This window comes from Rutilus rutilus (assembly GCF_951802725.1).
Source record: "Rutilus rutilus genome assembly, chromosome: 9".
Classification (NCBI taxonomy): Eukaryota; Metazoa; Chordata; class Actinopteri; order Cypriniformes; family Leuciscidae; genus Rutilus; species Rutilus rutilus.
This window is the reverse complement of record NC_140223.1, coordinates 26,253,214-26,541,571: the sequence shown is the minus strand read 5'-3', so window position 1 is coordinate 26,541,571 and position 288,358 is coordinate 26,253,214. Positions and strand designations below refer to the sequence as shown.

The window sequence follows — 288,358 nt, the reverse complement described above, 5'->3', positions numbered from 1 at the left end:
GGTGGAGATGTTAACAGAGCTGAGGAGAGTGGAGGAGAGACTTCAGCCCTTCATTCAGAGAGCTCACCTCATTCTAGAGGCGGCCACAACTGCAGACTACAACAACAACGTAAGAAGCCCACTCCTCATAAATGCTGTCCTCTCTGATAACCTTAGCCAGACACCATGTTTACTGAACATGTTAACTGAATTGAAGATCAGTTATTCAGCCAACAGAACATAAAAAATCTTCCTTTTTTTTTTTTTTTTTACAATTTCAGTGGACAAAAACATCAAAAATGAGCTGTAAAAATGTACTTGAAGTCATATATCAATATTTAGTGATTATTTCACTCCTGTGATATTAGCTTAGATCTTGTATCAGTATTTGTATTTTATTTGTGCATTAATATAGGTTTCTACAGTTCAATTAATGGAGAGGTCTAAATAAGTGCACACTTTGAAAGCGATATTTTTGGCACATTTTATTATATTAGGTGTCATAATCCTGGATAAAAAAATATCAGTACAAATCATACATTTCAAATCAGCATATCAGAATGATTTCTGAAGGATCTTGTGATACTGAGGACTGGAGTAATTCCATATTGATATAATAATTCCTTTGATATCAGGAATCAATTTCATAATTTTCAAATGTATTATTTTAATATATTTATTATATACGATTGTTATTATATTTCACAATATTAGTGATGTTTTTCCCTGTATTTTCAATCACATAAAAGCAGCCTTGGTGAGCATAAGAGACTTTGGTTAGGTTACACATTATTTTAAGGTGTCCTTGTTACAGTGTAATAGTGAGTTATATTACCGTAATTGACTACATATACTTACTGTTAGGGTTAGTTGCGTGTAATTACGCATAACTTATAGTTTTTACCATAGTAACTACTTGTAACGTATAACAAGGACACTGTAAAATAAAGTGTTACTGAAAAAAACACTTTTTGTATGGTATAGTGTATAGTGGAAATCATCTAAATAAGCAAAATTTTAACTAAATCAACATGTGATACATTATTGTGTTGGTCTTTTTATAGATCTTAAAGGAATGTAATTAAATAGTTTGTTTTGTTAATTTGATATTATGTTGATTAATTGGGCGTTAAGCATGATCTCTTTGAATGGGTAAAAGAGCTAAATATTTATATTTTTTGCAAAACAGATCCAAGAGAGGGACGAGGACCAACGCATTCTCAACCTAGTGGGGGAGGCCCTCCGTCTCCTGGGAAACGCCCTGGTCGCCCTGAGTGACTTGCGGTGTAACCTCCTAAGCAACCCTCCTCGACACCTGCATGTTATCCGCCCCATGTCCCACTACACCTCCTCTGTTCTGACTCCAGCAGGCGTGCATCACCTCCCCATGCAGGTAAAGATGTGTTCGGTGAGACTCGTGCAGTGGGAAACGTGCATAACACTGAAAGTGAAAGTTTTGTAGAGCACTTCATAAATGAGTACTGAGGTGTTTTTGGAAGACGTACATTTTCCAAAGTTTCAGGAAGTACTGAGACCACAGGGTCTATAATCGTAATTTGTTGAAGTAGACCTAGTTAAAACAAGTTAGTTAACTTTTAAATTAACATTGCCTGCAGCTGAATCTTGGAACAACTGTGACCATGTCAGCCAATGGCAGACCAGCAGCTGATGGTCAACCTCAGTCAACTGGCCAATCAGATCAGCAAGGCCAGGGACCAACCAGTCAGCCTGGTCCAGCCAATCAGCAGGGTGGACAGCCAGGACCCAGAGTCATCCGGATCAGTCACCAAACCATGGAGCCTGTAGCGATGATGCAGATGAACATTGATGGTGGGTTTCATATGTGTGTGTGTTGGATGGAGGAGTGTAATTGAATGAATTAAATGAGTTTAATTTGAGTTGTTTAATATTTTTCAGACTCTGGAAACAACCCACAGGCTAATGGACAACCAAACGCTGCTGGCACTGGACAGCCTGGTTAGTCCTTAGATAATCTGAATTCATCCTCTGAGAGACACTTTATCTATGAATAGTTTTTTGATTCTTCATTGAATATAACAAAAGGTTTTTTTTTTCTGTTACTTGGATCAATTTATTTTAGTGCATCCTTGCTGAATAAAAGGATTCATTTCTTTAAAAAAAAAAAAAGAAGAGAAAAAAGCAAAGTAAAGCAAACAACAAAAAACCTTACTGACCCCAAACTTTTGAATGGTTTATATATGAGGGCAGTCGATATGGACAATAAAACACCTATAATGATTTGATTTGATCAATATTATGATTTTGAAATATTTAACACACACAGTTATCTGTACACATTTTTTTGGTAGCTGTCTTTGTTTTATCATTGCGGGCACCATATCTTTGCATAAATGATACTTGACATCATTTCTTTATGCCTTTTGTAACTCTTTTTTTTTTATATATATATATATATATATATATATATTCACAGCTGGTGAAAAATCTTGCTTTCTGCGGTTCAGAAAGCTTGCACGATTTTATTACGATTTCCATTAATCGCAGAGCCCTAATATGTATGTTTCAGTTTGTGTGTCTATGTATTTATGTGTGTCTGTGTTTGTATGCAGGGCTTGACATTAACTTTTCTTCTCACTGGCCACTGTGGCTAGTGGTTTTCCAAAGTTAAAAAGAAAAAACTGCTATATAGATATTTTTTATATTATCTTATAATTTGGCAGCAGGTATATTAGGCTGCTGTCACTTTAAGACCCGATGCACAAATCCATTATACTGTTACACGTGCATTTCTGGTAACACTTTACAATAAGGTAAGGTATTAACTAACATCAACTAACAATGAGCAATACATTTTTTACCGCATTTATTTATCTTTTGTAATGTTAGTTAATAAAAATTCAGCTGGTCATGTTAGTTCACAGTGCATTAACTAATGTTAACAAATACAACCTTTGATTTTAATCATTTATTAGTAAATGTTGAAATTAATATTACCTAAGATTAATAAATGCTGTAGATGTATTGTTCATTTTTAGTTCATGTTAACTAATGAACCTATATTGTAAAGTGTTTCCGCATTTCCTTTCTCAACTGTTTACGTTCACTTAAAACATCCCTGCCAGGACCTCCATTTTGACATTATTTTGTGCGTATTTGACTGTTTAAGCACAATAAGCAGCAAAAAAGACCTCAGTTTAGTTCTGAGAACTACTTTATGTGCTTACACTTTGGATGAAATTCAAGCCCTGTAACAGCAACAATATTCATCCGGAGCAAATGAAACAAGTGAGTGAGGGGAGGCTGGTTTGTGTGTCAACTCCTAGAGAGATCATGAGAGACCGAGAAAGCGCAGCTGGTATTGTGTATCTATTCTGGAAAATTAGTATTGAAAGCGTTTCAGATATTTTAGTATCGATATGTATCGAAAAATCTATATTTTTGACAACACCACATTGCACTTAGTTTATTATTTCACATGCCTTTTTAAAAGACTACAACTGAAAAATCGATATATTACATATAATCCAACCTGCCAAATTGGCTAGAAGGAGGGACTGCGTTACACGCCACTGCTGCAATCTGGGTGTTAATGTTAAAACAAAATGTATGTATGCATGTATTAAAACAAAATAATTATACAATTATTAACAAAATAATTTTTTGAGTGATCTGCACCAACATGAGCATGTTTTATATGATACACATATGTTTGCATGTTGCAGGTGCTCCCCCTACTGTTCAGATTCCTGGTCTACCTCCAGAATTCATGCAAGCCATTATGCATCAAGTCACTCAGCAAGCCATGGCCATGGCAAACGCTTCCTCTACTGGCCAGCAAGGGCAACAGACCACCCCACCTACAGCAAACGTTGGCTCTGGCTCCACTCCGCCCCCCATGCCCCCTTACCCACCCCAGGCCAGAGTGGTTTTCACCAGACCCTCTTTTCCTCACAGGATGGCCAGCCCCACTTTCACCACAAGGGGGGCCACTATCAACCTCAGAGCAGCTGTTCCACCGATGATGGGCCAACAGCCTGGACAGGTGATTGAAATTCCCATGATATTTCTAGAATATAGCAGTGTAAATCCCGCATAGGGCAGTTCATGGAATTTGAATTATAAGGTAATTTTCCATTGAGTCTTAAGTATATAATAACTAATAATAACCAATTAAAAATGAAGTGGTTAAAAAAATCTATAGATTAAAATTAATATCAAATCTACAAGTATTTTATTTATTTATTTTTAATATTTTTATTAAATGGATAAAATATATTCTCAATAGAGAGGCAACTACAACAAGCGATGTTAAGCCATTCACATGTTGTGTGAAAATGAGTTTGAGGCTAAGCTACACATTGCTGCAAAAAAAATCAATTTCAACTAACCGTTCTTTTGAACTTAACATTTATAGAAGAATCCTGATCAAATGTATCATGGTTTCACCTTCAGCATAGATAATAATAAGAAATGTATCTTGAGCATCAAATCATCATATTAGAATGATTTCTGAAGGATCATGTGAGTAATGATGCTGAAAATCCAGCTTTTACATCACAGGAATAAATTACATTTTAAAATCTATTAAAATATAAAACAATTTAAAATGTTATAGTTTTTCACAATGTTACTGTTTTTATGAATGCAACCTTGGTGAGCATAAGAGACTTCTTTCAAAACATTTGAAACGAGTGTTTCAGACAGGCCTTTAGAAGACACCTTTCATTTCACAATGTTCTACATGTATCCCACTGCATGCTTGTATGTTGTTTTAAATTGAGTTTCGAATCATTTTAAATTTTGTAATGGACTCGTCCCTTTTGTAATGGACTCGTTGTAAATACACATCCCGACTGCTTACATATTTCCACTAAAATCTCCTCTAAAATCTTCTGTGGTAGTAATTTCTGTCATATTTCAAATTAATTGTTCAAATTAATGAGTAGTACAGTCAATTACAACTAATTATATTACAATATAGTACATTTATATGTATCGTTAAATACAGTAAACATAACATTTATATATTATTTTAAACATGGTGGTTATGAGTTCCATAACTTTTAAATACGTTTTGCGTAAGACTCACCATTTCCATACAGTGCCCTGCACCTGGAGTTGCGGTTGGCTAAATGCGGATGCGATTGTGCATTATGATCAATTCTTATAGTAGTTTCTGGCTTGGACTTGTTCATTGTGTGTTAGTTGTATAAGGATGTGTGTGTTCCCCCTCAGGCTGGACAGTTCCCTCCCGCCGCTCTAAATCAGATGATCGGTGGACTGGTCGGGCAGCTTCTGACAGGCGCCACTGGGGAGATGGGTACATTTGCATAATACTTGCTCTTGCAATAATATTTGCCCTGCTTTTTGTGAAGTCAATAACATAATGAGCTTAGAGTTCTTTAATAACGGACAAGTGAATAAGCTCAACTGAGGTCACGGTCCTCTTGATGTGGCTGACATGACATTTTATGAAATGCAAAAGAAAAAGGCTTTTGTTTAGGGCATTGCATAATATATCTTGCTGTTCTTTGTATCCATAGCCAGCCAAACTGCCTCATCCTCCTCACATACATTCACCTTCTCCACGTCCGCTTCCACAAGCACTCCATCCACCACCACGACGACCTCCACCAGTGGCTCTGGGCCCACACAGTCCAGTAGTACCAGTACCAGCACTCCCCAACCTGGATCTGCACAGTCAACCCCTCAGGAAAATCCTTTAGGGGGAAACCTGGAGCAGTTGTTGGGGTCTCTACTGGGAGGAGCTGTTGCCGCAGGCGGCCAGGGCCCTTCTATAACAGTCACCATGCCTGGGGTCCCTACCTTCATCCAGGGTGTCACAGACTTCATGCAGGTGAATAGCCCCCTTTGGCTTTATAGACTTTTTTTCCCCATCTTTATAGTTCCCATCTTTATAGTTCCCTAACCCATTACAAGCAACAGTTCACCCAAAAAATAACATTTCTGTCATAATTTAATTTTAATTAACATAATTTTTTCTTCAATGAAAACAAAGTAGGTTTATAAAATAACTGCACATTACTGGAGGAAACACGCATTGCGATATTTAGTTTTTCTGTGATGCATATTGTGATGGGTAAAACTTTGGTAATATATTTGGTAATGTTTAATATTTATTTATTACTATTTGGTAATAATTAATCATTCTAGAATGATTGGGGTGATTTTATTTATTTATTTTTATTAAAAAGCGGATTTTTTGTTTCTTTCTCTGAAGACTTATTTTTCATTGTGACCCATCCTTTTGTGGCTAAACGATTTGTGGAAAAATTGAAAAGTGTGGGTATTATGTCCTACCAAAACTGCCAAAGACTGAGGACACAAACCAGTTATCTTGGTCAATAAATCTTGAGGCTCTTATTTGCTGTTTCTGGTTCTCCACTCCTGTTCACTTTAATTGTGTGAAAAAGAGTGTCCAGAATGCTGTTTCTGCCGTTTTCTCTCTGGTTTTTGTAATGCATGCTGGTGTGTATAAGACAGTTTTATGCATCTCTGTCATCAGGCTTCCCAAACACTTTTCTCTCAGCCTCCCGTGGGACAGCCTCCCACCACGACACCCACCGCTCCCACAGCCCCACCAAACTCAGCTGCCGCTTCTGGGGCCGCCGCAGCCGGTGAAGGTCTGAACCCTGAGCTCTTCACTGGGATAGTGCAGGGCGTCCTGTCCACAATGATGGGCTCTCTGGGTACCCCTCAAAATGAAACCGAGAGCATCGCTCAGTTCATCCAGAGACTCTCCCAGACTAGTAACATCTTCTCCCCTGGTACTGGAGATGCTATGGGTAAGCTTCTTGGGGTTGATGCCTTTTTCTTTTAGTTTATTTTCATTTTGTGCAGGCTGGTTATGTGTTAGTGTTTACGTTGTATAGAAATCTATGACGAAAGATGTTCGTTGATGACCCTTTTTTCCATGACTAAGATGAGACGATGACGCGACGACATTAAACGATAGCGATGTGACATGCCCCCACGGAAGAACATTTTGAAAAATAACCCCTGAAATGATGACTTCTGGTGAATATTGTGGAAACTAATTGATACATTTAGATAAATATATTTCATATATTAAAGCATATTATAATACAACTTATTAGGCCTATATTTATAGAATAGCAAAGTAGGCCTAATCAATATACAAGACTGAACCACATAGATGTGAAATATAAAGGCTATCATGATCATTTTGCCAACAATGAACCATGGATTTGTTTAGTTTATAATACGTTTTATTTTTAACTTAAACAAATACAACATGTAACATTCAAAACTCATCAGCTTAGACTGCATTTGAAGAAAAATAAACACAACAGTTTTCTGTAGCCTTGTGCGAACTTATTCAATAGAATTAGACTTCTAGAATGTTCTTTCCAGTGCAAATTTTTATTTTTAAAATTTAAATAGACAACATTTTAAGGACGTGTAGTGCTTATATAATTATACTTACATTATAGTTAACTTTCTTTCCAGTGCAAAACAATAATACATAAAAAAACAGCTAATAAAGAAAATATAAAATATTGCACTCAAATACTGCATTCAAGCAATTCAAGTCATTTTTGCATTTCCCGCTGTTGTCACTTGTCGTCATCGTTGCCACGATACGTGACTCACAATGACTGAAACGACCAATTAAAAGGGCATTCTCTGATGATGTTCCAAGATGTTAAAAACGCTACGCTGATCATAGACAAACGGGGAAAATTAGTATCTACCGCACCGTCGGGTCGTAGCCTACATCATAGCCTACAAATGTCTTTGTTCATAGTCTGACATATATTAGAAGCTATGTGTCTGTCATGGATTTGCACTGATTCTCCAAAAAACGGAACAAAGTGCGTTCCGTATCAGTTCAATACGGAACAAGACTTTTATGTGTCAAATAAGGGACGATTCCGTATTATACGGAACGGTTGGCAACCCTAGTCACGAGCCCCGCTTGCTCTGTTTTCTGTGACTAAATCTGCGATCAAATAAATCAGTAAACTAGATGAGGTAAAATATACTATACGTATGGGTTGACATTCTCTTGATTTGTGCTTATAGGTGAAAGTACAATAATTCTAATGAAATATAAAAATACATTTCTATTTATTATAATTGATTAATTTTTAGCAAAATAATCAGGATTATCAATTTAAAATGTGACATAGTGAAAAGTTTTCATGGACTAAAATTAGACTAAAATGCTCAGACATTTAGTCGACTAAATCTTGATTAAACAAAAACAGGACAAGGTTGACTATGATAAAAACTTAAAAGTAAATTTGACAGGAAAAGTACATCTGACACAAACTAAGACTAAATAAAAAAAATATCTGTAAAAATTAACACTAGTATGTGTTTAGGTTTCTTCGGTGATCTTCTGGCTTTGGTGTGTCAAAACTTCTCTATGGTGGACATGGTGTTGTTGCTCCACGGGCAGCACCAGCCTCTGGGCCGTATCCAGCCCCAACTCGCCCAGTTCTTCATTGAGCATTTTCTGCAAGGCCGTGAGCCCACAGAGGCCAACATCACCGTAAGTTGTATTTTTGGCAGTGTCAAGCTGCCCTGGTTCAGTGATTCCCAACTGGTCTTAGAATTCCCCCCAAACCTGCCCATTTTGTATGCCTGCTTAATCAAACACACTGGATTTGACTCATAAGATAAGATCATCAGTAGAGACTCCAAAACCTGGGAGGAAATGGAAATGGGTTTGTTAAGGGAAACAACCAAAATGTTGAGTGGCGACAGTCCAAAATATTTACTTGGCTACCACACAAAAAATAACCATGCAAAAAACATAACGACTCCTTTGGAGTTTCCTAATCAAACATCCTGAATATCTCATGGTTTTACTTTGATTAAAGTTAAATGCAAACCAGGAAGCCACTGTAGTTTGCTTTGTAAACAGTTTGCCATTTTAACTTGTCTGTTTTTACAAGATACTATGATGGATAATACGACTTCAACACAAACACACAGTCATGGAACACGACTACTGTTTTTAACATATGCTGTGCAGACAAGATGCTATCACAGACAGCCTTCAGAGATTGTACACAGAACCTTGTTTATCTTTAGGCATGCAATTTACCTCCATAGAGTTGTGCCATCCATACACTTCCCAGTCAAACTTGCATTTTGAAATTGTTTAAATATTTTAATGGAGGTGAATGTAAATGTTTTGCTATTATTTTTATATTAATAATAACCATAATTCTTGAGAAAAGTGCAATTACATTAAAGAGAATGCAGAAGTGAAAAATGTATTTGCAGGCTAAAATTTCACACAAATATCCGTATGAAACTATCTCTAGTTGTTTGTGACCCAAACATGTCAAAATTACTTGTAAACTGTCTCTGGAAATCCAGTGTCACACCCTGTCTCTTACGTTATACTCTTATCTGTAGTTGATCAGTTTATGTATATTTATATCCTCTCCAGGGGTCTCATTTATAAAACTGTGCGTAGGATCCTTACTAACAGTGTACGTGCGCCCGAAAGCCAAAAATGGCGTACGGCAAAAAATATTCAGACTTATAAAACCGTTCGTACGCCAGAACCTGCGCAGAATTCACTTTATAAATCCCAGTCAGCGGAAGATTGTGCGCACATGCGTCTCCACCCCGAAATAACCATATATGGAGCTTACAACGCCTCGTTTTACTATGCAGATCCTCATCTGCATATCATTTGCATATGATTATTCATCCACGTGATACAAGACACATTACATTAATAAAAATCGTGTAGTTGCCTATCCTTGCCTTGTTTTTGAATACATAAATCAAATAGTGTAAAATACAGTTTTTCTCAATCTTTTCCACTGGCCGAATTGTATTTTTAATTGATTTATATTTTTAATGGAAATAGATAGGCCTTGGGCATTATTTGCACGAAACTATTTTCTCAGACAATCTGGTGTTATCATGATAAGCAATTATCTCTGTGGTTAAAACATTAAAACACAGCACGCCACAGGGAAAGTGTTCAAAAGCATCGCATCCACAACAAATATTTCTATTGATTGAATATAAAAAATGTTGTAACTTCTCAGTAATGATTTCATGTTTAAGTGTTTAACTCCATTAATTTGAATGGCATATTTAATCTAAATGTTTATATCAGAAGTAAAACATAGTTTAAATCATTACTTTATTTATTTAAACTGTTATTTGCGTCAGTTTCACTAAACGCCCCAACGCGCTCGCTGGCGCAGACGTTTAAGAAGGGATGGATATTTGCTTCAAGTGACAGGCTTGGTGAGTGAAAGTATATTTGTATTATCTTTCTGTATATGTTTAATTTTCTTTAGATTTTAAAAGTGACCAAAAAGACATTTAACTCCAGCTCACCATCGGTGTCGCCAAACTGCTCCATCTCCAAAACGTTCGTACGCATGCGTCAGAGTTTGCGTGCAGGTGCGCAAATTTTCCCGTCAAGTTTGTTTTTATAAATCACAACTTATGCGTCAGAAGTGGCGTACGCCTCTCTCAGGGCGTGTTTTGTGCGTACGCAATGGTTATAAATGAGGTCACTGGTTTAGCTTTCTCTTGTCTGATTCTTCAACCCCCCCCTTTCTTTTTTTCTTTCCATCTCTTACTTCATCTTTTTTATTTTTTATTTCTGTTTTTATAGGCTGCTGCTGACGACTTAATCGCTGAACTTGAGGAATACATCACAGAAAGTTTTGTAAGAAACTCTGGATCCATTCTTGACACTTTAAAAGCCAGCTATGACGGTCCATTACATTGAAAATAAATTTCATCGATCCCTCAAGCACAAATGTTGTTAAAGTGGAAGTCTGTTTACCTGTAAAAAATCTACCTATACACTACTGGTCAAAAGTTTGAGATCAGTAACTGACTCATGTATTGACTGTTTTTTTTTTTTTTATATTTGGAAGAAATTAATACTTTAATTCAGCAAGGAATTGAACATTATATTCATCAAAGAATTCTGAAAATAAGATGTCATGGTTTCCACAAAAAAAGTGAGCTGCACATTGATGATAATACATGTTTTCTTAGAACCAAATCAGCATGTTAAAATGAATTCTGAAGAACATGTTTTCTTAGAACCAAATCAGCATGTTAAAATGAATTCTGAAGAATCATGTGACTGAAGACTAGTAGTGTCGGTATTACGTCGGTACCACATAACTCGGATAACACATTTGTATGGAGGATTTAATACAAGTTGAATTTTAAACTGTGCCTAGACTTCCATTGTGAGTGAATTACTGCAAAACACAGTGTGTGCTTTTTGCAAACTTAGATGAAGTTTGTCTGTGCAAATTGAAAGCATAGAAAAATGTTGCTTATCTTAAAGGAAATTAAAACAAGTTTTGCATATTTGAGGTGTTTACTTCTTGTCCATCCCATCTAGTCAACCGTCGCAGTCCGTGATGGGGTGGATATTACCCAGACGAACCGGGCTTTTCTCAGACAGCAACTTTCAGGAATCGCCACCCACATTCTGCATTGCACCGGTATGTCTAAACGAGAGGCATCGTGAGATGAGATCAGTCTCTATTTAGATTCATAAATGAATGCATACATTTTGAATACTGTGAATGTTTTTTTTCTCAGATCAAACATTTGGACCCAGGCTCCTGCAGCTGTGTAACCGTGCTCTCTTTGAGTGTCTGGCCCTCAACCTCTATTGTCTGAATGGAGAACAAAGTGCTCTTACCTCTGTCATCAACCACCGCATTGTTAGTACCCAAAACAAATAATATCTTGATTCCTACACCCCCTTCGTCTTGTTTAATCTTTTATTGTTCATCCTACGACCTTTTCGCTGTATAATGAAAATTGCGGAGGAGACATTTCCATGTTGGCGGGGGCTTACGTTTATGCAGGAAACTTGAATTATTGGCATTTGCGTTTATGCAGGAAACTGTTTTGATAAAGGCGTTAGGGGATAAAGGCGTTAGGGGATAAAGGCGTTAGGGGATAAAGGCGTTAGGGGATAAAGGCGTTAGGGTATAAAGGCGTTAGGGGTTAGACACATGAGATGGGGTTTTGCAGTCATGGAAGACCTGAAAATATTAGTTATTCAAATAGCTATTCAAATAAATTGCTTTAAATAGTTATTAAAATGTAATGAACTTTAATAAATAAAAATACAATTATTTTTCAGGCCTGGAAAGGGAATTTACTAAACTATTGTTCTATTCTATTTATCTATTTGCTTTTCTTTCAAATATTTAATTGGTTAGAAATTGCTCTTTGTGACTGCAATTGCAGTCAGCAGATTCAGCGGTCAAACTGTGTTTTGGTTGTATCTATACCTGAATCTATGTAAAATGTTAGTTATGGAAGTGCAGGTACTTTGAATGAATCCGTAACGCGAGTTTGCATGTCTCCTCTCTCAGAGGACGATGTCAGCTGAAGTAAACCCTAGCCTGGTGAACTGGTTAACCAGTATGATGACAATGAGGCTGCAAGTGATACTGGAGCACATTCCCATCACAGAGGAACAGATCACCCATTACGTCATCCACACACAGGTTTGATTCCACACGTTCCCTTGGCATATTTCCAGATCAAATGCTGCCAGTTGTGATGGTTGGTTAATGTACTTGATGTTTGCACAAAGTTTTTCAAAGTTGAGGTGATAAAAAAAAAAAATTTAATGAACTATATGATTGAAAATTACTCAAAGTCATTATAAAACATATTTCATGCAGGTTTGTATGTGTCCTGCATATTCTATAAAGCATTGTATGCTTCTGGAGGAGGTAATGCAACCTTTGATGGTGTGATTGGTGATGGTTGAGGAGACTTCCCCCTTCCATATGTAAAGACCTATATAAATGTAACATTGTTGTTATTATTATAAAAATACTTCAGTAGTTAATGTTGACATAGTAAAGGCTATGATAGTAATAGCAGTCTACAGTAATAGAATTATGCATTTCTATGACAACACTATGAACTGCTAAATTAATTTAGAGCAGTCAGGTGGTACAGAGGTCACGGCGTGCAAGTTGTAGAGTTTACAAGTTGTAATTGTGAGTTCTAAGAGCCCGTGACTGCATTTCAGAATCTTGCAGTTGTGGTAATTCAGACATGGTGTGACCATACCTGTTACACTATGGAAGTTACGTTGGTTTCAAATAGCGTTTCACATTGACTTTGAGAATTCATATGTACATCTCTCTTACAGAATGAAGAATCGGCAGAGAGGCCCACACAGGATCCTGAGCCTCAGAACGTAGAGGTATATAAATATAGAAAGATGGTTTGAAGCTGATGAACAGATTTAGGTTGAAATGCAACTCATTGGATGTTGAAGACTTAACATGTACATACTTACTTGGTCCTGGGTGTGGTCTTACCTGTGTCCTCTCCCATACATGCTTCAGATGGGGGACAGTCTCTCTCCAACACCTGCTACTACAGCGGAAGAAGCTCTGGCCTCCTCCCAGGAAGCTGGAGCAGTGGGAGTTCCAGCTAGGGAAAGTGAGGGAGCTGTTGGAGGAGAGGACGCAGGAAGAGATGCTGAAGCCTGGGCGGCTGCGTTGCCTCCTGTGAGATATTTCCACACATCTAGTATCTTAAATTGAAATCAATCACATTTCAACAACAGAATACCTCTCCTTTGTTGTCGTTTACCCTATCATTTGATTAAAAATAAGTTTTCCATTTCGTTGTGGGTATTAAATGAGAACCTTTGATCGTGAGCTAATTCCTTCTAAGGCATCTGACAGCATCTTTGTTGCTAACCACTTGTTAGCATCTTGCCATTCAGATCATGGAACTTGTGAGATTGAATCTTGTTGTGAGTGTGGGCTTGATGAGCTGTATTGTTTGCAGGAGTGGGTTCCCATTATCAGACAAGATCAGATCAGTCAGAGGAAGATCAAGGCCCAGCCTCCTCTCTCTGACGCATATCTATATGGAATGCCAGCAAAGCGCAGGAAGGTAAACATTCAGGTTCATGCAGTTACATGTTAACAATGAGATCATACGTTTTAGTTTTCTATTAATTTAGACTGGTTTGCCATGATACCGTAATATTTCACCCTTGCCCTTACTGAAGCATCACAATAAACAAAGGTTTTCTTATTGTGTCTCTCCTAGATGGTAAAGAGTGACGGGCCCAAACTATCACTCTCTGAGGCAGTGAGTCAAGCCGCCAAATCAGCCGGCGTAACGCCCATCACAGCTCCCGACGCTCTCCAGGTGGATTTAGATAAACCAGAGCTTCAGGAAGCTTACAGTGAACAGGTACCTTGTGTAGAAAGAGATTTTCCTATTGTAGCAAATTAGCTCAAAAGGGAAATATGAGTAATTCATTATAACTTGTTACAATTAATGATAAATATTTGGATCAGTTCATCATATTAACTTGATGTAGCTAAAGTAATATTACTATGAATGAATCTGTTCGTCCAGCGAACATTCAGTATTGTTTATTCTAAGAAAGGTTATTTTTCATGGCCACAGAAAAATAATTGTTTCTTAGCATGTACAGCACTTAGAGCGTGTAACAAGATCAGGAATTGTTCATGTGACATTAATCTTCAGGCAGAATCATAATCAGGGAACTCATATGTATTGTGCACAAAAATCTAGTTCAGTTTAGGGATGCACGATTTGGGGAAAATGTCATATTGCGATAATAGAGGTCAATATTGCGATTGCGATATAATAAACAAATGGTTTCATGAGTCAACTTGCTTGGTTCTCAAGGAAAATAAATGCACACACTGATTAGTGATAATCTGCCTAAAGAAAAAAGTTCTTTAGTCAAGAGCAGTGAGTGTTTTTCTCTGTTCCCTTTGTTCTTTGATTAACTTTAGCAACAGATATAATTAGTGGCTACTATGTACTGTCCCTTTAAGACCAGCTGCTGCTGTCAGAGACGCGGATCTCACGCGCCTCATTCTCTCACGAGTCACAACTCTTCACGTTCATCATAAGACTACTCTTATGTTATGAAGATACTCGACAAAAATACATTTTGGCATAATTGTGTGTTTTATTGTTCGTTAAGAGAACTGTATTCTGGCATACTGTTTTGTGCTAGGGTTGCAAAATTCTGGGAATTTTCAAAGATGGAAACTTTCCATGGGAATTAATGGGAATTTAAGGGAATTAACAGGAATTTATGGGAATAAACGGGAATAAACTGGGAATTTTCAAAGTTGAGGGTTGGCTCTTCATAGGGAACTTAAATACAGTTGAGGAAAGTATATTTTAGCATAATCTTGACTAAAACAAACAGATGCCATTCAAATACACTTGAATATCCATGCCATTCCTCAATCACATGCACATAGCACACTGCTTACTGCATGGCTATTGAGACCACACCCCCTACTGGCACTGTGCATGCCTCCATCACATGTACAGAAGCCCAAAGCACAAGACTATTGAAGGCACACATTTGAGCCTGTGGACTAAACAAAGTGAAGTAAGTTTTGATGATATTATGGGGAAATATATTTATTAAATGTTTAAATTGCAAATATCACATACAAATGTATTCATCTAGTAGATTGCAAGCTGAAAAGTTAGATGCTAAATAAGCTAGCATAACTTTATTTACCACATAAGTAGGGCTGGGCGGTATGATGGTATATATCGTTACCATGGAAGAAAATGTCAACCGTAACAGATTTTTTTATTCCGTGTATACCGCGACATGTAAATAAGTAGGCGTGGTTAACTCACGTGCAGCGTGCGTGAGACTGAGACACTGATATTTGTCAAAGAAACATGAAGAATGACCAAGAGGATCCGCAAAAATTATTACGTTTTCAAAATTAACGTGATATTTTCGGGGGGGAAGGTGCAGAAGTCAACTAGAGCAGTGCAGCACACTGAAAGTTTAGAGAGACGCACATGCTCGCAACGGGGCTTACTTGACAACAAGTTCATATATCAATATTCTAACGAATAGAAATAACCTTAAATAATGTATCTATCCGTCTCTTATGTGTACAGTTACTTTCAGAGTGGACGCGCAAGCGGTTGCCGTGGTAATGAATATTTCCAAAATTCCCCAGCTTAACTTCCCATGGAAATTTACTGGAAACTTTCTGGAAATTTACCGGAAATTTCCTGCCCCTTTGCAACCCTATTTTGTGCGCACGCACGATATTAGCGCGAGTCTTTCTGTGTGTCACAGTCAGGACATTCACAGGCAGCGCGTTCATTTTGGCATACATGTGTGTTGTTCGTTCTACCGCGAAAGAGAACTTGATACTGGCGCGCTGTCTGTACGATACTGGCGCGCGTCTATCTGTGGGTTGTGTGTGTGTGTGTGTGTCAGGAGGACATTCACTGACAGCGCGTTCTTTTTTGTCTTATCGCGCATGAATGGTTTAAAAGCATTTGCATGAATAAGAGCGGGATCATGTAACACCATAGCCAAAGGATGGCAAAAATTAACAGATGCTGCGTTAATTGCGTTAACAGCGCTAATTTGTTTATTTAATATAAAATCGCAGCATTTTGCGTCATATAATCGCGTAGGCTTGACATCGCGATTGCGATACGATTAATCGTGCAGCACTAGTTCAGTTCAAAGCTTTCATACTATATATTTTTAATGCTTGTATGCATTCAATTAGGAATGCACAGTTGGACAACATCTATAACTGAAATACTGGTTCCCTTTGAAAAAAACCTTTTTTTATTAAATACCTTTTTTTTTATTAAATGCCATTGATTATCGAAGCTTACGTTTGCCATTACTCCAGTCTTCAGCGTCACCCTAAAATACTGAATTAGTGGTCAAGAAACATTTCCTATAATTATCAATGTTGAGCTGCTCAATTTATTTGTGGAAACCTTGAACTTTTTCTGGATTCTTTGATGAATAGAAAGTTCAAAAGAACAGCATTTATTTGAAATGGAAATCTTTTGAAACATAATAAATGTCTTTACTTTCACGATTGATCGATTTAATGTTTCTTTGATGAATAAAAGGTTGTTGTTATTTTAAATGTACTGACCCTGAAATACGACTATATATGTAAAAAACCCACTGATATAATCTCTTCTTTTTATCAGTTGAAAGACGACATCAAGAAACGAGTAAAGGAGGACCCAGATTACAATTCCAGACGGTTTCCTAACACGCATCAAGTCTTTTCTCCGGACTCATAACTTTTGTACCCAGCTTACATGTGTTCACCTCAGCCCAGTTCCTTACGTGGGGCGTATGTTTTATTTGCACAGTTATGTGTTGACAGATGACTTCACTCCCGTTTCTATCTATACCTTTTTACTGTATGTGTTGATCATGCTTGGCTGGTGGTGTTGCGTGCAGTCCACGCACACTTAACATCTGCTAAGTGTCTCTTCTTTGTCAACACGGACACACGTGTGTGTAAAGAGCCTGCCTGTCTTGTTTTTATGATTCGGTCCGATGAATAACAGTATTGGAACTGAATCCAGAGGAAATACGTGATAACGGAAGGACAGAACCGAACATGTAGAAAGCTACATTCTTGCAATGATGCTGTTGTTTAAAGCCTTGTTGATTATATAGCATTATGCCTTGCCTTTCAGTTCTCACATGACTCTGCTATGGCTTTATCAGATCTCCCATGCCTCTGCTATGGCTTTATCTATGGTACACTGCAGAAAATAAGTACTATGTAATTGGGAACCATGAATGTAAAATGCTTGATATTAAACAATTTTGCACCAGTTTAGTGCATATTATGCGTTATATGGTCTTTTGTGAGTAAAATCACATGCATTTTTTTACTAGGTGAATTAAAAAAAAAGAAAAGAAATTTAAAGTCATTCAAAGTTTAACTGTATCATCATGGAATTAAAATATACTGAAACAAAAATATTCGTTAGAATGTTTGGATAATCTTCAAAACACAAATTTAGATATATTTAATGAAACCTCAGTTCCTTTCCCTCTATTAAAAGTCCAAGTAGTCAAAAACTTGAGATCCAAAAAGGTTATAAATATGTGAAGCAAATCCATATAAACCAAGCAATTTAGTCCTAGTCTTCTAAACAAGAATAGTGATAGACACATACATAGGACACAGCATATTTGGTTAACACAAAAACTCAAACACTGATGCATGAGCTTCTGTGTTTACCATATGTGATGTATGTAGATCATTGTTTAAATGGGAATGCACTGTCAATTCATGTTAAATGGAATATGAATGGTTTCTAATATAAAATCATATACCCTCAGAATGGTAATGAACTGTATAGCTAGCTAGGTATATTTACACAAACAATACCTTGTAAATATTTTGAATGAGTAGACACAACAACATACCAATCATGCATATGATCTGGGGTCTCATTTATAAAACTGTGCGTAGGAACCTTACTAAAAGTGTACGTGCGCCCGAAAGCCAAAAATGGCGTACGCAAAGAAATATTCAGATTTATAAAACCGTTCGTACGCCAGTACCTGCGCAGAATTCACTTTATAAATCCCAGTCAGCGGAAGATTGTGCGCACATGCGTCTCCACCCCGAAATAACCATATATGGAGCTTACAACGCCTCGTTTTACTATGCAGATCCTCATCTGCATATCATTTGCATATGATTATTCATCCACGTGATAACGTTTAACGGTACAAGACACATTACATTAATAAAAATCATGTAGTTGCCTATCCTTGCCTTGTTTTTGAATACATAAATCAAATAGTGTAAAATACATTTCAGAGAAAGTTTTTCTCAATCTTTTCCACTGGCCGAATTGTATTTTTAATTGATTTATATTTTTAATGGAAACAGATAGGCCTTGGGCATTATTTGCACGAAACTATTTTCTCAGACAATCTGGTATTATCATGATAAGCAATTATCTCTGTGGTTAAAACATTAAAGCACGCCACAGGAAAAGTGTTCAGAAACAATCGCATCCACAACAAATATTTCTATTGACTGAATTTGAATATAAAAATGTTGTAACTTCTCAGTATTTCATGTTTAAGTGTTTAACTCCATTAATTTGAATGGCATATTTAATCTAAATGTTTATATCAGAAGTAAAACATAGTTTAAATCATTATTTTATTTATTTAAACTGTTATTTGCGTCAGTTTCACTAAACGGCCCAACGCGCTCGCTGGCGCGGACGTTTAAGAAGGGATGGATATTTGCTTCAAGTGGCAGGCTTGGTGAGTGAAATTATATTTGTATTATCTTTCTGTATATGTTTAATTTTCTTTAGATTTTCTGTCTAAAAGTGACCAAAAAGACACTTAACTCCAGCTCACCATCGGTGTCGCCAATTCCCTTTGTCTCCAGAATGTGCGTACGCACGGCTCAAAGTTTGCTTAAAGGTGCGAACATTCTCCCGTCAAGTTTGTTTTTTATAGATCACAACCTTTGCGTGGGAACTGGCGTACGTACGTTTCCAACCCCGTTTTGTGCGTACGCACGCTTTATAAATGAGACCCCTGGTCACTCCCACTGCTTGATGCTTCCTGTAGGAAGTCAGTGAACTTGCCTGCCTTGCCTGGCACTGGTAGTCGGGCTACTGGTAATGGGGGAATTACATTTGAACTAGTTTGTCTGTGGTCTTAAAGGGAGGCCTTCACTAATGAGCGTCTGTCCTTCAGGCTTCGAGGACCTGAAGTCCAGGAGAAAATGCAGGTAGGTGCATTTTTGTGTTGCTTTGTTGAGAAGCCTTCCATGACATATTGTGAAGGAACAAGCTGACAGGCCATTTGCATTAAACTCTTGGTATACTTTGACAGACTTACAAATACTCAAATGTAGATGTAAGAGAATTGGAGTAGATTCTAACAAAATTCATTCATTTTTCTCATAACAATTTTTTTTTTTTGGTTATTCTCATAACCAAACGATGGTTTGACGATGATCAAATTGTACTTATTTGATCTGAGAAACCTATAGTTGCAAGAAAAAGTATGTGAACCCCTTGCAGAAAATGTGAATAATTTTAACAAAATAATTTTGTTGTAATTTATTTTAAATGACCCCGTTCAAAAGTTTATGTACCCTTGATTCTTAATACTGTGTCTCATTACCTGGGTGATTTTGTTTTGTGATGGTTCTTGAGTCCCTTGCTTGTCCTGAGCAGTTAAACTGGTTGTAAGACTGGATAAACTGGAAGAAAGGGCTACTCTCTGAGAAAACAATGGAAATTGAAATTTGAACTCTCTTGCTATACCATCCCCATTCGAGACACGATCACACTTGAGTTGATCACCTCCCAATTTACACATCATTGCCTTCACCCATCCCTACCTGAATAATCAAAAGTTTTTACTTTTTAATTCAGCTAAGATTCCCTCTTGAGTATTTAGTAAATATATATATATATATATATATTGCAAGGTGTACTGTATATGTATGTTTATGTTATCAAAGAATCCAGTTCTTCAGGTTTTGTACCACTTCTGCAGTTTACAAAATACTTTGTGTTGCATTGTTTTAGGTACACCAACCCATTCATTTATGAAACTGATCCAAAGAGACCACTTCAGGATGACAGACATTGATGACGAGCAGCAAATTTTAAGGATTCTTTCATGGAACGTAAATGGTTTCAACCGCAAACGAAATGAGGTTCTTCGTCATTTAAGTCTTCTAAAGGCTGATGTAGTCTTTCTCCAAGAAACTCATGTGGGTCCAGATAGAATCTACTCAACTGGGAGTATCAACACAGGATTTCAACACAGTCATGGACGCCGAACTTGATAAAACATAAAATTTACGAAACCGAAGTCACCGAAAGTCTTCCGATGCTCTCCAAAAATTTTTGGAAACCTTAAGCTTAGTGGATGTCTGGCGGTGTCTTTACCCGGAGGTAAAAAGCTTTACGTATTTTGATGGGAAAGGTCAGTCGAGACTAGACTACTACTTTTTGCAAAGTCACAATTTATCAAGCGTAACTGCTTGTAACATTCACGAGAGGCCAATGTACTCAGATAAAGAAGAGTACATTTCTGATCACGCCCCATTGTCCATTCAAATTCAGACACGTGGACCAAAATGGCAGTTTGATTCTTGTCTTCTTGAAGATAAAGCATGTATGGAACAACTCTCAAGCACAATAAAGAAAATTTCACAAATAAATACCAGAAAGAAAGAATACCTGTGGCCAGGAGTGAAGGTCAGGCTTATATGTGAGGCAATGGTTTTGCAAAGAAGCCTAAAACCACCAAGATGTTCAGATATGACTGAATTTCCTCAAGAGGTTGAACACATGTACCAAGGAGGTAGATATTTCCCCTCTCATTTTAAGATGTAAAATTAATTAATAATAGTTTTAACATAATTTCTTTTTTAGGGTGTCCAAGTTCAGAATCATCCACAGAGGTTCTTCAAACACCAAATACTTCATCTGAGAGTCTTCTGAACTTCTTGAATCATTTACACCAAACTGAGAGATTTGATGATGTAAAATCCATCCTGATCACCGTTCTAAACGAACCAGTTTCGAGAAAAGAGATTCTGGTTGCTATACTGTCCCTGCCTCAGTCTGAAAGTCTATCAGCAGATGGGCTTACAGTGCATTTCTATAAGCATTATGCTTGTAAAATTACTGACCTCTTACAAGCATTTTTCAATCAAATATTCGACCTAAAGCCAATTAAAGCTGCAGTTTTTGAATCGCTCAACTATGACAAATACGATCACACCTACAGCTATGATATTCACTATCACTGCAGTCCGATGAATATAATTAATGTGGATTATACAATTCTGGCTTTGATTCTGGCTGCGAGGTTGAATGGCGTTATTAAACACATTTTAAATCCAGGTCAAAGCAAACAACACAGTTCTCTTCAGCACTGCATCAGTGCTCAAATCCCAGTGCTAATTATTTCATTAAAACTAGATCCAGGTGCACTGAAGTGGCCGTATCTGTTTAACAGCTTAAAGTCCGTGAATCTACCTGACAGATTTAGATCCGTGTTGAAGCTGTTGTTGAGGACAGATCACAGATCACAAGGTCTGAGGGTGGGATGTCCACTGACTCCTTCACTAGTGAGCATCTGCCTTCTTCCTCTGATCAACTCCATTAACTGCGAGAACAGGTTTTTGGGACCTAAAGTCCAAGGAGAAACCCTAAAGTCAGTCATTGACAAAGACACAGCTCTTGTGATTCTTTCTGATTCTAAAGAGGGTTTGGATAGTTTTGAAAAGATGCTCAGCGGTTTTATTGAGACGTCAGGCTTTGTCATAGATGAACAATACTCTGAGGTTTTCATAGCAGGTCCTTCAGGCCTCAGTTTAAGCAAAGACAAACTTACGTTTTTTAAGAGTACGGATGATGATGATGCACAAGAGGAAATGGTTGTTGAACCGTCATAAAAATGGTGTAAAAGGAGGTTCAAAATGATTAAATACGGGTTATGCACAACAAACGTCCGTATTCTGTATATGATCTTTTATACTCATTCACTCTATTTATCATGGCGGCGGACACTCACTTTACTCCCACTGGTTGGCAACCTATTGTGCAGAGCCATTAGCAAGGTACCTCACAAAACTGATTTCGGACAGACTTCTAAGGAAGCATTACGGTTTAATGATCTACAAAATGGAGAGAACTTTGGTGATAATATTTAATTACAGTACTAATTCCTCGCTATAAACAACATCATAAGTGGAAAGCATCGATTTACAATATTTATATAATATACCAACATGTATATGTAGTATGTTGTTATAGTAATGTTGTTTTAAAAAGAAACTAGGCCTGATTTCACAGACAGGGTTTAGATTAAGCCAGGATTAGGCCTTAGTTCAATTAGGACATTTAAGTAGCTTTTATAAACGTGCCTTTGAAACATTATTGGTGTCCATCTTGAGACAAAACAATGGCAGTGACATATTTTAAGATATATCAGTGCAAGTTGCTTTCAGTAAAAACACCTCAAACATGCATTTTAGTCTGGGACTAGGCTTAAGCCTTGTCTGTGAAACCGGGGGCTAATATGCTAATATTTGAGGATTAGTATGGTCAACTAGCATTACCTGCCTTGTTAGGTGAATGTTACCTTGGTTACAGACTGTTCCTGTTTTTTAAATTGTTTTTAAAATGTTTTTAAACTTGTTAGTCAAGAGAAATCACATCATGTTCATTGTGGTTTCACTATTCAAATGGTAACTGAGAGCCTAAATAATCTTAATGACTAATGTCATCTTTATGGCATTCAGATAGGACAGGAGATTGTCAACTCACAGCACAATGCAGCAGCAGCATCTTAAGTGTGGCCTCTTAGAAAATCCATGGCAAACAAGTTAAATGTAAAATTTAATTAAGTGGAATTTAATTAATATTTATGTTTGAAATTCATATGCACCCTTGATTTAAAATAAAACATCTGTTTATACACAATCATAACCTTTTTTTTTTTTTTTTTTTACTTTTGCTATATACATTTCTAATAAACTGAATAGCATGTCAAGCATTTTGTCTGTCCTTTCCTCCATGTTGTCCCAGCCAACATCACTGCTCCTCCACCTACTAGCACCCAGTTAACATCACTGCTCCTCCACCTACTAGCACCCAGTTAACATCACTGCTCCTCCACCTACTAGCACCCAGTTAACATCACTGCTCCTCCACCTACTAGCACACAGTTAACATCACTGCTCCTCCACCTACTAGCACACAGTTAACATCACTGCTCCTCCACCCTATTTTTAGTTCACATACTGGTTAAACGGTGTCTAAGGTATTTAATGGTGCTAGTCTAGAATAAATCAGTGTTGTGTGAATGATAATAGAATTGATGTAATACACCTGCAAAAAGAGCCACTAAATGTAAATGAATACAAATGAATCAAGGCTGTTCTACGACAGTAGTTTGACAATCAAAGTAATTAACTCAGTCAAGCCCAGATTTGTTGTGCAGAGACTTTTGGTCTCGAGATTCCCAACGCCTCACCTTTTGGGATCGGTTCCTTGCTCTAATGAAAAATATTTGGCATTCTTTGTTCTTTATAAATATTTATATATACATGTATATATAATTTTTTATTAGTAGCCTATATACGTATACAAATATAAGTATTTTAAAGCTCTGCATTCATACATTACAAATGGATTTACTTCACTCGTTGTAGATAAAAATACAAATTACAAATATTAAATATAGCTGCGAGCAGCGATGACGGGCCCAAGCTGGTGGCACCGCCACCCCTAGTTACCCTAAAGGCACCGGGAAGGCGGTGCCACCATCTTGCTCGCAGCTATATTTATATATATATATATATATATATATATATATATATATAAATTCAAGGGACAATACACAGAGAATTTTACTTGCCTGACCTGATTAGAACAATGAAAAAAATAAAAATAATAACTAGGGAATCACTAAAACGAGAGAATTATTCTGATTTTATGATACACTCAAAATATTCCACAACAAATCCTTTAAATTGAATGATATTCAGAACAGAACAAGAATTATAAACAAGGCAAATCGAAATAAAATAAAAATGAAAACGAAAGTAAGCAGTGTTGGGCTCACGTAACCCTCTCATTAGAATCAAAATGTTTTAACATTTGCGATGTATTTGGATGCTAAACTATTCTTTATCATAGGCTTTGTAATTGTACTTCACTCACGTTCCAATATCGACGGAAAAAAAACATCCTCTTCACACGCGCAAAAATGTGCTTGGAAACATCACAGTGGAGCGGTGCTTACCGTGAATGGTACAAATTGTACTACTGACTATTTAAACAGAGCAGTGTAATTTTTATATGTTAGGTTGACTATTTTATTATTATATTTTATTAAGGCTATAATGAACAGGCTGCGATGTCAAGATTGCAATGCTGGAATGTGTGTGTGTGGCGCGGGCACGATTGAACAGTGGACACATAAAAACATACTCCGTCATTTTGTTCATACAGGACATCATTCAAACTGCAAAGTGTTAACTTATATTTGTGTATAGTAGTCGCAATAAAACACAACATTGTGCTTTTGTAAAATAAATTCAAGCAGTCCGCCCCCCGAAAGGCACGAATTTTAAAATTAAACTAAATTGCTCACGGCTACACGGGCATTCATAACGGTGCGCGTCCACCGCGAGGAACGAACAGGACAGAGTGAACGTTTTTAGTTCATTCCTACTTCCATAGGAATTCATTGAAAATGCTCGCTCTGCTCTGCACCATTATCAATGTCCGTGCGGACGAACATATTTTACTTTCGTTTTTAAGTTAGCGATTCAAAAGCCCCCAGCGGTGTCACACATCGATTAACCGGTGGTAAAATATTCTCACTGTCACATACCTAGTATATTTTTATATAGATACAATAGGCCTACCTGATTTTGAACACAAGAGGGCAGTATAGCCCTATGTATGACTTGATTTAAAAAAAAAAGTTTACTATTACTGTTTTTAAACTTATAAATAATTCTTAAATTTAAAAAAAAAAGAATAAAATGGGTTTAGTTGTGATATTTGTATACTTTTATATAAAAATAAATGTTGTATAATTACAGTTTTAGAAGATATGAGGCTTTTAGTGTTTCCTTTTTGGACATTACTTTAATCCCTCACTATATCCCTCACTGGTCTACATCTGCCGTGTGTCTACATTGTACAGATAAAGTTTGAAGCAAATCGGGTAAAAATAAGAGGGTGATTTTTGAAAGTGACACACTTCCTGCTGCCAGTTGGTGGCGCTATAACTTTGACTCACAATAGTCACGTCCATGTGATTGGGCCCTAATTACCTTGTAAATTTTTTGAACGAGTTGACACAACAACATACCAATTATGCATGTCATCTGGTCACTCCCACTGCTGATGCTTCCTGTAGGTCCAGGTTATAGAAGTCAGTGAACTTGCCTGGCAGTCAGTCAGTCGAGTCAGTAGTCGGGCCACTGGTCATGGGGGAATTACATTTTAACTAGTTTGTCTGTGGTCTTAAAGGGAGGCCTTCACTAATGAGCGTCTGTCCTTCAGGCTTCGAGGACCTGAAGTCCAGGAGAAAATGCAGGTAGGTGCATTTTTGTGTTGCTTTGTTGAGAAGCCTTCCATGACATTGTGAAGGAACAAGCTGACAGGCCATTTGCATTAAACTCTTGGTATACTTTGACTTACAAATACTCACATGTAGATGTAAGAGAATTGGCGTAGATTCTAACAAAATTCATTCAGATTTTATCTTTTCTCATAACCAAAATACAGACTAGAGTTGTATAGAGTTGAGTGCATTCCTTACATCTGTGAAACTGATATAAAGAATTTGGGGAGGAAATGTTAATTGAGTAAGAACAAATGTGATGATGTAATGGCATAAATGTTAATTTGCATGTTCTAAGAGGAAGAGGTAGATCGTTGATACGTGTCCCTGCCATGTTCCTGCCATCTCAAACAAGTGTAGGATATAGCGTTTCATACATTTTATTTTAAATAAAAGTAATAATTCAAGTAATTAATGTTTCGATTTTGTGAGCAAAGAATTGACAAGGTAAGGTTATTCATATATATGAATACGATGATCAAATTGTACTTATTTGATCTGAGAAACCTATATACAGTTGCAAGAAAAAGTATTTCAAAATATTTCTTGCAGAAAATGTGAATAATTTTAACAAAATAAGAGCGCATACAAAATGCATGTTTTTTATGTTGTAATTTATTTTAAATGACCCCGTTCAAAAGTTTATGTACCCTTGATTCTTAATACTGTGTCTCATTACCTGGGTGATTTTGTGTTTTGTTTTGTGATGGTTCTTGAGTCCCTTGCTTGTCCTGAGCAGTTAAACTGGTTGTAAGACTGGATAAACTGGAAGAAAGGGCTACTCTCTGAGAAAACAATGGAAATTGAAATTTGAACTCTCTTGCTATACCATCCCCATTCGAGACACGATCACACTTGAGTTGATCACCTCCCAATTTACACATCATTGCCTTCACCCATCCCTACCTGAATAATCAAAAGTTTTTACTTTTTAATTCAGCTAAGATTCCCTCTTGAGTATTTAGTAAAAATATATATATATATAATTTGCAAGGTGTACTGTATATGTATGTTTATATTATTAAAGAATCCAGTTCTTCAGGTTTTGTACCACTTCTGCAGTTTACAAAATATTTTGTGTTGCATTGTTTTAGGTACACCAACCCATTCATTTATGAAACTGATCCAAAGAGACCACTTCAGGATGACAGACATTGATGACGAGCAGCGAATTTTAAGGATTCTTTCATGGAACGTAAATGGTTTCAACCGCAAACGAAATGAGGTTCTTCGTCATTTAAGTCTTCTAAAGGCTGATGTAGTCTTTCTCCAAGAAACTCATGTGGGTCCAGATAGAATCTACTCAACTGGGAGTATCAAAATTCAAGATTTAGAATGTGATTACAACATGGCGGCATTCACCGTATTTAAAGGAAGTTCCCGAGGGGTGGCCGTCCTGTTCAAAAAGAACCTCGGATGTGGTGGTTTCAATGTCAATGGTGATGGAAAGGGAAGATTCATAATTATCTCATGTCAAATTTGGGGGCATGATTTTGTATTTATCAATGTGTATAACTCAAATGATGAAAAAATCAAGTTTACGGAGTTCACACAAATTGCGACCCACATCCCGTCGTCGGCGTACCTGGTGGTCGGTGGGGATTTCAACACAGTCATGGACGCCGAACTTGATAAAACATCAAATTTACGAAACCGAAGTCACCGAAAGTCTTTCGATGCTCTCCAAAATTTTTTGGAAACCTTAAGCTTAGTGGATGTCTGGCGGTGTCTTTACCCGGAGGTAAAAAGCTTTACGTATTTTGATGGGAAAGGTCAGTCGAGACTAGACTACTACTTTTTGCAAAGTCACAATTTATCAAGCGTAACTGCTTGTAACATTCACGAGAGGCCAATGTACTCGGATAAAGAAGAGTACATTTCTGATCACGCCCCATTGTCCATTCAAATTCAGACACGTGGACCAAAATGGCAGTTTGATTCTTGTCTTCTTGAAGATAAAGCATGTATGGAACAACTCTCAAGCACAATAAAGAAAATTTCACAAATAAATACCAGAAAGAAAGAATACCTGTGGCCAGGAGTGAAGGTCAGGCTTATATGTGAGGCAATGGTTTTGCAAAGAAGCCTAAAACCATCAAGATGTTCAGATACGACTGAATTTCCTCAAGAGGTTGAACACATGTACCAAGGAGGTAGATATTTCCCCTCTCATTTTAAGATGTAAAATTAATTAATAATAGTTTTAACATAATTTCTTTTTTAGGGTGTCCAAGTTCAGAATCATCCACAGAGGTTCTTCAAACACCAAATACTTCATCTGAGAGTCTTCTGAACTTCTTGAATCATTTACACCAAACTGAGAGATTTGATGATGTAAAATCCACCCTGATCACCGTTCTAAACGAAACAGTTTCGAGAAAAGAGATTCTGGTTGCTATACTGTCCCTGCCTCAGTCTGAAAGTCTATCAGCAGATGGGCTTACAGTGCATTTCTATAAGCATTATGCTTGTAAAATTATTGACCTCTTACAAGCATTTTTCAATCAAATATTCGACCTAAAGCCAATTAAACCTGCAGTTTTTGAATCGCTCAACTATGACAAATACGATCACACCTACAGCTATGATATTCACTATCACTGCAGTCCGATGAATATAATTAATGTGGATTATACAATTCTGGCTTTGATTCTGGCTGCGAGGTTGAATGGCGTTATTAAACACATTTTAAATCCAGGTCAAAGAAAACAACACAGTTCTGTTCAGCACTGCATCAGTGCTCAAATCCCAGTGCTAATTATTTCATTAAAACTAGATCCAGGTGCACTGAAGTGGCCGTATCTGTTTAACAGCTTAAAGTCCGTGAATCTACCTGACAGATTTAGATCCGTGTTGAAGCTGTTGTTGAGGACAGATCACAGATCACAAGGTCTGAGGGTGGGATGTCCACTGACTCCTTCACTAGTAAGCATCTGCCTTCTTCCTCTGATCAACTCCATTAACAGCGAGAACAGGTTTTTGGGACCTAAAGTCCAAGGAGAAACCCTAAAGTCAGTCATTGACAAAGACACAGCTCTTGTGATTCTTTCTGATTCTAAAGAGGGTTTGGATAGTTTTGAAAAGATGCTCAACGGTTTTATTGAGACGTCAGGCTTTGTCATAGATGAACAATACTCTGAGGTTTTCATAGCAGGTCCTTCAGGCCTCAGTTTAAGCAAAGACAAACTTAAGTTTTTTAAGAGTACGGATGATGATGATGCACAAGAGGAAATGGTTGTTGAACCGTCATAAAAATGGTGTAAAAGGAGGTTCATAATGATTAAATACGGGTTATGCACAACAAACGTCCGTATTCTGTAAAACAGGTCGCATCGCTTCAGCTCAGGTCTTTTGTATGTGCTTCGTTAAATATAGAGCTGTATTTCTTATGAACATTTTTATATTTAAATTGAATAAAACAGCAACAATAAAAATAGGCTTAACTATCTAGGTTAACTCATTACCTTCAAAAAGTTCATAGATTTTACCTATAATACTGTTAACACTTTCTCTGTGGAAGTAATGAGACCTGTGGCCAGTTGCATAAAGTAAACCGCTTAGACTAGTCTTAAAATCTAGTCATCACATTTTTTTTCTAAAGTTCTAACTTTTTATAGCCAGTTACATTAAAAGGTAGATCAGTCTCATTTGAACTGGGAGAGTGAGACCGAATTCACAGTATTCTGAAGTGTGCATATGATGAACACTTTACTATCTCATGAGGCCACGGGAGAGGATTTATGAATGGCTGTGAAGCAAAGCAACTGACGCTAGTAGGTCACATGATCATGACAATGTGGCAAATGTAGTACATCCGGTATAGTACCACTATACTATATAGAACACACTTTTTTAATGGTCACAAAGTAAGTTCTTATTCAAATTAAGTACCTACTCAAAGAGAATAAGCGATTTTGGACGCAGCCTCTGTCCCGATGATTTCAAGTAGGCTTTTATACTCATTCACTCTATTTATCATGGCGGCGGACACTCACTTTACTCCCACTGGTTGGCAACCTATTGTGCAGAGCCATTGGCAAGGTACCTCACAAAACTGATTTCGGACAGACTTCTAAGGAAGCATTACGGTTTAATGATCTACAAAATGGAGAGAACTTTGGTGATAATATTTAATTACAGTACTAATTCCTCGCTATAAACAACATCATAAGTGGAAAACGTTGGTCAAAAACATAAATTTTTTGCATAACTGCCAAAAAATGGAACGCACAGGATTGTGGGATATCAAAGGCAGAGATACATCTATGCTACCTTCAAAAATCGATCAGATTTTATTTAATATTCCAGATGCAGCCACTGAGGGAGTTGCATCAACGGAAGTCCAAAATGCTTGATCGTCACATGATTCATGCAGACTTCAGACTTTGGCATTTCAAATTGACAGTTAGAGACATATAAGTTGAGATTTTTGGTAATTAGTAGCCTACTCAATAAATGCATCGATTTACAATATTTATATAATATACCAACATGTATATGTAGTATGTTGTTACAGGAATGTTGTTTTAAAAAGAAACTAGGCCTGGTTTCACAGACAGGCTTTAGATTAAGCCAGGATTAGGCCTTAGTTCAATTAGGACATTTAAGTAGCTTTTATAAACGTGCCTTAGAAATATTATTGGTGTCCATCTTGAGACAAAACAATGGCAGTGACATATTTTAAGATATATCAGTGCAAGTTGCTTTCAGTAAAAACACCTCAAACATGCATTTTAGTCTGGGACTAGGCTTAAGCCTTGTCTGTGAAACCGGGGGCTAATATGCTAATATTTGAGGATTAGTATGGTCAACTAGCATTACCTGCCTTGTTAGGTGAATGTTACCTTGGTTACAGACTGTTCCTGTTTTTTAAATTATTTTTAAAAATGTTTTTAAACTTGTTAGTCAAGAGAAATCACATCATGTTCATTGTGGTTTCACTATTCAAATAGTAACTGAGAGCCTAAATAATCTTAATGACTAATGTCATCTTTATGGCATTCAGATAGGACAGGAGAATGACAGGAGATTGTCAACTCACAGCACAATGCAGCAGCAGATCTTAAGTGTGTCGTCTTAGAAAATCCATTGCAAACAAGTTAAATGTAAAATTTAATTAAGTGGAATTAAATTCATATTTATGTTTGAAATTCATATGCACCCTTGATTTAAAATAAAACATCTGTTTATACACAATCATAACCTATATTTTTGGTATTTTGACTTTTGCTATATACATTTCTAATAAACTGAATAGCATGTCAAGCATTTTGTCTGTCCTTTCCTCCATGTTGTCCCAGCCAACATCACTGCTCCTCCACCTACTAGCACCCAGTTAACATCACTGCTCCTCCACCTACTAGCACCCAGTTAACATCACTGCTCCTCCACCTACTAGCACCCAGTTAACATCACTGCTCCTCCACCCTATTTTTAGTTCACATACTGGTTAAACGGTGTCTAAGGTATTTAATGGTGCTAGTCAATCAGTGTTGTGTGAATGATAATAGAATTGATGTAATACACCTGCAAAAAGAGCCACTAAATGTAAATGAATACAAATTAATCAAGGCTGTTCTATGACAGTAGTTTGACAATCAAAGTAATTAACTCAGTCAAGCCCAGATTTGTTGTGCAGAGACTTTTGGTCTCGAGATTCCCAACGCCTCACCTTTTGGGATCGGTTCCTTGCTCTAATGAAAAATATTTGGCATTCTTTGGTCTTTATCAATATTTATATATACATGTATATATAATTTTTTTATTAGTAGTGTGGGATTCCAAATGTATTAAAAGGTTTAATTTAGGTTTACATTGAATTTAGATTATTAGCAGAGTTTTCAAAAGACTCCGGTCAGTCCTGTTTTACTGAAACTCTTAATGACTCTCGGATTTTGTGTTTTAACAAGAGAGTCCTGCCAGTCCTGTACTTGGGTCTCAGCATTTGAATAGATATGCTGAGTGAATTAGGGTGGGCAGCACTCTCAGTCTAGAACCGGTTCCTAAACCTGTCTATTTTGGTTCCTGCCTCTAAAATGTATATAAACTGTAAGAGAACATCTCACTGATTCAGGCTTGGTGACTGCAGCTACCGACAGCTCGTGTTCTCAATAAAGAAACTTGCTGAAGAAACAACCAAGTCTCCTGGTCTTTCGATTCTAAGTTCACAACAACTTGGTGCCGTGAACCCGGATGGAGAAAAAGGAAACTCAAAGAACTTCAAGCTCAAAGACCTGAATCCAGATTGAAACAGCAAGCTTAACAAAAGATCTGCTTTCCAGACTGCATCTTTTGAAATCCAGAGCGAAACTTCCAGCTAAACAAAGATTACCAGACTGAATTTTTCCAGCTTCCTCCAGATTGAAACTTCAAGCTCAAAGATCTCAAAGCCTGACTGAGTTCCAGAATCTTCCTTTACAACCAAGGGTTGGTGAGTTGCACTCCATTCAAAGAACCGCTACAGACCAGTATATGTGTTTTTCCTCTGCGCCGTTCAGAGAAGAGTTAACAGACAGCTGCAGGGTTTTGTTAACTAATTTATCCTCTAAAAAAAGGTTTTTTTTAGAGATGAAAGATACCCTCTGCCCGTCAGGGAAGATTAACATTACAGGTTAATATTGTGTAGAAGAATTAGCTTTACGTGCTAGTTATTTTGGTTGATCCTCTGTTTTTGTAGGCAGGGAAGATTTTAGCATAAATTGCTAATATTTTGGTTTATCCTCTGTTTTTTTTTGTAGGCAGAGAGGTTAAGTGTGAAGTGTTGGTCATTTGGAAAGTTAACAATAGCTGATGTGTTAACAAGTGTACCCTAGAGAAGTTTTAGTTTTTTTTTTATTGTGTGGTAACAAAGAAAACTCACAGAAATGTTTAGAAAAAATGCCAGACTGATCCCCACAACGGAAAAAGGTGGCTTTGCGACTCCATCGTGGTCAGAAAGTGAATTCGAAAATATGTTAAGAGAACAAATGGACCAAATAGTCACTGAAAAAGTTAGACAGGAACTAACTCAGAAATATGAAATTCACCCAGACAAAACTTGTTCAGTAGATGAGTGTAAAAAGGTGCTTGGAGCAAGCATCCGCAAAAACCATATGAAGGGTTTGTTGTCACAGAGAATTTGTTTTAGCAAAAGCTACAGAACAGTCTAAGCGCAACTCAGAGCTAGAGAAACAGGTAAATGAGCTACGTGCTAGAATATCTTCGTTGACTAAGAAATTGAGCCGCAGCAAAGCTATAGAAAAAACTGATGTAGAAGTTAGTCAGCCGGATAACATTTATCCTGACTTAAAAGCTTTTTTTTTTGAAACAGATGTAGCCATCCAATCAGTAACTGATAAGCCAGTAGATTCAGTGAAGGTGTGTGGGGCAAGGAGAAGGTCTCAGGGAATTGAGGGAACTGAAAGTGTTCCTCTCAACTCTTCTGTTGTCCAAATACAAACTGTTGTCAAAGCGCTAGGACCTAAAGATGTAGAGAGACTATCCCAGAGCCTACCCTCAGCACGCACAAATTTTTCTGAATTTAGAAGAGCATTGATAAGTAAAATGCGTCTTTACGACATGTCGTTGCCAGAAGTCACACAGCTGATGTCACAAATTCTAACTGAATCTGAATTCAACAATTTTGAGTCTGCTGTTACGTCTGAACTACAACATGCCAGTAAAGGCGATTTGAGAGAAGGTGTTTTGAAAATCCTAAAGAATCTCTTAGGACCCAAAATAGATTGGTCGAAAGTTACTAGATGTGTACAAAAGAAAGGAGAGACTATAAGTGAATACACTGAAAGATTTTCTCAGGCAGCTGCAACTTACAGTGGAATAGTGGAGGATTCTGAAAGTGTACTAGATGATAGAGGAGCTCTAATCCGTATTTGGGCAGATGGTCTTATAGCTGAGTACAGATCAGCCTTGCCATTCCTACATGTTACATGGGCTAACGGAACTCTCAGAAGTAACCTATACAGGTTAACTACATGGGAAAGAGATGCTGATGTTAAAAGCCAAGTGAGAATAGCAGCAGCTACGTTTAACCCAACGAAACAAGAAAACAGGTGGTCTAAAAAAGAAGGCAAATGCCACTACTGTGGAAACTTAGGACATTGGGAGCGAGAGTGTAGGAAGAAGTTGCAAGATACAAAAAGAAATGCTATGCATAATTCTGCTCCTTCTCAGCCTGCCTACAATCCTGACGTAGTTCCGCCAATGTCCACTGAAACTTTAGGACAGCTCGCTCAGGCTCTTCTAAGAGCACAAAAAGAACAGGAAAAAAACTAATTGTTGGGGCTGTGAGTAGCTACCTTTCCCCGGTAATCCATCATAATGACAAAAGATTTTTTGTGAAAGCTAGCATAAAAGAAAGAGAGATAGACTTTTTGCTTGATACAGGTGCAGAGATTACGATAATTCCTACAAAGTTGGCTAAAGGTTTAGACATCCCGTACAAGAAAACCAAACTTTCTTTAACTGGCGTAATAGGTGAAGATTCAGTTTTGTATGAAACCCCACCCATAGAGGTACAATTTGGCCTGAAAACTCTGACGACAAAATTGCTATGTGCTCCATTGAATACAGGTGCAATTTTAGGCATGGATCTTCTGAGACATCTAACTTTAGACATGTCCTCAGAATCTGCTAGCATTAAAATTTCCTCAGCAAAAATTTCTACCAATAATGCAATCACTCCAGAGTATGCTTTCTTACTGAATCATCCAATTTGGGCTAATGACAAGGATGATTGTGGTTTATTGACAGGTGTAGAACCAGTCAAATTGACAGGAACTCCACCCCCGGTTACCAAACAGTATCCGATCAGTAAGGAAGCCATACAGGGAATCAAACCTATTGTAGAAAAGTTGCTGATGCAAGGAGTGCTAGTTAAAACCAACAGTCCCTGTAACTCACCCATATGGCCCATCAAGAAATCCAATGGGACATGGAGACTCACCATAGACTACAGAGTAGCCAATAAAAACATTGATAAAATCACCCCGCTAGTGGCAGATCCATCTACAATTTGTAATGGCTTACCATTAGATTGTAAGATTTTTTCAGTAATTGATATGTCTAATGGATTCTTTTCTGTACCATTGCACTCTGACAGCCAGCCGTGGTTAGCTTTCACAGTTGACCATGAACAATATCAGTGGACCCGATTGGCTCAGGGATTTCAAAACTCCCCGACCGTATACCATCAGGCTGTCAGACATGATTTGTGTGACCCAGAATGTCCAGTAAAACAGTCCACTATGATCCAATATGTCGATGATATTTTGATTGCCTCAACAGATCACGAGGCACATCAAACTGAATTGGCAGCATTGTTGGACTATTTGCATAAAAAAGGACACAAATGCAGCTTTCACAAAGCTCAAATTGCTAAAAAGCAAGTCACATTTCTGGGTCAAACAATTGGTGCAGGAAATAGATCTATTACACAGGATCGAACGGCTTCAGTCAAAGCTATACCTCCGCCTACTACCATTAAAACACTACGCTCATTTTTAGGAACAGCAGGTTACTGTAGACCGTGGATTGAAGAATATGCCTCGATTGCTCAGCCTCTCTATGACTTGTTGAAAGGCCATGGTAAAGATTCAGATATTGTTTGTATGGAAGAACTTCACCTCAAAGCATTCAATGATTTGAAGAGAGCACTATGTCAAGCACCAGCATTAGGAATTGCCTAGTCTGATAGACCCTTTGTGCTCTATGTCCATGAACACGTAGGCTTTATGACTGCATGTCTAATGCAAGATCATGGGGGCAGTTTACGTCCAATTCATTACTATTCTGGTAAACTTGGCATAGTAGCTCAAGGTATGGGACCATGCCTAAGAGCAGTACAGGCAGTTCATCTAGCGCTTCAGGCTTCATCAGTAATGGTGTTAGGTCAAACTGTAAACGTAAGATGCCCTCACACAGTGTCCGCACTAATGAATCAAGCAAAAGTCACTTCTGTCACTTCCTCTCGTTGGGGAAATTGGTTAACTACTCTCACAGCCCCGAACATTGTTTTACAGCGTGCACCAGTCACGAACCCCTCATCATGTATGATGTCTGCAAGGACTGAAGTTGTGTTAGAGGATGAAGGCGAAATGACTCATGATTGTGTTACGCTTACATACGCAGCGACAAGTGAAATAGCAGAAACTCCCATAGAAAATTCAGAATTTGAGTTGTTTGTTGATGGTTCAGCTCAAGTAATTGAAGGAAACAGACGAGCAGGTTATGCAGTAACATCCACCACTGAGGTGGTAGCTTCAGGTCATCTTCCAGATCATTTTTCAGCTCAGGCTGCAGAACTGGTAGCTTTAACTAGAGCATGCACACTAGCTTCAGGATCAGTTGCAAAAATCTACACAGATTCCAGGTATGCTTTTGGGGTTATTCATGATTTTGGTGTCATTTGGCAAAGTAGACAGTTTCTAACTTCTGCTGGATCCCCCATTAAGCATGCTGAATTAGTGAAAGATCTTATGTTTGCCATGAAACTTCCAAAGAAATTAGCGGTGATCAAAGTGAAAGCACATCTCACAACTAACACTACAGAAGCTAAATGTAATGCTCTTGCAGATGTAGCAGCTAAACAGGCTTGTTTCTATGTAACTGTACAAGTGTGTTCAGGTAGTACAGCACAGAAGACAATTCTGCCTCCTGAATCTATCATTGATTTGTACAAAGATGTTCCTCTATATGAAGTATGGACATGGTTAGACAAAGGAGCCACCGTTGATTCATCTGGCTGCTGGACCAAAGGGGGGAAGTATGTTGCTTCCGAATCACTGCTGCCATATTTGGCTCAACAAATACACAATTTGGGTCACAGTGGTCCAGCAACGATGAATCACAGGTTCTCAAATCAATGGTGGAATCCAAAATTCAGAAATGTAGCCACAGAAACAGCCAAGAGGTGTGTTACATGTCAGAAAAATAATGATGTACCAGCAGCCATTACACCAGCAGCACATACCCCAGCTCCACCAGGACCATTTCGTCACTTACAAGTTGATTACATATCGTTGCCTCGTTGTAAGGGAAAAACTGATGTTTTGGTAGTAATAGACAAGTTCTCAAGATGGATAGAAACTTATCCAACAGGGCGTGCTACAGCTGCACATACTGCTAAATGTCTTGTCACTGATTTCATTCCCAGATGGGGATTACCAGATTGCATTGACTCAGATCAAGGTACACACTTCACAGGACAGGTTGTCAAGGAGGTGTCTAGAATGTTGAAGGTTAAGTGGAATCTGCACTGCCCCTACAGGCCACAAGCATCAGGACAGGTTGAAAGGGCAAACAGAACAATCAAAACCAGGCTAAGCAAAATGCATCAGGAAGGAGTGTCATGGGCTGAAGCGCTGCCAGCTGTACTGTGTAGTATGAGAGCTTCACCTAACAGATCAGTAGGACTGAGCCCTCATGAGATTATTACAGGACATCCAACGCAGATGCCAGGTGTGATTGATCTTAGAAATGCTGATGTTCACATTGCCTCAGATGCCCTGATCTCTAACTGTGAACACCTTACAAAGGCAGTACAGAGTGCCAGAGAGAGAGTTGAGTCATGTTGGCAGACTCCACCAGAGGGTGGACACACAATCGTCACAGGTCAATGGGTCATGATAAAATCATTCGGACACAAGCCGTTAGAACCTAAGTGGCATGGACCACATCAAGTAATGTTGATTACAGCAGCTGCAGTGTTTTGCCAGGGAAAGAAAACATGGACTCATGTGTCACATTGCAAAGTGGTTCCTCCCCCTACAGGGATAGGATAGGACACATGGACCAGTGAGGTGCCCAGGGAAGAACTGGAAGCAACAGGCTTTCGGGGGCCAACCCTGCGGTGAAGATTCCCTTATAGGCCCTTCCCAACCATAGTCCATCCTCACCTCACTGTTCCTTTTTAGGTGTCTCATAAATTAAGAAATAGGGAAAGAAGGAACCACAATTAGCAGACTCAGATTGAATAGAGGATACAACCCTAATGTTTGTAGTCTTTACAATGAATACTGGTCTGTTGCAGTTGTTCTTTGTTTGTTTGTTTTAACCATATGCACTGACCTACACACCTGCATATGAAGACCCAACCTCCAGAAAACAACTAGACCAACTGCAGAGACTACGACCAACACAGAGGAAAAAAATACACAACGCAGACTCACCTACGGGAACTTCAGTCATCCCTCATCATGATCAAGATTGTCGTACAACTACTAACCATCATGGACATCGCACAAAGTGTGGACCCCAGAAACAACATCTTCTTAGAGCTGATGAATATGTCAAGAAATGCCTTGTTTGCTGGAAAGAACGTTTGCATGCCACATGCACCTTCAGTAGGAGCCGGAATCCCATGGGTTGCACACCCTATCTCTGTCTACAGCATCCTACCCAGCCAATTCAATGGCAGGTGCACCCTGGTTTATGTTCTACCAGCTATCAAAAAAAAAAAATACACACTCCACCCCAAGCTCTCCACAGCTACAAAATTCAGCTCCTTCTATCAACAAAGATGGCTGCATTCCAGGACTCACTTGTGTTCAAACGTGGTGGTCAAGAACTCTTGGAGCATTAATCCCATCGTATGGTGTACCTGAGTGCTGCAACGGGTTAATGGATCCAACAGAGAACTTGTCCAACAAGACATTCTTGATCTTTCAACAAAATTACACCAGATGACTGAAGACAATTCTTCATGGTTCGGAAACTTGATTGGTAAACCCTGGCTGTGGATTAAAGAAATAGCAATGCTGCTGTTATTTCTCCTACTGGCGTTCTACGTATGCTTCCACAGTATCAAGTGTTTCATTCAACAAATGACTCATGCCTCGCACGAGAAAATTACTGGTCCAACCATAAAAGAATATTACCCGTAAGAACTTCACGGACCCTAATTGCATGTTTCTTTCAACAAAATTACACCAGATGACTGAAGACAATTCTTCATGGTTCGGAAACTTGATTGGTAAACCCTGGCTGTGGATTAAAGAAATAGCAATGCTGCTGTTATTTCTCCTACTGGCGTTCTACGTATGCTTCCACAGTATCAAGTGTTTCATTCAACAAATGACTCATGCCTCGCACGAGAAAATTACTGGTCCAACCATAAAAGAATATTACCCGTAAGAACTTCACGGACCCTAATTGCATGTTTGTTTCTGTGTCAATATGCAATTACAGATGAACAACACAGATCATGCTTTGTGCCTGTAACTATCACACGTTACAAGAATGAACTTGCTTTGTACCTGTAACTTACACAAGTTATAAGATTGAACTTGCTATGTGCCTGTAACTTACACAAGTTACAAGAATGAACTTTTAAGTGTCTAAATTTGTATTTTGTGAGAGTTTTTAAGACTCTCAAAGGGGCAAATGTGGGATTCCAAATTTATTAAAAGGTTTAATTTAGGTTTACATTGAATTTAGATTATTAGCAGAGTTTTCTAGCAAAAGACTCCGGTCAGTCCTGTTTTACTGAAACTCTTAATGACTCTCGGATTTTGTGTTTTAACAAGAGAGTCCTGGCAGTCCTGTACTCGGGTCTCAGCATTTGAAAAGATATGCTGAGTGAATTAGGGTGGGCAGCACTCTCAGGGCCCTATCTTGCACCCAGCGCAATTGACTTTGTACACCGACGCATGTTTCATTCCTATTTTGCACCCGCGCAAAGCGCGCTTTTCCCTCCACAGAAGCACGTCGCTAAACTAGGGAATGAACTTGCGCTCTCTGGGCGGTTCAGCGCAAAAAAGGAGGCGTGTTTTGGCGCAAACGTTCCCTGGTGCTATTTTACTGTTCCATAAAACAATTGCGCCACTGGCCAGAAAAAACCTAGTCTAAAGTCAGTGGCGCGTTGCGCGTTGTTCATTATGCTATTTTAAGGGCGCATGCTTGACCATAATGTATAGAGTGCACAAACGCTCATACACTGTGATTCTCTAATCTACACAGAAGCAGCAGTTTTCATTTTTGCAAATCATATTATTACAAACGATAGATAGATAGATAGATAGATAGATAGATAGATAGATAGATAGATAGATAGATAGATAGATAGATAGATAGATAGATAGATAGATAATTTATTATAAATATAATAATTTATTATAAAAGCATACATCTAGCTTACACATTTACCCACATTATTATATGCCTGTTTAGCCGAAGCTAATTTGGGTGTGTTTCTCCCATCCCCAATGTCACTTCTCTCTCTTTTACGGCCGTGACGAGAGCGTTGCTCTCCTCGGCTGTGAACCGCTCTTGGCGCGCGCCTGGCAAATCCGCCGTTATAATAGCAATACGCCAAGGAAAAAGTGCGTCTGCTCTTAAAGGGAATGTGAGATGATGCTCTGATTGGTTTATTTCACGTTACGCCCAAACCACACCTATGAATAATAAAGCTACTTCAGACCAACCCCTTTTAGATTTGCGCCCGGCGCAAGAGTCATTTATCCCGCCGGGAAAATAGCAACAGCGCCGAGACCCGCCCACAAAGTTACTTGCGCTTTGCGCTTTGACACTTGCGTTTCAGATCGTTAAAATAGGGCCCTCAGTCTAGAACCGGTTCCTAAACCTGTCTATTTTGGTTCCTGCCTCTAAAATGTATATAAACTGTAAGAGAACATCTCACTGATTCAGGCTTGGTGACTGCAGCTACTGACAGCTCGTGTTCTCAATAAAGAAACTTGCTGAAGAAACAACCAAGTCTCCTGGTCTTTCGATTCTAAGTTTACAACAGTAGCCTATATACGTATACAAATATAAGTATTTTAAAGCTCTGCATTCATACATTACAAATGGATTTACTTCACTCGTTGTAGATAAAAATACAAATTACAAATATTAAATATAGCTGCGAGCAGCGATGACGGGCCCCTAGTTACCCTAAAGGCACCGGGATGGCGGTGCCACCGTCTTGCTCGCAGCTATATATATATATATATATATATATATATATATAATTCAAGGGACAAGACACAGAGAATTTTAATTGCCTGACCTGATTAGAACAATGAAAAAAATAAAAATAATAACTAGGGAATCACTAAAACGAGAGAATTATTCTGATTTTATGATACACTCAAAATATTCCACAACAAATCCTTTAAATTGAATGATATTCAGAACAGAACAAGAATTTAAAAAATAACTATAAACAAGGCAAAACGAAATAAAATAAAAATGAAAACGAAAGTAAGCAGTGTTGGGCTCACGTAACTCTCTCATTAGAATCAAAATGTTTTAACATTTGCGATGTATTTGGATGCTAAACTATTCTTTATCATAGGCTTTGTACTTCACTCACGTTCCAATATCGACGGAAAAAAAACATCCTCTTCACACGCGCAAAAATGTGCTTGGAAACATCACAGTGGAGCGGTGCTTACCGTGAATGGTACAAATTGTACTACTGACTATTTAAACAGAGCAGTGTAATTTTTATATGTTAGGTTGACTATTTTATTATTATATTTTATTAAGGCTATAATGAACAGGCTGCGATGTCAAGATTGCAATGCTGGAATGTGTGTGTGTGGCGCGGGCACGATTGAACAGTGGATACATAAAAACATACTCCGTCATTTTGTTATGCCATTATCAATGTCCGTGCGGACGAACATATTTTACTTTCGTTTTTAAGTTAGCGATTCAAAAGCCCCCAGCGGTGTCACACATCGATTAACCGGTGGTAAAATATTCTCACTGTCACATACCTAGTATATTTTTATATAGATACAATAGGCCTACCTGATTTTGAACACAAGAGGGCAGTATAGCCCTATGTATGACTTGATTTAAAAAAAAATTTTTTTACTATTACTGTTTTTAAACTTATAAATAATTCTTAAATTGAAAAAAAAAAGAATAAAATGGGTTTAGTTGTGATATTTGTATACTTTTATATAAAAATAAATGTTGTATAATTACATTTTTAGAAGATATGAGGCTTTTAGTGTTTCCTTTTTGGACATTACTTTAATCCCTCACTATAGCAAAACAGTTTGAGATGTTTAATATCCGTTCACAATTTAGCATCTTTAATGTATTTTCATCATGTTGAAAAAGTTTGGTGTGAATAAAATAAACCACTTAGGAGGAGTAGCTAAAAACTCAGAGTCTAAAATATCCAAAAAATCCACATTCAAACCAAAATATCTGACTTCCTGTTGCTCGGAGCTAATGACTGTAAATTAGAAAGTTGTCCGGCTCGATGAGAACAATATACGTATTGAGTTTTGTAACTGTAGGTAAAACTAACCCCCCCACTTTTGTCAAAAGCATTTTGAAAGTGACACACTTCCTGCTGCCAGTTGGTGGCGCTATAACTTTGACTCACAATAGTTACATCTATCTGATCGGCCTCTTACCACGAACATACTGCTGAATTTTCATCAAGATCAGTTAATGTTTGCAGAAGTTATAACACTTTGTGTTTCTCTTTTCTCGCCATAAATTCGTGTCCTCGCCACGGCCAAACCGTTCGAGATATCAAAAATCCGTCTGCAATTTAGCATCCTCAATGCCTTGACTTCATGCACACCGAGTTTGGTGGCGATTGAATTGCCTAGGAGGAGTATTTCAAATTCCACAGCAAGCGTTTTCCAAACAACCCATAATAGCCGACAAGCCTGTTGGGCTGGCGTAAAACTTGACGAGGGAAAGTTGTTCGGCCTGATGAGATCTATATGTGTACTGAGTTTCATGTTAATTAATGCAAGCGTGTTTGATATATGGACCAAGTTTTTGGACCCCCGTTCAAGGGGGCGCTGTTGAGCCCCCCTGCCATGCCCGGGTACCAGCTTCAGCCCGGCCCTGATGGCCCTGGGTTCTGACCTGTGTGCAAAGTTTCAAGAGATTTTGAGCATGTTAAGGGCCCCAAAAGCCCCTGAAACCTTGAAAAACATTAAAAGCAAGAGACAAATCCCCCACACCCCACACACACACAAAAACAGAGAGAGAGAGAGAGAGAGAAAAAATTCTCCAGAAAAACCACATTCAAACCAAGATATCTGACTTCCTGTTGGTCGGAGCTAATGACTGTAAATTAGAAAGTTGTCCGGCTTGATGAGAACAATATACATATATATATATATATTATATTTATATATATTATATTTATATTTAGGTAACTAAAGGCACCAGGGTTGCGGTGCCACCGGCTTGGGCCCGTAATCGCTGCTCGCAGCTATATTTCATTTTAGTTTCAATCTGATCCATTCTGGAACAGAGAATTCCCACTTCCAGATCCAATGCATGTTGCATCTCCTTGACTTCTTTAGCCACCTCGCGCTTGAATGCTTCTTTACTCTCACTAATAAGTTTTTCCATGGACTCACGTAGACTTTCCTTTTTGTCATTCATTTGTTTTTCAATTGTAGTCTGCATAGTGTCCATTTTTGCGCTAAGCGCACGTAGTTCATTCATTAAAGCCGCGTGGTCGCTGTATATATATATTATATTATATATATATATATATATATATATATATATATATATATAATATTTATATATATATATATATATATATATATATATATAATATTTTTATATATATATATATATATATATATATATATATATATATTATATTTATAATATTTATATATATATATATATATATATATATATATATATATATATATATATATATATATATATATATATATATATTATATTTATAACATTTATATATATATATATATTATATTTATATATATATATATATATTGTGACGAGCGTCCCGGCCGATCATCAGCGTCGCCCTGGAAAAAAACGAGCCACAGCTGCACGTCCTCACCACCCCCGATCGGCCTCAGCTGCGGCTCATCAACTGGCGTGCTTATAAGCACACATGGCACAAGAGTTGGGGGAGAACCTCTGACTGAGAAAGTGGAATTAATGCTTCTCTCTATTCTCTCACAGACAGCAGCTGAAGCCGATCTCTCCCCACGAGCACTCAGACACGGACTTCACTGGCACGAGGATAAGAAGCACACCACTCACCGGAGCACCTACCCGTACTGTCTGCTTTCACCATTCACTCTGTTCAATAAACCCACCCTCCGGGGCTTTAATTTGAGCTCTCCTTGTTGTGTGATTCTTCACCCAACAGTCAGTCTGGTGGAGAATGCGGGCAGAAGAGTGAAGAATCGCCAACAAGTGATAAAAAAAAAAAAAAAAAACTCATCGGTTCTTTTTCCTTTGTGTTCTGGTTATGGCAGACGAGCGCTCCTCCCCCGAGATGGACCAACTTCTCCAACGGATCACCGAGGTCAGCATCCGCCAGCAGCAGATTGTTGAGCACCTCGCCACCCGGCAGGGCGAAGCCGAACAGGAAGTCGCGGCCCTTCGTGCCACCGCCGTCCAACACGCTCCGCCGCCGGACCCTCGCGTGCAAGCCGGCAGGTTATTACCTAAATTAACCCCTCACGATGATGTAGAGGCATTCTTGCGAATGTTTGAAACAACAGCGACAACAGAAGAATGGCCACCCGCCGACTGGGCGCGGGCACTGGCCCCACTCCTCACTGGGGAAGCCCAGCGGGCTTATTTTTCTCTTCCAGCCGCTGTCGCCGACCGATATCCGGATGTCAAGAGAGAAATCCTCAGCCGTTTAGGGCTGTCGCCAGTCTGCGCGGCCCAATATTTCTTCGACTGGATTTACAAGTCCCGCCTGCCCGCCCGCGCCCAGGTTGCTGAGCTCTCACGGCTTGCACAACACTGGCTCTTGGAGGGAGACCCCACGCCGGAACAAGTGGTGGAACGTGTCGTCGTCGACCGGCTACTTCGTGCCCTGCCCCGCTCCCATCGACAGGCCGTCGCCATGAGGGGTCCAAATACCACCCTGGAACTCGTCGAGGCCATCGAGCTGGCGGATGCGGCCCAACATCGGGATGCAGGGGAGAGAGCGCCACCGTTTCCCCGGAGGGTGGTCCAGGAGCGGCACGCGCCGGAGGGCACGTTCCAACCAAACAGCAGGCCTGCAGCTCCCTCTATCCGTGATGAGCCTATGCCCACGGAGGACCCCACACCACCCACTAAAAACTGGCTGGCGGGCTGCATCGTCCACAGCGACCCACCGCCAGGGGCCCCCGAGGTCGACGTGAAAATAAATGGGAAGCCTTTCCGCGCCCTCTTGGACTCCGGCAGCGCGGTCAGCCTGATCCAGTCTCGTCTGCTGTTCTCCCGCACTTTGTGGTCCAAAATGGCCTGCTGTATTGTGTCGCGCAGCGAAGGGGGGAGGAAAGAACGTTGCTGGTGGTGCCCCGGTCGAAGACAGAGACGGTGCTGGAGCTCGCGCACACACACCCCATGGCGGGGCACCTCGGGGCTGACAACACTACACAGAGAATCCGGGACCGTTTCCACTGGCCGGGGATTGACGCCGAGGTAAAACGCTTCTGTCAGGCCTGCCCGACCTGCCAACGTACCTCTCCCAGGAAGCCTCCCCCAGCCCCATGATTTCGCTGCCCATCATCGACGTGCCCTTCGAGCGCATCAGGGTGGATCTGGTAGCGCCGCTGCCGAAGTCAGCCCGGGGACACGAACACATCCTGGTGATTGTCGACTACGCCACCCGGTATCCGGAAGCAGTGCCCCTCCGGAAAGCTACGGCCAAGTCCATCGCCCACGAGCTCTTCATGCTGTTCAGCCGAGTCGGCATCCCAGCGGAGATACTGACCGACCAAGGTACCCCTTTTATGTCCCGGCTAATGGCTGATCTCTGCAGGCTGCTGAGGGTGAAGCAGTTGAGGACTACAGTCTACCACCCGCAAACCGACGGCCTCGTGGAGAGGTTTAACCAAACCCTCAAACAAATGCTCCGCAGAGTGACCGCAGAAGACCGGTGCGATTGGGACCTGATGTTGCCGTATGTCCTCTTCGGCATCCGCGAGGTTCCCCAGGCCTCAACTGGCTTCACCCCCTTTGAGCTCCTGTTCGGACGACAACCTTGTGGCCTCCTGGACGTAGCAAGGGAGGCCTGGGAGCAGCAGCCTGCAGCCCATCGCTCCGTCGTGGAACACGTAAGACAGATGAGGAACAAGATCGACCAGGTCATGCCGTTAGTCCGGGAACACCTGGTGAAGGCGCAGCAGTCCCAACAACGGCACTACAACCGAGCAGCCCAGCCACGGGAATTCCAACCCGGAGACCGTGTTATGGTCCTAGTCCCCAACGCCGCCTGTAAGTTCCTCGCCACCTGGCAGGGCCTGTACACCGCCCTGGAGAAAATTGGCCCCGTCACCTATCGCCTACGCCAGCCAGGAAGGCGCCGTCCAAATCAGTTGTACCACATCAACCTCCTCAAGAAGTGGGTGGGAACTAGAGACCAACTTACAGCTCTAACCGTCTCCGAACCCGTGGTTGTGGACTTCAACCCCCAGCTCTCGGCTGCTCAGAAGGCGGACCTGCAGCACCTGGTCGGTCAGTTTTCGGATGTGTTCTCTCCACTCCCCGGGCGGACCAACGTACTACATCACGACATCCCTACACCACCTGGAGTCGTCGTCCGGCAGCGCCCCTACCGCGTCCCTGAGGCTCGTCGGCAGGCTATCGAGGAAGAGGTACAACAAATGTTGAAGTTAGGGGTGATAGAACCATTCTCTACCCCCAGTGGGCACTGGCAATACCGGACCCTTCCCTTCGACCTTCATGGAGAGTCCGCTACCTTTCAAAGACTGATGGATATCGTCCTGCGGCCCCATCAGGCCTACGCCGCCGCCTATATCGACGATGTCGTCATCCACTCAGAGGCGTGGGAGGACCACCTGGACCGTCTACGGAGGGTGCTGTCCGATCTCCGGAGGGCTGGACTCACCGCCAACCCTCGGAAATGTCATTTAGCGCTGTACGAGGCAAAGTACCTAGGTTTCCAAGTGGGACGAGGGATGATCCGTCCCCAGGAAAAAAAGGTAGAGGCCGTCAGGACAGCCCCACAGCCAAGGACCAAAACCCAGGTACGAGCGTTCTTAGGGTTGGCGGGGTACTATCGCTGCTTCATCCCTGACTTCTCCTCTTTAGCCGCCCCCCTGACAGATCTGACCAGGAAGGAACAGCCGGAGAAAGTACAGTGGACCCCGGCAGCAGAAGACGCTTTCAAGAAGGTTAAATCCGCCCTCACCTCGGAGCCAGTCCTGCGAGCTCCCGACTTCACCTGTCCCTTCCTGCTGCAGACGGATGCCTCAGACACAGGTTTGGGAGCCGTCCTCTCCCAAATCCAAGAGGGAGAAGAGCATCCGGTCCTGTACATCAACAGGAAGCTGTCCCCAGCCGAGAGAAACTATGCCACCATGGAGAAGGAGGCTCTGGCCATCAAGTGGGCAGTCCTGGAGCTGCGATACTACCTCCTTGGCCAGAGGTTAACCCTGGTCACCGACCATGCCCCTCTCCAGTGGATGGCACGAGCCAAGAATACCAACGGCAGGGTGACCCGATGGTTCCTCGCGCTCCAGGATTTCCACTTTGAGGTACAACATCGGGCCGGAGCCATGAACTCAAACGCCGACGGACTCTCTCGGATCTGGGCAGCTTTTGCAGGTCTGTCAGGGGTCACTCCCCACCCACCCCCTCTCTCTCCCCTGCTGTCTCATATCTTCAACAGGACCAGGACGACGCTTGGGGGGGGGAGTGTGACGAGCGTCCCGGCCGATCATCAGCGTCGCCCTGGAAACAAACGAGCCACAGCTGCACGTCCTCATCACGCCCCGATCGGCCTCAGCTGCGGCTCATCAACTGGCGTGCTTATAAGCACACATGGCACAAGAGTTGGGGGAGAACCTCTGACTGGGAAAGTGGAACTAATGATTCTCTCTATTCTCTCACAGACAGCAGCTGAAGCCGCCGGCACAAGCAGAAAAAAAAAGAAAAAAAAGTGCCGCGAAGCGGTTTTCTATTATCTATCATTTCACTGTGTGGGGAATTGGCAAATTGGCGCCCCTGCACAGATGCCGTGCACAGAAGCTGTTTGTTTGAGAAGGGGAAAGGGGAGGGGGCACGGAGGCGCGGAGGCGCGGATGACAGTTCACCTCTGGGTCTCTCCCAAATGGAACGGACAAGAGGGGGGAACGGGGGATCCATATAGTTATCTAAGTAAGTCACACCTCGACTTTCTTTCAAATAACGCACATTTCATTTATAATATTATAAATACAGGCCTCTATATTTCCTGCACATTTTTGTTGTTCTGAATTGTCTGAATGGCTAATAAAAATAGGTAATACAAAACGATTACTTGGTCACCAGCACCACCAAGGTGAATTGGTTTAGTATTGACTTCTGGTCGTGACTCGTCGTGAGTGACAGTTGGTATGGGGGGGATCAGGGGAAATCTGTTGATTGTCGATGTCCAGTGCCAAATAAGAGATGGACAAGAAAGGTTAAAGCCATCAGGTGCCCAATTTAGAAACGAGCGAAAGATAAAGGTATGCATGCAACAATGTTTTCTCTGTATGATTACGGTATCCATGTCATGAATGAAGGGGCAGTATTAATTGGTGGGTATAACTCTTATTTGTTAGCCTTTTTGCTATGATTCTTGCTTGAAGGGGGTCTCGCCCAGGGTGTAATTCAATGTAGAACCGCCACTGGAATCATCACAGTGGAGCGATGCTTACCGTGAATGGTACAAATTGTACTACTGACTATTTAAACAGAGCAGTGTAATTTTAATATGTTAGGTTGACTATTTTATTAATATAGTTTATTAAGACTATAATGAACAGGCTGTGATGTCAAGATTGCAATGCTGGAGTGTGTGTGTGTGTGTGTGTGTGTGTGTGTGTGTGTGTGTGTGTGTGTGTGTGTGTGTGTGTGTGCTCTGCTCCGCACCATTATCAATGTCCGTGCGGACAAACATATTTTACTTTCATTTTTAAGTTAGCGATTCAAAAGCCCCCAGCGGTGTCACACGTCGATTAACCGGTGGGGAAATATTCCCAGAGTCACATCTCTAACATATTTATATATAAATACAATAGGCCTACCTGATTTTGAACACAAGAGGGCAGCATAACACTATGAATGTGATGATTTTTTAGACTAAACAACTATTCTGGCTGTTTTTAAACTTAACTTTAACTTAACTTAAACATAATTCTTACATACAAAAAAAAGAATAAAATGGGTTTAGTTGTGATATTTGTATAATTTTATATAGAAATAAATGGCGTACAATTACATTTTTAGAAGATGAGGCTTTTAGTGTTTCCTTTTTTGACATTCCTTTTATCCCTCGCCATAGCAAAACCGTTTGAGATATTTAATATCCGTTCACAATGTATTTTCATCGTGTTGAAAAAGTTTGGTGTGAATAAAATAAACCACGTAGCTAAAAACTCTGAGTTTGAAATATCCAAAAAATCTACATTCAAACCAAAATATCTGACTTCCTGTTGGTCGGAGCTAATGACTAAATTCAAAAGTTGTCCGGCTCGATGAAACCAATATACGTACTGATTTTTTTAACTGTGGGTAAAACTTACCCCCCCCCCCCCCCCACACACACACTTTTGTCAAAGCATTTTGAAAGTGACACACTTCCTGCTTCCAGTTGGTGGCGCTATAACTTTGACTCACAATAGTTATATCCATCTGATTGGCCTCTTACCACGAACACACTGGTGAAGTTTCATCAAGATCAGTTAATGTGTGCAGAAGTTATAACACTTCGTGTTTCTCTTTTCACGCCATAAATTCGTAATGACTTTTCTCGTCATAAATGACGTATAACTTAAGAGTGCGAAAGTTGTTCGGCCCAATGAGATCTATATGTGTACTGAGTTTCATATTAATTCATGTTATAAAGTCTACATTATACACAAAGTTTGAAGCAAATCGGGTAAAAATAAGCGAGTGATTTCAAAGCATTTCGAAAGTGACACACTTCCTGCTGCCAGTTGGTGGCGCTATAACTTTGACTCACAATAGTCACATCCTTGTGTTCGGCCTCTTACAACGAACACACTGCTGAAGTTTCATCAAGATCAGTTAATGTATGCTGAAGTTATAATACACTTCCTGTGTCCCATATTCGCCATAAATTCGTTTCCTCGTCACGGCCAAACCGTTTGAGATATCAAAAATCCATCCGCAATTTAGCATCCTCAATGTCTTGACTTCATGCTGACCGAGTTTGGAGGCGAATGGATGAATTTCCTAGGAGGAGTACATCAAATTCCACAGTATGCGTTTCCAAACAACCCATAATAGCCGACTTCCTGTTGGGCTGGCGTAAAACTTAGAGCACGAAAGTTGTTCGTCCCGATGAGATCTATATGTGTACTGAGTTTCATATTATTACATGCAAGCGTGTCTGATTTATGGACAAGTGTTCGGATCCCGTTCCAGGGGGCGCTGTCGAGCCCCCCTGCCACGCCAAGGTACCAGCTTCAGCCCGGCCCTGATGGCCGCGGGTTCTGACCACAGTCTATGGTTCTGACCCGTGTGCAAAGTTTCAAGAGTTTTCGAGCATGTTAAGGGCCCCAAAAGTGCCCGTTCATTGGAACGTTAATGGATGGATGCTTGCAAATAGTAAGCTAAGAGCGCAACTGCTTCTTTCGTTTTAGCCAGGAATTATTTCATTAAATGAGACTCATTTGTCCGCTCTTATACCTGAGCTTCATGGATACATTTGGATTGGACATAATCGTGTTGCTCATAAAAGAGCTGTCAAAGCCTCTGGGGGTGTGGGTGTATTTATCAAAAAAACAATTTTGGACAACTTTTCTGTAACGATTGTGGACAAGACTTATGACGGAATTCTGTGTTTGCGGTTCGAGCACACTAGCTCACAATATTCATTTATTTTGATTTCATGTTATTTGTCTCCTGAAACTTCGACATGGGGCCGTAATGCTGACCTTTTTTATGCACACTTATTGTCTTTGATTTTTACGGTTTAGGCTGATTCTGATTTAAAAAGGATAACACTTAAGATGTTTGGGGTCAGAATGACCCCAAACATTTAAAGAGTTATTGCATAAGGAAATATACATTTTTTATATGAAAAACTATATATCATTTTTTTTATTATTATTTCTCAACTATACATTTATGCTGTGTTTTTGTGGAAATTTTGAAGTTTTTTACCTATTTACTGCACAAATGTATAACTAGGCCATAAATTGGCTCATGAAAAAAGATTTTTTAAAGAAAAAATCACTTAAATGATGATCTTAATTAAATCTAAATAGTTTTTGGACATTGCTCTATGTGTTAGGGATAGAATACTGCCATCTAAAGGTTAGTCGAAAAAACGTATTTCTTATAGGTAAGGAATTAAAGTGCAATGGTCAAATGTATCCAATAGAGGGCCATAGAGAATCATTCATTCACTCATTCAACTTCTCCTCACAACTTTGATATATATATTTTGTGAATATTTATTTAAACATTTTGAAATACATAAAAAATCTGTATTTTTGTCAGAGTTAGAATTTGTTGTTGTTTTCTGATATATTTTGAATTGTCTGCTTTTGCAAATTATTATACATACATTTGCAGAACCATTACAAGTCACCACTATGACGTGACTGTAATGTGTGCGTGTGTGTGTGTGTGTGTGTGTGTGTGTGTGTGTGTGTGTGTGGGAACAAGCTTGTTCCATGTTGCATATGTGACATTTTTCAGATTTAAGCCAGTTTAGTTGATTTTAAAAAAAATGCTCTCTGTTGCAGTGACATACATGTGTGTGTTTGTGTGTGTGTGTGCATGAGATAGAAAGTTCGTTCCAATTTGGGTTTATGCTCTAGGACCAGACCTTGATTTAAATGTAATTTTTTTTAGATTTATGCCAGTTTAGTTGATTTTATTTGCCAATTTCTATAAAAATGCTCTCTGTTGCAGTGACATACATGTGTGTGTTTGTGTGTGTGTGTGCATGAGATAGAAAGTTCGTTCCACTTTGGGTTTATGCTCTGTATTGCTGTATTGCTTACGGAAACTGAGGTCATTTAATGTGGATAAAACATTGATGTGCATGTTTTATAGATCCTATATTGAGTCGGTTGTATCCTTTTCATTGTTGTGCTGGTTCAACTCTCTGAATGTGAAAAATAAAAACCGTATTGAGAGGATGGTAAATCAGGGAAACAAAATAACAGGGAGGAAGCAGATGACTATGGCTCAGTTATACCATAGACAGGCTTTGGGTAAAGCCAAGAACATTTTGTTAGATGATTCTCACCCCTTGTATTCTGAGTTCTATCTTCTTCCGTCTGGTAGCTGGTATAGAACTCCGCTTAGTAAAACTAATCGGTTTAAAAATTCATTTGTCCCCTCAGCTGTGAAGTTTTTAAATTCTAGGTAAATGTATTTATTGGGTACTTTCTCTCTTCTCCTATTTTTGTGTATGTGTGTGTGATCCTGTTTTATGTGTATGCTTGTTTTGCTGCAACCAAATTGCCTTCGGGAAATGAATAAAGATGAACTGAACTGAACTGAACTGCTCTAGGACCAGACCTTGATTTAAATGTAATTTTTTTTAGATTTATGCCAGTTTTGTTTATTGGTAACACTTTATAATAACTGCACGCTATTAATCATTAGTTAAGCATTAGTAAACAGTTAATTCATAATTCGTAAAGCATTAATAGACATTAATAAGCAGTTCATAAATACAGCTATAAATGCATTATTCTTGATTTATAAGCATATCTATAATGTGTTTAATAATTGTATTTACATACTTTATGAATGATCAATTTATCATTTCTAAATGAAGTATAGCATTATTTACAAACCAGCTGTTTAGGTGTTGTCATTGAGTCATAAGATCACTTAGAAAGTGTAAGTAAATGTTGTAGATTCAGGGAGTTATAAAGCATTTAGTAGTGGTCAGTTCACTATTTTTGTGAGCTCATCTAAAGTGAGGACTAGTTATGCTTTGTAAAGCATTTACAAAGGAGATTTAAAGATTCAGTTTTCTTCTAAACAGAAAAAGGAAACAAACACAACACAGTGATACAGAACATAAAAATATTTAACAGCCTTTAAATCTCCTTTATAAACGCTTTACAAGGCATAACTAGTCCTCACTTTAGATGAGCTCACAAAAATAGTTAAATGACCACTACTAAACGCTTTATAACTACCTGAATTAACCCTGAATTACAGTAGAAATACATGTTAATAAAGCATTTATTAACACACTAAGTACCTATTACTATACGTCTGAATAATAATGTATTTAAACAGTTTATTAATCATTTGCTTACACTCTCTAAGTGATCTTATGAACCAATGACAACTCCTAAATAACCATTTCTTCATTTAGAAATGATAAATTGATCATTAATGAAGTATGAAAATACAATTATTAAACACATTATAGATATGCTTATAAATCAAGAACAAAGTATTTATAACTGTATTTATAAACTGCTTATTAATGTCTATTAATGCTTTATAAATGATGAATTAACTGTTTACTAATGCTTAACTAATGATTAATAGCGTGCAGTTATTATAAAGTGTTACCTGTTTATTTTATTTGCCCATTTCTATAAAAATGCTCTCTGTTGCAGTGACATACGTGTGTGTGTGTGTGTGTGTATATGAGATAGAAAGTTCATTCCACTTTGGGTTTATGCTCTAGGACCAGACCTTGATTTAAATGTAATTTTTTTTAGATTATGCCAGTTTTGTTTATTTTATTTGCCAATTTCTATAAAAATGCTCTCTGTTGCAGTGACATACATGTGTGTGTGTGTTGTGTTGTGTGTGTGTGTGTGTGTGTGTGTGTGTGTGTGTGTGTGTGTGTGTGTGTGTGTGTGTGTGTGTGTGTGTGTGTGTGTGTGTGTGTGTGTGTGTGTGTGTGTGTGTATGAGATAGAAAGTTCATTCCACTTTGGGTTTATGCTAGGACCAGACCTTGATTTAAATGTAAATTTTTTTAGATTTATGCCAGTTTTGTTTATTTTATTTGCCAATTTCTGTAAAAATGCTCTCTGTTGCAAACACATACATTTGTGTGTTTGTTTATGTGTGTGTGTGTGTGTGTGTGTGTGTGTGTGTGTGTGTATGAGATAGAAAGTTCGTTCTACTTTTTATTTATGCTCTAGGACCAGACCTTGGTTTATATGTAGAAATTTTAATTTTAATTTTTTTGACAAACAAAATGTAAAAAAGTCATTTTTTTCATTTTCCCATTCATTTTCAATGTGGGGTCATTTAGTACGGAAGCCCTGAACCGCAAGGTGAGAAAAAAAAAAAAGAAAACTTATCTCGTTATTTCGACTTAATAAGTCGTTATTTCGACATAATATCTCGTTATTTCGACTTAATAAGTCGTTATTTCGACATAATATCTCGTTATTTCGACTTAATAAGTCGTTATTTCGACATAATAAGTCGTTATTTCGACATAATATCTCGTTATTTCGACTTAATAAGTCGTTATTTCGACATAATATCTCGTTATTTCGACTTAATAAGTCGTTATTTCGACATAATAAGTCGTTATTTCGACATAATATCTCGTTATTTCGACATAATATCTCGTTATTTCGACATAATATCTCGTTATTTCGACATAAATATCTCGTTATTTCGACATAATATGTCGTTATTTCGACATAAATATCTCGTTATTTTGACATAATAAGGGGACATTCTAATATGCATTAAGATTGAGTTGTGTAAAGTTAACAAATAAACCAAATCTAGATAAACTATAAAGCTGGCTGAAAGAGCAATTCTGACAACAAAACTAGCACAAAACTATGTGTAATTGCCAAATGTTAAACAGTTTGAGAATTCATGAGTAGGCCTACGGTTTATAAACTGAGCGGACGGGATGGGTACTTTTCAATCAACATCTCTACTACATTCATAATCTGGACACCTGTTGGGTACACACTGCGCAGTGTAACGAAATATTGTCTCTGCTAGTGTCTCAAGGACACTTCTCTTCACTTCAAAATCTTTTGTTTATTTGTGATAATCTTAGCACTTTATTATTATTGTCTAACCTGTGTTATGACTGATATTTGACGAATTGCCTTGTTCCTTTTTTTGTAAGTTTTGGACAAAAGCGTCATCTAAATATGTAGCCTAAAATGTTATTATTAATATTTGAGTTTATAACTATAAATGAGTTAACTTAAGACAGTAATATGTTTATCATAAAATAGTTTATGAATGCTATATTTGTAAGCAAAAATTATGCAAAAAATGTAGGCCTATTTTATCCAAAAATGTAAAAGCGTTTATAAAAATAAAGCATTGATAAATCATATTATTAAATTATATTAAGACAAACATATTACTCTATTACTAAGTGAACTCATTTATAGTTATAAACTCTAATAATAATAATTATTATTATTATTATTATTATTACATTTTAGTCTACATAGAAGACGCTTTTGTCCAAAACGTACAAAAAAGGAACAAAGCAATTCGTCAAATATCATAATACAGGTTAGACAATAATAATAAAGTCCTAAGATTATAACAAATAACCACAAGATTTTGACGCCCATCATTCATATTAAATCGTCTATTCCAACATATTCCACCATTATTGTGGAGCGCACACTGCATGATAAGTCCAGAATTCCCAGGGGGGCAGCGTTTCATATTATGTTGAAGCTTCCCCGGGCGCCGCCATTGGCTATCAGACCATCACCTGCTGTTAGCATCCCATTGACTCCCATTCATTTTGCCGTCACTTTGACAGCGAATAACTTTACATCTGAGGCGTTTAAAGACTCCATTTGTCCATTATTTATTTCTAAAGAAACACAAAAATGTATAAAAGGCTCCATTACCTTGTATCTTACGTTATGGCCCCGTAGAAGCAGTTTTTGTAAAAATAGGCTAACGATTGCGTCATAACCACGCGACTCTCTGTCGCACAGTAGAGAATTACCGTATGGACAGGAGGAGAAGCTCGGGGGCAATCGGGGGGACATGGAGGCAAAATGACAAAATAATGAATCAGAATACTTAGCAAAAGTTACTCCTGCTCCTAGCTCATGGACACCTCCTACTCACACTCTCCGTCTCTGCAAGTTTCGGAAGGGAATGATTCAGATTTCGCTTGGCACAGCTACTAGAAGACAGACGGGTTGCTCACGTCACATCTACGTCGTCAAGCTCAGTTTGAGTCTGCGCAGTACGCTCGACCATCAGGAAGTTAGTGCCTCTAATTGACTTCACTTGTCTCCATTGAATCCAATGGGGTCGCTGTGTCCAGTTTATATACTGTCTATGAGAATTCCACTGTTGATAGGAAGATGCAAGTGATCTCGCGGCATGGAGGCGCCGGCGAGATCACTTGCATCTTCCTATCAACAGTGGAATTCTGGACTTATCTGATTTTTATAGTAGGCCTAGGCCTATTCTATATTACGATTTTAGTATCATATTGATTAATAAATGCACGCACAATTATCCGTGAACTTGATAAGTCCAGAATATGAACGCAAAGCGTTTAATTTGACGTTAAGCATTTTCCTCCCATAGAAACTCATTATAAGAACGCTAAATGTAGCTTAATGCATATTAGAATGTCCCCTTATTATGTCGAAATAACGAGATATTTATGTCGAAATAACGACATATTATGTCGAAATAACGAGATATTTATGTCGAAATAACGAGATATTATGTCGAAATAACGAGATATTATGTCGAAATAACGACTTATTATGTCGTAATAACGAGATATTATGTCGAAATAACGAGATATTATGTCGAAATAACGACTTATTATGTCGAAATAACGACTTATTAAGTCGAAATAACGAGATATTATGTCGAAATAACGACTTATTATGTCGAAATAACGACTTATTATGTCGAAATAACGACTTATTAAGTCGAAATAACGAGATATTATGTCGAAATAATGACTTATTAAGTCGAAATAACGAGATATTATGTCGAAATAACGACTTATTAAGTCGAAATAACGAGATATTATGTCGAAATAACGACTTATTAAGTCGAAATAACGAGATAAGTTTTCTTTTCTTTTTTTCTCACCTTGCGGTTCAGGGCTTCCGTAATTTTGACCCCAAACACCTTCAAAGGTAAAAAAAAATGTACACACCTTTAGAACAACCAAATCAAGCCCAGTTTTTGTGCATGTTTAGATAGGTTATTTAGGAAAGGTCCCAGAGTTTCATGCCCCTGAGATGAAGGTAACATTTAAAAAAAATGAAGGAATAGTCCAGTGGGGTCAGAATATAGTAAAACAGTAATTAAGGGTTATATTTGTGGGGATCTGAATAGTCGTGTTGCGCACCACAGAGACTATGTCGACGAGAATGATATTAGTCCTAGAGTGGTGTTGGACCCGGGCCTGAACAAGCATGGGGAAAGTTTGATTGATTTCCTTAAAGAGTCGAAATGCTGTGTGGTTAATGGAAGAATAAACCCGGAGTATGATAATTTCACATCTATTTCTGTTAGGGGTAAGGCGGTAGTTGATTATATTGTGACGAGACATGAAGATTTAAGAACATGTAGTGAATTTAAAGTATTCACTCCATTTGAATTATTGGAAAGAACTGGGTCCCGAGGGCTAATAGATGAGAGGAGTAGACCCCCTGATCACTCCATGCTTTATTTACGTGTTCAAATGTTTATAAATAGTGCTGACATTACACTACTTTGTAAACAACCAATAAGAAAGCTCAAGGACAATTTTCTCATTTCTGAAACTTCTGATGGAGCCCTAAAAAATGTTATAGTACAACTGGACAAAGGCGGGGAAGCACAGGATAATGTTGATTGTTGCTATGAACTTTTCTGTGGGGTTTTACATGGGGAAATGAGTCAATATGGGTCAAAACTGTATGGAAAACGGGCCCACAAGAAATGGTATCGAATTAAAAAACCTTTTTGGAATAATGAATTACATAATATTTGGTCAAATCTTCGTGTGGCAGAGAAAAGATATTTAAAATGCAAGGAGCCTGTTTTAAGGAAGAACTTGCACGATATATTTAAAACCTGTCAATATGATTTTGATAAACTTAGACTGTATAAAAGGCGTTAGGAGAGGTAAAGCTCTTGAAATTAAGATTTTTCAACATACTAATCCACAGCATTTATGGAAAGAAATAAACAAGCTTGGTCCAAAGAGAAATAAATTAATTCCACTTGAAATAGTCACAGAAAGTGGGGGGTCTGTATTCGAGACAGATAAAATATTGGACAGATGGGAGAAAGATTACAGAGACTTGTACACTTGTTCTAGCTCTCATCAGTTTAATGATGCATTTCTAGCTGAGATATGTCAATTAAAACATCTACTTGAAGTTGGATCTGTTATGTTGGAAACACCCTATTTTAGTAGTGTGCTAAACAATGATATTTCCTTAGAAGAAGTTCAGAAGGCAATTGATAGAACCAAACCTTATAAAGCTGTAGGTGTGGATGAACTTTCTAATGAGGTTCTTAAATGCCCCAAGCTGTTAAATACTCTGCACATGTTATTCCAATATTGCTTTAAGAGTGGGACTGTTCCCTCGGTGTGGTATAGTTCGATCATTAAGCCTATCCCAAAGACCACACAGGCTGACCCAAGAGTACCTTTGAATTATAGAGGAATAAGTTTGCTAAGTACAGCATGTAAAGTGTTTTCTGGTATTCTTAACAACCGACTCAGTGAATATATTGAAACTAATGGAATTTTGGTGGATGAACAGAATGGGTTTAGAAAACACAGAGCATGTATTGATCATATTTATGTTTTATCATCTGTCATTAGAGCAAGGTTGCAGGAAAACAAAAGTACTTTTGTTTGTTTTGTTGATTTTAAAAAAGCTTTTGATTGGGTTAACAGAGATCTTTTGAAACATAAGTTACTTTCTATTGGTATTACAGGTCACCTGTATAATTCCATCAGAGCTCTGTACAAGGCTCCAGTGGCCTGTGTGCAGATTAATGACATGAGGACAGGATGGTTTCCCACTCCATTCGGGGTCAAGCAGGGAGATGTTCTTTCACCCACTCTCTTTGCGCTTTTTGTGAATGATCTGGCTCAAGAGATAAAGTTAGCAAATTTGGGTATAGACATTGATGGCTTTAACCTCAGCATTTTATTATATGCAGATGATATTGTGGTTTGCACAGATGAAGAAACTAAACTACAAAGAATGTTGGGCATTATGAAGGATTGGTGCAATAAATGGAGACTTTCTATAAATGTGGATAAAACACAAGTAGTCCGTTTTAGAAAACCATCTGTGTCACGCAGTGAATTTGATTTCTTTTTTGGACAAACACAGCTTATGTACTCCAGAACTTATAAATATCTTGGTTTTCTTTTTCACGAAAATATGACATTTTCAGAAGGGAGAAGGGTTTTGTCTGAGTCTGCAGGGAGGGCCGTGGGAGCCGTTATTAATAGGATGAAGCTTTGCCCTGAAATAAGTTTTTTAACATTTACCCCAGCTGTTTGACAGTATGGTGGGATCTGTTTTGTTCTATGCAGCTGGGGTCTGGGGCTTCGAAGATGCTCCTGAATGAGATTGCAGAGCAGGGTCATGAGGTGTTTCCTTGGAGTGCACAGGTTCACTACTAAAGCTGCGCTAGAGGGAGATATGGGTGAAACAAAAGGCGGAAGTAATAAGATTATGGAATCGTCTTATTAGATTACCTGAAGATAGACTTACTCGGAAAGTTTTCGATTGGGACAAAGCTCACAACTACCCTTGGTCAATGGAGGTCCTTGGAATACTCTCATCAGTAAAAGCACAGTATATATTTACAAATAATTTACAGTGTAATATATCTCAGGTAAGACAGTTCTCTTACGAGAGGTTCTCTCGTATTGCGTAAGCTAGCTTACGCTGCGGGAAAGTCTCCTTTCACGAGATACTGAAGCCAAAAATTATCCTAATTTTTTAAACTTTGTCAACGCAGTGCGGCAGCCTGCAGACCTAGGGCAAGCGAGTCGCGTGCCCATTGGCTGCTCTGCGGCAACTGCAGCAGCCTATGGCTGAGCCTTGCGCGTGACGTCACGTCCAATGAGCGCGCTTGGCGCGCTTAGTGCGTCACAGCCCGTCATTAGGGGTGTGGCTTAGAGTATATAAGCAAGGAACAGAGGCTGCTTCGCTGATTTCTGTCTCTTCAGCGAAGCTCTTCGCATCGCTGATCTCCGAGGAAGCCGCCGTTGAATCCAGCGACCAGCACGCCGAGGATCTCAGCCTGAGGACGCCGGCCGCTCGCCGCCTTCAGCCTTCCCTGCCTGCTGCGCCATCCGGCCTTATATCCTTTTCTGCTCTGTTTTGTGTGTGTGTGTGTGTCCGCCGCGACACACTTGCATCTAAAAGAGCGCGAGGCGTTGTTTCAAATGCCTCGCACATCCTGTGGCTCGTGCAGAGCCTCGCTCAGCGACGGAGACCGCCACGTGCTGTGCGCTCTCTGCCTGGGTTTTGACCACGCTGTTCGCGCTCTCTCCGAGGGCGGCTGCGAACAGTGTGAAGATTTACCGATGTCGACCCTACGGGCTCGACTCGCTAAATTCGAAGACACTCCATCTTCTCCGGCCGCTTCTTCCGGGCCACGAAAGAAAAAATGTCGCTCTCAAAGGCCGCCGGAACTGGACGCTACAGCTGAGCGCTCGCCGGAACCTCTCCCGCGAGCCTCGCTCTCTCCTTCCCCCCCACCCTTCTCCGACGCGCAGCGGCCGGCCACTGCCCGCACTGCCGTCGCCCTGGGGGATGATGCAGATGATGCCGCTGACAGCTGCTCTCTGCTCGCGTCTGACAGCGAGGAGTGGTCGGGCTCTCACCGCTCCGCCCCCTCTACTATGGAGTCTTCTCGAACCCGCGCTAGTGTTGACGCAGAGCTTCTCCGCCTCCTCACTTTAGCGGTCGAGAGAATGGGACTGGATTGGTCTCCACCTAAGGAGCCGGAGCCCAATCGCCTTGACGGGTTTTTTCTGCCTAGCCGCCGCCCTGCGCCTGCCTCTAGGTCAGCACCCTTCCTGCCTGAGCTCCACGCCGAGCTCTCTAAGTCCTGGAACGCTCCGTTCTCCACCAGACTCCGCTCGCCAGTCTCCTCGGCTCTCTCCCAGGTGGACGGAGCCGCCGAGAACGGCTATAACGGCATCCCCGCCGTTGAGGATGCTGTGGCAACGCACCTTTGCCCGCCGTCTGCTAGATGGCGCTCAAAGTCTGCCCTGCCGTCTAAAGCCTGCAGGACCACCTCAGCTCTCGCCGGCCGCGCTTTCGCCGCCTCCGGCCAGGCTGCTTCCGCCCTGCACTCAATGGCTATTCTTCAGATCCTTCAAGCCGACCTCCTCCGTGAACTGGACGAGAAGGGCTCGGATCAGTCTGCCTTTACCGATCTCCGCAGCGCTACGGATCTCGCGCTGCGCGCTACCAAGACCGCTGCTCAAGCCATCGGCAGATCCATGGCCGCGCTCACCGTCATCGACAGACATCTATGGTTGACGCTCGCGGACATGAGTGAGTCAGAGCGCGCTGTGTTTCTGAACGCACCACTCTCGCCCACCGGCCTCTTTGGCCCTGCGGTCAGCGGAATTGTGGATCGGTTCTCTGAGGTACAGAAGGCGTCGCAGGCGATGGACCTCTTCCTGCCCCGCCGTTCGAGCTCAGCCACAGGCCGCCCTCAAACTCAGCCTCCTGTGCGCAGCTCTAACCAGCGCTCTTCCAGGCCCCCCAACGCTTCGCAGCGGCGCCAGGGCAATCGCCCCAGGTCGCGCTCGACCAGCCGTCACAGACCGCCGCCCCCACGGGGCCCGCGGTCCAAGATCGCGTTGAAGCCCGAGCCCGCGAAGTCCTCCTAGCATCCGCAAGGAGGAAAAGATGGTTGAGTCCCGCTACGGCCGGACCGCCATCAAAACGCACAGCTCTGTCAGTCCCCTATGTTCAGGCTACTGCAGCAGCACACACCGCAGCCAACGAGCCAGTAATTACACTCGCTCGCCTGCACACAAACGCCGTTTTCACGGCGACCCAGATAAATCTCAAAAAGAGTATAAGTGCTTTAAGTGTAGAAAATGTGCCCACACCCATGTGCTCACTGCTTCACACAAGTGCAATCCCCATGGTAACGCGCCCAGAGCGCTCTCTCATAAAGCGGCCTCACACCGCTCGAGCACTAAATGTAGTAAAAGTGCCCACACTTCCGTGCTCACAACTACTCGCTGCTCGCTCTGTCACTCAGTTACCTCAAATTGCTACGGCTCAAGCCGCAGGGGTTTTAAGTGTAGAAAAAGTGCCCACTCCCGTGTGCTCACTGCCTCACACAGACCAGGTTCCCATGGCAACGCGTCCAGAGCGCTATCTCTTAAAGCGGAAACTTTCCGCTCGAGCATCAAGTGTAGGAAATGTGCCCACAGCCCTGTGCTCACACCTGCCCACTGCCCGCTCTGCCAGACAGGTTGCAAACCTCATAAAGCCCCCAAACACTGGCCGTGTCATAAGTGCATATCCCGCGCCAGCTCACGAGCACGCGCGCCCACTTTCAGACACCATAATCCCCACGCCGCCCTCGCGCCTGGGTTGTTTGACAGCAGTTCACGCTCCATCGTCCAAGATCGAGCTACTAAATTCTGCACAGTCGGCCAGCCCTGTTCTTCTGCCCTCGTGTCCGAGCATCGGCGGCGCGCGCGCCGCCCCGTCTTCTCTGATACAGGTTCCCCATCCCGCGCAACGCGGCGATCTGAACCCAGAGACCATTCGACCCCTAGCTATGCATGCAAAAGCATGGGAGGCTATTCAGGGCGCGTCAGAATGGGTGCTCAACACCATAAGACACGGTTATTCGCTCCAATTTGCTCGTCGCCCTCCGCGCTTTCTAGCGCAGACGGAAACGAAAGTGAGTTTGGAAACAGCACATCTGCTTCAAGCAGAGATAACAAAGCTGCTGCGAAAAGGGGCCATAGAACAGGTGCATCCTTCTCTGAGCGAGTCAGGCTTTTACAGCCGTTACTTCCTCGTTCCCAAGAAGGACGGAGCATTAAGACCTATTTTAGATCTGAGACATCTGAACAAAGCCCTCATGAGACGGCCGTTCAGGATGATTACAACCAGACAGATCCTCGCGCAAATTCGCCCAGGAGACTGGTTTATCTCTCTCGATCTGAAGGACGCTTATTTCCAGATCCAGATAACTCCCCGTCACAGGCCATTTTTGAGATTCGCCTTCGACGGTCGAGCTTATCAATACACAGTCCTGCCGTTCGGCCTGTCTTTAGCACCCCGTACATTTACGAAATGCATGGACACGGCTCTCGCTCCCCTGAGGAGTCAGGGAATGCGAATTCTGAACTACTTGGACGATTGGCTCGTTCTAGCGCAGTCAGAGACAGAACTTGTGTCTCACAGAACAGCGCTACTCGACCACCTGGAGGTTTTGGGTCTAGCGGTCAACTGGACAAAGAGCTCGCTCTCGCCCCGGCAGTCGATTTCCTTTCTCGGAATAGAACTGGACTCGGTGGCGATGACGGCCAGATTGACGGAGCAGCGCGCGCGCCGCATCCAGCGCCTCGCTGCATCCTTCAAAGAAGGCAACCGGGTTCCCCTGAAGGCATTTCAGCGCATTCTGGGGCATATGGCCTCAGCTGCAGCAGTGCTTCAGTTGGGTTTACTGCGCATGCGCCCGCTTCAACGCTGGCTGAGAACGCGCGTATCCCATCGAGCCTGGGCGACCGGCGGCTCGCTAATCAGAGTGACTCAGGTCTGTGTCTCAGCCCTGCAGCCCTGGCTAGCAGCCGAATGGTATCACACGGGAGTGAATATGGGAGTGGTCTCACACCGGAAAGTTGTCTCTACAGATGCGTCCAACCTAGGTTGGGGAGCGCTCTTCGAAGGCAGACCGGTCTTTGGCCACTGGTCAGACCAGGAGAATCTCCTACACATAAACTGTCTAGAGATGCTCGCGGTCGAGAAAGCGCTCATGCACTTCCTCCCTTTCCTCCGTGGTCACCATGTTCTAGTCCGCACGGACAACACTTCAGTAGTGGCCTATGTGAACCGCCAGGGCGGTGTCAGATCAAAGCAACTCTGCGCCCTGACGGAACGCCTCCTCGTATGGGCTCAGCACTCTCTGCGCTCTCTGAGAGCATCGCATGTGCCTGGCCATCTGAACGAGGGCCCCGACAGACTGTCCAGGGACAACGTTCCCCCTGGGGAGTGGTCTCTACACCCTCAAACAGTCCAGTCGCTGTGGCGCCGCTTTGGCAGAGCGAAAGTCGACCTCTTTGCGTCAATAGACAACGCACACTGCCCAGCGTTCTTTTCAAAGAGCGAGGACGCGCTGGCCCAGTCTTGGCCCAGCGGCCCGCTATATGCGTTTCCGCCAGTCTCTCTGCTGCCTCAGGTCATCGAGAGAGTCAGGAAAGCGCGCCACACAGTGCTCCTCATAGCCCCGTTCTGGGAGAACCAAGCTTGGTTCCCGGAACTCATACAATTGGCAGACTCAGCCCCCTGGCCGATTCCGGTGCGGAGAGACCTTCTCTCTCAAGCCCGCGGCTCGATTTGGCATCCCCACCCAGAGCACTGGTCTCTGCATGCGTGGAGCCTCAACAACTACATGCTGATCTACCAGAAGGGGTGATGAACACGATCATACAATCTAGAGCCCCCTCCACGAGGCGGCTCTACACGTCTAAATGGTCTGTGTTTAACAAATGGTGCACTACCAAAGGGCTCAATCCACAGACATGTGGGGTCTCACAAGTATTGTGTTTCCTTCAAGAGCTACTGGACGCGGGCAGGTCCCCCTCCACGCTCAAAGTCTATGTCGCGGCCATTTCAGCGCTCTCTGTGTCAGAGCCGGGCCGCGCATTAGGAAGGAACGAGTTGGTCATCCGCTTCCTTAGAGGAGCGAGGAGGATGAACCCCCCGCGACCCCCTTCGGTTCCTATGTGGGATCTTTCACTGGTCTTAGACGCACTGAAAGCACATCCCTTTGAACCCTTAGAAACTGTGGATATGAAATACCTCACGCTCAAAACCGTTTTTCTGATAGCACTGTCTTCAGTAAAACGTGTGGGAGACCTTCACGCGTTATCCACTAACGCTGCGTGCCTCGAGTTCGGACCTAATGACTCTAAAGTTATTCTCAGACCGAGGCATGGGTACGTCCCAAAAATTTTGGGCACTCCCTTCAGAGCGCAGGTCATTTCCCTTTCAGCCCTGCCGATTACTGGCTGCGAGGCAGATAGTCACCTCCTCTGCCCAGTTAGGGCGCTGAGAAGCTATATTTCGCGCTCCGCCGCCTTCAGGCGTTCAGAGCAGCTTTTTGTTTCGTTTGGTGGGCGCACCAAGGGTCTCGCCGCCTCGAAGCACACTCTGTCCAGATGGATAGTCGATGCTATCGCAGCTGCTTACGCATCTAAAAACCTGCAGTGCCCCTTGGGCATTCGGGCACACTCCACCAGAGGCATGGCCTCATCGTGGGCGTGGTCCAGTGGGATTCCCATTCATGACATTTGTGCAGCGGCGGGCTGGGCCTCCCCCTCCACATTTGTTAGGTTTTACAACCTGGATGTTCCCGCTTTGCAGGCCAAAGTGCTATCAGTCTAAGTCTCGCGTAAGCCAGCCCACTGTCTGTGCGCGGGCTACGCTGCTGATTTAGCTCTACTGGTTGAGCTACACTGTATGGAAGTGTTAGTTGGACCGGCTGTGCCGCTCCCTGCCCCATATTATGTGCTTGTGTACTGTGGTATCTGGCCGCCCAGCTCCGTTTCGCGTTCCCTGGGCTTCCCACGGGATTCATTCAGGATGCTGGGCGCGCGCACGGCGTTGACAAAGGTGTTCCCGCAGCGTAAGCTAGCTTACGCAATACGAGAGAACCTCTCGTAAGAGAACGTACTCGGTTACTAACGTAACCTCTGTTCTCTCTAGAGAGGGAACGAGTATTGCGTAACCCGCCGTGTTCTCGCCACGAGCTCATTTTCGCTTCATGCGACAGAAACCAGCGAAGCAGCCTCTGTTCCTTGCTTATATACTCTAAGCCACACCCCTAATGACGGGCTGTGACGCACTAAGCGCGCCAAGCGCGCTCATTGGACGTGACGTCACGCGCAAGGCTCAGCCATAGGCTGCTGCAGTTGCCGCAGAGCAGCCAATGGGCACGCGACTCGCTTGCCCTAGGTCTGCAGGCTGCCGCACTGCGTTGACAAAGTTTAAAAAATTAGGATAATTTTTGGCTTCAGTATCTCGTGAAAGGAGACTTTCCCGCAGCGTAAGCTAGCTTACGCAATACTCGTTCCCTCTCTAGAGAGAACAGAGGTTACGTTAGTAACCGAGTACGTTTTTGTTTAATTCTTATAAAGAGCAATGGCAATGGCAATGGCAACGGCAGGTGTTAAATAAGCCCAAATTGAGAAGCTATGTTCACTTTAAAAATGATTACTCCACAGAGCCTTATGTCAAATGTTGGTTAACCAGATTACAGAGGTCTTTGTGTGCCCAGCTCAGAGCAGGGGTGTTGCCTTTGCAGATCGAGGTGGGGCGCTATAAAGGTGTCCCAGAAGAGGACAGATTATGTGTTTTGTGTGATTTAAGGGTCGTTGAGGATGAATGGCATTTTTTGTTTTTTTTTGTCCTGTATATCATGATTTAAGAATGGGTATGTTTGAGAGAATTCAACATAAAAAGCCTGATTTGTTTTGGATGACGGATGGGGATATGTTGAGCTGGCTCTTTGAAAATGAAATTTATAGTTTGGCTAGATATGTGGAAAAGGCGTGGAAACTTAGGCAAAGGAATTTATATCCTGACCTAAATTGAAAGTGTTTTGTTTGTTTATATTGTGAAAATGATGGTAATGTACTTTGTATGATGGTCATCTTTCTATATTATGTTTGTTTTATGCCAATAGTGTCTTTTAAGCCTATTTGGGCTGGGCATGTAAGTGCAAGACACTTTAATAAAAAATTCAATTCAATAGTCAAAAACTTAAGATCCAAAAAGGTTATAAATACATGACACAAATCCATATAAACCAAGCAATTTAGTCCTAGTCTTCTAAACAAGAATAGTGAGAGACACATACATAGGACACAGCATATTTGGTTAACACAGAAACTCAAACACTGATGCATGAGCTTCTGTGTTTACCATATGTGATGTATGTAGATCATTGTTTAAATGGGAATGGACTGTCAATTCATATGTTAAATGGAATATGAATGGTTTCTAATTTAAAATCATATACCCTCAGAATGGTAATGAACTGTATAGCTAGGTATATTTACACAAACAATACCTTGTAAATATTTTGAATGAGTAGACACAACGACCTACCTTGTTCACTTACTTCCAACAGGAAGCATCAGCAGTGGGAGTGACCAGATAACATGCATGATTGGCATATGCATGTTATTTGGTCACTCCCACTGCTGATGCTTCCTGTTGGAAGTAAGTGAACTTGCCTGCCTTGCCTGGCACTGGTAGTCGGGCTACTGGTCATGGGGGAATTACATTTTAACTAGTTTGTCTGTGGTCTTAAAGGGAGGCCTTCACTAATGAGCGTCTGTCCTTCAGGCTTCTAGGACCTGAAGTCCAGGAGAAAATGCAGGTAGGTGCATTTTTGTATTGCTTTGTTGAGAAGCCTTCCATGACATATTGTGAAGGAACAAGCTGACAGGCCATTTGCATTAAACTCTTGGTATACTTTGACTTACAAATACTCAAATGTAGATGTAAGAGAATTGGCGTAGATTCTAACAAAATTCATTCAGATTTGATCTTTTCTCATAACCAAAATACAGACTAGAGTTGAATAGAGTTGAGTGCATTCCTTACATCTGTGAAACTGATATAAAGAATTTGGGGAGGAAATGTTAATTGAGTAAGAACAGGAAACAGTATGTGAACAGTATACTAGGACTTGCAATCATTTTTCATACATTTTATTTTAAATAAAAGTAATAATTCAAGTAATTAATGTTTTGATTTGTTTAATTTTTTTGTGAGCAAAGAATTGACAAGGTAAGGTTATTCATATATATGAATACGATGATCAAATTGTACTTATTTGATCTGAGAAACCTATATACAGTTGCAAGAAAAAGTATTTCAAAATATTTCTTGCAGAAAATGTGAATAATTTTAACAAAATAATTGTATGTTATAATTTATTTTAAATGACCCCGTTCAAAAGTTTATGTACCCTTGATTGTATGTACTGTGTCTCATTACCTGGGTGATTTTATTTTTTGTTTTGTGATGGTTCTTGAGTCCCTTGCTTGTCCTGAGCAGTTAAACTGGTTGTAAGACTGGATAAACTGGAAGAAAGGGCTACTCTCTGAGAAAACAATGGAAATTGACATTTGAACTCTCTTGCTATATTACCATCCCCATTCGAGACACGATCACACTTGAGTTGATCATCTCCCAATTTACACATCATTCCCTTCACCCATCCCTACCTGAATAATCAAAAGTTTTTACTTTTTAATTCAGCTAAGATTCCCTCTTGAGTACTTACTAAAAAAAAAATATATATATATATATATATATATATATATATATATATATATTGCAAGCTGTACTGTATATGTATGTTTATGTTATCAAAGAATCCAGTTCTTCAGGTTTTGTACCACTTCTGCAGTTTACAAAATACTTTGTGTTGCATTGTTTTAGGTACACCAACCCATTCATTTATGAAACTGATCCAAAGAGACCACTTCAGGATGACAGACATTGATGACGAGCAGCAAATTTTAAGGATTCTTTCATGGAACGTAAATGGTTTCAACCGCAAACGAAATGAGGTTCTTCGTCATTTAAGTCTTCTAAAGGCTGATGTAGTCTTTCTCCAAGAAACTCATGTGGGTCCAGATAGAATCCACTCAACTGGGAGTATCAAAATTCAAGATTTAGAATGTGATTACAACATGGCGGCATTCACCGTATTTAAAGGAAGTTCCCGAGGGGTGGCCGTCCTGTTCAAAAAGAACCTCGGATGTGGTGGTTTCAATGTCAATGGTGACGGAAAGGGAAGATTCATAATTATCTCATGTCAAATTTGGGGGCATGATTTTGTATTTATCAATGTGTACAACTCAAATGATGAAAAAATTAGGTTTACGGAGTTCACACAAATTGCGACCCACATCCCGTCGTCGGCGTACCTGGTGGTCGGTGGGGATTTCAACACAGTCATGGACGCCGAACTTGATAAAACATCAAATTTACGAAACCGAAGTCACCGAAAGTCTTCCGATGCTCTCCAAAATTTTTTGGAAACCTTAAGCTTAGTGGATGTCTGGCGGTGTCTTTACCCGGAGGTAAAAAGCTTTACGTATTTTGATGGGAAAGGTCAGTCGAGACTAGACTACTACTTTTTGCAAAGTCACAATTTATCAAGCGTAACTGCTTGTAACATTCACGAGAGGCCAATGTACTCGGATAAAGAAGAGTACATTTCTGATCACGCCCCATTGTCCATTCAAATTCAGACACGTGGACCAAAATGGCAGTTTGATTCTTGTCTTCTTGAAGATAAAGCATGTATGGAACAACTCTCAAGCACAATAAAGAAAATTTCACAAATAAATACCAGAAAGAAAGAATACCTGTGGCCAGGAGTGAAGGTCAGGCTTATATATGAGGCAATAGTTTTGCAAAGAAGCCTAAAACCATCAAGATGTTCAGATACGACTGAATTTCCTCAAGAGGTTGAACACATGTACCAAGGAGGTAGATTCCCTCTCATTTTAAGATGTAAAATTAATTAATAATAGTTTTAACATAATTTCTTTTTTAGGGTGTCCAAGTTCAGAATCATCCACAGAGGTTCTTCAAACACCAAATACTTCATCCGAGAGTCTTCTGAATTTCTTGAATCATTTACACCAAACTGAGAGATTTGATGACGTAAAATCCATCCTGATCACCGTTCTAAACGAACCAGTTTCGAGAAAAGAGATTCTGGTTGCTATACTGTCCCTGCCTCAGTCTGAAAGTCTATCAGCAGATGGGCTTACAGTGCATTTCTATAAGCATTATGCTTGTAAAATTACTGACCTCTTACAAGCATTTTTCAATCAAATATTCGACCTAAAGCCAATTAAAGCTGCAGTTTTTGAATCGCTCAACTATGACAAATACGATCACACCTACAGCTATGATATTCACTATCACTGCAGTCCGATGAATATAATTAATGTGGATTATACAATTCTGGCTTTGATTCTGGCTGCGAGGTTGAATGGCGTTATTAAACACATTTTAAATCCAGGTCAAAGCAAACAACACAGTTCTGTTCAGCACTGCATCAGTGCTCAAATCCCAGTGCTAATTATTTCATTAAAACTAGATCCAGGTGCACTGAAGTGGCCGTATCTGTTTAACAGCTTAAAGTCCGTGAATCTACCTGACAGATTTAGATCCGTGTTGAAGCTGTTGTTGAGGACAGATCACAGATCACAAGGTCTGAGAGTGGGATGTCCACTGACTCCTTTACTAGTGAGCATCTGCCTTCTTCCTCTGATCAACTCCATTAACTGCGAGAACAGGTTTTTGGGACCTAAAGTCCAAGGAGAAACCCTAAAGTCAGTCATTGACAAAAACACAGCTCTTGTGATTCTTTCTGATTCTAAAGAGGGTTTGGATAGTTTTGAAAAGATGCTCAGTGGTTTTATTGAGACGTCAGGCTTTGTCATAGATGAACAATACTCTGAGGTTTTCATAGCAGGTCCTTCGGGCCTCAGTTTAAGCAAAGACAAACTTAAGTTTTTTAAGAGTACGGATGATGATGATGCACAAGAGGAAATGGTTGTTGAACCGTCATAAAAATGGTGTAAAAGGAGGTTCAAAATGATTAAATACGGGTTAGGCACAACAAACGTCCGTATTCTGTATATGATCTTTTATACTCATTCACTCTATTTATCATGGCGGCGGACACTCACTTTACTCCCACTGGTTGGCAACCTATTGTGCAGAGCCATTGGCAAGGTACCTCACAAAACTGATTTCGGACAGACTTCTAAGGAAGCATTACGGTTTAATGATCTACAAAATGGAGAGAACTTTGGTGATAATATTTAATTACAGTACTAATTCCTCGCTATAAACAACATCATAAGTGGAAAACGTTGGTCAAAAACATACATTTTTAGCATAACTGCCAAAGAATGGAACGCACAGGATTGTGGGATATCAAAGGCAGAGATACATCTATGCTACCTTCAAAAATCCATCAGATTTTATTTAATATTCCAGATGCAGCCACTGAGGGAGTTGCATCAACGGAAGTCCAAAATGCTTGATCGTCACATGATTCATGCAAACTTCAGACTTTGGCATTTCAAATTGACAGTTAGAGACATACAAGTTGAGATTTTTGGTAATTAGTAGCCTACTCAATAAATGCATCGATTTACAATATTTATATAATATACCAACATGTATATGTAGTATGTTGTTATAGTAATGTTGTTTTAAAAAGAAACTAGGCCTGATTTCACAGACAGGGTTTAGATTAAGCCAGGATTAGGCCTTAGTTCAATTAGGACATTTAAGTAGCTTTTATAAACGTGCCTTTGAAATATTATTGGTGTCCATCTTGAGACAAAACAATGGCAGTGACATATTTTAAGATATATCAGTGCAAGTTGCTTTCAGTAAAAACACCTCAAACATGCATTTTAGTCTGGGACTAGGCTTAAGCCTTGTCTGTGAAACCGGGGGCTAATATGCTAATATTTGAGGATTAGTATGGTCAACTAGCATTACCTGCCTTGTTAGGTGAATGTTACCTTGGTTACAGACTGTTCCTGTTTTTAAAATTATTTTTAAAAATGTTTTTAAACTTGTTAGTCAAGAGAAATCACATCATGTTCATTGTGGTTTCACTATTCAAATAGTAACTGAGAGCCTAAATAATCTTAATGACTAATGTCATCTTTATGGCATTCAGATAGGACAGGAGATTGTCAACTCACAGCACAATGCAGCAGCAGCATCTTAAGTGTGTCGTCTTAGAAAATCCATTGCAAACAAGTTAAATGTAAAATTTAATTAAGTGGAATTTAATTAATATTTATGTTTGAAATTCATATGCACCCTTGATTTAAAATAAAACATCTGTTTATACACAATCATAACCTATATTTTTTGTATTTTGACTTTTGCTATATACATTTCTAATAAACTGAATAGCATGTCAAGCATTTTGTCTGTCCTTTCCTCCATGTTGTCCCAGCCAACATCACTGCTCCTCCACCTACTAGCACCCAGTTAACATCACTGCTCCTCCACCTACTAGCACCCAGTTAACATCACTGCTCCTCCACCTACTAGCACCCAGTTAACATCACTGCTCCTCCACCTACTAGCACCCAGTTAACATCACTGCTCCTCCACCTACTAGCACACAGTTAACATCACTGCTCCTCCACCTACTAGCACCCAGTTAACATCACTGCTCCTCCACCCTATTTTTAGTTCACATACTGGTTAAACGGTGTCTAAGGTATTTAATGGTGCTAGTCTAGAATAAATCAGTGTTGTGTGAATGATAATAGAATTGATGTAATACACCTGCAAAAAGAGCCACTAAATGTAAATGAATACAAATGAATCAAGGCTGTTCTACGACAGTAGTTTGACAATCAAAGTAATTAACTCAGTCAAGCCCAGATTTTGGGATCAGTTCCTTGCTCTAATGAAAAATATTGGGCATTCTTTGTTCTTTATAAATATTTATATACATGTATATATAATTTTTTATTAGTAGCCTATATACGTATACAAATATAAGTATTTTAAAGCTCTGCATTCATACATTACAAATGGATTTACTTCATCATTCAAAAAATACAAATTACAAATATTAATAAACAACCTAATTAAAAAAAATCTTGTTAGGTGTCAAGATGTCTTTATTTATTCATCAAATGTGTAAATTATAGCTGAAGACAACATTTACACCATACATTTAAAACAAGAAGTTTGTGCAAACATGTTGCTTGTTTGTTTTCCATTGAATAAATTCTATGTATTTTACATGCTTAAAAAATGACCACAAGAACATGCTAAAATGGAATTAAGAAGGTATATTGTAGTGCGTCGTATTAGACAAAGTCTCTCTAGATACACAAATAAAATACTAAAATCATAGTGTTTCAGTTAAATAAAAATACAAAGAATTTAATCACATGTCAATCCTCAGGCAGGTGGTTTAATGTGATCCGAATTGCTGTAAATGTGAATATGTGTGGTATTTCTCCCCTGCAGCCAGCAGAGGACAGCACTAGCACACATCGCAATCAATACATCTGTGCAAAACCGGCTGGACAACCTCTGGAAGTGCCACACCATTGGCTAATATGTGGAAGACAAACAGATGATGTACAAGTTCCTGGTCATATCCTTATCAGAATGATGTGGAAATTGGTTGGGTGTAGTTTGAGTTTTAATGTGCAAGCTTATTACTGAGCGTCTAGAGAGCTAATGAGCTTAATGAAATAATTGTTTGATGTATAAAGCAGGAAATGTTTGTCCTTTGATCTCTAACATGAAATGAAAGATGTACTTTCATGCCTTTAATTTTTCATTCCAGTCCAACTCTTTATCTTTGTAAGAGTTGTTGAAATTGAGATCAAAGTTCAAGCCCAGTTAACCTACTTGCATAATCAGTGATAATAAATATTTTAAACATGCAAAATCATAATGGCTGTTTCACAAATAAATATTTTAAAAGTTAACTGAACATTTAATTTGTTATTATATCCCCAAAATAAAGTAATTGGGTTTGTTATGAAGAGGAACAACACATCATAAATGAAAAAGATTCATAAAAGACAAAAAGTCCATTCTAGAACTGACATTCGAAGTCTTGAATATTTGTGTCCAACCATAGTGCTCTATATGAAAGCACCAGGATTTTGCCGGTGATCTTTCAGGTTCCTGTATCTATATGCTAGCCAGACGCCCAGAATCTGAAACCGTAAAGAAAATAACATAAACTTAACAAAAATAATGTATTCAATTTCTCAACCAGACCGACAAATAAGAAACGAGCAACACAATGTAAATACACGGACTAAGCAGTTAATAGCTTCATTCAATATTTCCATGTATCATCTTCCGTGTTTTCAGAACCAAAGGATGTCCAATGTTTGCTCACCTCTGTAAAACTGAAAAACAGGCTGATTCCTCCAACAAAATGCAGAGCGTCGTCAGCATAGGCCTGGATTATATCTGAACACGGTGCACATGTTTGATCCTTGAAACAGGTCTGAAGTCACAGAGAAGACAGAAATAAAGCATAAAATAATCTTTACAACTACAATAAAAACTGTATATTAGTTAAGCGCACATAAACATGATCTCATACTTCACTTCACATCAGACTATATGTTCAAGCGGTTAAAGAGTCTGTCAGCTATCATTGTAGAAGTAAGTTTAATTTTGCCTACATTTAGCAATTTAATTATGAGCTTACAACAAAAATGGAAGCTTTATAATACATTAACCTTACATCTTGATGTACAACAATACAACAGTACTTAAAACTACATATTTACCAAAGCTTTCTGTGTAAACCACATGACTTCACATTCACAGACTATTTGTTCAAGAAGTTTCTAGAAGCATGCTGTTATTTCCCCCCACATTAAATTCAACTTGAACTTGAAATGTATCAGAAGACACTTCATAATACATTAAGTCTTGGATAGAAAAGCAGAATAATAGTTCTTACAGCATCACATGATTCATTGTAGTTAACTTGAAGGAAGTCACAGCAATCCAATGATCTTTCCAAATCCTTCTGCATTGATTCCGACTTATTCCATCCTATCTCCAGGAGAAGGTTCTGCAGGAGGACAAAAGGTTTATTTGAAACCAACTTGCTTGAGGAATGAGGAAACTGGTATCACCATGTCAAAGTATTAATACAGACTATAATTACCTGCTGTTCTTTACTAATAGCTAAGCAGGCACATGATACTGAAAACTGCAAGACGAATACCAGAAAGAGAACAAGCATGTACTAAAGAACAGTTAAGGTTGTTTCTCCATCATTTACGGCACATTTAAAAAGCTGTTGACTAATAAAGGAAATTATTAAGCCAGCAAAATTGGTAAATGTGAGTTTAGGGCCCAAAGTACAACACAAACTGAGACTGATGTGTTGAACAGAGGCAAACCTCATTTAGACACACACATGGGAGAATTTCTTGAATCAGTATATTGGAAGGATACAAAGAACAAGAGGACTTGATGATGCTTCACAGCCCCACACAATCCCACAATGGCCACGACGAAGAGAAACAATCCAACTGCGATGACAGCAGCCATCACGCTGAAACTAGAAACTAGTCCAAACCATTTGCCCCATGCTGCAACACCGATCAATAGAAGACTGACCATCTGAAAACAGAAAACAAATCAGAAATTGCTTAGAAAAGGCAGAGCAATACTACTAAATCATGAATATCAGCATAAAGATTCACATAAACATTCATTTTACAATTTACAGACATATTTAATGTACATGTATCATGTATGTACAATGTATCATAGTAAAGGATGAAAGGAATATTACCTATGTAAAACGGACTTTTAAATAAAGACCAAAGTTATTGTTAATATGAATAAGAAAAAGTATTTTAGGACTAACTACTGCTTGACTTACCACATAAATTAGGTTCAAGATACAAAGAGAAGTTTTTGAGCAAACAAAACCACCACAAGCCATGATGAAATATCTAGTGTACACCTGTCCCGCAAATGTGACTCTCTGCTCCTTGAGGCAAGATGACTGTAGCTTAGCTAGAGCTTGTCCAGCATTTGCTCAGGTAGACACGCTTAACGCCATTGGTCCGTTCTTTATCTTTATGCAAATTAAGCAAAGTCCCACTTGCACTGTTAAGCAGTTAAGTGTTGCGAAGCAATTATAAGTGTAAATCCGACTCGTTTTAAAGTATAATCACACTGTTAGTGTTTAATATTAAGAGCCAGTTGTTCACTCGAGAACCGGTCGAACCGACCGAACCGAGTCCAAACAGTGAACGAATTGTTCGGTCCGATTCACCGCTAAAAGCATTTGCCTGGTGGTGTTGTGTCTAATACCTTTCTTTTATATAGTTAAATATACAATATTGTAGGCTTGCATTTTTCCATATGGTATTATATTTTTATGTTGCTTATCTCATATGAACAATTCATCCTTTTCAATCACTTTAAAGGGTCTCACAGGTGGTGGGATTTTTTTAAATATATCGACTTCAAATTAATATAATTGTAATGTATTGCAACCCTAGTTCTAGTAAAATGAATATTTATGCGACACATTTACGCTAATATCTCTCTTATTTTGAAAAATAAATTATATCAATGTACAGAATTAAAGTTCTAGGATCGAAACACCATGAGGTGGGGGGAGTACACACATTGCTAAACATATACAAATGGCATTACTACTCCCATACCTAGTAAAATCACTAAAATGTTGTATTCTAAAGCGTGTTATACTACAATATATATATATATATATACATATATATATATATATTTAAACTATCCTAAAAACACACCGAAGTCGACACTTATTACGCCCCCTGCGTATTTGTTGCAGTTGGTTCAGTCCGTTTGCAGACAGTAACCCATTAACCCGTCAGTGCCAGTCAGTCTCTCAGTCTGTGGATCAATCACAGTAGTAGAACAAAGCTGTCATATCATTCACAGTTAACTTATATATTGCTTATTAAGACCAAAAGCGTCACTTTGATTATAATAATGTCTGCACCAAAGAAAGGAGACCTGACCGACACAGAGAAAGAGCTACTTCTGGTTATTGCTGCAGGTAATGATAGCATGACGCTAACAGGCTAACTGCAGATTAGCACAATTACCAGTTCGGAAAATTATAACATCGTTTACAAAAATCTGCAAGCAATGGCTGCATACGGAATGCTTTCTCTCTGTACTTATAAATTACTCTTATAAGTTACATTTTAAACACTTGGATATGTATTCAGTTATACTGTATATATTATAATATTCAAAGTACAGTTTACGACAAATACCTATCTGTACCAGTAAAATCACCTTTATTATTATTTTATTCGAATTATTCTAGCATCATTATTGTATCATTTAGACTTTTGTTTTTCTCAATGGAAATATATCATGATGATGATCATTTAGCATTACATTTACAGTGTGGCTCTTATGTATAATTGTTGATCTATTAATAGTGATTTATGTATAAAAGTGATGCATATAAATAATTCTCTAGGTCGGTCACTGTCTGATCACTGTGTTTGACCATTTGTAGGTAATGTGCAAGAAGCCTCCAGACTGCTTGGATCCAAAGATGTCAGGGTAAACTGTCTGGATGAGGTAATGAAGTGTTGTTATACATTATGATAATTTAATAACATTTAAAACATTGTTTTAGTCTCCTCTCTGTTAGTGGCAGTTATTTGTCAGTACTTTAAACAGTACTTATGACCGTGCAGAGTGACTTTGATTTGGACATCTGTCGAAATCAGATGTTACTGACACTTGTGGGCTTTCAAAGCAGCTGCCTGGAAATGGTTGTTTGTCCCGTCTTTTATTAGCCTATGTGTCCTTCTGTTGGAGCTGAAAACAAACAATCGGAAAACAATGAACCAATTACTTGTTGGATAGCGATTGCACTTAAAGGTTTATGTTTTTAGGTTAATGTTTTGAGTGCTTTTGGGAGTTATCAGGGTTTCTCTCTATACACCATAATCAAATATATGTGAACATGCTATATGTGGTTAATGCTGTTTCGATTGTTTGCATTTCTTCTTTAGTATGGCATGACCCCTCTCATGCACGCTGCATATAAGGGCAAGGCAGACATGTGCAAACTGCTGCTACAGCACGGAGCTGATGTCAACTGCAACGAACATGAACATGGATACACCGCGCTCATGTTTGCAGGACTCTCAGGTCTGAAACACAATTACTAAATTCTTTTTGTGCTAGTATTGTCAATTTGACCATAAAGGTCCTGATATACGTCAAGCGAAATCGAAGTATGAGCTGGTGTGACGTCATTTTGAACAAAATCATGTCAAAACGAAGTTCGATTGGAGTTCGCTATGGGAGTTCGAAACAGCTTGCCAAAGCGAACTTTCCAGAAAAGTTCAAGTGGTGCTCACTCCAGAGTCAAATTCCTCTTTGGACTGGACGTCTAATGGGGTGGAGGGGCTAACAATATGTTTGCTGCAAAGGTATTTCAAACAACTTTTTACCCCTAAACGAAGAACGAAAAAGAACTTCGCTGTGAGTATATCAGGGCCTTAATGTGTCCTGAAATATATTTTATGCCAGTAATACAGTATGACAATACAGTATGTCATATGCATTGTATTGAACAGGAAAGACAGATATCACCTGGATGATGTTGGATGCTGGAGCCGAGACGGATGCAGTGAACTCAGTCGGCAGAACAGCAGCACAAATGGCTGCTTTTGTAGGTATGTCAAAAATATGGCATTATGGGGAAACCAGTGTGCTTTACTGGTCAAATCTGTATGATTCTACCAAAGTTGGTAAGGTTTTTTTGAAATGTTTTTGAAAGAAGTCTCTCATGCTCAGCAAGGCTGCATTTATTTGATCAAAAATACAGTAATATAGCAATATTGTGAATTTCTGGCCCCAAATGTTTGAATTGTAATTTGCCATATTCTGAGAGAGTGTTCTTTTTTTGTTGTTGTGAAGATTAAATGAGATTACATCTTTTTCAGGGCAGCACGACTGTGTGACTGTTATCAATAACTTCTTCTCCCGTGCGAGGTTGGATTACTACACAAAACCACAGGGGCTGGAAAAGGAACCAAAACTCCCTTCTAAACTCGCTGGACCGCTACACAAAATTATCATGAGTACCAACCTCAACCCAGTGAAGGTAGTTTTTTTTTGTCTGATCCATATTCTTGTGACATATAGTTCTGCTGCGCCTCAGGCGACCCAAGTTTGAGTCCCAGCTTATGGGCCTTTCCTGGTCTTTTCCCCCCTCTCTCCTCTCCTGTTGTTTTTTGTCTATCTCTATACTGTCCTATCAAGATAAAGGCAGAAAAGCCCAAAAATCTAACTTGAAAAGCTAAATTTTTAAGCTAACATGCTGCAATACGGTCATTCTAAACCTGACAATTATGATACTGATAAAAAAAAACTGCTCATTTTTTAAAATGATCAAACCAGTGACTATAGCCAAAACATAATTCATCCTGTTAAGACTATGTTGTTGTGTTTCGTTATGCTACAGATAGTGATGGTGGTGAAAGAAAACCCTCTGTTGATGGACGTGGAAGCACTTGAGAAGTGTCGCAAGGTCAGTTGCATGTTAATGCATTATGCTCAGAGCTGAGTTGAGATTCATTACAATAAACTTGATTGAACTGAAACCTGACCCAACTTCAGCACCATCTTAATAGCTTTTCACACTGCGCTTAACCCCGGGTTATCATCGTTCTCCTAAACCCGAAGTGAACCCAGAGTAAAGGAACGTTTCTCACTTGTAATTTAGAAGCAGGGTTAGCACTGCTTTCCCCCGTGTTATGAAACCTTATTCCGGAGCAGGGTTGGTGCCACTTTTGCAGTGTCAAACGTGTGCACCATGAAATGAATGCGTCCCTCATATTAACGTTCTTTGGACAGTCACGGAAACACTGCGTGTCGTGTTATAAACAGTCGTTTTAACTTTTGAGGGGGAAATTGCAGAAAAGATATTGTTTAATTTTTACCTTAATAGTCTGAAAAGAAAAAAACTTTACAGTCGACAATGTGTAATATGATTATGTGCGATGCTAGAGCAGGTCGTGTGCTGCTTTCATCCAATCAATGACACTGACACAGCAAATATGCAAATAAGAACGTTAACCCAGGGTTTAGGAATGTACAGTGTGAAACGTCAGTGTAATACCCAGGATTAATTGTTAACAACGGGTAAAGGATGAGCAGTGTGAAACATGAAGCAAGATTACCCAGGATTCTGTTAAACCCGGGGTTTTAATTGACCCAGGGTTAACTATTTCAAGTGTGTAAAGCCCTCGTGTGTCTTCCAGGTTCTGGAGCTGATTTGTGAGAAGTGCATCAAACAGCAGGATATGAATGAAGTGTTGGCCATGAAGATGCACTACCTCAGCTGTGTGCTGCAGAAATGCGGCTCTTTCCTGAAAGATCGCCAGGACAAGCTTGATGGCCTCATCAAGAGGTAGAATATTAGATATACATCACTGTTCAAAGGTTTCTGTTAAGTAAGTAAGAAATTATTACTTTTAGTCAACAAGAATGCATGAAATTAAAAATGTGACAGTAAAATTATTTCAAATGTTCTTTTAAAATTTCTGTGACACTGAAGACTGGAGTAATGATGCTGAAATGTCAGCTTTGCATCACAATTTTACTTCTTAAAAAAATCTTAATGACCACAAACTTGTAATTTAAAGGCCCTCTTTTGATCTGTAAAGTAACTCGGATATCTCTTCTCAGTCTTGTGAAAGGGCGAGACAGTGACGGCTTCCCGGTATTCCAGGAGAAGTTCCTCCGGGAGTGCATTAGGAAATTTCCATACTGTGATGCCACATTACTGCAGCAGCTGGTCCGGAGTATCGCTCCAGTGGAAATTGTGAGTTACAGTGACCTCTATTTGCTCATGTCGAAGATAATGGGATTGAAATAAAATGATGGAAACGTAGCCTCAGCTAGAAAGACTGAATCATATTCCACGTATGGGAGCCTCACCAGTCCTTTTTCCGACAGGGAAGTGACCCCACCGCTCTGTCAGTGCTCACCCAGGCCATCACGGGGCAGGTGGGCTTCATGGACGCAGACTTCTGCACATCCTGTGGTGAGAAAGGGGCGGAGAAAAGATGCTCCATCTGCAAAATGGTAAATATCAGGTTTGATCTTATTATTTTTGCACTTTTTTGGGGGTTTCCTGTCTGAGGTGCTTGCTTAAATCTGTGTATATGTTCAGGTGATCTACTGTGGCCAGGCCTGTCAGAAGCTGCACTGGTTCAGCCATAAGAAGGTCTGTAAGGTGTTACAGGAGCAGAGAGAGAAACATGAAGCTGATTCAGCATCACGACTACAGAAACAGGCCAAAGGTATCCAAATCAAATTTATATTGCTTTACTGTGACACTTACGACAAGTACAATGGTATTATTATGTTTTTTGGGCGTCGTACCATGGTAATACCATATACTTTAGGCATGCACCAATAATGTCCTGCTCTGCTGTTATTTAATCTACAGCATTTCAGCAAGAAGAAATTATATTTCGAACAAATTGTGAGCTTGCGGTCTGATTTTAATGTAATGAGATAAAAAGACATACGAGTCATTCTTTTTAGTAATCAAGCTGGAAGGTTTTGATTCACTATAAAGAACCAAATCATAAGAGTCATTCGTTTCAGGAATCAAGCTACACTTTTAACACTCCTAGTCAAGGTTTTGATTCATTAAAAAGAACCAAATCATACAAGTCATTCGTTTCACAAATTAAGCTACACTGTTCACACTGTATGTGTTTGATTCACTAAAAAGAATCAAATTAAAAGAGTTGTTTGTTTCGGAAAGCAAGCTACACTGTTCACGCTGTATGTTTTTTATTCATTAAAAAGAACTGAATCATAAAAGTCTTTGGCGATCATAAAAATCGCCCCCTATACCCTTAAATAGGACACTATTTGAGGGGACAGTCATTTGTAGTGGTGTCAGAAACCATAGTGGATGTTATCGAGTGAACTCATTTAATCCCACAATGCACCACAATAACGAGTGCACAATCGATATACACTCAGCGGCTAGAGAATGGCCATAACGCACTGTCAGAGTTGCACCCTGAATGAATTCCCGCGTCTGACCAGAAGATGGCGCCCACAACTAAAGCAATTATGATCCATCCATCCATTTTCCAAACAGCCACAGCTTAATATCATGCAGGTATAAATTGATAATTAAATTGTTTAATTAAGGTTTAAGAATTAAGAGTTTTTACATTGTTACATTTTCACTATTATAAACCATATCAGATCAAACAGCGCTAACGTGGAAACCAGGAGAAACGAACAAGTTATAGAAGGCTTTCCAGTTTCTTTTTTGTTGTTGTTGAAATAATATTGAGATAATGTCATTAAAATAGCTTAGAGTGATGTGAAGTCATCTGTGTGAATCAAGCTCGTTTCTTTTCTCACGCATAGCTGAGGATGATCAGGCATTGGAGGAGACGACCGGCACCTTGGAGGAGCTCTCCATCAGTCAGAGTGAGACCAACAGCTCTTCAGATAACCAAACCGAGGACATTCACTCTAAGACGGTGTCTGTTACTGCAGACTGAATCACAACGACTCTCCGTTTCAACCCAGCAACCATCATTATCATCATTGAAGACCCATCTAAGACAGAAGAGACCACGTCCACAACATCAGCCAGAGGTTTCTTCATGGCTCTTGTACAGGATGCTCTTCTGAAGCACACAATGTAGGGCAAAAACCACCAAAAGCTTTGCCACACAAATGCACAGGATGAAAGGTCTACTAGTGACTTCTTTTTTTTTTAATAGCCTTTTTACATTTATGTTGGAAAAATATATGTATTTATGTATGTGAAAATCATGCGTGTGTAATGTAGGATTTGCTTTAGGAAAGATTGTAATATATTGTTGCCTATGCCTTAAATTTCTTAGTCTGTTGTTATGGAAGAGGATAAAATGAATAGTTGGCAACAGCTTGTGTGAGCTTTCACAAAACTGTAGAAGTTATTTTTGGAGACATCTGATATTGAAATACCATGTTTCACAAAGCAAATAAATCTATTTTCCATCTTTAAGTGATAAACTATCAGCTCACATGTTTTCTGATGAACATATGTCAAATATCAGATGTCACCTACTACATCTGTTTAAGAAACATAACTTAAACGCGCACATTAGTCTTGACAATGTTTATTGAGATTGAAATGACACCGTAAGAGCTGTTTTTCATTGATTTAAAACACTTGGGCTTGTCAAATGTTTTATCATGCGAACAAGAGTGGCGGCAGGGGTCTGGAGATCATCTGAGTTTGACAGTTAGTTTGCTCGAGTCATAGATGGTTCCGCTGAGACGTGTTTGTACCGGTTCATAATGGAGAGCTGCATGATGGACTTGGCCACTGAGGGATTTTCTAGACCAGAACGGCTGCTAAAGAAAACATATAAAGTCAACTCCTGTGATACATTTGCTGTAGTTGAAACATTAAAAATATGAAATACTCCATCACTGCAACACTAACGCTGTACACCTCTTCCTTGAGCCGTGCTGACTTGTAAAACAAACAATCCTTTAGATGCATTTTATTCATCTTAAAATACTAGAAGAAATTTTCAGAAATGAAAAAAAAACAATTGTCTTGTCTCAACCAGTGTCCAAATGCATAATGGTGTAATTTGCTTAAAACAGCCATCCATCCATTTTACATCATTTTCAAATATGTTTTGGTGATGTTATAATTTTAGAAGTTTATGTTTATGGATGCCAACCTTTTCAATCTAAAATCTGCACAGATGGCAAATGACGTATCGGTGATATTCAGGATCTTGTGAGAAGGGGTTCAGATATAAAGCCGAAACATTAACAAAAGATGCATTATTGTCTGATATATTCAGCTGATATATTTGTGTTTGGTTGCCATGAAAATAAGGCTTCTGAAAGGGGGGGTTTACAATGATGCCAAGAAACATTTGGGGTTTGGCAAAGAAGCTTTCATAAACTACCATGGTTTTAATAATAGTAATAATTTAATAATAATTAACATTTTAATAATCAAAAAATATATATCTATTTTCCTCTATAGAACAATTTGTGCAGAAAGTTCATGGATGATGCCAATAAAGAACCGTTATTTTCAAGAGTCTATGAATGGGATAAGAACTGATCTCAGAGCAGCGTTTGCATTTTTAAAACCTTGATTAGCTGTTACTTTAACCTTTAAATATCAAGCAATGTTTATAAGGAAATACAATGGTAGATGCACTTAAGAGAGAGATTGTGGTCTCAGGTTCTCACTGAGAGTGTGGAGGTCCTGCTTGTTCTTCAGCTCTGTCACCGTCTCCTCTAGACACTTCACACGCAGACAGGCCAGGTGTCTCAGTGCCTTTTAGTGCATGTGTGTGTGTGTGTGTGTGTGCATGGCAGACAGAAACAAGGGGAGTTACAATAACACATGCAAACTAACATCTCTGACCTGAAATGGGGAAAATGTTGTTGTTTTGCAGGTAAAGTTCTGTCAAACTGCAGTTAAATGGCGCTTTGGAAACCCCTTGGATCTGCCCCCTTGCTCTTGAACATAATTGAAAGCTTTAAAAACTAGTAATCACACTAAAGAGTCAGGCAATCTCCTAGCCTTGTTATTGTTGAGCTACACACATCTCAGCATGGAGAAACTTAACCAGGAACATAACTCAACCCTCTTATAGTGGATGGGAAATGAAAGAGAAATATGAAAAGGGAAATATAATATATAAACATGTTCGATGATTTTCTGTCTACATCTCATGCTATTTATAGGCTATTTGATAGGTGGGTCAAATCGGTGTCACGCTTAATCACACATTATGGTAAATGATCTTGATTGTCCTGTGATTTTCCCAGAAATCAATCGATGACCAATCATAGCTCAGCAATTCTGAGCGCGCGCGCGCACCCCTAACAGCACAGGAAACGCGCACGCTGACAGCGTCATGGGAACTTTAAAGCACAATTTAGTTGTCTAGGGTGACATTTTCAAACCTTTGGCTGCTTTTCTTGTCTTTGCTTGTCCATGAGGTGGCAGGCCTTTCCTTTCAAATGTTGTTAAGCCTCCACCACGCGAAGCACAAGTTTATGGTCTATTTGCGTTTGCATGTTTTCATCATAATAAATGGTTGTTATGGCTATTAGAATAATAGGCTATGCAAATTCAGGTAGAGGTATGTCTTTTCTTAACTCTTAATTATTTAATTAGACGGCCAAAAAGTGGAGATCATTTTATTTGTATTATTATTATAAAATATATCTATCTATCGTTATTTCATTAAAGACCAGTGATCATACTACAGTTTTAAATGTTTTTCATCTGTTTATCATCTGTCAATTTTAAATAAATCAATTAAATAATAAAAATGAAAACTAAAACCAGATTAACCATTTCATTATAGAGAACTGTACGCAAAATGTGTAACAAAATTGAAAATGAAATATATATATTTTTTATTATTATTATTATTTTTACTGTGACTAACGCATCATCCTTGTCAAATTGAAAAATAAAATGCATTTGCTGATTGGAATTTTCATTTTCACTACAATCTCGAGGCAAGACTGCATATATTAAAATGAAAAGGCAAACAGTTTTTACAAATATTTTTATTAATGCTCACGCAATAATAGTGACACAATTCAAATGTAAAGTGTAAAATGTAACTTTTTGTAAAATGTAAAATGCAAAAAAAAAAAAAAAAAGTTTCATTTTATTTCCTATTTTATTTCACAGTTTTCATTTTCAAAGTCAACCTGTATGCTAAATATTAATGAGTGGCTTTCCATAGAAATAGTGTCTACCTAGCATTAGCCTTCAGCAGTATTCAATAAGCAATAGCTAGTTTATCAATCAATCAGTCAAACAATTAATCAGTCAATCAAACGTATAATCTTTACCACAGGGAAAGTAGTTTTCACCTCATTTTCAATAAACAGATCGAATCAACTTGCCAAACAGATTATTGTTGATTAATTGCTGTTTAAATGAGGAAATAGTGTTTTCTCAGTCACTTTTCCTAGGCTAATTTCACAGTGTGGGCAGATTGCTTGCAACACTCTTTAAAAAAAATCCATGCACAGAGTTTGCTTACATAAAGTGTTGAGTGTTTAACAGCACAAACATCTCTAAGTGAATTAGGGGCTCTCGGGGAGTCCAGTAACCATTCATTTGACTCCAGATGTTGGAGCACCTCACAGGGTCGAGTGTTTGACTGGGTGTGGTTTAAGAGGAGAGACGCTTGTTTTATCATTCCGCTCACCTGAGCCTTTGCCAAATCTGGAGGCGGGAGCGTGTATATATAGCCTACACTGACTGTATATATAACCCAAGACATGATAGTGAGTGAGAATCACTCAGATTCCAGGAGCATCTCTCCACTGGCTGCGGGTTATTTCACATCACCATGTATATAAACGCACCCGAATCGTGCAATTTCATGTTTTTATTTTGCTTCTTCATAAGGAGTGGTCTGACTTTGAAGAATGATGCTACGGAGATTTTCTACTCTCATGTGGTCAGTCCCGTTGAGGATACTCAGAGCAACGCGTCTCTGAATCGCGCGCGCACCGGTGGAAGAGGCTTCACAACGCACGAGAGAGGTGAGCGCACGCGCCTCGCTGCACATCACACTTGGTTTTAGTGGTTATTCATTTAACCGCAGCTTTTCTTTTTAAGAAATGGTGTTTAAAGAGATTGTTCTGATGTTCCATTCAGAATTAACTTTTTACAACAAACCAGTTTTAGTGACATTTCTCTATGGAATGTGACAGTTAAGGTTGACCTAGAGAAATGCATTTTAAATCTTCATTTGGTAGCAGGCTAGCAGCAATAGGTACACTGAAAGAAATTGTAACCTTAAAACCTATTGTAACCTATTGTTTTATGTCATCAACCTAGCCTACATTAATTTTAGACCACCACCAAAACTATTTTTCATGGGTTAAATTAGGTAGAAATAGCTCTTCAAGATATACATTTCAGGTTACTATTGAAATATTGTCCCATTATGAATTTAAAGTCAGCTAAACTCAATTTAAATGAATTTTAAATAAATGTTTCAAACCTAAAAAAATGGCTATATCATATATTTAGGCTAATATATATCCAGTGTTTTGCACATAGACTGATTTACTTTTACATTACTTTGTCTTTGATCATGTGAACTAAATATTCTCATATTTGTTTGCTCATGCGTAGTCCTAAAAAATAGAAAGTAAACAGACTTCTTCAGAAGTTTATGACTGAAAGTACATTTTTGTATAGACATATACTTTATACCTTGCCCATCTTCCACCGTTGTCGCCCAAAAGATATTTTAGTTAACGCATGCTGACCCAGTGGGGCGCATGTTGTCACACAATATAGGGTAAGTTGTCACAGTGAAACCCAACATTAAACAGCCTATTATAGACAACATGTAAACAGTAATGCTATTTATTAATATATACAATCAATAGTTTCTCTACATTTTAAGGGGGAAAGTTATCCATGCCTTTTAGGGTTATATATCTTATTACATAGTCTCTTGGCTCACATCCACACCGGGCAGAAGAGATACAACAATGTGTGCTGAGCGAATCCTGTCAGAGTGGAGGTGCAGCTCAGTTTTTCAGTTAGTCTCCAGGGGGAACCCTGTTTATTTTCAACGACCGTAACTTGAAGTGGAGAGGATGGAAATGTCCCTCCGATCCCCATTCATCACCCCCTGTCAGCTGTCACGGAGAGAGGGGGGGGTACATTGTAACTGTGGTGTGTTGCTGCTGTGTGAATGGATTCTGGCTTGGGTTACACTGACAAGAGGCACTGCTCTGAGGCAGAACAATGCTGACAGTATAGCCAGCAGCACCGGCGAAATCTGACAATAAGAGGCTCAGGGCCGTCATTCATCTGTACATTAAGCCATTTCCGCTCAGTTCAGAAATGGGTTGAAATAAGGCAAACAAAGCATATCATCCACACAACTGTTGTTTATGTCTGCTCACAAACCATGAAGGAACACTTTAGAACAACACCAATCCTACATCCTGAAGTCTATCTTCATTGATCTTTAAAGATTTAGAGAGTATCTTTAATCAAAATAACTTCCCCTGCCTATTGCAATGACATCTCTTCTTTTCTCGGATGACGTGTTTACTGACGTGAGGGCGGGACAACCTGTCACTCACATGAGATCGACCAATAGCAAACCACAACCATCCAATCAGTTCCCGGTGGACAAAATGAAGTCCCGCCCTACATTGTTTCTTGTTTGAGAAGCTGTTTCACTTGGATATGTCACAATAGGGAAGAAAAGACTTGCGTTTCATGCCGACTTTATGTTCTTTTTTCACTTTGTGTTACAGAACGAGTCCCAGTCGGCTGCAGAGAGCTGCGATCCACCAAGTACATCTCAGACGGCCAGTGCACCAGCATTAACCCCGTTAAAGAACTGGTGTGCACGGGACAGTGTCTTCCTGCTCAGATGCTGCCCAACTGGATCGGTGGATACAATAGGAAGTTCTGGAACCGCCGAAACAGTCAGGACTGGCGCTGCGTTAACGACAAGACCCGGACCCAACGGATTCAGCTGCAGTGCCAGGATGGCAGCAGCAGGACCTACAAGATCACAGTGGTGACCTCCTGCAAATGCAAAAGATACACACGGCAGCACAACGAATCGGGAGTCAAGTCTGAGGGATACGCTCATACCCAGTTAAAAAAGCAAAAAAAAAAAGGGGGCACTGGGACGGAAAGCTAAACGAGTCTCTGCTCAGACTGAGCTACTAGATTTTGCCATTTAAATGAACTCAGTATGAACGAGAGAGCTTGTGACGTCAGCTCACAAGAGCACTGAACTTTCTTCGTGCTGCCTTTGTGAGCAAGTGCAGGGCTCTGAGTTCACTGTGAAACTGTGCAGTCTTTGGAAGCAGGAGAAAAAAAGACTAAACCTCATCACCAACTTAATCACAATCAACTTGCAGCCCACGTGACCCTGTGTCGAAAGAGATGGACAATGACAAATGCATATTGCATTACAAAAATTAGAAACATGCCTGTGATTCTAACAGTTTTTGTCATCACTGACTGACATGTGTGGTAATCACTTGCTGTAGTATATACTTTAGGGCCTGGTTTCACAGACAGGGTTTAGATTAAGCCAGGATTAGGCCTTAGTTCAATTAGGACATTTAAGTACCTTTTATAAACGTGCCTTAGAAAAAAACAAAAACATTACTGGTGTGCATATTGAGACAAAACAATTGCACCGGCATATTATAAGATATGTCAGTGCAAGTTGCTTTTAGTTAAAACAGTTCAAACATGCATTTTAGACTGGGACTGGATTTAAGCCTTGTCTGTGAAACTGGGGGTATGTCTTTGTGTTCAGCAACAATAAGAGCAATTCTCAAACTCGAGAAATGCATAGCTACATGTAAATTAAATGTCTGTACATATACATATGCATTTGTTTGTGTAATTAATTGTTTTGCAGGACCTTTTTGTGTTAGAAAAATACAGTATTGTGGCGTACAGTATAAGCTGATGTAATATATTTTGCCTCGACTTTGAAACATGTTTAGTTTGTGCAAGCATTATTCAGACAAGATATTGCACTAGTGACAATGCTCATATTGGCTATTATGGTGTAAAAGCATTAAATTGAAACCATCTGAAAATGTCTCAGTATAATAATTTTGATCTCTGGATGAGGTGACACATTATCAACTTCTATTATGCCTATTAACTGAACTATAATAGTCCATTAATTCAATACATGTTTGAATTAATGGACCAATGTACCACCAACATGCTTACTGAGGAAACTGAGGAACAGGTGACAAAATCCATTCTAAAAATAGTGAAAATTATAAATAATAGTAATTAAGAATAACATTTCATGTGCCTCTTTCATGTGCAAATAAAGACAAGGCAGGGTGAACAGAGAAGATTTAACAATTTACATAAATACTAGCTGCCAATCATTAGCAGCCAATCATCAGACTCTATGACAATTTTAAATTAACTTTCAAAACAAGTTAGTAGGCCTATCTATTTTTTTTTATCTTTGTTATGAGTGAATTATTAACAGTATTTTGTTACTAGTTATTATTTTTAGTTTAGTTCTTTTTCAATAGTGACCAGAGTAGGCAATAAATTCATTACGTACTACCAGTGTTGGGGGTAACGCATTACAAGTAACTTGAGTTACGTAATCAGATTACTTTTTAAAGTAACGAGTAAAGTATTTAAAATAACATATTATTTTTAAATTTACAACTAAATATCTGACTTACTTTTTCTAATAAGTAACACAAGTTACTTTGTTTTACCATTTATTGACCTTCCCATATATTGAAATTTGCATTTCCTTCAGCCAGAGTCTTTTTCATTTCACATTTGGTGTGAAAGGGCCTTTACATTTGCCAAAAATATAACTTTTTAAAATGAAAATACTAAACAAGCAAGCCCAGCCCAGGTGTGAAAAAGTAACGCAAAAGTAACGTAACAAAGTACTTTCCATAAAAGTAACTAAGTAACGTAATTAGTTGTAACAATATTGTAACGCACTACTTAAAAAAAAAAAACTTCCCCCAACACTGCTTACTACTTTTTATTCTTTATTTAACTGTAAGTAACTATTCAAATTTAGTTTTCCAAGTATTAATCGAATAGACACTAGTACAAAAATTAAAAATATATAGTAACACGTTATTACGTGTTTTAATGTGAACTAGGCTATAGCCTATTTAAAGTCATTCTGACTAGTCATAACATAAAATAGCCTAAAAAGTGACAAAAGGAATGTTATTGTCATGTAAAAAATGTTGACCAATTGTGCATGTATTTTGATTCGGAATAAAATGTTAATACAGATTGAATATGCTACAATGAAATCAGTTCACAGCAGTCTCATGATGAGTGGATGAAAGGCTCAGTCTGATGTTGAGGACCCGCGGGAGAGCGGCAACATTACTGCCGCGAAACACAGCCCAAACCCCGCTAACCACCCGCCCATAGAATGCAGAATACCGGTTAACAGGTTCTTTCGTGAATAAGTGAGGAACTTATTAAAACGTTGGAGAAATGCAGCAAGAGCGCTGTTCTTCCTCCGACAGGCCTCTGGATCCCCGCTGTATGCTCACACGCGACGCCGAGGGGAGCGAGGACCGGCTCGGCCGTGCGGCGGTGGATTTCCCGGTAGCTGTAGTTCTGCCCGCCGGAGGCTCCGGAGAGAGGATGGGACTGCCCACACCGAAACAATTCTGCACCATTCTTAACAGACCTCTGATAAGCTACACGATTCAAGCCTTTGAGAGGTGAGACTGGTCATTCCGTGTCTCCGTGAGCACACGAAACTGATTTTATTAACTTAAATACTTGACATGTTGTTTGTTTTTAGCAGTTGAAAACAGCATAACAATAAATCATTATGCCTGTCACAATTACGTCCATTAGTTTGACAATAGGACTTTTTTTCCTCCCAAGTAAACAGGCAGCAGAGCAGTCCAAGGACACCTAACGTTACTGCATGTAGACGTTATATTCTGTCTATGCATGTAGATCGTGGCCAGAACAGCCTTTGCAATCCTTATTAAGAACATCTGCAGATGCTGCAGAACTTGGGAAAGGCTAAAAGCACTTGACATTGACTTGGCATATTTAATAAATTGCACTGTGTTGTAAAAGTTAGCTGTGAGTTTCATATTTAAAAAGCTGTCACTTCAATTTTCAAGGACAAAAGCAACAACTTAGAGCTGCTGTAATTCATTTTTTGGGGGGGAATATTACATTTAAACGTCCAGACTATATGACATATATCACCTTAAAAAGCAGCTTAAGATATTAAATTACAGTTGTCTCTGTCCCGTTTTTCCATACCCTGTAGTATGCAAAAAACAGCACGGCAAAAGATTAGCATGTTAGAATGTAGTACTCATAGGCTATTTATAAAAGAAATACTAAAATAGCACTGCTTACAGCAGCATAACATACAGTTTGTTCCCTGTCTTACTCCATTGTCACAGCGATTATGTTGTTTTGTCTTTTTTTAAAAACTAGACAAATGAAACCTGTTCTATCTGTATTTTCTTGACAGATTATCATGGATTGGAACTGTTGTCGTTGTGGTTGCTAAGGAGAATCATGACTTGATGCTGAATGTTGTCCAGAAATTTAATCACACAAAGGTAAAAGTAGTCCACGGGGGAACCACCAGACACAGGTCCATCTTCAACGGACTTCAGGCCTTCAGTAACACTACTGACTCATTGACGCCTAAACCGAAAGTGGTCATCATCCATGATGCCGTACGTCCCTTTGTGGAAGAAGATCTTCTGCTGAAAATCACCCTAGCCGCTAAAGAGCAAGGGGTTTGTTTTCTCTTCTTTATCCATATTGTGTTACAAAACAGGGCATTTTTATTTTGTTAACATGATGAACAGTGTGGTTGGAGCTTTTTTTAAATATATATTATCAATGCTTTCCAATCTAGTTTAGTAGTTTTGGATTAACAGTGGTTTGAAAACCAAAAAATAAATAAAAGATGTTAATCTTTGCCCAAAATATAACTATTCTACAGTATAAACAACCCCAACATGAAGTAAATTATACAAAAGTTAATTCACTCCCTGAAATGTTTGCGGTGATGAATGTCTTCACTATCTGAACACTCCCCTCATAATCTGCTGTGCCACGGTCCAAATGCCTGTCAAATTTATGGACTGAGTGAAAGTCAGTTCACCTTAAGCTGTTGAAGGAGAATTCCTGATGCAGGCTTCAGAGATACATGCGTCTGACTGAGAAGCTGTTATATAATAAATATGAAAAAACTCCTTATGTCACAGAAGAAGAATCCCCTACCTACAGAATATTCCACCCTTCCAAGGTAAACATATTAAAACTGGGAACAGAATAACTCGACAGAAGACGGAAGTTCTGCTTCCTTTGTGGTTTGACCGCATTGCATAAAGCCCAATGAAATCTGTGTTATTTTTTCCAAAATTCCCCTTTTTTTTCATAATTTTTTTTTTTTTGCGCTCAGATTTTATGGTTAAATTAAATATTAGTAATAAAAAAGCATGTATAATTGATGAAATGTATACAATTGAATAATTAATCAATTTGTTCGTTTAACAAAAAATACCTTTATCATTTAATTAAAAAAAATTCATCATAAATTGTGGCAAGCAAATGGAGGCATAAAACATTACCAATTTATTCAATCTTTTTAGGTGTAATCAAATGAACAAATAAACAATTCCTTTTATTTCTGCTGCACAACAGAGGTTTACTGTTAAAATGTAAACAAATAAGAAAAATAGTTTGATTATTCCATTTTATTATTATTATCATTATTAATATATTACTTTGAGAGGTGCATTCTTTTCAATAGAAATATATTTTTGTCACAATTCCTTCAAATTAAACCAGACTTTTATTTGGATTTCAAAAGTTGTGAAGATTTTTGAGTTTATGTGTACAATATATGATGTGATGTGTTAAGTAGCTTTTATAAACGTGCGTTAGAAAGAATCATTGCTGGTGTGTATCTTGAGACAAAACAATGGCAGTGACATATTTTAAGATATGTCAGTGCAAGTTGCTTTCAGTTAAAACAGTTCAAACATGCATTTTAGTCTGGGACTAGGCTTAGCCCTGTCAGTGAAACCAGGGAATTGTGATTTTATTAAGTGTACAGCCCATACAAAAATGTGTACGTCGTTTTCGGCATTGCGGAAATCAATAATATTTCACAATACTACCCCTATATGATAAATATGTTAAAACTCCAAAAAGAGAATCTCTTTTAATATCTGTAACTCTTTAGATATGCGACAGAACATGAATCCCCTACCTACAGAATATTCCGTCCCTCCAAGGTAAACACATTGAAATCTGTATCAGGAACAGAATAATTCAGCAGAAGACGAGAAATCCTGCTTCATTTGTGGTCTGACTGCATTGCGGGCTGTTCCAATGTCCATAAATCACTAAGATAAACATATTGTTGACACCTCTCAGCACTACTCCTTACAGCATGAAACCGGATAAGATGTTTTAGCAATGTTTTTGCTGGCTTTGATACGTGAGGTTCAGGATTTCTGTGATTTTTCTTTTAAATCTCCCCTCCAAGGCTATGACTGGGGCTGAAAAGCAAAACCCAGATGTTTATGAAACGCTCATAAGAATACGAGAAGGATAGTGATTCATTGCCCGACCCAAATGCACCATTGTTTAGTAACCAATAAACAGATTTTCACAAGGCATGTTTTTAATTGTCCTGTTGTCCACCTTTCTTGTTGTTTTCAGGCCTCGGGCACGATACGTCCTCTGGTGTCCACGGTCATTGCAACAACGTCAGAAGGCTACCTGGACCACTCGCTGGAGAGAGCCAAGTACCGAGCCAGTGAAATGCCTCAAGGATTTCTTTATGACATTATTTTCCAGGCCTACCAGCGGGTATGAGCAACCCAGACACTTTTATTGTTTAGCATAAACCTTATTTTCAATGTGCAAAGTACTTTAAGGTTGACTGTCCTCTGATAATGCAAACCTCGGACACCTTGACATCCCCACAGTGACTTTTATTGTAATTTTGGGCATCTCAGTATTTTTTATGTTTTTATATGCATTTGTAATAAAACATATTTTTAGATATTTATTCTTTTTTATGTATGCACTGCTGATGTTTTTCAAACCCAATTTTCTATGAGACTCTTAAATCTTAATTTTTTTTTTTTTTTACATAATTTTTTTTTTAAATGGATTTTTTATAATATCAAATATTTATATAAATAATTATATTATAATTTATTTTAGATTTATCTACCGCTTGTTGCTTTTTGAATCTCAATATGATATTCTTCCACCTTAATATTTGTTGATATATATATTTATTTATTTATTTATTTAATAAATATTTTATAATATAAAATATGTATAAGTGATATAACTAACTATTTTACATATTTATTATTTATGTTAGATTTATGGACTGCTCATAAATCTCTCTTTTTCTTTTTTTTTTACATTTTTATTAAATAAATATTTTATAATATACATATAGAAATAGTTATTAATTTTATTATATGTATTATATTTATGTACTGCTCATTGAGTTTTGATCCCAATATTCTTTGTGACCTCTTTTAATGTAGTATCCAGTGCATTTGGCACTTACTACAGCAATTACCTCACGGTGACAAAGAAACTCTCAGTGGTGAAATCTTGGAGCAATACGCCTCTTTTGTTCATTGTACCTGAGATTTGCATAAATCCACAGTACCTTCTGCTCTAAGGCACATTGACTTGAGTATTATTTTTATTCCCATGGTAATGTGTTGTGTCAGAAGAATAAATCATAATGGTTTACTCTGGCCAAGGTTACATAGCTGACTGCAAAATGACAGTATCTCATCTCAAGATCAACTCAAACAATGCTTTAACAGAAATGTTAACTAAAGTTTCTCATGGAGGCGGAGTGTATTTTACCTTGTTTATTGCTGTAGGACTTTGTAATCTTTGGATTCGATTAAGCCTTTGGTAATTTTCAAACTTCCGACAACAGTAACAGATAGAAATGTTGAAGCATTGGGATTTATAGGGCTTCTGAGAGGACCGAATTTTTTTGCTCCTGGAAAACTTTGATTTCACAGTCCTGTTGTTTTTGGCTGTGATATCGAACATTAGCGTGAGTTTTCTGTGTCAAGTCGCAGCTGTCCGTCCTCAATTAATTCTAAATAAAGATAAAACCATGACATAGAGAAATACAGCGGATGAGGCAATCTGAAGAATGGGTAATATCAAGCCCGCTTGGGTGTTACCTGATACCCCGGCTCTTCTGGGGCTTTTCTTCTCCAACCCCAACAGTGAAGGGTCTGCGAAGATTTATACGCTTCTCCTTGCTTTTTGAACCCACTTTTCTATGAGACTCTGCCACCACGTGACATAAGACAGTCCATACTTCTTTTTTTTAATGTAGTATTCAGCGCGTTTGACGCTTTTTACAATGGAGGTTATTTCAGGTGGGTGTTTTGAGCGAGGGTTTTTGGATGTAGCCAACGGCCATGTGTCAAAACCCTCTCTCTGGTAGCCTCAAAATGACTGATGCCATTTCAGCATGCCATCTCATTGAGTCTCAGAGAGCTTGAGCTTCACAAAAGAAGAGACATCCAACCCCGTGAGGGTCTGGCTGTGTGTTGATGAAAAGAGGGGGGAAAAAATGCCAAAGGTTAAATGATTGCAGGACTTTCTCCTTTAATTTGCCTTGAAATCACAGAGCCCTGTAAGCGAAGCTCTCCCCTCCACCCAGGATGAAATATCGCTGTAGATATTGCCCCCCTAACGTCTCGGGTGGCATGATTTAGGTTGTGTAATCTAACCGCTGTCTTAGAGCGATTCGCTTCAAGGACTCTATTCAGCTTTTTCAATGTGTTACTGGTCCAGAATCAGGGACAATTTTTTTTTTTTTATACAAAAATTTCACGTGCCTTCATGCATTTCTGTAAGAGACAGTCTTTCCTGAAAAGTTAATTCCTACACACGTGTTTGACTGAAGGTTTGTATTCTTCTGATTTACGTCATCAGTAACTTCACACGGCAAAAAAATGCTTTTCTTCCCCTGTATTTCTCGTTTTCCAGGTCGAATATCTAAACATTCTTAAATCAAGATACAAATACTTGAGAAGCAAGAATTCTTGTTTTCTGAAAAATATATCAAAAATAAATACATTTTTAAATTAGGTTTATTTTTCTTACCACACTGGCAGAAATGTTTTTCTTTAAGCTTAAAGTCACAAAATATTAATGAAATTATAGATTTTTGTTGTTAAAACAAGACTTCTCAAGACTAATTTTGCTTCTCAAGTAAATTTATGTTGATTTAAGAATTTGTTGGTATTTGTACTGGAAAACAAGACAAAAAACTTTTATTTTATTATTTTAATTTGTTTAATTTTATTTCAAGAAAACTTATTGACCCAATCAGATCAGGTTTTGTTATTATTTTATTATTTTATTTAAAGAAAATTATTGACCTTGCACTGCTTTTTTGTAACAAAATACTTAGTTAAATGCTGCTGTTTGTCACTGTTTCTATCAAGTAAATATATCTTGATTTAAGAATGTTTAGATATTTGTACTGGAAACCAAGACAAAAATACTCAGGAAGAAGATCTTTTTTTGCAGTGCACTTTTGTTTTATTTTATTTTATTTCAAGAATAATTATCTACCTTGCATTGTTTTTTTTGTTAGCAAAATATTTAGTTAAATGCTACTGTTTGTCAATGTTTTCATCAAGCTTCTCAAGTCTTGATTTAAGAATGTTTAGATATTTGTACTGGAAAACAAGGCAAACATACTGAGGAAGATAATCATTTTTTGCAGTGCAGCATTTATCAAACTGAAGGGCTTCTTGATTCATTTTGTCCTGATTGCTTCTTTGCAGTGCAGTGAATTTGACTTTGAGTTTGGCACGGAGTGCCTACATTTGGCCCTGCAGTACTGCAGCACGAATGCAAAGCTCATAGAGGGACCACCGACTCTGTGGAAAGTAAGGAACAAAAAATATGACTTTATTGCTGTCATGCATATAGAATTTATGCCATAAATAGTGGGTCCAAAAGTCTGAGACTGCATTGAAATTGTTTTCGGTTTAAATTTTTTCCCCATTTAAACCTGGAAAAAAGATTCTACAAATTCATTTATATTTTTTTGTTTCTACTTCTTGTACTGATAGTCCACTGTAATTAAACAGTTTGTGTTCAGTCAGCAAAATGAAAAGTGGAATCATAATCATAGTGTTCTCAGACTTTTTTGACCTCACTGTATACATACTGGAACAAACCGTAAATCATTCCTAACAATGTGTACGACCACAAAACTAATATGCAGTCATATTTGGCACATTTCTACCAAGCACAAACAGTTATTTTTGCCCAGTCCGTTAATGTGATGTTTTATAACACTTGTTTCTCTTTTGCAGGTAACATACAAGCGAGATCTAGCAGCTGCGGAGGCTATTATTAAAGGTATTGTATTTAAGTTGTGCAATAAAGAAAACAATATTTCACAGGCCACTGATTTTAGTCATTGCTGGGAACACAATAATGCCATTCAGTGTTGTTATTGCAGAGTTGATCTTGTTTGATTATACATTTGAACTGGGCAAGTCAAAATAGGTTGTTTTCCACAGTTAGAGACAGCATTGGGCAAAAACAAACTGTTAGTAAATTGTATGTAAATATACAAAAAGAGACTGTGAACCACAGAAGCAAACCGCCATTTCAAGATGTCTACATGCCGTCTTTTTTATATACAAACAGTCTTTTTAAGAGGAATTACAAAAGTGACCTATTATGACCTGTAAGATATGAGCTGACCAAGAAGGGGGCCAGTTCTCTAGTTTGGACAGAAATCAAAGAAGTGGACAAAACTTTTTATTTTGCCATTAAAAACAGTATGTGGTGGTTCAATTGTATTGGTGGTTCAAATGTTTCCATGCACTCAGGTAATAAGATTATGACCCGTCTATTCAATCAGTGCATTAAGCTGCTGTTGGCTTGTAACCCATTTCCATAATGTCAACCTAAGTGGAATAAAACAACAAATTGCCTAAAATGTTTTAAACTTGGCTGAGTATTGGGCCACTTAGCCCCGTCTGATGTCTGTCTTTACAATAAAGTATCCCTTTGGCTGTATTTAAAGTTTCCTTTTGCCTAGTCCACTATATCCCTGTTTTTACCTTTGGAGAAACGTCGGGAAAAAGCCATTTATCCTTGAGTTTGACTGCCAGGATTGTTACTAAGACCTCTGATTAACTTCGATAGCTTTCAGTATGATAGAAGCTTATGTATTTGAGTCCTGTGCGCTTGAGCTAAATGTTAATATCACATTAAATAAATCCTGTTCCTTAAGGAATTTACTCACAAGAAAGAACACACAGCATTTGTGACCCAGTCAAAAAAAAATTGTTTTTGTTTTATTCTTTTATTCTTTTTTTTATTCTTTTATTTAAAGGAAAGTATTGAATCAATCAAATGAGTTTTGTAGCAAATTCTTGAAATGTTTCTAGTTTTGTTAATTGTCTTTGGTTGAAATTTGTTCAAGTTTAATGCTGTTGCCTAGAACCTCATTGTTTTTGTTCCAGATAAATACTACTTATATTGTAAAAGTAAACTATATTATTTTATAGTCGTATTTAAGATATTTTAGATAAGACCCCTGTCCTCCTAAATAGCATCAATATTTTGAACTTGAGGTTTAGCTGACCAACACTTTCACCCCTGGTTTCACAGAAAAGGCTAAATCTTGTCCCAGACTAAAAGCTTCAGAGTAGCATTTCCAACAACACTGGGTTACAAACAAGGTTAACTTAGAGTGACTAAGATTAAATCAAAATATACTCCGTTTGGCAATGCTCTTGTACTTTCTTATCTGTTTAGTCTTGAAACCTTCTTTTTATTTTCCCTTCAGAGACTCTTTCGATGTCAGCGTGTATCATCGCAGGATCTGAAGCAGAAGCCGCCGAGTTGGCCAAAACGCTTCAGAAAAATCTGAACATGGTATGTTGAAGATGTCATCCCTCTTCTTACGGTTTAGGTAATATTTGCTTTGGAATGAATTGAGTATTAAGATGTTTAAATATATCTATCTCCATCCCGACTCCTTTTACCCCAATTTCCTACCCTCCGCCACCCCCCCCCCCCAGAACCAAGCATAAGGAGTCACAGATGGCTTGAGCAATAATCGAGCCGTACCGTTAGATGTAATTGCTGAAATGGATAAGGTGTCTTGTACAAGTGTGACCACCTTCCCACTTATTCCACTTTGATTTTTGGAGCCGGTCCAGCTTGAGACATGTCTTCGCATTGTAGCTCTCGCGGTAGGAGATCCATCTTCCAGTGCACTGACAAAAAGGAAATATGATGTGTTTCATTCGGGCTCCATGCAATGGAAGACCATCCTCCTTTGTAGCCATTCCAAGTTCTTCATCAAGCACATGTCCTCCTCTTGATAATGTTGCGAACATGAGAGCACCCAGCGTCCCGTACGGTTGATTGGTTCCAGACGTTGCCGCTCCCCCAGGTGCCGGCCGGGGTCAGTTCTCCCGAGCTGTTCCTACGGCTCGAGGGAGATGAAAGAAAAGCAGGAGATTTGAATTTGTCCCAGTGCCATTTGGTAAATATAATCCCCATTACAGTGTCTCCATTACAGCGATGTGGAACTCGAGTTGAGCCCGTTCCAGGCATATGCAGGTGGTACGATTGGCCCTGGCCTACGTGTTTTGGTTATAAAGGACAACAGAGAGTGATAAGATGATCCTTTTAGCGAGATGTAATAATTACACCCGTGTATGCTGCAGATAAGAACTGGAACGGGTTGCCGTCTACTTTCATCAAAGGCTCATGTTCACTAGGGGCGAACACTTTTTGCTTGGAAATGGAGGATTAAAGTCTGAATCCGTGCGCCATAAGGTGCAGATCTCGAACGTGACGTTTCGTATGTGACTGAGAGTGATATTCACATTCCTCAGCTGTGGTAATTCAAGATAATTTAGAGCTGAGAGCATGCAGGTAGTGTATATATCATCTTAAGCCACATAAGTAAATCTCACACGAAAATGTCCACTTTAAATCCATCAGAGACTATAAAATTCCATTGACTACATGTAATCCTGGCATTTCAGTGATACTGCATAACTCTTGGCTGTAATGTATTCCTACGTCAACCTCGGATTAAAGCACAACATGAGCCGACATGATTCCCAACACGTAACTGCGGTTAAAATTGAACTCCTTGCCTGGTAAAAACACATTTCTCTTTTTGATTAGTTCACAAATCCCTAAGAGTGATCAGAAATGTCAATTGATTGTAAATGCGTGGAAATGAAAGCATTACCAGAATTTTTGCGTGACCTATAACGCCTAATGAGGCGTATGGCTTGTTGAAACTGATTTTTTTTGGTTTTGGTCATTATGAAGCGCTTATTCTTGGTCTGCCACCATTCGAATAACCTGTGAACAGCATTCGTGTGGGCTCAACAGCCCGACCTGCTTCAGATGTCGATATGATCTCGTAAATCCACAGCTCGGAGCAAACTGGTTTTCGTTTAAAGCCGCGGTTGGTTATCTTTCAAGAGCGAATAAGTCCCTGCATGTGTTTCCAATTCATATTCCATTTCATATTTCCAATTTTCTCTTCAAGGCCGGGTCCGTGCCAAACACTTCTGTTTATTTCTGTTTATTTCATCTCTGTACAAGATATTCAACAAGGCCAGGGACAGGATATGATTTGATATGAGGACTATGATATGATTGCATATGTAGAGCATCTGTGGTTGTGTTGCTTTTTACGAAAAGGGATGATACATTAGATATTAATAAATAATATTTTTTTCTTCTGTCTGCCCTGATTGCGATATTGCTTGTTTTATTGAATTTTCTCTTTTTCACAGATTGAGACAGACGTCATATCATGTGCAAAGGAGAGTAACACGGAGTACCTGTCTAAAACCCAAAACTTCATTTACATATCTGTACGTCAACGGTAGACGCATGCACAAGTAATTTCACATTAAACTCAGCATTAATCAAAATTTAATTTCTTATTGCATGTAACTGGTCTTATTTTGAATGATTCATCTGTTAATATTATTCAGAACTTGATCTCCCTATAAAACAACTTTCCTTTTTTGCTGACATTACTTAGTAAGTCTAGGCTATTGGATAGTGTTGACTAAAAGCCAAACAGCATTTTTGCAAACATGAATTTAGTCTGGATCAACTCTGGTATGTACAGTAAACTACCCTTCAAAAGTTTGAGCTCAGTATGATTTTTGTATGTTTTTGAAAGAAGTCTCTTATGCTCAACAAGGCTGCATTTATTTGATTAAACATACAGGAAAAGCAATATTTTGAAACATTTTTACAATTGAACTGTTTTCTATATTTTTCAAATGTAATTTATCCCTGTGATGCAAAGTTGAATTTTTAGCATTATTTCTCCAGTCTTCAGTGTCACATGATCCTTCAGAAATCATTCTAAGTTGCTGCTCAAAAAACATTTATTATTATTATTAATGATGAAAACAGTTGTGCTGCTTAATATTTTTTTATTCTTTTATAAATACAAAGTTTAAAAAAAAACAGCCTTCATTTGAACTAGAAATCTTTTCTTACATTATAAATGTCTTTACTGTCACTTTTGATACATTTAATGTGTCCTTTCTGAATAAAAATATGAATTTCTTATTGAAATATATTCAACAGTATTGTATGTATTATTATGATTCCGTCAATTCCTGATGGATACATTATATTTCTTGTTTAATTGTGTATAAAAAAAAAAAAATGGAATTGAAATGTTTGGTGTATAACGTAAACCATTTCTAATCAAAACTCATAAGAGTTTCTGTTTAATAAGTCTATTATACATGTTCACAGTAGTATTTAAAGACATAATTTAGAAAATTTAGCCCCCTTAAATTTAGTTTGGTGTGACTAACATGATTTGTCTTTTTTTTTTTAGATGAGTGGATCAAACTTCTCAGGGGTCCTAGAAATGGTGAAACGTTTTGAGGACCTTGGCCACGCTCGTTTATACCCAGTAGTTATTGTTTGGGTAAGTTTCCATACACCCCCATCTAAACAGCCAAGGGGCCAAGCTCTCTTTGTGTTGGGTTTAAATAAAACAATTTGATGTGTTCCTCTGTTATTTTAACCGTAAGTTAAGGTATTTGTGTGTGATTAGACCAAAACATGATCTTATCCAGTTCAAATGCTTTAGGGCAAATTACTTTTAAAAAGTAAAATCAACAAGAGCATCTGATTTTTTTTCTTTTCTTCTGAATCACATTTGCTTGATGGCAGTGTTGAGAGTTGGAAAAACCCTTGATGTTTTGGTTCCTGGTTCTTATCCAGCATTTGTACCTCAAAACATCACTCTCACCCTGATTAATTTCTTAAATGTGTTTCGAAAACACAAAATCTCTGCTCCTGCAGTTCTGAGGGAATCACTGTGGGACCACTGTGGGAATCCATATGTGCTTCCTTTACCATTCCCTCTGAAGCCCTGTTAGATAACCTCTACTCTCCATCATTATGTTTTCACTTGTTGTTAGTGTTTCACAGATGCTTTGCTCTTATCACCACCACAGATGTGATGATATGATAACACATGTGGCTGTGAGAGCGTGTGATTGCGAGTAAAATCTCGAGCCTTGCTTCAAGATTTTTTTAGAAAGAGCTGTTCAGAGGTTTGCTCGACTCTCTTTACGTTTACATTACATTTGTATCCGCTTAACATGCTATTACATTTCCTGTTTGGCTGTCACAGTTACTTTTTTGTGCTTTTGGGGTTTCATAATAGAGTAAACAGCATTTCCCCCATTTCTACAGGCTATGACCTCTGTTAGAAATATGTTTTTCTTTAAGCAATTTGCGAAATGAGCACAGTCTGTTTTATTTGGTGCGTATACATACAAGCCACATCTTCCTGAAATGGTGATGTAAGCGAACGGAAAAATAAACTGCATTAATTTAACGGATCGGTGAATGCTGGGTCAGTTGCAATGGAAACTTTTCGCTCAGAGCTGGTTCTCACTGTTTCGCATGGGAGCCTAACCTGTCTAAATACACAGAGAACTCGTGAGTTTTTTTTTTTTTTTTTAAGAGTACTATGGGGTACTTTTAAAATGATTGTGCCACATATATCATAAGTGTTTTTTAAGAATAGGGAATATTTTATTCAAATAAGTGGCGGGTTAGTATGGGATGATCAATTCCTATATGGATCGTTGTCACTCACTATAGTCAGTAAAGGACTTTTTTAAAATATATTTCTTAATTCCTATAGATCACAGATTCCCAAACCTTTTTGTCAGCCAAACTCCTTTGACCTAAAATATTTACTTGAAATATTTTAAGTTAATATTTCAATAATTTAACAACACATTCTGTGTTCACATTTCTCTGATGTCAGTTAATGTTTACATGACATGCAGGTAAACATATGAAATATTTAATCTTTTTAATAAATGTTTTATTTTATTTATTCTTTTTTGTTTATTCAATTTTAGATTTTAAGTTAACATTGATGCCAGTTAATAGTTACATGACATGTAGTAAATGTTTTATTTTTTAAACTATTTATGTAATTTTAGATTTTAAGTTATTATTTCAATAACTTAACAACACATTCTCATGTTCACATTTCTTTGATGCCAGATAATGGTTACATGGCATGCAGGTAAACATATATAAAAATGCATGTTTTATATATATATTAATAAATGTTTTAGTTTTATTTATTTACTATTATTTAGTTATTTTAGATGTTAGATTTAATTTTAGATTTAATTTTACATTTGTATGATTTAATTAATTATACCTTTCATCAACTCATGAACCCCCTGCCGTTCACGCACAAACCCCCTGTTTGGGAAACCCTGCTTCAAATGAATGCATATGTTTTTTCTTCTTTTTGTTGACAGGTACAGCTGAACATGACGAAGCAGTCCGTCGATAGCCAAAAGACAGATGAGTTAACAGCCTTCATGGGTCTGGCCTCTGAAGTCATACAGGGAAATGTTCTGCTCTATGGAATTGAGATCGATCACTCCAAGGTAATTTTCTTAATGAGATATCGTTCTATCTGTTAAAGATATAGTTCACCCAAAATGTGAAATTATTGCTCTGTTTACAAGCTTTATCTGAGCCTGATCTGGCATGAATAAAAGGTCTTCGAGCATCCAAGAGGAACCTTGTTTCAATGCTTGGTCAGGAGGTCTAAAACGTGTCCTATTGAGAATAATAAAAAATCATCACTATGTATTAGTCATTGTGGGTCCGGAGAAAGAATCTTGCACAGATGTGTCTTACTAGACTCTTTGTAGTGTCAGCACAACTCTGTGTCATGAAGATCGATGTGTGAATTTGCCCCGTCTGTCTGCGGCCCCCATTAAAAACGCTCAGACAGCAGAGGGAGTGGCTGTAATGTGTGTTCGTCATGATAAAATGCTTATTTTTGTGAGATAGTGGAAGTGCAGATAAAGACCAAGCATAAATCACGCTCATAGGTCCCGTAATAATGAGGATAATTCCTCCCAGATGCGCTTATTCATGCTTCACAAAATAGCTGCCAAGACTCGCTTTGTGAGTTCTGACCCGTCCAACTACCTTCATACATGACATAAGGTTTTTTCAATTAGAGGTCGTGCCTCTTAATTCTGTATTTTATCCAGATCGTTTTCGAGATGCAGTGCATGTCGGTGAAACCGTCAGACGTTTTCTGCTGCTAGTCACGCCTGAGGGTTTTTGGATGAGCCAATGGTTAAGTATATAGACTTTCCATTGCCTAATAGTACACTGAATTTATTCCACTGGCATCAGTCATACAGTCAAAATCAAGGTTTGATGATCACCGTTGGGAAACTTTAAAAGGGTTGTATCACAAGCAATTAAGATGAAATAGATTGATGCTTTATGAAAACGTACTGTAAATACTGATTTATGCATAAACTGGTCATAAATCTTATCTGAACTTTAAATGAGGCACAACAATAGACAAATGCAGTCTGCTTAAACATGTTTTTCCAATATGCTACAATTAGAACTGTTGCTCGTTTCACATATAAAGTTGTGTTTCTTAAAGGCACGGTAAGAAATAATGGACAGGTCTGTTTTTCTAAAAAATGTTAAGGGTTGAAGAGTGTCTGTTATGGTGAGCAGCAGTAGATAATCAAAGAGAGTTGTGTGACAATCAAACTAACTTTTAATGATTACCAGAAACAATAAAGCACTACAGGCTTAAACATAAACGCTGCGTCCGAAAGCTTAGGCAGCTGACTCTTTCCCTCGCTGCCTTATCAGGAAATGAGTTTGCAGGCTACGTTTGGCAAATACTTAATTACTACAATAGTAATTTCTAGGTAGTGTTGGAAACTTTATTCCTTCATCGAAGCATAAACCAGGAGGCTTGAGTTGGATCTTTTAAGCAGAAGAAATTCTTTATTGAGATCTTCGCGGCTGTAGTTTTTTCTCAAGACTGATCATAATACAGTATTCATTGTAATTATACTTTTCAAAGAGGGGAGGGATTACATAGAGGTGGAGACTCTGAAAAAAGCATGTAAATGAGTATACAGGTTTAGGTAACACCCTAGACTGAGGGTCTGGCCAATCCTAATTCAATCAGCATAACAGTCTATTGCATTGCTAATCAGCCTAACGATTCAACGTCTGGGCCAGGGGCTCCGAAAGCCATTTGCAGAACAAAAGGTGAGAGTCTCAGTGATCTGACTCATTTAAAACAGGACTGGCAGAAACTGTTGATACCATTATCCTAACCTAACCTTAAAATGCTCAATTCAATGTACTCAACTTTTACTGTTGCAACCTAAATTAAACATTTAATACATTTGTAATACAACAGTAGAAATGACATTAGAAGTGGAAAACGTTGGTCCGAAACATACATTTACACACAAACTGACCACCTTTCAGATGCCATCTTTATTTGTAGCTCAACTTGTGTGATGTCAAAGGCAGTAAAGGATACAGATGAAGGGATCTGAGTCAGGAGACAGGAAGCAAAGCTAACTTTGGATTCGGACGTGGCTTGATGCCTTTCTACCTTGGAATGCATCCTCAGAAGGCAGCATTTTTCAGCTTTCGGATGCAGCCAATTTTAACACTAGACAAGGAACTAAGGAAAACTCAGGACTTAAAGGCACATGGCACAATATGTCATTTTCGACGCTAGAGGCTGCTTATTCAAAACAAAGGGAGAATCATGGGAGTTGTCGTTTTCACCTTACTTGCGGTAAATCAAGAAAACGAGAGATTCAAAAAATAAGACTAACAATACTCGTGTTGAGCTGTATAACAATGATTAGTTTTCTGTTGAAAAATGTATCCTAACAGTTGCTCACCTGTCTAATAAAACACATATTATATATTAAAGAGTCTTTGGTGTTTCCATGGTTTCTATGAAAGTAAAATTGGAAATCAAGGGTAATGCGGATATGATTATTGACAGGCGACGAAATATACTGACGCGGTCTGTGTCCTGATTAAAATGGCTGATTTCTCTGGATTTAAACATTGTTGGAAACGTTTGGGAATAATGTAAGAACACAAGTCAACAAAATATCTAACATTGTTCTAGTGGTTTTTGGATATTTGAATCTAAATATCTTACATATTATGCCTTTAAATACACAATGGAAGTTAGTTAACGCAACAGGGAACAGGTGTGGAACTCAATTAACTAACAATGACTGGGAACAGGAATAAAGGAACAAAACCAAACTAAAACAATTAAACTAACATACTTCTGTCAGGACTGTTTTTAGCTCACATTATAGAATAAATAAATGTATAAAATAAACCCCTTAAAATAGCTAATATAAATGGGTTTCAGCGTCAAAATTACCTGATGATAGCCCCTTTCACACAGCAATCCCGGTAAACTACCGTAAAATAGCCAGAACGACTTTACCGGTAAAAGGAAAAGCAAGGAAAATCGCTTTAGTCTCGGTGTCACTCCAATTTGAAGACATTTGTAAACAGTGCTGAGTAAACGCGTCACCTGCGTCATCATTTTATGAATGGCCCAGAGCCGTTGCTCTTTCGACTGCTTCTGATTGGCCGAAATCACTTCTTACGTCAGCGCGTTCTGACCTACAAGTAGTATGTGCAAAATACCGGTAATCTTCATTCCGCGTTCACACAGCACATATACCGGTAATTTACTGGTAATGTTACACATTCACTTACTGGTAAATTGCCAGAACCAATTTACCGTTATATTTGAAAAGGTCCTGTTCACACATGATCTGTTACCGGTAATTTACCAGTAAAGACTGTATGTGTGAAAGGGGCTGATGACGGTATTATTTCTATTAAAGTAAAAATGAATGCATTTAGAACATATTGTATAAAAAATGTACTTGTATGCTTGTTGTTTCTTTTGTCTGCACTAAAGAAGATCTTTGTTAGAGGGGTAGTTTAAGATGACATTTGGGGGAGTTTGTCGCTGTAGTCTTCCAGGATCGTTTGATTGGAATCTTTGGGTTTGTTTTTCCATGCCAGATGTTTGTGCATATGGAGCACTTTTTTGGTGAATTTATTGTTTTGAGAACATTGGAATTTGATAAGGATCAGTAAACATCTTCTCATAAATACACATTCAGTCTTCATTAAAAACATTTAGTCTTTTTTGCCTTTTCTTTCTCAACATGCCTCAGTTGTGTCCAGTTTGGTCAGTGATAGATTACTTTTAGGACAGGATTTGATTTCAGTCTTTCGACACTTTTCAGTGAGGCTAAGACAGAAACCTCCATGAAATGGACCTCCAAGTTGCTTAACTATTTCACGCTAATCACCCTCCACATAGACAACGGAGAGATGTTTGCGTGATTCATTGTGTGTAAACAATGACAGGCCTCATTAAACAAATAATTTCTTTCAGTCTTTCCACAGTATGTTTGTAATATGAAAAGTTTTCTACATTAATTCCAGGCTGAGGGAAGTGTGACGCTAGCAGCCACACAGCAGCTTTGTGAGAGAGGAGATGGATAGATAGATAGATAGATAGATCATTCTCATATTTTTTTCCAGCATACTTTGATAAATAGCAAGTTCAAAAGAACAGTATTTATTTGAAATAAATGTTCTTTTGTAACATTAGGAATGTCTTTATCTATTGAATGCATCATTGCTGAATATAATTTTTCTTTCTTTTTAAAAAACAAACTGACCAGATAGATGTATAGATATTCTTTAACATGTGCCTTAGTGTCAGTAAGGTGATCTGACGGTGTGATAAAGGTCATTTCTAGCCCTATCAGTGCCTGGCCAATGAGTGACAGGAAGTGTCACAGGATCTCCTTCACACACGGGGCCTTGTGGCCTGTCATGCGCTGAAAAGGCTTGTCACAATGATATATGGCTGCTCTAATCCCTCCTGTGAGAGCCCAGCAGTTTACCCACCCCTCACTTCCTTCTCCTCAAAGCATCCAGCTGAGGATTCTAAACCTGAGAGGAGATTAGCTGCTCCTTAGAAAAGAGAAAGAAAGAGACTCTCTCACCTGCCCATATCCACCCGTTTTTTGAAACTGGATGCCTGGTTTAGCCGAATTTGGACCATCTTGAGTTTTACAATATAGTCTTACGGGTAATAGCGCCTTTTAGATGCCGTTTTTAGCTCAATCGCCAAATAATCTGTCAAATTTTCCGAAGATTAATGATGTTTTGGGTATGTGCAGGTTTCTATAGGAGTCAATACACTATTATGATGAATGCAGGACCACAAAAAGTTATCAGATCCTTTAATCGCTCTAAAATCACCCCTGCTAAAATGATGTCAGGGTGCAGTGTACCTCAATGTCTCGGTTTATACTCGTCTGCCTTTGACAGCGTAAATGTATTTGGCCGTACCCTTCGCTTAGTGTCGGATTTACGTTCCAGTAGTCATTTCTCATTCTCAAAATATTCCCCTTCGCTCCATGTCTAATTGTTTTTTACGTTTTCCTCATCATTATGGCTGGCACAAATGCACTGTGGGAGGAAAAGTAGAAAAAAAGTCTGTTTTTTTTCTAGTCTGGGCTTGAAAGATCCCTGCTGACAACTCCAAGCCAGCGCACTTCTCCTTTGATATTGTACCGCAGTGTTAAACTAAATGATCTGTACCGTGGCAGCGTGCGTTGGGTATTCTTGATACTTAGCGCTAATGCACCAAAATTTCTTGGTCAAAACCCCCCAAAAAACAAAAACAAAATGCTGAAAATCAGCCTTTTTGCATACAATAACTACAGTGTCAGTCCTTTTAATGTTATCAACATGTTTCAATTATATTATAAATTATTACACTAGCATCCTTCAATTGGTGCAACCAACCAACGCAGTATGTTTCCATCCAAAGTTGGAAATATTGGATTATCACATAAAACATTTGTGAATAAAGCACAGTTTCCATCCCATGTGTTTAAGATAACAAAATGGTCACTTCCTGTGGAATTGGCACAAAATATTTGTAATAAAAATGGAAGTTTCTGCAATCGGGGAAGCAACTGTGGCTCTTTTTTTGGACATCATAAGTTGTGCCTCAGAGCGTGCAGACAAAATGCAATAAACACTGTCATGTTATCTTGATGATGGTGGATGCTTGGTGTTTGGGAACGCAATCGTGTGTGGCAGTTCTGGGAGGTAATTATACCCAAACAGTTTGATGACAGGCTTTGGCTCAGGCATTTCAGAATGACCAAAACAGCATTTGAGATACTGTGCAATGAAATTAGTCCACTAGTTAGTCCAGTTATCCAATCACATCCTCTCTTGAGGCAAAGTCATGTGAGTTTGTTGTTGCGCATTGAGGGATTTATTCAGTGAATGTGTTTCCATCATAGTTTAGGAGTATGTCTTCTTATTGGATAAAATCAGTTGAGCGCGTATCCCAAAATTTGAATAAAAATGGAAACATAGCTAGGATTGATCAATGTGATATTGGCTTTAAACAATCTCAATTTCACACAGATATCTTACATTTTTCACACATATTGTTGTGATGTGCAGAAAACAGAGCACAGTGGCACAACAATAACAGATTTTTGGATAACACAAGCACATCTGCACCCATAATGTTGTGGTTTCCCTGTTCATACATTTCTGACCTAGTTTCTCTTTTGGATGATTTTTGTATATTTTTAGAAGTTTACTGTGACCAAATTTTCTGTGCATCATTATATAATTCCTTGAGTGCTCCAGATGCATGCTGGCATGTGTGATCGTACACCGTTACCCACTGAATGGGTTTATTTAGTGTTGATTTGGCAGATTACATGAGCCATTGATACCTTCTGCCCCGCTCAAGATCGAGCATACGCATGCAAGCTCTCATAGTGAGACAACATTCCAACCAAAAACATTCACAAACAAATTAGATCAGAAATTAGAGGCTGATGCTCATACCAGGGGCGGACCAAATGGGTTTGTAAACATTCAATCAGTAAAAGGCCATGGTGGCGTGTTCTCCCCCATGCAGCCTGTCCACGGAAGAACACTTGTTTTAGATTTGAGGCGACCACCCACTGTCAGGTATTGAATGTCCACTGCGCAGTAATCTTGTTTTGAGCTTGGAGTTTTTCAGGATTTAGCATGAGCTTTGCTGGGTTGAGTCGTTTGAAGTGGTTCACCTCTGACTTGAATCTTCGTAAAAGTCCTGGTTCTTTTCTTGGTGGTAAGTCAGGTCAGGCCGTAGATGAACGCTAATTTTTGAACAAGCTATATCCTGCGCTGGAAACCTTTAACCACACCTTATATATTAAATATACAGAGTCCAGAAGTTTTAGACCACATAGATCATGTGAGATTTCAAGTCTAATTTAAACCTGGAATTCAAATCATACCAGATAACTTGTGGAGGTTGGATGAACGGATGTCATTAAAGTAAAACCCAATGTTTCTATTGCATGTGTCACTCAAAAAATAATAATACTGCCCATATACTAATAAAAAAACACACACGTTGTACTCTTTTCCCAGCTTGGATTACTCCTAAATGGCCAGATAATGTATTTCAGACAAGGGATTTCATGGGGTATTATCTGGCCATTTAGGAGTAATGTTGGGAAAAAGGCAGAGCGTGTTATTTTTTTATCAGTATATGGGCAGAGGGGTATTTATGTTTAATCTGTATAAACAGTCCAGGACACCTCCATTGCAGGGTGGGTTGTTTTCCTCTATGCAATTTCTCCAATTTCCCAGTCTCACACTTTCACCTTTGCTCATCCTGACGACTGTTTAGTCTATGTTAATTATTGTTTGGACAGCTCGGTAACAAATGCCAACAGTCTTTTGTTTGAGGGAGAGGTGAAATATTTACGTGAAAAGGCTTGTTCCTAATGCATCAACACGAGGTGCGGGCACTTGGCGATGGGGTGAGAGCAGAGAAGGAAAATAAGGATGTGGAATCTAGGAAATAACATACATGACCCAGGCTGATCTCTTGCTAGACCTTTCTGTGCATGTCACAAGTCTAATGAGGGGAACTCAAGAGGTTTTGTTGTTAACAACGGATGTTTGGTTTCTGCATGTGGGCCTTGGAATATCATGACATTTCACCATTTTCAACAGATCTGTCAGTGTAGGAAAGCATTGTGGTCTATCATTGTTTAGGAACATATCTGTCGCCAGGTCAAGTACAAACACAGAAATCGCTCCCTCTGACTTGTTGAAATAGAGCAGTATTCACAGGTATGGAAACAAAAGCTTCCTGTATTCTCTTCGCCCTGTTCCTGTGAATGTGGTAGGTTACGCCCGAGGCTCTTGTACAAAAAAAAAAGGGAAGAGAGAGATTCAGAAGGAATCTGAGGAAAACCTGTTTAAGACACGAGACACTATAGATGCCATTCTCCTTGTAACCGCACGACGGAAACCTTCATTATTACTTTGATTTTCTTTCAGTGTACCTTGACTTGTTTATCTGAGCAGTTCCTGAATCAATAATGGGTAATGCAGTGCTTCAGTTTAAGAGAAAACATAATGATGCTCAGATCCTTTTCATACGAGGTGAGACTGAATGAGAATGATGGGGTCGTGTTGAGGACGCATTTTGACGGCACAATCCCACGAATCTGTCCTTTTTAAAAGCGTTTGTGCTGGTGGTACGTTTTGAAAAATCAGTGGGGCGAATCATCTGTCTTAAACTGGTAATGGAAGAGATTAACAACTGTCAAGTGTTCCTAAACCTACAAGCTAATGTACGATTTCAATCAAAACCATTGGCCTTTCATTATTAAACTGACATTTCCTGCACATTACGTTAATTATATAGAGTTAGTCAATCGCTGGCTTTCTTCTGATGATGTTAATGGCACTTTCCATGTGCATGTGGTTCGCCAACATCATCTGAACGTTATGCACCTCTTTTCACTGACCATTTTTGAAGAGTACCTGGCTTTGCTTTGTGCCTTGTTCATGGAAAGTACTAGAATTTAAGACTTTTTCTGCTCTAGAATAATCTAAAACAGAATTGATCCATTTATTGATTCATGCGTTAGCATCGTTGCTGCTGCTGTCCTATCCAAAAACCGGCCTATCCAGTTCAATTAAAACCTCACAGAGTCCCTCTTAACCTGCGGTTATTCGCTAAGCTGGTCTACTATTAAAAAATGTCCCTTTGGATACAGTTACAATTGAGGAAGGTGAACCTCAGAGTTCAGCTCCATATCACATCTCTGAAGCTGACAGTAACTTGGGCTCGATGTCTCTGTCAAGCTCTTTGCCTCTGGCTTCTATCTATGATTGGCAGTCCGGAGGGACATTCAGGAACTGGTGCTATTATAATTTCTCAAAAGGAATGTACGGTCAGAGTAAGAAACGTAATACCATGTTTTCAGAGGGACTCAGAGGGTTCTTGTGGCAGAATAAGACTTTTCATTTAAGATGCATTTTAATGTGTAGCGTTTAATTTGGGCCTCCAATCAGCGTTTAGTCAAAACCTTTCACTTTCTGCCACCCCCTTGTGGTGGACTCGCACATTAACATGATTTTCTTAATTTCAGAAAGCTATTTACTGCCTGAAAATGTTCTTGAAATTCACTTTGGCTGAAAGTGTCGCTAGTGAAACTCTAGTACTTGTCGTATTGATCTGGCTTCAGCACTGTGATTAAGTATTCTTTCCAGTTCGGCTGGCATTAAAGGGTTTCGAAACCTTCACGAAGGTCATTATAGAGAGGCGCTGGCAGGTCTGTAGTGGAATAAGACTCACTTGCTGCATGGAAAGAAAAAGACTGAAGGGTGCAAATTGTCATTGTTAAATTCCTAATTGCTGAGGTCCCGTCTTCAAAGGGCCCCGTCTGTGTGAGGCGGGCCATTACGTGCTGCTGGAAAGGCTGTCTGAATCTGCTGAATTTTCAAGGACAGTTCGTGAACCACTCATTGTGTGGTCCGCTGCTGTATAAGCTGTCATCTTAGTACTTTACGAGTCAGTTTTCTTTTGAATTGAGAAAAAAAAATGTGTACGAATTTTGGTTTTGTATATTTTTGAGTAATTTGTAAGAGACATTGGCACTGTTTTTAAATGCATTGTTGTTTTATATAGGCTTTTTCCATGTAATATAGAGCAAATGATTTCACAAACATCCCAAGGTGTCTTAAAGGACATCCAAAAGCCCCAGTCATGTACCTCTCTCTCGAGGGAACCCTAGGCCAAGAAGAGAAAATGTCATTAGTTCTGCCAATTTCAGGTTAAAATGAGTTTGAATGGCCTTTTTACATCATTGGAAGTTTTCCACTAATGGGACCGTCATTAGAGGCAACGAATGAAAGAAAAGAAGAGGGACTTTACAATGGAAAGAAAGCGACCACATGTCTGGTGTCCATGATTCTGATTTGATCTGTCTGTTCAAAGATTTTCTTCTTTTCTATTAAATTACCGTTGTAGGATTACAACCATTGGGCCTTTTTTCCTCCATTGTTGTTTTTGTACTTTTCTTCTTTCGTAAGGAACAGAGCTTTCTTGGACGTTGTTCTAATTGTTTTATTGTATTCATTATCATCCTGCTGCATGCATCAGTATTACGATTACAAGAGATATTGGGAGATTAGTCCATTTTATACGATACATTTTTTTTCTATTAAAAGAGCTTTGATCTGTTGGCTTGGGAAGAAAGAATCGTTTTTTTTTTTTTTTTTTGTAGTGCACAGGTTGAAGTGTAGTAAACAGCATCTAGAACTCATCAACTTCCTTCAAGAGAGGTGAATTGGGCTGGCCTGTACAGGGGCCCCTGTAAATGTTTTATCCATCCCATAAAAGCCTGGAAAAAGATACTGGAACTCTTGGAAAATCCCTACAGGCGCAAAAGACGAGACTTCAAGAAATTAAAATTCCGAGTGTCGAATTTCCTGTTCCATGTGTACTTTTAAGTGTTGGCCATGACACAGGGACAGAATAGAGCTCATTAGTAAGCCTTCTGCTGTCAGGAACGGAAAAGTGATGTAATATTCTGACAAATTATAGCGATTAAACATCAGTAACCTTCAGATTTAAGTGAATTATAATAAATAAAATAAAACGTATTGGCCAACCAGCTTCCTAGGACTAGGATAGGTAATCAGCAAAAGAAAAAATAAGCACATACATGGCAGATACACACATTTTAAAGCATATTTTCAACCATTGTGCCATTGAATCAGTCACTTAACTCAAGATCCCCTAAACCAGGGTTTCTCAAACTCAGTCCTGGAGGGCCACTGTCCTGCACAGTTTAGCTCCAACCCTGATCAAACACACCTGAGCAAGCTAATCAATGTCTTCAGGATCACTAGAAACTCACAGCTAGGTGTGTTTGATCAGGGTTGGAGCTAAACTGTGCAGTAGAGATGCGCGGTTGGCGGTTACAGCCGCGGACTCCGCGGATTGGGCGGATGACGTGACGAAAAATAATATTTTAATTAAATTCGGGCGGGTGGCGGGCGGTTGAACCAATCAAATGAAAAATATATGTATACACAAATCAACGGATGGCGGGCGGGTGCGGTTTTGAAAATTGGTCAAAAACGTTGGTGCGGCTGGATGGCGGACGGATGATGATTTATGTGATGCGGTTGCGGATGAAATAATAGCCCATCCGCGCATCTCTACTGTGCAGGACAGTGGCCCTCCAGGAATGAGTTTGAGAAACCCTGCCCTAAACTAATACACCATTTCACCCACCATTTTTTTTTTTTTTAAATTGATTGAGCTTAGCATTTTTATTCTTTTTGATGGATTTCTTTTATTTTTATGGACCACACTTCAGAGTAGGATAAATGTTCAATTAGTGTGTTGACTCAAACACAACAGTATTATCATCTTATTTTCCCCCGCATATGTCACATATGTAATTTTTCAATATGTCGTGGCGGCTCGAATACAACCTAGCCAAGAAATAAGTTGTTTCTCAGCTGCTTTCTTATTACATGCGAGTCATATTTTGCTACTCATTGGAAACATGAGGCTTACGCAGGCTTTAAACCTTTGATCCTCGTTGGTGATCTGCTTTTGAGAAAAGAAAAATGCACATTTATTATTTTCCCAGTAGGACTGTCGTGTCACACCAAAAACAAAACACATGAGTAATGTTGTCATTAGCTGTGGACAAGTAGGCGAGCTTTTCTTCCTGCGTTTGTAAATATTCCACAGACATCGCGCTATTTTCCGTGAACCCGAGTTTTACATGTGGGTGGCAATCAGGTGGAGGCCATTTGTTCTTCATTTCCTGCCTAAACAAATACACTGAGGTCATTCTTCATTGGGTTAGACCTTATTACAGCGTGTTATCTGATGATACACTGATATAGGGAATTTGTGGCATAATCTTTCTTGCTATATTTGAATTGTGTGTGAAATCTGTATGTGAAGTGGCTGTCATTAGTTGAAGGGTTGCAGGATTTCAGTTGACCGCTTGCAGATGTTTTGGCTCCTTACTCAAGAGTTTTGTACCCATAATTAAGTAAGGGAACAGTGACTGTATTACACAAGGAAAAACAGGGAGCCTCCTCTTAATTTCAGTCCTTTTTTTTGGGGTTATTTTTTCCCCAAATTGACTCCAAATGAAGATTAAAAAGCAATGCACATTGTAGAGCTGCTGAAATTCAGGAGCTGCTGCTGTATTGCCATTAATCATTTTATTTGTATTAATCATTTTTCCATAAATTGATTTTTTTTTTCCCGTTTATTTCATCCCTCTGCTTACAAATTGGAATCCTATGGAGTTAACTGTGGAAAATTTGTATCATGAGTTTAAGAACTTCTTATCCCTGGATTTGAAAAGTTGGAAGTGAGAGTGGTAGAAAACAGCTCCTGTGGAAAGGAAGAAAAAGAGTGACATTAAAAAAAAAAATGAAAAATGTTTTTTCCTAATCAGCCATGTGTTATTTTCTGTCCACGTTAAGCTAGCAGAGAAGAAAGTATAAAATACAAAGATAGCCCTTCCAATTTATTAAAGTATTTAATTAAATTATTTAATTAATGATCACTTTTATAGTAAATAATGTTGAAAAAGCCCAAATTAAGACATTTAAAACAAATTAATTTTAGCAGATGAGAGAATAATTGAATAGACAAGTCTATATCTATCTATATATATATATAAACAAACAAACAAATATATATAAGAATGCAGTACTGCAATCTTTTTTTCACAAACTGAATTTTTTAGTTATCAGATTTCATTATTTATATATTAATATATATATATGTGTGTGTGTGTGTGTGTGTGTGTGTGTGTGTGTGTGTGTGTGTGTATATGTATATATATATATATAACTTATTTACTTTAAAATTAATATATTCTAAATTAATATATCATATTTAAATTAATCTGAAATACTTGAACAGAAGTTGTTAAAGAAAAGCAAGATTTTGGTTCAACCTCAGCTGAAAAGTGCAGATTTTCTTTGTCTAATGCAACAATGTAGATCTGACCAGGAGAGATGTGCAGCAATTAATCACTGATGCAAAAGCATAAAAAGATGCAGTGGCATAAGGACATTAAGAGAAGAGACCCCAAAATCTTCAACAAAAGACATCAAAACAAAACCTGAAACCCTGTGAGCACAATAGGAGGCCTGGCATTTTTTTTTCTTCTTAGGCTGCCAAATATCACGGCCGGTAAGTCGACAAGAATGTTTTGAGCACATCTGCTTGTGTATTCAAGTGTGTTTAAATATGTGTGTGTGTTGTTCAGATAAACCCTACTTTATGGGGACAAAATATCCCCACAAAGATGGCAATATCTGAAATCCTTCTCCTTGTGGGGACATTTTTGGTCCCCATGAGAAAAACAGGTTATAAATAATACTAAGTAAGTAAGTGATGTATTTTGAAAATGTAAAAATGTTTTGTGTGATGGGTAGGTTTAGTGTAAGGGGATATAATATACAGTTTGTACAGTATAAAAAACATTGTCTATGGAAAGTCCCCATAAAACACGAAAACCCAACATGCGTGTGTGTGTGTGTGTGTGTGTTTCTTCAGGTGCCAGAGCAGTGGGAGAGATCTGTGGAGAGACTCACTCAAATGACTGTCGCCCTCATCAGAGAGCGCAATGCTGCTCTCACTGGACAGCTGCTTCATGCCTGAAACTGAGGCAGGAGAAGATGCATTACAGCAGACAACCAGGACTCACAAAGACAGCAGCACGCAATCTCAAACCTCAGAGAACATTTGCAAATGAAGGCATTTCAGTTTAAAATAAATTACAGATAGCGAGTGAGTGACAGACAGTCAATGTTTGGATCAGTTGATTCATTTGTTTCAAGGTAGATTTTAAGATAATTCAAATTCAAATAAAAATTGGCCTGGTTTGCCTAGGCAGATGTACATCAACACACAAGAACAATTAAAAGATCCTCTAAATACATATTTTTGTATGTAAAAAAAATAAAATTCGTTTCAGATGACAGTTCACTGTTCTTTTTTTAAACTCGTAAACTGCTTTTCATAATTATTCAATTTTATATATACCGTTTAAACAATAAGATATTATTGCTATTATCAAACTGTTTATTCATAATAAATTAATATATCGTAAATTTAGAGGTACAAAATCTTAAGCCTTAATCACATAATTGAAAGCATGTTCTGACATTGAGGCCATCTCTATATTTAATCAAATGCTGCCATCTTGTGGAGGGGAATGAAAATCAACACAGTTGGAAACTATATTGGATTTGACATCATTAGTTCACTTCAGAATTAAAATTTCCTGATAATTTACTCACCCCAACATCATCCAAGATATTCATGTCTTTGTTTCTTCAGGAAGGTTTTTGAGGAAAACACTGCAGGATTTTTCTCCATATAGTGGACTTAAACGGGTTGAAGGTCCAAATTGCAGTTTCAATGCAGCTTCAAAGGGCTCTACACGATCCCAGCCGAGGAATAAGGGTTTTATCTAGGCAAACGATCATTTTCGAAAAAAAAAAAAAAAAACCGTAATCACAAACGCTCGTCTTGCACGTCCACGACTTCACGTATGACGTAATCACTTTGGAAAGGTCAGCCGGTAACCTGACGTAGGTGGAAAATGTAGGGTAGGGTGAAAAACTCAAAACTCTTCCAAATTCAAAATCGTCCGACATCATTGTTTTAACTTTTATTTATGAATTGTTTTTGTAAAGGACGTTTGACTTAGTATATTTGACTTAGTCTTTGCATGTTCGCTTTGTAAACACTAGGTACTTCCGCCTACATCACGCGTGACCTTTCAACGTGATTATGTAATGCGTGGCACATCGCGGTGCTAGTGTAAGACGAGCATTACCATATTTATAAAGACTTTACCTTAATGTGGATGAATGTTGTATTTTGCTTTTATAGAAGTCAAAGTAAAGAAAAGATGTACATCATTATAAATGTATTAATTCTTTTGGAAAAATTTCACATTCATAAGTGTAAATTCAGCACTAAAAAAACTAATTTTGTCATTTTTCTCCATGAAGTTGTACTTTATATTAATCTGATTTCTGGCTCCAACAACAAAAAGGCAGTTAAAACTGTCAACATATGGTCCTCTTTCTCTTTGTAATGGCCCATAAGCTTCCCCTGGCAATATTGTATTGTACTCTGTTTATGTACTATAATTTTGTATGTTGTTAATTATATTTTGGTTAGTCACCTGTGATGTGTAGGCTACCCTTTTTTTGCAATAAAACAAAAACAAAACAACAACTTCAAAGCATTTGTGGTTAAAAAGTATATATATATTTATTTATTAGTTTTTTTAGAAGGCTAGCTTTTTAGAGGGCTAGATACGACCCTTATTCCTCGGCTGGGATCGTGTAAAACTCTGCCTAGCCTTGATGACGTGTGATGTCTGCGCGAGGCTGCAATACAACTGAATTCAGTGATTGGGGTGAACATCATTGGTCCTAAGACTTCCACAGACGATATGTCCATGTTTTATATTTATGACCACTTCTATTATTGATTGCTATCAGGATGTGAAGAGAGTTTCAACCAGTATATATAAAAAAAGTGTTTATGAAACAAATTGCCTACCCTAACTTTAATCAGCACAACTGTTTTCAACATTGATCATAATAATAAATGTTTCTTGAGCACAGAATCAGCATATTAGAAAGATTTCTGAAGGATCATGTGACACTGAAGACTGAAGTTTTACAGTATCTTTTGATCAAATAAATGCAGCCTGGGTGAGTAAAACATTACTGAAAAATGATACTGACCCCAAACTTTTGAATGGTAGTGTAGATTTGACGATTTTCTAAACCAAATCGACATTTTTTTTTCTAAATAATTTACACCTATTTCTTTATATTTATCTCTTCCTACAAATACTAAACGCACTGTTATCATACATTTCTCTATGACCCTCAGGCCTCCTTACGTGATGCAGATCATCAGCTCACCAATTGGTTCTGTTGGCCGTCTGGACTGGAAAAGCCCTGGTGACCACATTTCATAAATCTAGCTGTTTTTATAGCTTAACCCCTGTCTGACAAAAACAGGATCCCGGACTATCCCCCAAATTTGCGTGTACATGTGCTGACCTCGCCAGACTCGTTCTCCTGTGCTCACCGCAGATTGATAATTGATTATGGCCTTGTGCTTCCAGTCCAATGAGCATGCGATAATTGCGGCGGGTTGTTAAAGTCACTTCCTGCGTCGTTTCTGTCTGAGTGTTGGCTCAAAGCGAAGGCCTGCTACAGGCAAACCAATCAGGAGCTTGACGTTTTTTTTAAACTTGACGCTGTTTACTCGATCTTAGCGTGTCTTGATTTTTCTACAATTTTAGTTCTAGCGAAAATATACAACCGCTTTAGTGCTTCATTCATTCAAACAAACAAAGTTTCTGTCACCTTCTCTTGCATAACTTTTCTCTCTTATCCAAACTCTCGTTTTTTTTGCTGTTTAATTTGTTCCACATTTGCGTTGGGGCATGTACACGTCTGAAGGTGAATTGGTTTTCGGCTGTCAGCGGGACACTGAGAGCATATCTCTGTGTGAAGTCTGAGGTTTTGACTGAGATGGATTAACCTTTCAGATGTTCGGTAACATGTCATGGACATTTCTGGAAAGACTTAAGATAGAATAGAGTATTGTAAACCTGATCCTCTCACTCTTGCTCTGTTGATTATGACTGTGATCATACTATATGACTATGATGGACTTGACCATATCAATATTTTTGAATGATGTCATAGCAAGGCCAATTACAGAAATACACATAAACTACCATTCAAAATTTGGGGAACAGGACTGTTTGCTTTAATGTTCACCAAAGCTGCATTTATTTAATCAAAAATACAGTAAAAACAGTCATATTCTGAGATATTATTACAATTTAAAATAGCTGTTTTCTATTTGAATATATTTTAAAATTGAATTTATTCCTGTGATGGTAAATCTGTATTTTCAGCATCATTACTCCAGTCTTCAGTGTCACATGATCCTACATAAATCATTCTAATATGCTGATTTGATGCTCAAGAAACATTTACTATTATTATCAATGGGGAAAACAGCTGCACTTTTGTAAAATTATGAATGTATTGCTTTCATTTTTGATCAATTTAATGCACCCTTGCTAAGTAAGAAGTATTCATTTATTTTTATAAAAGTGATCCCACTAACGTGCACATTTAATAATTTATCAAGAGTAATCTTAAGTACAGAAGCAATCAAAAGTGGAAACTATACCCTGTCTAGTTTAGTTATCTCATGCTCACAGTGTAGACAGGGCATTATTGTAGCCAATATGATAAAGCCTGTAACTACTGTGGAAGTCTATGAGGGAGGGGTGTGTCATAGAAATCACTGCCAAATATAATATTGATTGATTTTATCCCCCTGAATTTCAATTTATGTAGTTTACCCGCACTACACACTAGCATCCTCTGAGGCTGCAGTACAATGGCACGTCTGGATTAGTTTTAGACAATATGATTCATGTTCATTTGCTTGTACGGCTCTGAGAGTTCGTGTGAAACGTTCTGAGAAAACCGCTAACCAGGAACAGCTGTGAAACGGTCAAGTAAGCACTCGCCATATTTATGTATGAGAGAGGTTTCACTCATTTTCCTCTGGCACAGCGGCACAAAATGCATGTGGTGCTGGTGGAGATAAAACTTACGACTGGGTTTTGCTCCATTCTTGACTCGGTTTCATCAGCTTCTTCTGGTTTGCTTGCAGCTTTTCTGGTGAATTTTTCTGGCTTGTCTCATACAGCTGGACATTGAGGACTGTCAGAACAAGAAGACAAATTCTTCCCTCGTGTTTTGAGGAACTGTTTACTATAGCATCTTCTATCTATCTATCTATCTATCTATCTATCTATCTATCTATCCATCCATCCATCCATCCATCCATCCATCCATCCATCCATCCATCCATCCATCCATCCATCCATCCATCCATCCATCCATCCATCCATCCATCCATCCATCCATCCATCCATCCATCCATCCATCCATCCATCATCATCTATCTATCTATCTATCTATCTATCTATCTATCTATCTATCTATCTATCTATCTATCTATCTATCTATCTATCTATCTATCTATCTATCTATCATCTATCCATCCATCCATTCATTCATCATCATCATCCATCCATCCATCCATCCATCCATCCATCCATCTATCTATCTATCTATCTACCTATCTATCTAAATATTTATTTATTTAATTTTTTACAAATTAATTTTTTATTGCAAATTATATTATTTGACTGAATTTAAATAGAAAAATTATTTTATTACTATTTTATGTATTATTAGTTTTATTATTTAGCTTGTCCCCGTTTGGGGTAATAACAGCATGCATTTGAGCATTTACGGGGTCCTTTTTTTTTTTTTTGCCTTTGGATAAAGGATAATTTAAATACACACACTAATGTTCATAGGTTTTGGGGGAATTTAAAAAAAAAAGAAGAAATGTATACAGTACTTTTATTCAGCAAGGATTCATTGAACTGATCAAAAGTGACAGTAAAGACATTTATAATATTTCTATTTAAAATAAATGCTGTTCTTTTGAACTTTATATTCATCAAATCCATATCATATGAATCCATCAACATTGATAATAACAAGAAATGTTTCTTATTAAGCTCCAGATCATCATATAGAATGATTTCTGAAGGATCATGTGACACTGAAGACTGGAGTAATGATGCTGAAAATGCAGCTTAGCCATCACAGGAATAAATATTAAAATATATTTCAAAATATTACTGATTTACTGTACATTGTATAATTAAATGCATCCTTGGTGAGCATAAGAGACTTGTTTTAAAAACATTAAAAACTCAGACATGAAGCAGGCCAGACTTGAACCTGCAGCCTGCAGTTTTATATTTTACCCGATAAAATGACAAGTTTTGATACTCAAGCGTAAATTACCTTCTTTAGCTTGATGTATCTGAAAGAAGTATCAGAGTGAGATGAAGGAGAGGTGAACCTTCCTCTCAAACATGCCTGTGGTCCGATGCATTGCCTCCTACTGTTCTGCAAAGATGATTAATGACTGAACATCACTCAAATTCAGCACTTCTACGCTGTGAAATCGGAGAGGCCCGCGCTCAACTCTCTTGAGAACCATCTTGCATGCCCAACACATGTAAATTTGTGATTTTGTGAAGCCACAAGCTTTGGTGTGTTTGTTTTGGCCATGTATGATATTTCACTCTGATTTGTTGTTTCTCAGGCCAAGTTTAAATCTAGATGATGAAGGTATTTACATTAATAGTTGTATTTCCTCAAATTTTCTTCAAAGTTATACACCGTGTAACTTTTTCTGTTCAAAATAATAATTAAACTGAGTAAATGCATCATCAATACTTCATCCAAAACATGTTTCTGTCTTACTCTGAATGAATTTGCAGTAACATCTTCAGCTAGTCAGCTTGACATCCTTTCCATCTAAACTGGTTATATCTCTTATGAGCAGTATAACCATATTTCATCACACAGAGGGGCAAAACACAACCAAATGCATGCTTTTTTTTTTATGACAAAGTTTACCTATAAATAAACTTTAAAACTGTATTAGTTTACCTAAAATGAAAATGCTGTCATCATTTACTCATCCTTATGTCTATGTCTAAATGCATACAATGAAAGTCAATGGGGTCCAAAATGACTTATTATATGGACCAAAAAAAAAAAAGGCATTTTTTCATTCTTTGTTTTCAAAAACATGCCAATGGCCTCTCTCCATACCGCTTAGTCACAGCGTGGCATGAAGCGTCATTTCAGCAAACGTTTTCCGCTGGGTTGTAAATCCTGACAAGGGCCTGCGAATTCACAGATGTGATTTTGTCAGCACACTATCGGGTGTAACAAAATCCTGTCTGACAGCCATTTAGGTCATTTCCTCTCTTTAAGACCCCGTATTACAGCTCTCTAAAGGTAAGGACTGCCCAGAGTACAGTCCGACGAAATTGGGAATGTTGGGTAATCTAATTAGAGGGCAGGACGGGGGCCCCGTGGGGCCACAGACTGTGGTGAAGCAGGGAAACACTCGCCCTAAAACTGCACACCGCAGGCTCGCTGTGGTAATGTCTGAGAGGTTAATTCTTCCTCATGAGGAAAAACAGGACCTTTCCTGGACGGGACAGCCACATCCCTGCTCCGATGACATAGATGCAGAACGAGCGAACCTTTGCGGAGTGAGTCAGTGTATTCTAGATAAGGGATGTCAGTATTTACTTTTACTTTTACTTTTAAAAAATGTGCACTAAATAACTTTTGATGGGTTAACTCTAACTTACCATTCAGTAAATGGGGTGGGATTGTAAAATACTACAAGAATTACGGTTTGGAAAGTATAAAGAATGAATTATAATTAATGGTTAAACTATTAATTAAAATGATATTCAAGAAAATGTTCTTTTAGAGTACAATTTTGTTTAAAAAAAATGTAAGTAAAAACAACAACAATTTACATTACATTAAAATATATATATTATGTTTCTTTTATGCATAAATTGTTGTCTTTGTAATTGTGTGGTTGATTTGTATTGCTTTTTGTTTATTTTGTTCATAGAAAGCCAGTTGTGATGACTTTAAATCATGGTTGTTTTATTTTATCACCTATGTTATGGCTGTTACATAAATACATTTAATATACAAAGCAGAATTAATTAATTGAAAAATGTATTTGTTTGTTTTTGTCACCAGATTTTTAATGTGATTTTAACAGGATTTATTTATTTGTAGTGGACATAGGCCTATACTGATAAAAATGTATTATAAATTTAAAAAAATCAATTCAACGAGACAGTAAATGTATAATAAACTGTTGAAAATGTAAGCGAACAATACAGGTTAGCATATCATTTAAACCTTTTTTTTTTTAATTCAAATTTTGATATATATTATGGTATTTTAAGATGTTTGTGACATTATCAGTTTATGGTTCCATAAAGCCATGATGATTTACGTGTCCTTTTATTTTACCACGTATATTATGGCAGTTATACAAGTACATTTTAATGTACAAAACAGATACATTAATTCATGCTTAAAAAATTTCTACTGTAATTTTAACAGGATTTTTTTTTACAGTGGACATGTACTGGGACAAAAAGAGGATAGGATAGTATAAAAGAAAAGAAAGAGAGCGAGAAGCGGAGCACAAATACAGCGAGAGAGGGTAAGACAGGAGTGATTTATGTCCTGCTATTGAGAAACTAAAATAAATCCAAACTCTGTGAGAGAAACATACAGTACGGCCTGTAAAACACAAGACATGCTCGGCCGCTTTCCCTGCCTCAACCTCAGAAGCTTACGCTCCCTCTCCGCAATGTCAAAACCAATCATTTAGGTTTTTGTCCTTAAGGATATTATCTGAGTTGGAAAAGACCTTGTTTTCTTCAGCCCAAGTTTGTTGAAGAGGGAATTGTGTGTTTGATTTTTGGAGGTCTGGTTTAAATGATCCGATCAGTAGTCATTATTGTCAGTTTTGTGAGTCTCTTTTCAATGCACATTCTTCAGCCCATGCACTGTAGTAACAGTTGCAGTTGCTGCTTTAAATTTTAAGTACAATCAACTTGGATGTTTAAGTCATTTCAACTTAAATTACATTAAACCGACTTAAAATATTAGTTGCAATTGAAATTGCTTAACTTATTTTGATGAGTTAAAGCAACGTAAAAACACACGTCGTCATAACTTTCCGATCATCATTTGGGAGATACAGGTTTGCATCTGGTCGGGTGTTCGTCCGCGATGATAAATGCTAAACTTTCGCTCGATCTGTGATTTTGACTAATCAAAGGGCTTGATAAATGCGATACACTTCATTTAGAGAGAAAAATAGCACAGCGTGGGGCGTTTGATCAACATTATTTACACAATACGCCACAACCGCGGCAAGAGTTTGTGTCTTGGCGGACTTCGATACGCGCACACACTCGGAGACACGTTCATTATCTGCTTCCGCCCGTCTTTTTAAACTGTTTATTTATGAAGGTGGAAGGATAATGATGTCTTGATTACACAGCAACAGGATTTGCCTTTGTGCGCTCTGTGACTGATGTGAAAGCGTGAGAGTGCTGTAAATAATTCATCCGCTTGATTTGTGACACTGTCAGCACAGTTTGTTGCTCTCTCCGGAACAGAACTCCAAGATCTGAGATGGGAGAATCCACCAAATTCAAGGCTGGCATTCGGTGAGAAAGAAAAGGAATCATTTTTTCTTGTAATGATCATTTGTCACTAATTTTTTGACTTTTTATATCCAATATACAACTAATTTGATCAGAATAGAGTAAAAACAGTAATACTGTGAAATATTAGTACAATTTAAAAGAACTGTTTTCTATTAGAATATATTTGGAAATGTGATTCTACAGTGTCCTTCAGAAATCATTCTAATATGCTGATATGGAGCTCATATAACATTTTTATTATTATCAATTTACACTGTAAAAATGATATGATCAATAAATTGACAACTTTTTAAAAGTTATACAAGATTTAGTCAGTTTAATGTAATTTAAGTTGAAATGACTTAAACATCCAAGTTGATTGTACTTAAAAATTTAAGGCAGCAACTTTTTTACACTAGAAAACCGTTTTGCTGCTTAATATTTTTTTTCAGGATTCTTTGATGAATAGAAAGTTCAAAACAACAGCATTTATTCGAAACTGAAATCCTTTTTTAACGTTCTTCACTGTCACATTTGATCAGTTTAATGCATCTTTGCTGAATAGAAGTATTCATTTCTTTCCCCCAATGATGTTATCATGGCTGTATCTCAACAAATTACGCCGACCTGTCCTTGAGGGCTCAAATTTAACACCCCATGCTCGCCAGGCGTCTCTTTATAGCCTCTTCTCGCTTTTGGGTGAGCGTTTTTACACACGCTTTGTGATCCCTAGCATTTCCGCTACATCCACGTGCGGTTGACTTTATTTCCTGTGAAAATGACTCGGAATCTGGAGTTTGGATTTTTCTTGCTTTGTTCTGCTGTGGAAAGTGGACTAACACATGCTTGGCAAATGTCTGCTTGAATTTCCAAATTCCACAGCAAGTGGAGAATCTTGTTTCATTGTTTCATAATGCAATTCTAATGAAGCGCGCTCACATCCCTCCGAGATCGTCCTACGCTTCGCTTTCCGGTGAGAAGTTATTCTACGCCCCCGTCTGTCTGACAAAACTCCCTATTGTTCCTTAAATCATGAATTGTGTTCAAACTCGGCCAGACAACCTGACAATGAGCGATGTCTCCGTGAAGTGAAGTTCCACTGAATGCTCTGTATGCATCTGCGATATGCAGGGAAATTACCTATAAAAAGACAGTTTCATAAAGACTTTCTCTTTGTCCCCTTAAATATCCCCCGTCCAGCCAGGCAGATGTTGGGTCAGACAGGAAGTTTCTTCCCCTTGCTCTCTGTCCTTAATGAATCTCTGGAGAGGGTCTGGATAGGGGCTGGACCTGGATCTGTCTCTTCCGTTTAAACCTTACGCTCCATTCTCCCGCCCAGCTTATGTAACCCTCATACGCTCAGTAAAACTCGCCTGAGATTCATCAGCTCAGGGCCAGACCAAGCGATGGTGTGATCATACTGATACTAATATGAAGCAAAGGGTGCTGAAACCACTGCATTTTTAGAGGTCGTGACTGTTTGCACATACAAATCCTCGGTCATGTTTTTATTTATTTATTACAGCTTCTTGTAATTGGCATTTTGAACACATCTGTATCATTCTGAATATTATTATGGTGTGCTTAATCTGAATGATAACTCAATGAGATTTACTGATATTTCTCATGGTACCTCACAGAGATCATTGATAAACACATCATATGCTGATCTATGTTAATCTATATGCTAATATGTAAGTCTATACAATTTCAAAATGGGGTTCAGGCAAAAAAAATGTAATAAAAGAAAAGTATATATATATTAATTATATACATTACATGCACTGTAGATACAAAAAATTGAGGTCTGTCATTTTTAAATGTTTTTTAAATATTTTATTTCTCCTAGGCTGCATTTATTTTAATAAATATAGAGTAAAACTGTAATATTGTGAAATATTATTACAATTTAAATTAACCCTTTTCTGTTTGAATATATTTTAAAATGTCATTTATTCCTGTGATAAAGCAGAATTTTCAGCATTACTCCAGTCACATGATCGTTCAAAAATCACTCTAATATGATGATTTGATAACCAAGAAACGATTATTATATCAGTATTGTCAACTCTTATTTGAAATGTCTTTAATGTCGCATTTGATCAATTTAATGCATCCTTGCTGAATCAAAGTATTCATTTATTAAAATAAAACTTTACAAAACTTTTAATTTAGCCTTCTAATTTTCTTTCTTGCTTTGAAATATGTATTGTGAGAAATGCTACAGTATTATTCCAATTCAGTTGAAAATGTGTCTTTCCATGTTAAAACATCTAACATTATTTATTAATATTTCTCACACTGTATAAATGGGCCTTCATTCTGTATACGAAAATATGAAGCAGCCTTTATGGGGAATAATATAATCATATTTAAGGATCTTTGACATCGAAAGGTTTGAAAACCCCTGTATTAGAAGATTTCATACAATGTCTGTCAAGTGAATTAATATTTAAGATCATTATACATTTTATAGTTACATTTTAGTGTTTCTTTTTGTAGCTTTTTTTTTTTTTTAAAGTTAAACATTTTTTCATTTGTGTTCCAGAAAAAATAACAGCATTTTTGGAGTAAAAATGACAAGTATTTTCATTTTTCCTTTAATGTTAAGCAAGCACACATATGCCGACACACTTTTACATTTCTTTGCAGAACGAAGTCTGAGGCGACACAAGCCCAGCACTGACTGATCTGGCATGAGCGATCGGGACTTTCAAGTGGATGCCGAAGTGTTTTAATATCCTTCTATTGTCCCGAGCCTGCGTCACGACCCTTGCGCAAGGATGGAGATGGAGCTGGCTATCAAACCACAGGCTTGATTAGAGGATGATGGGATTGTCCTGCAGTAAAATGGGGAAATGCTCAAGAGCTTGTGCACTTCCCACTCTTAGGCAAGAACAGCCAAAGTAATGCCTCCCTTGAGATCTCCAGTGTGTGTGTGTGTGTGTGTGTGTGTGTGTGTGTGTGTGTGTGTGTGTGTGTGTGTGACCCCAGTGAGGACAAACTATTCAGGGGTCAGAGAGTTCTGCTGTGCTGGATCACAATCTGACTGACAGCGTAGAGCGGTAAACTTGCTATTTTAGCTTGGCTCTCTCCTGACGGGTGATGCACGTCTGTTTAATGGAAATTATGTTTGCCATACCAAAGAGACGTTTAGTGGTACCATATCCGCCTCTGTGGACAAACATAATTATGTTGTCAATATATATCATAGTATTTTATTTTTTTTGATATTTTGCTTATGTTATGGTGCTTAAAAATAAAACAGTTGCTAACAACAGAAGAAATTTTTCAAAACAGTTCTAGTACACAAACGTTTATAATTTATTGTGTTGATAAATCATAAAAGAAACATCAAATTATTCAACAGAGATGAGATTATTTGGTCTACTGACATAATTTATTTTTATAAATATTTAAATGTAATATTTATTACACTTCATATACCCACTTTTTTTAATTTATTTTTTGTATATATAATTTAACTATAAACAAGAAAATATAGTTGGGGGGGGGGGGGGGGGGGGTGAGTACTTTCTGAGAAACATATATATATATACCTGCAAATAATTTGGGTGTAAAGCACTATGGTTTTTATTAATTTAATCAATCAAATATAATTCAATTAAATATAATTCAATATATTATATTAAATTAAAGCCTACTTTATAAAATCATTTAAATGTGGGTTTATGATTTTTGTTATACATTAATTATAATTAAATGATAAAAAAATAAATAAATGTGGCTTTATGATATAATTATGTCGAGTTATTTCTTAATATTTTGCATCTACATTGCAATAAGTCTGAAGACACTAGTAAAAGTAATTTTGCATCATTTTAAAAATGTACTTTTTCACACAAATCCATAACAGTTTGAATAAAGAATTACGTAAAAATTAACTAATTATTTAGTTTGTCACTTTATCGACAGCAGCATATTTGCTTCGTGACCTAGAAATAGTGTCGAATTTGAAATATTTCATTTCATGTCATATTTTTTCTTCATTTTAAATGTCTCCGAATCTCAAAACGTTGTTATTTCCAGGTTAAAATAAAATCATTTTTGGACCCTTCCGTATTCCGTGTAACCTGGTAGTTCACACCTCTAACACACACACCAGTAGAGGTCAGCAAGTCCATTTACACATTAAACACAGTCTCCATCACTCCTGACTAATTAATACTGGTTGATGAGGAACTAAGGGACAAAAGCTACTGATTAATGCCATCACACTTCAACCTTGGAATAGCATATAAAGAGAGAGAGCGCCCAGCAACACGTGGGTTTTTCCTGATGAAGTTCTACCTCACATTGAGAATCCATTAGTCTGCTATAGGAAGAAATCTCCCAAGCCCACTATTAAGGACAGGGAGTCTCCAGCACTCTGGGATTTGGCCTTCGTCACAGGCACCGACAGCGAGAAGGAAGCCATTAAATCATAAAATGTTGACTTCACTTTTTGAAATGAAAGGATTTATTAAAACAGTATGCTGGACTGGGGGGTACAAAAGACTTTTAGTGATGCATTTGGCTTTTACGGTATTTGAAAGCGTTTGTGGCTGGAGAAGCCGGTGGGCGAGACTAAACTAATTGGACCATGTGACAAACAGCAGAAAGAGTCAGGTCTTTACAGTCAAATACTTTTAGGATTTATTAGACACGAATTGTACCACCAACACAAAGAATAGCCTGGAGTGTTTTTTACTGCAGTCAGCGGAGTGAATCAGGACAGAGGTGTGCAAAGCACACGTCCCAGATCATCTCCGAGGACACATTCATAACGCTGCAGAATCTGTGTAAACCACGTCAGTGTGCATCTGAATAATGCATCAATGGATCTATTAGACACACTCCTGCTGCTATTTATTAAGCTCATATGAATTCATTTTTTTGTGTTACATTTATATAAAATAAACAAGTATTTGTTTAACAAGTTTTTTTTTTTTTGGAATATTACAGTATTTATTCATGTGCCCTGATAATCTTTAATTAAAATAACTTCTCCTCCAATGACATCTCTTCTTTTCTCTGATGATGCGTTTACTGGCGTGAGGGCGGGACAACCTGTCACTCACATGAGATCGACCAATAGCAAACCACAACCATCCAATCAGTTACCTATGGATAAAATCAAGTCCCGCCCTACATTTGTCCTTGTTCGAGAAGCAATTTCACTCGGATATACATCACAATAGGGAAGAAAAGAGTATCGCAACTTAGGTTTCATGCCGACTTTAAATTCAAAAATATTTGTGTGATTTTCAAAAAAGCTAGAGGTACAAATGTACCATATTATTTTCCCTTCTGAGCTTTTGATGAACTCTAGGACATTCTGAAGAGGCCCGGAAAATAACTGAGCATTACATTTATAAATATATGTATTAATTTAATTTAGTTAAAAGGAGTTTTAAGTCGAATTTTATAGACCAAGAGAGAAAAAATTATTTAAACTGGACAACAACCTACCAAACACTTCACTTCACAAATCACTTTGTGATATTTTGAGACGGAATGATTCTTAATGTATTATATGAAAATCGTGTCAGTTCACAGACCTGCAGTTTGGCAAAACTGTCCAACAGATGTTTTTATGTTGTTGAGATTTTTATATCGCATCTAATATTTCAGAGCTCAATAGCACTGTGTAACCACATAATCAATCCCGCTGGGACAACCTAAGCTGTTTGCTTTGTACTGTTATTGAGCTTATTTAGTGGAATTTTACAACTGTCAAATGTTTGTTAAATATAAATGTTATTATGCTGCTGTTTGCACTGTAGCTTAAGATACACTTGACACGAATCAGTAGGTTAACATTTTATATCAACAGCAAAAGTAACACTCTTACAGGAGCCAGCTGTTTTCAAACCATTATTTTCAGATTGCACATAAAAGCTGAAACAGAGTATGTTTGAAGCATGTAACAGTACAAGGATTTTGTTAAGAGTTCTAGATTTATTTCAAAGTATGACAATTTAATGTGTGTGTGTGTCTGTGTATATACTATACACACACACACACACAGTCACTTATCAGATGTTTTTTGCAAGTACTTAAAAAACTAAATTATGTACAGAAGTCATGGGTGCAAAAGGAGATATTTGTGTACATGAGAGGTTTCTGTAGTCTGTAAAGTCCATAGTTCAAGCAGACCCGGACTGTGACACATCAGAAATGTAGTGCATAGCATAGTGCAATCACACCCATATTTATCCCATAATATATCTCATTTTACAACAGAAATAACTTGCATGCAATAATAAATAATAATCCTTAAGCCATGGAGTTTAAAACCTAAGAAAAATATATACGGATTCTACAGTGCAGGGTAAATGATGAAAATACAAAAAAATATCTGCATGAAACTGATTACAAAAAATGTATTCAGATAGATATGCTCCGTAATGTTGCGGTGGACCTTTTCGTTGAAAGGGCAAACTTGTGTATTTCAGGGCTGAAATCTATATCATTCACGCTTACAAACTGAAGGACTGTTTTTCATTTAATATGCATATATAGGGCCATTTAGTGTCACATGAACTAGTGAAGGCAAAAAGTTGATTAAATAGGTGAAGAAAATACACTTTCATTCATTCGTTTAAATTTAAACCTTTTGAAGATATTAAAATCATGCTGGTCAATTTAATGATTTATTTATTGCAAATTTAATTTAAGTTTGGTATTTCCATGCACTTTGATGCAGGAATATTGAATCTGCGTTTACCTTGATATTGGCTTCTGGGATTTGAAAACTGTTGAGCATTGCATTTGTAGTTATACAATATAATAATAATATACAATTTATTTATTGAAATTCTAATTTAGGTCAAAAGTTTTGAGTTTAATTGAAGCTGAATTTTACAAACCAAGAATTTAAAAAGTCTTTAAACTGTTTTTAATTAACATTTTTAAATAATAATTATTTATTTGAATCTATTGTCAGTGTTATAGGTTTAACAAAGCAAAATCTCTCCTCTAGATCCTGCTGAAGAACTGTATTTTCTCTCAACGTCTGAGCAGCGCGTCTCTTAGATTTAACATGTTGCACTGTTGGTAATGTATCGTGCTTGTGCTCCCTCTTTTCTCGTATAGTCACCTGATAAGTGAAACCCTCACATATCACTGGTTTTCTAGATCTGATCAGGCCACGGGCAAGAGTGCATGACAGATATACAATATCCAAAGAGAGAAGCCACATATGAAAACGAACTTTGTGTAAACAGCATCCACACGTCTCAAAAACTCTCCTGATAATTGGACAAATAAGCAGGATAAACAGAGAATTTGCAGTACTCACCCGAGACTGTGTGACATGGTGCTTTGAGAGATGAGAATGACCGTCTCTCGTCTTCTCCGCTCTCTCTAAATAAGGCCCTGACTCCACACTCTTTTCCCCATCTGCTAAAGCTATTTCCCCCAAAAGGCATCTGATTTCCTCTCCGTCTTTTACCCATGAGCAGAGAAAGGCCCTGCTCTGTGTGCCGTTACACCGCATCGGTCTGTATGGGTGAAACCTTTGGGACGTCTTGAATGGCGATGCTGTTAGTTCTGCTCGAGTAGTGTGTGCCGCGATGAGCACTGTTACTCTGATTAAAACAGTGATACACTACCATGACTGTAAATTACAACTAATGTATATTCCATGAAGAATCTTTTATTCATTTTAGTGGGCTGGGAAGTTGTCGAAATTATATGGGATATATTGTCGGATATATGTATATGTGTGTGTGTGTGTGTGTGTGTGTGTGTGTGTGTACTTTCGTAGACAGTTTATTGTTTATACTGTATAACAAAACATTCTTAGTTTTAACCGCATTTCCTTAAACTAATCAAAAAGAAAATACACTAACCTAACTGCCTAACCAAAAAGCAATATATTTACAAACCCAGTGAACAAATTGAGAGGGCCGAAATCAGTGTCAGAAAACAGGCAAAAGTAAAATACAACAAACACAGACAAAGACAAATACACAACATTTCCAACTCAAACAGTCAGTACTCACAGTCTCTAATACACTTTTAACACATACAAACTCTCTTATTACACACTATAAACATATATACGAATACACTAATACAAACTCTCTTAAAACTCTGCACTATACAAGCCAACTCTTTCTGCTCAGGACACAAACAAAGATGTTGTGATGATGACATGCCTTTTAAAGTACTGTGCACCAATCAGGACATGGCATCAATCAGCCTGCATGAACCAATCAGAGGACATTCCTGCACACACACACACACACACACACACACACACACACACACACCCAAAACAACCGAGGTACAACAAAACACATAAACAAACCATAGGGTCCTAACTATTTATATATTTATATATATCATCTTAATATTTAGTTGGAACCTGTGATTCTTTTTTCAGGATTCACTGATGATAAAAAGTTAAAAAGAACAGCATTTATTCAAAATATAAATGCTTTCTAACAATATAAATCTTTACTATCACTTTTTATCAAGTTAACACATCCTTGCTGAATAAAAGTATTAATTTCTTTCAAAAAAAGAAAGTTTTTTTTTTTTTTTGTCTATTGTTACAAAAGATTTACATACATACATACATATATATATATATATACACACACACACACACACTACCTTTAAAAAAAAAAGATATTAATACTTTTTATTTAACTTCAAAGTGTGCATTTAACTGATAATAAGACATTTATAAATTAAATGTATCATGGTTTCCACAAATATATGAAGCAGCACAACTGTTTTCAACATTGATAATAATATGTTTCTTGAGCATCAAATCATCATATTAGAATGATTTCTGAAGGATCATGTGACACTGAAGACTGGAGTAATGATGCTGAAAATACAGCTTTGACATCACAGTAATAAATTACATTTTAAAAGATTTTAAAAATGGACATTTTCAAGTGTAATAATATTTCACACTATTATTGTTACTATATTTTTGATCAAACGTTATTTATGTTGTAGGTGGTTTTTCGTTCGACTAAGAAAGAAAAGACTCAATAGTTTGCGCAGTCATACGACCAATAGAAGAAGATCTACAGCTTAGGGACTTCTAGCACTGAGCCCCTGTCCTCTAAATCATCCTCGCAACAAAGGAGAACGTGCAGAAGATCAACAACCCATTAACACTTTTAACCCCTCTCAGCTGCTCCGACCTTCTCAGCAAATTCTCCAGCCTTTTGGGACCAAAGAAAAAGTAACAATTAAAAACAGCAAATCATGAAAAAGATTTAAAAGGGCAGAAATGAAAATCTATTTCTGACATGTTTTAGATGTATCGAGCTGTAAGGCTTGGACTGGCTCGATTCAGTGGACAGTTGTGGCGGGGTTCTGTGACCCAGCCTCCCTCTCATGTTACATGTCCCTATTTATAACATCTCCCACCCCTCCTTCAGTCCCAGCCCATTGCCCAAAATCCCGGCCACTGTTAGGAAGCACCTTTCCCTCTCAGCTGGGCCGCAGTCTGCTCTAGACTGTCAAGTGAGATTCATCTCTCATCATCATCATCATCGTCAGCTGCTGCTGCCTGGCAACTCTCGCTCGCGACGTGCATGGGATTATCACACACACACTCATGTGTACTGACGCACTTTTTTCCTTTTCCACTTTTTTTTCCAAGGAGAGATTGCTTAAAGTGAGAAGCAAAGGAGCGTTTTGTGTTTCTGCTGCTTTTAATTAATCTTTTCATCTCTTGGAAGTTTTGCTGTTGTGGCTTCTGTTTTGGTGAGCGACCGCTTCGGTGCATGCGATGGATCACACGCTGTTCGGCTGTTTGCGCAGCCCTCACGCGCCTCCACAGGCCCTGCACCCCGCCTTCGCCCTTCACGGGCGCTCCGAGCACCTCTCCACGTACCCTGACCTCTCCACCTCCTCTCCTTCAACCTGCATCGTGAGCGGTTACCCAGGTGAGGACGGGGGGCTGTTTGGGGGGCACGGGCACCAGCGAGGGCCACCCATGTCCCAGCAGCAGCAGCATCATCATCATCATCATCATCATCATCTACCCCAACCGCAGCAGACCGGATGGCACATCCCGCAGACGGCCAGCGCCTCGCCAGCCAGCGCCCGTCTAGGACTGGGCATCTCGGCCCCTGATTCAGGCTCTTCAGACATGGGTCCCGGGGGCCCCAGCCTCTGCGCAAGCACCCCGAGCCTCGGCGGAGGGGTGCCCTCAGGGGCCTCTTGCGTTCCCGGAGGGGATTTCGGACGTCATACGATGTCGCCGGCCGAGGCAGAGAAAAGGAATAGCAAACGAAGAAGTGACAGCTCTGGTAAGAAAAAGGCTCATTTTTATTTTAAACCCATCTATCCTTAAGTAAAAAGCTAAAGGGTCCGATCTGATCAAGTCATTTTTTGTTTTATATATAGCCTTCATTTATTTGATCAAAAATACAGAAAAACACAGTAATATTGTGAAATGTTATTGATAATGGTTTTCTATTTTAATTTACTTTAAAATATAATTTATTTCTGCGATGCAAAGCTGATCAGTCATTACTCCAGTGTTCAGTGTCACATGATTCTGCAGAAATCATATATATATATATATATATATATATATATATATATCAAATGTGTATATATATATATATATATATATATATATATATATATATGAGTATAATTATTTATTTAATTTCAGTATTTAATATTAGGCCTATTATTTGCAAAATATTTATATATATATATATTTCTAATTTTATAAATCATATATATAAATAATATATCAACATTTAGCATGTATTATTTATTTGCTATCTGTAAATAATATTAATATTTGTTTAAATACAAAATTATATACATTTCTTATTTTACAAATATTATATATAAATTCTTTTAAATATTTCTAAATATATTATTTATATTCATATATAATATATATATGTGTGATTGAAAAATGTAATATATATATGTTAATTATATATGTCATTTTCTCCTATGCATGTTACAAGAGTCACATCGTGTAAATAAATTCTTTGTAATGTTTTCCAGAAGAACATTTCTCTTATCAATTATACTTTTGTTATTTTAGTCCCCATTAAACACTGTTAAAACATCTAAGTTTGTTTTATTGTAACTGAATTTTTGTGTAACTGAAGTTATGGTGCATTTGAACAGCCTTCACAATCAGACTGAGTGCAGTGCTAGTGTTTTTGGAAACGTGGGGAAACGTGGATCTGTGTTTTTGCCTGCAAGAGTTTTGTACTGTAGGTGTTGGCTTACACGCACAGAAGCAATTATTTTGGCTAGCAGAGGGTAGATTGTAACTCATGTGTGGGCATTTAACTGCACGCATGATTCACTTTTAGTCTCATCTGTTTCATCTCCTCACTTTTTTGGCAAGCACAAATAAGGCATGTGGTAAAGTAACTAATGCCATGGTCTGAGAAGGAGAACAGGGACGCCTGTGTTGGCATTTAACACGAAAAGCCAAACGTTAGATGACAGGAGTGTTTTAAGCAGCTTTCTCTTTGAAGATAATTTGTTTGTACATTGGAATCAGAACGGGAATATACTGTTACTTTATTTTTGGTTTTGCTGATGGGTAAAACGAACAGGGAGATATGATGTAAACTGAAGGGTTTTCGGTTCACTGCAAAAGTTGTTGTTTAATCTGATGGGCATCTCCAGTTTGTTTTGTCGGGAATAGTTGCCACTCGTGTTAAAAAAATCAATTTAACACTGCATAAAATGGATCATAAAATGTGCTTTTACGATCTTGTTACTTCAAAGGGACTTTTAACTACTTTCTGCCCTTTAAAACAAAGTTCAGGTCCACACAAGAGGTACAGCCCAGCAGATGTGGATTTATTCTCATTTGGGCCAACCCGAAATTAACATAACATAAATACACTTGTTCCACTGCTGAAAAGGTCTTGACAGAATTGGAGGACTCCGCACTAGTTCATACATTTTAAACTTTAACAATTTATGGTAACACTTTATTTTACAGTGTCCTTGTTGCATATGTTGCATGTACTCACTGTAGTAATAACATAACATTTTGCATAATTACATGCAACTAACCCTGAACCAAACCCTAAACCTAACCCTATAGTAAGTACATGCAGTTAATTATTATTACTCATTACTTAAATGTATAATTACACTCTAACAAGGAAACCTTAAAATGAAGTGTAACCCAATAAATATATATATCTTATATATATATGGGATTAGAAGTTATTTGCACTACTAAATATAATCATTATGTATTAACTATACATTTACTATTATATTATTATTTGTATTAATATTAATTAATTTTGAACATTATTTGAATAATTTTGGATATTATTCTACTCCCGTAGCAAAATGTATTCTCAATTTTCTGCCTGCAAGTGGGATTTACAATAAACAAAGTAGATTTATTGAATTATAGAAAATGTAATTCTCAAGGATGTGTTTGGGGCATTTGAACAGTGTTGATCTATTTTAAGCACTATAGATTTTAAAAGGCATTTCAATTATTAAAATGTTCTAATATACTTTCTATTCATTTTCAGAGCAACTGTGGCATAACAAAAAATTAAATGAGCTTTTATAATGAGCACCAATCAATGCAAAAAGGGCGGATTTAACTGTCAAAATGTCAACATATTTATATTTAAGATATATTGTTTGATTTATTCAAAGCATGTGTGGATGTTCTAATAAAACAGCACATGTCTGGTTTGGATAGGAGACAGCAGCCTAGCGTGTATTTTGTCATGTGGGTTTTCATGATATTCATTTTGGTTTCTTGTTTTTATCACCAATAAAGCTCAGTATGTAAGTAGAATATTAAAGTAGATGTCTAAATTTTCATTGTAGCTGTATTTTTTAAATCATCTTTGAAAGCTTAGGCTGTCCTGCTTTTTTCCCCCAGTACTTTTCTTTTTTTAAAGAAGAGATAAAAGTTAAAGCGCAGGCCTAATTGCTGTGGTGTAACCGCCGTGTCGCGAAGCCGGGAAAAGTTTCCTTAACTTAGACCAGCTCTGTTCTCGAAACGATGCTCGTGTTGCTTTTTCTCACTCCACAATGGCTGCTTTTGGCCCGCAATAAATGTGCCTTTTTGCTCGTTTTAATCAGACCCACATTCAGCCGACTCTTTAAAATACATCTGGTGAAATTTTAGCTAAAACTGGGTGTAATCAGTTGCATTTTGATGCACTGTCTTTAGAAATCACCTGATGATTATTTCATTAGCATGAGTCACCACAGACTGCAACTTCTATGCTAAACTACAATATCATCATTACACGAACAATCCTGAGTCTCTGTCCTTTTCAGCTTCTGCAAATCTCAACCTGCAAATGATACTGTTAAATAACACGTTTGGCATGTGTTTATAGCCATCATGATGCAGCTGACAGCGGCGATTTCACACTTCATCTGAACATCCACCTACAGTGAGACCTTCAAGGCAAACTAAAATAATACTTTGCCATATATCTCAGTGTATCTAAGATACGCTTGAAGTGTTTTAAAAACATTGTTTGTTTGAGAATCCGACCAGCCTGACACAGCAACAGTGGCTCGACCAATAGCATGAGTTTGGGGGCGGGGATAATCTGACTAATGGCAGTTGAGGGAAAATATGTTTGAAAACAGTTAAAAATGACAAATCTGATCATTTACTTTCTTCTATGTAACAATGAAGAGCACGAGCATTTAAAGTGACAGACCAGCACACACTGAGGGTGCTTTCACACTGGCAATTTAGTTCAGAACGGGGCACGGTTCGCATGATAAATCGCTAACGTGAGCGCTGTCATGCGGACCCGGGTTCACACTGGGGTACCGAACCCGAGACTACCTGGAGGAGGTGGTCTGAGTTCGGTTGCACTCGAACCGTGCCGCAGTTCGTGTGAATGTGAAAGCAACACAGACTCGGGTGCACACCTGTACAGGAAGTAAAGTAACCTGCGCATGCATTTTAGCTGATGATGTATTTAATTAAATACAAACACATGTAAGGGATGATAGTGTTGATGATTTACCTTGGATACGAGCGAGAGTGAGCCTGCAGTGTATTCGTGCATATCGAGTGGAATCAGGGAAACAAATGAATGGAAATCCACTGTCTCCTCAAAAGAGTCCGTTTGCAAGCAGCAGAAGGCCACCTTATGCGACACACACACACACACACATAATCGCATAATAGCACAAAATTAATAAAAAACACAATATATTGACTCGCATTACGTCTGCGATGACGTAAGATGCACGCAAACGCACCAGGGTTCGATAGAATCAAGTTGAGTGTGAAACCAGACCAACGCTGCGGGGGGCGCCGGGAACAATCGGGCTCGGGCTCGGACTGCAGCAAACAGTGTGAACGCACCCTTAGAATAAACAGAATGATATCGTCCGCTGGTGTGGATGCCAATAAAGTTATCTTTATAGTTATCGTTCTGGGTGTAAACGGACCTTAAATTTTGGAACAGTTTGAGAGTGAGTACAATTTCATTTATGGGTGAACTTTCCCTTTAAGATGGGATATTATATTACACAGTATTTTATCATTGAAAAAACATGAACAATTATGTATTTGAAATATCATGCATGCTGACTTGAAATGGCAGAGCAGGTCTCGCCACTTGCGGATGGGGTCTCATTAAATTAGACTCTATTTACAGCTGGGTTTGGAATGCTAGTTGGATTAGCGCTCACTCCACACCCATAGATAAATGAACCAAAAGGCTTTGCAAGTGAGTCACAGCAACATGAAGTCATGATAAAGGCGCACGTCTTGTGAAAAAAAGAAGCATAAAATTTCCTTCCTCATGTGTCAAAACAGCAGAAGCGCATGAGTCTCCGGTAGGATGGATAGCTAGGCTAATCTGACATTTCCTCAATGGCCTTTTGCGTTTCCCATTCAAGAATAGACTAGACGTAATTGAGCTCTGGCAATAACCAGATGTAATTGTATATATGAGCTTTTATGCGTTCATGTTCTGTCACTCCAAAAAACATCTGAAACTAGGGAAAGCAATTCGCCGTAATTGACAGCGCAAGAGCGAGGGAGGGAATAAGAAACACTCCACTGAAAATTGTTGTGAGCTGGCAGCTCTTGGGCCATGACTGGAAGACGCTCGTAAAATTTTGAGGTAAATAAACTAAGGAAATATATTTTTACACGTCCTCCAGTGCTGTTTTGTTCCATATTAAAACTACAAGGATAGCAGATTCCATTAACACTAAGTCAAATGAAGTCTTTGGAAAGTGTTCTGGTGAGCGCCAACTCATTGTGAGAATCTATATAGCGGTTTATGAAAACTCACGGCTGGAGCTGACTTTTACAAACAGCTGGCATGCACAATTGCAGCATCGTAAAATATGACTGGCAGTATTCCTTATTCTCCTCTGCTTTTCTTTATGACATTTCTGGGATTTCAACCCTGCAGTGATTGTATTTAATTGGAACGATTGCATTGAAATGAACTGATTGTGTTTCAAAGCCCATTTTGTTGTGGAACAGTTGACACTGCTTTTCAAAAAGATTGTGACCATTTCTTTCATTCTTGCTTTTTCTTTTAAGAGTCCCAAGATGGGAATTACAAATCGGATGTGAGCAGCAAGCCAAGGAAGGAGCGGACAGCGTTCACCAAAGAGCAAATTCGAGAACTGGAGGCAGAATTCGCCCATCACAACTATTTGACCAGACTGAGGCGGTACGAAATCGCCGTAAACCTGGATCTCACGGAAAGGCAGGTGAGATGACCGAGTCCGACCTGGTCCCTGTTCATCAATCATTCTGTCACAAGCTACTGTCGTTTTTTTTTTTTTCTGGGTTCAGTGCTTTTCTATCCAGCCATGGAGTGGGACTATTGTATTCCAGATGTTTCTGCAAGCTCTCTTTTTGGCTGTAGTCAAGTAACGGGAGAGGCGAAGGAAGTTCTGTCCGCTAAGGCACTTCCGCCTTGCTGCTCCGTCTTACAAATTGGTCTCTGCGTGGGAAGGCACTTCCTACAGCCATATGTGAAATAAATAGCACATGACGCTTTATTTGGAGCCAAAGATATATTGGTTGTTGTAACTATTTGATGTTTTAACCAAACAACTATGTAATCTTATTAAACCATTGAAGTTTATTGACTCTTACAGACATAAAGAGATGACATAATGCTTGCTGTTTTTGAAATGACATCATTGGCAGGTCATTCTGGCCTAATTCAAAACACCATTCATAACATTTTTAACTGCTCAATGAACCATGCAAGTGCCTTAAATTATAATATGTCCAGTACATCGCAGTATTTTAGATTACAAATTAGTTTCTAGACCTTTTGGTTTCATAACACTTTGCAGTTTGCAATGGATCCCACAAGGAAGTGACATCTGTGGCCTTAAATTATGCTATCTTCTCTGGGGATACATTCCCAAGGCTTAGAATTAAAAACCTTGCCACACGACAAGTAAGCAAATCCGTCTCCTGCAATGTGATCCCTGTGTGAACCTGCTGGAGTTCTGGACGTTCGTGACAGGAGAAGGACTATGACTGGAGCACACGTAAAATGGTTACTAATCATAATGATATTGCACAGGCTAATTAAAACGACTATCTGTAAATAAATTTATTACAGCACCTGCAAGAAAGCACTGTACTGGTCTCCCTTAATGTTTTAGGGGTTTAGAATTAAACTCCTCCAGCTAATTCAGTCTGAACTGCTTCATACAAACACACTTTGGGCCCTATTTTAACGATCTGAAACACAAGTATCAAGCGCAATTGCTATTATACCGGCGGGATAAATGACTCTTGCGCCCGAAGCAAATATAAAATGGGTTGGTCTGAAGTAGCTTCATTATTCATAGGTGTGGTTTGGGCGTAACGTGAAATAAACCAATCAGAGCGACATCTCACATTCCCTTTAAGAGCAGGCGCGCTTGTTCTATAGCGGATTCCTATTATAACGGCGGATTTGCCAGACGCACGACAGGAGCGGTTCACAGCCGAGGAGACCGACGTTCTCGTCAGAGCCGTAAAAGACAGAAAAGTGACGTTGGGGATGGAGAAACACACCCAAATTAACTTCGGTTAAACATATGATAATTTGGGTAAATGTGTAAGCTAGATGTATGCTTTTATAATAAACTGTCTATCTATCTATCTATCTATCTATCTATCTATCTATCTATCTATCTATCTATCTATCTATCGTAATAATGTATGATGCACACGCTACATTGATTATGGCCAAGCATGCACCCTTAAAATAGCATATTAATAACATGCGCAACGCGCCACTGACTTTAAACTAGGTTTTTTCAGTCAGTGGCGGAATTGTTTTCTAAACCTGCAAAATAGCACCAGGGAACGTTTGCGCCGGAACACGCCTCCTCTTTGCGCTGAACCGCCCCGGGGAGCGCAAGTGTATTTCTTAGTTAACCGACGTGCGTCTGTGGAGGGAAAAGTCCGCTGTGCGCGGGTGCAAAATAGGAATGATACATGCGTCGGTGTACAAAGTCAATTGCGCTGGGTGCAAGATAGGGCCCATTGTGTGTTTATTTATTTAGTAACTTTTTTTAACTTTATAATTTTTTGAGAAATATACAATTAAAGTGAATAAAAAAATTAAAGTGAAAATTCCCATTTACTTTTTTTGAATAAAAGACTGTCATCCACATAGTGAATTCTTATTGGCTTTTGCATATTTGTCTGTTTTTCTCTTTCTTACATTGATTTAACCAAATGGGTGTCTTGCCACTGCAAAGAGACCCTGATTTCATTTACACAGATCCAGTCTTCAACTTTAAATTTATTTCAATGCTGCCATGCAAGTGTTGGTATTTTTAGGAAATTATAGAATTGTCTGATGACATGCACTAACCAGTGACCAGTGGACTCACTGGGACATTTTCAGGCTGAGAGAAGAATTGCAAACGTTGCAGATATATTTTAAGGGTGGCAGTCTTACAGTGCTGACAGTAATGAACGTGGGTGGCCAATTTAATAGTGTTCTAGCGGACCTTAAAATCCAAAGACGATTCCTTGCGGATGCTTAAAACGTACGCTGAAGGAATTATTGTGTTGAGCGTAAAATGAATTTGAACATAAAATCCGTAAAAGTTTGATAGCCATTTAAAAAAAAAAAAAAAAAAAAAAAAAACCATCAAATTACATCATTTTGCTGATTTGGGCCTGGTATTTGTCAAGTCTGATTGTGTATGATGAAGAATTCTGGTCTATTCCATGTGACTATCTAACATCATACCTACTCCAGAAATAAATTTTAGCATAAGGCAAGCAAGCCTTACTTGCACAGCAGTGACCCTTTAAGAAACAGCTAAATCATCGTTCTGGGAAACGTAAATACGGTCTCTGAATCAACTCGCAAGGAAAAGACAAAAATGTCTGATGCCACAGAAAAGATGGGCTGAAAATAGAGTTGCTGCCAAATATGTGCATTGAAAGCCATGGTATTTTTCAAGCGTCTTCAGAAAAACATAATTCCAAACTTTGTGGATCATGCATTAGAATAGCATGGCAGTCATCTGATCACATGGCACACTTGCACCCGATCGAGGGATATTAGCTTACTGGAGTTTGGTGAGTCATGGCCTGATCTACCTCTCCAATCGCTCCTCCAACAACCACAGTAAACAGATCATCTGCACCATCGGGGTGAACATACAGACTAATTTGCTGAAGGCAAATTACACTCTTAAAAATAAAGATTCCAAATATTTTGTTGTTGTTGTTGTTGTTGTTGTTGTTGTTTTCACAGCGATGCCATTAAAGAGCCATTTTGGGTTCCCCATGCAAGGAACCTTACATGGAACACTTTTTAAAAGAACCAATTTTTTCGTAGTGTGAAAGACTTTTTAGTAATCTAAACAACGATAAAGATTTCCACTGTAAAGATCCTTTTGTGCAATGGAAAGGTTCCTTGGATGTTAAAGGTTCTTCATGGAACCATATGCCAATAAAAACCTTTATTTATAAGGCATGCCTATATTAATCTGGATAGCATACATTTGAAAACGCATCTTTTTCTCTATTTTAGGCATTTTTGTCCCGAGAAAACAGTTCAAATTCTTTTCAGTTTTCTAGTGATTTTTGAGTGCGATTGGATGCACCAGTAAGTGTTGGGATATTTAGCTAATAAAATGATTGTGCCAGAAGAAGTGTGAGAACTTTATTATGTCTGCTCTCTCTGTATCATCTCAGTGAGCTTTTATTACGTTTTACGCATGCGCAGTAAGATGATTTAAGCATTTTTCGTAGTTTTAGTGTGGGCGAGGAACTTTTGGAAAAGCTTGAAAACGCTAATATGGTTGAAGAGCGTTTTGAAACGATCTAAATGTAATGGGCTTAATGTAGATGTAGCCTAAGAGTCTAGGATCTGATAACTCATGTGTCTTTCTTTCCCACTAGGTAAAAGTGTGGTTTCAGAACAGACGGATGAAGTGGAAGCGAGTTAAGGGAGGCCAACAGGGGGCGGTAGCGAGAGAAAAAGAGCTTGTGAATGTCAAAAAGGGAACGTTGCTTCCCTCTGAGTTTTCGGGAATTCCTGGACTCCAACATACACCGGACTCACTTATCAACAATGAGGACAGCCACGACAGCGACCAGAGCTCTGAGCACGCTCACTTATGATGCTTATCCGGGGTCATGTTCAGTTAGGGATTATGTTGAGTACGGACTGAAAGTACACAAAGACTGCACAGCAGATTATACGTGCCAATGAGGAGCAACCACACCACGACGCCTCCCAGGGCAGTTCCTGTGACGCCTCAAAGTAGTAGGCTAACAGTGCTTGCTCAATATGTAAAAATGTACACAGGACTGATATATTGTTCTGCATTTGGATGATACAGAATATTTGTGATACTTTGGCATCAATATTCACAAAGAAAAGGTGCCTTGCTTGTTTGACGGAAATGTTTACACATTTGAAAATGCCGTTAAATGCATTAAAGGTGCTGTAAGCCATTTCAAAATCCTCACTGTCAGCAAAGCCAAAGTGTTTCACAGAGCCTAGAGACTTCTGTCAGGTGGTATTGATATGTTCTGCATGCTATTCTATAAAATAATCACTTACAGCACCTTTAAAGTACCCTTCTACTGCTGTTTTACTTGAAAGATAGAAGAGCAGTGTTTTAAACTGTCTGGATCTGGCCCAACAACATTCCATTCTGATCTTACATTGAAAAGGGGTATGGTTTAGTTTGCACTGTCAATTTTCTGTGCCTTAATTGATTTCTACTGTATGTTTTTGTACAATTTCGATGTGATCGAAATAATGATCAATCAAGTGTGCAGGAGAGTCAAAAACATTTCAGAAAATATTATGTCATGTAAATAAGTATTCCTATCTTCCAAAAATCTGACAGCTGTATCATGTGCAGACAATGCTTCAACAATAAACTTTTCGTATGTGGCTTGGTATGATTTTCTTATCATGAATGATTCTTTCTTGGAGGTTAGCTAATAATAAACAGTGCTTGAATAATTTGAGAAAACTGGCTTTTGACTACAGAACTGACTGCCAGGGCTCAACATGTGAGTGTTACGGGTCAGTTGACATAACTGTCCCCCTATTGGGCCTCTGCTATATCCTACTTTTTTTGATGTACATGCATGTTTATGCCTTTTAAACTTTTGCTTGTGAAATACCATTTAATATTTTTGTGATAGTAGTAGGCCTATCAGTAGAACGGGTTGAAAATAATGTCATTTTTTGCCATTTAACCTACTGTATGCCATCATTTTCTAGCAAATGTGTTTGTGAATTTATTTCTGTCCTAGAGTTTCCTGGATGATTATATTGACTATGTCTAAGCTAAAATTTTCTTTGCAAATTATATATAAAAAAATAAAATAAAGGTAGGCTACATCATATACCGCTTGGCCCAATAGCGGTTAAAAAAAAAAAAAGTGCATGCATTTTGCGGAAAAAAAACATTGGTTTCAATTCGGCTCTACGTGACTGTGCTGATAAATATGGCTATCATCCATAATACATACACTTGACATGGAAAAGATATCAAGCTGACTGGCTGAAGACGTTACTGAAGCTTTAACGTTACCCATTAATAGACACGCCTTGAAAATAAATTCCAGCACAGCTCTACAACAACCATAATGAAATGACCCTTAATAGATAATGCTTTACAATAAACAACGTGTGCCAATTTATCTATTCAATAAAATACCTTACTCACCCGTCGAGTCATAAAAACACCATCTCCGCATCACTTTTACAACATTTCAAACCCCTCAGTTCCCGCCATCTCCGAAAAGCCAAGCCAAGCCGATGTTGATTTTGTTTTATGATTTAAGAGCTTCACGCTTTCTCTTTTTGTCAGAAGACTCCTCTGTTCGGTGTTTTTTTTTTTTTTTTTTTTTTTTTTTTTTTTTTTTAAACCGGGAGGTTTGAGAGTTAGCTGCCCCATGTCAATCTTTCTCCCTCACTGTGACAAGACAGTTAACCCACTCCCACACGCCTCAAAGTAGCAGATAAACGTTTCTCTATTTACGGATATGACAAGACATATGCAGGAGTGATGCAAATACGCATTTGTTTTCTTCTAAAATATAAACAATTATAATAGGCTTACCATAGTGCATCAGGGTAAGACAAAAACGTGTTTTGGAAGAGGTATTAATGATTTTTTTTTTTTTTTAACAAAAAAGTTAGGCTAGCTAAGTGTTCCTTAAAAATTACATTTGCAATTAGAAACTCAATGTAAATTAAAATTGATAATTTAAATATTTTGAAAGTGTAAAAATATTAACTACTGGCCCAACTGAGCAAGCAAAAAATACATCCGTTGATTATCTGCTTGTATCTTGTTATCGAAATCATATCTTCCCTCTAGCTACTTATTCCAACACAGTTTTCTAGAAACAGGTGCATTTTAAAGGTAGGGTAGGACATTTTTGAAGGCTAGAAATAGAGCTAGCTCTGAGCACAAGATCCAACCCTCCTTTCAAAGCGTCTCCAAAGTCACGCCTCCTTCAAAACACATGAGTCTGCAAAACACAGCAGTCTGCAAAGTGGCACAAGAGACGGCGTTAAACTACCTCATGACTCACAGCACATAACATTACAATAATAATGAACATAAACAACTTAAAGAGACCTGTACCACCTGACTGCTGCAGATTCATTACAACGTTGATGGTTTTGCCATTGAAATGCATAAATTCAAGTCACAAACCACTCTCTTCCAAATTAAGGTAGTTATGGTGTGAACGCAGCATAAGCTCGTTGTTTTGGTTCAGAAGGAACTGTAAAAGGTGGCTGCTGGGTGCTCATTGACTGACGTCTGGCTAACTCATAGCATGAAAAGAGCTGATGATGTGTGATGTCTGCGTGAGGAGGTGCGTGGAGGTATGGAAATACACACGTTGACAGGCATTTAGAACATCGTACCATTGCATTCGGACCGAATTCAATGATTGGACGAACATTTTATGGTCCTATGCCTTCCACAGACGACATATATACAAAAAAGTACATTTAAACCACTTAACTTAGTGATTGCTCTCAGGATGTGTGGAGACTTTCAACCAGCATAACAAAACAATGTTTCTGGAACAAATCACCTACCTCACCTTTACATGATCTTAATTTAATGTGAAGACGTCTACTGCCACTAGTAGACTAATAATTACTAGAATAATATTGAAAGATGTGGTGTTGCGGTTAGAATTAGTCGCATGACTTGGGTCACTTTACTGGGCAATAGGGACCTCCTTACAGAAGCTGAAATTCTAGGGCCTTAATTACATGCAGTTGGACTGGAGAATATGCACTGATACACAACCATTGTTGTGTGTTCAGCTGCGAGTCAAATTTGTCAAGTACATTTTCTAACCCTCAGCCACTTCAAATCCCTTAAGCTGAATGTTCCTATAGAAATCCATCCAGTGAGGATCTGCGACTCATCACCATGATTATGAAGCGAATATGCTATAAGGCTGAGCGAGGAGCCTACATGAATAAGTTATTGAGGAAGGGGCAGGGGAATATGCTAAATTCAGTTTTTCCTCCAGGCAGGGTCAGGACTTCTGCCTTAAGTCTGAGAGGTGGGTGAGCAAACGGATCATATTCTATTACAAAATCATGTTATGGTCCATTCATGCTGTCGGCACTGAGTGAGCCTGCATTCTAATTCGTAATGCAAGCCAGGAGAATCAAGACCCATTTGCCCACCAGGACCAATGATTCTGAGGGTCCTGCCAAAAGAATCAGTTGTAGCTTCAACTGCTTTTGACGGAAGAAACCACAAAAATATATTTTGTTTGAATGTTTTTGTATCACCAAGGAGATTTCTGGAACTTCCTCCACAATGGAATAGAGAGGTCACACAGAAAGTCACGTTACTCTCTGTTTCACATCTAAGCCTTTTATTGCACTTTGACTTCTTAGGTTCTTTCCTGGACAGGAAAAGCTACATTGTTTAAATATAGTCCAAGCCAAAAACAGCAGTAGACTACAAGCTTTTCCAAAATATTTTTTTAATCTACAGTTTGTGCACATTGCTGTGACCTTTTCCATCTACCAATACACCTAAAGGGATTCATATTTTCTTTCTATTTTAGTATTTAATGTGTAAGAGATCATTTCGAAACATGTAAATTATGATTGTCAATCAGTTGATACATTATTTGAACCAAACCCACCCATGTTGAACCTTCCATATATGAATAAAAATATGCTTTTTAGTTAAAAAAAAGTAGTAATACATCATAATAAATCAATCTTTCCCTCCAAAAATAAAAATGAAAACAAAATAATAAATTTATTAATTTATAAAAAACAGAAAGCTTTGTACAGAAAGATTGTACAGACATGTATCTCCTTTCATGTCTTTGGGTAATCTTGTTTATTCCCCATGGTAAATTTATTTATTTTACTTTGTGAAAAAGGTTTATACATTGTTATGTTATTCAAGTAGTTGTTGCTGAACCAACCAATCAATCAATCAATCAATCAATCAATCAATCAATCAATCAATCAATCAATCAATCAATACAACCTGGCATATGTGTCAAATTTGTGTTGGTTATATAGTCACCAAGAAGACATTAGTGAAAAGCATACTTGAGATGAGATTTGTGATGATGTGTGAAGAAATCAGAACTTAATAGAATATTATATATTATTATATTTTTATTGAATATTCTGCATCATTTCAAGTCATGAATTTCTACAATACAAATAAATATAGGCACAATATTGTGGTGAGTTCAAGTCCTCCTGGGAAGTTCGTATTTACGAGGTGGGAAGTCATGTTTACAACAGCAGGTGCATTCAAGTCACTTCTGTTGGAGTTAGATGGCGGTACTTTCTTTTAATTAATTACGCAAAGAAACAGCAAGGTTCTTAACCTCTACTTCTAGAAAAGGAAGAACAAATAAATGTGCATCAGGTGTGTTTTGCTTTTTTATGTTTTTTATTTAATTTATGAAGGCACTGTAGACTTTATTGTTACATATTATATTGTTATATTACAATGCTATCATATTCTGTGCAGGCAATTCGTTTACTTTGCTGTAAATAGAAATGCCTGACAATATCACTGCTAGATACATTTAAGTGTTGTGGTAATCCGCCATGTTTCTCACTGACATGCCCCAACTCGTAAAGATCGGCCCGCTGTGGTGAAAATCAAGGTTTTAATCTTGCTGGTGTTTTTAATATGCTTTAAGTCACTACATCAACTCCATGCACACACATAATAGAATCAGAATCTTTTAAGTCACTACATCAACAACTCTCATAATATGGGTGGGGGAACGGATTCTGACAGCTGGACTGTTTGCCGTCGGATTCTAATCCCCCCTGTTTCTTGCACAAGTAGGTTCTAATATTATCAAAATGATGCTGGTTAAGCTCCATGCACACACAATATAGAATCAGGATCTTTTAAAGGGATACTCCACTTTTTTTGGAAATAGGCTCATTTTACAACTCCCCCAGAGTTAAAGAGTTGAGTTTTACCGTTTTCGAATCCATTCAGCCGATCTCCGGGTCTGGCAGTACCACTTTTAGCATAGCTTAGCATAGATCATTGAATCGGACATGACCATTAGCATCTCTCTCAAAAAAATGACCAAAGAGTTTCGATATTTTTCCTATTTAAAACTTGACTCTTCTGTAGTTACATCGTGTACTAAGCTGCGTCATTTCATTACGCCTGCTACACCCATGGTATGGCAGCAAAGTTTCTTGATTATTACGCAGGAATGAGAGTATAGTTCCTAGCCATATCAGCCTAGAAAATCGCAACTTTACATTTTCTGTCGGTCTTAGTACACAATGTAACTACAGAAGAGTCAAGTTTTAAATAGGAAAAATATCGAAACTCTTTGGTAATTTTTTTGAGAGAGATGCTAATGGTCATGTCTGATTCAATGATCTATGCTAAGCTATGCTAAAAGTGGTACCGCCAGACCCGGAGTTCGGCTGAATGGAATCGAAAACGGTAAAACCCAACAGTTTAACTCTGGGGGAGTTTTAAAATGAGCCTATTTCCCAAAAAAGTGGAGTATCCCTTTAAGTCACTGCATCAACATCTCTCATTATATGGATGGGGGAACTGATTCCGACAGCTGGATTGCGTGCCGTCGGATTCTGTTCCCCCCATGTTTCTTACACAATGAGGTTCTAATATTTACAAAACTGGTTCAGGCTAGGTGGTGCCAATAGCCTCGTGGGCAGTGTGCAGGCATATTGTGCCACTGCACTTCGGGCAACCTGAATTTGAGTCCTGGCTCGTGTATTCTTATTGATCCCGTCCCCCTCTATCTCTCCCACTTCGCTTCCTATCTACATATTGTCCTATCAGTACAAAAGAAAAAACGCCAAAAAATAAATCTTTAAACTCATGCTGGTTAAGCTTCATCTACACACTGAATAGAATCAGCCTCTTTTTAGCCAGTACATCAACATCTCCCGTCATGGGGGTAGGGTATCAGATTCCGACAGCTGGATTTTTTGCCATCGGATTCTGTTCCCCCCATGTTTCTTACACAATGAGGTTCAAATATTTATCAAACTGATGGTGGTTAAGCTCCATCAATACACAGAATAGAATAAGGATCTTTTAAACCATCACATCAACATCTCTCATCATGGTGGCGGGGGAACGGATTCCGACAGCTGGACTGTCTGCAGTCGGATTCTGTTCCCCCCATGTTTCTTACACAATGAGGTTCTAATATTTATAAAACTAGTGCAGACCAGGTGGTGCCGATAGCCTTGTGGGCAGTGCACTTACATATGGTGCTTTTATGTTTAGGGTGACCTGAGTTCAAGTCCCAGCTTGTGGACTTCATGATCCCGTCACCCTATCTCTCTCTCCCACTTTGCTTCCAGTCTACATACTGTCCTATTATAATAAAAGGCAAAAACGGCAAAACATAAATCTTTAAACTGATGCACACCCAGAATAGAATTAGTATCTTTTAAGACAAACCATACGCGAATTCATAAGTCAACACAATTGCTGAGTTATTTATTTTATCTTTAAAACTGCAGTGATCTAAAGACAGTCTCAAAGACGCGGTTTGATATCGCTGGTGTTTCTACCTACCTTGTAGGAGTTACAAACTACCTTTTTACCAATAACGTCAACGTGCCGGCGGGATTTAGCATATCATTACTATGCTGTGATGCAGGGGAGTCTCAAGAGAAGCCAGGTTATCCCGGTATATTTTTGTGTTGATATGAAAATCGGGTAGATTTTGCAATATAGCGGGTGTATAATGTATATTACGATGTTATGATCAACTATATAGCTTTCTCCACTGACTTTCTGAGTTGTTCAAAGCGTTTCTGATGATTGTTAGAACGCAGCTGCATGACTCTGAGATGGCGAATGGGAACATGGTTTGTGTAACATTAGCAACACACAATTAGCTGTTTGATAACATAGTCAGGGCAAAAAGCTAATAATATGAATTAGTTATGTGTCCGACGTTGTAAAGAGCGATACTGTTGTGTTGCGTTTACCTCTGTAAATTGGCAGAGGGAATCTGGCCAGGGCCAATTAGTATATTCATGAGTATTCAATCCGTGTATACTAAATGAAGCAAGGGTGTAGAGTTGCATTCAAGCTATTTTAAGGCATGAAGACATTTTTAACAGGAAAAAAAAGTTTAAATATGTCATTTTGGTGATCAAAGATGAGTTTTAAGGGATACAATTAGGGGGACTTTAAAGAAAACCCAGAGCTTCCCACTTGTATTTACAACATTGTGGTGGCATTAATGTGCGTTCTACTCATAAATATGATCCTTACGACTTGACTTGTTGCATTGGTGCATTGGTCCATTGCTAATACACCATTAGCAATGGACACTACGCACAAATTCAACCCGGTTCAAAGGGAAATGTGCCAAATGGATGAGTTAAGCCAAATGGTTAAGAAAAAATGCTATTTAAACTTAATCAAGCTGACGGCCAATTCATATTATGCCATAAATTTATATAAATCCTAGTTAAACTATTGATGTCAATGTGATGTCAATTTGATATCTAAAACATGACATTGATTTGATGTAAATTGAACGTCAAACATATTGGCCTGATACATAATCAATTTCAGTGGGGGATTAATTTCCTATTTTTACCCAATTAACACTGGAATAAATTGCTGTCCAAACTTAAAATGATGTTATACAGCATCTTGATAAAGCCTTGACTAATATTTGACGTCAAATTGATATGAAAGTGTCTGCTGGGAATATGCTGCTTTCACGTGCTATCGGAGATTTCGTACCACCACTTCTGAATTCGTGGTACGAGCTCATCCCATTCAAATTTTGACTTAAGAGGGCGTTCACGTCCAATTTTATAACTAGAAAACTAGTAGGCTACGATAATTCCGATAGCACGTGAAGGCAGCATAAGTACAATTGCTTCCTTGTTTGTGTCATGTGATTACATAATCTCTTTTCATAACTGCGCTTCCGTGAAGTTCAAAGGTCCAGACGCCTGTAGGTGTTTAAATACACGTTCAACAGACAACATCTGTGGTTAATCCGGCAGTGAGAGGAGTCACTGATTTATAGGCTACTGTAGTTTCCTTTTTTCCACTTACAAACACAATGGAGCAAGGGGGAGTAAACAATGTGACTGTTTCTCAGGGAGTTCGTATGCTGTTCAGTCTAATGACTCCTAATGAATCATCATTCGCCACTGTACAAGAGGTGCCGAAATATGTTAATCAGGTAAGTCTGACGTCATTATTTAAATTGTGAAAACAAATACTCTATGCCTAATAACAACAACACACACTCATGCATGGAGAGAGTTCGACAGAGCTTGCACAACAGAGCTTAAATACATGTGGTTTTAAAAAAAGTATTCTGTTTTACCACGTTTTACAACTTAATTCGTGTTAAAAGTTGTGTTAAATGCACAAGTAGGCTATCGTGCAAGAGTGCCTTGGACAAAAACACAGTAGCAAGCATCATACAGTGAGAAGTACAGTTCTGTATGTGATAAGCTGTATTAAATAAGGACAAAACAACGATGATTGTAAAGATTGCCTTTCACCTTTTGTAACCTTTTGGAGTGTTGGGGGATTTTTAATATTATGCTACTTACTCTGCCAATTGCCAAACTGCCAATTCATATGGTCAGTATATTAGTGTACAAAAAATCTGTAGCTTAATGGTTTCTTCAGTATTGATAATAATGCTTTACCAAACACTTTCAGACACTCTGACATGATGCTCTGTTTGACTTTAATGGAGACTTCACCCATGTTTTCTTACAACTAGTCTAATTCTAAGGATTTAAATGATGCCTTAATTCCACATTGTGTGGTTTCTTGATTTTCATCAATTTGCAAAAACAGTGAGCATCATGCCTGCAACAATTGGAAAATAAGTCTGCCACCTGTTCGGGTTTTTAAGCCCTGCAGCAGGGTGCTCGCTTCTCACATTTTAACAGACCCATGTGTGTGTTTTTTGGTTTGGCTGTACTCAAATCAACACATGTTTGTTATTTGAGGTAAAACACTCACATTTTTACAGGCCTCCATAAACACATGAATAGAGAAATTGCAATTAACCACACTGCAGGAATCCTAATTGTTGTAATTCTGTCACAAACACACACTTGTTAAATTGCCTCGCTCGCCATTCCTGCAGAACTTTATTTGAAGTTTCTGTCTCTTGATGTGTGTGGGTGAGAGAATAGAAATTCTGTTTTCTTGTCTCGGTCAATACACGGATTTGTGCTTTTAAGATTTTAGATATTTTCTCCAATCAGTTTGATTGAAAACTGTCATTGCAGTCCCATTGTTAGACAATAAATGTGTAGTTGAAACGATAAAATCTCATTAAAAATGTTGTATTAGAAATGTGTATAAAGGCAGTTTAGTTGACAGTGCATTCCTTAAAAACAGTTTTGTGATTTGAAAACAGTTTTGTTTAAAGTCCAGAATATGACCAAGAAAGCTGAAGAAAAAAACCTAAAATACTACCATCTGCTTCACAAATGTTATTTTTTCCCCTGGTGAGATCTGAGTCCACAATCACAGCTTTATATACAACTATTAACAATTTTTGCAAGCTTAAAAAATGTTACTGCAGGGCTAAATAGTTGTTTTCATTTAGTTTTTATTATGTACTGTATAGTTAAAAACATGCTAATAACCGTTTTTCAAATTTTCAAAATTGAAGTGCACTTGTTCTTTCTAGTTTTGTTGCAAATAAAGCACCTCATTGAAGTTAAATATCGAATTACATGTAAGTTGAATTTCATATAGATTTCATAATAGGTTTGTAGTTTTTGGAAGCTTCTTATTCATTGCACTAGCAGCTCAAGATTCGCTGCAGTCGGCAGCCAGATGTGTCCAGGTTTGCGTGTGATAGGGGTTCCCTAGTGTTCTATCCTGCCTCAGTTCACATGTACACACACACGTCGAGTTGCACCTGTAGATCTACTCTATGCGGTTAAGCCCCCCTACACACACACACACACTCAGTTCAGTGTGCGTGTGTTTTCATGTGAGAAAGTGAGTCTAGGGTTTCACACTGTGAAGAGTGACCCAGAGTTCTGCCAGCACCACATCTGTTAAGTTTTTAATTAGTCTTTTGTGATTTGCCCTAGGTTTTGATGGGTAATCCAAGTTCAAGAAATCCTGAACCTCAGAACCAAATATTTAAAGTTAAACCTTGCTGGCAAATTATAATTTTGAATAATGTGTCTGGTGTTCACAAGATGGACATGATTGTTTAGAGAGCCCGTCCTTACAATTCCTTACACTCCAATCCAGCACACTTTACACACACACACACACACACACACACACACACACACACACACACACACACACACACACACACACACACACACACACACACACACACACACACACACACACACACACACACACACACACACACATACACACATATATATATAATACATATTATTTTCTTTTATCCCATGACTTTGCTACAGAATCATTGCACATACTTTATTTATTTACTGACAGAGGTCTAGTGTGTTGAATTTTAATGCTTAGTTTATCATGCATTTTTTTCTGGCTGTTACAAAAAGTCATGTGCAACACTTACAAAAGGCGACTTATTCTTTTATGTTAAGATGGAGCACTTAAACGTTTCCATGAAATGTACTAGAGTCAACAGTATATAATTATAATCATTGTTATGCTGGTGTTTATTCACTGCTGGATTTTTGTGTGTTGTAGGCCACACCATATTTCATTGGTTTGATAATATTGGAGATTGTGTTGGGATGGTTAAAGACAGATGGCCCTCGCATCAAGATCAACGATTTCATCACGTCTTTGTCCGCAGGGATGATGTCTCGTCTGCCTCAGTGAGTTGACAACAACTTCCCAAGTGTCAGATTTACCTCTCAGAAATGGCTGTAGTTATGAATCACAGGAAATTATTGACATGTCTTGGATTTCAAAACTCAATTTTGTTGACATTCATACTGTTTATCAGATATCACTTGACCTTACAACGAGATTGTGCACTGTTTTGAGCACTGAATGAAATTGAGAACAAAACTAATGCTAGTTAGTTAGCATCATGTTTCTCTCGTGCAGTAATCATAGACAGTATAAGAAGGCAGTAATAGACTCCATGACATGTTTATCTGCTGGTGAGCTCTGCTAATATGACTTAATTCAGCTCTCTGTGTGTCTTTCTCAAGGCTCATGGTGAGAAGTTTGGAGGTGTCGGCTTATATTTATGTCTGGAACAACTTCCGTTTATTGGAGCTTCCCTGGGATTCAGCTTGGACGTGGTGGCTTGCGTTTCTTGGTGTGGACATGGGATACTACTGGTTCCATCGATTCGTCCATGGTATGTGGATATCCTGCCAAATGCACTGCTATTATATCCATCCATCTGCTTTAAAGGAGTTCGCTGAATGTAAAAACGGAAGGTCATAACATTCCAAAATGTACAGGGTGTGCTGCTCTCATCTTGTGAATTTTAATATGATTTAATTATTTAATCTAGTACTAATAGCATTTTTACACATTTCAGTTCCAACTGGAATAGGAGCCATCATTTTCAAAATCCTTTCATTCAGTTTATAGTGATATAATGAGAAAAAACAACGAGTGCCATAAAAGTGGTCCATACGACTTCTGAAGTCGTACGGTAAGTTTTTGTGAAAAACTGAAATTTAGGTCATGATTCACTGATAATCCTGCCGGAATTAAAAACATTAACTGAGTTTTTCATTGCGACGAAACTAGCTTTTGAACATGTTTAAACTAAAGTACTGTAGGAAGCATTATTTGTTTCTGAAGTCATTTATGGATGTTAGTTTTATGTTCTTGGCACAATGGCCGGTGTAGTTCCATGATAATGTTGTTTTGACCCCGGTGTCTTCAAGGATCGTATGTCTTGCTACATTTGCAAGTTCATAACTTGGAAAAGCAACTGTTTTTGATTTACCTCAGACTCTACGGAGTTTTATTTTCCATATTTCAGTAAACACATTTATATACAGTATAATCTGTCTTCTGTCCAGATGTGGAAAATGCATCTTAGATTAAATGCCTTTTTTCTGGCCTTGCATATGAAATATCAATCTGTCAAGAAGTAGGCGATTGCAAAAGACACTTATGCTTGCATAGCATGAGAGCTCAGGCAGAGAGCCGTGAGATGTGTGTCCAAACAGAGGATAACGTTGTCACAGCTGTAATCTTTGAGTGCTGTGGTGTTTTTCTTCTTTCTTCAATAGCAGCCGTCACAGAATAGCATTGCCAGTAAATATACTTTTGTTACCATACTGTAGATTGTAAATCTGCTTCTCAACAGTTTGAGATGTTTGATCTTGCTCTAGAAGTAGCTCTCCGGTATGCTGGAGAATATGAAATCCTAATCCTACTTTTGGTTTACCAAAATACAATGTTACAGGCTGTTTTGTTTTTTTCCTCAAATGCACATTGCTCAATAATTTGCCCCATGTCCTGTTCTATTCCACAAGTAAACATCCACTGTGTCAGAGCAGAGGCCAGTGCATTGACTTCAGTTTCTTCCGAATAAAAGAGGTAAAAGCAGGCCACTGCCCCTCGCTTCTGAAGTACGCTCACCATATGCTACACCAATTCCATCCATTTGGGATTTAATGTTGATACGATGGCAGGATGTTTTTTTTGTTTAATTACATCTCTCCAGACTTCACTTGGACCCCTAAATAAAGTGATGAGGTGCTTGTGGCTGTCATGTTATGTTTTCCATTGTCCCAAGTTCTTGCTCTGAGTCGGAAATGTCATTTATGTCAGAGGTCTCCTGTGCCCAATTTGTTCTTTTTTGAAGTCAAAGGAAATTATTTGTCTAGTTTTCTATTCCATTGCTGTCCAAGATGACTTCTTTTGGATATGGTATGGTTATAATTCATAAAAGACCCAGACATAATGGCCTTTCTTTTAAGGATCGTAGTTAGTTTAGCTGTTATACCTTTGCAACCAGAGAATATTACTGAGAGAAGAATCGGAAAAGTGATCGCAGTAACAATGGGAATCGTAAGGGATTCCGTTTCCAGGGAGTCTTTTGACCGTTTCATTATAAAAAACTGACTCAAAAGAGTCATTTGCTGATTAATTTGACTACTCTGGTCATATTTATTTTTGTTGAGTGAGGGCAACTCAATAGAACGTTTCTTGTTCAAAATAATAAGGTTGTCATGTCATATAATTTTAATAATATTTAATTATATTCTATTGGTGTTATCAGTAAGATAAAAGTTGTAATTATCACATTAAACTTAAATGCAACTATATAGATAATTTTTTTTTTTATGTCCATTGAGTGTAAAATATGTGATTGATTATTTTCAATGACCAGATTATTTTCAATGACCAGAAACCTGTGAGCAGCAGCTCTCGGACTAAACCACATGTCCACCTTTGTTATTTCAGATTTCACTTCTGACCACTAACTTGAGAGGTTAACAGCTGGTCTTAAGGTTTAGCTAATGATCTCCGAATATTTTTCATACTCAATTTTGGTTCAGTTGGCGCACAAAAGCTTTTATCTAAAGCTCTATTCTTTTGGGACTTGTAAGCTGTAAATCTTTATTCTATTTTATGGGCATAACAGCAGAAATATGACCGTTATAAAGCTATACTGACCCTAATTATTGCCATTGTAAAATGGGAAACATTATTTGATCTTTTTTATGAATTTCATTTTTTCCTTCACAGGTCCTTTTTTGATACTTGCATGCTAAGATCTGTTAAAAATGCTGTAATTTAATATCTGTAGCATTTAAAATTCGTATTGTACAGTAGCAACCCAATTTTTGCATAATTTATATGCAAACTGCCCTGAATGACATTTAAAACTAAATTCAAGCTTAAATTTAAGACCGATTTGTAAAGTAGTTGTTTTTCCTTGTCTGAAGTAGCCATTTAATATAGTTAGAAATTCATGTCCTCATGAATCAAAGGCTGCGTTTGGCCTTGGTGGCTTTTGATGTTGTCCAGGCGTCTGCGTCTGCTTCTGCGTGAGCTATTTGCATGCGTCCATTCTGCTCTCTTCTGTCATGCTCTGTCACATTTTTTCCACATGTTGCCTTATTTTCCAGTTGCCTGAAAACCTTTATTGCGACTCTTAGTGGTGTTTGGCCTTTCCATGTCTTCCTCTATAGCGATGCCCCACTCCACTGTAGCGGGCTTTCCGACCGCACGGTCGGTTTTGGCAACGTAGGCCAGACGAGGTTTATGGTTTAGCCCGGACTAGGTTAATGGTCTTCTAGATCCTTTTACGCATCAAGATTTTTTAAAAATCTGTAGACAGAGAAGTGTATAAAAATAGCTGCGGTCCCCAATGTGCAATATAGGTAATGCGGTCGTTTGCACTGTCTACATGTGCTTTTGTTTTAAAACAAAATTATCACAAAATTGGATCGTTGATATTTCATATAGAACTCAGAGTTGTATTTACACCATTTACCCAGTGTGTTTTACTAGTGTGTGTTTTACCATCAGTAAACAACATAATCATAGGCACCACACTCATTGGCGTCAGTAGGAGAGAGATTTAATGTGGCCGGCTCGTTGACAGCAGTAGTAGCTCTGTTTGCTCTGCCGCTCTCATACCAACTGTGATTCAGGTCCCCACATGCTACTATTTCCAACGAGCTCCACCAAAACCTCAGCTTAACCCTCCATTCAGGAACTCTGAAGCAGCCCAATGGGCTTTTGACATGAAGGCCATGGTGGCTGCTGCTGCATTAGGGCTCCATCAAGTTAGTCTTTCATTTCTCAGTTTCATGAGTCATGAGCAATGACAGATGTACGGTGGGCTCCAGAAGTCTGAGACCACATTTGGGTTTTACTACTTTCAACTACTATCTACTGTAGTTTAAACATGGAAATAACATTTTTGGATTGTGAAAAACCTAAAACAAAGAAATGCTGTGAGGTCAAATTAATGAGAGCTATGAATAAGATTCTGCACTTTTTCTTGGGTCACTAATCAAGCAAAATACTTCCATTTAAAGCACAAGATACACTTTGTATCCTTCTTAAATATCATGATGAACACAATCATCAGGAACACAATCATCAAAATGTGTTTGTGCAAAAGGGACAAACCAAATATGACATTCTGAAATTCATGTAAAGTTAACTTTTCACATTATTAAATTAGTTCAAATCAGAACATTTTTACAATTGGTTTCTAGTGGACCCTGTTGTCTATTTTTCAGATTGAAAGTTCTTTTTTTTTTTTTTGTAAATATTTCATTGCATCCTCAATTTTGAGAAGATTGATTTTCCTACAGTAATGCTGTCAGGTTGGATTGCTTTTAATGGCAGACTCGCTTAAATAACCTTAGTTTTGGTGATTAGTTTGGCCTAAGGTTGCATTCTGTGTTTCCTACAGTAGATGTGTAGCATGACGTCTTTAGATTAATTACAAGTCCTGCAGGTCTTTGGATCTGGAGTCTTACTTGTAAGCCCAAATTTTGTAAAGCAACATGCATTTCAATTCCCTAATTCCCTCTCCTTTTCATTCACTAGAGTCACATAAAGACATTTGAATAATGATAGTTTGGAAAAACATTTGGTTTGTCCAAGGAGGATATTGTGTGGGTTTCTAAGACGCGTTTTTATCTGGTGTGCAGTCTAGCAGAAGTGTCATATTCATGCCTTTTTACTTTATTTTGAGGTTGAGGTTAGATGCTGTAGGTTTATACAGAGGGTCATAAAGCTGGATAGAAACTATAAACAAGTTATGGAAGGCATTACGTAATGTTACATTCTTTATCACCTCACACCGTTCAATGTTTTTCAGTGGGAAAGGTGTTTATTGCACTTGAGCCACTGGGTTTTCCAAAAGTAAGCTTTGATCATATTAGAAATGGTATTTTGTGGCTGTCATCGTTGGAAGTGCTTTGGGCAAAATGAGTAAATATTACGACTGATGTAACCTTGTAAAGATGCACAAAGGAAGGATGTTTGGAAGGTTTGACTTTATTTGCTAATTTTTTCATTTGTAACTGGAATCAGAAAAGTTATGAAAAGAAAAAAAGTTAGCATTCTCCAGTAGCAAAATGTTGCAGTAGCACATATGTTTACATATGCAGCCTCCCAATATCATGTTAGGGATACATTAGTGGCACACGTTTAGCGTTTACGCAGACGCCGGCAGTTGTCAAGACAAACAGATCACGTCAGTGCCGTCCCAAAGGAGGCCGGGACTGGATGTTATTGTTTTCAAAAGGAATCCTCTTGGTGGAAGGCGGCGGGGTTTAACCCCAGGCCACGGGGGCTCCATAAATCTTCTCTTGCCTCTGGAAGTCCCCGGCCGTGCAGGTTGGAGGGCGTACAAAAGAATCGAACCGGCCAGGATGTGGAGCCAGCCAGGGCTGAAAACCAGCACCCCTGGGACACTGCAATAATATCAACAATGTACAGCAAATCAGCCACTTGTGTTTGTAGGCAAGTGTGTGCATATGTAGGTTTTGGATGAAGCCAAACCAAGCCAGTCTGTGGGATGTCTCTTGCTGTGTCAAAGATTTTGTCCTTCAGGATAGGAGTCTACCTCCAACATATGCCATGAGTGAAGTAGGACTAGGAAAAAATACAGATTTTCCAATGAATTGCAGAGTTCCCACGGGTCCTTGAAATCCTTGAAAGTTTGTCAATCTGAAAAATACAGATAAAAATCAAGACCCTGGAAAGGTTTTGAAAATAAACATACATAGATACAGGTCCTTGAAAGAGCTTAAATTTATTTTGTGCAAGAAGTTCCCTGGAAAAAAATCCATATTTATCCCTCCGGTCTGCTAAATGTGTAATTTTACCAACACTTCGTGGCCTATGCATACTAGCTTGCTTGATTTACGTTAGTTACGCACATTTATGCGTTAAGTGTTTCCCGTGTGAGGTACTTTGTGTTGTACATTGCCATGACGTTCACGTGCGCACAAAACTACTATGATGGTACCTCAACGGACACACCGTGAAACATTGCAAAAATAGGCTGAAACGATGTAACCGTGCTCTCACTTGAATGTGTCCCCACATTAAGTCCTTGAATTTGAGGGTATTGGACCTGGAAAGTCCTTGAAAGGTCCTTGAATTTGAAATTAACCAAGGTGTGGGAACCCTTTTTGAACTTGATTTTGACTGTTATTCTTAAAGGGTAACTCTCGCCAAAATGCAACCTAGGGTCTTTTTGTTAATCTACCCAAGGCAAACTTTCGTTTAAAAGCATAATTAGAAGGGAAACGCCACTTTTAAGTTTGACCGTATTTTCATTTCGGTCAAATTGCCTTTTGAATGGGAGTGCTTTGGGCACTTCTATGATAGCATCAAAAATAGCTATTTTTAAAACACTAAGAAGGCTCGACACAACATGAAACTTTGCTCGAAGTATCATCAGAGGCTCTACACATGAACTCGAGCATTGAGAACATTGTTTGTGTACACAGAGTTCGGAGATCGACTATTTTTGACTGTCAAAATGCTGGCGGACACAGCTACAGTGAGTTGTTCAAAATCTTTCTTTTAGTAAACTCTGTGTACACAAACAATGTTCTCAATGCTCGAGTTCATGTGTAGAGCCTCTGGTGATACTTCGAGCAAAGTTTCATCTTGTGTCGAGCCTTCTTTGTGTTTTAAAAATAGCGTTTTTCTTTCTTTCTTTTTTTATGCTATCATAGAAGTGCCCCGAGCACTCCCATTCAAAAGGCAATTTGACCGAAAACGAAAATATGGTCAAATTTAAAAGTGGCGTTTCCATCCTAATTATGCTTTTAAACAAAAGTTTGCCTCGGGTAGATTAACAAAAAGACCCTAGGTTGCATTTTGGCGAGAGTTACCCTTTAAAGGTAAAGCATGTAGCTTCTGCGACACTAGTGACACTTAGCGGAATTACAAAAATAAAGCAACTGTGCAAACGTGCCTTCTCGCGTTAGGCCTCCCCCAACTCAAACATCCCAAATACAGTTCTTAAAGGAGAACTCCGGTCAATTTTAACATTGAGCTCATTTTTTTGTACATTTGGAGTGCTGTCAGTACAGAGAACAACGACAAAAATCGGTGTTGCCTACACCGAGTTATCCTCTTTTTAAAATTTGCACCCTGTTGACTTCAATGGGGCAATGTTTAAACCTGCTTTTAGCCTCTTAACATCCTTGATGTGTCATTACAAGTGCACAGGTCATGTGAGTGATTCCTTCGGAGTGAACGCGGGTGAATCTGACTGCAGTAGATGTGAAAGATATTAATAAAAATGATGTTTATTCAGCCAGCGCACATACCTGTATTTACATCCTGTTTTCGGTCGAAGTCCACAGTAGTCGATTGTCGAGTTCACGCGCATAGGTTTAGTACCTATGATCACGCTGTGTGATTACCCTATGTGCGCTGGCTGAATAAACATCATTTTTATTAATATCTTTCACATCTACTGCAGTCAGATTCACCCGCGTTCACTCCGAAGGAATCACTCACATGATCTGTGCACTTGTAATGACACATCAAGGATGTTAAGAGCCTAAAAGCAGGTTTAAAACTTGCCCCATTGAAGTCAACAGGGTGCAAATTTTAAAAAGAGGATAATTCGGTGTAGGCAACACCGATTTTTGTCGTTGTTCTCTGTACTGACAGCACTCCAAATGTACAAAAAAATGAGCTCAATGTTAAAATTGACCGGAGTTCTCCTTTAAGGGTGTGTGTAAAGGCGTTTCTCAACAGGTAAAGGTAGGCTACCTTCAATAAAAGGTCCAAAATGTTAGGAATACTTTTATCTGTGTTGCTTGGTGTCATGATTAAGCATGTATGTATGATGATGCTGTATTGAAGCATCCATTGTAGCGCGTTGCATCACAATGCCCAATCGCATGTGACCTGTTTAATCCTGCAGTCTATAAAGAATGAATAAAAAATGAAGTGTATTGCAATATTATAGCAAAGTAAAAAAATAACTTCTATTGCGTTGTCCCTACAGGCAGAAAGCAATATCATAGCACAACGAGTGTAGTCTGATTCAAGAACAAATTAATTATTTTAAACCTATACTTTTAGTGAATCGAAAACATTCAGCACAGCTGTGTGATTCACGAACAAATGACAATATTGTACCTAAAATGTACAGTAAGATTACTCTATATTAACATATTGTTTAATTAAACCATTTTATAAGAGCAAAATCGCTCCTGCATTTGCGCAGTTTATCCGAATACCAGCCATGATTATTCATGTGCAGTGTAATTCAAAATATACCACTCTTTTTTACAAATGTCTCCAGCAGCAGTTTTGACTGTCAGCAAAGACATTGTGAAGTATTGTGGTGACAGACATGGGTTTGTGACTGTTTGTGTTGGCATCTTTTGTTCGCTGACAGCTTGTCCTCTCTGCCCAGACGTTCACAGTTCACTGATAACCTGAGTGACATGGCATGCAGTCTCTCTCCACGCTGAGGCTCAGTGAGGCCCGTGGCATCATGTGGGGCCTCGACACTAGAGCTGAGGAGGTATTCACATGTTAGATGAAAAGGGAAAACTCAATATTTAATGCATGTGATGAAAAGAACTTGACTGCCAAGTGTTCTTGGTCTCTTATAGTTTTTATAAATAGGTTGTTTGAATGTGCACATGTGTAGCACATTTAAAAATGCATTAACATATTTACAAGTAGAGAGATTTCATTTATTTTTCCTTTCAAAATGTTTCGGCAGTACACTTTAAAGTGTGCACTGTAATGCACAATGGTATAATCAGTGTTTTTTTTCTTGTTAGTTTAACCATTCATTTTATGGGGCTTGTGTTAAGGCCTCTCACCCTCATATCTACTATTACAGCACAGTTATGTACTGTAATGGTAATTGTACACGAGTCTGTATGTTTCTGTTCCTGTACTTTGCATCCATACCAGAGTTTATAGATAAGAACCTATTTAAGAACAACCTTAAGGTGAAGATTTAGTTTTCCATAAAAATGTACATAAATGTCTTAATTTCATTCATTCATTCTGAGAATGGCATGACTTGGCTTGGATATTAATTTGCATAGAGAATAGTAGTTTGCCTTGGGCCAGTAAGTGTCCATTAGCAGATTTACATTTTACATTAAATCATTTAGCAGACGCTTTTATCCAAAGCGACTTACAAATGAGGAGAACAATAGAAGCAGTTGAACTAACAATCTAACGCAGTAAAAAAAATAAAAAAGAATAGATATAGATTAGGAGAGATGCCCCAGCAAGCACCAAAAGCACCCAAGTAACCCTAGTTGATATCTCTCCTTGAGTGTTGAGACCAAACTAATGCTTTTCTTTATCCATTTATAGTACATACTGCTTTCTGTGCAACTAGATGTTGTTTATCCCTGTATTCTTGAGAAAAGAACAGAATCTCTGTGTCTGAGCAGACCGTGGTCTTCAGGCATGATGGGAAAGTCTTTTCTGTGGCATAGGTTCTCATCATTAAAGCTCTTCCCCTCTGAATACTGCCTGCCAAACTATGCGGCTTCCAGCCGAGGCCTGCGCACGAGGACACGGATTGCAATGAGGCCTAGCTGAACATACTTCCTACCAGTGACACCCCACATCAATCTTACACTGCTCTGCCCTAGGAGGTGAAAGCATGGGCTCACACACTCTCAAACACTGACTGGAGCTCTGCGGGTGTGTTTTGAGAAAAAACTCTGATTTCATCTCTTGATTCAAAGCAGAAAGCTCTAAAGAGTGTTATTTATAACAAAGTAGTATTAGCTCTTGCAATACTTCATTTAAAGTGTAGAGACAACTATAAATAAACTATTGGAACATTTTTCTGTTGGTTTGAGAATCCTGACACGGCGACAACTGATGTTTGAAAAACAGTTTTCATTTTCATACACACTCAAAGCATCTCTTCCTGGTCCTGTTATCTGGATTAAGTGGACTGGTTGAAGTTGTTTTCTCAATGGAGAGCTTTTGACTGCTCACTTTGCCACTGGCCTGGTGATTCTAACATCTCAGCAGAGCCCCACTGGCGGGGAGGAAGGTTTTGTTCTTATGCTCTCACCATGATGTGTTTTTTCAGCTGGATCACAGCATTTCACCGGGAACTTCACCAGCTCTTAGATTTGATGGACCTCACACTTACACAAGGCCTTCGACAATCTCGGAAGAAAAATCCTAAAGAGATTTGACAGTGTTGGTCATGTCATTAGTGCTGCTAAGTACGGCGGTCCTGTAGACTTCATTGAAGGAGGAACCCAAGCTGTATCAAATGACCAGAATATCAAGGACACTTGAGGGTGGACTTTTTTATTTCTTTCTTCTTTTTTTTTTAACACTGTGCGTTTTCATTAGAAAATGTAAAAACAAATAAGAAAAGAAAAGAAACCATTCCAGACTCCACAGAAGCCTGCAGTTGCTGTTTGTTCAATTTATTTTATTTTATTTCATTACATTTTAAATTGTATTCATTTACATTTTTTTATTAAATTTTTTTATTTTAAGAAATGTTAAAGAATATTTCCATAAGGAGTCTCATTGTGATTGGGTTACTTGTTCTTACTCCTGGTGCATATTCAGAAGCATGCGGGCAAATCTTTCTGCCAAAAAAGAGATCGGTGGCCTGAATATGGCTCTTAGAGTCTCTTTTTTTTAGTTTGCAAACTATAGATATTCTTGTATCAACTATTTCAAAACACGTCTAAAGCCAAAACATAGAAATTAGTCCAATTCATTGCTGCTTATCATCGATTCAGATTCTGCACATTATTTCAACAATGTCACTCAGCTATCTTTCTCCTTTTTTGTCGTTTCAGAGTTAAACTTCCTGTGGGCTGCTCATCAGGTTCACCACAGTTCTGAATACTACAATCTGTCAACAGCTCTACGCCAATCTGTTACTCAGCAGTTTTCCTCATGGGTATGAAGTACCTGCATCTCCCTAATTAACCTATGATAATTTTGGCATTATGCATGATAGATCACATAACAGTTATTAGTTAATGAGCTCTAGCCGTGTAGCTAATGACCTATTATGAAGTGATAATATTTGATGTGTTTTATCAGCTGTTTTACCTTCCGTTGGCGCTAATGGTCCCTCCGTCAGTGTTTGCAGTGCACATACAGTTTAACCTGCTGTATCAGTTCTGGATTCATACTGAGGTACTGTGGATTTGTCATTACTAATGGTTTAGCACATTTAAAATCTTTTAGTGGCACATTATAAGATAAAATGAAGCCATTTCTTTGCTCTCAACTGTGTACTTTCATAGCATGGTAGACTTAGTTTAGCCATTTTCAAAACTCTAATCTTTTGTAGGTTTGCAGTTTTGCCCGTTCTGTGGTTATGAAAACCACACTCAATCATAAGTAATGAGATTTTGAGATTTTATGAAATATTCCAAACAGAAGCTTTACATTTGCCATTTAAATGGGCTTCAGTATCGGCTTCACATTCGGGGATCGTTTGGGAAATGGATTTGGAATCACTTCCATCTTGTAGAGCTCTATTAGTGAAAACAGTCTTCACGTCTCCAATTTTCTGAGGGGTATAATTTATGCTCCCTTTATAGGCTTTTTTTTGATGTCATGTAATTTATTGGCGTCGAATTCCCAGCCCTCATCCAACATTAGAACGCGAGTTAAGTCGTGAGGGAGCTCTTTTCTTTTAAGATAAAATTCAGCTGTTGCCAGATCTCTCATTACATGGAAATAATGGCCCACTGAAATACGGTGCTCACTTATGCTGAGCTGTTCCCATTTTGCAGACGTCAAGAATCAAATACTTAAGTAAAAAACCTGATGGTCAGCCCTAACACCTGCGATATATTCTCCATCTAGCTGAAATGGATGTTTATAACCTGGTAAAATAAGGCTTTGAATGTGTATTTGTGCATTTAACTCGCCATAAAGCTTGCGCATAGACACGCACACTTGTATTTATGAGTGTGTGTTAGTAGACTTAATGGCTTCTTTATTCTTCTTCTAATCCAATGTAATGTTTGTTTTACATCCAATCTATAAATATTGTTCTTTCCATCTGGAAATTTGGCCACCTTTTTCTTTCTGTAGTTAGCAGAGTTTCGACCGAGCTCATCAGATAAGAAAACACTGTATTAATGATGTCTCCAAGTACGTTTGTGAACATCTGAACCAGTCAAGGTTCCACAATCCCTGAAGAGCACATTTCTTCAGCATGTAATGCCAAGATAAAGACAAGGCACTCAATAGGGAAAATTAATCACATGTTGTATGTAAGACTAATATTACGATTCTGTCTGCCTGTCCATATGAAAAATGTCAACGGAGGACAATGGGCTAACCCATGATCATTTGTCTTTGGGTGTTTTGTCTGTGGTTTACATACTGAATATAGGAGTGACCTGTTGCTGTTGCCCTTTTGTGCATTAAAGGAAATAGTTGTTAGTGAGCCTTCACCCAAAAACGAAAATTCTGTCATCATGTACTTACCCTAATATCATTCCAAAGCTGTATGACTTTATTTCTTCTCTGGAACACAAAATAAGTCATTTTGAATATTGTACTAGTCATTTTTGTCCATGTAGGTTTTCAAATAATAATAAAAAAGGACACAAAAGCACCGAAAAAGTGAAGAGAAGTCCTTATTAATCGTTAATCTTCCCCTTCGGTAAGCCGTGAACCATTGTGAATGGACCTTTGAATCAGTGAGTTGAACTTGGGTACCAGATCGGTCAGATTTGTGAACAAATCAATTAAATAGTTTTTTGTGAACCAGATCAGCTGATGTCAAGATTGCCAGTTGAATAACATTCAAATTTCTATGTGTTGCTCACGTAAAGCTATCATATGACTTTGAATGTAGAGCACAAGTCACATATTTTATGGTGCTTTGCATAATTTTTGGAGCTTGGAAGTCTGTAAGAATATTATCTGTGACCTTGTGCAACTGTTTCTATCACTAGCTGGTCAAAGATCTTGGACCGCTGGAGTGGATCCTAAATACTCCCAGCCATCATAGAGTTCATCATGGTAAGTGTTATTAACTTTGACAGTAGAATTGCATTGCACTGTTCCCATAATGCAATGCTATTAGTTTATCACTGTGGGTCAAAAGCGAAGCCTATTTTGTCATGTGACATAAGTAACACTGTGTTAATACTTCATATACTTTGTATGAGAAAAAACGGTGATGCTGTAATGACTAGTCATTATATATATAGTGAATCATTAACATTTGACCATGCATTCGCAGGGCGAAATCCATATTGCATAGATAAGAATTATGCAGGAATTCTTATCATATGGGACAGGATGTTTGGTAAGTTCTGTCGGTATATGCTTTCAAAATTTCGACCAATAGGTTGTTGTCTGATTAATGAAATCAAGCCTGATCTGTGCCCTAGTGGCACATGCATCCATGCATTACATTCATGTAATCTTTCTACTGTCTTTGGGAATAAAAATGGCACAAAGTACAAATTAGTAGGGTCAATTATAACTTAAAAACACAAATGATGATCTGTCACTTTTTGTGAATTGTACTCTACTATTGTGATTTACAATAATCAATAATTATCTGCTCTTTTCCATATAGGTACTTTTACTCCTGAAAGTGATAAAGTTGTCTATGGTCTCACACACCCAATTAACACATTTGAAGTCTGGTCTGTCGAGGTTGGTACACCACAGCTGTGAAAATAGATTTATTTATTTTAATGCAATTCTTAATATTTTTTTACTTTTTATTTTACAAATGTATTGAAATATTAATAATAGTAATACTAATATTACAGTAATGTTTTTAAATTATTATATTTTTGTAATACTGATCTCTTTAATCTAAGATTTAAAAAGTATCCTGTTTTTGAGTTCATCTTTGCATTATGTCTGTTTTGGGGTTAGTTACTTTACTATGGTATCATTGTAACATACATGGGCTCAGTGATCATATTACGTAAGCAAAGTTTACATCATTTATAAACAAAATGTTTAGATTAATATACCCCCTCATTCTATCAAGACCTTTGACTGGTGAAAATATCAACACTGGAGATGAATTGGGTTTCACATAATGGACTCTAGTGTATCAGACCAATCTAATTTTAGAGATGTAAATATCTGAGCAGAGTCAATGGGAGCCGGCTTCTGCTCACATTACCGGGCTAGTGGAAAAGCCATGCTGTAACCATAACATTATTACTTCACTTTAAACATATGGCTCAGGAGAGGTGAAAGAGTTCTGCAAAACCAAATGGAGGTTGTGTTTGATTATTTTTTCTCTGCTCTCCTGTGGCGGTCCGGAGTAAGAGCGGTCTGATGTATGTGACAAAAAGCATTTAGACACGAGGACTAGATGATGATGAATAAAATGAATAAGAAAAATGTTTATCTTTTGGTGAAATATAAACTGTGCAAAAAAATTAAAAACCTGATTGTGATGAAAAGTCTAAAATACAAATCAAAAGGATAATATTTCACGTCATAGTTGAGTGAAAAGTTTTTGGGTAATGCAGCATTAAAGAGGTTGCTTAGTATAACGGCTGCATGTGCCATGTATGGTTTAAACACTCATTCTTCTTTTCTTTCCCCTCTCAAGTTCCTTTATTACCCGTACCTGTGGCAGAGGTTCTGGGAGGCTGAAGGAATTTCAAATAAGCTGTCCGTCATTCTTAAAGGGCCAGGCTGGACTCCTGGAAAGCCAAGACTGGGAGACATTGCTGATATACCCCAGGTGGGAAACTTACTCCACTATATCTTACTATATTCTGATAAAATGGTAGACCGAAATTAATTGAAAATGTACTTTCAATTCTAATCAAATTCCTACATTTCTAGGAAATTTAAAATTGAATGAAATAACTTGCTGTAATTTAAGAACTCATAAACATTATATATATTTTTATAAATTTGTATTTAATTCATACACTGCCATTCAAAGGTTTGTGGTCAGTTTTTATATTTTTTTTATTTTATATTAAATTAATACTTCTATTCAGCAATCATGCATGAAAAGACTTTTACATTGTTTCAAACTTTCCACAAAAAATATTAAGTAGCACAAATGTTTTCAACGTTGATGATAATAAATGTTTCTTGAGCAGCAAATCAGCATATTAGAATGATTTCTGAAATATCATGTGACACTGAAGACTGGAGTAATGATGCTGAAAATTCAACTGGAAATTCAAAATCACAGGAATAAATGACATTTTAAAATATCTTAAAATAGAAAATAGTTATTTAAAAAAATATAATGTGCTCAACCAATAGTATGAGTTAGGGACAGGACTATCTGTTTGTCCGACCAATGGAGTTAGTACTTGAACTAAAACTAAAATTTCACCTTTATCTTTAAATTGGAAATTCTTTTGTTCCTTGCCTTACTTGTCATTTACTACCTGCTGTTTCTGTAAAAAGAAAAGAGGTCACCCAAATGACTCCCTGAGTTCTCACATAAAAACAAACTCACGTTTCAAACAGGCTTTACAAGTGTGCGCCGTTGCCAAATGAATCTTAACCGCCTTTGTGAGCCGAAGCACAATAGGCTCATTTTCACTCGTCTTTAAAAAGCGGGCTTTTTTGGGCCTGATCAAACAGCAGGCCTGCGACAAGGTTTTAAAGTCTTCTCATCAGGAGAGCGGCGGTTTGCTTTGAAACGCGTCTGACTGCGCCACATACTCACAGACGCAGTTTCACACTCTGAGAAAGCCTCTCACTCTCTCTCTCTCTCTCTTTCTGTCGTTCTCACCATGTTACAATTAAAGCCACCTCAAAGTAGGCCCTGGTGATCCTAAACATGTGGAGAGAGAAGGAATTTGACAGAAATATCTTGAAAGGCCTTCGGTGATGCAGACCGGGGTGTGCCTGTTGTTTCTCCTGTGGAGCGGAGGAGAGAAGGAGCGAGGGAGACCGGCTCGGATGTGTTGATTTCTGAGGGAAAGCAGAACACCAGGGTTCTGGTGTGAGGGGAAACCCACACGTGTCTGCAGCTGAGACAGCCTCAGGAGTTCTTTGGAAATCAACAGTGATCAAATTCTCAGTGATTCATGCCTATACAACTGATGTATGTAGCAGAGTTATTTTAGGTTGGGATCCAAACAGTGATGTAATTTGAGTTAGGTAGTCAGTCTGGTTTTTCGAACATGGTAGTTGGTTTGTTCCTGGTCCAAGGTAGTCTACTAGCGCTAACCAAGTTGACCTTGGTCCTACCAGCTCTGATCTACAATCTAGACCATTTTAACCAATTGATGGCTCTAATTTACTTGGAACAGCTAGAAAGAAACCATGTACAACTCTCTACAGTCTAAAAAGCATCTGAAAAATACCAAATAAAATAAATAAAAATAATAGTTAAAAAAATAATCTCACAGATAATGCTATCATTCTGCTAAGTGGTAGCCAAAAAAAGTGGAAAATTGTTGTTTATAAACATTATATTTGAATTTATTTAATTTTTTTGAGGTTTTATTGGTCTTTCTCTAATCAGATTACAGGAGAGGAAAAGCCTTACGATCCAGCATGGTCCCCTTCGATGCAAGCCTATGTGTTCATACAGTTCATACTTCTGTTGGATGTATATAACAACTTGTTAATGGAGCAAACGGTAGGTACCTGTTTTTTAGTTTTTCTTCCCTTTCACCATTGACATCAGATTTTCCCAGAAATGTGCCCGACTGAAATATCAAAGCTATCATCTGTATGCCATCTTTCATTGTCATCTACAAGATCTTTTAAAGGCTTTTAATTTGCTGTGTGGTTAATGCTACCTCGCAAGGTCTATTATCAACCTCAGTCTCTCTCTCATTATCCTAAAAATCCTTAAATAATAAGGCCTTTTACTAGGCCTTAGTACAGACAGAATACTTTGAAGTAATCTTTGTCTATTATTTTTCAACCCCCCCCCCCCCGTTTAAAAACAGAGATGTTCAGTTGCCCTTGTCCGTTATCCTTGGAAGTCCATGTTCTCCAGGCATAGTTTTGGTTAGCCAGAATATGTGGCCCCACCCTGCCTCCCCACTGAAATGAAACGGCCTGTTTTCCTGTGATTCCTACCTCTGCGGTGCTCCTTTAGTTGTGGCTCTCGGTGAAGTGTCTCCTGGATCCCTCTCTGGCTCCACCAGCAAATAAAACAGCCGGTCATCGGTCCAGCAACCAACACAAGTCCTCTGACGAATTTTCCAGCTCCCTGGGAACCTATTGCAAACTGAGGCCTTCAGACTTAGCAATAAATATTGTAAAAGTGTGTATTTATATCTCTTTGTCCGTTTGCATTCACAAGTGATGCTACAGCTCTGTTTAGTGGCTCTTTAAAACAAGGAAAACATAATTTTTTAGTGTTGACCATGTGATCTTTCAATTGCATCATCCATGCAGGGCTATCAATCCTGCTGGATGTTTGACTAACTGTTCATTATGGAAGGTCTGTGCACTGACCTCTGCTGAAATGCAAATTTCGGAAGATGCCCCCTCCCTCTTCCCCCCTCTGCCCTCTTGCTCTGTTATTTTTGAAACTGGATATGTAAAGGCTTTAAAAATTAACTAATCAAAATAGATTTTTTTTTTTTTTTTTTAATTGTTGAAAAATGAGCCAGCGCTTCAGGGCTGAGGTCTGGGATCTGGAGTGAGTCACACAGGAAAAAGTCAGTAATTGTTTGCTGGTGTCATATCAAATATGTTATGAAGTCACCCGCTTGACTTATCTGCTGCTGAGTAAGGTGGGTTAGCAAGGTCAAGAAAACCCTCATTATCATTGTTCCTTGTATTAACAGCAAATTATCACCAGATTATGATTTCAGAGTAAATCCATTCATAGAGGTGTGCCAATTCAGATTTAGATGATTCTTCCCTTATGGTCGGCCTTGAGTTCTTGGAGCGTCCTAGTGGTATTACTCAACTGTCCTGACACCTTAATGTGTTAGGCTACTTGTATTTACCTGTGTTGCATGAAGAAATCTTTCTATATTTTGACTGAATTGAGTGAGACATAAGGATATTTCTCCAAATCCTGACCTAAATTATTGTTCCCTCAGATGCATTCTGAGATTACTGTACTTCTCATGACTGCCTACGTATTACTTTCTCTAACCTGTCTGGGATTCCTGATAGATCAGAGGTACGGCTATTTAATTTAATTTAATTTAATTTAATTTAATTTTGTTTTATTTTATTATCTTTTATTTATTTTATTTATTATTTATTATTTATTTATTATTTATTTTATTTTATTTTATTATCTTTTATTTATTATTTATTATTATTTATTTTATTTTATTTTATTTTATCTTATTTCATTTTTTTTTTGTGGACTGGACATGATGGAGCATGATTTTTCCTATTGGGCCGACTTTTGAAAATTAATGTACTGTATATGCAAAGTAAATATGGACGCTATATTACTAAACAGTACAGTAAAAAGTAGAAAAAAATAACATTTTCTTGTACCTTTCTTTCAGGGCTAATGCAGTTGAATTGGAAATGATGCGATGCGTTTTGATAATGGTGCTTCATCGGTTTGGTTACATTAAACCTCTGGTGCCTCTTTTGGCTTTTCCAACTGAGGTAAGTTTGACTGACACATGCATGGCATTATCACAATCTCTATTAGGTATTTCCATCTTCAACAAGATGCTCTTTGGATTATTCTCAAAACATGCTGGATAAAAGAGGGGCAAATTATCCACTGCTGCAGCATTCTGATTTCTCAAACGTTTTACTCAAATTGTTATGCTGAAGTAATAGAAATAGATGGTTTCTTACTAGTGGTGGTATCAGACTTATGTATATGTGTTAACTTCATCCTAAATGCATGTGTGTCCGAGTGCGTGTTTTTCGGATCTGGCTCTGTGTCTTGCTGCACGCCTCGGTGATGTATGACTCCAGATGCATGGCCCAATTGACCATAAAATTGCTGTGTGTGTGTTTCTGGCACTTGCAGCGTGGGCCGTGCATCTCAGCTGACCTTTCATTAGTGCGCCACCTCTCTCTTCACAGCCCTCCCTCCATCTCTTCTCTTCTCACCATCCAAGCTTTATGCAAAGGCAGTGTTTCTGGAATCAATTAAGCATGTCTGCGGCTCGCCGTGGAAGACTGATTAGATTTACACAAGAGCTGAATTGCTCATTTTACTGTGAGAGCGTGCATCTGTAAGCTCAGGTGCTGAAATCCCCCCAGAACAGTTTTACACAAAAGTAGCGTCATGTTGGATTTTTGTGTCCATGTGAACTGTGTCGGTAATAGATCGCATACCAGGGTAAGAGTGTCCTTTCCTTTACATTAGTCTATTTGCAGCAATGCCATCATAATCCTTCAGAAACGTTATCAGTTATCCTAAAAATTGCCCACTCATTCCAGCTTTTGTTTATTTCAGGTAGGGGATGATATTCTTCCATTCTTGCCTGTTTTTTTTTCCATTCCGTGTTTTTCCACCCATCAAAGCTAATATTTGTCCTCCTCTCAAGGGTGAAACAAAAATTACACCACCGCAAAGACCCACCCCACTTTTTTGAAGGGAAAGGTTAAGATAATATTATCAAGATCAGCTTCACACAAAAGCTGCAGTCAGCTTATCTTTCCACAGCACCTGACGCCCCCAGCACACTGCAGGAGAGGAGCTCTGGAGCTTGAGCCGGCATTACACTGATAAGAAGAGCGTTAGCAAGTATTTCAGGTGATTGGGAACAGTTGTTTCCACTGTTAGTTCTAAGTTGCCACCAGTGAATTGGTGGTTTGTGTATTGTTTGCGATATCTTGAAAAAGATAGGATTACAGCAGTGCGTACAGGGAAAGAAAATCATTTAAACAAATATTTTTTTCTATCTTTTTAAGTGATAGACATAGCGGAAAAGTGACAGGAAATTGTTGGGAGAGAGAGTGGGAATATTATATTTCAGACTTGAACCTACATTAAAATAGCCAATTTTTTGTTTTTGTTTGCAAATTTATCTAGCAATTTGACTTCTATTGTAATGTTTAGTATATGTTAATATAACATCTATATTTACATTCATGCTCACTAAGCCAGCATTTATATGATCAAAAATACAGTAAAAACAGTATTATTGTGAAATATTATTACAATCTAAAATAATTGTTTTCCGTTTGAATATATTTTAAAATGTAATTTATTTCTGTGATGCAAAGCTGAATTATCATTACTCCAGTCTTCAGTGTCACATGATCATTCTAATATGCTGGTTTGCTGCTAATTTTTATTATTATTATTATTATCAATGTTGAAAATAGTTATGCTGCCTAATAGTTATTTTAATAAAAAAAAAAAAAAAAAAATCTGGATTCTTTGAATAGAAGTATAAATGAACTTTTGTAACATTAAAAAGTCTTTACTGTCACTTTTGATCTATTAAAAGTATTAATTTCTTTAAAAAAAACGACAAACAAACAAATAAAATCATACTGACCCCAACATTTTGACCCTAGTAAATTCATTTTTTTAAATATCCAAACCACTGGAAAATATCACGGTTCTATTATTTTGGTATTTTGATTAAAGGCATTCCTGATATAGAAATATGATATATTAACTAATTTATTCGATTTATTCTTGACGTCTGTATTAACAATGAGATAATCGGTAGCAGCATGAAGATCGCCTCTCTTGATTGAAGAAGGCTAATGCTGATATAGAGTATTCTAGATCTTTCTGTGGCTTCAGGTTGCTAAGCAAGCTGCCATGGTGAACAGAACGTTCCTTACAAGCCTCGGGAGACCCATCCATCTTGGACCTTGTCTCAGAATTCCATTGAACTGATTTTCAGAAAGTCCAGTGAGAGTCACACGAGGCTGCCACGACGCCCTTCACCCCGGCATCAAAGCGTTTGGAGCCGGACTGAACCAGGCTTCGGTCTCTCGGCTTCATTTCAGAGAATCAGCCCTTCTTTGACTGCCAAAAACAGTAGGGGGTTTCAATAATAGGTCAGCACTGCCACCCCGGACGAGAACTCGGACTGTTTAACAGGGTTTTTCTTTTTTTTTTCTATGGCTTTGTGTGTGTGGAAAGCCAATGCTTCCTTTATAGTAGCTATTCCAGTAATTGAATTTTAGGTTTCTCTTAGTTCCTAACTTGGAAGCAGTGTTCATTACTGACATGTGGAGTGTACAGGTTAAAAACGCCCCCTCACTAGTCATACATCACAAAGGTGACAGCAGAGATTTAGCCCAAAAGTGCAGCTGCCCTGAAACCTCGGCTCTTTGCTTATTAAACTCGAGTGTGAATGTGTGCTGTTGTTTAGAATATATCTTTGTACTTATCTCTAGTGCTTTTATGTGTGTGAAAGAGAGAAACAAGCTGAGGGAGACAGAAAGATAGACACAAGAGGTCAACTGAGAGGCAGTAGGAGAAATACTATATCAAAACATACACATCCTTGTGTTTTTCCACTTAAAATAAACCTGTGAAGGAAAATTGGAGGGAAAAAGCCTTTTAAATTGATTGAAACAACTGGCATTTTGTCATTTAACCCTCAGTTGCTCCTCATTTAAGGTCACATTCATACTCCTCATGGTCAAAAGTGGCCCGACACCTCAAATGTCATTGTTTTTTCTCAGTAAAATCAATGTAGTATAGATTTTGAGGGAATTTTATGGTAATATTTATGCCATAATTATGATACTTTTGTTTCTGTAATATGTACAATATACAGTATAGAAATCCTTGATTTTGTGTGTGTGTGTGTGTGTGTTCAAGAGCTCTTAAGATAATTTCTCAGCAAAATTAAACTCAGGTTAGACTCAGGTGGCAGTACAGACCGACGGTGTAGAACAAAGTAATGTCTCAAAAGTGAATAATTCTTGCATTTATACTTAGTAGAGCCTTTGTCCAATGCGATTCCCCAAAGAAAAGTTGTAGTATTGTTTAAGATATTTCTCCTAAAAAGTGAGAGAACTGTTATGTTGAGATGAATGCCGGAAGTGAATGCCGGAAGCAAATCTAAGCAGTCTGAGACACATTTGAGATTTTAAAGGCACACTATGCAAGATTTGTACCTTAATATAACAACTTCGAAATCATTTCGATGGTAAACGAACTCGTAGTAGGGCGAATCATCCTGATAGCAAAGCAGGGGGGGGCCCAGCAATGCAGCAATGCGAAACCAGCAATGCAGGTTTTGAGAGGTGGCGCTCCGACAAATCTCGCGAGAATCACGACTTGCTTTACGGCACGACGTCACATACATCAGCAACATATGAAGCAGCCACTATGGAAGACACTAGCACGCATTTCAGACGTGAATCATGGCAGAGTCGACGAAGAAAACGAAGAAAGCGCGGTCGGAAGAGTGCAGAGGCGGCTCTGCGTGAGTGCTATTTACGACAGTAACGTTAAATACAAGTACTCCACACCGACTCTAGGGGTCGCTGTTTGAGAAAAACGGAAACTGTATAGTGTGGCTTTAAAGGTCACAAGAAAATCTGAGAAGCAGAAGATGAGCAAAATGCATTAATAATAATAATAATTAAAGCTGCAAGCAGCATTTAGTGGGGTTCAAGCTTTGGAGGCCTTTAAGCACATAAGGCAATTTAGTGAGTTTTCTGAGTTTTCGTTTAGGATTTACAGGCTTTTCAGTGTTTTTTGCCATACCCATTTTCTAAATGATCCTGTTATGGCTACCCAAAGGGACTGGTTTGGTTCCGATCGGGTGAAAAACCCGGGACTAGTTCGCAAAAGTAGGTTTTGGACAAAATGTGACATAGCAGAAAATTGTTCCTGCCTAAATCGAAATTGGAGATACACATGGAGATACCTCCATACACATGGAGGATACACGCCTCGAGCCAGGGATCACAGTGCTGTAAGACACTAGGACAAGCGGTCTAGGAGTTATGAGCAGTTTCACGTTTTTGATTGCTGTAGCGCCACCTATGGGCCAATCGGGGTCATACTCTGATAGGTTCTCCCCAAATTGAGGCCTACCATCTGGCCAGGTTTCAAGTCTCTAGGCCTTACGGTTTGGCCTGCACGATGCGTTTTACGAATCCTTACAATTACAATAGGGTTTCAGCATTTCATGCTTGAACCCCTAATAACTTTTTTTCTTAATAATTCTATGAATAAGGGTAAACAACATGCATTGTAAAAATGGCAGTGCCATTAGATGTGTGGAATCAGGTAGCAGGAGGTCAGGAAGCACAGAGACATGCCTTTCCCTTTGTCTCTCTCTCTCTCTCTCTCTCTCTCTCTCTCTCTCTCTCTCTCTCTCTCTCTCTCTCTCTCTCTCTCTCTCTCTCTCTCTCTCTCTCTCTCTCTCTCTCTCTCTCTCTCTCTCTCTCTCTCTCTCTCTCTCTCTCTCTCTCTCTCTCTCTCTCTCTCTCTCTCTCTCTCTCTCAGAGGGAAACAGCTGTGCTGCTCCTGAGGAAACTATCGTTATTTATTTCCCATCGGAGAGGTAGTTATGATAGACAGAATATGATTTTGGACTCTGTTTAGAGCTCGGATGCAGTTTATGATCTTGAACGCAAGGAAGGAGGGGCAGTTAAGGTTACAGCTTTTTGGAAGAATGTCACTTTTGGCCTGTTTCCACAGTGGCTTCTGTGAACCTCAACTCCAAATGCATCATGGGAGATTATTTGGCCACATGCTTGACCTTTTGGCTTTAATTCTTTTTTTTTTAAATGTAGTATTCTCCTGGTGTGTGACATTTTAGGGCTCTCACATTCAATTGCAAATAAGATTTTAACCTAAATACATTGAGTCCACAGTGAAATTGTAACAAAATCATAATGCATTACATTGTATTACAATAATGCAATAATTGCAATAATGTATAACTCTTCAAACACATAATTATATTAAATATTTTACTAAATTAAATTTGAAATATGTAACTGTTTACAGAAAACTTGAGTTTGCCTATTAATATGAACCTTTTTTCAATTTTAATTGAAATATCTGTTTGTTTTCTGCAGGCCTTTGTCTTAATCTCTGCAGTCTACTGGAGTCTACTGTGTGTGAACCAGCTAACTAACAGGATGAAGAAACAAAACTAGATAAGACACCATCTGACAAAAAATAACCTGACACATTGCACAGTTTTATGAATCCGTCTTTTTACAAATTTGAGACCGATTTTGGTTTGAATGAAGATATTAACACACTAAAGACATGTATTGTAAAGACAATATGGTTCTAACCAGCTTAAAATTAACTTTTAAACCGTAAGCACATATAATGCTTGCAGTAAATTAAACTTATAATAACTGTAGCTTTATCTACATGCCTACCATATTTGAAATGTATACATACATCTGTATTATGTATGAGTTTTTTTTGAAGAACTGTGTGTAAAGTTATACACTTTAGATCAGTTTTATCATACAGAATCTACCTGAACATATATAAAACATGTTTTATGTCTTTTGATTTTTCTTCATAGTACACAGTCTGAATAAACCAATGGAGGCTGGTTGTTAGCTGTGGAGTGATCGCATGTAATTCTACAAATTACCACCAGGTGGTACTAGCAGGGCCACTAAAATTGTGTCCCTATTTCATTCAGTAGCCTACTTATGTTTATTGATCATTTCATTGCTTTTTGACTGGGACAGTTCCGGTGGAGAACAATTCCCGTAGGACAAGAATAACAGAGCTGCCTGGAGCCACTGACCCTTACGATTAGTTGAAAGAAAGTATTTGTTTTGTTATTATTATTAATGATGAAAATAAATGAATAAAATAAGAATACCTTATGGTGTGTTTAACCACTTCTTGAGTATAATTGGGTATAATAAATCACATATATTATATTCTATATAATTGATCACATCAGCGTACAGTCAGCCAGACGAATAATGCAACAAATAAACAAGCTGCCTCCCAACGCGAGCTAACAATATTAACTATAAATAAAAAAAATAGAAAATATTTGCTTAAATATTTTCTTCGCCAAACATCTGAGCTTGTTTTACATTTGATTTACACATATGCATTGATTTAAAATAGCAGCTTTCTGACAGAATGTGACTGTCACTATTTCTGCAGTTTAATATCCAGTTTTATAACATCTGGATTTCACACCTGGATTGAAGTGAGGTGGTGCGCTTAAGCAGTTTAAATAATTAATGACACATTTGTTTGATGTCTCGCTTACAGATTCCCGGAGGAGTGTCTGAATTTAATGTTACTTAAATGTTACTGCTCATTAAAGCAGCAGTAGTTGATGTTAGCATTGTAGAATATTAACACATTTAGTATTTTCAGTGACAACATGGTGAAACCTCCCGAAACATCACTAACTATATATATATATATATATATTTATATATATAAGCCCTTGAATGCAATGCTTGTATACCTGCTTTGCTAATTTGTGAGCAAAATGATATTCAGTATGTGTGTGTTGAATAGGAGCTTCCTTAGGGAAGATGGTCCTCATTGACAAACGTTTAAAAATATTATTCAAATGGGATCGGTAATTCTGTTCTAAGGGTTTGGAGTCTAAACTACACATGCGTGTTCTGTTATGATATTGTTTATACAAACTAGCACTGCTGTACAGGTATAGTCACATGACAGCTTGGCTTGACACAAATCTCTTTCCTGCCATCACCGACTGTTAGTTGCATGCCTGCACATTGAGTTTGAGCTGAGAGCTCACTGATGTGAGGATAACACACATTAGCAATGACCCGAACCTCTTTTGTGCTGATATTTTGTCAGGTTATTACACTATTAAGTGCGGACTGCAAGATCCATGTTACAAGTACAATACAATCAACTGGAAACAATTTTCAGAGACATGATTAGGTAAAATGGATAATGCGGTGAAAATAACAGGCCTGTCCTCCTCGAAATGGCAGATGGGTCCTGTTAGCCTCACAAATGTGGTGTTCTGCTGCCAGAAAAGACCCAAATGACTCATGTTCAGATTATAGCATTACACTGCTTGCATCAACTGGCAGAACTAGAAAGAAACGGGCCCGTCCTTTCTGTCTCCTAGCCTGGAATGAAGCTCTTCCACGGGATGTTGACCACAGTAAAATATACAGTATTATAGGATTTGTGGCCTCATTTAGCCTTGTAACAAGTCTAAATGAGAGATTGTACAAGATTGCTTATAAAATATGTGCCGTTTACGTTGCGTTTTCCAACTAGACGGTTGGCAGTAATTTGCCTTTGTTAATTGCTTCCAAACAGCTATTTATCGAAAAGTTATGTGCTCTGCGCATTAAAGGGATAGTTCACTGAAAAATGAAAATGTACTCACTATTGTTCCAAACCTGTCTGACTTTCTTTTTCTGTGGTGCACAAAAGAAGATATTTTGAAGAATGTTTGAGCAGTTTTGGATACCATTGACTTTCATTGTATCGACAAGAAACACTGAGGCATTTCTCAAAATATATTTACAGTAATGATTACAGAATATAATGATTGTAGGACTTCAGTTATATGACAAATGTGGTTGGAGATATTCAGGTAAATAGAGGGGATTCAGAAAGCTTGGAATAGCTGTTGAATGCTCTTTCCTCCAGCAAAATCCATGGGCCAGCTGTTCCATTCAAAACATCCAGGAGGTTTAGCATACACAAAGGGTGTGTATTATTAGTACCTAACATGCATGGTAGCTAAACTACAAAGGTGTAGCGTTGAGGATACTGCCCCATTGGCAAGCTGTTTCGCCTAAAGGTACTTTTCTGACATTGTAGATATCAATGCTTTTAATCTGTATGTTTATAGTTTAGGCATACAATTGGACAAATGGGAGTTTCTGAATGTGTGGTTTCTGAATTCAGTAAATATTTATATATATATACACATGTAGGCTATATCTAAAAAAATGTATTCTAAAAAAATATTCTGTATATAATTTGTAATATTATAATTTTATATTTAATATTTAGTTATATCATTTTTGTATTTAATATGCTGTACATAATTTTATAAATTGTAATAATTTGTGCTACAGATATTTTTGTAAAAACATAATCTTTGAAAAATATTAAAATATATATTTTTTTAAATATTCTTTCTATTTCTAAGTATGGATAATTTGTTTTAATTCAAGAAATATATCTTTGAAAAATTATTTTTTAAAAATACAAATTTAACTAATTATCTGCATATTTGTAAATGTGTTTAAGGTGTTCTAAGGTGACCCCCCCCAAAAAAATTGTCTTTGAAAAATATTCCGAAATATTTTAAACATTTCCAAAAATATTCGCAATCTTTTTAAATCTTTTTAAATCTTTAAGATTTTTATCAGAAAATATATATTTGGTTAATTAGATTGCTTCTCCAGAGTCATCATTAAACAAAATGTTAATCAATTTCTGTTAGACAACACAGTAGCACAGCAAACCCAAAACATGACCCCCTAAGTATGTTAATACTTAAACTGCAATAGGTCATTTCATGTTTGTTGATGTTAATTGAAGTTGAAGTTAATATACAATATTATACAACGTTTTCATAGCAGGGGGTCCCTTGGGTGAGAGTCTGGTGGGTCTCAACAGTATACAGGTACACATACTCACCCTCATAAGGCTGCATATTAATATGCAGCATATGCATATCCTTCCAATATCGCATCCTAGATCCACTGCCTGCTAAATGGCGAGATGGAGAGATCAAGGGGAAAAAGAGGAGGGGAGGGGGAGTGTGTGATGCGAACAGAGGCACGAGAACTGATTGTTGCAGATGAGTAGATCGCTCTCCCTCTCTCCAGCGCTCCTCTCTCATGCTCATTTTCCCATAAACACAGGGATTCTCGCAGATGATGCAGGAACATATATAACATTCCTGCTGGATCACTGCTGTTGACTCCGAGAAGCATCAGGTGAGTGGAACTCCGCATTGAGCACTTAACGGGAAAGAGGGAATCGTGTCCCATCTGTTTCCAGTGACATCATGATTGAGCTCTTGACTGTATTTTCATTGCTTTATTCCAGGGTTGTTGATATGACTAATGGTGCAGGGTTGAATATGCATTATTGTATGTAATGTTTTATATACTTGTGATCATTTAATGCTATTGTAATTTGTCACTTTTGTGAGCCTAGCGTGTGGATATAATGCATTTCAACCATTAAGGTCAAGACGAGGCCAAGATTATCCATTTTTCGTACCCCGAGGTAACGCTGAGAAGAGTTTGTTTTGGCTTCTTGACATGACAGGCACTTTTATTCATAAATAAAGACTATCTTTCAGAAAAGACACTTGCTCCAGGCACTTCCTGCTCTTGTCACAGGAAGTTCAAAGGCATGACAGGATGTGGAATTGAGTTGCAGAGTTTTCCTTCAGTTTGAGGAATGCTTCAGGAATGGATTAGTGCATGATCTCATTTTATTTAAACTTCTTTTTCTTGTGACAATAGTCATCTCTTATGAACGTACATGTTCTTGCACAGTAGGCCTAAATACGTCAATGTTTAGTTTTTTTTGTTGCAAAACCATAATAATAACAGGTAATACTGGTTATGTCAGGGCACATGTGGTTTCTAAAACTATAGTATTTGTTATGAAAATAGTAGCTTAAACACATTTGGAGACTGATGTGTGATTTATCAGTACTATATTGCTTATTAGCTGATATTAGAATTTTGTATTTTATTGTCATGGGTCAACATTGGATATTTAAATGTACATTCTCATTTTCTCTATTTTTACTTTTAGATTACCTTTGCCATTATCTAACACTCACATTAAGAAATGTTCAACATTATAATACCACAAATAATTTAATAAAATTAAGTGTAATCTTTTAGCAAATCTTAAAATATCTATTTTTCCTACTGTACAATGCTTTGATAGATAAATTCACATGTAACATTTAAATTTATCAATACTATTTTGTTTATCATTTATTTGGACAAATGAATTTTAATATTTATCAGATTTAACATGAAAATAATTATTGTCTTGTCGGTGCATCCTTTCTGTACTTAGTGTGTGTGTGTGTGTGTGTGTGTGTGTGTGTGAACACCACAGCTCGTCTGCAGGGCTCCACTTAGGCTACTCTCTTAATAGATTATTGAGTTGAAGTCTACAATATTTCCACAAAATATCAGTTACTACTACAGTAAAAACATGATCATTTTCATAAGGCATACCCAGATATTTGTCTAGATTTTTTACAGTATATGGTCTATACCCCTTATGAAACTGATAAGACAATAATTATTTTCATGTTATGGCCGATAACCGATAAATTGCTTATATTAAAATTCTATAATATTTTGTCCAAATAAATGATAAATAAAACACTCACTTGTAACTAGATTCTTTTTTCCACAATATGTTTTTTTTTCCTGGAATAACCCAAAAATATCTACATTGGATGCAGCTTAAAATGTTTATGATTTCATTTAATTTTGAGTTTTTTGGATTTATGTACACTACTGTTCAAAAGTTTGGGGTCAGTATGATTTTTGTTTTTTTAAAGACATTAATACCTTCATTCAGTAGGACACATTAAATTGATCAAAAGTTACTGTAAAGACATGTTACAGATGATTTCTGTTTCAAATAAATGTTCTTTTGAACTTTCTATTTATTCTATAACCCTGAAAGAAAACACATCACAGTTTCCAAAAAAATATTAAGCAGCACCACTGTTTTCAACATTGATAATAATAATAATAATAATAAATGTTTCTTGATAATCAAATCAGCATATTAGAATGATTTCTGAAGTAATGATGCTGAAAATTTAGCTTTGATATATTACATTAAATGTGACACATTATGCCCCTTTTCACAAGATGTAATATAAATCTTTGGTGTCCCCAGAATGTGTCTGTGATATTTCAGCTCAAAAAACCCCCCAGATAATTTATTATAACTTGTCAAATTTACCCCTTTTTGGGTGTAAGCAAAAAAACGCTCCGTTTTTGTACATGTCCCTTTAAATGCAAATGAGCTGCTGCTGCCCGCCTCCAGAAGACAGCCGATCCTTTACACGAGCTTCGGATACTCTGTCTCTGAGTCAATAACAAAACACTCGAATTTCAGTCAAATTTCAGAAATAAGTGCAGCCTTACGGAGAGACTCAGGAAGAGCTTGCAACTATTAGACTGAACCTGGAGGTTTCTGAATGGTTAGTGGGATACATTTATGTAGCCTAGTTGTTGTGGAGTTACGCTCATCTCATTGACTTGCACGTATACGTCATGTTTAAAATGTTTAAAGGTATAGCGGAGGATTTTCTTTTTCCGGGTGGATCATCAAGACTATTGGTCCTCCTAAGTGTCAATCATTCTGGTGATATGTTTACGTAAGGCCGTCGTACGTGCTCGTGCACACGATTCACACGATGGCGTGCGCTCAAAACACAGGTTGGGCTTCCCACTGATGCCTCAGTCGCGAAGTTTCTACTTGACAGGTAAAGTTTGGCATGCTATTTGGAGAAATCCATTTAAAATCACTGCTAGTAAAAGTTAATGTAAGCTATGATTAGCTCGTGCATGCTCTCTCGTGCACACGTTTAATAGGCGTTCCCTCTCGGGAGCAGGTAGAGTGTTGTGCATGTGCATTTTTTCAAAAAGTGGAGAGGGCGGTTCTTTTCTAAAATTCGGGAAAATCCTCAGCTATACCTTTAACTTTTACACAAGTTGACACAGTTCCCTGATGTCTTTATAAGACAGCAATGACATTTTTTTGGTCAAATAGTGTTCTGTGCTCGTCTGTGCAGCCAACGACAGAACAGTTGCTTTGCTTGAACTTTTGTCAATGCGTTAAAACTGTTGTCACTTGCGAAAACCAAATGGCGGCGCCGTGGGTGGAAACGTGCAGATTAAGGGGCGGTAATATTATAATAAGATCCACCTCCTAAATCAAAGTGGAGCAAAATCTGATCGGCTTATTTTTTTCACATGCTTGCAGAGAAAGTCTTACCAAAACAAAGTTACTGAGTTGTCACTTTTCACGTTTTCTGGGTTGGTAGATGTACCGGGGACCCGATTATAGCACTTAAACACGGAAAAAGTCCGATTTTCATGATATGTCCCCTTTAAAAATTGTAATAACATTTAACAATATTACTGTTTTTAGTGGGTCTTTGGTCAAATCAATGCAGCCTCGTTGGGGATAAAAGTTGCATAGTGTAATTAAAACTGTTGGGACCCAGTCATGCTTGTACAGTACAAAGCAGTGCTTCACATCAATCAATGCCAGTTACTGAGGTCCAGTCTAACTTTGACTTCAGTATTGACTGGCATGATGTTACATAGCTATTTGATTATTTGTTGTTGGCACGTGTGCCACATAACCAGTTCCTGTTGTTCTGTGATGACCTGTACCAAGCACAGAATCACAAAAACTGGTTTACACATATGAATAATTCTAGACTATATTACACAAAATATTTGACCTTGATGGTATGTGCTTGAGTAACATGACACTGCAATGATCAGTTTTGTAAAATTCACATGAATGACTGACAGTTTTCTCATTCTCTCCTCAGAGGCTGAGCTGGTGGATCTTATTCTGGAATGTAAACCGAGGCAGAGAAACACTGGGCAGCATGTCTAATGAAGAAAAGTTTGTCACTTTGAGCCCGAACGAATTCTCTCTTCTTCAAGACTATGCACAATGTAAGGCCTTTGTTTTGTTATTCTCCAGTTGGTTAGTTTAGACCAAATTTGTCCAATACTTGTTTATCAATGTGTCATTTATAGTTCAATTCAGTTATGTTTACTTGAGAACATTTTTGAGATGGGCGAGTCAAATCATACGTTTAAAAAAAAATTCTTTAATCAAGATACATTTGCTTGAGAAGAAATTTACTTAAGATATTAAGTCTTGTATAATGAAAAATGTAGTAAAATTAAGTGAGTTTATACTTCAAACAAGAAATTATATCTGCCAATAGGGTCTGGAAAATAATTTAGTTTTCCCTTATATTTTTTCTTGTTTTAAGCATAAACTCACTTAATTTTGAAAAAATTTCCTGGAAATAAGACTTAAGTCATTTTTCTTCTCAAGTAAATGTATCTTGGTTTAAGAATGTTTAAATATTTGTACTGGAAAACAAGACAAAATATATTTTTTGCAGTGTACTGTTTAAATTCAATTCATCATTCACGGTTTATTCTTCAGTATCTCCAAAAAGCCTCTAAAGCATCTAAATATCCCTGTAGAGACACTGACAGGCTGCCAGTTCACAGGAATAAAATTCGAACCATTTAACACCAATTTTGTGCATGTGTCACTTAAGGAAATGTCATTTCCTGTCTGGAGCTTAAGGTTAAGTCTTCAGTCTAATCCAATCGGTACCAGACTATGATGGGAGAGAAAATTCTGAATGACAGTTATTAATTCCACTAAATACATAATCCATCTATGATGAATGTTGATTCCTTTGAGTGCTAATGCTGTGGTGGGAGTCAGTCTGACCGAAGTGTCATCCATAATCTCTTTTTGGAGGAAACGGTTAGTAAATCTCTGTGTTTGCTGTCAAAGTTTTTTTTCCATCCATTGGAAATGTATTATGTATTATATTTCCCATTAAGATAAAGAGATAAAACTATTATTAGACCGTTTTCGCAGCAAGAATCTGCTTGACATAACAATAATAAAGGATCTATTGCACACCAATTCAAAAACGACCACTTATCAAGATACAGATGTGCGCCATTTAATTACCCCAAAACCTGCATTCATACATAACAAATCCACTGTCAAAGAGAAGATCTTTCATTACGTATGCAGAGAACCGAGATCTTCTGCATTTAATTGAGTAATCTGAATAATTGATGCCCCCAGAGCCCGCTGTTTCCTGTGCCAGGCCTGGGCTTCTCTCATTGTGATTGGCTAGCATGCAGTACGACAATATGGGCCATTAGTGAAGAGAAAGGAGGGATACATCTCTCTGCAGCTGAATGAATGTCTGCTAGGTTTGATAGTTGTGAGCTCTACCATCATCAGACTCAATGATAGAGATGATCTGATCTCCTCAAAGTTATGCTTTTTTACATTTTCAAATTTCTTTATTGTTGCTGTTTGAGCATAAAAAGGGTCTGAAAAGTTACAAAACACAAGGTCCACTACATAGGGAATTGTTCTTTATATCAGTTTCTGAACTGCCTGAAACGCCTTGTAGGAGCCATAAGTACGGTGGCCGAGAAGTGCAAAACAACCACAATTCCGAAAACAAAACAAGAAATTTATAAACGCAATGGAAAGACTAAAAACAAATTAACAAGTTAGAAAACACAATGACGTTTCCGAAAACAAATGAACAAGTCAGAAAACACAACGACAAGTCAGACAAAACGGAAAAGGTAGGTATATGTGGCGAATGGAATACTGACCGCTGATTGGACGAGACATCTGTCAATCAAGACATGCGGAAAGTACAACAGACTGCGGCAGGAGAAAGTCGATTTGCGTGTGCATGTGTTAAAGCTCTGTCTATTTAACCGGCTAATTCAGTGCGATTATTATGGAGAAAAAAAACCTTTTCATATTAAAATCTTTCTAGCACCAGCTGGTTTGGTCAGATCTTTCTAGCACCAGCTGGTTTGGTCAGATCTTTCTAGCACCAGCTGGTTTGGTCAGATCTTTCTAGCACCAGCTGGTTTGGTCAGATCTTTCTAGCACCAGCTGGTTTGGTCAGATCTTTCTAGCACTAGCTGGTTTGGTCAGACAAAATTAGAACTCGATCTGGTAAAGTGGGAGAGTGGCGTGTTGCAAGAACAGCAGATTTAGCTTTTGACGCGAATGACCTGAGTTCGAGTCTCCCTCGAGTGACAAATTGTAATTCACAATATTAACTTCTTGTTTGATCTGTATAAAATTAATATGTGGAAAAAACAGCACTCTTGCTTGTGTGCTTAACTATAGGCTACCATGACAAAACCTCATGCAGGGGCATTGCCCCTATATCTGGAATTTTAGGTTTATTTTTTGTTAAATTTATGTTTAAAATGTTATATTTTTGTTTAAAATGTAGTGTTTATGTTTGTTTTTTGCAAAGTGAGTGACATACAGCACAAACTTTTGAATGGTAGTGTAACCTTGCCATATCTAAAAAATGCCAAAAGATCTTCTTCCTTCAAACTTCAGATATGTTTATCATAAAAAAGTTTTTTTGGGGCATAATTTAGCACTACATCAACACATCATTGACCCTTAAATGTCTTGAGCTAAATTTCCTTACTCTGTCTTAACTGTTGTCTTCCTCTTATTTTACTCCTTTGTCGCAGACACAACGAAGAAACTAAGAGATGTTCTCCAGGAGTTTCATGGAGATGGGATTCTGGCCAAGTATAATCCTGAAGAGGTATTGCAACTTTTTATGCTCTTGTGAAGCACATTATATTGCAGCGTTCATGCTGAGCTAAGAATGCTGTACTGGACCGAATGTTATGATGATGATCTAATTTCAGCAGATTTTTAGAACCATTGAACTATATGATGTTTGTATTGGGTAATGAAACCATTGTGTTTCCATAAATGCTTGGCATCCATTTACTGAAGATGCCTCTTGCTTGTCATTTTGTTTCGCGTAGAAGCCGGAAATCTTCAATCAGGTAATTTGTCTTTTTATAGTTTTACAGCCTGATAATGCAGTTATTATGTTAGGATGAAGTATTAACCGAGTAACGGGGGAAATCACCTTCAGCAGGAAATTGACTTTGAGGGTTTCAAGCTCTTCATGGAGACCTTCCTGGAGAATGAACTTGCTGTGGAGTTCTGTCAGCATCTGTTCCTCAGTTTCTGCAACAAAGACCCCAAGCCAAGCCCCTCCATGATGGACAAGCAGAGGATCATGGGTAATTTGGGTCTTCCCAATCACACAGGCTGTACAAACTTATGCATTTGAGAAAAACTACAAATTTAATATACTGTGATATCTAATCAAGAATTTACCAATAAGCTATCTCACTGTAAAAAAAAAAGAAAAAAAGTTGCTGCCTTAAATTTTTTAAGTGCAATCAACTTAGATATTTAAGTCATGTCAACTTAATTACATTAAACTGACTTAAAAAATGAAATAATCTTGTATAACTTATTTAATAAAAATGCTTAACTTATTCTGATAAGTTAAAGCAAATGAAAAAAAGTAGAAAATTGCTTATTTTGATGGGTTAAAGCAGTGTAAAAAATGCACTAAATTGATCAGAAGTGACAGTAAAGACATTTGTACCGTTACAAAAGATTTATATGTCAAATAAGTGCTGCTCTTTTTAACTTTTTTACTAAGCAGCACAGCTGTTTTCAACATTGAGGATAATTGTTTGAGCAGCAAATCAGCATAATAGAATAATTTCTGAAGGATCACGTGACACTGAAGTGTACTGGAGTAATGATGCTGAAAATTCAGTTTTGATCACAGGAATAAATTACCTTATATTAAAATGGAATTAATTTTTTTTTACATTGTAATAATATTTAACAATGTTTTTGTTTTACTGTATTTTTGATCAAATAAATGTAGCCTTGTTGAGCATACAAATCTCACTGACCCTGTAGTGTAAGAACCGATAATGTTGGCCACATATGCACACAAAGCAGTTATATTTAGTTTATTCCTTTTATTCACTTTTAATTGTATAACTTTGTCTTAAAAGCAATAGAGTTAGACCAAGTTAGACCAAAAATGGAGATTCCAGTGATTTCTAGTTTCGGTTCTTGCCAAAACATAGCAAATACACAGAAATCAATGCGCTTTAAACATACTCAAATTGTGCTTTACAAGGTCTAAAGCTGATAAAGGGAAACTGCACTCCGCCAAAGGTGACAACCTTGTCCGAACCTCTCGGCACAATCCAGCTGAGAAATTTGATTTGCTATCTCTCTCTCCTGGAGGGCGGACGACCAGAAGACAAACTAGAATGTAGGATCACGTACTATGCCATTACATTTTTATTTAAAATAACTTAAAAGTTCTTTGTGATGTGGAAGAAACTCTTTACATTGTGTTGGTTAATTGGTTGCCAACTGGTTTCCAAAATGGAGAAAACATGAGGCTGTTCTGCCATCTACTGGCAGCTTTTGTAATTGTAATTCTAGGCTGCTAGTTCAGAAACCTGTTGCTATGGGCAGACAGACAGACAGACATTTAATATCCTCTGGCTGATAGCACCTCTGAGTCATTATTATGAAAGAAAGAACAGTCGGTTTGCGTAAAGGACGTCTGTGACGTGCTAGTCTAGTTTAAATTGTGCTAAACCTGATTAAATTGACTTCTTGAGAGATTCTGCTATTGGCTGAGCTGCTGGTTTCCATGGCAACACCCACTTTATGATGCCTCATAGAAAAGCTTAAATTGCACTCTGAATTGTGAGGTTCATTTCATAGATATCCCTTTTTATCCTATTTTGAAGGATACAGAATTTGCAATTGAAACAGTGCTCCTATCAGATGCATAAATTATCCTTGTATTAAAACTGCAGTGTTTTCTCTTTTTCAACCTCTCTCCGTCTCTCTTTGTTTCTGTCACAGTTATGTTTCGGCTTTATGACACCGATGGGAACGGGTTTTTAGACAGTAAGGTGAGACCTCATCTTTCCAGCAGTCCCTCCAGTTTATTACCGTTTTAAGTCAAGTCAAGCCCTCTTTATGCAGCACTTTATACAATACAGATTGTTTCAAAGCAGCTTCACAGTAATAAACAGGAAAATGACAAACAGTGATGCAAACTTCTTTAAATATGAGCTAAATTCTAATTCTACAGAAGACAATAGTGTCAGTGTTCAGCTGGAGTCAGTTCAGTGTTGATTCAATTAAATTACAGTTTTGATGTTGCAAAAATTGTGAAGCAGTCGATTCAGCTACTCAATTCAGTTCAAGTTTTATTCTCATCCAACAGTATCAGTGCAATCAGATCAATAATGCAGTGTTATTGAATATTAAGTGTATTTTAAACCCCTGAATACGCCACCTAGTGGTTGAACACTGAATTGTTTTCATACACTAAATGATGGATGCTCAGTTTTGCTCCTTACTGTTGAGTTTGATTTCAGACTCTGTAATTTTTTGAATGAACTCAAAGACATTGATTACCTGTGTCAGATGTGTTTGATTAAGTTGGAAGTAAAACATATTTTTGTAAAAGGTAGATCTCGTGGTGCAAGATTAAGCATCTCTATACTAAGGTTGCATCCAAAATCACATACTTTCATGCTATATACTATAATCTATGGAGTCTTTTCACCCTGTTACATGACTTTTTTACGAAGCAGTGTGTAACAAGGTGGACCTTAACAGGTTGGACGTTTTAAGCTAATAAAGCCCATTGCACTATAAAAAGAGTAGCTGCCTTAAATTAAGTTCTACCAACTAGGATGTTTAAGTCATTTCAACTTTAATTACATTAAACTGACTTGATTTTTTTATTTTATTTTTTAATCATATGCTGTCATAACTTATTGATCATCGTTTTTTACAGTGTACTAGCTAGGACTGAACAACATGCTAGTAGATTTACTTTTTAACAAATATATAAGATATATTTTTTAAAAGAAACAAACATTTTACTCAACTGAGATGAGTAAATGCTTGTTCACATTTAATCTAGAACGACAATAACCATCATGTTTAGACAGTGCACACAACGCCTCTGCACACATTCAATAAATGGGAAAACAAAGTAACTTGCGTTACTTATTTGTCGAAGTAACTCAGATATTTGATACTTCAAAAAAGTAATCTGATTACGTAGCTTGCGTTACTTGTAATGCGTTACCTCAACCCCAATTTTTTTATCAGACGCAAAGAAATCATTTTTTTAAGTTAATGCGATTTCGAATGGCGGCCTAGATCTTTGTGTAGAGTTGCAGTGATGTAATGCAGAAAGTTTGCTCTTCTTGAACAGGAACTGGAGCACATTATCTCTCAGATGATGCATGTTGCAGAGTATCTGGAGTGGGACGTAACAGAACTGAAGCCAGTAAGATTAAATTGAATTTGATCCTGTTCAGAATGTGATCATGTTTTCTGATTATTAACTTTTTTTTTTTTTTTTTTGTAGATTCTAGAGGAAATGATGCAGGAGATTGACTATGACCGTGACGGGATGGTTTCTCTTGAAGAGTGGGTCCAGGGAGGCTTGACCACCATTCCTCTGCTAGTGCTGCTGGGACTTGAAAATGTGATTACCAGTTCAGTTTTATATATTTATATGTGTTTGTCCAACTACCCACTAGTCAGTCCATCCATCCATCCATCCAGTCCACCTGTCTCTCCATCTAGCCATTCATCTAAGCCAGAAGAACAGATTCATCAGTTGATAAATTGATGTTACACTCTCCTTACCCACTAGATGGAGTCCTCCACTCATTTTAAATGCCTTGACAGCTGCATTAGGGGTCTGGTGTCTTATATATTTGGCATGACCTCCAAATTGTTAAAGATGCATATTTGACACTTTTCACGACATATCCCAGTAGGATTCCAGAATCGCCTTCATGTGAATGTTGTAATGTTTTTCATTACAGTTGTATTGTCATTGTCAAGTCCTCATTGATGTCTTATTCTCATTCTCTCACTGTCATCTTTGTCTTTCTCATTCTCTCTCTCTTGCAGAATGTAAAGGATGACGGGCAGCATGTGTGGAGACTGAAGCACTTTAGTAAACCTGCATATTGTAACCTGTGTCTGAATATGTTGATTGGATTGGGAAAGCAAGGCCTGTGCTGTTCCTGTTAGTTCACAACATTTATTACATTGATCACTAGATGATTCTGTTATTTTTTATCTTTTGCCTTATTCGATAAGTACAAATTGACAAATACAAGTAAAAAATCATGTGATTACTTTCATTTGGAATATAAATAAGTTGGTGTATTAAATATCTCATCTTTAAACAAATGCAATCAAAGATTTGAAGATGGTTGTGAGATAATATTACATTTATATATATATATATATATATGTGTGTGTGTGTGTGTATGTATGTATTTCTATACTTAAAAAATATATATATATTCATACTTTGAAGTAGATATCATTTAAATAAATAATATATAAAAAAAAATTTTTTTTTTGATATTAAATAAGCAATTATTAAAAATGTATAAATATTAAAATATAATTAAAATAAACATTAAAATATTTCAAATGATAGAAATTGATAGACTAGAAATCAGTAACAAATCATCCAAACATTTCTACATTACTTTGTGAATTCATTTTCTGTCTGTCTGGTTCATAGTCTGTAAGTACACCGTTCACGAGAGATGTGTGGCTCGAGCCCCCCCGTCCTGCATCAAAACATACGTCAAATCCAAGAAAAACACAGAGGTGCGTCGAATTGTAGTGTTTAAAAACCAGCACGCTTGGATCACCAATGTTCCACGGGGCTTAGACCAAGGGCTTCTTTTCAGCTAATGAAATTAGAAAGAAATTCTCTCTCTAAGCATTGCTAATTACATGATTAACCTGGTTTAAAAAGAGACCCAAATACACCAATGATGAGTCTTAATCAAAACGCATACTCCTTTGCCTGTATCTTTATGCTGTGTATATATAACAAAATGTTTTTTTGAATACCGTAGATTATGCATCATTTCTGGGTTGAGGGAAACTGTCCAAACAAGTGTGATAGGTGTCACAAAACCATCAAGTGTTACCAGGGTCTTACGGGCCTTCATTGTGTCTGGTGCCAGATTACTGTGAGTTTATCACTTTCTTTCTCATTACAAATAGTTTTTATGGTCTGAAAATATAATGCAGTTTTTAAAGGCATGTTATTAAAGTTATTTTTGTGAAACTTGCACACCATTTAATTGTATAGTAGACATACTTATTTGATCAATTCAACATGTAGGCCTGTTCAGTAATGTAAGTTTGTACATAAAATGATATTGTTGAATTGTCTGATGTGTTTTAAAGTTATGTTCTCCTCCTACACAACAGCTGCACAACAAGTGCGCTTCACACGTCAAACCCGAATGTGACTGCGGACCACTGAGGGATCACATCCTTCCTCCAAACACTATATGTCCTGTTGTACTGGTAATATCTCTTATTTCTATGATGGTTATAGAAAGCTCAGCTCTTTTAGATGTTTACATGTGACCTTTAACTGCAGGAGAGACAGTCTACTCTGAGAAAAGACTCCAGCCAATCAGGAGGCCGGGGGGAAATACAAAGGACCAATTCTGTATCAGTGGATGGACAGGGGCTACAGGTGAATGACACACTTTCACACTTTCACACATACTGTAGAGTGGGATGTTACTAAAAGCAGGATGTCCATTTACTGCAGATTATATCAAACAAAACTGAAGTTAAACTGTGCTTCCCTAATGCTGTCTGGGAAGTTGACATGTCCTTGGGTGACATGCATCTAAAACATTTTATTTAGCTATTTATTTTATAATTATTATGCATGCATCTTATAAGATCTCATATTAATTAGGGACATTATTGAATATTAAAGTGAAGACAAAAAGGCAGTTAAAAATTACATGTTAACTAAGGATGCGCTTATATTAAAATATTTTATTTTATGTATTATTATTATTAATTATTTTTAATTATTTGAAATGGCTGATAACCTACTGGATAAATTGCGGATATTCAGATAGTTTGCTGTTTTGTATAAATAAATAAACAATAAAACAGGTAACAACTAAAATCATTCGTTTCCAATGATACAAGTGTATCTAGGCATCAAAACATTATAATACACAGTATGAGGTGTTTTCCCATAATGGATATTCATTTTGAGATGGCTAAAGATTACATTTATTACATATCAAGTACATTTGAAAAGATAATTTAGTAACTGATATGCCACAGATATGTGAAATATTGTGCATTATTCATCCCTAATGAAACTGAAATATAAGTATATAAATAAAAAAGGTCCATTAACGTAATGTGGACCTACTTTATATTAGATGTCTTTAACTATGTACTAACATTTAAATCACTCAGTGCACTTATATGTTTTTCATTGTACTTTTTTATTTTATTTTAAATACCTGCATGAAATTACCTTTACCTGCTGTAATTAATTTCTGCAGTTCATCTATAATTACACTGTTGACTCGTTCCTTACTTACCCTTAAACCTACCCATACCACCAAACCTGTGCCTAACTATACCCATATCCCACCTCAATAGCAGCAAAAGTATTTTGCAATACAATATGAACACAATAAGTACATTATACCTAACAATATATATTTTTTTACATAAATACTCAGTACTGTTTAAGACACTTAATATAAAGGGTGACCCATAATGTTAATGATGAACTTCCTAGTGAAGAATCATCAACTATTATAAGTTTCGGCCAAAATGACAATTTTATCTCAAAATCCCACTTTGTGCAAGCTAGTTTGCATTCATAGATCTTAACTTGGTTGAGGCAACAGTTAGGCTGCAGTGACCCGCTGTGACTGGGCGTTGTCTGAGCATAGTAATGACAGAACGAAAAAAGACGAATCATGTCCTGGGCCATCCATCTTGGCTGGCGGCGGCTAACCAGTGTAATAATCAGGATTATTATTTATAATTAGAGGAAGTAATGGATCACTCGTCGCCGGACGGGCGGCTCATTAATTCACCTGGGCCTGCTGGGATTGTTTCGATGGGTTCCGTTTTAAGCGCTTCATCTGAGTCACTGTCCACCGGAAGACGACTCACACTCTCTGGATTAGTTTGTGCGTGCATTGTCTGCTCCAAAACCCCACAATCATCATGCATCCATGCAGAAAAGTGACTCATGGTCAAAGACTGTCATTAATGACTAAATATGGAGCTGATTACTGAGGTTTGCTAGATGCGTCTTATGACGTGGGTGTTCGTGGCTGGGACATCTTAAGACTTTTTGTAATGAAGAGCTATTCTGAGCTCAACAACATTTATGTTATACTTTAGGTAGTAGGCCTCTTTTTATAATTAAGAAAAATAAAAATGGAAGGTTTAGATGGTGAATGAGAGATATTAGGCAAGATTTGTTAAGCAAAGCTTTGTAGAAAAGACATTTTAATAATTAACATTGGTAGTGGTGCACATTGTCTGACTTTTGCACATCGTTAATACATTTAAGTGTGTGGATTTAAGGATGTTTTGTGTGATAAACAATTTTGGTACCCTTTTAAATCAGTAAAATCTGAATCCTGAAGGACAACAGCTGATTTAAAAGTTAAATCCACTTAAAATCTAAATTACGATATGTAATAAAGCTTTTCGTCACTTTATTCTGCAGATTACTTCTTCAGAAGGAACTCATCCACTGCTGGTTTTCGTCAACCCTAAAAGCGGAGGCAAACAAGGTGAAAGGTGAGAACTGTAAAATATGGTGTCATATTTAAGGAATTGACGCCACAGTATTTTCATATAGTATTTCAACAATCCTGAGTCAATCTGTATAATTTATCGGTCACTTGCAGTTAGTTTGACACCAAATTTGCAGCCTCAGTCATGAGCTCAATGGATTTTCTGATTTACATTAATTTGTTGATGGAACTGCTTTAAGTTTCTATTCTATTTCTGGCAACTTAAATGATGATCTAATGATCTAATCAAATCAGTTCCAATTCAAAACCCATCTTTGGCATCCTAAAGATCCAGATCAAATCTCATTTCCTCTTAATGGACCACATTGAATGAGATGGCTATGATGTCAAATATTTTATTTTATCCATCTTATTAGGTGGTGACAAAATCCTTAGTTTCTATTCAAATTCATTCAACCACAACCATCTTATTTTGGAAAATTACTGTAAAAATATTTTTGTTTTGTTACATTTACAGTAAAAAATTGACAGCGGTTGTTGTCGGAAATTCACAGTAAAAAATACATAATTTTTTTTTTGGTATTATAGAATAGCATATTGGTGCCTGTATATTTTACAACTTAAAACAGTGCATTTCATTAAGTTATATAATGTTAATACGGTACTAAAATCTGCTTTTTATCTGCACTGATAACCACGGTACCGTACTAATACAGGTGGTAAAATAAAAGCAACACAATGATTCATAAACGAAATAACTGTAAATGTATCAAAAACACCCTAATGTACATTAGTGATAACAAAAATAAGAAGAAACAAAACTATTTTTTATAAAATATAGACATATGTGATGTCACAGGGTCTTATCCTGAAAATGTCCTTGAACTGTTTGTTTTTTTGCCGTAAATTATACGCTAATTCATAGTTTTACTTCCAAATACCATAAATTTGACCGTATTTTATAAAATAAAAAAATCATATGTCATGTTAAACGATTTTTTTTGCCATAAACTGTACTGTAAGGCAACGCACAAGTTGCGATAGTTTTCTTCCCTATTGCGGTATATCTGAGTGAAGCAGCTTCTCAAACAAGAAAAAATGTTGGGCGGGACTTAATTTTGTCCATCGGGAACTGATTGGATGGTTTGATGGTTGTGGTTTGCTATTGGCCGATCCCATGTGAGTGACAGGTTGTAAACGCATCATCAGAGAAGATAAGAGATGTCAGTGCAAGCGGGAGGGGAGTTATTTTGATTAAAGATTATGAGGGCACATTAATAAAAAAATAATAATAATGATGTGCACAGATAAAAAATGTATAATAAATATGGTAATATTCCATAAAAAACTAGAATTGTCCATTTTGATTTCATGGTGACTTTAAAACAAAAATAATTTTATTGACATTTAATGTCATTTTTCCTAGTCATTGATTTGTTCATAACTTCTGTCCTATCTAGGATCTTCCGAAAGTTCCAGTACCTGCTGAACCCTCGTCAAGTCTACAACCTGGCCAAGAACGGCCCCATGCCTGGGTGAGTGGCAGTATCTTAGCATTCTAACAGAAGCTGTCTAGCTTTTTGTTGCAGCACATTCTCAGTTTATGATCATACATAAGAGTTACGACAACCCGACGTTAACAATATATTGTATATGCAGACACTGCTTGATGGTAATGTGCACTAATTCATGCACGACAATCTCTGTCTGTGTCTTGGCTGCAAATGTAGACATTAAAGGGTTAGATCCGCCATCACAAACACTGCACAGAACAAAGCCAGGCTGTGGAAGTGTCCAGTGCTGACAGTCAGCTGGTCATAATAGATTCATGTTAGTGTTAGTGTGTTGCCGCTCTCAGGGCCTTGTGTGATCACGCATACCATCGGTGGTGTCAATCAAATGCACGCAACCATGTGATCACTGACTGAATTTGTTATTAGTATGCCAGCGATGTGGTCACTTTTGAGTTAAGTGCACAGCCGTGAGGGCTGTGACAATATTCATTGATACTATATTTTGAAAATGAAATTTTAAAGAGCAATAAAGAAAGTGGAAATGTTATTGTGGGATGTTGCCATGTAAATTAACTAGGGGTGAATATTTGGGTAGACAGAAAATCGATTTCATTCACTGTTCATACTGTTAGGTTATCGATAACATTTTTGTGAATTCAGAACAATTCAGTATGAGTTACAAAGAAATTTGATTTGATTCTGTACATGTATAGGATTCTTTAAATAATTGTTGGCAGGGAAAAGTCATACTATTTATTTGATATTTTTATATTGATATTTCTCATAAAGAAAGGAAATGGGTCACACTTTAGTTTAGGGTCCAATTCTCACTATTAACTAGTTGCTTATTAGAATGCATATTACTAGAATATTGGCTGTTTGTTAGTACTTATAAATCACATACAGTAGTAATGCCTTATTCTGCATGACCATATTCTACATCCCTTAATCACACCCAATACCTAAACTGAACAACTACCTTACTAACTATTAATAAGCAGAAATTAGGAGTTTGAGGCAAAAGTCGTAGTTAATAGTTAGTTAATAATGAGAATGGGACCCTAAACTGAAGTGTGACAAGCAAATGAATATATTTTGTACAAGAATGCATTAAATTGATTAGTACTGACAGTAAAGACATTTATAATGTTAGAAAATATTTCTATTTCAAATAAATGCTGTTTCGGTTCATCAAAGAATCCTGATTTTTTTTATAATTTTTTTATTGTATCAAGGTTTTCACAAAAATATTAAGCTGCACAACTGTTTTCAGCATTGATAATAATAGTAAATGTTTCTTGAGCAGCAAATCATCATATTAGAATGATTTCTGTCGGATCATGTGACACTGAAGACCAGAGGAATGATGCTGAAAATACAGCTTTGAAATCACAGGAATAAATTCCATTTTGAAATATTATAAAATAGAAAAAAAAATTTTTTTAAATTGTAATAATTTTTCACAATATTACTGATTTTATTGTATTTTTACTGTAAATGCAGCCCTGGTGAGCATACATTTATAAATACTGTAACAAATGTATTGCTCATTGTTAGTTCATGTTAGTTAATACATTATCTAATGTTAACAAATTGTTACAGATACTTCTTTCAAAAACATTTAAAAAATTATTGTACCAAATCTCAATTAATTTGATTTCTAGCATCTTACATTAGTTATACAAATCAAATGGTTCACGATTAAAAAAGAATAATATTTCGAGATCGATGCATATGAGTTGTCACACTTTTTACTCCACTGAATATTTCCCACTGTAGGATTTTTTTTAAAGGCTGATTTCTGTCCAATGGTTTAGCCTCTGATTCATTTTACCCAGGTTTTTCGAATTTTATAAATGCACCCCACTGAGCAATCCTCTCCAGAAACCATTTAGTGACCTTGTCAGCCAATTTGCTTTTGAACTTATTGATTATGGTGTTTTGAAGTCCTACTGACTAGGTCAGGTGTAGCCTATGTATTGACGTTTCTCTGCTGGTGGAAAAGATAGATTTTGACTTTATGCATTGACAGTCACATCTGTTGAAATAACACATGAACTTGGTGTAGTCATGTGATGAGAATGTGACATTGCTTTGTCAAGGTGACTGTCAGGTGTAACTCCGGGCTGTCCTGTCAATTACAGGCATGGCTAACACAATTAGAGCAAACCGAGTGTTTGTTTCTTCATACTCAAACATCCTCAAAGTTGCTTTTTTCATGCGATTGGTCGTCTGTTTTTGCTGTCTAATATGATTTGCCAAGCCTGCATGTCCCAATAAGTAAAGTAATTGAGAGTCTTATATTGCACGCCACTCTACCATGTAAGGTCCCTTCATGCGGTTACAGCTTTATTATTGTGAAGGAACGGAAGACGTCGTAATGAACATTGTCTTGGTAGATCTGATTAGCTTCTGAACAGGCTTTGCTTTCGAAAAGATTGATTTGCATTTGCATTGCATTTGTTAATAATGCAGGTCTAATATGGTGGAGAACTGAGTATATGTAGATTTTTCAAAATGTATAATATATCCTTTTATTAAATATAAAATGTATTATTCTTTGTAATATATATTTTTAGTTTACTATTTTACTTTGTATTATTGTTAGAAAAAGTGTCTATTGACTATTGTGGTTATCTTTCACTAAATTAATTCATATACAAGACTTAACAGTTGTACAAGTATAAAGTTGTGGTTAACGCTTTTCATTTCAGCTTAAATTTCTTTCGAGATGTTCCAGACTTCAGAGTCTTGGCCTGTGGTGGAGATGGGACCGTTGGATGGATTCTTGATGTAATAGGTGAGTTCAGATGATGTGAAAATTGAAACCCAAAACACACACATTTTTCAACTTATTGTTTGTTTTGGCCCTTGGTCATTAGAGCAATTAAACGCTGGATTCATGTGGATCTGGGCTTCCATACTGTTACCATATTGTAAATGAAATCCAGGAAGTTTTCATTATAGATATAATAAAAACAGCAAGCTAAAGTTAAACTTCTAAACGTAATGACATCTGCTGCAAAAAAGGCTTTTGTTGTTGTTTCAGAGGTTCTTTTATACAGAAGTGATTTTGTTATATTTGTCGGAATAGTCAAATACTTATTTTTCACAGAACTGAAGCTATTACATTCGTATCTGTATTTTCGGGGCAAATAGGATGATTATCTTTCTTCAAGAAATGGCATATTATTTATATCATCTGAAGAATAGTCTCTGAAGGTTATTTATGTTTATTTTTTTAGATGACTGTTTCCTCATTTAGTCAAAAATTGCCTCCATTTTTTTTTTGATCAATCAAAACAAAGACCGAGTAATAGACTGGATGCTTTCAGAGGAGCGTATCAGAAAAGAACTACTGTATTTTGACATTGCCATTTATTCCATTATTCATTCATACACAGATTTGCATACATATATACTCTAGTTTGTACATACAGTATACTGTATATGTATATGTTTGTGTGTGTGTGTATATAGTTACTAGCCACTCAGCATTTTAACTGGCCACAATTTTTTTTTGTTGGAAAGTTACGTTTTTTTAGGGGTATGACAATACACAAGATGAGATGATACACGAAATTGGGTTCATGAGAACACTTATTAATCGAGTGAACAATAGCCATTAAAATTACTTAACATACATATATAATAACAATGAGGCAATAATAATTGGTTCAAATAAAGTATCAAAAGCAAGTTATCATTTGATTTTATTAAACAACACTGTTAAAATACATAAAATCAAAGCGAGGGTATAAACGTATATTTTGAAATCGGGATGAACAATAATTAGCATATTTAGAAACGTATTCTCCTGTGTTGATGTAGGTTTATGTAAATGTTTTACATTACAAATCTGGTTACATTTTTAAGCATCATATACATTTTAAAATATTGCTGGTTATATATAACTTGTGTGTGTGTGTATATATGTATATATATTCTATTTATTCTATTCTGTTTATTTCCATAGATAAATCCAACTATGAACAGAATCCTCCTGTGTGTGTACTTCCTCTCGGCACAGGAAATGACCTCGCAAGGTGCCTGCGCTGGGGTGGAGGTAATTAAAGTCTTTTCAATATTTTAATTTGCTGCACGAATAAAACTTTGTGGGAATCCTTAAACCTACATTCGCACTGTGGATTGATGAGCAAATCAGCTCTTGGGAAACCGCTCATATATTATCACTGTAGTATTTTCACAGATGTTTTACTCATTCATGACTAATTAGATCAAAATATGACTATTTTGTCAGTTTCTTGTCTTTAAATAGCTGGTGCTCAATAGAGCCAAACCCTAATTTGTAATATGACCTTTGGGTTTCAGGCTACGTTGGAGAAAGTCTTCTGCAGATTCTCAAGGACATTGAGAACAGTACTGAAGTGATGTTGGACAGGTGGAAGATTGACATCACTCCCCTAGACAAAGATGAAGGAGGAGATCCAGTCCCGTACAGCATCGTGAACAATTACTTCTCTATTGGCGTGGTGAGTGAACGAATTAAAGTTGTATTTGAGGATGTGAAGACCCCATGTGACCCCTTAACAATCAGCATACTTGTACTCTTTCCCTCCCAATAAACAGAGAGGGACTCGCTTTATACGCGTCTGACCGGTGTGCTGGTCTAGTCTATTAACAATGATACAGTATGTGATGACTGTGAGTGGAGTTTATGAATGAAGAAGTGAATAAGGCCCCTAAGTAATAAGACTAAATGAGCTAATCAAGAGGGCTGAGTGCTTTTTGAAATGCCAAGAGCATCTATTACATTAACAAAGCCATCTCTCATCACTGCAGTGAGGAGCAAAGCTTGCCAATTGGGAATGAAATATGCCATAGTCGTTACACGGTTCTCGTCTTACCGAACGGCGATCAAACACGTCGTGTGTTGATGCATCTCGGGCCGTCTGAAATCTAATGATGCTTATTACGGCGACCGCATGTCAGCCATTATCCAGAAATGTCAAGGGAAATACGGTAATTGACATTTACAGGTTTGACGGCTCTGTTTTATTTTAGATTTGTACACATCTCAAAAAAAAGAAGAAATTGTAATGAGGGAGACATGCTTGGACAAATGTTAGTCGATGTCATTGATGTCATTGAATGTCATTTCATAAATCAGTATTGATTTATAAAACATTCTGTACAGTGTTCACATTTACATAAAACAAGTCTGTGATAGATAGATAGATAGACAGACAGATAGATAGATAGATAGATAGATAGATAGATAGATACATACATACATACATGCATACATACATACATACATACTGTGGATAGAGAGACAAACAGACAGATAGATAGATAGATAGATAGACAGATAGACAGACAGACAGATAGATAGATAGATAGATAGATAGATAGATAGATAGATAGATAGATAGATAGATAGATAGATAGATAGATAGATAGATAGATAGATAGATAGATAGATAGATACTGTGGATAGAGAGACAAACAGATAGATAGATAGACAGACAGATAGACAGACAGACAGATAGATAGATAGATAGATAGATAGATAGATAGATAGATAGATAGATACTGTGGATAGAGAGACAAACAGATAGATAGATAGATAGATAGATAGATAGATAGATAGATAGATAGATAGATAGATAGATAGATAGATAGATAGATGCATACTGTGGATAGAGAGACAGACAGACAGATAGATAGATAGATAGATAGATAGATAGATAGATAGATAGATAGATAGATAGATAGATAGATAGATAGATAGATAGATAGATAGATAGATAGATGCATACTGTGGATAGAGAGACAAACAGACAGATAGACAGATAGATAGATAGATAGATACTGTGGATAGAGAGACAAACAGATAGATAGATAGATAGATAGATAGATAGATAGATAGATAGATAGATAGATAGATAGATAGATAGATAGATAGATAGATAGATAGATAGATAGATAGATAGATAGATACTGTGGATAGAGAGACAAACAGACAGACAGACAGATAGATAGATAGATAGATAGATAGATAGATAGATAGATAGATAGATAGATAGATAGATAGATAGATAGATAGATAGATAGATAGATAGATAGATACTGTGGATAGAGAGACAAACAGACATACAGATAGATAGACAGACAGACAGACAGACAGACAGATAGATAGATAGACAGACAGACAGACAGACAGATACAGTAGATAGATAGACAGACAGATAGACAGGTCTCTGTCTCAGTAATCATTCGGCTACAATATATTCTGCACTGTGATAATGAATTTAAAATTTCAATGCGTTGACAAATTTAGTTGTTTGTTTGGATTAAAGAGAAGTGCAAATCTCAGTGGGATCAAGTGATATTTTTCCTATCACATTTTACATGAAAACACAAATTCCTTTTGAAAACAACTGAAAACCAATAGAGATTACAGAGCAAGTCGTGCTCATAATTACTTGGCAGATTATGCAAATGAAAAACAGTGTCTTCCGTAATTATGTATATGAACTGTAGGAACTAAACAGCCAACAAATGCAGCTGTTGCCAGACAAGATGGTGCAAGAACATTTTAGCAGAAAGAGGTAATTTAAGACATTTGCAACAAAACACAAAAGGGTAACACAGCATCTGAACAAGTTCTTCAACTTTTAAGTCGTTTAAGTTACCAAATTCCAGTAACAATTTAGGGTCCAATTCTCACTATATACTAGTTGCTTATTAAAATGCATTTTACTAGGATATTGGCTGTTTATTAGTACTTATAAAACACATATTAATGCCTTATTCTGCAAGACCATATTCTACATCCCTTAATCCTACCCAATACCTAAACATAACAACTACCTTACTAACTATTAATAAGCCGTAATTAGGAGTTTGAGGCAAAAGTCGTAGTTAATAGTGAAACCCTAAATTGGACCCTAAACAAAATGGAAATTGGACATGGACATATTTTATGTAAGAGCATTAAGTAAAAATAAAACCCGCAGAAATGTATTTCTCATATTTTCAAAGTGTTGATGAATAAAAGAAATACAAAATCTTTTATAAAAAACGTAAAATCCAAAGACTAACAAAGTTGGTATAAGAAATGTCTGTCATCTGCAACGCATCAACAAAAACTCTCTCAAATCAAAGCTGTTCTTCATATTAACGCTTGTCTCGTTGACTGATCACCCTGTCAAGTGATATTTTGGGTAATTAGGTACCATTTAAATACCAAAGTTGAAATATCCCTCTCTGTTAGACAGGGGGTGTTATCATTTCGGTCAGAGCCAGAAGCTAGAGACAGTCCCTAATCACACAGGATCGCCTAAGATAATGTAGTCTGTTTCCTAATGACCCTGCGCTCATGTCAAAGTCATTACTCTCCCGGTGAAGGCACATCATCTGCCTGGACAAGCCGTAATTGGACTAAATGGTGAACTATGAGAGAACATTACACATGTCCCTTTATTAATTTGGTCACGAGAGTTTTGCAGTGGTAATTATTGAGGAGGGGTGGACAACGGCAGATGAAAGATAGCGAGTGACTGACTGCTGCAAGCCTGCAACTTTAACTTTCGAGTCAATGAAAGGAAATCTGGTGTCTCCTTCATGGGCGCCGGATGCGATGACGTCTCTGAAAGCTCCTTGGTTTCAGCGCCGGGCATCAAACCAGAGCCAGGCCGAGGGGAGACCGTGCCTTTGCTCTCATGTTTTCATATATTGTGTAGTTTGTAAGAAAAGAGCAATACAATCTTTTAGATACACCTGTCATTTTACCTTTCTTCTTGTTCTGCGCTGAAGAAAACGGAGCCTGGTGGGACCCCGGGCCTCCCTTTGCTCTGCAACTAACAGCGGGTTTAAAAGATGTCAACAGTAAAGGAATTGATTTTTTTGGCTTCCACTAAAACATTTTTCAGCAGTGAGCTAGCAGGGGGTCTTCTGTGTGGAGGTGGTTTCATTGGAGGGGCTGGATTCACAAATGGTCCTATGAGTGTGTTTGGGTCTAGGGGGGAAAGAGAGGGAGGTATAAGAGAAAGTTTCTGCAAGTCTTTTTCTTTTTCTTTTATCTCTGAGCACACCCAAGTTCACTCATGCTTTTGTATTTTGTACAGTGATCTCCCTCCATACATTTTAGCATCATTAGCCACGTTTGCATGGAATGAATCCGAACACTGAATAAACACTGAATAAAGTGATCGGGTTGATGTGCACATTTGTCATAAGCTTCACATTGGAATTGGTCTTTGGATATGCGCACACTGCATGAATACACAGAGCTTCCCGCCGTTGACGTAGGGTGCGTCTCAATTAACTCCCTAGCTTTCTAGGTCGTGAACCAGTATATCGTGTACACTAATTCAGGCACTGGTAAGGACAGTAAGGACCCTGATTCACTATACATTGGGACACTGATGACTCTATTTCTTGCCACATGACAACTTTGCTTGTTTCTTATAGATGTAACATTTCAGCTGTAAATAAATTATAAATGTTCGCTAGATTATGTTCATTACCTGTCTAATGATGTATGTTTATGCTTAAATATTATTAAATAATCGCGTGTCATTATGTATAGTGAGTTGGCTCACGTGATTTATTTTGTGCTTCAGAACTCCCGTTAAAGGAACATAGTGAGCATCGATGCTCCCTGGTTTTTATGGTGCATTGTGGGACATTTTAGGGAGCGAACGTTTCAGTACACTGGAAGAGACAGATTTGAGACAGCCCTTAAAATGGCCGACTCCCTGATCAGTGCCCTGACTACTACTGAACTAGAGAGCTGATTGAGATGACCCGTATACTAACCATCATCCTGCCATCGCTTCTTTTCTTTGTTTTAAAAAGCAGGCTTACTATTGATCTACACCACTTCACAGACAATGAGTAGAAAGAAATGTTTAGAATGACACTACAGTCATTTATTAAACTATATTCTGGAAATTGAACTCAAATCTTCTAAACAGTGAACCCTTTTATTGAATACATTTTTTATTCAATAAAAGAAATATATAGTTTTTTAAACTATATTCAACAACAATAACCCATTATGTGCGTCATACGTCATTACGCTATTTCTACGTCATTGCACATGCGCAGAACTTACCAGTTTTCAATCCAATTAAGTGTTTGATTTTGACATGTATTAAAAACCTCAGTGACTGTCACACATCTTCTAATTTTACTTTAGTGGAAAAGAAGCCAAATCTTTTTTTAAATAAAAATAAATAAATAATAATTATTACCATGGCTTGACATTATCTTTTTTTTTTTTGCTCACCAGCCACTGTGGCTAGTGGTTTTCCAAAGTTACTAGCTTTTCACTGGCCACAATTTTGACATTGGTACCATGGGGGAAAAACTGCCATATATGTGTAGATATTTTTAATATTATAGGTATATTAGGCTGCTGTCACTTTAAGGCCTGACGCACAAATCCATCGTACTGTTACACATGCATTTCCTTTCTCAACTGTTTACGTTCACTTAAAACATACTCGCCAAGACCGCCATTTTTTGTGTGCATTTGACTGTTTAAAGTCCCCGTGAACCGGAAGATGCAAACGACTTTTCTCCAGTGTTTTGACGTATTTCCAAGCTAAACGGATTATTGAACAGAGGGCAGGGTTTTACTTTAGTGCTCCTCCTCTCCATCTCCACTCAAAGCAGACTAACTGTTTGAGGGGAGTGGTTAAGCATTTCAACCCAAGCCGTCAAACTGACGTCATCAGACAAGGAACGCCATTCCAGATCGGATGTAACTTTTCAGATTTTGATAAAAAATTACCTGGGCAAAAAAAAAATGTCTGTGTATTAACTTGCTTGGATTAATTGTTCACCACAAGACTAGTAATATGCGCTAACAAATTAAATAGGGTCAATTTTGATTTCATGTCGACTTTAAGCACAATAAGCAGCAAAAAAGAACTCAATTTAGTTCTGAGAACCGGCTTTATGTGCACACACTTTGGGTGTGAGCACAAACTCTGCAGGAATTATGCGCGGTTAAATTCAAGCCCTGTAACAGCAACAATATTCACCCGGAGCAAATGAAACAAGTGAGTGAGGGGAGGCTGGTTTGTGTGTCAACTCCTAGAGAGATCATAAGAGACAGAGAAAGTGCAGCTGGTATCGTGCATCTATTCTGTGGAATATTAGTATGGGAAGTGTTTCAGATATTTCAGTATCGATATGTATTGAAAAATCTATATTTTTGAGAACACCACATTGCACTTAGTTTATAATTCCAAAATTGATATTTTTGACAACACTACATTGCACTTAGTTTATTATTTCAGATGGCTTTTTAAAAAACTACAATTGAGAAATGTATATAGGCTATAATATATCAAATTAAAGTAGGAGTGACTGCGTTACACGCCGCTGCTGAAATCCACCCGCATTTGGCGGGTGTTAATGTCAAGCCCTAATTATTACTCAATAACATGCGAGACATTTTTAGCAAAAATACAAGGTCTAAAATCAGCAAAGGGAGAAAACTGGTAAAGTAGGACAATTAAGTTTCTGTATTTAATGTTTAATCCGTTTTCCTGTATGTTGTGGATATTTTACTTTTCACTTAAATGGTTTTGTGTAACTGGTTAATCATCAGAAAATGTCCCACTGTATTCATCATAGGTCAAACAGTTCTGTGCCATATTGCTGTTTTCTGTGAATATTCAACATCTCAATAATATGTCAACAAAAATGTAACTTTAAAAAAATGATAAAAATACAGTTTCGTGGCCATTCAGAAATATAGCACATTTTCTCAATTCACTTGTCATGTGTGTAGAAAAAAAAAGTTTATTTTACACCCTGTCTATAACGATTAATTATATTCTTAACCCCTTCAGCACCTGCTAAATGAAATCTGCATATCTTCTATAAGGTGTGTAAAGTGTCAAGTTTGTCTTGCTTCTCCCTTTTGTCCTTACAAATTATCAGGCCTTCAGAATCTACATTTCTCAATCAGGACATATAGTCAGTTTACATTCCAACCACCGTCTCCATACATCACCATAGCAACAAAACATTTACAGTACACAAAGTACATGCATGGCGCATGCAAGTGCATCTGAACCTCTAACCCGCAGATGTCAGATTGGAAGAGTATCTCTGACAGGCGCCAGCAGAGCTGCAGCATCCTGTATATGTGTGTGATTAATTAGCCCAACCACGTGTTCAGTCCTCTTGTCAATACTCATCATCATTGGCTAGAACCCCAGCAAAGAATCGCAAACACCTTATCTGTTAACACGCATACATATGCATGGAGCCCAAACTTGTTTCCAGTCACGTGGAAGGGAGATCAGGCCTGTAATTGGTGCTCTGATGTTGTGTGGGGAAAGGAATTGAGTTTTTTTGTCGGGTTTTAAAATACATTCATCTGGTTTTAAAATAAACACGTCTCTTGTCTGCGACGTCTCTGACGCGGGGCTTTTGTTTATAGCTAATGGCCCGTGATAAAACCATCATGAAACCATTCAATGCAATCCTCAATCTGTTGTCTTTTCATCTTCACACAGCTGTTTTGTCAAATTCAAGATTTTAAAACCCAGATGCACAGCAGATGATGAGAGAATATGACACACGAGTTTAATACGTCAAAGGCCCCTAACGAAGCATTGTCAGAAGCTCACGAAACATTGATGGCGGTATAACGGTGTGCATAAAAAACTGATCTGATTTGCTTTTTTCTCTTTTTGTAGGATGCATCCATCGCTCATCGATTCCACATTATGAGAGAGAAACATCCAGAAAAGTTTAACAGCAGGTACCGCTCTTTCTCTGTCTCTGTGTCAACAGCAGACACTTCACCAACACTGCATCTTAACTCCCACTGTTTTGTCTGTCATCTCGTTCTGTAAGCTCGCCAGCGTGTCTGCTGGGTTTATTGCCCTGGTGTGTTTTCGAAACTCCTGCCATGCTTTTACTTCCCTAAATTTAGATGAAGATGTGGGATTGTATTGTTATGGATCCCAAAATCTGATCTTGAGCAGAATAACCATCTTAGAGCCAGATTTACTAAACAGGGCAAATTAGCGTGAGAGCGCAATCACATAAAAGTGCCAATGGGAGTGGAAAGTTCTGCGCATGATCTACTGATGACGCACACGTTAATGAACACTGACGCAGCCGGATCATTTCCATAATGACCAACACAATCTAACAAGAGCAGCTCAATTTAGCGTCTGGTTTAAGACATGCTTTTTTTGGGTCGTTAAATAATGGCGCAAATACCAGGAAATTGACTAGCGCAAACCTTAGTAAATCACCTTGCATGATTCATTTAATTACTCTCCTCCCATAAATCCCATTAATGTGATACTAGAAGTTAATATGTGCTTAAGAGATCTAGAAAGATTGTTTAAGGCCACAACCTTCAAGATTATAAGGACTAAATGCACCAGTAGTGGATAGGATGTAGTATGATAAAAAATGTATTAATTAATTATAATGATAATATACACTTATAATATATATATATATATACAGTGCTGGGTACATTATTTGAAATTAAGTCCATTACTGATTTCAAAAATTGTAGTTAGTAAAGTAATATATTACATTTAGGGATGCACCGATATGAAAATTATGGCCGATACCGATAACCGATAATTCTTTATATTTAAAAGTCGATAACCGATATATTGGCCGATAAATCTAAATCCAAATTTTTATATAATTTTTGAGAGACTGGTTAAAAAAAACAAAAGTCTCACCATTAAAATCCATGTCCCAAACACACAATTATAATGATGTTTTCATTATAATTTAATGTAGCCGATATGACAGACTGTTGCACTTTACCGTATTTTCCTTTATTGAAGTAATTCCAATCATATTTCAAGCAGTTCAAAACCATCATGTTGAACAGTGCGCATCTGAAGTGTCTCAGCTGAAGGAAATAATCCAATATTTATCGGCTTTAACATATCGGGCAAATTTTCTTATTGGGCCGATAACGATAAAATTGAAAATCAATATATATTGGCCGATGCCGATATATCGTGCATCCCTAATTACATTACACATTTTAAGGTAATATAATTCAACTACTTTTTGAATACTTTTAGATTACTTTTGACCTAATCACATTGAATTGAATTGAAGAGAATAATATTGTACTATATTGATATAAAAATACTAAGAAAAATGAAAACATATTCAATTCTTTATCATCAACAACATGAAGTGCATGAAACTAGAAGACTTTCTGAATGGATATAATCGATATGCTTTTTTAGAAAGGAAAATTTCAAATGTGAAAAAGAAGAATTAGGGAGACTCAATAAATTCTGAATGATTTACTGCCATTGTGTGAATAATATTTAATCATGTAATCAATGACATAGTAATTGTAGTCTGATTACAAGTATTTTAAAACGTAATATAATCTAATTACAAGTACTTAATTTAGAGGATCCGATTACTTAATCCCACAGAAAATCCCACAATCTGAATATTAGTATGGATTTTTTTAAGGCTTAATATTGAGAGGCAACTCAAAATAAATTGATTTCCCTAAAGAGGCTAAACATTGTGGCTCTCTGTGGTGTTGTTAATACTTTGTCCTGTTTGTTTAAGCCACCCTGCTCAACCAATGGTGTAAATTTGGGACGGGATTTTTTGTTTGTCTAACCAATAGTAGACCTGTTTGAAAACATTCATTACTTTTGCATCTGCATTTAGTGATGCTAAATAGAGATATTATACACTTCACCTTTATTTTATCATATATATTGCTATTGGAGTAACATATAGTGACACAGGTTTACTCAATGTAAATAGATGTACTATTTCCTAATCTTTTAGCACTAGCAGAGCTTTCAAGCAACAGATGTAGGTGCTCCTTTGTGTTGGAGTGTTTCATTCTTTGCTGAAAGGATCTGAGTGATGTGGAACATCTGTGATTAGCCCACAATGTGTGCACCTTCTAATGATGAGCAAATTTGATATCCATGCTCCCATTAATATTTAATGTCCCAATAAGTCAGTACGAACGCAGGCGAGTAATTGGTTGGGTAATTGAATTTGCTTGGGTAGTTTGACATCATTTTTCCATCACCGTGATGACACAAGACCTTCAGGAGAGTCTTTTAATAATCAAATGATAATTATACTTTCTACGTGCGATACTATTTTTCAAAGCTGGCGAGCAGATAACATTTTAATTTGAGGAAATCAGGATTGGCCAGAAGACAGAATGCACGAATGTTTACTGGTGATGTTGATTCAGATCTGTGTGGGACATATAATCAAACAGAATTCTGATCACACAAGAGTCTGTGTACAGGAACCGTTTTATACCACTGTGTCTTTTGAATAATGATTAAGATATTTTAAGAAAATTATACCATCTGTTATTTGAATTTGATAAATAATTCACATGAGAGAATGGGTTTAGATCTCTCTATTACATAGTATCTTTTCTCCCTCAATAATGTATGATCATAGTTAGGAAGGTATTGCAGATTTTTTTTGTTGGATTTTTCTAGGAACCTTTTGCAAATATATAACTGTTTTAATATATCATCATATTACTGAAGCAAAGGCCATGCATATCTTGCTTACTGTTAAAGGTGCTGGAGGGTTTTTTATGGACTTTGATGCATAGGGGTCATTGTATGAAATGGGGGCTATTTCAAGTTTGATAGGTGCATTTTATATATATGTATATGTATGTATATATGTATATATGTGTGTGTGTGTGTGTGTGTGTGTGTGTGTGTGTGTGTGTGTGTGTGTGTGTGTGTGTGGTGTGTATGGTTAAGAGAACCATTTACAAAATTTTGTCTAAAAAAATGTCTGTAGTATAAAAGTCGGCATCAGTTGGCATCAGACACCAATGCCACCCGTTTTGTAGAATGAGTAGTCAACCCAGTTTTTCGTCCAGTTGATCAATGTTTTTTACCTGTGCATTATTGGTTACTTCTAGGGCTGTAACAATATGCGATATGAAACCGAAATCGTGACACTCAGATCCACAAACCTGTGTCACAGTGTGAGAAGGCAGAATCGCGTCACACCCCTTCCAACTCCCAGAGTTATCCTTCCCGTCCAGATCCAATGCTACCGCATCTTTAAATTAGTATTGGTATTATTTGAAGTTAACATTATAAAATACGTAGACCTACACCACAAAACTAGTTGAGGATAAATTCTTTAAAATTGGGCAATTCCAGCGTTATGGACGTGACATTTGCAGTCAAAACTTGAAATAAAAATTCTCATAAAATGCATTTAATACCAATATATCGAAACGTCTGTTCATATATCCATACTCCCTTAATAAAGGAGTCCAGACATTAGAAAAATATCAGTCTACACATGCGTTCTATATTTAATATGAGGGAAATGCACAATAGATTAATAGATAATCATGACACGGAGGCGCCGGCGCGTGAACTGGAGCTCGTCTCATAAATGAACTGAAACTCAGCGTAGGCTATACTTACTGGTGTCTCCTCTCCACCAGTAAGCTGGTGTGTGGTGGGCGTTCTGGCGCAATATGGCTGCCGTCGCATCATCCAAGTGGATGCTGCACATTGGTGGTGGTTGAGGAGATTCCCCCCTTCCATATGTAAAGCGCTTTGAGGTCTCAGAAAAAGCGCTATATAAATGTAACGAATTATTATTATAAGGTAGCCTACTTCACAGACCTGAGAAATATATCTATAGAAAGCTTGACATGTCTACTTTTAAACAGAACAATTCAAAACGAAAGAAAACAGACTGCTCTCTGCTTATGTAATCCGTATGAAATGTGCATTTCTCTCTGGCGCGTTCACTACTGCGAAGATCGCGAGTCAGCATGGTCAACTTCATCTTTGCAATCATCGAATCGTGGGTCAAAAATTGTGATACGAACTGAATCGTGGGTTTGGTGTATCGGTACAGCCCTAGTTACTTCATACAAAATGTTTTTAGACCATTAACCATATTGCTTTAGGCTAGCAAGCATAGGGCTAGCTGCATATCTATGTTAGGCCATTGGTACAGTTTTGCCAGTCTTCTCTTTCTTAATATAACGTTGCACTGAAATTAGCATCTTTTTCATGACTTTTTGGCTGTTTTCTCCATGCAACTTTTCCAATCTCTAACATGTTTTTCCTGTTAACACTGCATGTTATTGAATGTCATTGCACTGACCTTAGCAAAGACACAAATATTTGATCGGCTTAATGAGCAACCCAACAATGGCCAATTGGTTTTTAATTATAACACGCCATCGTCTTGTTGATAACGGACGCGGGGTCTTGAGCAAACCCGGCTCCCTAGTTTTATTTGCACCTCGGGTGATTACCAGGAGGAAAGTGAGAAGATTTGACACTTTGCAGATAGATTAATTTACTGCTGGAGTAAGACCAGAGGGTGATAATGAGGTCGAGGATTAAAAGCAGACAATCAGTGTGGCAGCATCGCGTGGACTCGTTAAAGTACACTTTCTCTCTCATCGCTGATCATTCATGCGCTTCCAAGATAATCTCTGTCTTCAAGATGATGAGAAAAAGGAGAAAAGAAAGTGTCTCAGTTGTCTTCGGCTTTGGGAACTTTATTATTACACTACGTGTGCTGTCTTTTTAAATGTGTGGTTGTCTCCTTCAGAAATAACCGTGTGATTGCGTTTTCCACCACAATACCGTAGTAAAATTGTTAAGTTGGTATTAATCATCACTCCCGTCTAAAAAAAACAACAATGCCGTTTGAAAGCCTGTTACAATGTTTGATGCAGACAAGCAGTGTCCTTGTTACATATGTTACATGTACTTACCATAGTACTAAGAGTAAATTATGCATAATTACATGCAATTAACCCTAAACCAAAACCTAATCCTACCCTAACCCTATAGTAAGTACGTGTTGTTAATTATTATTACTCAGTTCTTAAATTTATAATTACACTGTAACAATGACATCTTAAAATAAAGTGTAACCGAAATGTAATATTTTGATTTTGATATTTATTACTTCAATTTCAAATAAATGCTGTTCTTTTAAAATTTATATTCCTCAATGAATCCACAAAAAATTTATTTTCAAAAATGATAATAATACGAATTGTCTGAGCAAAATTTCAGCTTTGCTATAAATTACATTTTAAAATATATTGAAATAGAAAACTGTTATTTAAAATTGTAATAATATCACAGTATTACAATTTTACTGTGTATTTGATCAAAGAAGTGCCGTCTTCTTTCAAAAACATAAAAAAATCTTACCGACCCTAAACTTTTTGTTTTATTTTGTACAATTTTTAAAGACTTGCTCAAGGCTTTTAGTTGTTAATTATTGCATTGCAGCCATTTCCACATTCACGCCAAGTGTTATTAATGTGTGATTTATTTTAGCCGTATGATACTGACCAGGGAGGAGCGCTTGAGCTCTACTGAGCCGTCTTTGAAACAGCCTACCGCTGACCAGAGTGTCTCCTTAAGGGTGACATGCTCAGCCGGAGGCGGTCATCTTTAATTATTCTCTGTTTAACCTTTCTTCAAGTCGGAGGGAGGCTGAACCATAGAGGGCCGTTTAGCGTAATGAGGGTCCTCATCAAAAAGCTAATGCAGGAGCTAAGACTGTTTGACCCACTGCTCTCTCTCTCTCGATCTCACACACACGTAAGCCATCGCACCAGGGCCCAGGGCACCAGCGCTATGCACACTGCTCCTCATTTCAAATAAAATAGCTGGTCTGACTGGGATGTCATCTATAATTAATGACCACTTCAGAGTGTAATTTATTGAGATCTCACCTGTGGCCCTGTCCCCATCCCTGCTGGACTTTCAAACCCCTCCCAGCTCCATCCACCTCCTCATGTTCACACACTACTTGCACACAGAAATAGCAGACAACTCCACCTGATGTTTGGCACTTCACATACCTAATGTTAGAAGATGATCTCACACGTTGCACAACCATGTAGTCAGGTATTTTTCCAACCACAGACCGCAGTTCATTCAAAATATACTCATATGCTCACCATAATGTTGTTCCAAACCTGAATGATATTATTTAATCATTGAAACACCAAATTTGATATATGCCTCAGTGTTGGGGTCCGTTAGGGGTACCCCAAAGTCAATGGGGTCCAGTGTTGTTTTGGACCTCAATTTCATTGTTCAGAATTTTTTTTTTTAAAGAGTTAAAATTGACCTATAAGTCACATGGACCACTTTTATCATACTTTTATGGTGTTTTTTGTCATTTTGGACTTTGACCGCCATCTTTCAAAATAAAGTACAATACTGTTCAAAAGTATGGGGTAATATTGGTAATATTTTTTAAAATGTTTTATGTTTAAAGAAGTTTATTATGTTTACCAAGGCTTTGTTTATTTGATCAAAATACAGTAAAACAGTAATTGTGTGAAATATTATTACAGTCTAAAATAACTTATTTTAGCATATTTTTTTTGTGATGTCAAATCTGAATTTTCAGCATCATTACTCACATGATCTTTCAGAAATCATTCTAATATGATGATTTGGTGCTCAATTCCTTACTATTATTATTATTATTAGCAATGTGTTTTTTTCAGATTCTGGATAGAAAGTAAGAACAAACATCATTTATTTGAAATATAAATATTTTGTAGCGTTATGATTGTCTTTACTGTCACTTTTGATCAATTTAATTTAATTAAAATAAATGACTGACTCCAAACTTTTGAACACAAGTGTATAAAATATAGAAATCACAACAACCTCCCTTTCATTAGTGGGTTTATTGGAAGACCCCATTGCGTTTGATTTCAGATCGATGGCCATCCGCCAGATCCTCTATGGTTCAGTCTCATTCATGTTTGTAGACGTGCCAGGACTTGCTGTCATCTGATTACCTGTGTTGCATCTCTTAGACTCAGTTGGCAGATGCTGCTCTCCATCTGCAGGGCCTTACTGGAGCAGAATTCCACAGGGAAGCCCTTACTGTACAAGAGAATGAGTGTTATACATGTGCACTGATGACTGTTGTGAAACACAGATCACTTGCACACAACAGAGCTGTAGTTGAGTTTTAGGTGTCGATGTGCACTTGGTCCCTGTGGTATGGCCAGTAGTCAGATAAAGCCCAGCGGTACTAGAAAGGCCTCCTTTCCCTGCTGAGATCTCCGGCAACCTCTTCAGTACCCGCAGCCCCATGTGGAGCCACTGACTCCTGCAGGGCCGCCAGCTGTCAGGGAACCTCTCCTCCTTCACACTCTCCAGCCATTAACCATCACTCGAAGTCGAGAGATCCTACTCTACTCGCATGACAGGCCTCTCTTTACTCTTTTCAGTCCAAAATGCGCATACACCAAACTATTTAAGCTTAGTCTTTTGGTAGGTTTAAAGTTATTACCATATAAAAGCTACTTTCTAAATGCATAACTCTTTCACTGAACTTGTTGCAGTGCATTATGGGATTGTTTCTCCACAAAGGATATCTGCCTTTAGAATTAGTTCAAAGTGAGGTATTTTAAGAGGCAACATAATGGATTTGGATAATCTGGATTACGTAATATTACATATTAAATACTTGTAATTCGATTATATTACACTTTAAAATACTTGTAATCAGACATATACAGTTACTATATATACTAGGCTATATACAGTTACTTTTTAGTTACATGAATACTTTATATTCACAAAAAGGCAGTAAATTATTAAAAATGTACAAAGTCTCCATAATTCTTCTCATTTTTAAGATTCTCCCCAATTTTACTTTTTACATTTTCCTTTCTAAAAAAGCATATTGCTTGTATATGTTTGGAAAGTCTTCCAGTTTTATGGAATGGCACACATAAGAAAACTGAGACGCCACACAGCATAAAAGTAAAATATTTTTAGGAAGTGTTTTATTTTAATTGTTTCATTTTAACATATTTTTACTTACTACCTTTTAATTCATTTCAGAACCCGCTGCTGTTCCTACACAAACCCCATCTTGAGAAAGTCTGACATGTTTAATGCACTTCACGTTGTTGATAACGAAGAGTGAAATAAATTTTCTTTCTCTCTGCATTTTTATATGCTAATATGCTACAAGATTATTCTATTCAAATCAATGTGACAAATGAGTTAGGTCAAAAGTAATCAAAAAGTAATCAGATTTTATTACCTAAAATGTGCAACGTAATAGATGACGTTACAAACTATAAATTTCCATCATGTAATTTGTATTCAGTAATGGATTACAGTCTGTAAATAATCTACCCAGCACTTGTAATATACACTGTGTGTGTGTGTGTGTGTGTGTGTGTGTGTGTGTGTGTGTGTGTGTGTGTGTGTGTGTGTGTGTGTGTGTGTGTGTGTGTGTGTGTGTGTGTGTGTGTGTATATTTATGTATGTATGTGTGTATATATATACACACTGTGTATATTACAAGTGCTGGGTATATATATTTTATATATAGCCTATAGAAAAATATTCAAAGTAATTATTAAAAAATCATTTTTATACTAGAAATATTTTAAAAAAGTTACGAAAAAAATACATACAAAACTGAAATGTATATATATATATATATATTTCAGTTTTGTATGTATTTTTTTCGTAACTTTTTTAAAATATTTCTAGTATAAAAATGATTTTTTAATAATTACTTTGAATATTTTTGAAAGATATATATATAAGGCTGCATTTATATTATAAAAATACAATAGAAAACTGTGAAATAACTTTTCTATTTTAATATATTTATAATTAGTTTTTTGTATTTTTTAAGCATGATGTCCATTGGGTTTTAGAAGGTTTTACAGTTTTAGGACAAACCCTAATCAGAATGTTTGAAGAGTATCACAGAATCCCCCCAAACTCGTGTCAATCTCTCTCTCTCTCTCTCTCTCTCTCTCTCTCTCTCTCTCTCTCTCTCTCTCTCTCTCTCTCTCTCTCTCTCTCTCTCTCTCTCTCTCTGTCTTTGAAGTGTCATGTTCTACAAAACAGTGCATCAGAGCAATCCTGACAGAGGTAGTTATATCAATGTGATATTTATCACCTCAGATAAAGAAGAAATTAGTGTGAGAATGAGGTCGTACATCACTACAGGTTAGATTAGGTGTCAAAAGAAAAATCGATGACAAGACCATGTTTGCCTTCCTCAGACGCAGCAGAAAGTGACGAGAGGCAAAGTCGCCTCGGGTCGACAACGCAACCATCACACTTTCCCTCAGGTCCCTATTCAGTACCACAGCAAAGACACATAGTTGACACAATGTTTTAACACTTTATGTACATTTTTCGTACTTTGTTTGACTCCGTAACCTCATTTACACCTGTTTCAATGTAAGAATAATCCAAAATTTCATTCCAGCCCTCCTAGTGTGTGCCTGGATCTTTCCTACAGTCTTTAGTGCAGATGTGACCCGTCTATCAGCCCTACTTGTGTGCGTCGGTGAAAGGGAACAGAACAGATGGGAATCCGATTGAAGAGATGAGATGCTCCTAATTACCTAATGAGCAAAGGGATCGGCTTGATTTGTCGCTTTAGCACTCTTGTTAGGTTAAGTGGAGGGAATCGACTAAGGAGCAGTCTTGGCACAATCTGTCCTGATCTTTTGCTCAAATGTTTGCAATACTGGAACTCAGAGGTGAAGTCTAGCGAAAAGACACGTTGTCTAAAGTCTACAGTGTGTTAAAGATCCTGATAAACTTCTATAATGAAACTATATATATATTTCTTTTCTTCATTGTCATCATCTTTGGCTTTTAATGTTTTATTTATTTATTTAGTTTTATTATTTACTTTGTTCCAAACCTGGGTTTTTTTTCTACTTTTCTCACAAAAGGAGACTTTTGACCTTTTACTTGTTATACAAGTAAAGTTTACCTTGACCACTTCTGTTGTCAAAAATATCATAAAGCATCATAAAATTTATATTGGTATGCAAACTTTATTTAAGTCGGACTATATGTAATATGAAGCTGTATGAAGTTTCTTTAGTTGTTTAAAAAAATACATTTTATTAGTGAGAGTTCCAGTCAAAGTGAGTTCAAATGATGTAACGCAGACACTTACCTGTACAGTGTCTGTTAACCTTCTCATTCAGATTAAATATGACTTGTGCTAACAAACCATCCTTCGACATTCTGTTCTTGATTTTAATGCAGCTTTTAATTAGACATATAACGAAGCATATGTTAATCCAGGCATCCAGTATGTCCTGAATGTATGTGTAACTGTAAGTACACACTGGGAGGAGAGCAAGTACACAATGAAGAAGTGTGTGTCCGTTTAATCTGTGAGGTGTGCATTGCCCATCTCTCCGTGTGCGCGCTGTTTTCCTCATCAGTTCTGCCGTATATTGACCATGTTGCACATTATAAATCAAAGGCAGCGAGGTTCTCCTGCAAGTGGCTAATGAAAACTCATTTTTAACGTCACTAAATGGTCCTGACAAAAAGTCTAATGAGGAAATCAATAATTCAGCGATTGTTGTCCTGCTTATACTAATAGATCCAGGTTGTTGGGGCTGGGATGCAGTGAAGAGGGGGCCATTTTTTATTGCACAGTTTCTGCACATCAGCGTGTTTTAAAAGGTTTTCTTCCCGCCGCGGACCCCTGATTGATAATCTGTTGTGGATTTGCGACTGATGCGAGGATTTTGGTCGGATTCAGTTTATGGGCATTTAAGAAGTGCTGTTGCCATTAATATAAATTTAATCCATTCTGTGTGAAATTGGGTGAGGAGTACCTGTCACCTCCCTTTTAATTATAGAGGCACAGATTGATGTTAGAAACATAATGCGTCTTTTCTGTATTTATATTTTATTGTACAATACCACAAATGTTTTTTTAATACACTCTTAAAAATAAAGGGTCCAAAAGGAAGGTTTCACAGCGATGCCATTAAAGAACCAAATTTGGTTCCCCAAAGAACCTTTAAAAGATCAGTTCTTAACTTTATTTTTTTTCTTAGTGTGTTGAACGTTCAAATGATCTAAAGAACCCTTTTCTACTACATTTTGTGCAATAGAAGGTTCTTCATGCAACCATCAATACCAATAACAAACCTTTATTTTTAAGAGTGTACCATGCTAACAATCACCATGGGTCTCTGCATGCTTGTTAGTCTACTCCAAAAACGAAAGCATTTTTATTGTTTTCATGCCACTTACTTACTACATCTTATTTTTCCTTTAACTAGATCCCATTTTTATGCTTGGGATTGTGTAATTCTCTAAATCTCTAAATCCTTGGTGTTTTGGTCTTTTTCTGTAGAAGGTTCAGGTGTGTGTGTGTGTCTGCTGATAATGAAAACAGATGGTGGTTTGTTCTGGTGAGGTCACTGATCATGATCCTGGTCCCAGAGAGACTTTGTGTGGGGTGGGGGACAGGGGTCCGGCTCCACAACCCACTCTTAATTGAAGGGGCAGCTAGATTACCCTCTCTGAACCCTAGCTGGGCTCTGTGATGGTAGGGGTTTGTGCCATGTGCTTCAGTTTTTGAGTCGTCCTGGATCATTTTCATGCCAAGATGGGGACCAGACAGTCATTGTGAATTACTTTAGGTGATGCATTATTGTTAATTCATTCATTTTGATTTGAACCTACAGTCTTGCAATTATTAGTATGCTAGCACTGATAATACAATTCTGCCCGATACAGATAACGGTCCGATAACTGATAAAATGGCTAATTTGACTGAAACAATTGTTTTAAATGCTACAAGTAAATTTAGGCATCACGTAAGGAATAATTGATGACGGGCCGTTGAATTATTAGAAAAATAATGCACACCCGAGGTGGTGGTAACAGTGTTCGGCTGCAGCATCTCTACTAACAGCGAAACTGTAAGTTGATCTGCTCCAAGAACAGCCTGTGAGGTTGTGAGAAATGCCATGTAGCTTTTAAGATGTTAAACTATTTTACTGATGAAATCATCAGAGCAGCGATGACAACACGTTTCAGTGCGAGTGTGTGTCCGTACTGTATGTGTGTGCATTTGCCGTTTGTGTGTGTGTGTGAGAGAGAGAGAGAGTGGGAGAAAGTAAGTACATGCTTTTCGTATATAATAAAACATAATTGTGTGGCTAAAACATGGAAATAATTTGTCATTTTTATCCTATTGTTTACTATATTTATTTGCTTGGTCAGTGTAGTTATGGTTTTATTTGCCGTTGTAAGCTGTAAGGACCTGTGAAATAATTGAAATAATTTGACGAAGTGATATGGGACTGTAATGCGGTCAAAGACCTGGCTGGAAATTCTTTAGCCGTGCGTTTCCCTGAAAATAACTGCACTCCTTAGAAAGTTCGCCAACCAATGAGATTCAAGCATTCAATAGCCCTGAAGTATAAAATAGTATAATGTACAGTATGACAAATTAATATTCATTTTAAGATTTGCTAAAGATTACATTAACAGTATTATTAAATGATTTTTAATAGAATAAAGGTATAAAAGTAAGGCATGTAATCACCTAAATGTTAAAATAGGGGAATTGTGCATGCACATTCAATTTTGGCTGATAACCATTATGGTACCAATATATCATGCATACCTAGTTACCAGCTCAGATATTTAACCACTACACTTTTTTTTCGCAGCAATGCCATAGAAGAAATATTTTGGGTTCCTCAAAGAACCTTTTGGTGAAAGGTTCTTAAAAGAAATATTTTTTTAATGCAAATAATATTAAAAAAATCTGAAGAACCTTCCATGGATGTCAAAGGTTCTTCATGAAACCATAGATGCCAATAAATAACCTTTTCATTTTAAGACGCCACACCACTCACCTAATGATTGATAATGATCTATAAAAAATACATTATCCATAAAAATCTGATACAACTTGTTGGTTTCAGGATGAAGAATAAGCTTTGGTACTTCGAGTTTGGCACCTCGGAAACCTTCTCAGCAACTTGCAAGAAGCTTCATGATTATCTTGAGGTGGAGGTAATGAGAATAAGTGAGAAACCACATGCCTTATCGCCTTTCTAACACTTAAACACCCCCTGCAAAACCACTGGAAGGAACTGTGGCGTATTGTTTTAATACAAGAAAAATACATTTAGCCAAAATGTCTTTCAGGATTTTGTTGTTTTTGTATTATAACAAAGAGCCGTTTATTTTCAGTGTGCTTGTGCTAATACAACAGATGTAGATCTATTTATTCATTATTGATTGATCGATTAATTCACTGTATAATAATTGTAATTTAAATATATATATATATATACTGTTCATAAACACGCCTTGCAATTCTTTCCCATGTTTTTTGTAGTGTGATGGTATCACCCTGAACCTCAGCAACATCTCATTGGAGGGCATCGCCGTCCTGAATATTCCCAGCATGCACGGCGGTTCCAACCTATGGGGAGAGAGCAAGAAACGGAGGGGTCACCGTAGAACAGGGAAGAAGCCTCCAGAAAAGAAGACCACAATTGTTGACCCCAAACAACTGATTTTTGCTGTCCAAGGTATACAAACGCATACTCGCATATTACAAATCATATTATCAGCTACTATGCAGAGATGTTGGGTTCTGATTCCCATAGTTTTTATAGTTTTTTTTATTATTTTTCAATCATTTGTTTTATTCGTTTTTATTTTTATTCATTTATTTTTACTGGGGGTCCAGTCAAAATTAGTTTCTGTGGTAATAGACATTATGCCAGAAATGCTGTCAATAGAGCTTAACTTGAATTGAACCTGGAACATTTCTTTAAGGGTCACCTTAACATTACTGGTTTGCAAAGTCCTTGTCTTCACACCTGATTAATCAAAGGCAACTTCAGAGAAACTTTTCTTTCATGATGAATATTTCACCAGTGACACATTGAATCATGGCGAGTGGCTTTTGTTTGGGTTGAAGGGGCGCAGTTTTAATGTCAGTGTTTGGGATTGTCAGTGGCTCTGTAATGGCTTGTGCTAGCGTTGGTGGACAGACCTGTCTAATCAAAGCAGACTCAACTATTCCATGGTAAAACCAGGCTGATTGGGGTTTCAGTAACTGTACTTTCTAAAGGCTCACATACGTCTGCTGTTGCCACTAGCTGTGCTCAAGGGTACTGAAAAGACTGCCATGATAAATCATGCAAATTCTTGTTTTTCGTACTACAAAGTTTGCATAATTTCAAGAAAAGTTGTGCAACTTTGGTTCTTTGTAGTCTCAGAATTATACGGTATGCCCTTGGACCGCCCACAGATGTTTAAGGCTTATTGTTATTGCACACATAACTAGAAAAGCAAAACTTACAAATCTGGCAAGCTCTAATCTGATTGGCTGACTTTACATGACTTTCTAGAGTAAGAGTACTGTACACAGGTTGTTTTTGACAGTCCGCCTGAAATAATGAATAAATAAATGCCATAGTCCGCCAGGTTAGCGGTATCAGATCTTTGAAAGATATTCGACATTTTGTTTGAGGTACTTAGTAACTATTTAAGTATAAAAACATTACAACAAAGTTATAAGGTGAGATATAAAGTCCCATTTGTGATATTTAAAGTTACATTGTGAGATAAACACACATAATGTGAGAAAAAAAAATCACATTTTGAGATTTAAAATCATAATGTGGATATAAAGTCATAATGCGAAATATAAAATCCCATTTGTGAGATATAAAATCAAATTGTGAGATATAAAGTCATAATGTAAAATTTAAAGCTTACAAAGCTCAAAGTCCACTCCAAAAGGAGATAATTTATTGAACAAAATCCACTTTTCAAGAACTACAATGAATGGCTCATTTGGACTACAACGCGTTTTTTGTGGGTTTTGTGAGGCCGTTACTCATTTAAATATGCAAAAAAGGGGACAAGGCCTGGCTGAGCTGCGATAGAGAAGACAGTGTTGTCGCTATGTCAAAAGAGCACTGTTTTGTCCACCATTTCCAAAACTCATTTGTTTGACCTTCCTGTCAAGGCTGACAAACTTAGAGTGGTTAAAATTGATTTTAACACTGTTCCTGAACATTATAAACCCAACGTTTTTCTGTGTGCTGCACATTTTACGAAGAACATCTTCCAGAACCACAATGCAGGCTACGGCACAAAAGCTTCTCCTGAAATGGAGCAACAACATACCACTCTAAAACGTTCTGTGAAATCCGTGCTTGCAAAGTCTGTGCATGAAATCCGTTCTGGACGGTCCTCTTGTTTGTTAACATTCTTAAGTCTGAATCAGGCTTGAATTGGTTTAAAATTGACGCCATCCTTAATATTTACATCTGAGTAGAGCTTGCAGTTATGGTATGGGGCAGGACATTTCCCGAACACACGCTAACAAGCGGTGCCAATCACAACACAATGGGCTAGCTAACCAATCACAGCACATTTCGTATTTCATAAGGAGGGGCTTTATCGAAACCGGAACTAAATGGTGCATTCGGGACAGACTGGGGAGAGAGGTGTTATAATAATGTAAAATATGTGAAAATGAATGTGTTTTTTAACAATCAAACATGAAAGCATATTCTAGTCTAGTACACCACAAAAACAAAATCAAATCTTTAAAGTCACATTAAACTCCCATTTGTGATATAAAGTCCGATTTTTGAGATATAAAGTCACATTGCGAGACATGGTCATAATTTCAGACACAAAATTTGTGAGTGTGTGTATATATATATATATATATATATATATATATATATATATATATATATATATATATATATATATATATATACAGGTCTCAAGGTTAACTGATTGTGTAAAGTGTTGATTATAGCATTATATTTAGATCTATAGCATTATATTTAGATCATGGCATGAAAGGTTGCAGTGATGAGCATTGTAGCCGGTCACAGATATTGAGCACATGAATGCAGTGATCTTGTCATTGCAACTCGGTTTCTGCACTCTCAGGAATGCTTTCATTTGAATTAACGCTGTTACCTACATGTTGTCGCATTACAGTCGAGTCCATATTATAACAGTCTATTTGCAAAGCCTTTGCCGAAATTGCGACTGATTTACCAAAAAATCCACTGCGAAATGTAGCGCTTACAAATAAATAATGCTCAACTGAGACATTCACATTGTTGAAAATGAATGTTGATTTTCTTCTGCAGAGGCGGTCTTTCACCTATCTATACTTATCTATTGCTGTTTTTGGACTAACAAGGAAGTTTTCAGTTCTGAAACTTACAGGATATTCTTATAGTATGCTGACCTCTTATATATCAAAAGCTCAAGGAAAATTTGATTTCTCAGTTCATGACTCCTTTAAGTCACAATTACCTTTTTATCTTTTTATTACTCTGTGGCGGAAACAGGCTTCTGTAGTTTGCATACATTGTCGCACATACCAGTAAGTACATATTTAAGTACATTCTGGTCTATTTTAGTGTATTATGTATTTTCCATAAACCCGCCTACCATTTAAAAACAAACCAAACTGTGGTTCATCACTTTACATACCAGTCAGGCCAATTTACATTTTGGCGAATTGGCCAAATCCCGTCAAAGCACAAAGAACAATAAAGAGTTGTTTTTGAAATAAACACTTAGATGTTCCCTCCACGGAGGATCATCAAGGCAGAACGCTGTTCACTAATCTAGAAATGTGTACGCCAGTTGTCATCACGTTGGGGAAAATCATGCATCATGCCCGCTTTGAGAGCATTGATTGTAGTTTTACAGAATCTCTTTGGGCCGTTATCATGGGAACGTTTCGGATCACAAAGAGTAGAATGAAGGGTGAAACGTCTGAGCCTGTTTGAGTCTTACAATCACAGTATTTGATGTTCCCTGATGAGAAATCACCCATTTGAAAGAGATTGTCAGTTAGACTTTCTTGTTTACAGTGGTTAAAGTGTTTACTTGCTTGGCCCAGCTGCTTTCTTTTCAGTCAATAGGGGTGAAAATGAAATATAACCTCTAGTATGAGTATACTTATTCATGTTTTGTACAGTATATCAATATCTGTACATTTACACGCCTTAACTCCATAGTATCTCATTCGTTAAACTCTTTAATCTGTCCACCTCAGTTAAACCCCAAGTACCAATCCATTATCTCAGTTGTCGTTAGTCTGTGGCCGTCTTTCCAGTTCATCCAGCCCCCTTGCACTCTTTAATTTCAGTCAATACGAGTCAGACGCTGATAAATGCACCCATTTGTATCATGCATGTTTGCTCTAATATCCTGCTGCATCCCTGCTGCATCTCTCAGTTGTGCTAAAGCAGTAACAGAGCGCTTTGCAAATAAAACCGCCTTCCGAAAAAGAGAGCAGGGAAGAAAAAACCTTTACGCTCCATTCTATTCTATTTACTCTGGGAAAGAAAGATCAATTGATTGGCGAGAAGGCGACCATGAGCCCAGGTTCGGACCAGAGAAGGCACTTAGCCCGGGCGCCTTGCTGGTGGTTTTGAAAGCCTTTGTAGATACGGCTTCATCTGAAGGAGCTCTGAAGGTGAGAGGCCTGTGCTTGTCAGATTAGTCGAGGGAGCATTAGCTGGATGGTAAACAGTGAGTGCATTAGCCCCAGAGGCCCGGCTCTCAGATGGGGTAGAGTCTGACCTTTCGGGAGCAGTTGAGTGGCCCCGCTGGTGACGCTAGGAGACAGGCCTCCTCAGGTGGAAGGGAATGGAGGCGGGCTGAATTATTCAGCATGGACGTGGGCTGCACTGGGTCTACTGATGTCCCCTGACACACTGTGTGAAAGCCCCCCCAACCCCCTCCTGCGTACCTCAGCCCTCCCTGCGCCTGTCGCTCCATGTGCGTCATGAGCAACACTGGCTGTTCAATCACACAGAAGAAAAAAAACAGGTGACAAGAAAACACCATTATCAGGTGCACACGGCTTGTGTACGTGTGTGCATGTGCAAAAGAAAGAGAGGTTTGTGTTGAAACGTGAAGGAGATTTGACATTTTTCAGTGTTAATATACATTTTCTTATTCCAGCTTAGCATGCAGAGACTTTTAGAAAATGATTTGAAAGTTGATTTTCTCCCTGAAAAGTGTAAACACTGTTCTGTGGCACTTTCAAAAATGTCTCTGTTTGTTTAAGCGTCCCCTACAGCCTAGAATAGCAACATTGGCTCAATCAATGGTGTCACGTGTCAGTTTGGGGCGGAGCTATCTGTTTGATTGTCAGTTTGATTGAGTGTTCAAGAAAACCATCCTTTTCGCAATTCCTTCTGGTAATTCTAGTAGTGCCGAATGTTATTGTAACTACACCATTATGTGGGGAAAATTCTTCTTCAAAATCTTTCTTAACTGGCAGCCATTCAAAAATGTTTTAATGAGCATTAATTTTAATTTATTTATAATTAAATTTAATTAAAAGTTTGCATATTTTTTAATAATGAAAATGTTCACATTTTAACTTATTTTTGTTATTTGATTTACATTTTTTGTTTAATTTGAATATTAGTATAGCCTAAAGCAGGGGTGCCCAATCCTGCTCCTGCCGATCGACTGTCCTGTACAGTTCATCTCCAACCCTCTTCAAACACACCTGAAGCAACCAATTAAGGTCTTTAGGATCACTTGAAAATGAAAGTCAGGTGTGTTTGAAGAGGGTTGGAGATGAACTGTGCAGGACAGTCGATCGGCAGGAGCAGGATTGGGCACCCCTGGCCTAAAGTTTTGTATGTTTCACCAGCTCTAAACAGCATGACATTTCTGTTTATTTCTACTGCCTGGATCTTGAGCGATGGCATTAATGGCTCAGGTGATTGACTAAAAAACACTGTAACTGAGTGCCAATGAAGCAATTATACCAGCATGCAGAAACTTTAGCCGCTTTCCGACCAAGTAGTTACAGGAACTTAGTTATAGGAACTGTCCACTTCTAAACAGTTCTATGAACTACTCTCCCCCAAACTCGGTTTTGCTGTTTGCGTTCGCACTGGCCAAGTGGCCATAGGAACTGGTAGGAGGGGTAAGGGAGTGACGCAAGCACGGCGACTTTTATTTTGACAGAGCGACGGACCTTTATTTTGACGGCGCTGAGAACGCCAGAGCAAACAATGCTCGCATTCTCTGTGTTCATTAGTTAGCGATCTGTCTAACAGTACTGTTTAACATGTTATTAGATAGAATTGTTATAGAAAGTACACAGTATATGAAAAAAAAGTTATTAGCCTATGCCGTGTGGTTGATGTCCAGTGTTGCTAGCTGAGCAGAAATACATAATCATGTTTGACTTGGTCCCCTCAAAGTTGCGTTGGATTTTCTCTTAAGGATAAAGGTTTAGAGGCCCATCTATCACTGTTTTCCATGTTTGTATCTAGTTTCTGGAGTAAATATATAGGCTATAATCTGTGTGTTTACATATAGCTGTTTTAAAAATGGCAGGTGCTGGTGTTTTGCGTGCGTTCGGTCATCAGCGTACACTAACGTCACGGGTAGTTCCTATAGTGCTGGTTTAGACCCTACTCTGAAGTAGGAGCTAAATTAGTTCCTCCAAATGGAGTTCCTAGAACTAAAGTCGTTCCTAGTCGGCGTGTTCGCACCGCAGGAGCATATGGGTACTTTAGCCAATAGTTCTAGGAACTGTGAAAAGGTTCCTCCGGTCGGAAAGCGGCTTCTGTGAGCGAAATGAATGGAAATGCTAACACTGTTTTAATGTCACTTCTAGTGAAGTGTTTCATCTGTGTTAATACTCTGTTAAATTCTCATTTGAAATAGATGACAGTTCCCAGAGCATGTGAAGCAGTAGGTAGAGAGTGTTCTCCACTCCCTCAGGCATTTAGAAATCCCCTCAGCCTGACTCTGACGTTGTCCTCTGTGTGAGCTCTCAGCCTCACGAGTCGGCAAGCCTGACCCTTTTAAAGAGCAGAGCCACAGTGGTCAAAGGACTGTGTACACTCATACAAACACACACACACACACTCAGTTCCTACTTCTCACACTTTTTCAAATCCCAGCAAGGCCTCGTTCACAGCCTGTCTCCTTGACAACAGCTGAACACAGGTTTGGTACAACAATCCAGGCATTTGTGTTACCCCAGTAACTGTGGGGTCTGCCAGACGACTGGAACCAACACTGTTTTTTGTGCTTTGCATTTGCATATTTAAGAAATATATCCCTGCGATGCCCTTAGGTACATGTAGAATATAGTTTTGCACACAAGTGACATTTAGCTTAAATATGTGAATGGACTTGTAGTGTAACTCATATTTATGTTCGTAAAACAAATTATTCTGATCTTATCTTCCGATTGGTCAATAGTGTTCCAGCCATCCTAAAATACATTTTGTAGTGACAGCTATGATGCAAAACACCTGCTCACCATATCACTTCCTTGCACCCATTGGGTATCTATGACTGTATTAGCAATATAGAATTGCATGTAAGATACAGAATTGATGCAATGTACAGAATATAATGAAGATAGAAAAAAATTCTATGTTAGATATAGAATAAAGGAGATTAGTAATGTATAAAAGGAATAGAATAGAGTTAAAATGTAAGATACAGAATATAACATATATAAGAATAGACTAGATAAATAGAGCCGATAAAGATTAGTAATTTATGGAAGATATAGAATAGAATTAAAATGTAAAATACAGAATAGAATTAAAATGTAAGATACAGAATAGAACAAATGTAAGAATAGATTAAAAAGTAGAGTAGATAAAGATTAGTAATTTATGAAAGATATACAATTAAAATGTAAAATACAGAATATAATAACAATGTAAGATACAGAATAGAACAAATGTAAGAATAGATTTGATAAATAGAATAGAGTAGGTAAAGATTAGTAATTTATATAAGATATAGAATAGAATGAATATGTAAAATACAGAATATAACAAATGTAAGAATAGATTAGATAAATAGAGTAGATAAAGATTAGTAATTTATGAAAGATATAGAATAGAATTACAACGTAAAATACAGAATAGAATTTAAATGTAAGATACAAATAGAACAAATGTAAGAATATACAGAATAGGATTAAACAAGCTATGGAATGGAATAAATGTAAGGAAATATAATATAATACTTGTGAGGAAAAGAATAAAATAAGCTATTAGAATATAATGGAATAAATCAAGGATATAGAATAGACATAAGATACATGATACATGTGCACATTAAGCCATAGTGCTTATGTGAGTAGTGAGAGTTTAAACCTGGCTCACACACATTCCCCTTCTTCCCCCATCTCACTAAGATACCCTAAAAAGTGTCAAAAAGGTCAAAACTAAAATAGAAATAGAAATAGAAATAGAAAATGAATGATTGGATGCAACAGCCCTGACTGGACCTTGTGCTAGCGGTCAGCGCTTTGCCAGCTCTCAGTTCTGATTGTTTGTGTGGTTGACTGTTGCCTGTCTGTGGACTGAATGACACCGTGTGTGTGTTTGAGGAGGAGGAGAGGAAGACTCATAGGAGCTGTTACTGAACAGATGGTCCCAGCGCGACACTGGACCTCCGACCGAGGAAAAATCAATGCTCATAACTTCAAAACAAAAAAGAAATTAATAAATATGGAGGAACACTAGATTGCTTTGCATCAGTGTCGCATTCTAATTAATAGGTGTTTTGTTTGTGGGTTGTTGGTGTTTTTTCCCTCCCCTCCTTTTCTCCAACGGTGACAATTTATGCTTTTTTAGAGCGGAAGGCAGACTGTGAAGATTCCAAATCAAGCTTGTCTGCTTTTTTCTCTCTTCTTCTCACACGCTCCCCCCTTTCCGCCCAAACACACCTCCACTGTCTGCTCCTCATCTTCTCTTTTGGACTTTCTCCTCATAATCTTTTCCCCCTGACGTCCCCCCATGGGTCAGGCTTGGTAGAAAGCGGATGCTATAACAGGCTAACACATTTTGACAAGGATATTGATATTGGTTTTGCGTTTTGGAGGGAGAGGACTGTCTGCATGGGCTCTTCAGTTTTGTGTTATTTCATGTATATTAATGATTATGCAAAATAATTCACTTGTGCTATACCTTTACATTTAATCATTTAAAGTCCCCCGTGGTGAAAATCAAGTTTTTAATATTGTTTATGTGTATGTGGTGTTTTAATGTGCTTTAAGACAAACCATGTGCAAATTCATAAGTCAACACCATTGCTGAGTATTTTCTCCTTAAAACTGCAGTGAAAAAAGATGGTTTCAAATCACTGGTGTCTCTGACATCACAAACTACCTTGTAACCAATCATGTCAACATGCCGATGCGCTTTAGCTTATCATTAACAGTGAACTAGCAGGGGAGTCTCAAGAGAAGCCAGGTTATCCCGGTATATTTTTTAGTTGATATGAAAAATTGGGTAGATTTAGCAATATAGCGGGTGTATATCATGTTGTTATGATCAACTATATACCTTTCTCCACTGACGTTCTGAGTTGTTCAAAGCGTTTCTGATTATTGTTAAAAGGGGGCTGACTGACTGAGATGGCGAATGGGAACATGGTTTGTGTAACATTTAGCAGCACATTATTAGCTGTTTGATAACATAGTCAAGCAAAAGGCTAATCATATTAATTACAGTTACGTGTCTGACGTTGTAAAGAGCGACACCATTGTGCTGCGTTTACCTCTGTAAGTTGGCAGAGTAAATCTCTGAGCTGGTGTGAGTGAGTGGAGGCGGGGCTAATTAGCATATTCATGATTCCACATATACTAAATTAAGCAAGGGTGTAGAGTTATATTCAAGCTATTTTAAGCCATGAAAAAAATAATCACAGAAAAAAAAACATTTAAATATGCCATTTTGGTGATCAAAGATTAGTTTAAAGGGATACAATTATTGACTACAGGGGGGCGTTAACAGATGCTTTTATGAAAAACAAGCAATTTATCATATAGGACACAACAATATTCACTATATTAATAAATTATTTAATTATTTATGGTACATCCTGATACATACAAGATTCGAGATGCATTATCTGGAGAGGCAAGTCATTGTAAGCTCAAGAGAAAACGAGACTGAGAGGAACAGAAGCTCCTAAATTGTTGGTCTACTCGTTTGTAACTTCATAATTGAATGGACTTTTGCTACTCATCAGTTAACTGTTTGTCTCTTCCTCTATGGCAGACCCCTCTGACCAGCTGTTGGAGGTGGTGGGGCTGGAGGGGGCGATGGAAATGGGGCAGATCTACACGGGTCTGAAGAGCGCAGGCAGACGTCTGGCCCAGTGTTCCTCCATCATTATCAGGTGTGTTACAGTACATTTCATAGTCTTTACAAATCAACCCCGACTACTACATTAGCTTAACAACAATGTGCTGTTGTGTGCCAGTAGTCCTTATATACTGAATTTTAAAATGTGAAGGGTTAGATTTGAGTAACTTGATTTAGTGTAGTGAAAAGTTTTATATTGCCAAAGCATTAGCCACGTTACTAGATGACATGAAATAATGACATGCTTTGCGTATATTATAATAATATATTATTATATATATTCTATATACTAATTATTTTGCAATTGTTATGCATGCAGCTTTTATGATATTTTATAATATTAATGATACACCACCATTCAAAAGATGGATTTTTTTTTTTTGGTGTGTGTGGAAGAAATAAAAAATATATATTTTGTAACATTATAAAATGATTAAATAAATGCATTTTTTCTTTCTTTCTATTTTCTATAAAGTTTCTATTCTGGGATAAAAATGCATCAAGGTTTCCCCAAAAACATTAAGCAGCACAACTGTTTTCAACATTGATAAAAATAAGAAATGTTTCTGAAGTATCAAATCAGCATATTGGAATGATTTCTGAAGGATCATGTGACATTTTAAATTGTAATAATATTAAATTATTACTGTTTTTACTGTCTTTTTGATCAAATAAATGCAGCCTTGGTGAGCAGAAGAGACTTCTTTGAAATACATTTAAAAATCTAAAGGCGGGTATACATGTGCGATGTCTGTGCGATTTCAGCAAGGTACCTACTCACACTGAGCGAGTAGATCGCATGCGATGTAAAGCCAAAGCTCAGGATTTCTGTGCTCACACTATACGGTCCGAACGTCGAGCTGCGACTTCACTGCTCACACTATACGTGTGAAATATGCGCGATAAACCCTTGTGCCGGGTTGCGCCTATAGATGATATCATGTATCTAGAGATATTGTCAAAACAAGCATCAGGTATCAATATCAAGATGATTTAGCATTTCCAATTTATGTATTAAATTATTATTAGTATTATTGTATATTATTATTAGGGAAGGCCTAGGCTACTTTTATTATTAAAGTGATAGGCTGTTAAATTGCCACGCAATAATTTCATAGCGCATCACCGCAAAACCAACGCGCTGTGAGGATAATAAAATATCACACAGAAGCTTACTCCTCCTCATTGAAAATTGTCTAAAACATTTAGGTCGATTACAATGAATTATAGACATATAATTAATTATTAACCGTCTATAATATGTCCGAACACTGCAATAATTCATCAATGAAAATTAAAAACAGCTTTATTTCAAAAACATTGTTTAACAAATTAATAAAAGAAGCAAAGTGTACATCGCAGGTGGCTTGGAAGAAGTGGGTAATGGTTAATCCATTTTGCAACACGAACTGGAGGTAAGCAACAGTAATTTGTAGCTAGTTTGAACTACAGAACTTAAAGATCTCCCTCTTTTTTTTTTCTTTTTTTTTTGCTACAGGTGAAATGGTTAAACTTCTGTTTTCGCGCAGGCGCAGTGAGGGGAAAAACGTTGAGTTTAGGGCAATCGGTTCGTATCTCTGCTTCAACTGCGCGATATAGTCACGAGGAGCGACCAAAATTTCTAACATGCCAGAAATTCGGCTCAAAATCGGACGAAAAACGCACAGTGTATGCCCGCCTTTACCGACTCCAAAGAGTAGTGTATTATTTCATGAGACTTAAGTACTTAGTCTACATTCAAACTTCATTTCATACACACTGTAGGCTATAGGACAAGTAGTGAAGGAAGAAAATATTTAATATGGTGAAAAAAAAAAAAAACTAAGTTAACCTAATGTCACGGTTTGGGGTTGAGGAGATGAGGAGAGGACTCAAACGCAGAAGAAATAAAGGCTTTTATTAAGCAAAAAATAAAACAAAATACAAACAAAACTACCCCAAGGGGGAAGGACTTGACCTTGACCTTGACCTTGACTTGACGAAGAACACACAAGGGTAAAACATACGACGTACATATGACAACGAACCAGCACAGGACTGCAAACACAGGGAGAATAAGTAGGGAGCGCAAACAAAGCAGGTAACGAGGGAGGACAGGTGGGGCAAATTAATCAATAATCATTTAACAAGGTGGGTGGGGTTAGACAATGACAGGAGAGCACATGGCACAAGGAAACGCATGACAAGCCATGTGCTCACACCAAACATGACCTGAACACAAGCACATGGCCAGTAAAACAAATCACAAGCCATGTGCTCACACAGCCAATGAGAACACTCATAAGCCACGCGTTCACACAAAACATGACAACATGAAAGCACACAGCTAGTGAAAAACAAGCTGCGTGCCACACAGTACAAGACAAAACATGACATGAAAGCACACGGCCGATGAAAACATGAACCGCATGCTACACAGAACACAACAACAGATGCAGACATGAGAGCGTACGGTCCGAGCGAACTCGAAACTGCACGCTCACACGGCAAGAACGAGCGAAAGGTCATCATGTGCGCTCACAACAGAGGACGAACACGCAAGGCATGAATGTCCGAATCCCGACACAGAACCGAAACCAAACTAGACAGATGTGCCGGGATCCAAACACCACGCCCCGCACATGTAACAAGGCATACAGACAAGAGAGCGCACCGCGCGCCCACACAAAGACACGACAAAAGAGCCCTGTCACAGAACCAAGAAATACACTAGACAGAAGTGACAACCCTGACACCTAATTTATTGATGTTTACTGATATACTGTATATAAACAAAAATATATCTCCATGTGTCTGTATTATATTACTATCTTCCATTGACAGAACCAGTAAACCCCTCCCTATGCAAATAGATGGAGAGCCATGGATGCAAAGCCCATGCACTGTAAGTATTTAATGAAATGATATTTATTATACGCTTAAATGTACCTGATATTAGCAGGCTCTTTTTCTTCAAGAACCATTTTCTGACATTCTTCCTAAACTGGCCTGAGTTGGTCAGTCCTGATAGTTTGTGTAAAAACCACAGCAGCATCTTACGAGAAAGCTGAAAATATGCTCCAGCCCCAAAAAACAACCTCATTTGCAAGATTCAAAGCTTTGTTTGCCTTTAATTAAAGTTTCCCTTCTCTGAAAGCATCTTTTCTGAAGTGCAGTGTTCATTTACATATACTTCATTTTGTCGATGCCTGGAATCCAAAAAGCATGACAACACAATTAATTGGAAGGAGCACTTGTACCTGTAGATTAAAACTCCGGCTAAAGGTAGACAGCAACAGAACTGTTGTACTAGCAGGTGATCTCCATGGCAACCTATGGCTTCATTGATGCTTAATTAGCGTCAGTAAACGCAAGGAATGCTTTTGAGACACTACATTCGATATTCAGGTGTTCCAACTTACCCTCAGCAAAAGTGATTGATTATGCTAATCCGTTTTTAGGCGGCGCTGCATTGTATTTGTATTTGCTTGTGAGGGTTTGTCTGTAAACCAGAGGCAATCAGTGGGGAAAAAAATTATAATTATATAACACTGAAATTATATAAAGAATAAAATTATTCTCTATTGCAAAATAATGCAATACAAAAAAAAAACGCTTTAAGTAATGTATATACAGTATATTCTATTTTTATGTGTAGTAAAATATATATTATATATATTTTTCGATAAAAATATGAATACTCCAAAAACTACTTTCTGAAGACTTAAAGCGTTTTTTTTCTCCACCTTATTATTTTGCTAATTCTTTAGAGAATCAAGTATATTATTCATAAAAATTTGCTACAATCCTCACCTAATGGCACCTAATCTTATCTTGTCTTTCTAAATTGTTCCAGAGAGACACTAAAAAGGGCATGGTTCCAATAAATTTGCATTATATATGAACACTCTCGATTTCACCCCATACGTTAAAAAATGTCATGTTGACTCTACCTCTTAATTAAACTTAAATGTTCCAAAGGTTTTCTTATTGAGGTGTTCAGTACCATTTACCTTCTTATTGCCATTACTGCGTCTAAATACTTTCATGAACAAAGCACATGGGTGAACTCAAAGAGAAGAGCTTGATATTTACCATCACCTTTGATGTGGAATTATAATTGACGCATAAATGGGGAATTGAGAATTCAGCACCCAATTAAATGTGACAGGGACAGAGTTAATAAATAAGATTTTAATGACACTCACACTTCACATTCTAGTCCATTAGATCACTGCCTGTTTTCAAACATCAGTTGTGTCTTGGAGAGTCTTGGGCAAGTTGTGTGCCTATATTTGTGTATTTTGCATCTGGTTGTCTTTATTCATTTATATCACATACGCCTAAACATATTTTGCATTGTATTTGTTCTCACAGATTAAAATTGTGCATGAGAATCAGGCCCGTATGCTGATGGGCCCTTCGCAAAGCTCTGGCTGCTTCTCCGTCTTTCAGCGCGACCGCAGAGAGAACAAAAACTGACAGTCGACAACACCTGTGATCAGCACTGCACGCTACGCAAGATCATGTACAGTATATGGTGGGAACGTGCCAAATGAGAAGGGTTCCTGAAGGTTGTATTTTAGCAGTGGGGAGATGTCTAGATTTCAGCTGATAATTTCAGCCACCAGTCATTTTACAAGCCATGCACTGGGAAGCAAAGACCAACCCTTGGGCACAAATGTTTAAAGTGCAGTCGAAAGGCACAAGTCGTCGGATCACTGTTCTTCTCACACTACACGACTGTCTGGGGTACCATTTATTTGCTGTTGTACATGACGGATCGGTGACAGAGGGTCACATATTAATAGGAAGATTCGCCGACAGCTCTGTCTGGTCTACAAACTAGGTTTCTCAACCAAACTCATACAAGAAGTGATCCATGAAATAATGTAAAATCACGAGTGAGACTGGATTTATTCTTGTTAAAAGAGAGCCAGCAAGAAGCTGGCGATCTAAGTTGTCTGTGCGCTGATTTGCAGCGAAAACGCCATGCTTGCTGATGTTTTGTCTATGACTCCTCCCCCTGAACGTTGCCTTGCCCTGTATCTTAAGCTCTCATTGGCTGTAGGTCATCGCCGATGTAATTTCCAGTCAAAACACATTTCACACTGCATGACGGGCATCGGCACTTCTCTCAGAAGTTCCACAAAACTGTCGGCGAGTGAAAATCGTACCTAAAATCATGCAGTGTGTACTCACATTAGGCATAATAGGCAAGTGTGTTAAGTCTTTTGGCGTCTGAGTCTAATGTGTGGAGTCGGACGGACTCATGAGCAGGAGCCATTTTTATTTTGGGTATGTTATTTAGAAAGTGTCAGTAGTTCTGGATTGCCTGGTGCTAATGTGATGGCCAAAAGAAAAACAAAAAACTGTTTAGTGTTAGGCTAGTTGTAATTTTTTTATATGCTGTCGCTGGGTGCAAATCCAAAACTTTGAATCTTGATTCTGATTGGTTGACGAACGTTCTAAAGTGTGCAATTATTTTCAGGGAAACGCACGGCTAAAGTAGTTCCAAACAGGTCTTGACCGCATTACAGACCACATACAGTACCATATCATTCCGCCAAATAATTTCAGTCATTTCAAAGGTCCTTACAGCTTACAAATAGCAAATGACCAAGCCAAGCAAATAAAAACAGTAGACAATAGGATAAAAACGCCAAATTATTTCCATGTTTGTTGTCACAAAATTACATTTGATTATATACGAAAAGCATATACTCTCTTTCTCTTACACTCAAACGCACACATACAGTACGGACACACAGAAACTCTCACAGAAATGTGTTGTCAGTGCTGTATTTTATCAGTAAAATAATTTTCCAACTTAAAAGCTACATGACATTTCTCACTAGTGAGGTAATACCGCCGCTGTTTTTGAAGCAGTTAAACTTACAGTTTCACTAATAGTAGAGGTGCTGCCGACTAACACTGCTGAGAGACGCACAGACTCGGGTAATTTACACACGTTTAATCTCTCTCTCTAACTGCATTAGTCTGTTTTCAGTGGCTCAAGCCTCCATTACTAACTCTGAAATGACGTTTTGGAATAAGTACCAGAGGCTTGGGATTAGATGCGTAAAAAACACAAGAGCGTTTTAAGGACAACTGTCTTGAAATACATCATATGAACAATGTTTTGAGGTGTGGTAACTATAGTATAAGATGAATAATTAACAACGGGCCATTGAATTATTGAAAAATAATGCACAACCCGATGTGTAACGGCCACTCCACTTCACCTCATTATATTACATCATGGCCCGGTTTCACAGACAGGGCTTAGACTAAGCCAGGATTAGACCATAGATCAATTAGGACATTTAAGTAATTTTTATAAACATGCTTAGAAAAAAACATTACCGATGTGCATCTTAAAACTAAAAAGGCACTGATATATTTTTAAGATCAGTCAGTGCAAGTTTATTTCAGTGGAAACAGCTCAGACTTACATTTTAGTCTAGGACTAGTCTTAAGCCCTGTCTGTGAAACCAGGGGTATATATATTATATATATATATATATTATATTATATTATAAATCAAGATTAAAGCCTGTTTTTTTTCTATGGAAATGAATTGGACCAAATTTAAATGTGAATATGTGATTTCTGCCCCGGCATTTTTTTTTTTAGAACACTTTTTCCTTCAATAATCATGCAACTTAATTATTTTTTTGGTTTTTTTTTCAGAGAATTATATTTATTGTTTTAGGAGTTGCATTTAAAATTCACTTCAAAATACTTTCAAAAAATCTGGATGGTTCTGGTTACAAGTGTTTTCTAAAACCAACTTAAGTGCCAAACACTAAACACATTCAAGTCACTAGAGAAGGAAATCATTTCCAGAAGCATGAACACGCGTGGTGTAGACACACCTTCTTTATAATATGAAGTAAGAAAGCACAAATGGTGGCTTTGGGTTACCGTTAAACAATCCTCATCTGGAGTCAGTAATCGAGAAGCAGCGTTGAAGGCTTTTTTGATGTGAATACCTGTCTGTTTCATTTTAAGCCAAAGCTGTTTGCTTTATGACCAAGAATCAGATGGGAAGACTGTATTTTGTTTTATTTTGTCTTTACAAGACATGGTTGTCATGGTCACAAGGTACTTTGCTCATGCATATTCATGTGTTGTGATGCACTGCTGCCAGAGCTAAAGCAAATGTGCGACTGCACCTTTCCTTTTCTTGCAAGATAGCAGCATGCAGTGATGTGAATTCTGAATTCTGAAGTTTCTGCCTGGTTTAGTTTCACTTAACTCTTTAAGCCTGCAGTTCACAATAAGTGCTTTGTGCAATAAACTGCATGTTGGATCGAGATAATTTATAGACTTTATATTTATACTTCGGATGTGGTGGATCGAGAGCATGGCCTATTATAACGTGTAAACGATGCTAACACTGTAAAATAATCAATAATGTGGGAAAACCGGTTTATAGTTAACTTTAATATTGGTTTTAATATTGATTATTACAAACAAAATCTGGTCAAATCTACCATTTTTGACATTTTTACCCTTTGAACCCCATTTCTAAAAGTTTGTAAAACCAGTGAAAGCAACATTTTTCATTATTTTTGTCAGTAAAGAATATATTATGCCAGATTGCTGTGGTAATTTGTCAGTTTGTAACTCTAACAAACACCCACTTTCACCCTTTGAACCTGTCAGCGTGCCGCTACCGCTCACCTCTTGACCTGACAACAAATGGATCCCAATGGTAGTAACCTTTTAGTGTTAACCTGTCAAATGAACATCTGATTCTGTACCTGTCCTGCATTTCGTCAAGCTCACGGGATAATGCATTGCGCCATGAATGACTTAAAATGTCAGTTAATGTTTCCATCAGTTCCTCGTAATGGAAGTCCCTCTGTTGGTGTGCTAGTTCACCTGATCCTGCAAAAGTGACATGTTAGGTGTTTCTTAATCATGTGACAAGAGCTGTGACACAAGGAACCACTGGACCGACACTTTTATTATGTTAAATATGCTGCATGTGCATGCGTGGATATAATGAACTTGATCTCAAAGGTCAGATAAAGTGTGAAAGCACATCTATAACCATAGGTGTTATGGGGGGGAAATATCATCACTTGACCCCTGCATATAGTTATCTCAAACCACAAAGTTTCAGATCAGCATTTAACTGAAATAGAAAGCTTTTGTAATATTATACACTGCCATTCAAAAGTTTGGGATCGGTAAGATTTTTTTAATGTTTTTGAAAGAGGTTTCTTATTTATCTGTTCCAAAGTAAAGTAAAAACAGTAATATTGTGAAATATAATTACGATTAATAACTGTTTTACATTTTAATATAGGGTGAATACTGGCTAAGTGGGACAATGGGTTCAATTAAGCTTCTTAATTTCTATCTTTACATGTAAATGATTCCATTACTAAAAATCAACACTGAGCTCATCATAAGCAAGTATGTGATAAAAAAAATATATAGATTCTGTGGCTATGACATCACTTCCGGGGGTGTGGCACACCATATTCAACAACCTTACAGTGAACCGTGATGGTAAAGTAAAATGACATAGGTGACTGAGGTGAATAATGTTAAGATTATAAAAATGTAAACATTCATGGATCATTTGTAATTGTTATATATTTTGTTATAGGATGTAATGGTGAATCAGAATTTGTAAATTTCTTTTTTTGTTGTTTTTTATGTGATTTTGACACTGTCCCAGTTTGCCAATAGCGTATTGTTAAACTGGGACAGCCATTTAAGTCATTCTAATGGGGGAATTGAGTTCCCTTTTTGTATGCCCCTCATAAATTTAGTTAGCTAGCTAGATATTTCAACAAAGATTGTAAACTGATTTTAAAAAACAATGCCAATTCCAAAAAAAAAAAGATGGAGGGTACCAACTTGGATGGCTGGGACATTTGCAATATTTGCAAAAAACTTTTCAACAAAAAGGAATGAAACTTAGCCTGTGTGGAATACAATTAGCCTATAAGAAGAAATGTTTATGAAGATTTCAATTTTTTTTATTTATATGAAATAAACTAAAACCAATACAAAATACTGTGGACAGGCGAGGGAGGGAGGGGTGGAAAGAATCTGCTGTACCTGTACCCCTCCTTAAAAAAAGTGAATTTTATTATTTTTGTTGTTGTAGTTTATATTGTTATTGTGTATTTAATTCAGTGGGCCTACATTTGAATAACAATTTAATGTGTTTGAAGTGTCCCAGTTTGCCAATAAAGGTGTCCCAGATTGACAGTAGCGCCTGGAAAAATGTGGTTTGGGGTCCATGTGTGTTTGAGGAAGTCATCCATCCTGTGTTTAATGTTTCTTTCTTTTTTATTCTGTATAGTAGAGTAGAACACTTAAGCTATTTAGAATAGTATCATATGAGGGGCTATAAGACATTTGGATCATAATAAAACATTATGCAAGAAGGTACATTATCAGAAAGTGTCCCACTTTACCAGTTCACCCTATGTTTGATTTATATACATTTACATTTTCAGTATCATTACTCCAGTCTTTAGTGTTGCATGATATGGTATTTACTTATTTAATATTAATTAATATATTTGTTTAATATAAATTATATTGCTTATTTTATTCCTTTTAAAGTAATCTCAGAGCCCCTTTAAAATTGTGCAGAGGCCCTCTAGGGGGCCACGGTCCCCTGGTTGAGAACCACTGCAGTATCAAAAAGAGAGCTTTACGAATAACAAAATGATTTGAATACTGTGGCCAATACTGTGTATTTCAGTCTTAGAAAGTTTTTTTTTAGCTTGTCAAAAACCGTGAGCTCGTTTATAAGCATTGTAAACGGGATACAATGATTGTGTGCACTTCCATGCACATCATTTCCAAAACATCTAGCCACAAGAGAGATTATAATGATGTGATGCGTTTCTCATAAATAAACACCTTATAATTGCAATATCAGTTTTGCATATTTTAATGAAGGAACGGTGAAATAGGCTCTTGATTGACGCGTGTAAATCTGATCCGGCGGAGGACAGTGGCAGCCAATGGGAAGCGGGGCGCCGGCTGTTTCTGAAGGGAGGCCCCTGGAGCAGCGAGCGCGCGTTTACTTCAGCGCGGAACGCGGAGGAGAGACACGAGAGCGCGCTTCTCATACAGTCCGGCGACACATCCATCCATGAATGCATGCGGTGCATTTACTGGGGTGAGTGCAAGCTTTGAGTTCTCCATCACCGTCGACGTTTCAGTAAAACGTAACTAGAAACAGAAAAAAAGTGTTTCTTAAAGTCCAGTCCCTTCGGAGGATCGGCTCGCTGCATTACGCACGCACAGCACCGCAACACATTTACCTTAAGACACTAGCAACTTTTATCTATAAAGTGTCACATATGCTGCATTTAATGTCCGTTTCATAATAGCCAGCATGTTGTCAGTCAAATGAAAGGTATATGTTTATGAATGAAGCTGCTGAATGCGCTTCACCGCGCATCAGTTCATGTTCCAACAAATCGCTTAAAGTCACTCTTCTACTTTAAAGGGTGATCGGAGAATCACGGACTGAAGAATGGACGGACTTTACGACCAACAAGTGCCTTTCATAAAGACTCATGTAAGTCTGATGAAGGTAAATGGTGATCTCCATGATTGTAAATATAGCCTATATCAGTCATTCAATTGATTGAACGACAAGAATCTGCGTTTGGATTAAACCGTAACAAATGACATGTGCGTGATTCTTCAGTTTAGGGGAACTTTTGTCCTCTAGATTAATTCTGAAGATATTAACAATCACTGATAGTTTAAAACTTAAGATTATAATAGCTGTAAATCTTATATTAGTGCGTTGATGTGAATGGATGTTGTTGGGCTTTTAATTTCTCATAACACGTTTAAAATGTGTTAAATTCTGGGAAAATCTATCAGGCACTTTTTTCAGAAAATCATATTTTCAGTTCATCTGGTATGAATAAAAAAACAATGTAATCTACACTGTGAAAAAAAAGTTTCTGCCTTAAATTTTTAAGTACAATCAACTTGGATGTTTAAGTCATTGCAACTTAAATTACATTAAACTGACTTAAAAAAATAAGTTGAATCTTGTATAACTTATTAAAAAGTTAATAACATGTTGTCATAACTTACTGATCATATAATTTTTTACAGTGTACTTTCAGTCACAGCAGGCATTTTACAAAATAATTGAGTTATTCAAAAGGAAAAATATGACAGAGAAGCACAAGAGTGACAGTGTGAAGATTACAAAGGCAAAACTACGTGTTGTTGGCAAATGGGTCAGTATTTGAGAATTGTTCAAATAAAAAATAATACATTGATGGCTATCTAACTTGTTGGATTAGTAAGTCCAAGACTTATCCAACTTTTTAACTCTAAAAACGTATCATTACAAACCATCACCATCAAAATCAAAACTACGCTTGAGGTTTGATCGAGGCCATTGCTGAAAATGTTTTTACAGATTTCAACAGGTCCAAAGTCCCACTAACTGAAGAATCCATCATATATTAAAAGCAAGCATGATGAATGAAGCTGAAGTTGTGTGTTATTTCAAAAGCGAGCTCAACACACTCCATCTTCAAATTGAGACAATTGATCTGTTGCTTTCTGCTCAGAATCCTCGGGGAAAGACGTCCAACACGAGACCAGCGAAGGACAGGAAAAGAAAATTCATTAACTCTGCCCTGGCGTTGGACACCGAGGGTAAGCACTCAGGTGTGGGTGAAAAAGACAATGTTCATTTCACGCCTTCTTAACATCTTGCAAAATGCAATATCGCTCGTTGCCACCTGCACTCAGGGCTTTAAAATCTCAATCAGCAGCGCCCGCCTCGGTCTTCAGAGGGCTTTGAGACTGGAATCGAGTGTCAAAACTCATAATTAAAGCTTTGTACCTGTTGTTTCACCGTCTCAAACTCTTCTCTCTTTGTTTCAGAGCTGTTTCAAGATCTCAGTCAACTTCAGGAGACCTGGCTCGCCGAAGGTAAGCTCTGGTCTATTTACTTCAGTCTCGCTGAAGGTTTCTCAGCTTTTGTTTTTCGAAGCTGAAGAAGAAGAGGAGAGAGCGTGAGGGGGAGATTTGGGGGAGGGGTGCAAATATGCCTCAAGTTACAGACCTAATCTGCAGTCCAATTAATGCATCTGTAGCGAAGGCACTTGGTGTGTCATGCATACATTAGAGCTTGAGAAGAGCAGGAGTCTAGGGGGAGACCGAGGAGGTTCTACTTTGAGTGTCATCACAAATTACCAGAAGAACTTGCAGTCTCGCTCACTCTCTTCTCCTCTCGTCCGCTTTTGGCAGGAGCTGAGGCAGACGAGCCACCAACGCTGCCACCTCTCTCTCTCTCTCTCTCTCTCTCTCTCTCTTCTCTCTCTCTCTCTCCAACATGCGCGCACTCCTTCTCTCCCTCACTCGTTTTCTTTTTCTTATACCTCTCTTTCGCGTCTGATACTTCTCATAGTGTTTTAAGTTCGGTTTTCTTTGTTTTTTAAACTCTTTTTGTTAAAGAAATGGATTGACGGTAGATCGCTTCCTGCGCTTCAGCTTTTACCGCTTCGGTTTTTTTCGCCCCTAACTTTTTTTTTTTTTGGTTTCTTTTGGCGCTTTTTTTCTTTCTCATGGCAAGACATGCTGGTTGTGGTTTAACACAAACGTGATGCTTCAGGAATTAAGCGCGAGTGTCTTCTTCCCATCTTGCTTGCAGCACCGACCTTTAGGTTAGTAAATGGTTCCCTGTTTGGTTGATTGTAGATGTGTTTGGAAATATTTTTATGTGATAAAAAAAAAAATCTAATAATGTTTGTTTTGTTTTTTTAAACTAAAAAGGCAAACTCGCAGTTTTGATGTTAAAGGTTTTTCTTGCCTTGAAAATGTCAAGACGGTAACACTTTACAATAAGTATACATTTGTTAATATTAATTAACTACTTTAGTTAAGGTTAACTAACAATGAACAATACTTGGACATCATTTAGTAATCTTAGTTAATGTTATCTGAACATTTACTAATACATTTTTAATATTGAAAGTTTTGAATTATCATTAGTTAGTGCACTGTGAATAACATGAACGTGAATTTTTTTTTTTTTACTAACATTGAGAAAGGTTAATAAATGCTGTAAAAATATGTTAATATTGTTAGTTCATGTTAGTCAGTGCAACTAATAACTAATGTTAATAAATGAGACCTTATTGTAAAGTGTTACCGTTGAGACTTTTTTTGGTGTGTGAAGTTTTACTCTAAACTGTGTGCTGCAAAATATTGCAAATATAACATATAAAAATAATTTTTTTTGGTTCTCTAAGCTTTAATCTCAGATTTTTGCTGGATTTTTCAAGATTTCTAAAATGTTGAGGACATTTAGGAAAGCTAAATTTATGTATGTACAAATTAATGTTTGTTCTAGTTAAAATAACTTTTTTTTGTTTTTCTAAAAGAAAAAATATTCATATTCAATTATACTGTGATAACTTAAGTTTTTTAAGAAAATATAAGTCAAATCGTAGTAGACATAATCTTTTCTCTGTTTATTGGAAAAAAAAGCACTTTGGTTGCAAATTGGGAAGAAGAAAAAAAAACAAAGAAGTTGGACAGCTGAATATCATGCAAAGCAGTTTGTAAAACCGATTCCAGCGCTTTGCATTTGTAAAATCACGACTGCCTTTCAGCCCATGGAATGCATTTGCGTGCGCTTTGGACAAAAACAGAACAGGAAGATGAGTGTGTGTGTGTGTGTGTTTCTGTTAGTGATCTGGCTAGTGTGACTGAATTTGTTTAGCAACATCTACAATAACTTCACTGAAATATGTTGTATAGCTGCACTCCAGGACGTTGTTGTGTGCATTGGTCACATTTCAAAAGCCAAACATCTATAATACGAGGAAATGATCTTTCTAAATAGGATTTGCCCACCTGCATATGGAAAGACAATCTCAATTTTTAATAGAGCGCTTTCTTTAATATATTTAAAAATGCTTGCAGTATAATCGTGGATTTTAAAATTAAAAGTACGCTTTAGAACAGATTTTCGGACTTTACTGTCCTTGTCGCGAGTTTGATTATGCCAAATCCACCCCAGGGCCTCTAAAAGAATAAGACATGACTTAAATATTTTAGTGTATCCGGCAGGGGAGAAAAAAAAAAGTGGTTCGCTGCAGTAGATATTACAGTGAGGAGTACAATTCAACCTGTCTTACATCCATCAGCCGCAGCGCCCCAAAGATTCAAGATAAATCGCAGATAGATTTAATATATGACTTCCTGTCCATTAGAACCCAAACGAAGACCTCGCGGTTTCATTTCAGAGATTTATTAGCTCAGGTAATTGGAAAGAAGAGGAAGACGTATGAGCGACGGACAGTATTTCCGGCAGCGCAGACTAAAGAGCTGATGGCTCGTCATTTGACATGCATGTGTCATTTTGGCCCGAGACACTTATTACGTCTAAAACTTCGAAAAGACTCACTGAACGTGTCATACCGGGATTTAGCTTCTTAGTTTTACTAGTAGGTTTTGATCACCATTTTCTTTCATCTTTTGCGGTGAGAAGTGATTATGAGTCTTCGCGTGTCTTTATGTGGCCTGGTGCTGCAGTTTGTCTCTGAACTGATGGACATGCTCCAACACCTTAGCTATAGCCTCAGGAGTGGCGCTGGGATCAGCTGTCCCATTCACAGGTTGACTCATTCACCCTGCTGAGAATACTGGCTGCATCTCAGTCTTTCTCTGTCGCTCACCTTTTCTGTTTAACTGATGTTTACGCTACTTTTCTGACTCTTAATGCACTTGGTGTTTCTTTCCTGCTCGTTCTGTTCTAGTAAGGGGATCGTTTAATATCTCTTTGGTTGTGTTTACATCAGTACCAGTGAGAGAGAGATGGCGGTGATAATTCTTGTTGAGTTTAACCAGTAAAAACGTCTGCTGCGCCTTTCCAAATACCCAAAACACTGGCAAGAACTATAAAGATATATTGGCCCTGATTGAGAAGAACTGTATGGCCTTGGGCGCATGTTTTATAGTTTGTGGATTGAGTTATAGAAGAGACCATAAAATTCAGTTTTAACCATTATTGTTTATTGAGATACAGTTTATTGAGAGTTTATTACATGTTGTTACACTGTACAAAATGATATGATCAATAAGTTGACAACATGTGTTTTTACATTGCTTTAACTCATCAAAATAAGTTAAGCAATTTAAAAAAAATCAACTCATTTTTAAAATCATTTTAATGTAATTTAAGTTGAAGTGATTTACATTTTTAAGTACAATCAACTTGGATGTTTAATTTAAATTTTTTTTACAGTGTACAGTGAAACCTGCCATTAAGCTTTTTTTTTTTTTTTTGGAAAAACTTTAAACAATAAAATACACTTGAAACATAAAACAATTCATGAAATGTAAAATTTTAAAAAAAATTGCCTACAAATATTGTAACATTTAAAACATTTGCACCTACCTGACATTTGTGAAAAAAATATTTTGTATTTATCAACTTTCCAGTTAAAATCTACCTTGTTTGAATCAGAGTTTTGACTTAAAAAATAAGCCTTTTGACAACTAGCCCCAGTCTCATTTATAACATTCAACACATTCTCATTAAATGTGAATGCATTACATTTTAACACAGACGCGAGGAAACACTCTAAAGGTCTAGAAAGAAAGCCGAAAAGCCAGGTAGCCGAGCAAGATGTGTTCCCTTACACAAAGCAAATGTTGATATGTGCATGTTACGACTTGTTACTGTTGTTGTGAAAATGAAAATCCAATTTTAGCGCAGAGGAATAAACGTGCTAATAGCCCCGTGCAGCGAGGTCTCGCGCACTCCTCCGCCGCCGTGCGCCTTTGTGTCGAGTTTTAACGAGCAATAAACAACAGGTCTTTCTAACGCATCTGATATAAACATGAATGTGCTTAATTGAGCTCCATATGAAGGCTTCATTATTTTAGCATTATATGAGAGAGGGAAAAGTAGGGGAACGTGCTCTGTTTGGACGGCAGCCGTCTCGGCAGGTACAGGTGCTTTCACCAGCGGGGATGTGTCCCAATTAGACAGTGTGAACAATAGGTGTTTTCTCACTGCATGGCTATCCTTATGAAGACACGGTGTAGTTGCAAAGCACAAGGCAAGGTGTTTTATTTGGTTGCCTGGTCTGATACACATGTATCAGTGAATTCTGCTGCGAACGGCAGAGACGGATTTAGGATGTGTTTCACACGCCTGCTTTGGCCAACAAATGAAGTTGAAATTAAATTACTGACATAATTGGAGGATATGTTTTCTCTGTTTTCAACCAATAAATGTCTTCATGGGTTGGTCTGAGAATTTCAAATCATTAGTGTTTCAATTACCGAGGATTATTAGAGGAAATTACTCGTTTAAGCGATTATTAGAGGACAGATTGTGTTAGCTCGACCAAATATGACAATTACGAAGGAAAAATCGGATTATTTACCCTTTTCTCTCTTCTTTTTCCTCCCAGCTCAAGTTCCTGACAATGATGAGCAGTTTGTTCCTGACTTTCAGAGTGAAAACTGTAAGTGTGACCTCTTTTCTTTTGATAATACTCTTAAATGTATAAAAAAAATACCCGCGTTTATATTGTGTCTTGAGGGTTTATCAAAAACTCACGCTGTAGAAAGGCCTGACTAAAATACGTTTCTCAGATTTGATGATTTAGCGTGCAATTTTATTGTTACGTTAGCTCGTTTTGTCCCTTGTTTACGACATGTTGTCGTTCGCCGCTGTTGTTTCTGTGAATAAACAGACAGAGAGAGAGAGAGAGAGAGAGAGCGCGCGCGAACGGCGTGTGTTCTCTAGGTTGTGTACCTTCTCAGCGAGTGCAGCCAGAAGCAATAGGCCTTTAAATGGGCATAGGAAGTAAAGTTGGCGCGCAGTGGTCGTGGCAGAGCCGGTGCCAGTGTCGGAAGTGGCATGGACTGAATGAGGCACAGTGGGGAGCGAGTCCAGCTTATGTCTTAAAGAGGAGCCAAAACAGACTCTGCTACAGAGGATGTAGTAGAGAAGAAGGGGGGCTTTGTCTTTCTAGAGAACTCAAGCTCATTAGGCAAATAAAATATACTAGTGTTTGCTGATAATGGGCTATTGTCCTGTATTCCTTCCTCAGTCTGAGCTAGACCTTATTGTGAGCGTAGACCGTGACAAAAGTGCAGTGAAATGTCACAAAAGGAAGCCTTTATTGCATGACCTTATTTTCTATATTTGAAAAATAATTATTTCTAAAACTATATTTCTGTTGTATTTTAATCATTAAATAATGTTCAGCAACGATTATTCCGCTCTAAAATGAATATTTGAGCAAGACTGTTGAAAGCGCAGGGTGTTAGTTGGCGTAGTCGGCAGGATGGGGAGGAGAGGAGGGACGGGCAGATGGAGGTAGAGCGAGGGCATGGCGGTTGGGCTCGTGAACGGGCATCCTGGCCCTCCCATATGGGTCTGAGTCGGCAATGCCAGTGGATCACTTCCGTTTCATGGGGTCCATTCCCACAAAACACCCAGAAATTAGATATACAGGGATTACACAATAAGAAAAAACACACCTCTAAAACTGCTGCGCAGTAGACGTGTGGCCTGATGAAGTGATTGTTTGTAAAATTATTTGTATGATTTAATTTATATATATAGTTTGGGGTCGGTACAATTTTTATTTTATCTTTTTAAAGAAATATTTAATCAGCAGGGATGCATTACATTGATCAAAAGTAACAGTAAACACTTTTTAATGTTACAAAAGATTTCTGTTTCGAATGAGTTATTTTGAACTGGAAAAAAACAGCACAAACTGTTTTCAACATTGATAATAATAAGAAATGTTTCTTGAGCATCAAATCTGCATATTAGAATGATTTCTGAAGGATCATGTGACACTGAAGACTGGAGTAATGATGCTGAAAATTCAGCTTTACCATCATAGGAATAAATGACATTTTAAAATATATTCAAATAGAAAACAGTTATTTTAAATTCATCAATATTTCACAGTTTTACTCTATTTTTGATCAAATAAATTAACAAAATCGAACTGACCCCAAATTTTGGAATGGTATTGTGTATATAAAAAATGCATTTCTTTCATTTTAAACGCATCTGGAATTGTTAAGAGAAAGGTTGTTGTTAATAAAAAAATATATATATCATTTTTTTAAACACTAACTATAATAGTGATTTGTGGCTGTGTAAGTGTGATCAAACAGTGGTTATATTTGAGTTATTTGCCCTTTTGTAAAGGCCATCGTAATTCAAGCCCAGAGTGTTTAAGAAGAAGGTGTGACTGAATCTATTATCAGCGAGTAACAGTCAGCGAAGAGGTGAGAGTGAGAAAGAGAGAAGGGTGAGAAAACACACGACCATCAGCACAGAAAAAAAAAGTCAGTATGAAACTTAGAAACACTTGTTTGTTTTTTAACCAAAATGCTCTTTTATGTAACGCAGGGTTGCAGTGAAAATGGAGTTTGGTAGTGTAATGAATGGACTTTTGTGAAGAAAAGACGTTCTCCTAGTGTGTTCTGCTAAATTTAGCATTGAATCAGGCACATCAGGCTATTCATTTCTGAAAGTCAAATCTATTAGAGCGCAGCTTTATGGAAAATAATTTAACTTTTTGCAGAATGGAACTTGAATGTCATAAATATGGAAATAATTTCGGGATATTTTGCATAAGCTAAGAATATTTTGCTATACTCACCACGGCATCCTTTTAAGTGCTCTTTGAGTCAAAGCTTTCTTTCACTGCTCTTTTTCCTGTTTTTTGTTTTTTTTTGAGGCAGTGTTGCCCACTTCAGTTGACATTTGACATACTGAAGGGGTTTTAAATGCATCTCATAAATTGCAAGGATACAAAAAAAATGGCAGTAAATGTCATAAACGACTTCTTGAAAATGCTGCCCGTTAACAACAATCAATGCATGTGTAATTGTTGCAATCCTGGAATGGCATCCTGCATGTATGACGTCCTGTGATGCTAACAGATTTTGTATTGATTCGATTACTCGTATTCCTTTGCGTAAAATCAATTATGGCTTTTTTTTTTCTTCGTCTGTCTACGTGCTTCTTAATATGGTCCGTCAAGAAGTCTTCTCAAGTATAAATTATTCATCTGTAGTGCTATTTTAGAATCCACTATCATGAACAAGGACACATCTTAACAAGACCATTTAAAATTTCAGAAGACTGCCAAATAAATTAAATCTATGGTTTTTGACTTAAGACATTGATATTTTGGTGACACTTTACAATAAGGTATCATTAGTTAATACATTAACATGAACTAACAAACAATATATTTTTTTACAATATTAACATTTGATAATGTTAGTCAATAAAAACGTTCATGTTCATGTTAGTTAACACAATGTAAAAAAAGTTGCTGCCTTACATTTTTAAGTACAATCAACTTGGATGTTTAAGTAATTTCAGCTTAAATTGCATTAAAGTGACTTAAAAAATGTGTGATATAATTGTGTGTGTGTGTGGGGGGGGGGTTATAATTTAGAAAAAAGCTGAAAATTGCTTAACTTATTTTTATGAGTTAAAGCAATGTAAAAACATGTTGTTATAACTTATTGATGATATAATTGTTTACAGTGCAGTGCCTTAGATGCAATTTAGATCTTAAAAATGTATTAGTAAATGCTGAGATTAATATTAATAAATTGTTAGTCCATGTTAATTAATGTAGTTAGTTCATATTAACAAATAAAAACCTTATTGTAAAGCATTACCGATATTCAGTACTTATCTTATTCTTACAAATTTTATTTGTTACACACAAATCTTATCAAATAATAGAGTTCTTCTTATTTATGATTTCCCCCGCTTTTTCATGCAGTTTCAAAGTATTATTTTGATTCAGATTGCCATTAGAAGTAAGCAAAAATGTTAAAATACATTAGTAACACTATTCAACTTGGTTCCAAACTTTGTAAACAAGTCTTGTCATTCCAGTATACTTAGTGAAATGTTCCTTTTAATGTTTTTTTTCTTATTGAATATGGTTACTGAATTGGAGGCAGATTTGTATTAAAAAAGTATTTTATTACAAATTTGTCCTTGTTCACGGAAGAGTTTGTTTTAGGCGTCAAGTGCAAGAAACCTTTGCTGAAAACACGCATGCAAACGCAAACAGAAATCTAATGATTTTTTTATGTTGTTGTTGTTGTTGTTGTTGATTGTATACAGAAGGTAGATGTACCCTGTAAGGTCACCTCAACTTCATGTGCAGATGCCATGCGTGACTGCAGCACTTCTGCGTCCTCTGAGTAATTCTTATTGGAAATATGTTCACTGTTAATGTTGTGTTTAAACATCTGTGCGTTTCTGTCTTTCTCAGTGGCGTTCCACGGGCTGCAGTTGAGGATAAAGAGAGAGCCCCACAGTCCGTGTACTGATCTGGGCTCAGCCTGCAGTCAGGACAGGCCCTTCAGACTCCACTATGGGGAGAAGTGCCTGTATAACATCAGGTACGTCAATGCACACACACACACACACACACACACACACACCTGTTCTAAATGACGGGAAATTGTTACACATTGTATCAAAATACCGGTAGTAATAAGACCATTGCTAGACTGCAACGTCTGAGAGAAATTTGTGAGAAACCATAAGTGTTTTTGCACTAAAGCAGTGAAAGTCAATTCTAAACTTTATACTTCCAGCTGTCGGGATAGACACTAACATCCCATATTTTAGTTTTCAAATTCAGCCTCAGCAGCTGTGATAAATGGGCCTACATACATTTGCAATTCATACGATACCGTTTAACAAACACATTTTATCCATTATTTTTTATCAATTTAGGGTGTGCTATTTTTCCTAATTACAGATGTTTTGTGAAAAAAAAAAAAGAATCATTTCTGAATGCAAATTTCAGACACTGAGGTGTTACGGTGGGTGTGTATTTCACCTTTTATATGTGACTAAAGACTGAATAAAAAGCACAGACGTTCATTTGACAGAGCATCTCTGAAGCAGATGGGGTCTTGGCATAGGCTTTTCAGCCTGAGCCAAGAATAGTCTTAAAGATTTATGGGGAAAAATGCACAATAATGATAGTTTTCCTTTAGTTATTTACTCCGAGGCGACTGTACAGCAGGTGCTGTTCGAAATGGCTTGAATGAGATCCACCTGAAATTGGAAAGGGGGAAAAACACACACACACAAAGAAAAAACAAGAAATTACGCTACGGTGCATTAAGTGCAATAAATGGCTTTTCCACTTGGACAAGCGTCTACGGCAAACACGGTTGCTTGGTTACAGTCATCTTCCTATTGATTTGATTTTAAATTTATGACATTTCACTTGGATGTTTTATTTCGCTGGAGGAGCCAACCTGCCCTCATATTGCAGATGGCACTCAAGCTGAACCAACAACCTCTGTGATAATGATGTTCTTCAGAGGTGCTTTGGAGATTGTCAAGCCCCGTAGAAGGCTGTTCCTTCCTTGTCTTTTAATGTTTCTGAATGGAGTGTAATTGCGTTAAGGTTCATCATCAGATGATTCATCTTTGGTACCTTGTCGATTGTTTGATGTGAGGGTTGGCTGTTGGATGGATCAGAATAGACGTGGATCATTTAATAGAGGTCATTTATACACTACTGTTCAAAATTCTGGGCTCAGAAAGACTTCTTTTTTTCTTTAACGAAATTAATATTTTTATTGCGCAAAGACACATTAAATTGATTAATATTGACAGTAAAGATATTTATAATGTTACAAAAGATTTATGTTTCTAATAAATGCTATTCACTGAAGAATCCTGAAAGCAAAATGTCTCAAGATTTCCTCAAAAAATGCAAGCAGCTCAACTGATTGATAATAACAAGAAATGTTTTGTGAGCAGCAAATCAGCATATCAGAATGATTTCTGAAGGATCATGTGGATTAATTTATAGACAGATTTTGAAATACCAGTTTAGCATGCATTATACAGTGTGCTGCAGACAAAAAGCTGTAGAGTTTATGTTTTTTTAATTTTTTTAATTTACCAGCAATAAAGTCTAGCGCAGTCTCATAATAATCTCTGTAGCCTGAAAGGCCCTCAGGAAAGACTAACTTAAACTGCTCTTGTTCCCTGGTGTCTCCAGTGCCTACGAGCAGAAGCATCCCTCGGGAATGAAGGCCTCCAGCCCAGTGTCTACCCCCTGCAGCACGCCTGTGTCCCCTGGCCAGCATGTGTCTCCCACTGCCGCCCCTACCCCCAAACCAGACAGGACGTACCCTCACCTCGCACCCCCACAGACCCTCCCTGACAGCGCTTACCCCATGGACCACAGGTACTGCCAGTTACCAAATCACTGCAGATAGATAAAAATAGTCAGAAGATAGATAGATAGATAGATAGATAGATAGATAGATAGATAGATAGATAGATAGATAGATAGATAGATAGATAGATAGATAGATAGATAGATAGATAGATAGATAGATAGATAGATAAAAATAGTCAGATGATAGATGGATGGATGGATGGATGGATGGACGGACGGTAGATAGATAGATAAAAATAGTCAGATAGAGACAGACAGACAGACAGACAGATAAAAATAGACACAGATAGATAGATAAAAAATAGTCAGATGATAGATAGATAGATAGACAAACAGACAGACAGATAGACAAACAGACAAATAGATAAAAATAGACAGACAGATAGACAGATAGATAAAAATAGTCAGATGATAAATAGATAGATAGACAGACAGACAGACAGACAGACAGATAGACAGACAGATAGATAAAATTAGACACAGACAGATAGATAGATAAAAATAGTCAGATGATAAATAGATAGACAGACAGACAGATAGACAGACAGACAAATAGATAAAAATAGACAGATAGATAAAAATAGTCAGATGATAGATAGATAAATAGATAGACAGACAGACAGACAGACAGATAGATAAATAGAACGTTAGATACTAGATAGAGATAGATACAGACAGACAGACAGACAAACAGATAGATAGATAGACAGACAGACAGATAGATAAATAGAACGTTAGATAGATAGACAGACAGACAAACAGATAGATAGATAGACAGACAGACAGATAAACAGACAGACAGACAGACAGACAGATAGATAGATAAAAATAGTCAGATGATAGATAGATAGATAGATAGATAAAAATAGTCAGATGATAGATAGATAAACAGACAGTCAGATAAATAGAGCGTTAGATAGACACAGACAGATAGATAGATAGATAGATAGATAGATAGAACATTGGACAGATAGACAGACAGACAGATAGATAGAACATTAGACACATAGACAGACAGACAGATAGATAGATAGATAGAACGTTAGACAGATAGTCAGACAGACAGACAGACAGACAGACAGACAGACAGACAGACAGACAGACAGACAGACAGATAGATAGATAGATAGATAGATAGATAGATAGATAGATAGATAGATAGATAGATAGATAGATAGATAGATAGATAGATAGATAGATAGATAGATAGATAGATAGATAGATAGATGGATAGATAGATAGATAGAATGTTAGACAGATAGACAGACAGACAGATAGACAGACATAGATAATGTGTGAGACTTATTTTATTCAGTGTTTTGTTCAGATTTCGGCGGCAGTTGTCGGAGCCGTGTCATTCGTTCCCATCTCCTTCGATGTCGCGGGACGGACGACCCATGTATCACAGACAGATGTCGGAACCCAGCATCCCCTTCCCTCCTCAGGGGTTCAAGCAGGAGTACGCCGACCCCCTCTTCGAGCATCCTGCCATGGTGGGGGCGCCTCTTCCCCAGACGTACCCGCACTCCATGATGATCAAACAAGAGCCCCGCGACTTCACCTACGACTCAGGTGAGTCACGTTTCTATGCGTTTACATGTCTAATAACACCGACTGCATCGTCTGTAATGTTTCCACAAAACAACTGTTTTCTACATTGATAAGAAATGTTTCTTAAGCTACAAGTGAGAATGATTTCTGAAGGATCATGTGACACTGAAGACTGGAGTAATGATGCTGAAAATTCAGCTTTGACATCACAGGAATAAATTACATTTTAGAATATATTAAAATAGAAAATAGTTATTTTAAGTTGTATTTCACAATATTACTGTTTTTACTGTATTTTTGAGCAAGTCTTGGTGAGCATGAGAGACTTCTTTCAAAAACAGTAACAAGATCTTACCATACCCAAGCTTTTTGAAAAATAGTTTAAAAAAGTTTAACGTCGAAAAGAAAACTATTTTAATGTTTAAAGCATGATTTGTATGGGGATGAAAACGGTATGTACTTCACTAACCTAAGAGGAAATAGTCTAAGGATTTCTTTTCTTTTGTTTTCTTTGGGGCACAGATACAGCCAGATAGCAACTTTATTAGGGATGGGGAGATTGATAGAATTAGCGTATTATTGGGTCTGATCTCATTTCCTGAGGGCCTGGCTGGAAAGGAGAGGGGCCCCTAATCTCTCCCCCAGGGGCCCTCAGGCTGTCGGCCCAGCTCTGGCATGAATGAAGAGGCTTTTGGTTTTCATTCATAAAAAATGGAGTTGGACTGCAGCAGCCCGTCAGGAGAGAAAACAGCGCTGCTTCCTGTGGATTATGTGTGTCTTTAGAACGTAACCTGAGGATAATAGCAATACTACTCCGGCCTTTTCCGTTTACTTTGTCAAAGCAACAAATTCAAATTTATTGTTTATTAAAAAAAAAAAGTACATTTACTCTGACAGTTCCTAAATAATTGTTAGTGGTATTTTTTGTCACTCACATTGAGTATGTTGTATGTTTACATTATTATCTAATATATGATCTAATTATTATCTATAAATTAGACACACTAAAAGCTAACAAATGAAGTGATGAAAGCTTCATGAGTGTGAGTGATTGGTCTGCATTGCTTCTTTACATCAGTGGAGGAGATCATCGACATGTTTTGCATCTCCTCCCAGTCATTTAGAAGAATTTATCCTGCCTCATAAAGGAGCTGTTTGTTGTGAGCTGTGTAAGGACTGGACAGTCAGCGGCTAATTTAATCAGGGGTAATTTCCTCGACAGGCCCATTACTTGAATGAAACCCTGAGAGATCTTTATAGGTCCAAATGAACAGGGTTAGCTGTTTTATGGAGCATTCACTTAAGCTGTCTTGCTTTGCTTTGATTGAATCGCAGCTCCAACAAACAACAACGACTGACGCGGAGCACTGCGGTTAATCGTCACAAATCTTTTGTCTTGTCAGAATAGGATGTTATACTTTTTTTTTTTTTGGCATTGTCTGTGACAGGGAAAATAAGTAAGAAGGTAAATAAATAAATAATGGTTTTAGAACCAGTGCATAATTTATTATGCATATTTAAAATGCTTTTTTGTTTTCTTTTTCTTTTTCAGAAGTGCCTAGCTGTCACTCTGTATATCTTAGACAAGAGGGATATCTGGCGCACAGTAACAGAACAGAGGGTAACTATCCAGTCAGAGTAATGTGTTTGATCTTATATTGCCGTTTTGTTCATTAATGTGTCATGTTTAAACGTTTTATTAAATGTAAAACGTCTCAAGATTATACCAATTTCCTCTTTTTTGTTCCATAGGCTGTATGTTCGACAAAGTTGCAAGGCACTTCTATGACGACACTTGCGTAGTGCCGGAGAAGGCGGAGGGTATGTTATCTTTCTTTTTAATAAACAGAATTATGTGCCGAGTTCAATATTATTTCTCACTAATTGACTCTGTACTATACAGTCATTTATGGTCTTGTCTATGAGCCACTAGATACGTAACATAATGACAACTTTATGTCTTGCATTAATGTCATATACCGATTGGTCTGTGCAGCGCCACTTCAAGTCGAACACACCTAATGACTTTTTTTATTTTCCGCGCACAGGTGACATAAAGCAGGAGGCGGGGCTGTACCGAGAAGGCCCAACCTATCAGAGACGGGGTTCGCTGCAGCTCTGGCAGTTTCTGGTCGCCCTACTGGATGACCCCTCAAACTCACACTTCATTGCGTGGACGGGCCGGGGCATGGAGTTTAAACTCATTGAGCCTGAGGAGGTACTAACTAGTGTCAACATAGTTTTTCAAGATTGTATCTGTATGTGGCCTCTTGAACATTGCAGATAGTTGTGGGGCTAAACAGTTTATTTTAAAACCATTATGAAAATATTTTAATTTAAAATGATTGAAATAATACATTTTAAATAACCCTGTGATATTTTTTTTTTAAATGCAACTGTTTATTTAGCTTTTAGACAAAATAGTAAAAAGGTTTGCTTGTTTGTCATATTTGATACATCAGGCTTTTATTGATTATATAGTATGTAATATAATCCACTGAGATATTTATAATAGTATAGCAAACTATAAATATCAGTCACTGATATGGGGGCAAAATGGATAATGCAATGCAATACAGTGATGACTGAGAGATGTTCCTCAAGCCTGATGTATCATATTTGATACTATTAACATGATTTTTCCAAAAAGTAAACCCAAGTTGCTTCAGTCCAGTAAGTGTTCATCTTGAAGTATACTTTATAAAAATCATTAAAGATTTCACAGCAAAAAGATATATGTAATGTATCACAATATGAAAGACCTTTTAAGAATTATATTAAAGGGATTTTTTTTACATGCTAAAAAGGTAAAAATTTGGATGATAGAAGGCCTTCAAATTTTGCATATCAAATATTATACAGTAGGCTTTATAAGGTTAAAATAACTTTCCCAGACAGCAACGTAGTGTCGGCCCAGATCCGGCCTACACGTGGATTCCACACGTACTATGTTGCTATCTGGGTTAGGACATTATATATTGCTTATTTACATCATCTGATTATCTTTACTAAAATTAAAGCACTTCCACTTTATATGCAAATTTTGAATCCTAGGGAGGCTCTTCATTTGTCATGTCCATCCCAAAAACAAAATATTTCAACATGTTGACTCTCCAAAAAGTCCAGAGTTTGGAAAGCATGGACAGAGGTGTGTTTGTGTAAAGTGTCTGCGACAGTGTGACTCGCTAGTCCTGTGTGTGTGTGTGTGTGTGCGCGTACTGGCGTTGGTCCACAAGGCAGCTGTAGGGAACAGGGCAGTCATTCATGCCATCAGGTGACTGGGACCGTTGGGATTGGCTGGGCGGGTGCAAGGCGTGAATGAGCCGCAGTAGAGTGAAAAAGGCCCACAGCGCCGGGCTCTGGGAGAGTGGTGGGAGGGGGATTTGAAGAGGAGGGGGGCACAGGTGGGGGGTCGCGCGGACAGGTGCAGGAACATCTGCCACGCTCTGCTGTTCCTAATGAACACATCTCTGACTAGAGGTATGGGTACACGGCTGTGGCCAATGGAAGATGCAGGCCGACCAATGCTTTGTTTTTGAGAAGGGGCCTTGAGTGGGTGTGATGTCGTCTTATTTTTGCCTAACGTTTGAGAGAAACTTCTGCTATTGCAGATTTTTGCACTATGCTCATTTGTCACAACTTACTCTCTTTGCTTCAAAGGTGGCACGACGCTGGGGAATTCAGAAGAATCGACCTGCAATGAACTACGACAAACTGAGCAGATCGTTGCGCTACTATTATGAAAAAGGCATCATGCAAAAGGTAATGCAGGCTAACAAGCTAAGCTACGTCTTCTGACACACTAAAGGTGTGGCTTAGCTACTTTCAAATGAAAGTTATGTTTAGTTTAATGACTGTTTTAAAGCTACTTTAATATACCAATAAGAAAATTGAATGCTCAGCTACTTGAAAGTTTGAATACACTGTCATTTAAAAGGATGCATTAAATTGATCAAAAGTGATAAAAGATTTATATTTATTTAAAATAAATGCTGTACTGTTCATCAAAGAATCCTGAAAAATATTGTCATATCATATTGATGTGATCATGTGACACTCAAGACTGAAGTAATGATGCTGAAAATACAGCTTTGATCACAGGAATAAATTACATTTTAAAAGATATTAAAATTGAAAACTGTTGTCGGCACCGATAGCCTCATGGGCAGTGCGCTGACATATGGCGCCGTTGTGCTTCGGGTGACCCGAGTTCGAATCCCAGCTCGTGGACCTTTCCCGATCCCGTCCCCCGTCTCTCTCCCACCTTGATTCCTGTCCACTCTATACTTTCCTATCACAATAAAGACAAAAATCACAAAAAAAATAAATAAATAAAAAAATAAAATTTGAAAACTGTTATTTTAATTTGTTATAATATTTCACAATATTACTGTATTTTTGATCAAATAAATGCAGCCTTGAGCGCATTTATGCCCTGAAGATTAAAGCCCTGATCTTTAAAAATCAGATGTTTATTAAAGTAGTGTAGTAATAACATTAAAGATATTTTAGGCAAATATCTGGTCAACAATAAAACATACAAATTTGGACTTGAATGTAATGAAAATTCTTGTTCTTCTAAAATGATTTTTTATATTATGAATTATTACACATGCAATTTTTATGAGCTTATATTAATGGAAAATTTCGATTAATATTTTTTTCTTTGAAAAATTATTTTGTCACACTGAAGGAGTATTTAAATTAACTACAAAGTTAAAATAAATGTACAAAAGCATCTCAAATATACACAGCATACTTTTTATGGATTCAATGTTAATGGGCATGATATTTGTCAACTTCCCAGCAAGTCTTTTAACGAAGTGAAACCATCTACGTTTTCCTTGCACTGTTGGGATGTACAGTAATATTCTGGTTTCTTGATTCAAAGGTGGCAGGTGAAAGATACGTGTACAAGTTTGTCTGCGACCCCGAGGCTCTGTTCTCCATGGCTTTCCCTGACAATCAGCGTCCGGTGCTGAAGACCGACCTGGAGCGGCAGATCAACGAGGAAGACACCGTGCCGTTGTCACACTTCGATGAGAACATGGCGTACATTCAAGAGGGCGGCTACTGCAACCCACACCCGTACAACGAGGGCTACGTCTACTGACAACTGCTACAAGAACAGTCCGGCCGTTTCGAAACAAAACCACACAAAACAAACTTTCAGACTGTCCCTCATTTCCTTCAGTCATTCCCCAGGACAAAAGACAGCACTTTATGGACAGAGGATGATGGCAGTGTGTAAACCTACAAACTTACTGGTGTAGTTACGTTAGATGCTCCTTTGGTGTTTTTTTGTTGCTATTGAAGGGGATGGGGTGTTTCAGCATGCCGTATTCTCACAGCGAAAGACTCTTGAGGGCAAATGGCCTCTCTCCGGACAGATGTTTTGAACTATTTAGACAGGTTAGAGTCTGGAGCACGTGAGTGGAAAAATCCCAATCTCTTTTACCATTGAAACTCTTGGATCGTTTGTGGAGCGCTTTGTTATTTTTGCACATTTTCACGTTTGTTTTGTTTTTCTCTCCCTTGGTGTCAAACTGAGTAAATAATACAGTGTATTACTATGGAAATAAAATCCTTCAAACTCTCCATGTCAAAGTAAACTGAGCACATTGAACTGACCCTTATACTTCCTTTCTCGCCCATTCAGGATCCATAAAACGATTGAACACTAGCACAGTTACAACAAATGACAGATTTGTGTTATTTGTGAAGGGATATTATACTAGTATTCAAGTTATACCCATATATATATATATATTCTCATATGAATACAATGTCTTAGAGGAGGGAAGATGCAGGTAATTTTCTCAATGAACAAGATTTTTTTCTTAATGAATTAAGGAAAGACAAAAAAAACAAAAAAAAACACGTCAGCATGATTTCATAATACTACAGTGCATGGTGATTCAAATACTGCAGTTTTTTTTAGTTTTTTTTTAGATATATTTAATTAACCATCTGTATACTTCAGTATTTGACACCATATTTCACTGAATATGACGTTTTGGTCAAAAGCGCCTATAGATATCAAATAGTTATCTCCAGACAGGTCAAGCTTCACACGTGTCTGTGACATCATTCTATTAAAGTTACATTTCTACTATTAGAGTGAAAAATTGCTTTTTTATTAGGAAAGAAATTGGATGTTGGTTCATTACTCGCTCCACCATGACATCTTTGAAAATATAAAACATGTATATTCAGGTTAATGCACCTCAATGCTGCTTTTCGTGTAAATTTAGTCACGTATGACCAGACGGCAGCTATGCCCTGCAGTACGTTCATTTTTTTCCTTCATTCTTTTTTACATTTGAAAAAACAAAACAAAAAAAACATCAGTGTTTATTGAATGTAAAAATATATATATACATAATTGCGAAGGGAATGGCAATAGCTACACTTCTGTAATAAAATAGTGTTGAAATACAATCGGGTTGTTTTTTTTTGTTCCTAAGTGTACACGTTGTGATTTATGTCAATCCTTGTCTCATATTTCAATGGCACAAACATTCAAGCAAACAAGTACTGTTGTTCCCTAGTTTATGATTTCATTCAGCTTCCAGATCCACAATAAATCTGCCAGAAATAGAAGTTCTTACTTGAGATAGTTGTCTAATAACACTGACTTTTTACTTTGTTGCTTGCCAAATGCTTTATTATGGAAACTTGTTTCCACCACTGAATAAAAAATAAAAAAGGTAATTGCGACTTTTTATCTCACAATTTTTTTTTCTCAGAATTGCGTGATATAAACTCACAATTACGAGAAAAAAAGTCCGAATTTTGTGATATAAACTCACAATTACAAGAAAAAAAAGTCAGAATTGTGTGATATAAACTCGCAATTACAAGAAAAAAGAATTGCGTGATGTAAACTCACAATTACAAGAAAAAGTCAGAATTGTGTGATATAAACTCGCAATTGCAAGAAAAAAGAATTGTGTGATATAAACTCGCAATTGCAAGAAAAAAGAATTGTGTGATATAAACTCGCAATTACAAGAAAAAAGAATTGCGTGATGTAAACTCACAATTACAAGAAAAAGTCAGAATTGTGTGATATAAACTCATAATTGCAAGAAAAAAGAATTGTGTGATATAAACTCGCAATTGCAAGAAAAAAGAATTGTGATATAAACTCGCAATTACAAGAAAAAAAGTCAGAATTGTGTGACAAACTCGCAATTACAAGAAAAAAGAATTGTGTGATATAAACTCGCAATTGCAAGAAAAAAGAATTGTGTGATGTAAACTCACAATCACAAGAAAAAGTCAGAATTGTGTGATATAAACTCATAATTGCAAGAAAAAAGAATTGTGATATAAACTCGCAATTACAAGAAAAAAAAGTCAGAATTGTGATAAACCCAATTACAAGAAAAAAAGTCCGAATTTTGTGATATAAACTCACAATTGCAAGAAAAAAGAATTGTGTGATATAAACTCGCACTTGCAAGAAAAAAGAATAGCATGATGTAAACTCAAAATTGCAAGAAAAAAGAATTGTGTGATAAACTTGCAATTACAAGAAAAAAAGTCAGAATTGTGTGATATAAACTCGCAATTGCAAGAAAAAAGAATTGTGTGATGTAAACTCACAATCACAAGAAAAAAAAGTCAGAATTGTGTGATATAAACTCGCAATTACAAGAAAAAAGAATTGTGTGATATAAACTCGCAATTACAAGAAAAAAGAATTGTGTGATGTAAACTCACAATCACAAGAAAAAAAGTCAGAATTGTGTGATATAAACTCGTAATTGCAAGAAAAAAGAATTGTGTGATATAAACTCGCAATTACAAGAAAAAAAGTCAGAATTGTGATATAAACTTGCAATTACAAGAAAAAAAAGTCAGAATTGTGATATAAACTCAATTACAAGAAAAAAAGTCAGAATTTTGTGATATAAACTTGCACTTGCAAGAAAAAAAGTCAGAATTGTGTGATATAAACTCGCAATTGCAAGAAAAAAGAATTGTGTGATGTAAACTCACAATCACAAGAAAAAAAGTCAGAATTGTGTGATGTAAACTCGCAATTACAAGAAAAAAGAATTGTGTGATATAAACTCGCAATTGCAAGAAAAGAGAATTTTGTGATATAAACTCGCAATTGCAAGAAAAAAAGAATTGTGTGATATAAACTCGCAATTGCAAGAAAAAAGAATTGTGTGATGTAAACTCACAATCACAAGAAAAAAAGTCAGAATTGTGTGATATAAACTCGTAATTGCAAGAAAAAAGAATTGTGTGATATAAACTCGCAATTACAAGAAAAAAAAGTCAGAATTGTGATATAAACTTGCAATTACAAGAAAAAAAAGTCAGAATTGTGATATAAACTTGCACTTGCAAGAAAAAAAAGTCAGAATTGTGTGATATAAACTCGCAATTGCAAGAAAAAAGAATTGTGTGATGTAAACTCACAATCACAAGAAAAAAAAGTCAGAATTGTGTGATGTAAACTCGCAATTACAAGAAAAAAGAATTGTGTGATATAAACTCGCAATTGCAAGAAAAGAGAATTGTGTGATATAAACTCGCAATTGCAAGAAAAAAGAATTGTGTGATATAAACTCGCAATTGCAAGAAAAAAGAATTGTGTGATGTAAACTCACAATCACAAGAAAAAAAGTCAGAATTGTGATATAAACTCGTAATTGCAAGAAAAAAAAATTGTGTGATATAAACTTGCAATTACAAGAAAAAAAAGTCAGAATTGTGATATAAACTTGCAATTACAAGAAAAAAAAGTCAGAATTGTGATATAAACTCAATTACAAAAAAAAGTCAGAATTTTGTGATATAAACTTGCACTTGCAAGAAAAAAAGTCAGAATTGTGTGATATAAACTCGCACTTGCAAGAAAAAAGAATTGCATGATGTAAACTCACAATTGCAAGAAAAAAGAATTGTGTGATGTAAACTCGCAATTGCAAGAAAAAAGTCAGAATTGTGAGATAAAAAGTCGCACTTATCTTTTAAAATTGTTTTATTCCGTGGCAGAAACAAGCTTCCATACTTTATGCCGAAAGTCACATGAACAAACAGGAAAACAGGTCTCACCGCATCCGCTTGTCAGAGAAAGAGTTAACACTAATAAGAACGGATGGCAATCAGCTAATGGTAATCAGCTGGGGCCTCCTTTATAATATGCCTCTCTTCCAGATGTGAAATCTATAAATCACAAATGATCTGGAAAGTTTGCGCAGCTGACAAGTCCATATCCTTTACTTACTTAGAATTGCGAGCGGCAAGAATTGCTTGGATTTCCAAATACCCGCAGAACTCCGACTCTTTGCCACAAGGAAAAGTGCATACGTCTGCTTAAAACTTGATGTGGCAATAAGCAGTTTATCAAGTCAAAGACCTTTTTTATAAATATGAACGTTTGTTGTGGATTTTAGCATATGCACAATCAAATCTGTGTGTACGCACGTTTTAGAAATGAGGCCCTGAACCGGAAGCGCTGCGGCCTGATTTACAGAATACGGAAGTTTGTTGTGAATGACAATATATTGTGGTTTCAACTTAAAAAAGTAAGTGTTCGGGCTGCCTTAAAATGTTACGTTTAGTCAACTCAAATATCCAAGTTGTCACTTTCAAGTAAACTTAACATTTTAATGCAGCATGAACTTACTTTTTTAAGTTGAAAAAAAAAATTTTTTTTTCCGTGTATTGCATATTTATGGGTTGCAATGTAGTAAACATGCCGTCATCCGACCTAGCACATGACCTTCTGTATGGTGGATCCCTTTCAGGTTTCAATTGCCACGTTGAAGGAGGCGCCATCACAGAAGATTTCGTCAAAATGCTGGCTACGGAAAAGTCAGTGTAATGTAGGGAAGCCTTTTCATGACTGTTACCGTACTCATTTCATGGTTTTAATTCTGGAAGAATGTATATCAGCAACGACAAAAAAAAAAAGGTTTATCTATCTACAGTACATGGACAGTTCATTTGGCTACATTTTCTGTGCCTTTTAATTTGTTGACCATTTCGTAGTACCAGTACTGAAACTTCACAAAAACATATCTTGATATATATTTAAAGTACCTTGGCATTACCAACATTTGTTTCAGTCATTTCAACAGAGTGGTGCAGAAAAACCGTCATCCTTTATAAAAACACGTCTATACAACAACACAATGGTAAACAAGCCAACAACTGTGTCCCATAATATCAAGCACACACTGGCCCAAAGCTGTGGTCACATTTGGCTGTTAAAACGACCCGTCACGGTTACCGAAAAAGCACAAATGACTGTGGTTTATTTAAACATCTACCATTAAAATCTCATGCAAAACCTCACGGCGCTCGAAGTATGTGGTGGAATGGTGAGGAAGTGTACTGAAAAGCGAATTGAAAAGAGGTCAGGGGAAAAAAGGACCTGTGTAAGGTTGGATAATATCCGTGGTAATCTTGTTAAACAAGTCTTTCAATGGGGCTACAGATGTCCTCTTTCTGTTATCTTGAACGCTGAATTGTTCTCAGCTCTATTTGAATACTCTACGCCTGAAATAGACCGTTTTTATTCATTTCAAAATGATACCATGTGAGCATGCATGGAAAAACACAGATTATCTTTGCTGGTTTTATTGTTACCGCTTAGTTTGTAATCTGTGCTTCTACATATGTAACACCACAAGCCATTAAACCTCTAAAATTGTCTTTAACAAACCTTTTTACCACTTAGAAGCAATAAATCAGCTATCTTCTGCAAGCAAATACTACTTAGGAGCTACTAGATCCATTAACATAGTAGCTCCAGGAGTTAAGTCTGTTTGCTTAGTGTCCGGCTACCTTGCTTAGCTTTACGGCAGGCTGTGTTTACTTATGGGAAATGGTTTGTGTTGTCTGAGTGGTTGTGACACTCGCATGTTTGACAAGTGAAATGAGACCAAATGCGCTCCATGTAGCTGAAACGTCTTTGAAGCGGCGGCTTTTAATATGACGTGTTTACCTATGAAAAAATCCTTTATTGGCCCTCAGCCTTAAGCCATCAAAAGCCGTAGTGGTGAACATAAATCATTCACGAGGTAATTCAGGGGAACAACTGCATTGGAAAGGTGGACTGATAGAACGATGACCATTTAAACTGTTTACAGTCACGTAAAATAAACAGTAATTTGAAAAGTATTAACGCTTGGACAAATATTTAAGATGGCGAACGTATTTTGTGTCTCTGATATCTCATTCACAACCCATTTTAGGAGCAAAATATATATATATTGTATTAGAGGAGTGTCTTTATCTTCTATTTGCTTTTTTTATTGTATTACAAAACACTTTTGCTGCTATTGAGGTTGGATACGGGTAAGGTTAGAGTCCTTAAATCTGGAAATTAATTACAGATGTAATAATATGCAGGTATTTTGGTAACACTTCATTTTACGGTGTCCTTGTTACATATGTTGCATGTACTTACCATAGTAATAACAGTAAATTATGCATAATTACATGCAACTAACCCTCAACCAAATCCTAATCCTCCCCTAAACCTGTAGTAAGTGTTGTTAATTGTTATTACACTACTTAAATGTATAATTACAATGTCACAATGACACCTTAAAATAAAAGTGTAACTGATATTTTTTAGCGCAATTTTCCACCGGACAAAATTGCGATTGTTAACTCATGATTTCTGTTCTGTCTGTGCCCACCAATCTTGCACTTCTATCTACTCCTCAACCAGACCACCTAGAGACTTCGGGTTTTCGGCATTATGTTAAGGAAGGTCTAATCTCGGGAACGCACAAAAAAATCCAGGAAAAGATTTTGGATTTCCTGGAAATTCCAGAAAAAAATCAGTTTTTTGCACATTTCTCGGCAACCAAGTTGAAACAAATTGCAATCGATAGCTTCTAAAATTTACAATAATATTAGAAAAAAAGATTTGATCAAAAATCTTTCCTTTATGCTTCAAAAATTGAATTTTGAGTGTTGTGATCCCATGACGTGAGAAAATTGCGCTAAAACACTCACTGAGTTTTTATTACTTGTTTAAATATAATATGTACATAAAATAAAATTGTTGTACATAGTGGTTAAAGACACTTAATATGAAGTGGGGCCCATTTATTACTGGTGAAATAGTTCAAATTTCTTTTTAAATCATTTTGAAATGTTTACAGATTCCAGTGTAGAAAAAAGAAAATATGTTGTGGCACTTTTTCCTATCGCATCTATCGCATGTACAGAAACACACTCTGAACATAGAGCAGATTTACACACCTTTGATAATGGTATGTAGCGAGATGATCAAAGATGGGGGTTGTTGCTGCTGACTCTGGAAAGGATCACGGTGTTGGAACAATAATTGATGCTGAGCAGAGGCTGAACTCAGGCATTGCCACCGGTTGACACCCATTACATTGTTCGGCGCTGCTCACTTTGCAGGTTCACGGCAGATAAAAACACAAAAGGGGTCGGGCTTTTGGGAGAGATGTCTGCAAGTAAGACAGTGATGAATTGCTCTTGATGTGTGCTCAGAAAGCAGTGAAATTGGGTTGTGGTGCCGTGCTATAGCTTTGGGTCACATGCATGCGTGCTGGTTATAATCAGATGCTGGCAGACGGTGGGAGTCTGAAGTTAATCTGGAACGGGATTCTGTCTTGATCAAAGTTCACGTCAAAAGAAATCTAAACTTTTTTTGACTTTTCTTTGTTTGTTTTTTAGTGAAATAATAATAAATTGAGTGATTTTTTGTGTGTATTATAATTGTACAAGAAGTCATTTTGTAGCATATTGCTTGCAAATGATTATAGGGAAGACCTGGGACAATTATAACACACAAAATGTAATCATTAGAAAGGTGGAACTATCTATCTATATATATCTAACATTCTATCTATCTATCTATCTATCTATCTATCTATCTATCTATAACGTTCTATCTATGTCTAACGATCTATCCATCTAACGTTCTATCTATCTGTCTATCTAAATGTATATATAAATATAACATTCTATCTATATATACACTATATAACTTTCTATCTATCTGTCTATCTATATATATATATAAAACGTTCTATCTATCTATCTATCTATCTATCTATCTATCTATCTATCTATCTATCTATCTATCTATCGTTCCATCTATCTATCTCTGTATAGGTTATTAGTTAAGTTATATGAATTACAGATGCTAACATCACTTGCCGGTACCTATCATCCAGGATTTTATCACAGCTACTGTAATACAAGTTATGAAATTAAAATTGTATGACTGCAAAAAATGAACCTTTATAATTTAAAATGAACATTATTTCATTAAAATATCTAGTTGGAGACTGTCCTTGACTTATTAGCAGATAAATATACTTTAGTTAAAGGATTTAACCCATTTAACATAATAATAAAGTAGGTACCACTTAGACTTTTGCTTTAAACACAAATTATTCATGATAGCTAAAAAAAAAAAAAAAAGTAGTACCATATAAAGGTAATTTCTGTATGCAAATATTGTAATAGTACTATTATTTTTGGAACTTATGTCTCTTGTACATATAAATGTGTCATATCAAAATATGGAACACTGATTACAGTGTAATAGTCTATAAATGAAGGGTTTTTTTTTTTTTTTTTTTTTTACAATTGTCCCTAGTCTCCCTTAATATTAATAAGAGATGGACAAGGCGTGATGACGGTGGACAGATGTTGATGCTGACAGAATTTTAGCGGTCACTTCCACTCTGCCAGCATTCAGTGCTATCGTTTTGTATACAAAACAGGTTAGTAAGCAGTTTGACACCCTGGTCAGTCAGGCTGCAACTGGCCTCTTCTGCCACGTGTCACACAGCGAAGTTGGCGAAAGGAAAGGCTCTTCACCTTCCACAATGTCGTTTGATCTCTGCCGTCCTGTCAGGCACAGACAGGTACACATTACCCTGTCCTCAGAGAGGTGGGCCAACCCATCTGTTACTAGAGAGAGAGAGAGAGAGAGAGAGAGAGAGCGAGAGCAGACTAGAGACAAAAGGAAGGGGTTAAGCAGGGAGAAATCAATGAGGAGAGGTCCAAAAAAATGATTCCCTAGAGTTTCTTGTGTGCGGTTTTGATGGAGCCTTTTGCAACAGATATGTCTTCAAATGAATGTAGACATTCAACATGTTGATAATTATTCAAAAAAGTAAATATTTTGTACATACGTCTATGCATGGAACGCTTAACCCTCAAGGTCATTTTAATAGCTAAAAAAACAGACGAGATGATGAGGCCACAGAAAAATAGAAATGCCTCATTCAACATGTTGATAATTATTTAAAAAAAAAAGTACATTATATAACCCTACATAACATTACCCTTGCCCCTTGTGTGTTTGTCTAGTAAATATCTTAGCTAATTTGATTATGATTTTAGCTACCAATAAGAATGTACTCTCAGCTCTGCTATTATATTTAGCAGATTTCTTCAGATTTTCCCCTAAAAATCTTAGAAGAGCTGATCAGCATATTATAAAGATTTCTGTAGGATCATGTGACACTGAAGAAGACTGGAGTAATGATGCTGAAAATTCAGCTTTGACATCACAGGGATGAAATAGAAAACTGTTATTTTACATTGTAATAATATTTCACAATATTACTGTTTTTAATGTATTTTTGCTCCAATAAATGCAGCCTTGGTGAGACCCATAATTTTAAATGGTAGTGTGCATTTCAAAATCCCTCAGACTGTACAGAAAAGCGTGCACAGACGCTTTAGAAAGTCATATGACTGGTGAGCCTCACGATTGTGACAGCGAAGAACAAAAGAGGGAAAAAAGCTTCCCATAATCTCCTGTTCAAAACGAGGAGCCACACAGCAGTCATGTCATCTCCACAGATGAAGTCTTGTCATCGCACTGCCTGGAAAATATACTAGTAGAGGTGGAGTCAAGACTAATGTTACTGAGGTAAATTTAGGCAGACACATCTATAACTCCTCTTGGCTCCTGAAATAGCCTTTAAAAAAGAAACCTAGAAATAGGCCCTCTGAATAATGACGTCTCTTTCTCTGCTTTGCTTAGTTTTTATACAGAAATTGGATCTCAACGTTAACGTATGGCCCCTGTGTCAAAACTGCTAAATAATGCATTTATTAAAATATACCTCAGCTCTTTAAAGACGATAATGGATGTACCTCCACCTTACAGGCTGTAACCGTTATCCTGCAGGACAGAGTCATTGTCCTTAAGTACATACAGCTTTCGGGAATTCAAAAACACCTCGAAATAGAGGTAGCGAAGTGAATAAAAGCACCATACATTCAGTCCTCGCCACATCTCGTAATTATATGGCAAAACACCCCGACACGCGACAAACAAATTCACAGTTCACAATGCTTTACTGTCAATGGCCAGCTTGGGGTTAGAAAAATCTGTCTCCGCGCTAAACTTCTCGAACCGCGCAAAAAGACAGCGAGTGCATGTGGTCAAGGATGAATAAAAACCTTTGTGAAAACACATTTTCTGTTGTGCATCTACAGTATGTGTGTGTGCGTGTGTGTGTTGGGGTGCATGCATTTATTTATTTCTTTTCTGCCTTAAAACAGATGGTTCCTTGTGCTGAACGGAAGTTGTGTTAACTCGGTTGGCTCGTGATTGGTGGCTGCCGTCCAACGGCAACACGGGTATCGGGGAGGGGTGTTAGTAGAAGTGCAGTTTGCCTACTTCAGATGTGCTGTGAACAGAACAGAAGGAAGTGGTACGTACTGTTGCGCCGTGCTCCTCGTGTCTTAGCGATGCAGCACGGGCCACCATGGGCAACAACCCTCCAGCGCTCTTGTGAGTCCAGACATATGTAACTGTGTAAACACTGCGTTGGAAGAAAAGCTGGTGTTGTCGGCGCCTTGTAGAGAAAGTCAGCCAAAGAGCTCGTCGTTAAGTCCTGCTGGGAAGAACATAGGGTATTTATTTACTGTGCGCTCCAGACCAGTTGTGCCTCTCTGTGGTTTATTAGGCTAATAATTCAAGATGTGTAACAACGTGGTAATTTTAGAGTCAAATTTTACTACACTGCAAAAAGTGATCAGTTGACTTAACTTAAAAAAAATGAGGAAACCTGTCGCCTTAAAATTAAGTAAATAAACTTAATGCATTATGTCGAATTGTCAAGTTCACATAACTTAATTGTTTTAATTACGCATGGTTTATTTACTTAATCATTTTAAGGCAACGTGTTTCCTCACTTTTTTTTTTTAAGTTAAGGCAACTGATCGCTTTTTACAGTGTAGGGTTTATGTCCTAGTTTTTCTCTTACAGGAAAACAGACAAAAGTATTGCACTCAGGGGCATGTACAAATTTTTGTCTAATAAAATGCTCTTGAATAGGAATGTCCTTCCCCCAATACCCTCAAGCAATAACTGCAATAAATGAAGGATATACATACACACAACCTTTCAAAAGCTGGTAAGATGTTTTTAAAAGAAGTCTCTTGTGCTCCATTTATATGTGACCCTGGACCACAAAACCAGTCACATGGGTCATTTTTTCTGAAATTGAGATTTATACATCATATGAAATCTGAATATATAAGCTTGTCATTGATGTATGGCTTGTTAGGATTGGTCAATATTTGGCCGAGATACAACTATTTGAAAATCTGGAATCTGAGGGTGCAAAAAAATCGAAACTTTGAGAAAATCGCCTTTAAAGGTTTCCATTTATGTTCGCGATTGTGCTGAATTCACTCACAAAAATAAATGTGTTATACATTTACGGTAGAAAATTTACTAAATATCTTCATGGAACATGATCTTTACTTAATATCCTAATGATTTTTGGCATAAAAGAAAAATCGATAATTTTGACCCATACAATGTATTGTTGGCGATTACCACAAATTTACCCGTGCGACTTGTGACTGGTTTTGTGATTCAGGGTCACATTTGATCAAAAAATACAGTAAAATGTGAAACAACTGTTTTCTATTGTAATATATTTTAAAATGTAATTTATTCCTGTGATGTCGAAGCTGAAATTTCAGCATCATTACTCCAGTCTTCAGTGTCACATGATCCTTCAGAAATCATTCTAATATGCTGTGATTTGCTGCTCAAGAAATCTTACTGACCTCAAACTTTTGAACAGCAGACACTGACAGGACCTGTTGCATTTCATGTTTCTTTCCACCACTAGAACAGCAAATAACCTCATGATATCCTCAAAATAAAATCACTTATGTTAGATGCTGGGAGGAAACCATAAAAAAACATTATTTTTGTCATGATGCAAAATAGCCATACCCTTTGTGCCATCTTCATCTTTCTGAAATATGTAAACAATGCTAACAACAGCATTATGTTTTCAATTTTCCGCTGCTCCGAGCACAAGATTTGAAATCATTTATCTCGGATTCAAAACAATGGGATCCCTCCACATGGTTTTATTTGTGTGCATCTGGCTCAGCAAGCAGCATACAGTTACCATCCTATATTTCCAGCTTTATTCGCACCTAGCAATGAAAGCCAAATGTGAAAATTGAAGGCAGAAGGATCGTGTGACGGGATTAATTAGACAAGGCCAAGTGAAGTCACACTCTTCATGGCAACACACTTGAACCTTCAATTACGCACTGCACAAAGCAATTAAAAGCCTCCCTTTCTTGCTCTGTCCTATGGAGTCTACCTGTTACTGCTGTTTGCTTTCTCTGTAGGGTCCCCCCGGGGCACCAGGCAGACTCCAGGTCCAATCCGCAGGTCGGTAATTACAATTGATCAATTGTTGTCGGGAGGTGAAATGACTTGGTTGTTTTAGCCAGAGCTCAATTTGAGGTGTCCATTTTTAAGGGGTTATTTATATGGCAGGTGGTTAGGAAAAGAAAAGAGAAGAGGGAGGAGATAGAGAGATGAAGAGAGGAGCTGAAGGACGAGATCGGGAGAGAGAACACTATTTGGCCATTTCTAAAGGCTGATAGATCTTGGCTTTTTCCTTTTCATTATTTCTGGAGTCATTGGGTAGCTGGATGAACTCGGAATGGAATTGGCCAATTTTGCACACTTTCAGCCGAAACTGTTCAATTTCTCTCTCTGAAATGATTTGTATACAATTTGAGTATAACAACTTCTGTACAGAGGTTACACTCTCAGATAAATGGATTTTTGCTGCTTGGTCGTTTTTTTTATTAGAGTTAATGCCACACAATTCTAGAAAAAGTTCTGTCACAAATTCATTTTGTGTCATTTTGCATGCCGTTGACTGAAGTTTGTAACAGAAGTTTACCTAATCGGTTTTAGTTGTGTTGACATGAATACGTTTTGTTGGCCTGTATTGTTGTTGTGTTTGACTCTTTGCCCTCAGCTTGCCATTGTCTTTTTTTTGTCATTTCTCTTGCCTCAGCTTTTTTTTAAAGCCACAAGTTAAAAAAATTTTTAAATATGCATGAGATAAACATTATTATTCATGACAAAATAAACTAGCTAGAACAAACCTGTTAAATAAATCAATACATTTTTTAAACGTAATTGTTCTATTTAAAACAATATAATAACTATTTTATAGGGGAGTAACGATACACTCATGTCACGGTTCGATACATATCACGATACGATATTATTGCGATACTCCAAGACTTATGATTTGATTAAAATGCTACATTTTATTACATTTGTGGGTGTAAATTAATAGGCTTCGGCTTGTAACCCAATGCACAGGACAATAGTGACACCAGAATAATAGTCATGATTCTGAAGCTAAAATTATTTTAGACGAATATGCTCGCACTCTGTCACTGACTAGATATATTTAAAATAATGTAGGCTACTTTTTACTGGTAACATCAGACATTTGGCATTATCAGGAGCCACAAATATTCCCCCATTGCATTATTATACATTATATTCAACACTGAAACTCTGTAAACTTGAATTTTTATTTTGGGTGAACTATACACAATATATATTGTCACTATCCACGATACATATTGTTGCATTTTTGTATTGCGATATATTGTGACACGGTATATTGTTACACCCCTATTTTATATTATTATTTAAATTATTATTATTTTATTATATTTGTATTATTATTATATTTATTATTATTTTAAATAATTTTAATGAAGACAATTTAAAGTTCACAGAAAGTGAAATAAAACAAAATAGTAAACAAATGAAATAAAAAGAGCTTTTTTAGTTTTTGATGGTCGACACCTTTTGATATCGCCATCTTAACTTTGTTAAAAAGCGGGACAACTGCAGTGCTGTAAGCGCCAGCTAGACTCAAAAAGTTCAAGAGGTTGTCTAAATAACATCAAAAACCCATCACCATCTGAAAATCACAGAAGAAACAGCAGTAAACAGGCTCATGGGAAGATGGCCAAATCCATACGGCACTTCCAGGAAAACACTCTCTTACATTATAAAGCCATATCTGCTGTATGGCAACAACCATACTGCACTTCCCAGAAAAACGCTCAATTACAGTATAATGCCGTATCTGCTCTAACAGAGAGTATCATTAATCTCATAATGATCTGACTGTGGTGGCTGACGGGGAGCGTATATTTCTCTCCAGCACACAGTCAGTCCTTTCACATGGATCACCCCGCTTTGCTCTGTCCCAGCCTCTGGGACGTCACCTCTTGGCACTGCTCGTATTTATACGGGACATTTGATTGATTTAGATTTATTTGACCATTTTTCCTCAGTCACGCTGTCCCTCAGCCGCCAGTAAACGTGGTGTCAGGCCACGATATTGTTTTCTAAATGACAGGCGCTGAGCTGAGACTCTTTATCTTTGTTTCTCGCTCTACACCTAGCGTTCTTGTCCTTAAGCGATCTTTAGCCTGAAGCTGTTTGCGAAAACTCAACCCACAACAAACAGAATGCTGCACAGAAAGATCTGCCTCACTTCCTTAAAGCTGTTGTGTCTCCTGTGGTTTCATCAGTTCTGGAGCTCAAGCCAAATCCTCCACATTTCAGCCTGAGAAGATGCTGTTTGCTGTTTCACATTCACAGTCCAGATTTTTCTCAGAAAAAAAATAAATATTGTTTTTGATTGCAATTCCTCAGAGATGCGTCGAACGTAATTGCAAAATGCCATCTTACCAAATAAGGTTTTTCTAGTACAAACACAACTGTTTATCATACAAAAGTAAACAAAAAAGTCCTTAAATTATTATAATTTTTTTATTATAATGACCATGGCCCTGAACATGATATAGACCAAAAAAAGCAAAATGGACAATAATGCAAACGCGTAAACAAGTGTGATTTTAAGCCTGTGGTCACATTAGCAAAATTTTGCAGGCAAAAAAAGTATATTGTCTATTGTAAATCGTGAAGCGGCAGGATTTGAAATTAACACCCACCAACCAGCCAAATGCGGTGAAAATCAACCGTGGGGGATAACGCATATCAACACACTCGCCAATTTGCCGTGTTATGATACATAAATTATGTTCAATCACTTTGCATGACATCGCTATCAAAGCCCTTCCCTTAAAAAGAGGCTCAAACATTAGCAAAACAAAGTGTAAAGAGGGTCTCACACTGAGAGAAACACTGTGCAGCGCCACCTCTTTGAACACCTTGTTTTCCATGAACATACGCATAGCGTTGGCACCACTCTGCGTCTATCGAGATGTCCGAGACAGTGTTTCCTGTCTGGTGTGCTCCGCTGGAGCCCTAGGAGACAATTAAGAGGCCACTTTTTCTCGTTCTCATAAATGCTGCATGTCCAAGACTTTTGGGCAAAAAGCGCCCATTATGGCTACGAGCAGGTAAACTCAAGGCAATTATAAGAGATGTCATTCTCTGTTTTTATTTCTATTTTATCTTATTTGAACAGTGATTGACTGTCGTAAAGCTGAAATCAATACAATGATTCAGAATCAGATTTAAATCTAAGCTGTGACATTGATACTCGGTTTATTTCTGATCATTTCGTTTTGGCTAGTAGACGTTCTGAATGGCCGGTAACAGCCAAATTGGCTGGTGAATGAAAAAGTTCATTTCAAACAAAGCGAGGTGTGACGCAAAGCTCGCAAAAAGTCACGTTCAAACCCACGTTCATCAACATGGCAAATTCATCTGACCAGCTTTGCCAAATTCTGAATTCCTATTGAAATGTTTTGCCTGCGAAAACTCTCCATATAACTGTAAATTCGACCGTATATTAGCCTTCCTTCACACAACGATCAAACACTGGGCTAAATATTGTAGCAGTATTAGTCACATTAGCAAGTTAAAAGTAACTTTGTGTCAAAATAGCATAGACGCACAGCTTTTGAAACATCAACAATAAAAAAGATATGCGTTTTTGCCCGGCAGCAACTGCAATGATGTGTTTGGTTGCATTTTATTATTAGCATTTAGCAACAGAATTTAGAAATGGCGATAGCAGAAAATAGTCTATTCATCTGCCACTCGTGGCACTTTCAAAAGACCTCCAACCTACCAGTAAAAAACCCCCCAGAAAACTCCTCTTTGGGCCACTAGATATGTCTCACAGCACTCTCCGTGGAAATTAAAGTCCACTTGAATATGCTAAACACAAATGTTGTATGCTAATATTAATGAGGACGTAACAACCACACTTAGCATTTCTTCTATGTAGCCAGTAGCTATAAAACTACATCCTGAAAGCATTTAATTCCCAAATTGCACGCTCATTTCAAGGGGACCAGGTACGTATCCTCTCTAGACCGAAGAATTCGGATGTCTCGGGCGCAGCCTCCATGATGTGGCCCCGAGTAACGAAGTTAGTCTTGTTTGAAAAACAGACACTAGCTTGAGCAATACTTGCTTTAATTCTCATTGAAGCAGCAAATTGACAGACCTCCCTTAAGATCTTGACAGGTAATGAAGATTTAATGTCAGAATTATGATCGTTAAAAACAAATGACTGATTCTTAGGGCAGATGATAAGCTATTAATTTAACCTCCTCTTCCTGTAATAATGCTGGACAGTCTGCCAGTTATTAGATCATAATTAGCTTGTGCAATTTGCATGGAACCAGAGAAGCATGTAGCCAGGCTGTTGTGTCTCAATATTTCTCCAGGGCTCTGTAGTAAAATGTGCTCATATATCATAATCTGTTAAAAAACGTATGGCCCAGAAAAGCTATAGTTGGGGTTGTGCTAGTCTATGTTTAACTAGATGGTTGAGAAATGCTAAAACGCTGATTAAGCGTGTTTGCGCGAGCGTGTGTGTATCTCTGGGTGAGCGCATGTAGCTCTCCAAGTGGCAGCCGGCCATATGGAAGCATGCTGAAATGAACTGGCCAGCACTTTGTTATGACAATATGGCCAAGCAAACATCAAAGTTTACACTAACGCTCTGATTAACAGTGATTTTCTACATGATAAGTGCTTTTATTCTAGCTAATTATTTTATTTAGGAACAAATTTCATGGTTGTGTCCCCAACTGATCTGTTTCTCTTTGCTTGTGTGTTTGTTCATGGGAGTGATATTTGTGCCAAAATGTTTCTGTGCGGCCCTGAGATTTTATTATTATTGCATATGCATGCTACTGGTATCCATTCAGACACACAGGCATGTTTAGTTAACTAAAACTAAAATGACTAAATTAAAAAACAAAATGTAAAAGCCAAAAACGCAAACTAAAAAACATGTTATGATTTTATGAGAATAATTCACCTCAAGGAAGCATACAGTTTTTAATGCACATTTTGGAAATTGTATGGGTATTTTTAAGCAGAACTAAAAAAAAGATTAAATATTATTTTAATTTATATTAACAATATATATACACAAACAGAAAGAAGAGGACCAGATTGTTTCCCTGTCTAGTCTATGGAAATACCAATTTGGATATAAAAAAAATAATAATAAAAAAAAAATAATAATAATAAATTTTTATTTTTTTATTGCCAAGAAAACTAAGAAAATAAACTAAAATGCATTTTCATGACCTAAAAAAATATTCACCTCAAGGAAGTGTATATTTTGGAAACTTTTTATGTGTATTTTAACCAGCTTTTCTTTCTTTTTTTTATTTTTTTATAGCATAAAGCATATAGCATAAATGTATGCATTTTTAAGGGGGTTTTTAAACAAAATAATTTTAAGGGCACTGTATGTAACTGATCTTTTTGATTGCAATGCCTCAATGCATGCGTGTATGCAAACGAGTGTGCGCATATGTGAGTGTGTCCTGTGCCAGCAATGTGCTAAGAATCTGCTCCCTCAGCAGTTTTCTCTCCACTCACACACACACACACACACACACACACACACACACACAACACCGGAGCGAGTCGCACTCCTGGCACTATCCCCCAGCGCCTCGCGGTTCTGCTCCAGGTTCTACCCGTCCACCAACCTATTAATAGGCAACATATTTACTTTTTGCGGCATGTGCTCGCTGTGGCATTCTCCAGTTTCTTACCCTTCCACGGGAGTGAACAAGTGCACTTCTACAAGAGGAAGTCACCGCTGTGGCAGAGGTGTTGTGGCACCCAGGCGACCCCGTCTCCATCTCCTATGGGTGAGAAATGAGAAGCTGAGAACTCCATACACATACTGGGCATGTCATCATAGCCATAAACCCCCCTGTTTTGAACATGTAATTAAATGCACTTGCTGTTTAGTTTTTTCTTCCTGTCACAGCAGGATTTATACTATTGCAACTTCACCAAATAAAGCTAATTATAAAGAAGATTATAAAGGCGCACTTTATGAGGCATAACAAGGTGATAACCCATCTTTGAAGCTGGAAGTGTACTTTATCACCAAGACTGTCTGTGCATGTGTCAGCTGTATGCTCAATTAGACTGAATAACAGATTTGTAAACTGGGAAAGCAAGAGGTAACTGGTTTGAATACTAAATTTGGGGCGATAAAAGCTAAAGTTTTAAACTAATTACATAATGTTCATTTTAAAAAAAGTTGATGGGAGAATGAAAACTTGAAGACATCCGGCCTTTTTCAGAATAGCAGTTAAAAATGGCAGTTACAGATCTAAAAACTTCATATAGGGTCAGTGCGTTTTTTTATGTTTTTGCAAAAAGACTCAGACTCAGGAAGGCTGCATCTATTTGAACAAAAATAAAGTAAAAACAGTAATATTATGCAATATCATTACTCCAATCTTCAGTGTCACGTGATTCTTCAGAAATAATTCTGATGTGCAGATTTGCTGCTCAAAAAACATTTCTTATTATTATCAATTTTGGAAGCAGTTGTGCTGCTTAATATTTTTGTGGAAACCATGATACATTCTTTAATTCAGGATTCTTTGACAGAAAGGTCAAAGTAAATATTAGATGTTATAAATTTGTAACATTATGAATGTCTTTACTGTCACTTTTGATCAATTTAATGGATCCAATTCTTAATAAAAAAAAAAAAAAAAGATGCATTCTGTCATTATTTAATCAATTTCATGTCATTCCAAATTGTCATTCCATGGTTATTTTTTGTCATGGAAATCAAAAGGAAATTTTTGTGTGTGTGAGTGAAAAAAGTTTGTTGCAACTTTGCTGTCAAGCTCCAAAAAAATAAATAAAAAATAAATAAACCTGTAACAGAATGATAAAAGTAGCCAATAGCAAACATGCCGTGCATTCAACTCTTTTGAAGCTATATATGAAAGCTTTGTTAGAAACAGGCTGAAATTTAGGTTGTTAAACACAGACACTCTTCCTTTCTCAAATCTCATGGTCACCAACTGTTGCTGAAATGATCTGCGGAATTCCATTATTGTGTGTCCATGAATAAAAGAGCATACAGGTATGGAAAGACATGAGTTTGAGTAAATAATGGCGATTTTCATTTTGGGGTGAACTATTCATTTCATATCCATCTACCAGACATACCAAACTGTTACAGTGCATCTGTATGGCCAAGAAAGATACAAAAGCAAAACTTTCCCACTCCTGCAAACATAATTCCTATGAGTGTCTTCTCGGCAGTGCAGAGAGTCATTGTTTAAAATAGCATTGGTGACAGCACTGAGCGCCGTGTCCTGTTGATTGGAGCGCTGATGGCCCACCGTTTGTCAGCGCTCTCTAAAGCCTCATCGGCAAACAGCAGGGCTCCCTGATTATTTAATTGCTTGTAAGAAGCTCATTAAGGCCTCCTATCCATCATAAGTTGTGCAGTGAGGAAGATCTGTGAGAGGAGAGAGAGAGAGAGAGAGAGAGAGAGAGAGAGAGAGAGAGGAAGATTAACACAGCCCACTCGTCCCTCGTCTAGACTGAGCTTTCAGCCTGCACATCTTATAGTAGCATCTTACAGCATAACATCTTCATAAGTGTGACCGGAATATTTCACGAATGTTTCATGTCTATATAAGTGCATATTTCAAATGTAAAGAAAGCACTCATGTTACGGAGACAGGGAGAAATAATGCTGGATTTTGAACCGTGAGCTGGGAACGCTCAACGCATTTGGACGATTTCCAGTTGTAAAAATGCAAGCGTGTCATTTGAATATTTTCTTTAACCCTCAAATTTTTATTTGCATTGACCACAGTTTTAACTTCCTAAAATGGCTGACTGGAAATATGTAAATAATTTTAAAAGCTCGCTCACAGGTGCTCGGATCTGTACTGGTCCCGATTAAAAAAAAGTTCCCAAGATGCCACTAGGCATGCAAGATGATATATTAAAAAAATATATTATATTATGTTTTGTTTCCACATCTAGGCTATAGAAATCCCAACTTGGACAAATCGATAGAAATCTAAGGCATTTGAACCCTCAGTATATGGTGTAATGCATTTCACAAAGTTTAAACTTGCATGTAAACAGGTGCAGAATAAGCTCTGGATGCTTGGCATATTAATTGCCGATCATTTGCAAAACGGGGTGGAAAAAAGTCTTTTGCCAAAAGCATGTATTGCAAGCTTCCAGCTGGGATCGTCAGGGGCAGGCTTGTTGGCATCGTGGCAGCATATGTTTGGTGCCAAGAACACCAACGATTTGCATTTTCTTTATATCAATTTTACAAAGCCGAAATGCTCTCTCTTGTGTAAAAATGATCGGGATTTGAGTGTTGCAATTAATCACAAGTGAAATATATTTGCCGATGAAAAGCCCTAATTCTAGTCGAGAATTTTTTTTTTGCCTATGAGAAAGAGAGAGCAATCAGTTACTTGCATTACATCTGCACTGAAGCTCGCAGGCGCACTGTGATGAATGTGCCTTTAAGGCTGTATAGTTTGGCTTCATTTAGACTGGCTTGAAAGATAGAAAGAAAAATAGCACTGTGGTGTATGTGGGGTACTGCAAACACAATCAGTCATTCGTGGGGTAAAGCAAAAAAAAAAAAAAAAAAAAAAACCATTCCTTTGTCTCAAAGACTAAAATGCATGTTTTCTCCTAAAGCCAAAGCTGAATAGGGGATGGCAAAAGGCCACATTTTGACTGAATCTTGAGTGCTGCCTACAGGACTTTTTGTGGGTTTTGAAGCTGAAAACTATTCTGGAGCATCTCTGAATGGATTTAAAGGCCACAGTCATTATTCAGATTTCGTCATTTTTTTATGCAGCATTTAAGTAGCAATCATCTAATGAGTTTGAACATATATGTAAATTAACTGATAGTCAATTGGAATGGTTTTCATTCTTTTTAAAAAGTGTTTATAACAAGCTAAAGTACGCAATACTGTGTCAAAATGCACTCAGCCTATGGAAAATTTTACTTTTCTTCAAGTTTTTATTGTAAAAAGTTTCCTGTTAAATATTGAACCGTGAACATGTTAAAATTTAATAAAAAAACTAAGGCATATAACAGCTTGTACATAACCGTAAATGTTTAGCTTTCTGTGATGTATTCTACATTGTTGGTGAAAATCTGCCAAACTGGTCAAGATAATGGTATCTAGCCTGCAATGGTAAGGTTTTAATGAATTATAAATTATAAAAATATGACTCATGACAGTCTTGAAACCATTATTACAAGAATTTTAAAAGAAATTTTACATTTAATTAAAATATATAATTTTGGGTGCCTGCTCCACTGGTCACCCAAAATCGACCCAACCCGAGCTCGCCAAAACCTAAGTCCCGAGCCCGGGGTTATGAGCGGTTTTGGTTCTCTGGTCAAGTCTGGTTCTAGATAGGCAATATGTGGGGGAAAAAATAAACATTTATAAAATATAAAATTAAAAAAACAATCAGCAGAGCAAGACTGACCTACTGGCCCAACTATGCCAACAGAACATAGGCTGAATCCGAAATTGCCCCCTAAACCCTCAATCAATTCCCTACGTTAGTCCACTAATACAGTGGTTCCCAATTCCAGTCCTCGTGACCCACTGCTCTGCACATTTTGTATGTCTCCCTTATTTAACACACCTGAACCAGATCATCAGCTCATTAGGATAGACTCCATGAACTGAACTGAGTGTGTCAGATAAGAGAGACCTACAAAATGTGCAGAGCAGTGGGTCACGAGGACTGGAATTGGGAACCACTGCACTAATACAGTTCACTTGAAGGAGTGAATGAAAACGAGTGAGCGAATTCAGACAGCTGTTGTACAATGCAGTGCAATGAAGGATAGAATGAGTGCACTTGATAACGTCCACTATGGTTTCGGACACTTCTACAAATGGATGCCCCTTCAAATAATGCCCTAGTTGAGGGTAAAGGGGGCGATTTCAGATTCAGCCATAGTCTTTGTTGAGCCTTTTCGTTTTTTAAGTGCTTAAGGTGTGATAGAGATGTATGTCAATCTAGCGTTTGTGGGACATTTTCATCTTCCATTTTGACAGTACATTCAATGAGGTGCCCTAAAATGATCCACGTCGATGAGAGGAACCCTCAAACTTCGCCGAAGGTTCAGCGCTGAAGTTCAGAGTTTGTCTAATTAAGCGCATTGTTTGCAATGGGCTGTATAATGCCTCAACTGAACTCCCAGGGTAACATGACGATACACTCACAATAGACAATAATTAATGTCCCTAAAAAGAAAAACTTGAAATAATGACCCACAACTCAACGCTCAACTTTTTCCCCTTACACCTTGCGTTTTCAAGTTTAATGGGCAAAATCGGGAACGTTTTTTTTTTTTTTTTCATCTTCTTCTTAGGATAATGATTTACAAAATGCCTCTCATCAAAGAATTCATTAACAAAGAACATTAATTAAAAAATAAATGAGTAAACATCAATATCAAAACCTCAGCACTGTGGAAGTGAATACATTATGTGTGGTAATGATGTTTGAAAGGGATCCTAACACCTCAGTGGGACTCTTTTAAACCCCTTACCTCTCAGGCAGTTGCTTATTTTGCAATCCTTTGTTGTTAAACAACAAAGAGAATGGGCTCTCATAATGTTATATTAATCAGCGGATTAATATTTCAATTTGATTTTCTTTATAGTTGAGGTGCTGTTGGCATTTCCATTTTCCCTCCATATGTGCAGCGGTGTTAAGTAGTATCATTACCATTTCTACCTGGGGGTTCTGGAACTAACAGGCAGCCGTGATAGCTCTATTCGACGCAGCGAGAGCAGCGCTGGGTAGCACCTCATGCATTTTTAACGGCGCTGTTTGCTGCCGCTCTGCTGCCATTCTTTTATAACGCGCCGCACAAACAGCTGAGTCACAGACTTTGTGCTTTGCGCAACATCTAATTGGAACCGATAAAGAGCCTCGATAAAGACGCCGGGCCTCCACACTTAAACCATGACGACCAGCGCATACAAACATAGACGATCGAGACCAGGGAAAAGTACCACAACAATACGAATATTTACCAATGACGTATTACGGAAGCGTATTGCATTC

At 37.6% G+C, this 288,358-nt stretch overlaps 9 protein-coding genes and 1 long non-coding RNA gene across 18 annotated transcripts in view; 8 read left to right on the top strand and 2 right to left on the bottom strand.

Moving 5' to 3' along the window:
• The window catches only part of bag6 (BCL2 associated athanogene 6), a 26,575-nt gene extending 8,849 nt beyond the window's left edge, over window positions 1-17,726 (top strand). Inside the window, exons 8-25 of one of the 2 annotated variants that reach the window (XM_084418027.1) lie at window positions 1-109; window positions 1,169-1,372; window positions 1,596-1,809; window positions 1,897-1,956; window positions 3,684-4,003; window positions 5,197-5,281; window positions 5,505-5,818; window positions 6,512-6,767; window positions 8,331-8,500; window positions 10,604-10,657; window positions 11,354-11,456; window positions 11,557-11,681; window positions 12,345-12,479; window positions 13,139-13,192; window positions 13,338-13,502; window positions 13,789-13,896; window positions 14,056-14,202; window positions 16,996-17,726. The exon at window positions 1-109 is cut by the window's left edge and continues 21 nt beyond it. In XM_084418027.1, the coding sequence (XP_084274153.1) occupies window positions 1-109; window positions 1,169-1,372; window positions 1,596-1,809; window positions 1,897-1,956; window positions 3,684-4,003; window positions 5,197-5,281; window positions 5,505-5,818; window positions 6,512-6,767; window positions 8,331-8,500; window positions 10,604-10,657; window positions 11,354-11,456; window positions 11,557-11,681; window positions 12,345-12,479; window positions 13,139-13,192; window positions 13,338-13,502; window positions 13,789-13,896; window positions 14,056-14,202; window positions 16,996-17,091 (2,719 nt within the window). In that variant the 3' untranslated portion in view covers window positions 17,092-17,726. Of the gene's footprint in view, window positions 110-1,168; window positions 1,373-1,595; window positions 1,810-1,896; window positions 1,957-3,683; window positions 4,004-5,196; window positions 5,282-5,504; window positions 5,819-6,487; window positions 6,768-8,330; window positions 8,501-10,603; window positions 10,658-11,353; window positions 11,457-11,556; window positions 11,682-12,344; window positions 12,480-13,138; window positions 13,193-13,337; window positions 13,503-13,788; window positions 13,897-14,055; window positions 14,203-16,995 lie in introns of both variants that reach the window. The other variant, XM_084418026.1, reaches the window with a different exon arrangement.
• Window positions 17,727-72,597: 54,871 nt separating this feature from the next.
• On the bottom strand, window positions 72,598-76,065 carry tspan13a (tetraspanin 13a). The gene is made up of 6 exons (XM_084418048.1): window positions 75,544-76,065; window positions 75,111-75,278; window positions 74,818-74,898; window positions 74,608-74,721; window positions 74,032-74,142; window positions 72,598-73,843 (listed from the first exon to the last, which is right to left on the bottom strand). The coding sequence occupies exons 1-6, from the start codon at window positions 75,604-75,606 to the stop codon at window positions 73,769-73,771; spliced, it is 612 nt and encodes a 203-aa protein (XP_084274174.1). The 5' UTR covers window positions 75,607-76,065; the 3' UTR covers window positions 72,598-73,768.
• A 438-nt stretch (window positions 76,066-76,503) lies between these two features.
• ankmy2a (ankyrin repeat and MYND domain containing 2a) lies at window positions 76,504-83,160 on the top strand. The gene is made up of 11 exons (XM_084419094.1): window positions 76,504-76,713; window positions 77,188-77,252; window positions 77,693-77,831; window positions 78,263-78,361; window positions 78,632-78,792; window positions 79,153-79,218; window positions 79,952-80,100; window positions 80,379-80,514; window positions 80,649-80,777; window positions 80,866-80,995; window positions 82,092-83,160. The coding sequence occupies exons 1-11, from the start codon at window positions 76,647-76,649 to the stop codon at window positions 82,226-82,228; spliced, it is 1,278 nt and encodes a 425-aa protein (XP_084275220.1). The 5' UTR covers window positions 76,504-76,646; the 3' UTR covers window positions 82,229-83,160.
• A 2,678-nt stretch (window positions 83,161-85,838) lies between these two features.
• On the top strand, window positions 85,839-89,320 carry sostdc1a (sclerostin domain containing 1a). Its single transcript, XM_084419859.1, has 2 exons — window positions 85,839-86,267; window positions 88,011-89,320. Exons 1-2 carry the CDS (start codon window positions 86,072-86,074, stop codon window positions 88,403-88,405), a joined length of 591 nt encoding a protein of 196 aa, XP_084275985.1. The 5' UTR covers window positions 85,839-86,071; the 3' UTR covers window positions 88,406-89,320.
• A 1,224-nt stretch (window positions 89,321-90,544) lies between these two features.
• On the top strand, window positions 90,545-118,093 carry crppa (CDP-L-ribitol pyrophosphorylase A). The gene is made up of 10 exons (XM_084418025.1): window positions 90,545-90,965; window positions 91,745-92,018; window positions 93,958-94,107; window positions 97,095-97,199; window positions 97,632-97,677; window positions 99,122-99,210; window positions 101,103-101,183; window positions 102,176-102,268; window positions 104,139-104,270; window positions 117,668-118,093. Exons 1-10 carry the CDS (start codon window positions 90,733-90,735, stop codon window positions 117,770-117,772), a joined length of 1,308 nt encoding a protein of 435 aa, XP_084274151.1. The 5' UTR covers window positions 90,545-90,732; the 3' UTR covers window positions 117,773-118,093.
• LOC311296322 lies at window positions 116,304-118,678 on the bottom strand. The gene is made up of 3 exons (XR_014628565.1): window positions 118,414-118,678; window positions 117,706-117,774; window positions 116,304-116,491 (listed from the first exon to the last, which is right to left on the bottom strand). It is a non-coding gene; the product is annotated as an uncharacterized lncRNA (long non-coding RNA).
• A 17,052-nt stretch (window positions 118,679-135,730) lies between these two features.
• On the top strand, window positions 135,731-146,702 carry meox2a (mesenchyme homeobox 2a). The gene is made up of 3 exons (XM_084419349.1): window positions 135,731-136,597; window positions 141,850-142,022; window positions 145,690-146,702. Exons 1-3 carry the CDS (start codon window positions 136,075-136,077, stop codon window positions 145,909-145,911), a joined length of 918 nt encoding a protein of 305 aa, XP_084275475.1. The 5' UTR covers window positions 135,731-136,074; the 3' UTR covers window positions 145,912-146,702.
• Window positions 146,703-154,212: 7,510 nt separating this feature from the next.
• agmo (alkylglycerol monooxygenase) lies at window positions 154,213-181,412 on the top strand. Its single transcript, XM_084418727.1, has 13 exons — window positions 154,213-154,500; window positions 156,996-157,126; window positions 157,469-157,620; window positions 168,044-168,147; window positions 168,294-168,389; window positions 170,171-170,237; window positions 170,461-170,526; window positions 170,803-170,882; window positions 171,805-171,939; window positions 173,695-173,811; window positions 175,238-175,320; window positions 175,661-175,766; window positions 181,131-181,412. Exons 1-13 carry the CDS (start codon window positions 154,378-154,380, stop codon window positions 181,209-181,211), a joined length of 1,341 nt encoding a protein of 446 aa, XP_084274853.1. The 5' UTR covers window positions 154,213-154,377; the 3' UTR covers window positions 181,212-181,412.
• A 3,433-nt stretch (window positions 181,413-184,845) lies between these two features.
• Window positions 184,846-243,451, top strand: dgkb (diacylglycerol kinase, beta). 3 transcript variants are annotated; one of them, XM_084419778.1, is made up of 25 exons: window positions 184,846-184,997; window positions 188,621-188,750; window positions 191,364-191,440; window positions 191,670-191,690; window positions 191,786-191,933; window positions 192,860-192,997; window positions 193,606-193,655; window positions 194,978-195,052; window positions 195,134-195,253; window positions 195,688-195,805; window positions 196,316-196,404; window positions 196,659-196,775; window positions 197,020-197,118; window positions 197,195-197,293; window positions 199,325-199,398; window positions 200,816-200,890; window positions 203,584-203,669; window positions 204,846-204,935; window positions 205,202-205,362; window positions 212,560-212,624; window positions 225,636-225,726; window positions 226,055-226,250; window positions 235,785-235,905; window positions 238,695-238,755; window positions 240,228-243,451. In XM_084419778.1, the coding sequence occupies exons 2-25, from the start codon at window positions 188,681-188,683 to the stop codon at window positions 240,330-240,332; spliced, it is 2,346 nt and encodes a 781-aa protein (XP_084275904.1). In that variant the 5' UTR covers window positions 184,846-184,997; window positions 188,621-188,680; the 3' UTR covers window positions 240,333-243,451. The 3 variants fall into 3 exon arrangements, with proteins under 3 accessions (XP_084275904.1, XP_084275903.1, XP_084275905.1); XM_084419777.1 differs by having other exon boundaries at window positions 191,783-191,933; XM_084419779.1 differs by lacking the exons at window positions 195,688-195,805; window positions 196,316-196,404 and having other exon boundaries at window positions 191,783-191,933.
• Window positions 243,452-245,806: 2,355 nt separating this feature from the next.
• Window positions 245,807-265,292, top strand: etv1 (ETS variant transcription factor 1). 6 transcript variants are annotated; one of them, XM_084419348.1, is made up of 14 exons: window positions 245,902-246,012; window positions 246,346-246,432; window positions 247,439-247,526; window positions 247,758-247,805; window positions 248,474-248,539; window positions 252,305-252,358; window positions 256,172-256,301; window positions 257,930-258,118; window positions 259,440-259,684; window positions 261,216-261,284; window positions 261,416-261,484; window positions 261,712-261,881; window positions 263,324-263,425; window positions 264,555-265,292. In XM_084419348.1, exons 2-14 carry the CDS (start codon window positions 246,373-246,375, stop codon window positions 264,774-264,776), a joined length of 1,512 nt encoding a protein of 503 aa, XP_084275474.1. In that variant the 5' UTR covers window positions 245,902-246,012; window positions 246,346-246,372; the 3' UTR covers window positions 264,777-265,292. The 6 variants fall into 6 exon arrangements, with proteins under 6 accessions (XP_084275471.1, XP_084275470.1, XP_084275474.1 ...); XM_084419345.1 differs by lacking the exon at window positions 248,474-248,539 and having other exon boundaries at window positions 245,807-246,012; window positions 246,346-246,417; window positions 259,428-259,684; XM_084419344.1 differs by lacking the exon at window positions 248,474-248,539 and having other exon boundaries at window positions 245,829-246,012.
• The last annotated feature ends 23,066 nt before the right edge of the window (window positions 265,293-288,358 follow it).

Excerpts from the sequence above, each read along its gene's own strand:
- crppa (XM_084418025.1), top strand. The coding sequence starts at position 90,733 with ATGCAGCAAGAGCGCTGTTCTTCCTCCGACAGGCCTCTGGATCCCCGC. Across the intron at positions 94,108-97,094 it reads TTTTCCAGGCCTACCAGCGG|TGCAGTGAATTTGACTTTGA; the intron begins GTATGAGCAACC and ends GCTTCTTTGCAG. Across the intron at positions 97,678-99,121 it reads TGCGGAGGCTATTATTAAAG|AGACTCTTTCGATGTCAGCG; the intron begins GTATTGTATTTA and ends TTTTCCCTTCAG.
- dgkb (XM_084419777.1), top strand. The coding sequence starts at position 188,681 with ATGTCTAATGAAGAAAAGTTTGTCACTTTGAGCCCGAACGAATTCTCT. Across the intron at positions 193,656-194,977 it reads ACGGGTTTTTAGACAGTAAG|GAACTGGAGCACATTATCTC; the intron begins GTGAGACCTCAT and ends CTTCTTGAACAG. Across the intron at positions 238,756-240,227 it reads GGATGCAAAGCCCATGCACT|ATTAAAATTGTGCATGAGAA; the intron begins GTAAGTATTTAA and ends TTGTTCTCACAG.
- sostdc1a (XM_084419859.1), top strand. The coding sequence starts at position 86,072 with ATGTATATAAACGCACCCGAATCGTGCAATTTCATGTTTTTATTTTGC. Across the intron at positions 86,268-88,010 it reads CTTCACAACGCACGAGAGAG|AACGAGTCCCAGTCGGCTGC; the intron begins GTGAGCGCACGC and ends TTTGTGTTACAG.
- etv1 (XM_084419348.1), top strand. The coding sequence starts at position 246,373 with ATGGACGGACTTTACGACCAACAAGTGCCTTTCATAAAGACTCATGTA. Across the intron at positions 258,119-259,439 it reads GCTTACCCCATGGACCACAG|ATTTCGGCGGCAGTTGTCGG; the intron begins GTACTGCCAGTT and ends TGTTTTGTTCAG. Across the intron at positions 261,485-261,711 it reads AGTGCCGGAGAAGGCGGAGG|GTGACATAAAGCAGGAGGCG; the intron begins GTATGTTATCTT and ends TTCCGCGCACAG.
- ankmy2a (XM_084419094.1), top strand. The coding sequence starts at position 76,647 with ATGTCTGCACCAAAGAAAGGAGACCTGACCGACACAGAGAAAGAGCTA. Across the intron at positions 76,714-77,187 it reads ACTTCTGGTTATTGCTGCAG|GTAATGTGCAAGAAGCCTCC; the intron begins GTAATGATAGCA and ends GACCATTTGTAG. Across the intron at positions 80,778-80,865 it reads GATGCTCCATCTGCAAAATG|GTGATCTACTGTGGCCAGGC; the intron begins GTAAATATCAGG and ends GTATATGTTCAG.
- tspan13a (XM_084418048.1), bottom strand. The coding sequence starts at position 75,606 with ATGGCTTGTGGTGGTTTTGTTTGCTCAAAAACTTCTCTTTGTATCTTG. Across the intron at positions 75,279-75,543 it reads TCTTGAACCTAATTTATGTG|ATGGTCAGTCTTCTATTGAT; the intron begins GTAAGTCAAGCA and ends TTCTGTTTTCAG. Across the intron at positions 74,722-74,817 it reads CTATTAGTAAAGAACAGCAG|AACCTTCTCCTGGAGATAGG; the intron begins GTAATTATAGTC and ends GTCCTCCTGCAG.
- agmo (XM_084418727.1), top strand. The coding sequence starts at position 154,378 with ATGGAGCAAGGGGGAGTAAACAATGTGACTGTTTCTCAGGGAGTTCGT. Across the intron at positions 154,501-156,995 it reads TGCCGAAATATGTTAATCAG|GCCACACCATATTTCATTGG; the intron begins GTAAGTCTGACG and ends TGTGTGTTGTAG. Across the intron at positions 157,127-157,468 it reads ATGATGTCTCGTCTGCCTCA|GCTCATGGTGAGAAGTTTGG; the intron begins GTGAGTTGACAA and ends GTCTTTCTCAAG.
- meox2a (XM_084419349.1), top strand. The coding sequence starts at position 136,075 with ATGGATCACACGCTGTTCGGCTGTTTGCGCAGCCCTCACGCGCCTCCA. Across the intron at positions 136,598-141,849 it reads ACGAAGAAGTGACAGCTCTG|AGTCCCAAGATGGGAATTAC; the intron begins GTAAGAAAAAGG and ends TTTTCTTTTAAG. Across the intron at positions 142,023-145,689 it reads TGGATCTCACGGAAAGGCAG|GTAAAAGTGTGGTTTCAGAA; the intron begins GTGAGATGACCG and ends CTTTCCCACTAG.